The sequence below is a fragment of the Trachypithecus francoisi genome, unplaced genomic scaffold, assembly GCF_009764315.1.
Source record: "Trachypithecus francoisi isolate TF-2019V2 unplaced genomic scaffold, Tfra_2.0 Lachesis_group20, whole genome shotgun sequence".
In the NCBI taxonomy this organism is placed as follows: Eukaryota; Metazoa; Chordata; class Mammalia; order Primates; family Cercopithecidae; genus Trachypithecus; species Trachypithecus francoisi.
Window position 1 is genome coordinate 21,055,659 of NW_022681466.1, and position 281,437 is coordinate 21,337,095.

General features: G+C 50.0%; 8 protein-coding genes, 2 non-coding genes and 1 pseudogene across 18 annotated transcripts; 7 read left to right on the forward strand and 4 right to left on the reverse strand.

The window, feature by feature from the left end:
* Window positions 1-6,565: 6,565 nt before the first annotated feature.
* LOC117067103 (transcription factor CP2-like) lies at window positions 6,566-10,252 on the reverse strand. The gene is made up of 4 exons (XM_033183210.1): window positions 10,167-10,252; window positions 9,497-9,601; window positions 8,670-8,724; window positions 6,566-6,616 (listed from the first exon to the last, which is right to left on the reverse strand). The coding sequence occupies exons 1-3, from the start codon at window positions 10,245-10,247 to the stop codon at window positions 8,680-8,682; spliced, it is 231 nt and encodes a 76-aa protein (XP_033039101.1). The 5' UTR covers window positions 10,248-10,252; the 3' UTR covers window positions 6,566-6,616; window positions 8,670-8,679.
* A 2,270-nt stretch (window positions 10,253-12,522) lies between these two features.
* Window positions 12,523-13,732, reverse strand: LOC117067102 (transcription factor CP2-like protein 1). The gene is made up of 3 exons (XM_033183209.1): window positions 13,506-13,732; window positions 12,873-13,024; window positions 12,523-12,738 (listed from the first exon to the last, which is right to left on the reverse strand). The coding sequence occupies exons 1-3, from the start codon at window positions 13,586-13,588 to the stop codon at window positions 12,623-12,625; spliced, it is 351 nt and encodes a 116-aa protein (XP_033039100.1). The 5' UTR covers window positions 13,589-13,732; the 3' UTR covers window positions 12,523-12,622.
* A 10,414-nt stretch (window positions 13,733-24,146) lies between these two features.
* Window positions 24,147-40,615, forward strand: STAC2 (SH3 and cysteine rich domain 2). 2 transcript variants are annotated; one of them, XM_033183213.1, is made up of 11 exons: window positions 24,147-24,700; window positions 32,207-32,513; window positions 33,181-33,278; window positions 33,454-33,544; window positions 35,934-36,046; window positions 36,140-36,212; window positions 36,302-36,372; window positions 36,832-36,929; window positions 37,587-37,653; window positions 38,028-38,165; window positions 38,752-40,615. In XM_033183213.1, exons 1-11 carry the CDS (start codon window positions 24,611-24,613, stop codon window positions 38,854-38,856), a joined length of 1,251 nt encoding a protein of 416 aa, XP_033039104.1. In that variant the 5' UTR covers window positions 24,147-24,610; the 3' UTR covers window positions 38,857-40,615. The 2 variants fall into 2 exon arrangements, with proteins under 2 accessions (XP_033039104.1, XP_033039105.1); XM_033183214.1 differs by having other exon boundaries at window positions 37,602-37,653.
* Window positions 40,616-46,368: 5,753 nt separating this feature from the next.
* RPL19 (ribosomal protein L19) lies at window positions 46,369-50,892 on the reverse strand. The gene is made up of 6 exons (XM_033183221.1): window positions 50,762-50,892; window positions 49,799-49,905; window positions 48,689-48,811; window positions 47,990-48,110; window positions 46,908-47,018; window positions 46,369-46,571 (listed from the first exon to the last, which is right to left on the reverse strand). Exons 1-6 carry the CDS (start codon window positions 50,764-50,766, stop codon window positions 46,448-46,450), a joined length of 591 nt encoding a protein of 196 aa, XP_033039112.1. The 5' UTR covers window positions 50,767-50,892; the 3' UTR covers window positions 46,369-46,447.
* Window positions 50,893-53,798: 2,906 nt separating this feature from the next.
* On the forward strand, window positions 53,799-80,206 carry CACNB1 (calcium voltage-gated channel auxiliary subunit beta 1). Of its 5 annotated transcripts, none has more exons than XM_033183215.1 (14): window positions 53,799-54,089; window positions 56,546-56,632; window positions 60,954-61,073; window positions 66,524-66,646; window positions 67,195-67,331; window positions 67,552-67,628; window positions 68,020-68,174; window positions 69,247-69,327; window positions 69,730-69,788; window positions 69,967-70,076; window positions 70,235-70,386; window positions 75,971-76,066; window positions 76,513-76,698; window positions 78,352-80,206. In XM_033183215.1, the coding sequence occupies exons 1-14, from the start codon at window positions 54,006-54,008 to the stop codon at window positions 78,814-78,816; spliced, it is 1,932 nt and encodes a 643-aa protein (XP_033039106.1). In that variant the 5' UTR covers window positions 53,799-54,005; the 3' UTR covers window positions 78,817-80,206. The 5 variants fall into 5 exon arrangements, with proteins under 5 accessions (XP_033039106.1, XP_033039107.1, XP_033039111.1 ...); XM_033183216.1 differs by lacking the exon at window positions 68,020-68,174 and adding an exon at window positions 68,963-68,982; XM_033183220.1 differs by lacking the exon at window positions 78,352-80,206 and having other exon boundaries at window positions 76,513-76,912.
* Window positions 80,207-86,458: 6,252 nt separating this feature from the next.
* ARL5C (ADP ribosylation factor like GTPase 5C) lies at window positions 86,459-97,985 on the forward strand. The gene is given in 9 exon segments (XM_033181959.1): window positions 86,459-86,508; window positions 88,434-88,483; window positions 89,057-89,117; window positions 92,018-92,150; window positions 93,347-93,430; window positions 93,956-93,977; window positions 93,980-94,063; window positions 94,066-94,093; window positions 97,834-97,985. Coding segments are annotated over 9 exon segments (561 nt in total). The 3' UTR covers window positions 97,883-97,985.
* Window positions 97,986-99,906: 1,921 nt separating this feature from the next.
* Window positions 99,907-99,978, forward strand: TRNAC-GCA. Its single transcript has one exon. It is a non-coding gene; the product is annotated as a tRNA-Cys (tRNA).
* Window positions 99,979-100,679: 701 nt separating this feature from the next.
* On the forward strand, window positions 100,680-100,751 carry TRNAC-GCA. Its single transcript has one exon. It is a non-coding gene; the product is annotated as a tRNA-Cys (tRNA).
* A 428-nt stretch (window positions 100,752-101,179) lies between these two features.
* Window positions 101,180-191,274, forward strand: PLXDC1 (plexin domain containing 1). 4 transcript variants are annotated; one of them, XM_033183224.1, is made up of 14 exons: window positions 101,180-101,543; window positions 114,374-114,552; window positions 148,869-149,012; window positions 149,267-149,336; window positions 150,001-150,123; window positions 150,715-150,833; window positions 152,559-152,658; window positions 169,671-169,766; window positions 174,478-174,559; window positions 178,674-178,734; window positions 179,796-179,931; window positions 185,572-185,607; window positions 188,080-188,240; window positions 190,444-191,244. In XM_033183224.1, the coding sequence occupies exons 2-14, from the start codon at window positions 114,517-114,519 to the stop codon at window positions 190,561-190,563; spliced, it is 1,284 nt and encodes a 427-aa protein (XP_033039115.1). In that variant the 5' UTR covers window positions 101,180-101,543; window positions 114,374-114,516; the 3' UTR covers window positions 190,564-191,244. The 4 variants fall into 4 exon arrangements, with proteins under 4 accessions (XP_033039115.1, XP_033039116.1, XP_033039113.1 ...); XM_033183222.1 differs by lacking the exon at window positions 101,180-101,543 and adding an exon at window positions 102,492-103,087 and having other exon boundaries at window positions 190,444-191,274; XM_033183223.1 differs by lacking the exons at window positions 101,180-101,543; window positions 185,572-185,607 and adding an exon at window positions 102,493-103,087 and having other exon boundaries at window positions 190,444-191,274.
* A 23,118-nt stretch (window positions 191,275-214,392) lies between these two features.
* On the reverse strand, window positions 214,393-217,780 carry LOC117066590 (annotated as a pseudogene).
* Window positions 217,781-219,802: 2,022 nt separating this feature from the next.
* On the forward strand, window positions 219,803-220,330 carry LOC117067110 (60S ribosomal protein L26-like). The gene has a single exon (XM_033183226.1). The coding sequence runs from the start codon at window positions 219,852-219,854 to the stop codon at window positions 220,287-220,289; it is 438 nt and encodes a 145-aa protein (XP_033039117.1). The 5' UTR covers window positions 219,803-219,851; the 3' UTR covers window positions 220,290-220,330.
* Window positions 220,331-281,437: the final 61,107 nt, after the last annotated feature.

Sequence of the window (281,437 nt, forward strand, 5' to 3'; positions counted from 1 at the left end):
TCAGCAAACTAAAATCTCTACCTTGCCATGAAGCACCCTTGGGGAGCCCTGTGGAATCAAAGGCCCCACTTTACATCTATTTATTCTACATAAAGACCTGATCTAGATTAGTCCCAACACGGTCCCTTCCAGGGATACAAGCAGTGTCTGCTCAGTTGTCCATATAAACTTTGAAGTGGCCGGGCGCGGTGGCTCAAGCCTATAATCCCAGCACTTTGGGAGGCCGAGACGGGCGGATCACGAGGTCAGGAGATCGAGACCATCCTGGCTAACACCGTGAAACCCCGTCTCTACTAAAAAATACAAAAAACTAGCCGGGCGAGGTGGCGGGCGCCTGTAGTCCCAGCTACTCGGGAGGCTGAGGCAGGAGAATGGCGTAAACCTGGGAGGCGGAGCTTGCAGTGAGCTGAGATCCGGCCACTGCACTCCAGCCTGGGTGACAGAGCAAGACTCCGTCTCAAAAAAAAAAAAAAAAAAAAACTTGGAAGTAAATATTCAACAGACTTCCCTTTACCCCATCCATTGGTTATCACCTCAGAGCCTTCTTCCTTCCCACCCTCCCTAGCAGAGGCTACCTGGTTCAAGTCTCATCAAAGATGATTAGTAAATAATACCTTAGGTAAATTATCAGCAAGTAATTATGCAAGGTTTTTGTTGTGTTTTGTTGTTGTTTTTGAGATGGAGTCTCGCTCTTGTGGTCCAGGCTGGAGTGCAGTGGCACGATCTCAGCTCACTGTCACCCCCGCCTCCTGGGTTCAACCAATTCTGCCTCGGCCTCCTGAGTAGCCAGGATTACAGGCGTGTGCCACCAGGCCTAGCTACGTTTTTTGTTTTTTTGTTTTGTTTTGTTTTGAGACAGAGTCTTGCTCTGTCACCATGCTGGAGTGCAGTGGCACGATCTTGGCTTACTGCAAACTCTGCCTCCCAGGTTCAAGCCATTCTCCTACCTCAGCCTCCCAGGTAGCTGGGATTACAGGTATCCATCACCACGCCCAGCTAATTTTTGTATTTTTAGTAGAGACGGGATTTCACCATGTTGGCCAGGCTGGTCTCAATTTCCTGACCTCGTGATCCGCCCGCCTCAGCCTCCCAAAGTGCTGAGATTACAGGTGTGAGCCACTGCACCCGGCTTGGCTACGGTTTTTTGTATTTTTAGTAGAGATGGGGTTTCACCATGTTGGCCAGGCTGGTCTTGACTCCTGACCTCAAGTGATCTGCCCGCCTCGGCCTCCCAAAGTGCTGAAATTACAGGCGTGAGCCACCAAGCCTGGGCTTATGCAAGTATTTTTAAGAGGGCACTTGTCTCTCTTAAAAATGACTTGTCTTCCACTTTGTGCATATGGAAATCTTCAAATGTACTTTTCTGTATATTTGAAGATTTTCGTAATAAAACTTCAAGGGAGGGAAAATGGAAATAAAGTTAAGATATGACCTGAGGCCGGGCACGGTGGCTCGAGCCTGTAATCCCAGCACTTTGGGAGGCCGAGGCGGGTGGATCACGAAGTCAGGAGATCGAGACCATCCTGGCTAACATGGTGAAACCCCGTCTCTACTAAAAATACAAAAAAAAAATTAGCCGGGCGAGGTGGCGGGCGCCTGTAGTCCCAGCTACTCAGGAGGCTGAGGCAGGAGAATGGCGTGAACCCGGGAGGCGGAGCTTGCAGTGAGCTGAGATCCGGCCACTGCACTCCAGCCTGGGCGGCAGAGCCAGACTCCGTCTCAAAAAAAAAAAAAAAAAATACAAAAAACTAGCGGGCGTGGTGGTGGGCGCCTGTAGTCCCAGCTACTCTGGAGGCTGAGGCAGGAGAATGGCGTGAACCCGGGAGGCAGAGCTTGCAGTGAGCTGAGATCACGCCACTGCACTCCAGCCTGGGCGACACAGCGAGACTCCGTCTCAAAAAAAAAAAAAAAAAGATGACCTGATACTATTTATCTTTTAAGAAAGCATTTACTGTTTAATATAAAAGTGGTTTTCTGAGCTGGGTGCAGTGGCCGAGATCGCGCCACCTCACCACTTCAGCATGGGCAAAAGACCGAAACGCCATCTCAAAAAAAAAAAAAAAAAAGATTTTCTGTATGGAAAAAGAGGACTAGATTCCTACCTGCAAGGTACACAACTATCAATTTCAGGTGGATTATTGACCTAAAAGTGAAAAGCAAAAGTGTGATTCAAACGGTTTTTTGTTTTTTTTTTTTTTTTTGGAGACCAAGTCTCACTCCCAGGCTGGAGTGCAGTGGCTTGATCCCAGCTCACTGCAACCTCCGCCTCCTGGGTTCAAGCAATTCTCCTGCTTCAGCGTCTCCAATAGCTGGGATTACAGGCACACACCACCACGCCCAGCTAATTTTGTATATTTAGTGGAGACAGGGTTTCACCATGTTAGCCAGGCTGATCTCGAACTCACGACCTCTGGTGATCTGCTCACCCTTGGCCTCCCAAAGTGCTTAAACTACAGGAATGAGCCACCGTGCCCGGCCAAAAAAAGAGTCTCTTTTCTTTATAAATTAAAAATAGTAGGCCAGTCGCAGTGGCTCACACCTGTAACCCCAGCACTTTGGGAGACTGAGGCAGGAGGATCCCGACGTCAGGAGTTCGAGACCAGTCTGGCCAACATGGGGAACCTCCATCTCTACTAAAAATGCAAAAATTAGCTGGGCGTGGTGACACAAGCCTATAATCCCAGCTACACGGGAAGGTGAGGCAGGAGAATTGCTTGAATCCGGGAGGTCGAGGTTGCAATGAGCCCAGATTGCACCATTGCAGTCTAGCTCTGGGCGTCAGAGCAAGACTCCATCTCAAAAAAAAAAAAAAAAAAAATTATGACTTTAGGGAAAGATTAATAAAATTTAAGGTTAAAAAAAGGTCAAGCACAGTGGTGCACACCTGTAATTCCAGCTACTTGAGAGTTTAGGTGGAAGGATCACTTGATGATAAGAGTTCAAGACCAGCCTGGGGCCGGGCGCGGTGGCTCAAGCCTGTAATCCCAGCACTTTGGGAGGCCGAGATGGGCGGATCACAAGGTCAGGAGATCGAGACCATCCTGGCTAACACGGTGAAACCCTGTCTCTACTAAAAAAAAATACAAAAAAACTAGCCGGGCGAGGTGGCGGGCGCCTGTAGTCCCAGCTACTCGGGAGGCTGAGGCGGGAGAATGGCGTGAACCCGGGAGGCGGAGCTTGCAGTGAGCCAGGATCCGGCCACTACACTCCAGCCTGGGTGACAGAGCGAGACTCCATCTCAAAAAAAAAAAAAAAAAGAGTTCAAGACCAGCCTGGACAACAGAGACATCATCTCTTAAAACTAAGGAAACAATATGTCTATTTTTTTTTTCTAAAAGCCCAATAGCCTGAATTCTAGAGAATAGCTATAATATTTCCTAAATCTCTTAGAACTCAGTTTTTTAGTAGGTGCAGTGATCTGAATATTGAATAGTCTTTTGGGGGCTTTAGTAATTAGTTTTGCCCAAAGTAATTGGGGGAAAAAAAAATCCAGCTGTATTTATTTATTCCCTCGTTCTAGACCCCATCCTTTGCCCTAGTTTATAGTTTAAGCAGAAGACATTTTCCCCTGGGGACAATAAAGCCAAGAAAACTGAACACCACATTAAATGTTCAACACATTGGACAACATATTAAGTGTATTTACCTTTTAAAAATTAACTTTTAATTTAAAAAGGAAGGGCAGGAATAAAGTTTTTAAATGAATTACACTCTCAGTGTTCACCAGCCAACACCGCTCATGGCAAAAGCTCTTTTTCCACATTGCCAGTTTTTTTTTTTTTTTTGCCTCAAACTTGGCCAGCTCAGAAGAATGAACAGGCAAGGAAGACTTCCAACAACCATTGCTGCTGACCAGAAAGAAAAGTGAAGCCGGGCACAGTGGCTCATGCCTGTAATCCCAGCACTTTGGGAGGCTAAGACAGGTGGATCATGAGGTCAGGAGATCAAGACCATCCTCGCTAATATAGTGAAACCCTGTCTCTACTAAAAATACAAAAAATTAGCCGGGCGTGTTGGCAGGCGCCTGTAGTCCCAGCTACTCAGGAGGCTGAGGCAGGAGAATGGAGTGAACCCAGGAGGCGGAGCTTGCAGTGAGCCAAGATCGGGCCACTGCACTCCAGCCTGGGAGACAGATGGAAACTCCATCTCAAAAAACAAAAAAAAAAGAAAAGTGAAGCTGGAGGCTACTTGCTTCCTCCCTAGGGGTAAGATGCAAGATAGTTTGGCTCACCTGGAGCCTGTTGAGTCAGCCAAGCATATTAACAAGGCTTCTGGTGAAGCAGAGCCATCAGTCTCTTGAGCAGTGGAGTTCCCCTGGGCCTAGATCAGAACCAAGTAGTAGCCATCTGGATTCTGCACTGAAAGCAGTAAAAAGGCACCAGTGGGGAGAGTCAGGTCCTCAAACCTCCAAGCAGCCTACAATGCATCTGGTACAGCCAAGTGTTTTTGTATTGTTTCTTTTTGAGGCGAAGTTTCGCTCTTGTCACCCAGGCTGAAGTGCAGTAACGAGATCTCGGTTCACTGCAACCTCCACCTCCCTGGTTCCAGCGATTCTCCTGCCTCAGCCTCCCGAGGAGCTGGGATTACAAGTGCCCTCCACCACGCCGGGCTAATTTTTGTATTTTTAGTAGAGACAGGGTTTCACCATGTTGGCCAGGCTGGTCTTGAACTCCTGACCTCGTGATCCACCCGCCTTGGCCTCCCAAAGTGCTGGGGTTACAGGCGTGAGCCACGGCACCCGACCATATGTGTCTTAAAACCCCACTTCACATCTACCTCTTCCTACCCCCTTGTGTACATATGCCAAGCTGACCAGCTCTGGCACATGGAGGGGTGGAAGGCAAACATCTGAATAACCAGATGCCAAGCAGATAGTTAGAGGTGCCCTATGCCAGGTGATGTCCAATAAGCACCTGCCCTTCTGCCTTGTATCATGCGGGGGGAAGGTGGAGAAAAGTGGGACTTCCCCTCTAATCAACTCCCTGACAACAGAAACAAGCATTTTTTATTTCATGGGGATGCATTTATTCAGTCACATTTTTCCTAAGCAATAAATGTCTTTTAGCTATACAAATCCCTCTCCCCTTGACACAAAGCTGGCATTCACAGATGTTTGCTAGTTAATTGGGACACATCCCCTAATCCCCTTCAAAGAGGCTTTTTGCTTTTTTTTTGAGACAGACTTGCACCATCATCCAGGCTGGAGTGCAGTGGGGCAATGTCGGCTCACTGCAATCTATGCCTCCTGGGTTCAAGCGATTCTCCTGCCTCAGCCTCCCAAGTAGCTGGGACCATGGGCAGTGCCAGCACACGCGGCTAGTTTTTTGTTTTTGGTTTTTTTTTTTTTTTTTTTTTTTTTGAGGCGGAGTCTCGCTCTGTCGCCTGGACTGGAGTGCAGTGGCCAGATCTCAGCTCACTGCAAGCTCCGTCTCCCGGGTTTACACCATTCTCCTGCCTCAGCCTCCCGAGTAGCTGGGACTACAGGCGCCCGCCACCTCGCCCGGCTAGTTTTTGTATTTTTAGTAGAGACGGGGTTTCACCGTGTTAGCCAGGATGGTCTCGATCTCCTGACCTCGTGATCCGCCCGTCTCGGCCTCCCAAAGTGCTGGGATTACAGGCTTGAGCCACCGCGCCCGGCAGTTTTTTGTATTTTTTGTAGAGACGGGGTTTTGCCATGTTGGCCAGGCTGGTTTTGAACTCCTGTCCTCAAGTGATCCACCTGCCTCAACCTCCCAAAGTGCTGGGATTACAGGCGTGAGCCACTGCGCCTGGCCCCCAAAGAGCCTTTTAGTCTCATTTAGGAGATAGAATATATGCTCAGCACACTCCTACCACCCTTTATAGGGCCAGCCAGGCCCACTCCTCTGCCTCTAAAATCCCTACCTTTTTTCACCACAACCACAAAGTATGATTCGTCCTTAAAATTCTGGACCACCTGTAAGAGTGAAGTGGGCACAAAGGCAATTTTGTTACTAGAGCCAAAGAGAACAAGCCATGCCATGGAAACGAAAGCTGAATCAGGCAGAAGTGTTAGCGAGGCCTCCATGGGGACTTGCGACAGGAAATGGTCACTGAGAATGAAGATGCCCCCAGGGCCCCGGTGGAAAAGGCGATGGATCTGATTGGCTGGGAGGGCCAGGAGCTCAGCCAGTTTCCCCATCAGCTCTACAGCACTGAGTTCATCCAGAGAGATCTCTTGATAAAAGTCTTGGGGCATGAGCAACACAGGGGCAGGGGTCAGCGGGGGAAGGGGGTCCAGAGGCATGCCCACGGGAAACCAGGGGTGCCAGGAAGATGGCCATGGGGTGGGGGAGGAGAAGTAAAGAAGGAAAAGTCGGCTGGGCGTGGTGGCTCACGCCTATAATCCCAGCACTTTGGGAGGCCAAGGCGGGTGGATCACCTGAGGTCAGGAGTTCAAGACCAGCCTGGCCAAGATGGTGAAACCCCATCTCTACTAAAAACTACAAAAATTAGCTGGGCATGGTGGCAGCCGCCTGTAATCCCAACTGCTTGGGAGGCTGAGGCAGGAGAATCTCTTGAATCTGGGCAGCAGAAGTTGCAGTAAGCTGAGATCGTGCCACTGCACTCCAGCCTGGGCAACAGAGTGAGACTCCATCTAAAAAAAAAAAAAGGAAAAAAGTCTACTTCACCTCTCGTGCCTCACCTTTTGGGAGGTGTCTAAAGGGAACCCCCAGTTTAAAGATATAGGACACCCACATATTAATGACTGGGACCCAAGTACATAATAAGATGATGTTCTAATCCCATATGTTAATGGAGTGACAATCAGGTGCAGTGGAGGAGTACAACATGGTAGAATAAACCCAAGGAGACATTCTGGAAGGAGCGGGACTAATCTGGTCACGGAAGGTAGGGAAATGCCAAGAAGGGCATCCTGGGTCCCAGGAATGGTGGGGCATCACCATTCCTCTTCTAGGGAGAGGTTTCATGCAGCTACACCTGAATTTCCTGTCTTCTGGAGAGAGAGGCCAGAACCTCACCTGAGTCAGGGTTCTTATGGGACCTCGTTCTCTTGCCTAGAGGCCTCCTGAGCCACATACAAAGTCGGTGACGGATGGGCCTGGGCCAGGAAAACAGTCTATGTATCAGCCTTATACCTGAACTAACAGCTCCCACTTCTAACTCCCGTCCTAGGAGAGATCCCAGCCTCCTCCCAGGTCTCAAGGGAGGGAGGTCACTAAGCAGTTCTTAGGTATTTAATGAATGCTGGACACTAGGGGTAGAAAAACTGGGGAGGGGAACCCCACAAACATCTCTATCCCCAGAAATGGAATGATGCAGGTGGGATGGCTACAGAAGGAGTAGGTCACAGGAGCCTAGCCTTTCACCCCAGCCCTGCCAGCCTTGGGTTGTGACCTCAGACTGGTCACTGTCCTTCTTGGGCCTGAGTTTCTTCTGTAAAAAGAGGGAGTGGGACTAAGTGGTTTTTAAGGTGACTTCTGGCTTAAACATTGTATTAGCCAGGCACGGTGGCTCACCTCTGTAATCCCAGCACTTTGGGAGGCCAAGGCAGGTGGATCACCTGAGGTCAGGAGTTCAAGACCAACCTGACCAACCTGGTGAAACACCGTCTCTACTAAAAATACGAAAAATTGGCTGGCAGATACCTGTAATCCCAGCTACTCATGAGGCTGAGTCAGGATAATCACTTGAACCCGAGGCAGAGGTTGCAGTGAGCCAAGATCGCACCATTGTATTCCAGCCTGGGCAACAACAGTGAAACTCCATATTTAAAAAAAAAAATGTGTGAAACATACCTGCTAGCTAGTTAGTAAGGGCCACTACAGTGGGAAGGGGACCCTGGTTGGCAGTGCCCAGCATCTGGCTCTAAGAGTATTGAAAAGGCGGATCCCATCAGCAACCCTGTAGATTTGGATAAGGTCCTGGTGTGTAAGCTTCAGCAGATCCGGGCCTGTAGAGTCAGACAGGGCCAGACTGAGGAAAGAGGCCTGGGATCAAGGGTGCAAAGCAAGGGACATAGTCTATTAGTCTACAAATAGCCCTGTGTGCTCAGACATGGGAGTCAGACTTGGATTTAAATCCCAGTTCTGCCAGTTGTTAGCTGTGCGTCCTTGAGCAAGTTATTTAACCTCTCTGGGCACTGTCCTTAAGGGATAGTGTATAAATTATATGGGATAATTTGTGAGACAAGAACCTAGCACAATGCTGGGCAACTCTTAGTCTCCAGTAAAGGTTAGTTGAAGGGCCCACAACAAGCCAAGACAGAGACAGGCTTCCTGCGTGTGTGTCCCACCCACTCTCAGTCCCCTACATATCTGGCTCCTGCCAGACACTAGCCTCACCAGTGAAGCTGGCCAGCATCCAGCAGTAGCTGGAGAACCGGTGCTGATGCAACCACTGCTGTGTCTCTGAGATGGAGGCTCTATGGTTCAGATCCTGAGGTATCAAATGGATGGTCTAGGTAATACCAGGACCCAGGGACAGAACAAGGAAGGGAAACAGCCCCTCCCTTGGGAGGTCCCAAGTCTGAGAAGGGAGGCTCTTCCTGCCCAGTCCTATCAGGTAAGTTATAATCTGTGGCCATACCACATCTGGCCACCAGGGGGCAGGGCACCCCATTCTGGAGTGTGAGATGAAGCTGCGGAGAAGGCTTTGGGACAGTGGGGAGTGGGAAGAGGGAGACTCACCTCAACTGGGCTACACCCCAAGGTGTCCAGAGCAAATGGCGGTGAGGAACAGAGCCTGTGAGGAGGAGCAAAGGTTCAAGGAGTCTGCAGAGCATTTCAGCCAGTCTCTCTCCACCAACACCCTTCCTCCAGGCCTGCCCTGGGACACAGAGCTTGCTCTTGTCCTCACCCTACACATTCCCCACCAATCCTCAGCCCTGCCCTTTGCTCCATGCCTGGGCTGGGAGCTCTTTGCTTCACTATCACCCCAAAGGGCTGACAGGAGGTGCTCATCCTGCCTCACCTTTCTGGGGACAGGAGGCTGCAGGAGTCAGGAAAGGTCAGAGCCAGAAAGCTGAGAGGTGGCCAGGGCCTTGCAGGGGACTCCAGCCATGGCAAACACTGCCGGCAAACACACAGCAATGCTGGTCATTGCTCCCTTCCCTCCACCTGTATATTAAGAGCTGACCAGGGGCCTGACAAGTGGACTGAGTTTCCACAGGAAGGAAGAAATTAATGAGCCAGTGGGGATGGGGCAATGAGGAAGGGCCCTGGAGGAGCTGGCCAGGAGGAGTGGCAGTAGGAGGAGGGGGCCAGGCAGAGGGAGCAGACAAGGAAGGAGGTGGTGATGGCCTGCGTAGGACAGGTAGCCTGGAGGGCGTCAGCTCCTGGAAGCTTCAACAACCACAGACAGGGCAGAGAGTGTCCTTTGCAGGAAGTGGTGGAGTCCCCGGGGGTCTGTGATGGGCTTGCAGCAGTCAGAGCCCAGGAGGCCTCCATTTCCCCATCTGTACCATGAGGATCTTTTCTCCAACTCTCCCCTCCTGCTCTCGTCCCAACACACGCACCTCCAAGAAGACAGTGCTCTCGCAGGTGGTCTGATACTTGTCCCTCTCATGCAGGGGCTGTTTCTCCATCTTCTCCATTTTCAGTTTCCATTCCGCTCCTTTGGGCTGCAGGAGGGTGATGAGGAAAGCCTCAGGCTCCATTTTTTTTTTTTTTTTTTTTTTTTGAGATGGAGTCTCGCTCTGTTGTGCAGGCTGCAGTGCAGTGGCGCAATCTCAGCTCACCGCAACCTCTGCCTCCTGGGTTCAAGCAATTCTCCTGTCTTAGCCTCCTGAGTAGCTGGGACTACAGGCTCATGCCACCATGCCCGGCTAATTTTTGTATTTTTAGTAGAGACGGGGTTTCACCGTGTTGGCCAGGCTTGTCTCAACCTCTTGACCTTGTGATCTGCCTACCTCAGTCCCCCAAAGTGCTGGGATTACAGGCATGAGCCACCGCTCCTGGCCCAAAGGCTCTTTCTTTACCTGCCCGCCTCTCTTCAGTGGCTCTGTTGGATTGGCTGTGAGACAGAGACTAAGCCCCATCCCTCTGTGTACAGAAAAGGAAATAGTCCAAGAGATGGAACACAGCAGGTTGAGGATCCACAGCAATATGGGGCTAGAACCCACCCAGCCAGCGAGGCCAGGTGACAGCCCTGCGAGGGAGGAAAGCAGGCCCCACTGCTGCCTGTACCTTAAACACCTTGATGAAGCAGCCAGCCCAGTGCAGGTGATCCAGCAGCAGCCCCTCGTCACCGTGCCTGAAGGTGTCCATCTGGAGGCGGAAAGGGACGCCTTTCTCTCCACGTTTCTTCTGAGGTGCGAACTGAGATGAAGAAGAAACAAAGAGAAAACGGCGACTCCAGATCCACCCACATGCAAAGGAGTCTATTTTTTTTTTTTGAGACGGAGTCTTGCTCTGCCGCCCAGGCTGGAGTGCAGTGGCCGGATCTCAGCTCACTGCAAGCTCCGCCTCCCGGGTTTACGCCATTCTCCTGCCTCAGCCTCCCGAGTAGCTGGGACTACAGGCGCCCGCCTCGTCGCCCGGCTAGTTTTTTGCATTTTTTAGTAGAGACGGGGTTTCGCCGTATTAGCCAGGATGGTCTCGATCTCCTGACCTCGTGATCCGCCCGTCTCGGCCTCCCAAAGTGCTGGGATTACAGGCTTGAGCCACCGCGCCCGGCGCAAAGGAGTCTATTGAAAACCTGTTACCCACCTGCCACCTGTCAGCCACATACTACTACAGCAACTTTCCATCCCCAACCAGTGTCCATTCTATTTTTATTTATTTTTTGAGATGGGGTCTTGCTCTGTCGCCCAGACTGGAGTGCAGTGGTATGATCTTGGCTCACTGCAACCTCCGCCTCACAGGTTCAAGCGATTCTCCTGCCTCAGCCTCCGGAATAGCTGGGACTACAAGTCCATCCCATCATGCCCGGCTAATTTTTGTATCATTAGTAGAGATGGGAGTTTCATCATGTTGGCCAGACTGGTCTTGAACTCATGACCTCAAGTGATCCCCTGCCTGCCTCAGCCTCCCAGACTGCTGAGATTACTGTCATGAACCATAGCTCCTGGCCAAGCTTCCATTCTTTTTTTTTTTTTTTTTTGAGACAGAGTCTCACTCTGTGGCCCAGGCTGGAGTGCAGTGGCGAGATCTCAGCTCTCTGCAAGCTCCGCCTCCTGGGTTTACGCCATTCTCCTGCCTCAGCCTCCCGAGTAGCTGGGACTACAGGCACCCGCCACCTCGCCCGGCTAGTTTTTTTGTATTTTTTAGTAGAGACGGGGTTTCACCATGTTAGCCAGGATGGTCTCGATCTCCTGACCTCGTGATCCTCCCGTCTCGGCCTCCCAAAGTGCTGGGATTACAGGCTTGAGCCACCGCGCCCGGCCTTTTTTTTTTTTTTTTTTTTTTTTGAGACAGAGTTTTCGCTTTTGTTGCCTGGGCTAGAGTGCAATGGCGTGATCTCAGCTCACAGCAACCTCCACCTCCCGCGTTCAAACAATTCTCCTGCCTCAGCCTCTCGAGTAGCTGGGATTACAGGCATGCGCCACCACGCCCAGCTAATTTTGTATTTTTACAGATGCGGTCCCAGGGCCGGCTCCACCTCCACCCAACCAGCTGCTGCTGCTCGGCGTACTGCAGGTGCGGGTCGTCGAACGCCACCTGCACCACACTTTGCCGCCACAGGAGGGCGAGGCGCGCAGTCAGAGGACGCCGGCATTGAGGACCCAGTCTTCACAACCCTGTAGGCCGACCTTCCCACACCTCCCTTCCTACCCCAGGAGGCATTAGGACTTAGAATCACCAATCCGTGTTCAAATGCCCATCTGCCACTCACAACTGTGAACCAGAGAAGTAATCTAGAGATCCTGAGCCTCATCTGTAAAAAGGGGGAGTTAATGCCTTACCACCCTAGGCATGCCACCCATTTCTTTGCAACATGTCACTGTTGGTCATTTCATAGAACATGTGTAATTACTTGTTTGCCTTAGTAGAATGCAAGCCTCCTGAGGAAGGGAACCACATCTGTCTCATTACTGATGAATCCTTAGCTCATGGAACATTTTCTGGCATAGAATGGGGGCTAAATAGGTAATTTGAGAAAAGATCATGTGTGTGAATAACACTGTGTAAATATATTTCCAATTTTATTGTTATTATTATTATTATTATTATTATTTGAGACAGAGTCTGTTGCTTAGGCTGGAGTGTAGTGCTGCAATCTTGGCTCACTGCACCCTCTGCTTCCTGGGTTCAAGCCATTCTCATGCCTCAGGATCCTGAGTACCTGGGATTACAGGTGCACACCACCATGCCCAGGTAATTTTTGTATTTTTAGTAGAGATGGGGTTTCACCATGTTGCCCAGGCTGGTCTTGATCTCCTGACCTCAGGTGATCCGCCCGCCTCAGCCTCCCAAGGTGCCGGCATTACAGGCGTGAGCCACTGCGGCCAGCCTACGCTGTGTAAATGTGTTTCTAAATCTCAGTTCTACTACTTGCTGGCTCTGTGTCCTCAAGAAAACACTTAACTTTTCTGTGCCTGTTTCTTCAACTCTTGCCCCCACCACCGAGCTGTCGACGTGAGAGGGTTCTCTGTGACGGTGACATCACTGTGATGACATTGGCTTCTTGCCCAGAGAAACAGTCATACCCAGCCTTTGCCACTTCTGGAGAGGAGTGTACCCAACTTCAGCAGCTGGGGGCACTGGGTGGCATCACACAGCTTGGAGCTGCAGAGCACCTGGACCTCATAGGACTGACCTGGGGGGGATTAAGGGGATGTGTGAGCCCCATTCTGAGGGGCAGAGTGGCACCTACCACCTCCAGCTCACCCTGGGCCCAGCTTCCGGAGCTCATGGCCCACTAGCTCCTCCCCTCACCCAGGCCTAGCATACCCTGATTCAGGTAGGTGAGGGTCTTCTCCTGCAGCTTCACAGCTGGTGAGGTGGCTGCACAGAGCACATACTGGAACACGGGGCAGGACAGCTCCGCTCCAGGGATGTTGGACAGCTCCTCCTGCTTCAAGTAGGGCAAGGGCAGGGGTTCCCTGCCAGGGAGAGGAGGGATCTGCCAGCTTTCTGCCCTGTCCATCCCCTTTTCTAAGGGTCTTTGACTCCCTATGCCAGACCTCCCCTCTGGGGAACCCATAGTTTCCTGTAGCAGGCCCCCGAGCTGCAGCCAGGGCCGAAGGGACCCCCGTTCAGCTCCTCGGCCTCCAGGAGGCCTCCCTGAAGGGGCTGATCCCAGATTTGTGGCTGTTCTACTTAATAGCTGCCATCAATTACTTATCTTCACAACCTCGAAGTTTGCCTGATACTGAGTAAATTCCCAGTAACAATGTCTTAAGTGGGATCAGGGTGTTTTTGAGATGTCCCAGGACACACTGAACTCCAGGTACATTTGACCACTTCCCCATCTCCAGAGGAGCCCAGGAATGGGAGCCCCACTCCCCTCAGCTTGAAATGGATGCGGTCCGCCCCAACTTCAGACCAGCACCTTCCTGGGGACCTGGGGGATCCAGCCCTTACCTGAGCAGGCTGCTAAGGGGCCCAGGGTATAGATCCCCAGGACTGGGCCATAAGTGGTCCGGCTGGTTGTGCCAAAACAGCATCTTGGAGAGGGAGCAGGGCCGGCTGTGAAACAGCTCAGTATGGGATTGGGCGGCACACACTGGACCCCCCGACCTGGGGCCTCCACCTTTATACACAGAAGCACACCCGCAAATGGTGGGGTGGGGCCTGGGCCCCTTATTGGCTGAGCACCCAGGGCTCTCACACACTCCAGACCTGTGGGGGCAACCCAGGTTGGGAGGAATCAAGATCTGGGTCCTGCGGGCTCCCCAGCAATCATTAACTTGAAGGGGAGGGTACAGCAAAACAAAGTCAGAAGGATGGATGTCCAGTCCTCTACTGGTCCCCAAGAGGCCCAGGGGCAATGAGGGGCACCCTCAGGCTTCAAGACTGGCCCCAGATCCATAAGCTACACAGAGTCCTGGAGACCCCTGGGATAAGCCCCTCCCTTGACCCCACGGGAGAAGCCTGTCCACTCAAGGGGACAGGACAGGCAGACACACAGCCTACAGGGACCTGCAAAAGGGCCTCTGGTGACTGCCCTCCCTCCCCTACCTGACAACACACACACAAACACACACACACACACGCACACACACACCACACACACGCACACACACACGTGCACTGGTGGCAGGACACCATTCCTTTAGCTGGGGGCTACCTAGCTAGGGGACTGGAGTTTACAGAACACAGCCCAGCTTGTTGTGGAAGCACTCCAGGGGCGGCGCTTCCAGGAGAGGGAGGTGTGCCCAGGAGGGCTCCCCATTAGGGCAACGCAGGAACTCCAGTGGGCTGGTCCTGTTGCCCCTTCCTTGCCCTGGGGCTTGGAGCAGGCCGTGTTTATGGACAAATACAGCCAGCCTGGGGGCAGGCCTCTTTCCCCACACTGGCCACCTGTTGTCACTGTACACAGACAGTTCCAGTCCCCTGCCCACCTCCTGCTACTGTGGTATAAACAGAACTAGGGCAGAGAGCAGAGATGGGGTACAAAAATGTGGCTGACTCATGGGACTCTAGCTACCCAGGCTCCCAGATACTGGGGCGCCTGCCTAGGGGGCAGCAGAGCCAAACAGACGCCCCGCCCCCTGCTCTGCCACCTGCATCTCCAGGCACCTGGTGCTTGGTCCCACGGGCTTTCTCCCCCCAGGAGACTGGATGGAATCCAAGTGGGGAGGACGGGGGAGCAGGGGGCGATGGAGGCATTCCTGCCACTGGGGCCAAAGAAGCAGCCGGAGGCCCTGAGGTCCCCTCCATACATTATCCCCAAGGCTGTGGGGACCTACCCCATGCCCCAAGGTGGATTCCAGGCTGGGAGGCACCCTCAAGCCCTTGGGGAGGGCAGAGCAGGATCCCAGGAAGAGGGGGAGAGAAGTGTAGCAGGGGTCCCTGTGTGGCTTGGTGCTGGCCTAGGGGGAGTCGTGCCTGTCTGAGCAGGGTGGGGCCTTTTTCTACTCCAACCAGAACGTTCTGTTTTGTTTCCTATTCCCAGGCAACATTCCAACCTGGAGAGCTGGAGAGTGAAGTTTGCCCCTCCCTCAAAGAAAGGACGGGCTGGGAGAGGAAGCTGTCTATTCGTTCATTCATTCAACAAACCCTTCTTGAGTGCCTACTGTATGCCAGGCTGTCTCTCAGGATACCTGGGTGGATAGAATCCTGCCCTATCCAGAGCTGAGACACCCCACGTTCCCCGCATGCAGGTGATCAAAAGGGCTGGGCCCTGAGTTCCAGGCAAAATTATGATGAAAGGAGTAGATTGGAGCACGCAGGATGTTTTTCACTTACAGGACACACACACACACACAGCTAACAATACCATATGGCAATCATCGTGCGGTCTCTGCATCTGTGTACACAAATGTCTCCACCCCAGAAGTGAGGTTAAGGGGTCCCTAGTCCCAGTTAAATGTCCCTGGCACCTCCGGGTACACAGTTTACAGGGCACCATCTGCCCTGAATAGCGCCCTCTGGAGTTAGACCGTGAGTAGGGCTGGCTTAAACCCTCAGTCTTTTCTACCTGAGGTCCTCTCTAGCACCACCCTAAGTCTCTCCTGGCGAAGACTCTCTGCTCACATTTCAGACTTGCTGCCTGCTTCTTAGCCCTTCCCACAGCCCCTCCAGCTGACGCTCACATTCTCCCTGTCTGTCTCTGGGCTTTGCAATGCTCTACCAAGGTCCTTCATGGTAATTACCCAACGTGCAGTGAAGGTATGTGTACTTTGTCTAATGTCTTTTTTCCCACCAGAGTGAAAGCTCCCAGAGGGAAGGGACTAAGAAATGTACACTAGTGTTGCAGTTAAGAGCACGTTTCTTTTCTCTTCTTCCTCTTCTTCTTTTTTTCTTCTCCTTCTCTTCTCCTCCTTCTTCTTTTTTTTTTTTTTTTTTTGAGACGGAGTCTCACTCTTTCACCCAGGCTGGAGTACAGTGACGTGATTTCAGCTCACTGCAACCTCCACTTCCCGAGTTCAAATGATTCTCCTTCCTCAGCCTCCCGAGTAGCTAGGATTACAGGCACGTGCCACCACTCCAGGGTAATTTTTTATATTTTTAGTAGAGATGGGATTTCACCATATTGGCCAGGCTGGTCTCGAACTCCTGACCTCATGATCCACCAGCCTTGGCCTCCCAAAGTGCTAGGATTACAGATGTGAGCCACTGCACCCGGCCCTACAAAATTTTTTTGTACAGATGGGGTCTCACTATGTTGCCCAGTCTAGTCTCAAACTCCTTGTCTCAAGTGATCCTCTTACTTCGGCCTCCCAAAGTGCTACAGGCATAAGCCCCCATGCCCAGCCTTTAAAAACAAATATTGGGCCAGGGAAGGTGACTCTTCCTGTCTATTTTCATTGTGAAGCCTTTAATCACCAGAAGGATACTAGGAGTCCACTACTTGGTCCTCTGTGTCTAGTATGCTGCCCTCAGGAGCCAGGGAGACTTCCCTAGGACACAGGAATGACCCAATTACTCCTCTTTGGAGAACACTCCATGGCCACCTGTTACCTTCAGTGCCATCCTCAAGCTGGGCTGTGGCGTCCCTGGGTAACTATGGGTCATATTCCAGGCTATCCATGGCACACAATGGTTAGTGCTAAAAATCGTATTTTTGGTAGGAAAACTAACACAGATATTCTTGGAGTCAAATGCAAGGCTTGCACCAATGTTTAAAATAGAGCCATGTCTTTAAATCCCTCTCAAGCTTGGAGTGAACCACTTTGCCTGCTACCCCCTCCCCGCCCCGCCCCCCATGGTATCTCTGAATTGCTCTGCAAGGCTCCAGTGAATGTGTTTGAGAAGCCCCTTTGTGCAGAGAAAATCAGCTTCCTGATCCAGCATTCAAGGCCGTTTGTTCCCTTTTTCCTGCCTTTGGCACTCACCACCTCTCTCTCTCTGGGCTTTCCAGTAGCTCCGGAACCGGCTGTTCCGTTTCACACCTCCATGCCTTTGCCTAGGCTGTTCCCTCTGCCTAGGATATTCTGGTCCCCTCTGTCTTCCAGTCCACTGGATGCCCCCGTTAGCTCAGCTTGATGTGGCCTTCTGTGTTACCCCTCTCTGGGTCAGAATCTACAGAAGGGCCTCGAATGCAGGTACTAGGTGCCCCTGGTGCCCAGGACCATTCTATGCACTTGGTAGGACCTCATGGTTTAGATGTTGTCCAATGCAGACACTTGAAGGCCTGGCCTGAACCCCTGGGCTGCCCCGGTGCTGCTTTCTGTGCAGTCTGCAGGGGGCAGTGTGGGCCCAGGCCAGCCACAGGTCACCAGGCTGCTTCAGCTGGGTCTAGACTCCCCTGCCACAGGATCTCTCCCCGGGCGTTAACCCCGAGGGAGGAGTTAAAGGCAAGCTCATCCTCTCTGCCTTGAAGTCTCCTGGGCATCACCACACTCAGGCTTGTCCCACACAGGAAGGCATGGGTACCCTCACCGCTAACACCCCATCCAGCTGCGACCAGACTCCATCCTCCCTCCTCTCCATACGCTCTCGGCCACAGCCCTTCCCCAGCCTGCTCAGGGCCTCCTCTCCAGCAAAAGATCCTCCCTGAAGAATTCAGAGGTCCACAGTGCTCATCTCTCCAAAATTCTAACCCTCAACCATTCCCTCCTCCGCAGGGCTCCACCCCTTTTCTTGCCCCAAAGTAATGCTCTTGCTGTTACCTTGGTAACAGATGCTTTGTGGGTGGGTAGGGGGACTAGACTAGAGGACAAGAGCAGTGGCTTCAGGACACTATTGGAAGCACAGGGGTGGGGGCTCATGTAGACAAACTGGCACAGGGCTGGGGAGGGGCAGCCAAGGGCTAGGGCGCCCCACCCCTACCCCACCATGGCTGCTGTCAGCCCCGTGTCCCCAGCCTCAGGAAGAAAAGAAACAGAACAGAAGAGGACATGATCCTGGAGAGAGGGGTTTTCTTCATTGAGGAAAAGGAAACAGCTATAACCTCATTATCCCCTCCCATAAGAACAGCTCTCCCAGAGATCCTGGCTTTGTGGTGGGGAGAGGGGGCGGCAGGAGGGAGGGCGTGAGGGATTGCATAGACAGAGCCCATGTTGTTCCCTCCAGGAGTCCTGGGGCACAGAGCGCGGGAACAACTCACCCAGGGCCTGTTAGGGACAGTGCCACGGGCAGTGGGAGGGTGGCTCCATGCCAGTGTCCCAAGCTCCAGGGACTGGAGACAGCAGGGGGTGTGTGGGGGGGGCCTTCTGCAGCCCCTGGGGACCTGGCTGTCCCAGATGCCACAGCCGGGAAGTATGTCAGGCACTTGCGTAAGAGCCTCTGTATTTCCATAAAATCATAATTACCGCTGCCTGCCATGAGCCTTAGCTCATTAGAGTGGTATCTGCCTCTCGGGCCCCCAGGTGGGCTGGTGGGGGGAGGTAGGGGACACTGGGGCAAGGCCAGGCCTCTCACTGTGATCTCTGCCTCCCTGGCCCTGCTGGGCTTGGACCCCCTTCCCTTCCCCAGCTGGGAGACAGGAACCCAGACTCAGCTCCCAACTACATTGGGCGCCTCCACACTAGGCATCCTGATTCTAAAGCTGCAAGGAAAGGCCAGTCACTCATGTTTTCCGTCCTGGGTGACCCATGAGGCACAGGCCACAAATGCGAAGGGCTTGGACTGGAGGTGTTGATGCAAGGATCATCACCATGGGAGGAGAAGCAATTCCTCACATCGGAGAATCTCAGCCACTCAGAGAGGAGGGTCCCTGGGGGTAATATAGGCCAGTGGCTCTTAATCTTTTGGGGATCTCAGATGCCCTGAAGAGCAGCTGAAAGCTCAACTCTCCCCAGAAAATGTTTATTATCCTCCGTAATTTTACACAGCTTCAAGGGGTTCATGAACTCCCTGAAGCTCCCTCGCAAGTCCAAGGTTAAATATCCCCAATAATAATATCACTATTAACAATAATTAGTAGTAATTAATAGTAACTAATAATAACACAAGAATTAACAGGCTAGGTCGGGCGCGGTGGCTCAAGCCTGTAATCCCAGCACTTTGGGAGGCCGAGGCGGGCGGATCACGAGGTCAGGAGATCGAGACCATCCTGGCTAACAAGGTGACACCCCGTCTCTACTAAAAAATACAAAAAACTAGCTGGGCGAGGTGGCGGGTGTCTGTAGTCCCAGCTACTGGGGAGGCTGAGGCAGGAGAATGGCGTAAACCCGGGAGGCGGAGCTTGCCGTGAGCTGAGATCCAGAGCTGAGATGCAGAGTCTGCGAAAACTCGGTTAGCAAGCTTCTCAGTGAAAAGAGTGATGGAACTCTGAGGGTTGAATTCACCCACAGCAAAGAAGTCTCTGAGAAGGCTTCGCTGCAGGTTTGTCTGAGGTTACTTCCTTATTCACCTTGGGATTCAATGAGATCCAAGACATCACTTATGAGATTCCCCAAAATGAGTGCTAGGAAACTCCCCCATTCAAAGGGGGTATAACACTGTGCAATCAATTCACCCATCACAAAGGAGTTTCTCAGAAAGCTTCTTTCTGGTTTTTAACGGATGAAATTTCCTTCATCAGCGTAGCCACTGCACTCCAGCCTGGGCGACAGAGCAAGACTCCGTCTCAAAAAAAAAAAAAAAAAAAAAAAAAAAAAGAGTAACAGGCTGAGTTCAGTGGAACATGCCTGTAGATCCAGTTACTTGGGAGGCTGAGGTGGGAGGATCACTTGAGCCAGGGAGGTAGAGGCTGCAGTGAGCCATGATTGCGCTACTGCACTCCAGCCTGGGCAGCAGTGTAAGACCTTTTCTCAGAATAAATAAATGAATAAAATAACATCTATTTACTGTGCACTTATTCTGTCCATCTCTTTATTTTTTTATTTTTTATTTTTTGAGATTGAATTTCACTCTCATTGCCCAGGCTGGAGTGCAGTGGCGCAATCTCGGCTCACTGCAATCTCCACCTCCCAGGTTCAAGCAATTCTCCTGCCTCAGCCTCTCGAGAAGCTGGGATTACAGGCGCCCGCCACCCCATCTGGCTAATTTTTGTATTTTTAGTAGAGATGGGGTTTTGCCATGTTGGCCAGGCTGGTCTCGAACTCCTGACCTCAGGTGATCCACCCGCCTTGGCCTCCTAAAGTGCTGGGATTACAGGCATGAGCCACCGCGCCCAACCTGTCTATCTCTTTATGTATATTAACTCATTTAATCCTCAAGAGTGCTAAGAGATACACCATTATTGCCCTTATTTTATTTTATTTTATTTTGTTTTTTTTTTTTGAGACGGAGTCTGGCCCTGTCGCCCAGTCTGGAGTGCAGTGGCCGGATCTCGGCTCACTGCAAGCTCCACCTCCCGGGTTTACGCCATTCTTCTGCCTCAGCCTCCCCAGTAGCTGGGACTACAGGCGCCTGCCACCTCGCCCAGCTAGTTTTTTGTATTTTTTAGTAGAAGCGGAGTTTCACTGTGTCAGCCAGGATGGTCTCGATCTCCTGACCTCGTGATCCGCCCGTCTCGGCCTCCCAAAGTGCTGGGATTACAGGCTTGAGCCACCGCGCCCGGCCTCTTATTGCCCTTATTTTAATCCAACTCCTCATTTCAAAGTAATCTAACCAATTCTGCCAGTCTGACAAGTGCCTTTAGAGATAGCTCTCTGCCCAAGGTCACAAAACAGGAAGCAAAAGGCAGAGCTGGGCTGAGGACTGGTCTCTTTTCATGTGCTAGACATTGTGCTGCATGCAGATTTGAAGTCATCCCTGTCCCAGGGCTCCCAAGAGTCCGCTGCCCACTTTCCCAACAAGAGGCACCCCAGTAGTTCTATTGCCACTTCTGAGAGAGCCCTCCCAGAATGTGGCTGCCATTCATCCCCCGGCAGCACCTGGCCCTCATTCTGCCTGCCCCTCATTTCTGCCCTCCAAATCTGAGATGGGGCAATGCTCCTTCCTTCCCAGGAAGGGCTGCTTCTGCCTCGTCTCTGATCCACTGCAGTGGGAGTTGTCAGTACTAAGAGCAATGACTCAGACTTAGTTCAGGAGAGGCCGCTCTGAAACACAAAGGCAGCAGGCCAGGAAGGACATCCAAAGGTCATGGCATCCAGCCCCCTGCTTCCGCCATGCTCGCCCCACCTCAGGCTTCTGATGTCCAGACTAGATGGGCCCCGCAGTCCTCCAACTGCCCTGGCTTCCTTGGTTGCCAGCACTACAGGTTCCCCTGGGAATTCTTCTCTGTATCTAGTTAACATCTCTTTGTCCGGGAATCACCACTTCTGGGTTGGTTCCTCCACAGAATACCAGGCTCCAAATGGCCAAGGAGAGTGAGAGAAGGAAGTAGTTTTCTTCTGTCTGCCTCAGAGAAAGCACGGGAAGGGACAAATTTCCCAGAAGAAAAGAGGGAAAGAAAAATAATGGACTTTCCTTGACTAGACGTGATGACATGTGCCTGTCTGTAATCCAAGGACTTTATCAGGGAGGCCAAGGCAGGAAGATGGCTTGAGGTCAGGAGTTCAAAATGAGGCTGGGCCAACAAAGTGAGACCCCATCTCTACCTAAATAAAACCTTTTTTTTTTTTAATAAAACTTTCCTGTCTTGTCTGGGCTAAGTGCCACTCTGTACTATCATCTCATTCATTCTAGCAGTGGGGTAGGCACAACCACTGTTTTTCAGATGAAGAAACCAAGGCTGTAGGCCAGACATGGCGGCTCAGGCCTGTAATCCCAGCACTTTGGGAGGGCGAGGCAAGTGGATCACCTGAGGTCAGGAGTTCCAGACCAGCCTGGCCAACATGGTGAAACCTGTCTCTACTAAAAATATAAAAAATTAGCGGGGCATAGTGGTGGGTGCCTGTAGTCCCACCTACTCGGGAGACTGAGGCATGAGAATCGCTTGAACAAGGAGGCAGAGGTTGCAGTGAGCCGAGGTCCTGCCAGTGCACTCCAGCCTGGGCAACAAAAGCTAGACTCCGTCTCAAAACAAACAAACAAACAACAACAACAACAAAAAACAAGGCTCTAAAAGATTGCGTTATCTGCCCAAGGTCACACACTTAATTAGTGACCATAGCGGTACTGGACGCCAAGGAACCCAAAGCCCCTGCTCTTTGGGAGATCTCCAAACTCAGAAGAAGGCCCTCAGGATAAGTGGAGGGCCTGATGTCCCTGTCTCAGTGCTGCAAGTATCCCAACGTCTGAGCTGCCCAGGGAGGGGAGGCTGGACTGGCCTGGGCTGGGCAGGAGGGAGAAGGACAGTCCAGTGGGGGTGGGAGAAGGTTGGCCATGAACAGGCCTTCGGGGAGACTGATTTGATGGCGCTCAGGCTCCATCCCACCTTCCTCAGGAAATCTCAAAGTCAGAGCCCTACAACCATGAACCCTCACTGTGCCCTTGTCCTGCTTCTGCCACGGGCAAATAAATCTCTATTCCTGGACACGGTAACCTGAGTAGGGCTCCAGTGGTGAGCTCATGCTTGGGAGGGTAGAGATCCTATGAATGGCTGTGTGTGTGGTGTGGGGGCAGGGGTGGAGGGGAGGTGTTCACCCCACCCCCCGACTTCCAGGCTAACATAAGGGCCCCCTTCAGCACCCCAGGCCCGCCATGTGGCACCCCCCACCCACAATCTTACCACCCACAGCAGAGGAGAAGGGAGACTGAAACCCAGAAGTCTCTCCACCCGCACCAAGGAAAGCTTCTCTCAGCCACCAGTGCATCTCCCTTTTCTTGGGCAGACCAAGAGAAGCCAGATCTGCTGGTCAGAGCCAGAAGGGGCAGAAGAAAAGGGGACTGGAGATGAAGGAGGGGGACCTGGGAAAATGGGTCCCACATAACCAACATGCATTAGAAGAGGTATCTTGGTCAGGTGTGGTGGTTCACACCTGTAATCCCAGAACTTTGGGAGGCTGAGGCAGGAGGATCACTTGAGCCTAGGAGTTTAAGACTAGCCTGGGTAACATAGTGAGACTCCATCTCTACAAAAAAGTGTAAAATTAGCAGGGTGTAGTGGCATGTGCTTGTGGTCCCAGCTACTTGGGAGGGTTGAGCCCAGGAGGTCCAGGCTACAGTGAGGTGTGATCAAGCCACTGCACTACAGCCTGGGCAATAGAGCAAGATCTTGTCTCAAAAAAAAAAAAGAGAAGGAGAAAGAGGAGAAGAAGAAATATTGAAATATCTTGAATGGGTGCAGTGGCTCATGCCTGTAATCCCAACACGTTGGGAGGTCAAAGTGGGAAGATCACTTGAGCCCAGGAGTTGGAGATCATCCTGTGTAACATAGCAAGACTCTGTCTCTACCAAAAATATTTAAAAATTAGCCAGGCATGGTGGCGTACGCCTGTGGTCCCAGCAACTAAAGAGGCTGAGGTGGGAGGATTGCTTGAGCCTAGGAGTTTGAGACTGCAGTGAGTTATGATTACACCACTGCACTCCAGCCTGGGTAAAAGAGTGAGACCCTGTCTCTAAATAAAAAATTAAAAAAAAAAAAAAAAAAGAAGGTTATTGTCAGACCAGGTGGAGAAAGGGGCATCTTAGAGGGTGAGGACCTCTTCCCCCACCTCTCCGTATTATCCCCGATCTAACTCCAGTTGTGGTAGGATCTTTAGGAGGGGAACGTGTCTTAGAGAAGTTTGGGGACTTTGGGTGTGAGGACTGAGGCCCCATCTCTGCTGAACTTCAGACACCAAGACTGGAAGGAGATAGAGCCATCCTGCTTTCCATCACAAGGAGGAATTGTCCGGCCTGGCCTTTGACACATACACCATAGTCCAGCTGTGTATATTTGGAGAGAGCCTTTTCAGGGTATAGAGGCATCCAATTAATGGCACGGATGGGTCCCTATTCTTTCTTCACCAACCTCTAGCATCTATCAATCTTCGCTCTCAGGAAGTCCTAACTTCGATCTCACTCTCAGCTATCTTGCTGCGGCCCCAACCTATTTCTAATCCCTGCAACCCATCCAGACGCTACTATGATCTCCCCAAGCTTCCCTCAATCTGGTCACGCCCCTCCATCCCGGGTTTTTCAGTGTGAAACTCCCTCCTCTGCTTCTTTCCCCGCCAAGCCCCGCCCCATCGTGTCGAGCCCCCCAAGACTCCGCCTAGCTCGCCCTCCTGGCCACCGCGGCAGCCAATAGCTGAGAGCCTGATTTGCAGGGCGGCGCCGGGGAGCGGCGGAGGGCAAGGGGCGGGACCAGGCGACCTCCTAAATCAAAGTTGGGCGGCGAGGACTGGGCGGAGGGGCCGCCGGGTGCCGGGCTGGGGCCGGCGTGGGAGGGGAGGGGATGGGGGGCGGGCGCAGAGGACGGCGGAACCGGCCGGACACGGACAGCTCCTTGGCTCCCTCCCTCAGCTCATCCCCGCCGCCCCACTTCCCTCCTCCCTGCGCTGCGAGCAGCATCCTCTGCAGACCCTCGGTCCTCGCGCCTGGAGTCGTCCGGCTCCTGCGGCTCGGCGTGGTCGCCTCGCCTCGCCCGCCACCCCGGCAACTTTCTCCGCCTGCGCCCGCGGGTTGGGGGCTGCCCTGCCCGAGGCTAACTGGGGGCAGCCTTTGGAGAAGGGCTTCGGAGTCCCGGAAACGACCGCCATCCGCAGCCTGCCCGCGGCGGGCCTGCCGTCGGATCTTGGCACCTTCTCCTCCCCTCTCCCCGAACCATGACCGAGATGAGCGAGAAGGAGAACGAACCGGATGACGCGGCCACTCACAGTCCCCCAGGGACCGTCTCCGCACTCCAGGAAACCAAGGTAACTTGGGGGGCGCGAGGCCTGTCCCCGCCCCGTGCGCCCCGGACCCGGGCGCCCTCTTCCTGGCGGGGTCCTCCTGTGGGCCCGGGCGTCCTAGGGTCGCGGTCGCGAGGCCCGCGTGACCACTGAGGCTCTGCGCCGCTCCCGGGGGGAGGAGTGGGTTGGCGACGGAGGGCCACGAAGACTCCCCAATCACACCAGCACCGCACGCCCGCGCGCGCCATCGCGACCTTCCGGGGAGGCGGCCACTGGTCTTCGTTGGAGAGATGGGCGCAGAGAGGCCGGAGGGCGCGCGTGGAGCGGTGCGGGCGGGGTACGCGCCCGGCTGTGCGTGCGAGGCGCACCCTCCAGCGGCCGCCGGGTCCCAGTCCCGGGCTCAGTCCGCGCCTCTGTCCTCGCTAGTGTCTCTGAATTTGTCTCTACAACCTGCGTGTCTGTGTCTTGCTGTCTCTGTGTGCGTCTCTCCCCGTCTCTCCCGGCGTCTCCTGGTGTTTATCTCCGCGTCTCAGCGTGTCCCTCCCTGCCCCTCCGCAGTCCTGCATTCCCCGCTCCTAGCCCGGTTGGGCTCGGGGAAGCGAGGCCGCGACCGGGGGTGCGCAGCTGCGGAGTCCGCGCGGGGGCCTGCGGCAGCTCCGGCCGTCGGTCACGGGCAGGGACGGGGGCCTGCGGTTGTGGCTCCAGACCAGAAAGACAGGCAGCCCCACTCCCCACCACGGGAGCGGGACCAGGGGAGGGGAACGGGTAGAAGCAAAAAGAGAAGTAATTGTAGTTAATTAATGTCATCATTAACCCTAATTATGGATGATTGTTACTCGTGCGGGAGTCACCCTGAATAAAATACTCCCCGCGAAGGCGGGCGGAGCCCAGACTCCTGGCGCTGAAAGTCGGGGGGGAGGCCGCCGCTCACACTCAGCACTCCCCCCAACTCTAATCCGTCTGCTCCCTTCCCAAGTTCTAGGTGCTGGCGACTGGCCCGCGAGAAGTTCGGTTTCTGCGGGAGTAACCTGAGCGGGTCTGGGGATGGGGCAGAAAAGGCTGTGCCAAGGGCGCGCCCTGCCCCCTCCCAGACTTCAGGCCAAGACCTCCTCCTTCCCCCTTTCCCCGGTATTTTGTTCCCATCCTGCTCCTGTTCTCCAGAGGCGAAAGGGGACAGTGAGGACCAGAAATGATGGGAGCCTGGGCTCTGGAGGCATGGCTCGCTCTCTGGGCTTCTTCCCACTGTCCCCCTTCCTCCTTCTTCCATCTTGACCATCCGGCAGGAGCTGAGGTTAATTCAAGGTCAAGGTCATCCAGGCAGTGACCGGGAGGAGGTGGCCATAGGGTCAGGATGGACTCTGGCAGAGGCACCCCAGGAAGCCCCCATCCTACACCAGGGGACCCAGCGGGTCTCCACGTTCAAGTCTTCACATGCACACCTGACCCTCTCTTGCCCCATTCTAAAAATGAGACTTTGGTCTGTCAGGCCCCAGCTGACTCCCCTTTAGAGAGCCAAGTCTCAGTCTCTCCTGGGAAAGGACTAAGATGTTTGGGTGGGAGGATATTGCTTGGAATATTTGTGACAACTTCTGTCAAGCAGAGGGTCTGGGAGCTGAACCTCCCCTAAGTCCAATGCCCCTGACCTCGGTTGCCCTCTAGTCACCCTGGAAAGACACACACAGCCCCCTGCTTGCCTCCAGGGCACTGGGGGTCTTCTCAGGCCCTGCCCTGTTTCCCACACGGAGGCCTGTCCTCTCCAGCCCCCTCTGTGGGAGCTCTGGAAGGTGGGCAGGAGTGCAGGGTAGTGCTGCCTCAGTACTCCAGGAAGCTGCCTGCTCAGCTGTGTGGGGAGGGGAGGTCAAAGCCTGCAGATCGGCACCTCTCGGTCTTCCCAGGTCAGGACCCTCTAATGTTGTCACCTCTGGGTCTGAGCTTGGAATCCAAGGACCAGGGGAGGGGAGGGGTTACACCTCTGATCGGGCCCCTCTGTGCCAGGCCAGCTGGAGCCCTGGCCCTCCACCCCTCCCCTGTACATCACACTTGTGAAGGATTCTGCACTAACACAGACTGGGCTGTGGGTCGGGTTGGGGGTATTCAGCAGGGCAGAGGTGGTCAGAGAGAGAACTCAGGACCCCTGCTAGCCTTCTTCCATCCCGCACCTCAGCCTGGCCCAAAGAAGCTCCTGTCTCCAGACTGTGTGGGTGGAGGAGATGGAAGACAGTGCGGCTGGGTGCTGCCCACCCAGCTCAGTGTGAGGCAGGTACAACAGAGGGGGCCAGTGCCCATTAGGCAGTGATGCCAACATTCCAGGCTTATTCATCAGTGTTGTTGCCCCCTGGGAATTGCTGGCCAGCCTCCTGCTTGCCCCCAGGCTGAATCAGCCCTGCACCCAAGCCACTCAACAACCCTCCTAGTGAGTCCTCCTCCTCTCTTGGTCTCCATCCCTTCTTACCACATAGGGCCTGCCCATCACCCTTTGTTGCCACCCCTGGGAGGACCACCCCATGCCATCTCTGCTCTGAGTCAGCTTGCACCACGTCCGCCACCACCCACTACCAGATGCCTCATGCCCTTTCAGGAGATGCTGTGGGGAACTGAGGAAATAAGGGGCCGTCCAGAGTATGGGGAGGTGGGGAGGAAACAGGCAGGCCTGGCCCTGTCTCCGGGAGGGGGTTCAGAAGAACAGACTCGGTGGTCCAGGCTCCAAGCTGGACAAACTTGGGGTGAATTGGGAGGGAAGAGTGACCAGGCAGGCCCACTTGCCAAGGTACATGCCAGCTTCTCCCCATGCCAGAAAATGGGTCCCAGGGAAGTGAGGGCACCAAAAATATAGTGAGGGGAAGAGGTGGGAAAAGGTCCTCTCCAGGAATGAGGAGGCCCAGGAGCAGGAATACTTGGCCTGGCTAAGCCAAAATGTGGTTTGGGTAGCCAAGCCAGACGTCTCTGGAGTGGGCAGGCATCAAGTCATTTGGCAGAGATGCCCCAACCCAGACCTGTAGCCACAGTCTGACATTTGCCAGCCACCCCAGGTGGCATGTCATTCTTTCCCGCTTCTCCATCGCCCCCCCGACCCCGGGATCTGGGGCTCACAGCCAAGCCAGGGAGTCACCCGGCAGAGTCGGGGCTGCCCTGGTACCCTGGAACATTCTGTTCCAGAGGCCTCTGGTACCCAGCAGAGGTGGCTCTTGGCACTGAGACTAGGGGGCACCAGGAAAGGATACAGTCTGAAGGGTAGGGAGACTTGGAACCTCCTCCAATGATGATTACTATGGAAACAAGGGCCTGGGGATGGGGGGAACATGACTGATGATGTCTTCAAATATTTGAAGGGCTGAAGTGTATGAGAGGGAGTAGCCCTTTCTGGAGCCAAGCGAGGAACAGGGCTGATAGGCAAAAATCCCAGAGAGGCAGCTTTCAGCTCTACATAGGGAAGCACTTTCCGGCCATTGGAGCTGCCCAAAGATGGAATGACTGTCCCAAGAGAATACTTGCTTCCCATCACAAGAGGTGACCAACTCTTGAGAGGGGATATGGCCAGGGCATCTCAGGGTGATAAATTGGAGTCTGCTCTAGGTGGCCAGTCTTCCAGGTCCCTTCTCACCCTAAACTCTCTGATTGACCTGGTGGACAAGCCCCTGGCACAGCTGAGAGGCGAGGGTGAGGGCCCAGGCAGGGCCCAGTGCAGCAGGATGCTCCTGGTGCTTTGGGCTCAGCAGCCGGAGCTGCCGGTTCAAGTCCTGGCTCTGCTGTTTACCAGCTGAGGACTCCTGGGTAGGTGATTTAACCCTTATGAGCCTCAGTTCCTCATCTGAAAAGTGGGACAGTAATTATCACTACCTCCAAGGGCAGCATCAGGATTAATGAGATGCTGCATATAAAGTGCTAGCTCAATTCCAGTGTTCTGACCATGACAGCCCCTCAGAGATGAAAGTTTCTGGGGATATTTGGACCTAGAGCCTTGTATTGCTTAGAGAGTGTCTAGTCTTGGCCGGGCATGGTGGCTCATGCCTGTAATACCAGCACTTTGGGAGGCCGAGGTGGGTGGATCACAAGGTCAGGAGTTCGAGACCAGCCTGGCCAATATGGTGAAACCCCATCTCTACTAATAAAAATACAAAAAATTAGCCGGATGTGGTGACAGGCGCCTGTAATCCCAGTTACTTGGGAGGCTGAGGCAGGAGAATCGCTTGAACATGGGAAGTGGAGGTTACAGTGAGCCGAGACCACGCCACTGCACTCCAGCGTAGGCAACAGAGCGAGACTCCATCTCAAAAAAATAAAAAAAAAATAAAGAGAGTATCTAGTCTTCCTGGTCGGGCGCAGTGGCTCACGCCTGTAATCCCAGCACTTTGGGAGGCCAAGGTGGGCAGATCACGTGAGGTCAGGAGTTTGAGACCAGCCTGGCCAACATGGTGAAACCCCATCTCTACTAAAAATAAAAAATTAGTTGGGTGTGGGCCGGGCGCGGTGGCTCAAGCCTGTAATCCCAGCACTTTGGGAGGCCGAGACGGGTGGATCACGAGGTCAGGAGATCGAGACCATCCTGGCTAACATGGTGAAACCCCATCTCTACTAAAAAAATGCAAAAAAATTAGCCGGGCGTGGCGGCGAGCGCTTGTAGTCCCAGCTACTTGGAAGGCTGAGGCAGGAGAATGGCGTGAACCCGGGAGGCGGAGCTTGCAGTGAGCCAAGATTGCGCCACTGCACTCCAGCCTGGGCGACTGAGCGAGACTCCGTCTCAAAAAAAAAAAAAAAAAAAAAAAATCAAAATTAGTTGGGTGTGGCAGCACGCACCTGTAGTCGCAACTACTGGGGAGGCTGAGGCAAGAGAATGGCTTGAACCCGGGAGGCGGAGTTTGCAGTGAGCAGAGATCATACCATTGCACTCCAGCCTGGGTGACAGAGTGAGACTCCATCCAAAAAAAAAAAAGGGTATCTAGTCTTCCCTCTTGGATGTGGGGAAACTGAGGTTCAGAGAGAAGAAGTGAGGTGATTTGCCTTCAGGTAGCAGGTTTAGTTTTGCCCCCAGCCCCAGCACATCCTCCAGCGACCCTCTGTGCTCCATGCCTGAGGTCCCTGGACAGAACAGTGGATGGTTCACCTGCCTCTAGGGGCCCATCTGAGCCCCCAGAGCCACACTCAGCCCTGGCTGGCCCAGAGCCTGAAATGGGCTGGGTTTTGTGTTCTCATTAATTGTCTCTCCAGCCTTCCACCTCTGCTTCAAGGCCCAGGCATCTGGGGCCTGGAGCTTTGCTTCTCATAGGTACACAAAGAAGCCCACAGTGCTATCCAGGAAGCTGGGTTTGGAAGGCATTGAGCACTTCAGTGTGCCAGACACCCCAGGGCTTTGGCCTCCCAGCTGGCACACCAGAGCCTGCCTTGTGCCCAAACATCCCCTCTGCTTCCCCCTCTGTCTTGCTGCCTGCTGGCCTCCCGGAGGCTGGAGGGGCCACCACTTCCATCCCCTTGGCAGGGTGGCCAGGCAGGCAGCCATGGCACATAGGCTGCCCAGCGTGCCAGCTGGGAACCCTGGCCAAGTCCCTCTGCCTGGAGCCAGGCTGCTGGCCCCTGTTTCTGTCTCTGGTAGAAAGGAGTGGGCAGGGGTAAGGCAGCCCTCAATGGGAAGGGAGACGGCCAAGGCTCTGGGTCAAGAGATTTCCAGACCTCTCTCTGGGAAGACTCAGTAGGCTGTGTTTGAGTGAGAGGTGGAAATAGCTCTGGCCTCACTGCAGAATCGACCCTGCCCTCCAGACTGTAGGGTCCACGGAGAGTCCAGCAGCTGGCTTATGGATTCACCAAAGGCCGCTGACTGAGCACCTACTATGTGCTGAGAGCCTGTGTGGGGATTTGAAGCCAGCAACTGTGCCCGTCCTCAAGGGGCTCACAATCTCCTGGGGCAGTGAGAAAAATAACAAGCATCACCTGAGTGGAGGCTATGGTGGAAGTTGGGCTGGATGCAGCGGACACCAGAGGAGGGAGTGGGTCATGAGACAGAATTCCTGCAGAAGATAGTTTCCTGGAGGAGGAAGGGCCAGTGGAAGCACATTGGCAGCATAAAGAGGGTATGGACTGAGTGAGGCAGAGAAGACGACAAACATGTCAATAGCTCAGAGGCATAAAAACATGGATGAGTTCGAGAATCCTCATTTCTGGGCTGTAAAGGCACAGGTTGGAAGGATAGGTTTGGCCAAGTTGCAAGGAGAGTCTCATGGCTGGGGCGAGAGCCTTGGACGGTGTCCTGAGGAACCAGGAAGGGTTTTTAGCAGGGTCAGGCATCACCCCACAACAGCTGTATGGAGGGCAGGTGGAAGCAGGGGGCTGGAGGGAAGGCTGTGGCCTTGAAGCAGGCTGGGGCATAAGGGCCTGAACTAAGGGCTGTGAGGTGATGAATCGATGGGAGGGGAGGGCTAGAGAGACGTTCTGAGGGGAGAATCAGTCCCAAGGATGAGGGTCTGGGACGACCACTCCTCACCCCCCACCAGCCTGTTCAAGAATACAGGTGGATTCTACGTTGCCCAGGCTGGTCTCCAACTCCTTGGCTCAAGCGATTCCCTCCGGCCTCAGCCTCCCAGAGTGCTGAGATTATAGGCAGGAGCCACCACACAGCGCCTATTTTTTTTTTTCTCTAAACTTGAGTAAATGGTACACCCATGCAACAAAATACTTTGTAGCCATAAAAAAGAATGATGAATCTATTTATGTATGGGTATGGAATGATTTCCAAGATTTACTGTTTATGAAAAAAGCAAGGCACAGGAACTATAGTATACTACCATTTCTTCCAGGAAAAATAGAGCTAAACCTCTTAAACCTGTTTCTATCCAATTTCACATAAAAGTTTATATTTATTTTGAAAAATTAGAGGCCGGGCGCGGTGGCTCAAGCCTGTAATCCCAGCACTTTGGGAGGCCGAGACGGGAGGATCACGAGGTCAGGAGATCGAGACCATCCTGGCTAACACGGTGAAACCCCGTCTCTACTAAAAATACAAAAAACTAGCCGGGCGCGGTGGCGGGCGCCTGTAGTCCCAGCTACTCGGGAGGCTGAGGCAGGAGAATGGCGTAAACCCGGGAGATGGAGCTTGCAGTGAGCTGAGATCCGGCCACTGCACTCCAGTCCGGGCGACAAAGCGAGACTCCGCCTCAAAAAAAAAAAAAAAAAAGAAAAAAAAAAGAAAAATTAGAAAACCTGGCAACACTGGGCTGGCCTTATAGACAAGCCTTAATTGGCTTGAGGAGGTCTGCAGCTACTCCCTGGCCATCCAGTTTGCCACAGTCCCCACCACTCTTGATTGTCCGACCAGAACTCTTTTCTCCGCGGAGGTCACCCACCTGGCTCTTGCGGCACCTGAGATTGCGAAGCATTGTCAGGACCTGGGGAGCCTCTCTCTTGCTGTTTCATTTCACTCCGGCCCTTAGCCCCCATGCTGCTGCTGCTGCTGCCACCCCTACCTCCAGAGACACCCTGAGGGGAAGCCCACCGTGGCCAGCTCCCTCTAGGCTCCCACTCACAGCTCCCTCTTCTTCTCAGCTCCAGCGATTCAAGCGCTCTCTCTCCCTCAAGACCATCCTCCGAAGTAAGAGTGTAGAGAACTTCTTCCTTCGCTCGGGCTCTGAGCTCAAGTGCCCCACCGAGGTGCTGCTGACACCCCCAACCCCACTGCCCCCTCCCTCCCCACCACCCACAGCCTCGGACAGGGGCCTGCCCACCCCATCCCCCTCCCCGTGCCCAGTCCCACGGCCCCTGGCAGCGCTCAAACCAGTGAGGCTGCACAGCTTCCAGGAACATGTCTTCAAGCGAGCCAGCCCTTGTGAGCTGTGCCATCAGCTCATTGTCGGTAGGTGCCTGGGCACTGAGACGGCCAAGGGGAGGGGCCGGTGTGGGTGCTGGGGAGTGGGCCCATGTTGCTGCCCAATGTATTATTGGGTTCTTGCTGTTCAGGGGCCCCAATACTAACTGTGCTTTTTTTTTTAGACAGAGTCTTGCTCTGTCTCCCAGGCTGGAGTGCAGTGACGCGATCTTGGTTCACTGCAACCTCCACCTCCCTGATTCAAGGGATCCTCCTGCCTCAGCCTCTGGAGTAGCTGGGACTACAGGCACAATCTACCATGCCTGGCTAATTTTAAATTTTATTTGTAGAGGTAGGGTTGTGCCATGTTGCTCAGGCTGGTCAAACCCTGGGCTCAAGCAATCCGTCCGCCTCAGCCTCCCAAAGTGCTGGGATTACAGGCGTGAGCCATTGCACCCACCCCTAACTGTGCCTCTTACCCCAGGCAGAGAAAGGAGCACCCCCAGGGGTGGCGGTATACTCAGTGTCACTGCTGCATTTACTAACGACTCTGGCTTCTGTGCTCCCTCATACTCAACTGAGTGAGGAGTAGGTGCTGGGCCTCAATGCTGGCACGAGAATGCCCAACCCTTGCTCTCCTCATGCCATAATGTGTCCCTCCTTTGCCCTTTGCCCATGGGGGTATCCTCAATTGTTGAACCCAAATTCTTCCTAGGAAACTCCAAGCAGGGCTTGCGATGTAAGACATGCAAAGTCAGCGTCCACCTCTGGTGCTCTGAGGAGATCTCCCACCAGCAATGCCCAGGCAAGACGGTGAGCGGGGACCCAAGCAGAGATGGCCAACTGAGTGCTGCCAGTACTGTCACATGGGGGAATGAGTCTCCCTCAGGACTGCTCCTTCCTGTGGGGTGGGCCCTGGGCTTGGGAAGGACCAAGTTCTCCATGGGCCATGACCTCCTCAAACCCTCCGTGCCCTCTCTTGCCATAGTCCACCTCCTTCCGCCGCAACTTCAGCTCCCCTCTCCTGGTGCATGAGCCGCCACCAGCCTGTGCCACAAGCAAAAAGTCCCCACCAGCTGGTGAGTGCCGCTGTCACTGCCCTGGCCGCTGTCCCTGCTCCCACTGTGGTGTGATGAGAAATCAACATCCCTGATCATCCTGGCCAACACGGTGAAACCCCGTCTCTACTAAAAATACAAAAAATTAGCTGGGCGGGGTGGTGGGCATCTGTGGTCCCAGCTACTTGGGAGGCTGAGGCAGGAGAATTGCTTGAACCCAGCAGGTGGAGGTTGCAGTGAGCCAAGATTACGCCACTGCACTCCAGCCTGTGCTACAGAGCGAGACTCCATCTTAAAAAAAAAAAAAAATAAATAAATAAATAAACATTTCTGAGATGGGTACCTGAGTCACGTTGGCACAGACAGTTCTTGGCTCTCCTACCATTTCCCTTCTCTGGATGCTCCTGTCCTGAATTTGGGGTTCATTCATTCATTCAGTCATCATTCCTTCAACAAGCACTTTATTAAGCACGTACTAAGTGCCAGGCACAGTGCTGGACTCTGAGACACAGTAGTGAAGAAGGTGGAATTTATTGTCTAGTAAAGGAGATAGGACTGAAATGGACAGTCATGCAAATCATCAATATCACCATCAGTATGAGTGCCTTAAGTGGGGAAGATAGGGAATAGAGCATAGAATGTGTGCTGACACCTGGGTGTGGAGGCTCGTACCTGTAATACCAGCTACTTGGGAGCCTGAGGCAGGAGGATTGCTTGAGCCCAGGAGTTGCAGTCCAGCCTAAGCAACATGGTAAGACCCTGTCTGTAAATTAAGAGAAAAGAAAAAGCTCTGTCTTCATCTGCAAAATCAGGGAAGACTTCCCAGAAATGTGAAGGATGAGGCACGAGGGGTTCATCCATTTAGGATCTGGAAAGACTGGTGTTGGGTAGAAGGAAGCCTGAGAAAGGAAGGACAGGGAATTAAAGAAAGGGCAAAGTGCAGAGTGTGGTGGCTCACACCTGTAATCCCAGCACTTTGGGAGGCCGAGGTGGGCGGATCACAATGTCAGGAGTTTGAGACCAGCCTGACCAACATGGTGAAACCTTGTCTCTACTAAAAATACAAAAATAGCTGGGTGTGGTGGCATGCACCTGTAATCCCAGCTACTCAGGAGACTGAGGCAGGAGAATCACTTGAACTCGGGAGACGGAGGCTGCAGTGAGTGGAGATCAAGCCACTGCACTCCAGCCTGGGCAATAAAGTGAGACTATGTCTCAAAAAAAAAAAAAAAAAGGAAAGAAAGAAGAAGAAAAAGAAAAAAAGAAAGGGCAAAGTGGCTGGGGCTGAGGGAGGACGATGGAGCAGGGCTGTAAAGAGACCATGGGTACAACTGGGCACGGTGGCTCAGGCCTGTAATCTCAGCACTTTGGGAGGCCAAGGAGGACGGATCACTTGAGGTCAGGAGTTCAAGGCTAGCCTGGCAAACATGGTGAAACCCCATCTCTACTAAAAATGCAAAAAAAATTAGCCGGAGGTAGTGGCAGGCACCTGTAATCCCAGCTGAGGCAGGAGAATTGCTTGAACCTGGGAGGCGGAGGTTGCAGTGAGCCGAGATCGTCCCATTGCACTCCAGCCTGTGCAGCAGAGTGAGACTCCATCTCAAAAAAAAAAAAAAAAAGAGACCATGGGTACGAGGCTTCGGGGTCCATTTTGGGGTAGTCTTTTGGACTTTCTTCTAAAGGCAATTTGTGTGTTTCTTTTTTTTTTTTTTTTTTTTTTGAGACGGAGTCTCGCTCTGTCGCCCAAGCTGGAGTGCAGTGGCCAGATCTCAGCTCACTGCAAGCTCCGCCTCCCGGGTTCACGCCATTCTTGTGCCTCAGCCTCCTGAGTAGCTGGGACTACAGGCGCCCGCCACCTCGCCCGGCTAGTTTTTTGTACTTTTTAGTAGAGACGGGGTTTCACCGTGTTAGCCAGGATGGTCTCGATCTCCTGACCTCGTGATCCGCCCGTCTTGGCCTCCCAAAGTGCTGGGATTACAGGCTTGAGCCACCGCGCCCGGCCAATTTGTGTGTTTCTACAAAAGCGTTCTGGCTCCTGTGTGGATTGGCAGGGCTGGAGTGGAAGCAGGGAGACCAGTTGGAGGGCCACAACAGTTGCCGAGAGAGTGTGGTAATGTGAATGAGACTGCTAGCAGTGGCGATGGAGACATGTGGACAGGTTGTAGGGATGCTGGGAAGGAGGACTAGGCAGTGGAGTGGCTGTAGGCAGTGAGGACAGCAAGGAGTCAAGGATGCTCCAGGTTTCTGCATGGGCACCATGGGAGGACCCGGAGCCATCTCTGGGATGAGGAAGACCTGGGAGGGACAGGTGAGGGGGCAGCTGGGGAGCTCAGCCTGGGGCATGCTGGGCCGGGACTAGAGATGCAGGGCTTCAGGGCAGAGCCAGGCCTTGAGGGTGGATGTTCCGCAGGGGCCAGTGGGAAGGTGGACCCTGTCTACGAGACGCTGCGCTATGGCACCTCCCTGGCACTGATGAACCGCTCCAGTTTCAGCAGCACCTCTGAGTCCCCGACAAGGAGCCTGGTATGGTGGGCAAAAAGGGAGGTCTTTTGTGGAGGGGTGTCTGAGCATGACGGTGGGCTCCGGGGCTGAGCTCTCTCCTCTCTCTGTCCCTAGAGTGAGCGGGATGAGCTGACCGAGGATGGGGAAGGCAGCATCCGCAGCTCTGAGGAGGGGCCTGGTGACAGTGGTGAGTGGCAGTGGGCACCAGGGGCAGGAATGGGGTACAATGGAGGGTGCTCCCTGCTGCCTCTCACCCTCTCCGTCTCCTGCCCCTAGCATCTCCAGTATTCACAGCCCCAGCAGAGAGTGAAGGGACAGGACCAGAGGAGAAGAGTCCTGGACAGCAGGTGAGCCTGTACGGGCACTGGCCTGGAAGGCCAGGGTGGGAAGTGGGTGTAATTTCTCCTTGTCGTTGATTCATAGGAGGGCAAGAGCGTGGTGCGTGGGGATTCACTGCTTCTTTACTTGTCCTCAGGGATGGGCAATGCCAGGATGAGAGGGCATAGGAGGCAGGAGGAGTTACCCTCCCACCCCAGCCCACTGCCCATTGCACCCATTTCTGCTGTCCCAAAGGCAGGCAGCCTCAGGGTACAGCAGGCAGAAGGGGGCTCCCCTCTCCATGCCCAGCCCAGTGCTCTTTGGGGTGGGTGAGCATAGCATGTACAAGAGCCTCACTTCTCCCTGCCGTTGACCCAGGACTCACTGTGTCCCCTCACAGCCCCCAGGGTAGCACACTCAGAGCGAGTGGAGAGTGGGGGGAGTGAGGGTGCTGCTTTCCGGTCACCGACCCTGAGATTCTCCTGCAGCCCCCCAAAGCCTCCCTGCGGAAGGATGTGGGGCCCATGTACTCCTATGTTGCACTCTACAAGTTTCTGCCCCAGGAGAACAATGATCTGGCTCTGCAGTAAGTCCCCTTTGTGACCGGGTCCCGCTGGGCAGCTCTGCGCTCCCAGATCTTGGAGCACAGTGTGAGGGGGGGCTTTCAGGAACCTTCTCCTTGCATGCCTGAGGCTGCTGAGCCCAAACAGGAGCTGGAGCTGCCCAGGGTCTAAGAGTGACTCATGCTAATCTCGTGTCTCCTGCCCTCTGCCTGGGCTGCCCAGAGAGTGCCTGCTGTACCTGTAGTCACACAATGTCCTCTGAGGGCATCAATAATCCTCTCCCAGTGGGGCGCAGTGGCTCACCCCGTAATCCCAGCACTTTGGGAGGCTAAGGCTGGCAGATCACTTGAGGTGAGGAGATCAAGACCAGCCTGGCCAACATGGTGAAACCCCATCTCTACTAAAAATACAAAAATTAGCCGGGCATGGTGGCAGGTGCCTGTAATCCAGTTACTTGGGAGACTGAGGCAGGAGAATGGCTTGAACCCGGGAGGCGGAGGTTGCAGTGAGCCAAGATCGTGCCACTGCACTCCAGCCTGGGCGACAGAGTGAGACTCTATCTAAAAAAAAAAAAAAAAAAAAAAATCCTCTCCCAGCTGAGGACTGCAGGTCCCCAGGAGGTGCCCACGGGCTGCTAGGATGGGGAGGGGCACGACTCCCTGCTCCAAATGAGACCCTAGCTCTGTCCCCCTCAGGCCTGGAGATCGGATCATGCTGGTGGATGACTCTAACGAGGACTGGTGGAAGGTGACTTGGCAGGGTGGGGAGTGAAGGGACCCTGGTAGGCACCCCAGCAGCCCCCACCCCCAATAGGCACTGCCCCCACCTTCTCTGCAGGCCCCAAAGACAACCTCTCCTCCAACCACTGGTCCCAGCCAAAACTAGGACCAACCCTTGGGACATCCTCTCAGTTTTGACTCTCCTTGCCCCAGCCTTGTCCCTCTGCTCACCTCATGCCATTCCTGGCCCAGAAGCCACCTGGGTGGGGGCTGGAATAGAGAGAGCCCCAGATCTGGAGGATGATGGCGTTGGTGCTGAGTGGGAACCGGGTCTTGAGAAAGCAGTGGTGGGCAGCAGGGGTGGGGCGTGGCGCGGGTGTTCATTGCCAGCCTCATCCCCAGGGCAAGATCGGCGACCGGGTTGGCTTCTTCCCAGCTAATTTTGTGCAACGGGTGAGGCCAGGCGAGAGTGTCTGGCGTTGCTGCCAACCCTTCTCCGGGAACAAGGAACAGGGTTACATGAGCCTCAAGGAGAACCAGGTGAGGGCCTGAGGCCCAGCCCAGGCCCTATGGCGGAGGGAGGGAGTGGGTGGGGGGAGACAGGCTGTGGTGTGGGGGCAAATATTCTCCAGGAGGAGGCTGATCCTGGCAGCTGGGGGGAAGTGAGTTAGAAAGAAAGGGTTGCAGGGCCCTCCTGCCAGCCCCTGTTGGGGAATGTGGGCTGGTGACCAACAGAGACAGGAGACTGAATGACATTAGAGGGGCTTGGGGTAGAGCAGGAGCACTGGATTCAGTCTAAAGCTCAGGTTTGAATGCTAGCTCTGGCTTTTTGTGTAATTTGAGGCAAGTCCTTTTCCCTCCCCCCGCTCTGTGATGGGGGTAAGGCAGGGCGGTACTCTCCAAGGTCAGCCCTGAAGCACTGCTTGGCACCTGCTGATGTCCTGGTCTTGCTGCTGAGGCCTCTACACTTGTGGGATCTGGTCCCATCACTCCAGCAAAGGGCTCTATCCACATCTGACACTGGTCCCATCATCCCCCAGGGTGGGTCCCCTGGGGGCCATGGGCAGGACTCAGGGCCAGGGCTGCAGGCCATGCCAGGCCTCAGCTCCATGTCTCTCTGGCTCAGATCTGTGTGGGCGTGGGCAGAAGCAAGGATGCTGACGGCTTCATCCGCGTCAGCAGTGCCAAGAAGCGGGGCCTGGTGCCAGTCGACGCCCTGACCGAGATCTGAGAGGAGCCAAGGGAACCCAGATGCCACCCTTGCCCATGCCTGGAACTTGCTTCTGGCCAGGAAGGGGATCAGGCCCCCTTGTCCACTCCATACCCTTCCTCCCTCTTTCTCTCTCCTACATGCCACTTACTGTGGCTTAGGAGCCTTCTGTACTGAGGAAGATTTTATTTCCTGGGTGGGGTGCCCTGAGTGGGTTGATCCTCTGGGACTTGGCAGGGATGGGGTGGGGTGGGAGGGAATGAGGAAGCTACAGGTAGGTCCACCCAGCGCCCAGGCACCCCAGTCCACTTGCCGGGCTGAGTCCAGCCCTGAGGAAGGTTCCTGGGGAATTTCTTTGCTGCTTCTCCCAGCCTTCCCCTGCCAACACCACCTGCGCATGCCTGGCACACCCCTCTCCCCACAGAGCCTCTGCTTGGGTCTATGTGTGTGTGACCGTGCATCTGCTCCTTTGCAAGTGGGGTCTTGGGAGCAGGCCTTTTTATGTCCTCGGCCCTCCACCCTAGGTGGGGAGGGGACCCAGGGCCATAGGAAAGTCCTGAGTCCACCTCCTGGTCTCCACCTCTGTCATTCCGTCAATTCTCAGGAAAGTTTTGCAGGAATCTCTCCCATTACTTGAAACCTGGGCCGACAGAGGAGGGGAAGGCTGAGGTCCCTGGAAGGTGTGACAAATCAAAGACTGTCCCTTCAAGTAGAAAACCCAAGAGCTGGCCAGGTGTGGTGGCTCACGCCTGTAATCCCAGCACTTTGGGAGGCTGAGGTCGGTGGATCACCCGAGGTCAGGAGTTCAAGACCAGTCTGGTCAACATGGTGAAACCCCGTCTCTACTAAAGGTACAAAAATTAGCCAGGCATGATGCGGATCTGCCTGTAATCCCAGCTACTCCAGAGGCTGAGGCAAGAGAGAATCACTTGAACCCAGGAGGCGGAGGTTTCAGTGAGGCGAGATTGCGCCATTGCCCTCCAGCCTGGGCAACAGAGCGAGACTCTGGCTCAAAAAAAAGAAAGAAAGAAAGAAAAAAAGAAAAGAAAACCCAAGAGCTACCTGGACACACGAAAACCCAACTGAGAACAAAACCCTGGCCCATGCTTGGTCAAAGCAAACCCATTTCACTGTCAGGACCCCTGGTCACACAGGAACCACCCGCCAGGGAAGCCTGTGACTGTCAGTTCCCATCCCAGGCTTTGCCCGGCCGCCCCAGGAGTCCAACCCTCTGGGCTGACCTTTCTCCCGCTTCTCTCCAGGCTCTGCAGGAGACAGGGCAGGTGCTGCAGGAGCCCCTTTGCTGCCTTTATCTGCTCCCTTGTTCTGGACACAGAGCCCTGGGAAAAAGACGGGTGGAAGACAGACAAGGAAGGTGGAATGTTCTGTTTGGCCACCAGGAAATGGGGTGGGTGGGCATACACAGAGAGAGCCCCTCTCTTAATACAGGCTGCTTTTCTCGGTGCCAACCTCCCTCCCCCAAGCTCAGATCCTCCTCTTATGCCCTTGATTATGCCAGCCCATGCCACCCCCATCCTGGGCACAGTTACACCCTCCCATGCAGTAGGAGAGACACAGACCCTTCTATCCAAAGGCCCCTGCCCCACTTCTCCCCCGCAAAGCGGGGTCTCAAGCCACACTGCCCTGTTTGCTGCCATGAGGCCCCCCCAGCAATATCCCAGGGGCGGGCCCAATGCCCACTGTACATGAGGCTGCATGATGGGTCTGGGGCCTTGCTGAGCCCCTAGACACCTAATTAAATGTTTCTTGTCCCAGCCCATCTTCTCTGTGTCTCTCACTGGGACAGAGGAAGGAAAGGGGCAGGGAGGTGGGGAGTGGGGTCTGGGGATACTGAGAGGGACAAGGCTGAAGGTGGAAGGATTCCTCCATCTCTGAAAGGAGGGGTGCTGGGCAGGCGGCAACATGACAGGCGTCCCAGGCCTCATCCCCTTCCTCCAGCAGCCCGAGGAGGGTGGGGTCTCGGGAGAGCCGAAAGGGGACCTGAGGAAAGTCGGAGGAGGTCTGGGGACGCTGGAGGGAAACGGCTTGGATCTGCGGTCACTTTCCGCCTCCACCTGCACCTGAGTCGCGCAAGGGCGGACACACTCCTGTGCGCGAGGGCCGTCGAGACCGATCTTGCTCACCCAGAGGTGCCCTCCAAGACCGGGCGTGCCAGGGGTCTGGGAGGGCTCAGTACCCACCCGAAGTCAGCATCGCCCCCGCAGTCCCCCAAGCCGGAGACAGAAACGCTGGCGGCGGGGACAGTCGTGGCCCTTGGGGCCACGGGATGAGTCAGTCGCGCCTGTCATCAGAGCCCAGCACGGAGGGGCCGCACCCCTCCCGCCGCGCCCGCCGCCCACCGCTCTGGCAGAGCTGCCTCCTTCCCCTCCGCCTGCCCAGCCGCGTCATCGCCACGGCGAGCACGTCCCGTGCTATTTATAGGCAGAGGGGAGCGGGCCGCGAAGGAGAGGCGGGCTGCGGGGGTGCTGGGGCACTGCTGGCGCTGCCGGGATGCAGAGTGGGGGGCTGTCTTTCCTGATGAGCGCCCCCTCCTCCACCGGTTCTGGTTTACAGCCCCCGTCCCCTGAGCAAGGTAGGCCAGGTGGGCCCAGACCTTGGGTCCCCTCCTTGAGCTTTCTTTGGGCCCCTTGACCCAGGGAAGGCCCTGGAGGTTGGGGTTCGAAAGAGCCAGGAAAGGAGAGTGGCCCTCCCTCCTAGGATCCCCAGCCCTGGGAGTGGAAGAAGGGGTCATAAGCCCAGTGTGAACGCTTAAAGAGAGGGAACTCGTAGATAGGCACCTACTGTGCCCAGGGAACCGTGCCAGGAACTGGATGTTACTTAATCCTCTCCAGGATCCCGGGAGGCGAGTGGGGGTGTCCTCCTCTCACAGGGAAGAACTGAGGTACAGCCAGGTTAGGTGGCTTATCCAAGGTCACACAGATTATCCAGCTCAATCCTGCCCTCTTTATACATGGGGAAACTGAGACCTGGAGTGGGCTAATGACTTGTCCAGGATCACCCAGCAAATTAGTGATCAAGCCAGTCTTGGAAACGTGGCTTTTTCTTCTCAGTTCAGCTCTTTCCGCCCCTGCCCGGGCTTCCTCAATGCCTTAAACCAACAAAATGGAGACAGAGACACCCTGAGACGCTGGGCCAGAGGCTCCAGGGATCAAGAGCCTGAGAGCCTTGCAGCCACGCTTTCTGCACACCCAGCTGTGTGTCTGCCACCAGCCGGCAGCTGGCCTGGACGCCTACCCCACTGCAGCCTATTTGCCGCACTGCTGAGCACAGCAGCTTTTTCGGGTGGCTGAACCCCCTGCAGCATGCTCACAGCCTAGGGCCTGGGAACAGCTGGTGCCCCATTGTAGCCTTTGCCCTCCTCTGTGCCCACTCTGGGGGTGGACAGACCAGCAACACCACTGGCCCGGGGCAAAGGATGCCTAGGAAGCTACTGGTGATGCCATCCCACCATTTGGCTCTGTTGTCTCTGACCCACATGTGCCCTTCATGCCCCCCCCCTCCACAGGCTGAGCTTCACCTGGCTTGTACTGACTGTGTGGGATGAAAGTTCCCTGGACTTCGGGGAGATGCAGAAAGCGGAGGGAATCTGGAGAGATGGATGCTGGAGGTAGGGAGAAGAGAGAATCAGCCCCTCCGTGCAACCCCACCCATTTTACCAGCACTGCTTCCTTTGGCCCCTTCAACTTTCTTCATCCCCATTCTTACCCCCTGCCCACCCAATGCCTAGGCAGATGGGGGCACCTGCTGAGGAGTGCAAGGAAGGCAGCCTCAGCCTTCCTATGCTTTGCAGGAAGCCAGCCTAGGTTAGCCCTGCCATAGCCTCAGAGGCAGCACTGGAAGGAGGCCAGGCCCCTCTGTATTCTCTTCTTCAGCTCACAGCCCTGCAGTAGCAGCTGTGCTCAGTGCCTCTGCTGCACCCCAATCTGAATCACACCCTCCCACGTCGGGAGACTGCAGCCTGGGAATCAGAGTCAGGCGCCAGTGTTCGTGCAGCACTGAGGTTCTGCACACCCCACTTGTGTCTGCCACCAGCCAGTAGTCAGCCTAGTCCCCCCACCCCCCTAGCCTGTTTGCCGCACTGCTGAGCACAGCAGAAGAGTCACTGGCTCCTCTGGGTCTCTGTTTCCTCCTCTAGAAAATCAAGCGTTGGGTTTGCTCAGGAATTCTTTACGTGGTGAGGGTGTGGGTCACCAGCTCCTTGAAAGAGTGTGGAATATTATGATAGGGACACTTGTATGCTCTTGAAAGAAAAAACATATATAAAAATATATATATATATATTTCTTTTTCTGAGATAGAGTCTCACTCTGTTGCCCAGGCTGGAGTGCAGTGGCTCAATCTCGGCTCACTGCAACCTTTGCCTCTTGGGTTTAAGTGATTCTCCTGCCTCAGCCTCCCGAGTAGCTGGAATTACAGGTGCACCACGCCCGGCTAATTTTTATATTTTTAGTAGAGCCAGGGTTTCACCATGTTGGCCAGGCTGGTCTCAAACTCTTTTTGTTTTTGAGACGGAGTCTCATTCTGTCACCAGGCTGGAGTGCGGTGGCACAATCTCGGATCACTGCAACCTTTGCCTCCTGGGTTCAAGCGATTCTCCTGCCTCAGCCTCCCGAGTAGCTGGGATTACAGGCGCCCGCCACCACACCCAGCTAATTTTTGTATTTTTAGTAGAGACGGGGTTTCACCATATTGGTCAGGATGGTCTCGATCTCTTGACCTCGTGATCCGCCCACCTTGGCCTCCCAAAGTGCTGGGATTACAGGCATGAGCCACTGTACCCGGCCACTGGTCTCGAACTCTTGACCTCAAATTATACACCTGCCTCTGCCTCCCAAAGTGCTGGGATTACGAGCCTGAGCCACCACACCCAGCCTACAAATTATTGTTGATATTTTTGTTTTAGAGACAGGGTCTTATTATGTTGCTCAGGCTGGGATGCAGTGTCTCTTCACAGGCACTGTCATAGCTCACTGCAGCCCCAAACTCCTGGGCTCAAGTAGCCATTCCCTGTCAGCCTCCAGAATAACTGGGACTACAGGCTCACACCAATGTGCCTGGCACGACACATATTTTTTCTTTTTCCATAAATAAGGAAACAAGAGGACACATCTTTTAATTAGATTTTCCCAAGGCTAAGCAGTTACTTTAGGGGTTCTTTCTGCTTGGGACTCCTGTGGGAGTGGATCCCTCCTAGGCACTGGCCTGGGAAGGGGTTGGAGGCCCACGATGGAAAGAGGCCAACTTCAGGCCTGGGGTGAGGTGAAGAAGTGGGGGAAACCCAAGGCCTTCCAAGAGGTAGGTTCCTACAACTTCATAACCCATCTCTTTCTCCCACCCCCCAAAACAAACAAAAATAGAACCAGAAAAACAACTCCAGTGAGGCAGCAGCTGACACCTGCATCGACCTGTGAGCGAGTAGCACCATCTCCTGGTCCAGGGTGGAAACCAGCTTCTGCGCTGCAGGCTCTGGAATACCGGGAGGGTCCTATATTGGGTTACCTCATTCTCCTTTCCGCCATTTTTTTTTTTGGTTGGGGGTTGGGGGACAGGGTCTGGCTCTGTCACCAAGGCTGGAGTGCAGTGGTACAATTTTAGCTCACTGCAGCTTCCACCTGTTGAGTTCAGGTGATCCTCCCACCTCAGCCTCCCGAGTAGCTGGGATTACAGGGGCACATCACCATGCCGGGCTAAATTTTGTATTTTTTGTAGAGATGGGTTTTCGCCATGTTGCCCAGGCTAGTCTCAAACTCCTGGGCTCAAGCAGTTCTCCCATTTGGCCTCCAAAAATGCTGGAATTACAGGCGTAAGCCACCACACCCAGCTTCTCTCCTTACTGTCATCTCTCTACTGCATGGAGGGGTTGGGGGTGGGCGGTCTCCAACAATACCCCTCCTCCTCTGGGCCAGGCCTGGGAAGTAGGTGTCCCACACACCAAGCTGGGAGCTTGGCCAAGACACTTCCCTTTCTAGGCCTGGGCTTCCCCACTTCAAAGGGCAAGAGCTAATGGGTAAAACACGCCAGCCGCTCCAGTGACAAGGGTGATCCACAAGTCAGTGTCCTCTCATCCCAGGCTCTGATGCATATGATGGGGGGTCCTCAGGACATTTTTTCTTTTTTTTTTGAGATGGAGTTTCGCTCTTATTGCCCAGGCTGGAGTGCAATGGTACGCTCGACTCACTGCAACCTCTGCCTCCCAGTTCAAGTGATTCTCCTGCCTCAGCCTCCCAAGTAGCTGGGATTACAGGTATGTGCCACATCTGGCTAATTTTGTATTTTTAGTAAAGATGGGTTTTCTCCACGTTGGTTAGGCTGGTCTCGAACTCCCGACCTCAGATGATCTGCCCACCTCAGCCTACCAAAGTGCTGGGATTACAGGCCTAAGCCACTGTGCCCGGCCTCCTTGGGACATTTTTTAAGTGTGCACTTCCCTGCCTTCTGCTACCCACGTGCCCATCCTGCACAGAAAGGGATGAGGACGCCAGAAGCAGAGCTAGGAGGGGTCTGCTGGCCCTGACACCATAGCCAACCTGCCATTCACACTCAGGTCTTGCCCTTTCTCATCAGCCCATTACATCCCCTGAAATAGGTAGGGGGTTGGGCACACTGGCTCACACCTGTAATCCCAGCACTTTGGGAGGTGGGTGATCACCTGAGGTCAGGAGTTCAAGACCAGCCTGACCAACATGGCGAAATCCCATCTCTACTAAGAAATATAAATGTTAGCCAGGCATGGTGGTCGGTGCCTGTCATCCTGACTACTCAGGAGGCTGGGGCAGGAAGAACTGCTTGAACCCAGGAGCCGGGGATTACTGACTTCACTGCAGCCTGGGCGACAGGGCAACTCTGTCTCAAGAGTTTCAACTGTATCTCAATAAAGCTGTTTAGTGACAGCTTAGGTAGTCACCAGTAGTCCAAGCTCAGGTCCCATTTGCAACCCCAACTTGTCAACTGCAAAGCATAAACACATTAAGTACTTCCTTTGGCTTCTGTAAAGACTGATTCCTTAACTGACATCACAACTGACTACTGGTCCCAACCAACATTCTGAGACCAATTCTTAGGTGTCACTCGTGCTCTCAAGCACAGTATTTGGGAGGCTTGGATAGAAGCCATTCCTTCTCTCCCATCCCACTAAAGGTAAAAGACTCAGTGAGCAGGCCAGGTGCCATGGCTTACACCTGCAATCCCAGCACTTTGGGAGGCTGAGGCAGATGGATCACTTGAGGTCAGGAGTTCAAGATCAACCTGGCCAACAGTGAAACCCAGTCTCTACTAAAAATGCAAAAATTAGCCGGGCGTGGTGGCACATGCCTGTAATCCCAGCTACTTGGGAGGCTGAGGCAGGAGAATCGCTTGAACCTGGGAGGTGGAGTTTGCAGTGAGCCAAGGCCGCACCATCGGACCCAAGCCTGGGCCCCCGAGACTCATCTCAAAAAACAAAAAACAACAAAACAACACAACAAACCAATCCTCACTGAGTAGCCGTAAACCTTGCAAGCAGCAGAGAGGAAAGCAGATAAAGGCTTGTTTTATTTTAATGGCTGATCTATGTAATCACAGAGGCCAGTATGTACAGACAAAGGGGGAGCTTTTATTTCTTGGTCTCTTCCTCCTTGGACAAAGTCTTGATGATCTCCTCCTTCTTGGCCTGGAGGCGCTCTTCACGGCGCTTGCGTGCTTCCTTGGTCTTAGACCTGCGGGCCTCAGCCTGGTCACTGGCCAGGGAAGAGAAAAGATGGGTCAGTTTGGGAAGAGATGAGATGCTGGGGAAATAGAAACACATCCCTAGACCTCTCCCTTTGAGCCTAGTCAGCTTCAAGAATGAGTTGGGGGGCCCACTAAGGACTCCTGCTTCAACTAACCTCTACAGTCCCTGTGAGACAGGAGTGGGTGTGTACAGGACAGAGGAGTGGGTGCCTCTAAGGGAACAGCTATATTCCTATGACAGACTGCATGCAAGTCAAGACTTAAGCATTGGCACATTTTAAGTATCTAAGAACAACTCTCAAAGGTCAAAGAACTTTCCCCTAAGACTCTAAAAAGAAACTTACGCCAGGAGCTTCTTGCGGGCCTTGTCTGCCTTCAGCTTGTGGATGTGTTCCATGAGAATACGCTTGTTTTTGAACACATTCCCCTTCACCTTCAGGTACAAGCTGTGATACCTGCAGGGTACACGGAGCGAAGAGATGCTGGTCGGTAATGGAGCTGTTCCTCCACCCAAGGTCACTAAGCTTGTAGATTCCTTCCTTTTCTCCTATTGCTGCATGAATTACTTCCTAAACCATTACTTTTTTTGTGTGCAGTTCCTAGACAGAACTTGCCTGGCAAATAAACTGTTGGGCCATCCTGATGGCATATGGGGAAAAAAAGAAAGACCAGAATAGAAAAACTTTCTTAGAAACGCTCCCTACCCATGGCTGGACGTAGTAGCTCAGCCCTGTAATCTGAGCACTTTCAGAGGCTGAGGTGTGGGTGTGTCACTTGAGGCCAGGAGTTCGAGACCAGTCTGGCCAATGGTGAAACTCCATCTCTACTAAAAATACAAAAATTAGCCAGGTATGGTGGTGCATGCTTGTAATTCCAGGTACTCGAGAGGGTGAGGCAGGTGAAGTGCTTGAACCTGGAAAGCAGAGGTTGCAGTGAGCCAAGATCATGCCACTGCATTCCATCCTGAGTGACAGAGCGAGACTCTGTCTCCAAAAAAAGCTCCCTACCCAAGGCCAGTAAGACAGATCTCTGTGGGCTGGGAGCGGTGGCTCACGCCTGTAATCCCAGCACTTTGGGAGGCCGAGGCGGACCGATCACAAGGTTAGGAGATCGAGACCATCCTGGCTAACACAGTGAAACCCCATCTCTACTAAAAATGAAAAAAAAAAAAAAAAATTAGCCAGGTATGGTGGCACATGCCTGTAGTCCCAGCTACTCAGGAGGCTGAGGCAGGAGAATAACTTGAACCCAGGAGGTGGAGGCTGCAGTGAGCTGAGATCACGCCACTGCACTCCAACCTGGGTGACAGAGCAAGACTCCATCTCAAACAAAAAACAAACAAAACAAAACAAAACAAAACCACTCTGGAAAATGAACTAGCCATCAAAGCAGCAAATGGGTACTGGGCCCAAGAGGGTGTGCTTACATGTGGCGATCAATCTTCTTAGACTCACGGTATCTTCTGAGCAGCCGGCGCAGAATCCTCATTCTCCTCATCCACGTGACCTTCTCTGGCATTCGGGCATTGGCTGTACCCTTCCGCTTACCTGTGGAGAAGATGAGTTAGGAACGGGCCATTACCCAGGTCCACTGTGTATAGTACACCAAGTTTCAAGTCAGGGTCTTAACTCATCTAATCCTCACAACCTCATTTTAAGTAGCATTACTTTCATCTTCCAGATGATGATTCCCAACTACGTAAGTTCTTCCGTTTACTCAATTTTAAAGGAGGCACAAATATGGCAATAATTCCCCATTTACTTCATACAGAATGTGGGTTTAACAGGCAGTGCACCAAGGTAGCATAGCACATTGTAAGGAGCTTCCTTCAATCATTCTGACACTAGAAAGCAATTTTAGAGTTAAGATGGACCACATTCTCAAGGACCCAGCAGAATCCTTGGCATAGTGTAGGTAGGGACTTAGTAAATGTGACCTCCTACCAGGGATACTCTCAATTCCAACACCAGCACCAACTTCCTGATTTGCACACAGGCAGAAAACACATCAAATATCAAGGAGTAAGAAATGGGCACGAGATGAGACACAGTGCTTAGATCCTGAATATATTTCAGCATAGATGCCAGCACCTATCATTTCTTAAGGAGAAGACGACCACACTTACCTATGCCCATGTGCCTGCCCTTGCGGCGGGCCAAGGTATTTTTCCGGCATCGCGCCCGGGAATGGACTGTCACAGGCTTGCGGATGATCAGCCCATCTTTGATCAGCTTTCGGATCTGCTGACCTGGGAAAGCATAATGCACCTGGTCAGTCAACTGGGGCCCAAGCACATCCCAGAATCCAAATAGGCCAGGCCACAGACACTGCTCACATTCTTGGCCCCATGCTCTCAAAAAGGATGGAAACACTGGAACTTGTTTATTTCTTGCCTTTGAAAATCTAAAAAACCTCTATCTTTTCTTTTTCCTTCACAAACAGAAGTTGTGAGAGATACTCTTTGTCTGAGACAGTCTCCCTATGTTGCCCAGGTCGGTCTTGAATTCCTGGGCTCACAATCCTTCTGCCTTAGCTTCCCAAGTAGCTGGGATTACAGATGCCTGCCACCATGGCTAGCCATTTCTACCTTTTAAATATATTACAGCACACTCAAAATAACAAGCCTGATACAATGACTCCTCCAGTTTATAGATACTCTGAACGTACCTTCCTAGGTTTGTAAAGAGTCAACACAGGCTAGGTATGCTGGCTTATGTTTGTAATCCCAGTACTCTGGGAGGCTAAGGTAGGCAGATCACCTGAGGTCAGGAGTTTGAGATCAGCCTGACCAATATGATGAAACCCCCTCTACTAAACATACAAAAATTAGCTGGGTCTGGTGGCATGTGCCTCAGTCCCAGCTTGGGACTGAGGCAGGAGAATCGCTTGAACCTGGGAGGCAGAGGTTGCAGTGAGCTGAGATCCTACCACTGCACTCCAGTCCGGGTGACAAAGAGAGACTCTGTCTCATAAAAAATAAAATAAAAAATAAAGAGTAAATTAGCTGGGCGTGGTAGTGCACACCTCTAATCCCAGCTACTCAGGAGGCTGAGGCGGGAGAATCACTTGAGCCTGCGAGCAGGGGTTGCAACGATAAGATGGCACCACTACACTCCAGCCTGGGCAACAGAACCAGACTGTCTCCAAAAAAAAAAAAAAAGTCAACACAACTGTGTTATTGTTCATGACGCAGGACAAAAGAAGTAGGGTGAAGAGACAGATCCCAGGTACTCACGGGAGTTGGCATTGGCGATTTCATTGGTCTCATTGGGGTCTAACCAGACCTTCTTCTTGCCACAGCGGAGGACACTAGAGGCGAGCCTCTTCTGAAGCCTGAGCATACTAGACACAGAAAACATGATTAGACTCTGAAAGCCACTCCTGGGAAGAATGAACGTCCCCATCAAGACCTGCCCTCTGCGACCCACACGACAGCCGCGAAATAAGACTCTTCCCTAAATCATCTTTAAGGCTCTGGGCTGTGCAGCTGGTCCCCTTGGGTTTAGACTTCAAAGCCCACTCTATGCCTTCATCTCTTGGAGCCTCACGTTCGCGTTTCTTCTCTGGAAAGTCAAGTCAAGGACTTACTGGAATGAATAGGGGGCTTATGCCATTTCTGGTACTCAGCGTTTGAAAAGTATTCGGGGCGAAAAAACCTGATTTCTAGTCTAGCAATGCAGGCAAGTTAATGTTTTCTGGGTTCATTTTCCCGTTTTATCACAGTAACAAGCCTCGTTCGGCCATTTGTAGAGATTTCCTTTATGAATGGCCAAAGGAGTGGAAGGCGTCAAGAGTTAGGGATCACCTCTCTCGGCAGTCGGAGGCCTGGGGCCTACACTAGACTTGCCCTACATCACGCGAAAACACAGATGTGCTCCGCTCCGGGCGTGCCAAGCAAGAAAGGGTCTAAGGCTCGGTCCCGTTCGCTACGTTTGCTTTGCTCGCGTGGGTCGACCGGACACATGTGCGGCGCGCCGCCAGCCAAGGCAGCCTTTTCCGGGTCTCAGCTGCTGCGACGCTCCCCGCCCCCCCCACCCCGGAGGCCCGGGACGAGGGTGCTCCGGCCCACCCCAAACCCCGGGACTGGCCGCTTTAGGGCGGCTTCCATTTCATCTCCCCCAACCCCGGCTGCGGTCCCAAGCCCAACAGTCCCCCACCGAAAACCGTCAGCGCCTGCGGGAGACCAGCGCGCCCTCACCTCATGGCTGCGGCCGCAGCAGCGAAAGGAAAGAGCTGGTTCGGGACCGGCTCCTTCCATTATCTGAGAAGGGGAGAGCCCAAACCCCTCACCAATTTCGTCCGTATTCCCGTCCGGTTCTTTCATCTTCCGCCACACCAAACTCACTCATAGCCTCCGTATAGGCCTGAAATGATAAAAGCCTAATATCGGAAATCGGTTTTAAACTTAAAAACATAGAAAATGTACCCCTTCCGTAGGGAAAGTGGTATAGTCCCACTTCCTACTAGACATGCGCAGCAAGGGTACGCGATCACGTGGTTATTTTAACCGGAAATCAGCTGGATTGCGCAGGCGGAGTGGGAGAGGTTTTGCTAGAGTGGCTTGGTGTTTGCGGGCGTTCGGGCGGTTGTAGGTGGATGTTTTATTAGCTGAGAAAAAAAGTCAGTTGAAGAAGCGAGAGAGAATGACAACAGGTATCAGACAAAGGCAACCTCTTATTCACTCTCTTAGTAGATTGAAAACCCCTAGAGTGCAGAATAGATCACTAAAAGATGTTAGTGTTTTTACGCAGCTGCGGGTTTTTAATTTCTTAGTGCCTCAATTTCCTCCTCTGTAAAGTGGACCTAATCCCAATGTTTCTATCATCAGTTGTGGAAATTACGTGAGATAACGTTTGCAATTAGTAAAGGAAGGCATTAAGACAGCAAGCTCGGCCGGGCGCGGTGGCTCAAGCCTGTAATCCCAGCACTTTGGGAGGCCGAGACCATCCCGGCTAACACGGTGAAACCCCGTCTCTACTAAAAACTACAAAAAACTAGCCGGGCGACGTGGTGGCGCCTGTAGTCCCAGCTACCCGGGAGGCTGAGGCAGGAGAATGGCGTGAACCCGGGAGGCGGAGCTTGCAGTGAGCTGAGATCCGGCCACAGCACTCCAGCCTGGGTGACAGAGCGAGACTCCGTCTCAAAAAAAAAAAAAAAAGACAGCAAGCTCTTGGAGGGCGAGAACTAGTCTCATAGTCTTGTTTGGCTCACAATACTGCACTGGCTGAATGAATGAATGATTGCAGAAAGTAAAAATAAAACAAAACAAAAAAAATTGGGCCGGGCTCGATGGCTCACGCCTGTAATCCCAGCACTTTGGGAGGCCAAGGCGGGTGGATCACTTGAGGTCAGGAGTTCGAGACCAGCCTGGCCAACATGGCGAAACCCTGTCTCCACTAAAAATACAAAAATTAGCCGGGCGTAGCGGCGCGTGCTTGTTCCACCTACTGGGGAGGCTGAGGCAGGAGAATCGCTTGAACCCAGGAGGCGGAGGTTGCAGTGAGCCGAGATTGTGCGACTGCACTCCAGCCTGGGCAACAGAGTGAGACTCCATCTCAAAAAAAAAAAAAAAAAAAAAAATGGCAGGACCACCCAGTTCTTTTCTTCTGACCTGGAACACCCAATGCAAAAATCCAAGGAGAGCATTCTGGGGTTTAAGAAGTCTACATTTGAATTGAGGCTCCAACTCATCATTGGTTCCCACTGATCACCCTATCCGTTTCTTCTCAACTTTACTGGCTGAGAAAGTAGAAGAAAGAGAAAGGGAAGCAACATTTATGCTACTTCCTCACAACGATGCAATTAGCGTTGCCCTCATTTTACAGCTGAGGTAACAGATTGAGAACGCAGGTATTTCTGATTGCAAAGCCCATGCTTTTGCGGTTATGCCAGGCTTTCTCGTCTCCAAGGGGCAGGTGGAAGCCCTGCTCAGGATTGGAGCTCTCCTGGAACGTTTCTAATGGGCTTTATCTTCACTCACTGCTCCTCCTTCCCCAAGGTGTTGTGATCAGAGGAATGACAGACTGGCCATTCACTTGTTATCAGAGGTGAGGAGGAGGAGTCCCATAGTCTCTTCTCCTGCAGAACACAGCAAGCTGGTGGCCTTATTTTAAGGTCACTGGACCTGGAGAGGGTCTTCTCCACCTCTCCTTTCTGTGGAGCAGGAGCAGGGGTGGAGTAGGGAGGGAATGGGTCCTCCTGTCATGGCTGACCCCTTCATTGAAACTTACAGCTTCTCCAAACACCCTAGCAATTCATTTAATTCCCTCATCCTCCCAGTAATCTCAGGTGACACAGACTCCACAGTACCAGCAACCACATGTTATAGGAGAGGAGAAAACTGGTGCTTAGAGAGGTGATTTGTCCAGGGCTATACAACCAGAAACAGCCTGAGCCAAATTGGCACCAAGGTCTATTGCCCAGAATCTCCTATTCCTCCTCTCTCCACCTGTCATGATGGGTGGAGTCCAGACCTTGGATGTTTGTCCCTAAATCAGGGGTAAAGGTGGAGCAATTCTAGGTCAAAGGTCATGAGATCAGATTTTACCAGCCTCTTCTTTCTCGGCTCCATATTGCTTCCTCTTTTCTCATCCAACAGCAGGGACTTCGCCCAGCCCCATTCATGGCCTTTTGGAAGAGCGGGTCAGGGGTGGGGGGGTGTATCCTAGTGACCGATTAGGGCAGAACTCCTGGACCCCTGGGATTTCTTTTGCTGTCGCTGTTGGAGACCCTCCCCATCTCAGCCTCAGCCTCCCACCGGCAGCCCCAGAGCCATGTTGGAGGGGAAGAGGCTTTTCTGTTTGGTTTGAGGCAGCCTGGGCCCCGCACTGGGTAGAAAGGAGTTAAAGCCAGGTCCCAGGATCACCGGGACCGGGAAGTTCCGGTGGCCCAAACAGGAGTGGGTTGGGGGGACCCGCAGGAAGATAGGTTTGAGACAAAAGGGGGGCGGTGCTAGCCATGCCAATCCGCGCTTCATCCCCATCAGCGCTCGGCATCCACTGGTACACCGCCCCCCACCCCTCCCCCAAGTATCCTCGCCTAGTTTCTCCCTTCCCGCCCCAGCGGGCCCGCCTGCACCCCACGGCCAGTCAGAGGCCCACCTGCGGCCCTCTAGAGCCGAGAGGCGCCTGCCTCCCAGCTTGCCGCACGCCCATTGTGTGGGCCGAGCCGGAGGAGGGGCTGGGAGGGGCGGGGCCGGGGCGGGCGGAGGGAGGGAGCGAGGGAGGGGCGCGGGGAGATGCTGAGCCTGCTGGGGAGGCGGCGGCGGCAGTGGAGAGAGCGGGAGGAGCGAGGGAAGGCAGGAAGGAGGCAGCCTAAGGCCGAGCTGGGTGGCTGGACCGGGTGCTGGCTGCGCCGCGCTGCTTTCGGCTCCCACGGCCTCTCCCATGCGCTGAGGGCGCCCGGCTGGGTCGGGCCGGCGGCGGGAGGGGAGGCTCCTCTCCATGGTCCAGAAGACCGGCATGTCCCGGGGCCCTTACCCACCCTCCCAGGAGATCCCCATGGAGGTCTTCGACCCCAGCCCGCAGGTGAGGCGTGGTGGCCCGGCCCGAGAGGAGGGGGCCGCTTCCACGGACAGTGTTGAGGTCGGCTCGAGAGGCGCGGGAGAGGAAGGGGTTATATGCCGGGCGCGAAGGGGAGAGGGATGCCTGCGCGTCCCCGATCCTTACAGGTTGTGATTGATGGGCTCTGGGCCTGGGGCTGGGTGGCGATGCTGCGGAGCGGGGAGGGGGCGGGTGGGCTGCCTGTCACTCTCGCCTCCTTGTCTCCCCCGCGTCAAGGTTCCTGCCGCTTGGGCAGCAGCTTCAGTGGGCTGAGCGTAGGGGTGCTGGTGGTGGTGGGATCTGGGCCTTGAGAAGGGGAGGTTGAAGGAGGCTAGAAAGCGAGCCAGGCAAGGGGGGCGACGCAGAGCACGCTCGGGGGCGCCAGGCGGGTGTGGGTGGGGCGGGGGTGGCACGAGGAGGTGGCCGAGGCGATGGTCAGAAGGCGGTGCCAAATGCAAACAGGCCTTCAAAGCCGCAGACACTGGTTCTTTAGGGTGGAGAAAGGGGCAACTCCGGGCGAGGTCCCCTCCCAGCCACCTGGGCTCCATCTCCATGTTGGACCTGCTCCCCTCCCCCCACACCCACGTTGACTTTCCCCACCCCCACCTCCGCCCCGAAAACGCCTCCAAAGTTTGGAAAGTTGGATGGATGCCAACTCACTGCCCGGGAAGGGGAAGAGCTGTTTTACCTGCGGGAGGGGTCTACTTCTCCATCCCCACCCGCACACTTTTCTTACGCCCCTGGTAACCCCTAGGAAGTGGCAGTCTTGGGCGCGGTGGGTTCCCATGGGGTGACCAGCAGGCTCTGGGATGGTCGCGCCAGGGGATTTCTTTGGGACTGTCCTTCTCCAAGGATAGCATTAACTCTTCTGTTACTGTGGCCACCAGCTGTAACCACCATGATACTGTGACTGATGGGTATGTAGAGGGGTCAAGTCAGACCTAAAAATACCTTCCTCCACCCCAGGCCCCTTTGAGCCTGGGAGGCAGCTGAGTGGGGCCTTCCTTTCAGCTGTCCCTTGTCCCTCTGAGTGCCACTCCCTTTGCCCAGCCTGGCAGTGCAGGGGGAGAGTGGTGTCTGGGATTCACTGGGGAATCCTCTTAGGTTTGTAGGGAGCATCAGAACTAGAGTTGGGGTATATGTCTGGTTTCAGAGAAGGGTGGGGAGAGGAGGATCTTGGAAAGGTTCCTAGATGCCCTCCTCTCCCATTTTCTATCCTTTTTCTTGTACCCTGATCCCAGCAGCCAAAGCCCCCAGTCTGGTCATGGCCCCTCCAGGTTCTTTGGCCAAAGAAGGTCTAGGATGGAGACCGAGAGCAGGGACTTGGAAGTCTGAGCCCTCACTCACTCTCCCCATTCTGGACTGGGCTGAGGCCAAGTGTGTGTGCGCCTACGAGATGGGGAGGGCCAGAAGGAGCTCTTCTTACAGGAGGCCTGGAAATACCTGATGCCCTTAACCTGAACGTGTTGCTTCCTGAATGGTCAGGCTGAGCCAGGAGCTGAGTCTGTGAGACTGAGCCAGTCTACCCGCTAGGGATCTGTGGGGCTGTGTCCTAGGCTCATGTGGGGCAGGGCCAAGGGACATTTACATTGATGTAGCCTGATGGGTACTATGCACATGGGGCGTTGGCAGTGGCAGCTGGGGGCCACAGGGCAGAAGCTTCATCCCTCTTGCCTCCTTGGGGAGGGTTGTAGCTACTGTGATTGTGAGAGGGGGAGCTGAGAAAAAGTCCTGTCTGGGCAAGGGATGAGAGTGGGGAGCAAAATCTGCCCCTATGGTGCCAGGGATCGAGCTGGATGTTTACTCTCCAAATACAGTTCCATGCCCCTACTCCCTCCTCAGAAATCTGGCTCTGAGTCTCCAAGAGAGCTGTCATCCCCTTCCTACTCTGTGAATAGCAAAGGAAGAGTTGGGCACAGGGGAGAAGCCAGGCTGGGCCCTGGGTTGGCAGTTCCTCCTCTCTGGGGGCCACCAACACAAACAGCCCTGCTCTGCTCCTGCGGAGGGGGAGTGGGGGGGACTTTCCCGCTCTCTCCCCCCACACACCCAACACTGCTGGCTGCCTCTCCCTTCCTCGGAGGCCTCTGCAGCCTGCCCAGCATCTTAATTAGCTCTGCTGCCTAATGAGCCTCCAGCTTCTCCGTGCCTCCCCCATTCCCAGCCTCTCTAGCTTGGTTTGGGGGTTTCCATGTGGGCCTCTAGGGCTCTCTTGCATTGGTCCCCACTCCTGGCTGTGCTCTGGGTCCTCTCGATGAGGATGGGAGACCCTCCCTCCCCTTGGGCCGTACCACCTCAGGAGGAAGGTGCAGGGGGTTGGGGGTAGGGCTCTTCGGATCTGGGAATGCTGTTCCCAAGCTTGGCTGTAGCTCTGGGGCTGGCAAGATGAGGGTTGGGAAAGGGCCCTTCTGATTCTACTCTTGTTCCTTTCCTGGCCTCTCCAGGGCAAATACAGCAAGAGGAAAGGGCGATTCAAACGGTCGGATGGGAGCACGTCCTCAGATACCACATCCAACAGCTTTGTCCGCCAGGTAATGGGGAGGCTGGGCAGAGAGGAGGGAGGTGGCTGGTTGGTAGAGACCAGCATTGGTGAGCCAGGTCTGCGGTATTCTCCAGGCACCCTTCCCTGTGCCATTTGTCACCTTCCTGGAGCCACCCCATCACCCTGACACCCCATGACCTCTCCTGGATGTGCTGTCAGCTGCACCCACTCACTCAGCCCCCGCCCCTGCCCGGCCCCTCCCCCAGCACCAGGCACCCTCCCCTGCTGCCTGCTGGCCTGCGTCATCTCATTCAGGGACAGCCTGGCCTGCCTCCCTCTAGCTTGCTTCGGGCTGTCACCCACTCCCCCTGCCGGCTGTCTGCTTCCATGTCCTCCCCCAGAATCTGTGACAGGGTGGGGTGGAGGCAGGTCCTAGGAAAAGCAGAGCGAGGATGTTTGGGTCCCTGTAGTCCTGGTGAGGTCCTGGTCAGGGAAACATGCTCCTCACCTCAAGACATGACTATCTAAGACACACAGAAAAAGGGTGATGGTGACGGGGATGGGGGTGGTTGGGGCATGAGGCTGTTGATTTTATAATAGAGAAGACGGTAGCCCAGCACCACTGCCTGAAAGGGTGTAACTGAGAATAGCTTTCTGGGGTCTCCTGTGCTCGGTCAGTAAGCGGCTGCTCTCATCTGTGTGTCAATCCTGGGCCGTCTTAGGCTCAGGGTGAGGCACCGAGAGAGGCATGTGGTTGCTATGACTACTTAGCATCTCACCAAAGCCTGGTACCCAAAAAAGGCGAGAGGGGCTTGGAATTAGACAAGGAAAAGCTGTGCATTGAAGAGGAAATGGGCAGGGCATTCGAGGGCAGAAGACAGCACAGAGGAGGGGTCCTCTGGAGATGAGCCCCTCCCTTCCACCTTGGGCCGGGAGCGAGAGTGATGCCAGGCAGATCCACCACTAATTAGAGTGAGGCCCTTCTTTCTGATTCTTCTGTCTCTACAGCACTTGGCACATGTGAGCCTCAGTCTGACTTGGGAGCTTCGGGAAGGGGAGGCTTCATTCTAGTCTTTTCTAAGTATAGGAACAGACAGGAAGTCCTTTCTTCAATCACTCCCTCATCCCTCCTGTTGCAGGACTTGGCCAGGGCTAGGAAGAATGACGCTGTGCTTTTATTGCCCCTCTTGGCAGAAAAGGACCTTGGCTCCTTCAGTGTTTGCCAACCCAGGGAGTCAGACCCCAGCCTCCAATTCTTCCTCCTTTTAGCTCCCCAGCTCTGATCCCCGGTAGGTGGTGGGGAGTGGTGGGGGAGCAGTCCTTGCCACATCTCTGAGCTAAATATACCCTAGCAGTTTGCACATGTAGCAACTCTGCTTGTAACCTGAGCCCCCGAGGGAACGGGCAGTTTGGGCCACCCCCTAGGCCAGCAGGGCCAGGCACTGAGGGCGCCGGGATGGAGGCGCCCAGCCGGACCCTGATGGTGGTGAGCTGGGGATGGAGTGGGGTGGCGGTGGGTAGAACAGCCTCTCAGGAAAGCTGGCGGAGGGCAGCCTTTCCTCCAGCCTGTCTCCATGCCTCCTCACTGTTTCCTGTCTTCTGCCATTTCTGATGTGTGTGCGTGTATGCGCATGCGTGTGTCTGCATATGTGTATGTGTGCATGTGCCTACGTGTGCGTCCGCGTGCACCTGTGTGTCTGCATACGTGTGTGTGTGTCTGCCCGCACATGTGCGTCTGCATATGTGTGTGTCTGTGTGTGTGCATGTAACTGTGTGTGTGTTGGGGTCGGTGAGTGTGCGCACGCGTGTGCCCGCGTGTGTGTTGGAGCTGGTGAGTGTGTGTGTGCACGCGCGTGCCTGCGTGTGTGTTGGAGCTGGTGAGTGTGTGTGTGCACGCGCGTGCCCGCGTGTGTGTTGGAGCTGGTGAGTGTGTGTGTGCACGCGCGTGCCCGCGTGTGTGTTGGAGCTGGTGAGTGTGTGTGTGTTGGAGCTGGTGAGTGTGTGTGTGTTGGAGCTGGTGAGTGAGTGTGTGCACGCGCGTGCCCGCGTGTGTGTTGGGGTCGGTGTGTGTGTGTGTGCACGCGCGTGCCCGCGTGTGTGTTGGAGTCGATGAGTGTGTGTGTGTTGGAGCTGGTGAGTGTGTGCACGCGCGTGCCCGCGTGTGTGTTGGAGTCGGTGAGTGTGTGCACGCGCGTGCCCGCGTGTGTGTTGGAGTCGGTGAGTGTGTGTGCACGCGCGTGCCCGCGTGTGTGTTGGAGTCGGTGAGTGTGTGCACGCGCGTGCCCGCGTGTGTGTTGGAGTCGGTGAGTGTGTGCACGCGCGTGCCCGCGTGTGTGTTGGAGTCGGTGAGTGAGTGTGTGCACGCGCGTGCCGCGTGTGTGTTGGAGTCGGTGAGTGTGTGCACGCGCGTGCCCGCGTGTGTGTTGGAGTCGGTGAGTGTGTGCACGCGCGTGCCCGGTGTGTGTTGGAGTCGATGAGTGTGTGCACGCGCGTGCCCGTGTGTGTTGGAGTCGGTGAGTGTGTGCACGCGCGTGCCCGCGTGTGTGTTGGAGTCGGTGAGTGAGTGTGTGCACGCGCGTGCCCGCGTGTGTGTTGGAGCTGGTGAGTGTGTGCACGCGCGTGCCCGCGTGTGTGTTGGAGTCGGTGAGTGTGTGCACGCGCGTGCCCGCGTGTGTGTTGGAGCCGGTGAGTGTGTGTGCACGCGCGTGCCCGCGTGTGTGTTGGAGTCGGTGAGTGTGTGCGCACGCGCGTGCCCGCGTGTGTGTTGGAGCCGGTGAGTGTGTGCGCACGCGCGTGCCCGCGTGTGTGTTGGAGTCGGTGAGTGTGTGTGCACGCGCGTGCCCGCGTGTGTGTTGGAGCCGGTGAGTGTGTGCGCACGCGCGTGCCCGCGTGTGTGTGGAGCTGGTGAGTGTGTGTGTGTTGGAGTGGTGAGTGTGTGCACGCGCGTGCCCGCGTGTGTGTTGGAGTCGGTGAGTGCCTCTCTGCTAGTCTGTCTCCCTGTTTCCCTGGTTCTTTGACTCTGTGTGCTCCCATCAGGGTGGAAAGTGGGAGCTACGCTGGTTTTCTCTCCCTCCTTCATGCCTCTCACCCCACCCCAACCCTTCCCCTGTGGGTCTCCCATTTTCATGATTTGGCTGGGAAAGAGATGGGCAGCTGCACCAGCTAATGACCTGGGGCCCCTGGGGAGAGGTGGGACTTTGTCTTCTGTCTTTCCCAGGTCCCCTCCATGCCAAACTCATGGACATTCCTGGCCAAGTGACCCTTTTATACTCTCAGGAAAGAACCCCTATATCTCTGCAGTCCTCTTCTTTTGCCACATAACCTCCTATGCCTTGTCCAACACCACCCCCACATAGTCACACGAATCCACACTTCCTTACTCCTGCCCTCACATGTCCCCCACCCTCAGGGTCATAGATGTCTGGGAGCCCCCCGCCAATACACTCGCATGTGGCTCTACGCATGCGGTCATATGTAGCCAACTATAGAGCACACCCTCCTCCACACACTTGTACTTGCACATCCACGCACACACGTGAATAAGCACATGCATTCCCACTACCAGGTCTGTATGGGCGACATGTGTCTTACACATGTGTGCATCCCTAAAGGAGTCCCTTGTGCTCTGGGTTGGTCACCGTGGTCAAAGCCAGCTGCCTGGCACCCAGCAGCCTTCATCTCAGGGAAAGCCCGTCCCATATCCTGCTCTTAACTTGCCTCTTCGGTCTGCACCAGCCTGGAAATCTTGGGTTCTCTTGTGTCCTAGGAGAGCCTGAGGATTGGGGCTCTAAGTAGTGAAGTTTGATTATGGCAGTACCAGCTAAAGGAGCAGGGGAGGTAGGAGTCTATCTCCCTCTACCCTTGAACAGAAGCTGGCAAAATCTGTGGTGGCCCCATCCTGTGGAACAGGCCATCCGCAGCTGATAGTGCAGAGAGCTCAGGCCGAAGCTGGTGGCTGTAGTCCCTGGAATGGATGCCACTGGACCTCGGCTGAGTCTATCTCAGCGGGTGCTGGGGGCAGGGGAGGGAAGGAGCAGCGGGAGTAGAGACTCGTCCCTGGCATTCCTCCCTTGCCTTGTGCCCCTATCAAGTTCCCACCCCTCCCTGGGCCCCAAGCAGCTGTCCTTGGGCCTGCCTTCATCTCCTGCTTGCTGCTGTCACCCTCACTAGGGCCACACTTTCCCCAGGGGCCTGAGAAATCTCAGCTCCTCGTCCCTTCCACCTAATACCACCTTCTCTTAGCCCTTGTGGCGTCATGCTGGGCTGGCTGGGGTTTGAGGCATCCATGATGAGTGGCACCTCCGTGCCTTCCCAGGCCCAGGAGTTGGGAGAGGCAGCAATGGCCCTGATCTGGCTCTCTGTATTTTCAGGGCTCAGCAGAGTCCTACACCAGCCGTCCATCGGACTCTGATGTATCTCTGGAGGAGGACCGGGAAGCCTTAAGGAAGGAAGCAGAGCGCCAGGCATTAGCGCAGCTCGAGAAGGCCAAGGTGAGAAAGATGTGGGAAGGGGCTGTGCTGGCGTGATTTCCCTGGGCCATAGAGAGAGCCCGGGCAGACCCAGGGCCAAGTCTTGACCCAGCCACTTCCTAGTACCCCTGAACCTTGCGCCTCTGTCCTTCACCTGCACAATGTGGGCTATAATACCTGCCTGCTTATACAGTATAATAAGTATAATAAGTGCCTGTTATTATACTGTTTCCACACACAATAAGGGCTTGAGAAGTGCTAAAAATTTCTTTTTTTTTTTTGAGATGCAGTCTTGCTCTGTCACCCAGGCTGGAATGCAGTCGCGTGATCTCAGCTCACTGCAACCTCTGCCTCCCGAGTTCAAGTGATTCTCCTGTCTCAGCCTCCCGAATAGCTGGGATTACAGCATGCACCACCATGCCCGGCTAATTTTTGTATTTTTAGTAGAAACGCAGTTTTATCATGTTGGTCAGGCTAGTCTCAAACTCCTGACCTCAAATGATCTGCCTGCCTCAGCCTCCCAAAGTGCTGGGATTACAGGCGTGAGCTACTGCGCCGGGACAGTGCTAAAATCTCCACGTCTTCCTGGAATCAAACTTCCTCTGGGCTGGAATCCTGGTCCTGACTCTTTTTTTTGTTTCCTTTTTGTGAGACGGAGTTTCGCTTTTGTTGCCCAGGCTAGAGTGCAATGGCACAATCTCGACACACTGCAACCTCCCTTTCCCGGGTTCAAGCAATTCTCCTGCCTCAGCCTCCCGAGTAGCTGGGATTATAGGCATGCTCCACCATGCCCGGCTAATTTTGTATTTTTAGTAGAGACGGGGTTACTCCATGTTGGTCAGGCTGGTCTTGAACTCCCGATCTCAGGTGATCACCCAGCCTCAGTCTTCCAAAGTGCTGCGATTACAGGCTCTGGTCCTGACTCTTAATAGCTGTGTGATCTTAGGAAATTCACATTAAAAGGAAGATAATAATACCACTTAACTTCAGAGGATTTTTTATTTTTGTGATGAAAATAAATGAGAGAATATGTGTGAAGCATGTAACATGGTACCTGGAACACTAAATGGTCATTACTGTCATTATTGTTTTTTTTTTTAATTTAATTTTAGCCGGGCGCAGTGGCTCAAGTCTATAATCCCAGCACTTTGGGAGGCCAAGACGGGCGGATCACAAGGTCAGGAGATCGAGACCATCCTGGCTAACCCGGTGGAACCCCGTCTCTACTAAAAAATACCAAAAAAAAAACTAGCTGGGCGAGGTGGCGGGCGCCTATAGTCCCAGCTACTCGGGAGGCTGAGGCAGGAGAATGGCGTGAACCCGAAAGGCGGAGCTTGCAGTGAGCTGAGATCCGGCCACTGCACTCCAGTTTGGGCGACAGAGCGAGACTCCATCTCAAAAAAAAAAAAAAAAAAAAAATTTAATTTTAGACCAGGTTCAGTGGCTCACGCCTGTAATCCCAGCACTTTGGGAGACTGGGTTGGGCGGATCACTTGAGGTCAGGAGTTCGAGACCAGCTTGGGCAACATGGTGAAACCCCGTCTCTACTAAAACTACAAAACTTAGCTGGGTGTGGTGGCGTACGCTCTAATCCCAGTTACTCAGGAGGCTGAGGCACCAGAATCGCTTGAACTCAGAAGGCGGAGACTGGAGTGAGCCGAGACTGCGCCACTGCACTCCAGCCTGGGCAACAGAGCGAGACTCTGTCTCAAAAAACATAATAATAAATAAATTTAAATATTTATTATTTTTTATGAGACAGGGTCTCGCTCTGTTGCTCAGGCTGAGTGTAGTGGCGTGATCATGGATCACTGGAGGCTTGACCTCCCAGGCTCAAGTGATCCTCCCATCTCAGCCTCCCGAGTAGCTGGAACTATAGAGGCGTACCACCACACCTGGCTGATTTTTTATTTTTTTAGAGATGGGATCTTGCTGTGTTGCCCAGGCTAGTCTTGAACTCCTGGGTGCAAGTGATCCTGCTGCCTCGGCCTCCCAAAGTGCTAGGATTACAGGCATGAGCCACTGTGCCCAGTCCCTTTTATTTATTTATTTATTTTTGAGATAGAGTCTCTCACTGCTGCCCAGGCTGGGGTGCAGTGGTGCGATCTCAGCTCACTGCAGCCTCCGTCTCCCAGGTTCAATTGATTCTCCTTGCCTCAGCCTCCCAAATAGCTGGGATTAGAGGTGCCCGCCACCATGCCTGGCTAATTTTTTTTCTATTTTTAGTAGAGACGGGGTTTCACCATGTTGGCCAGGCTGGTCTCAAACTCCTGACCTCATGATCCGCCCACCTTGGCCTCCCAAAGTGCTAGGATTACAGGTGTAAGCCACCGTTCCCAGCTGCCCCTTTTATTTTTTAAAAACAGACAGGGTTGGCTGGGTGCGGTGGCTCACATCTGTAATCCTAGCACTTTGGGAGGCTGAGGTAGGCGATCGCCTGAGGTCGGGCATTTGAGACCAGCCTGACCAACATGGAGAAACCCCGTCTCTACTAAAAATACAAAAATTAGCCGGGCATGGTGGTACATGCCTGTAATCCCAGCTACTTGGGAGGCTGAGGCAGGAGAATCGCTTGAACCAAGGAGGCAGAGGTTGTGGTGAGCCGAGATTGTGCCATTGCACTCCAGCCTGGGCAACAAGAGCAAAACTCCGTTTCAAAACAAACAAACAAAAAACAGACAGGATGTCACTATATTGCTCAGGCTGGTCTCAGACTCCTGGCCTCAAGCCAGTATTGTTATTACAGGTGTGAGCCACTGTGCCTGGCTGCTTTTATTATTCTTATTATTAATTTTTTATTTATTTATTTTTTTTGAGACAGAGTCTTGCTCCATTGCCCAGGCTGGAGTGCAATGGCGTGATCTCTGCTCACTGCAACCTCTGCCCCCCCGGATTCAAGTGATTCTCCTGCCTCAGCCTCCTGAGTAGCTGGGATTACAGGTGCGTGCCACCACGCCCGGCTAAGTTTTGTATTTTTAGGAGAGACTGGGTTTCACCATGTTGGTCAGGCTGATCTTGAACTCCTGACTTCATGATCCACCTGCCTCAGCCTTTCAGTGTTGGGATTACAGGTGTGAGCCACTGCACCCGGCCTGTTACTATTAGTTTATTTATTTATTTTGTTTTGTTTTTGAGATGGAGTTTTGCTCTTGTTGCCAGGGCTGGAGTGCAATAGCACCATTTCAGCTCACTGCAACCTCCACCCCGCAGGTTCAAGCGTTTCTGCTGCTTCAGACTTCCAAATAGCCAATATTACATGCATGTGCCACCACGCCATGCTAATTTTGTATTTTTAGTAGAGATGGAGTTTCACCATGTTAGTCATGGCTGGTCTCGAACTTTTGACCTCAAGTGATCCACCTGCCTTGCCCTCCCAAAGTGCTGGGATTACAGGAGTGAGCCACCGTGCCCGGCCTGCTATTATTATTATTTTTTCTGGGTATCGCTGTGGGCCTTCCCACCCCCAACCCTTTTCATTCCTCAGTGCCTCGCCTCTACCCTGAGAGGGCTGAATTCCACATTTTGCTTTCTTGCTTTTTATTATAAAAGTTAATATCCAGGCCGGGCGCGGTGGCTCAAGCCTGTAATCCCAGCACTTTGGGAGGCCAAGACGGGCGGATCACGAGGTCAGGAGATCGAGACCATCCTGGCTAACGCGGTGAAACCCCGTCTCCACTAAAAAATACAGGCCGGGCGCGGTGGCTCAAGCCTGTAATCCCAGCACTTTGGGAGGCCGAGACGGGCAGATCACAAGGTCAGGAGATCGAGACCACCCTGGCTAATACGGTGAAACCCCGTCTCTACTAAAGAATACAAAAAACTAGCCGGGCGACTAGGCGGGCGCCTGTAGTCCCAGCTACTTGGGAGGCTGAGGCAGGAGAATGGCGTAAACCTGGGAGGCGGAGCTTGCAGTGAGCTGAGATCCGGCCACTGCACTCCAGCCTGCGCGACAGAGCCAGACTCCGTCTCAAAAAAAAAAAAAAAATACAAAGAACTAGCCGGGCGAGGTGGCGGGCGCCTGTAGTCCCAGCTACTCGGGAGGCTGAGGCAGGAGAATGGCGTGAACCGGGAGGCGGAGCTTGCAGTGAGCTGAGATCCGGCCACTGCACTCCAGCCCAGGTGAAAAAAAAAAAAAAGTTAATATCCATGGAGAAAACCACACAAGCCAATTCAGTATACTTTTTTTTTTTTTTTTGATGGAGTCTCACTCTGTCATCCAGTCTGAAGTGTAGTGGCATGATCTTGGCTCACTGCAACCTCTGCTGCCCGAGTTCAAGTAATTCTGCCTCAGCCTCCCAAGTAGCTGGGATTACAGGCATCTGCCACTGCACCCAGCTAATTTTTGTATTTTTAGTAGCAACGGGGTTTTACCATGTTGGCCAGGCTGCTCTTGAACTCCTGACCTCATGATCCACCTGCCTCTGCCTCTCAGAATGCTAGGATTACAGGCGTGAGCCACTGTGCCCAGCCTTTTTTTTTTTTTTTTCAGACAGAGTCTTGCTCTGTCGCCCAGGCTAGAGTGCAGTGGTGCCATCTCGCTCACTGCAACTTCTGCCTCCTGAATTCAAATGATTCTTATGCCTCAGCCTCCTGAGTAACTGGGATTACAGGTGTATGCCACCACGCCCAGCTAATTTTTTTGTATTTTTAGTAGAGACAGAGTTTCACCATGTGACCAGGCTGGTCTCAAACTCCTGGTCTCAAGTGATCCACCTGCTTAGGCCTCCCAAAGTGTCAGTATACATTTTGTTGTTGTTTTGAAATGGAGTCTTGCCCTGTCGTCCAGGCTGGAGTGCAGTGACACGACCTTGGCTCACTGCAACCTCTGCCTTCCAGGTTCAAACAATTCTCCTGCCTCAGCCTCCTGAGTAGCTGGGATTATAGGCACCCACCACCACGCCTGGCTAATTTTGTATTTTTAGTAGAGACGGGGTTTCACCATGTTGTTCAGGCTGGTCTCGGACTCCTGATGTCAGATGATCCACCTACTGTATGCTGGGAATACGGGTGTGAGCCACCACACCCTGCCCGTGTCCATATACATTTCTTTTCTTTTTTTTTTTTTTTTTGAGACGGAGTCTCACTCTGTCGCCGGGGCTGGAGTGCAGTGACCGGATCTCAGCTTACTGCAAGCTCCGCCTCCCGGGTTCACGCCATTCTCCTGCCTCAGCCTCCTGAGTAGCTGGGACTACAGGCGCCCGCCACCTCGCCCGGCTAGTTTTTTGTATTTTTTAGTAGAGACGGGGTTTCACAGTGTTAGCCAGGATGGTCTCGATCTCCTGACCTCGTGATCCGCCCATCTCGGCCTCCCAAAGTGCTAGGATTACAGGCTTGAGCCACCGCGCCCAGCCTACATTTCAATGAACAGTTACAATGCAAACATCCAGGTAACCACCACCCCTGTCAGGAAGTTGTACATTACATTGTGGTTTACCCTCTAGTTGCCATTTTCCCCTGTGTGCCTCCTCTAGACCAAGCCAGTGGCGTTTGCCGTGCGGACAAATGTGGGCTACAATCCGTCTCCAGGGGATGAGGTGCCTGTGCAGGGAGTGGCCATTACCTTTGAGCCCAAAGACTTCCTGCACATCAAGGAGGTGAGTATCTGGAGGGAGAGCAAGGGAGTGGGTGCCAGGAGACAGGCAGCCAGAGTGCTAGTGGACAAAAGACTTCTGAGCCAAGCAGAGCCGGGCTGAATCTGCTGTGTGACCTTAGACAAATCTCTCCACCTCTCTGAGCCTCTTAATTTTCTACTGGAAAAATGGGGTGGTAATGCTTAGGTCAGAAGGTTGTTGGGTTTGTCAGGGGGCCCGAACTGGTGTGGCGGTGTGCCAGGGACATGCAGGTATCTGCATTTACTCAAGTGGCCTTTCTAGAGTAGGGTGGACACATGGGGAGAAGAAGGACTCTCAGAATTGCACGGGGCTGGTGGCAGAGTGGTCCATGGCCAGAAAGCATGCTGGTCCTGGAGTTGTCCTGAGAATTGGCAGCTCCATTCAGAGGCTGGAGCCGGGGCTGGGGATCTTTGAGGGTGCCACCCCTGGGCAGGGAGGCGAGTCTGGTCATTTCCCCTGGAGAGTGACTGCTAGCTTGCCCCTGCAGTTTCCCTCTTGCTCTTTCCATCTACCTGCCATGTTCTTTGCAGAAATACAATAATGACTGGTGGATTGGGCGGCTGGTGAAGGAGGGCTGTGAGGTTGGCTTCATTCCCAGCCCCGTCAAACTGGACAGCCTTCGCCTGCTGCAGGAACAGAAGCTGCGCCAGAACCGCCTCAGCTCCAGGTATCTGGGTGGGGCCGGGGAAGGGGGTGCTGCCAACCCCAGGAGAGGCCACACAGCCTGGACTAGGCCTCAGTGGTTGCCCCTGGCCCTGAGGGGACAGAGCTGCCTGTAGCATCACCAGTGGGGCTGGAGCACCTCCAGGGGTGCCCCATGTGAGAGGATGAGATCCCCCCACACCCACCTCTTTGCTCACAAGCTCGGTTTGCCTTTGCCCACACAGCAAATCAGGCGATAACTCCAGTTCCAGTCTGGGAGATGTGGTGACTGGCAGCCGCCGCCCCACACCCCCTGCCAGTGGTAAGAACCATCGCCATGCAGGGGGTTGGGGAGGAGCTCCTGGGTGGGGTGGTCTCCCAGCTCCCTGACTCCTCCTTTCCCTGCAGTAGGAAACACCCCAATCCTGAGTCCCCCAAGCACATGCAATGGTTCCCCCTCCATGAAGAGTAGGATACCCCTCAAGCTGGGCCTGTCATGTCTCTCCTCTCCCCTTTCTTTGGTAGCTCCATCTCTCTGCCTGATTCCCCTGCCCCGTCCCCATTCATTTCTCCCAGCCCTGTTCCATTCACCTCTTCTTCTTTCTTTTTTCCCCATCCCCATCCCTGCGTTCTGTACTTGTGTCTCCACGGTCATCTCACTCCTTCTCCCCACCTCGCCTCCCTCCTCCCTCTCTCCTGACTCTCCGGTCCAGGTAATGAAATGACTAACTTAGCCTTTGAACTAGACCCCCTAGAGTTAGAGGAGGAAGAGGCCGAGCTTGGTGAGCAGAGTGGCTCTGCCAAGACTAGTGTTAGCAGTGTCACCACCCCGCCACCCCATGGCAAACGCATCCCCTTCTTTAAGAAGGTAATTCTCACTGTGTTCTTGCAAAAGGTGGGGGAGTCAGGGCCAGCACTTTGGTGGAGGAAAGGGGGCTGTAATGGATTCAGATGTGGTCTGTTCTGTGGGCATCAGGGCTTCCTGCTGAGGTGGAGGGAAGGGTAGCATGGGTACATCCCCCTCCGCACACAACTCCGCCCTGGCCCGATCTCCAGGAAGGAGGTCTTGCCCCTGGAAGGTTGCCCCCACACCTGGGGCAGCAGGGTTTGGTGGTCATGAACCGTGACCTCTCCCCTCACTCCTAGGGGCCTGCTCCGCTTTTGGCATCTATCCTGGCATTTGAAGCAGGGCATGGGATGGCATTCCTTCTTTGCCCTTTTTTGACTGGGTGGGCACATAGTGGATGGGGGGGACTGCTGACTGCAAAGCAAGACAGTTAAGGGAACCCTTAAAATGGGCAGGTTGGCATGCACTCGGGGCAGGAGGTGGGCACCAAGGTAGGGGCTGTCAACCTCACCAGCTCTTTTCCAAGACCCAGAAGAGGGTAGGATATGTCTGAATAGTCCCACATCCACTGGACTGTCAGTCCTGCTCCCAACCCTGATCCAGGGCCACCTCTGGCTCCCCCTTGGCGTGGGGTCCCATTCCCCATCTCTGGCTCTGTCTGTCACTAACACGCATGCCCTGTTATCTCTCCTCGTCTGCCCGGCTCTCCCTCCCTCTCTTGTCCTGGCTCTTGCCTTGCCCTCTGCCCCTGCCTGGGTCCCCTTCCCTCTCTCCTCCCCCTTCCCTCTCTTGGCAATCTCTGGACCCAGCCAAACAGAAGCAGAAGTCGGTGAGTATCACAGCTTTCTGTGTCCTCCTCCCCACTCCCTGGGATGAGCTAGGGGGACCTTCTAACACCCATTCCCACATCTGCCCCCCATTTCCCCCACCTTTCCTGGTTCTCCCTGGCCATCCCTCCCCATCCCCACCCTGATCCCCACATCTGGGCTCTGGGACAGGGTGGAGGAAGGCTGCATGGGGGAGCCTGGCATCTGGGGGAGAGGATCTAATATCATCTCCACTTTGGGGTTTCCCCTCCCTGCTTGCCCCCCAGGCAGAGCATGTGCCCCCCTATGACGTGGTGCCTTCCATGAGGCCCATCATCCTGGTGGGACCGTCGCTCAAGGGCTACGAGGTAGGACTCCCTAGAGGGGAGTGGACACAGAGGGGCCTTAGAAAGATCTTCAGACCCCAGTGAGATCCCCTAGAAGGGCCCAGATCCCAAGTCATCTTCCCCAGAGGGCTACAGACCTTCAGAGAGAACCCCCAGGGGGCCTAACCCACAGGAAGACCCACACAGAGGAGCCCCGTCCCCCAAAGAAACCCCCAGAAGAGTCCTCCCAGAGATGGCACTTACAGGGACCTTTGGAACCAGAGACCCCAGTGGAGACCCCTCAGACCCAGACCCCCGCCCGCCATAAAGTCCTGTTCAGAAGAAAGTGGAACGTGAGGGTACAAATACCGAACTGCTCAGAGTCTGAGTGGCTTTAAATGCCTGCCTTCTCCTCCCTCCCTCCCCACAAACCCCCACCCCCAGGTTACAGACATGATGCAGAAAGCTTTATTTGACTTCTTGAAGCATCGGTTTGATGGCAGGTAAGACCCTGGGAGCTGCCCCTCGCACCTGCCATTGCTCTCTGCTGTGGGGGATGGGCAGGATGCCTCGAATCACAGTCCTGGGACTGAGGAACAGAAGGCGGGCCTGGAACTGGGGAGTGGGCAGGGCATTCCAGCCCACCCTGATCCCTGACTCCCCTCTTGCCCCATTCCCCAGGATCTCCATCACTCGTGTGACGGCAGACATTTCTCTGGCTAAGCGCTCAGTTCTCAACAACCCCAGCAAACACATCATCATTGAGCGCTCCAACACACGTTCCAGCTTGGGTGAGCCCACCCCTGCTGTCTTCACTCACCCTTTCTGGGCTGGACGTGGGAGGGGTGGGAGTTAGTGGGCAGGGCCATCTCCAGAAGCGTTCCCTCCACCTACTACCTCCTGGGAGGCCACCTGACATTCCCCCATCCACATGACTCCGTGCCCCCAGCTGAGGTGCAGAGTGAAATCGAGCGAATCTTCGAGCTGGCCCGGACCCTTCAGTTGGTTGCTCTGGATGCTGACACCATCAATCACCCCGCCCAGCTGTCCAAGACCTCGCTGGCCCCCATCATTGTTTACATCAAGATCACCTCTCCCAAGGTGGGTGCAGGAGCCTGACCCTGGCCGGGACAGCATGGTTTAAAAGGAGCGCTCTGGAGTCGGGCTGCTTGGGTTTAAATCCCAGCTCCATGGCTTACTAATTGTGTGACTTAATCTACCCGAGTCTTAGTTTCCTTCTCTGTAAAGCTCCATGGTATTGTCAAGTGTTTCAACCTCATATAAATGTATAGCACTTAGCAAATGGTCTGATACAACACGTTAGCTATTATTTACTATTATTAGGGTCATGCAGACCAGTCCCCTGTCTCCACTCTGATTGACCTCCCACCCTTGGACTGAAAGAATTCTGTGCTTTTTGTTCCAGTGCCACCAGCTACTTGACAGTTGGGAGGTCTTTCTTTTCTTCTTCTTTTTTTTTTTTAAAGTCAGGGTCTTGCTCTGTCACCCAGGCTGGAATGCAGTGGTGCGATCATGGTTCACTGCAGCCTCTACCTCCTGGGCTAAAGCGATCCTCCCACCTCAGCCTCCCAAGTAGCTGGGACTAGTGGGTAGGTGTCCACTACCATGCCTAGCTAATATTTGTATTTTTTAGAGACAGGATCTAGCTGTGTTGCCCAGTTGCTTTACTCTCTCGATATCAACCCTTTTTGCTGCGGTGTCCTCATTTGGACTTTGATAGAGGGGGAATCTGCAGGAAGGCCACCTTACTTTTTCCTTGTATTGCAGCACCATTAACTTTCCCTTCTAGATGCCAGTGGGGATCTGAGAAACATGGAGGAAGAGTTGAGGTGAAGGATTTGAAGTTAGAAGACAGCATGGGCTTGAAATTCTAGCTCTGATTGATTTACGTATTGATTTATTGTTACTGTTGGTTTTTCTTATTGAACTTGGAAACTTGGGGGAATTATTTAGCCTCTGATTCTCTATTTCTTCACCTATAAAGTGGGGTTATAATCCCTCTCGCGTTATTGTTGAGAGGAATGGTGTAAGCAGCTCAGTATACTCTCTGATTTATGTATTTGTTTTTTTTTGAGACGGAGTCTCGCTTGTCACCCAGACTGGAGCGCAGTGGCGCAATCTCGGCTCACTGCAAGCTCCACCTCCTGGGTTCATGCCATTCTCCTGCCTCAGCCCCCTGAGTAGCTGGGACTACAGGCGCCTGCCACCACACCCGGCTAACTTTTTGTATTTTTATAGAGATGGGGTTTCACCGTGTTAGCCAGGATGATCTCAATCTCCTGACCTTGTGATCCGCCCACCTCAGCCTCCCAAAGTGCTGGGATTACAGGCGTGAGCCACTGCGCCCGGCCTATTTTATTTATTTATTTATTTATTTATTTATTTATTTATTTATTTGAGATGGAGTGTCGCTCTGTCGCCCAGGCTGGAGTGCAGTGGCACAATCTCGGCTCACTGCGAGCTCCGCCTCCTGGGTTCAGGCCATTCTCCTGCCTCAGCCTCCCGAGTAGCTAGGACTACAGGCACCTGCCACCATGCCTGGCTAATTTTTTGTATTTTTAGTAGAGACGGGGTTTCACCGTGTTAGCCAGGATGGTCTCGATCTCCTGACCTCGTGATCCGCCCACCTCGGCCTCCCAAAGTGCTGGGATTACAGGCATGAGCCACCGTGACCGGCTTACTCTCTGATTTATGAGGGCAGCCAGTAGTGGTAACCATTATCATCCCATGAGCTGAGCTCCCTGGACCAGTTACTTAACTTTTTTTTTCTTTTTTTGAGACAGAGTCTTGCTCTGTCACCCAGGCTGGAGTGCAGTGGTACGATCTCACTCACTACAGCCTCCGCCTCCCAGGTTCAAGCAATTCTTGTGCCTCAGTCTCCTGAGTAGCTGGGGTTAGGATTACGGGCACACACCACCACACCTGGCTTTTTTTTTTTTTTTTTTTTTTGAGACAGAGTCTCGCTCTGTGACTCAGGCTGGAGTGCAGTGGTGCAGTGTTGCTCACTGCAACCTCCGCCTCAAGTAATTCGCCTGCCTCAGCCTCCTGAGTAACTGGGACTACAGGCCCACGCCACCACACCCGGCTAATTTTTGTATTTTTGGTAGAGACGGGGTTTCACCATGTTGGTCAGGTTGGTCTTGAACTCCTGACCTCGTGATCCGCTGTCCTCGGCCTCCCAAAGTGCTAGGATTACAGGTGTGAGCCACTGGTCCCGGCCATACCTGGCTAATTTTTGTATTTTTAGTAGAGACAGGTTTTCACCATGTTGGCCAGGCTGGTCTCAAACTCCTGACCTCAAGTGATTCTCCTGCCTCAGCCTCCCTAAGTGCTGGGATTACAGGTGTGAGCCACTGCACCCAGCCGACTTAACCTTTCTGAGTCCTATGTTTCTAATGAGATAAAGGAGATGATGGGATTTAAGTACTTCCTGAGGGGAGTTGAAAGGACCAAATGAGATAATGGATGCAAAAACACTGAACTAGAAAGTAACCAATGCTTCCATTTCCCCCATTGAGGTTAAGAGGAGGGACTCTGGAACCAGGCAGCCTGGACTTCTACTCCAGGGCTGTCACTTACTGGCTCTGTGTTCCTTTGGCAAGTGGCCAAACATCTCTATGCCTTGGTTTCCTTATCTGCAGCATAGGCATACTGGGTTTGTGAAGATTAAATAAATGAGTTAATCATGAAAAATGCTTGGTATTGGGCCAGGCACGATGGCTCACGCCTGTAATCTCAGCACCTTGGGAGACCGAGGCCGGTGGATTGCCTGAGCTAAAGAGTTCAAGACCCCCTGGGCAACATGGTGAAACCCTGCCTCTACTAAAACTCAAAAAAGTAGCTGGGCATGGTGGTGGGCGCCTGTAATTCCAGCTACTCAGGAGGCTGAGGCACAAGAATTGCTTGAACCCAGGAGGCAGAGGTTGGAGTGAGCCGAGATCGCACCAGTGCAGTCTAGCCTAGGTGACAGAGCAAGACTCTGTCTCATAAATAAATAAATAAATAAATATTATTGGTATCCCAGAACTATATCTGTTCCATTTTGTAAAAAGATTTTTATTTTCAAATAATTTCAGATTTACAGAAGTGTGGCAAGAATAGTATCCAAAAAAATCTTATGTTTTGAATGTTCTTCACCAAGATTCACTAATTTTTTAACAGCTTTATTGAGGTAGAATTCCCATACCATTAAATTCAGCCATTTAAAGTCTATAAGCCGGGCTTGGTGGCTCATACCTGTAATCCCAGCACTTTGGGAGGCTGAGGCAGGTGGATCACTTGAGCTTGGGAGTTGGAGACCAGCCTGGGCAACATGGCAAGACCCTGTCTCTATTAAAAAATAAAAAATAAATTAAGTGTACAGTCTAACTTTTTTCAGATTCACTAATTTTGAAAAATTTACTTTCATCTTTCTCTCTCTCTTTTTTTTTTTGGAACAAAGTCTCGCTCTGCCACCCAGGCTGGAGAGCAGTGGTGTGATCTTGGCTTACTACAATCTCCGCCTCCCAGGTTCGAGTGATTCTCCTGCCTCAGCCTCTCAAGCAGCTGGGATTACAGGCACCCACCACCACGCCTGGCTAATTTTTGTATTTTCAGTTGAGACAGAGTTTCACCATGTTGGCCAGGCTGGTCTCAAACTCCTGACCTCAAGTGATCCACCCGCCTCAGCCTCCCAAAGTGCTGGGATTACAGGTGTGAGCCACCATGCCTGGCCTATATTGTGTTTCTTGAGAACAACATCAGTGTCTTACACAACCATGATGCAATTGTAAAATTCAAGAATTGTTTCTAAAATACCGCCCGTATTAGTTTTTTTTTTTTTGAGATAGGGTCTCACTCTGGCTGCCCAGGCTGGAGTGCAGTGATGCAATCTTGGCTCACTGCAACCTCTGCCTCCCTAGTTCAAGCAATTCTGCTTCAGCCTCCTGAGTAGCTGGGATTATAGACACCTGCCACCATACCCAACTAATTTTTATATTTTTAGTAGAGACAGGGTTTTGCCATGTTGGCCTGGCTGGTCTCGAACTCCTGACCTCAGGTGATCCATCCGCTTCTGCCTCCCAAAGTGCTGGGATTACAGGCGTGAGCCACTGTGTGCGGCATAGAATGCCTCTCATGGCAACATTTCCCCCAATCCAGGAACCAACCCAGGATCACGTGTTGCCTGTTTTTTTTTAGACAGAGTCTTGCTCTGTTGCCCAGGCTAGAGTGCAGTGGCACGATCTCGGCTCATCTCAACCTCTGCCTCCTGAGGTCAAGTGATTTTCATGCCTCAGCCTCCAGAGTAGCTGGGACTACAGGCATATGCCACCACACCAAGCTAATTTTTGTATTATTATTTTTTAATAAAGACAGGGTTTCACTTGTTGGCCAGGCTGATCTTGGACTCCTGGCCTCAGGTGATCCACCCGCCTCAGCCTCCCAAAGTGCTGGGATTACAGGCGTGAGCCACCGCGCCTGGCCTCGTTTTCTTTCTTTTTCTTTTTTTTAGGGAGGTGAAGACACACGATAGAGTCTCGCTCTGTCGCCCAGGCTGGAGTACAGTGGTGTGATCTAGGCTCACTGCAAGCTCCACCTCCCAGGTTCATGCCATTCTCCTGCCTCAGCCTCTTGACTAGTTGGGACTACAGGCGCCCGCCACCACGCCCGGCTAATGTTTTGTATTTTTAGTAGAGATGGGGTTTCACCATGTTAGCCAGGATGGTCTCGATCTCCTGACCTCGTGATCTGCCCACCTCCGCCACCCAAAGTGCTGGTATTACAGGCGTGAGCCACCATGCCCGGCCGGCCTAGTTTTCTTTAATCTGGAAGGGTTCCTCAGCCTTTCTTGAATTTTCCAGAGACTGACATTTAGCCAGAGTACAGGACAGCTATTCTGTAGACTGTCTGTCCCTCAGTGTGGGTTTGTGTGATTGTTCCTCATGATTAGTTTCAGGTTTTGCATTATTATAATTATGGTTGTTGTTGTTGAGATGAGAATGATAACAGAAATGTTATCAGGACTAAATTGATCATGTGAAAAGCACAGAACAATGCTGGTGTGTAGCAAGTGCCTCATAAAGGAAGACTATTGTTGCTGTTGTTAATATAGAGGGTGTGACTGGGCTCGGTGGCTCATGCCTATAATCCCAGCACTTTGAGAGGCTGAGGCAGGCAGATCACTTGAGTCCAGGAGTTTGAGACCAGCCTGGGCAACATATACAAAAAAATTTTTAAAAATTAGCGGGATATGGTGGCACGTGCCTGTAACCCTAGTTCCTCAGGAGGCTAGGCTGAGGACTTGCTTGAGTCCAGGGTATAGTGAACTATGATCACACCACTGCACTTCAGCCTGGGTGACAGAGCGAGAACCAGTCTCTAAAATAAAAATAAAAAAAGGAGGGTGGGCAGGCCTACAAACAAGGTTAGAGAAGTTGGGAAGAAGAATCACTACCCTTCATATAGCCTCTAAGGAAGTCTGGTATGAGACTAGGAGAGGGCCTGAGCCCTAGACATAGGGCTGCTGAGGTCATTTCTGCAGAGGTGCCCAGGGCTGAGAGTTATGGAGCATTCAAGGGCCCTGACACTGGCTCTCCATGCTGATCCAACCAGGACCCGCCTCTCTGACTGGGTGCATTGCCTGAGTCCCTCTAGCTCCTCTTCCTTTTCTGCCTCCCCAAACCAGGTACTTCAGAGGCTCATCAAGTCCCGAGGAAAGTCTCAGTCCAAACACCTCAACGTCCAAATAGCGGCCTCGGAAAAGCTGGCACAGTGCCCCCCTGTGAGTGCCTAGATCCTGGGGAAGGGAATGGAGGGACGACATTTGGGTTGCCCTGGTTTCCTATGGCCTACATGAGAGACAGAGTGACCAGGAACACCTGGGTCAGGCCTGTAGGTGCAAACTGGTCTTCCGGGAAGAGCGCAGGTCCGTCAAAGACTGGGTTCAAGCCCCAGAAGCACCCTTCTCTGTGGAGAGTCAAGTCCTGTCTCCCAGCCTTGGTTGCCTTATCTCTAGAATAAGGGAGTTGGACTGAGTGCCAAAACTTCTTGCAGTTCTGCCAATCTGTAGATCTGAGAGCCCTCCTTCCCTTCTTCCACATCCAGAGGCCTCTTTTTAACCTTGTCCTTCAATCCCTTGGCTCTACCCACTGCACCCAGGCCACACCCTCAACCCCCTTGGCCACGCCCCACTCATCCCAGCCCTGCCCCCTAACCCCACCTTCACAGGAAATGTTTGACATCATCCTGGACGAGAACCAATTGGAGGATGCCTGCGAGCACCTGGCGGAGTACTTGGAAGCCTATTGGAAGGCCACACATCCGCCCAGCAGCACGCCACCCAATCCACTGCTGAACCGCACCATGGCTACCGCAGCCCTGGCTGCCAGCCCTGCCCCTGTCTCCAACCTCCAGGTACAGGTGCTCACCTCGCTCAGGAGAAACCTCAGCTTCTGGGGCGGGCTGGAGTCCTCGCAGCGGGACAGCGCGGTGCCCCAGGAGCAGGAACATGCCATGTAGTGGGCGCCCTGCCCGTCTTCCCTCCCGCTCTGGGGTCGGAACTGGAGTGCAGGGAACATGGAGGAGGAAGGGAAGAGCTTTATTTTGTAAAAATACGTGATGAGCGGCAGCTTCTGGTGTCTGTGGTTTTTGATGGGTCTGGGGCTTCTGATGCTGTCTTCCTGGGCCTGGTGCCATAGGACCGCATCTGCTGCCCGCTGGATATGAGGCCTGATGGGAGCGCTTTTAAGACAAGGGACTAGGAAGGACATGCGAGGAAGACTGATAAACTAATTCGCTGGACTCTACACCCTTTTTAGACCCAACAGAGCAGAGGCCCTCAGAGCCAGGGAAACCTACGTTAAACCTGGACTCTCCCTCCCTAGAGCCCTGACTCCACACAGCCCCTGAAGAAGGACCCAGAATATGGCATCTTCTGTGACTTGATGCTGAACTTTCCACCATTCTCCCAGTTAAAGTCCAGGAAAGGCCCTCCCATGGGAGACCCATCCTGCCTTGTCCTCCTCCCATGGGAGCCACAGCCCACCTCTTGATTCCACACCATTAAGTGTAAGGTTCTAAGAGCCAGAAGAAACCCATGAAATCATTCTAGACTAGCTTTCAAATTTGTTTTCAGCAACAGAGCCCATTTGTTCAATGAATCTTATGTGGAAGCTGAGGATGCAGATAATACATCCTTGCTTTGCCCCGAGGGCGCCAGGGGAATGGCCTTCCCTCCACCTCCATGGGGACCCCTGAAGCACTTCTGTGCCGTCCCCACCCAACCCCACCCCAGATCTCTAGGTTACAGTTTGGAAACTGCTGCTCAGGTCTAACCCCCGTCACATTACAACCAAGACATGAAGCCACAGAGAGAGGAACTGTTTGCGCAGGGTCACACAGCTTGACATGGCAGGGGAGGGACTGGAACCTCTCTTGTGCCCCACCTCCATGTGACATTTGGTGATGAGGATACTGGGTCACCTCTCCATCTTCACTAGGAAGGGGAGACCCAGCAGCCTTCCCCAGCTTGGTGCTTTGAGTCCTTGTTGGGGGCAGGGGAGGAATCCCATCAGCCTTGGAAACAGTGTCATCTGACTAGGGAATGGTGGGAGAAGCATGAGGTTCTGGAAGCCTAAGATTGGGGTCTGGTGTGGGTCTAAGAAGCTGGGGTCAGCAAGTTTTAGCTGAAATCCCGTTAATATATTTGAAAAACCAAAGGCAATGACTAACCCAATCAACCACTAATGAGTGGCAATACTGAGCTGTTAATGATGATTAACCCCAAGATAGCATTAATGACCTGCACCGGGGAAGCGGTGACTCATGGCTCACGGCTGTCGGCCATGAAGGTCGGGTGCCCCCTGTCTGGAGAGAGGAGCAAATGCCCTGAGGTCTGTCCTCTGGCTGGGCTCCAGAGCCATTTGTCCCCGGGGCCCCTCCCCTAGAGCCAGCACCCTCTTCATCCAGGCCGGACCTCTTAATGCTGTCACTAACTTGCCTTGCTTTGTTGTGTTTTTCTCACCCCTGACTGATCTGCATGGTGTGTGCTGTCCGTCTGCTAACCAGGGACCCTACCTTGCTTCCGGGGACCAGCCGCTGGAACGGGCCACCGGGGAGCACGCCAGCGTGCACGAGTACCCAGGGGAGCTGGGCCAGCCCCCAGGCCTTTACCCCAGCAGCCACCCACCAGGCCGGGCAGGCACGCTACGGGCACTGTCCCGCCAAGACACTTTTGATGCCGAGACCCCCGGCAGCCGAAACTCTGCCTACACAGAGCTGGGAGACTCATGTGTGGACATGGAGACTGACCCCTCAGAGGGGCCAGGGCTTGGAGACCCTGCAGGGGGCGGCACCCCCCCAGCCCGACAGGGATCCTGGGAGGACGAGGAAGAAGACTATGAGGAAGAGCTGACCGACAACCGGAACCGGGGCCGGAATAAGGCCCGCTACTGCGCTGAGGGTGGGGGTCCAGTTTTGGGGCGCAACAAGAATGAGCTGGAGGGCTGGGGACGAGGCGTCTACATCCGCTGAGAGGCAGGGGCCACAGGGCGGGAGGAAGGGCTCTGAGCCCAGGGGAGGGGAGGGGAGGGGAGGGAGCGAGGGGCTCACACCCAACATGTATTCGCCTCCAGGGGGCGCTGTCTCCCTCCTTTCAGATGCCTTTGCTCAAAGCTTGGGGTTTCTTCGGCGTTATCATCCCAGCTCCCGGGAGGCCCTTAAGCCCCAGCTATCGGTTTTTACCTGCCTGTTGCGGATGGATGGGGGATACCCACTTTTCTGAAGTGTCCCCTTTCTCCCATCTTAAGGGGTTTTCCTCCCCCGCCCTCCTAGAGAAAAGGTGCACTTCCTTAACTCTTTCTACTCGGGGCCCTAAGTGACGGTCGTAAGTGGGATGGCTCTCCTTCTCCCAAGCTGCAGTACTGGGGAAGGGCTGGGCGCTTTTCCTGGAAAGGGAGGCCACAGATTCTTTCCCATGGGGCTCTCTTCCCCAGACCCCAGATCCAGGGTCCCTCACCCTGCCTGCCCCTTCCTCCCAGCTTCCTGGCAGCATCGTCTGGTCGGTGAAAGCTACAGCATGGACACCCCCTGGGGAGCTTGTCTGGGGAGGGTTCTGGGTGGAAGCTGGCAGGCATACAAAACCCTCTACCCTCCGTGGCCATGGCAACGTCCAGGGCCCAGAACCTTGAAGAGTGAGCAGCTGAGGTGCTGCTCCCCACCCCCCACCTCCATACCTCAGCCTTTGCCTACCCCAGGAATGAGCTTGGCCTCCAACATCCCTTGCCTGCTGCCATTAGAAGAGGGGGCCCCTCTGCATCTGAGCCCCCCATCCCTGTGCCACCTGGGTGTGGAGCCCATGGAACACTCTGGTCCGCCTCATTTTAAACCAAAAAACTGCTCCTTCACCCTCACCCTGAGGCCCTAGGGGAGAGGACCCATGGGTTGGTGCCCAGGGGTTTCCTTGGGACCTCGGATCTCCTCTGGGGGGCTTGGCTGCTGCTGTTGCTGCTCTGTATTTGCCTCTTGTGATTCTGTTTGTTACCCATGTTCACTTCCCCCAGGAGACCCCCTCTCCCCTGGGGCATCCCTCTGCCTTGGAATCCCTGTAGCCCAGCAGCCCTGCCCCTCCCCAGCATCCCAGCTGGGCCAGAGAGAGCCGACTGTGCCAACAAGGACTGGGCCCTGCCCGGCTGCCCGCCTCAGGGATGGGCACCTCATGCCTGTCTCGCCACCTCCTGTGCCAATGTCCTACCCTCCACCTGGGGGTGGGGTGCAGCTTCCACTTACTGATTAGAAGACACCACTGCCCACCTTTTCCCCCTCCCTGTCTGGTGTCCTGTGCCCCCATCTGTCTGTCTATATTTGTCTGTACTCCCCTAGGAGAAGTATTTTGCCATATATAAAACCACTGTCCTGTCCTTTGTGGCTGCCTCCCAAGCCTGCTTCTTTGTCCTCGCCACATAGTCGTCAGCCTAGGCACCTGGGAGCTGCTGGTATGCAGGGGGAATTGAAGGGGTGGGTGCAGGAATAAGTTATGCCCTGAGTCGTTGACTCAAAAGGGAAGATGATCCTTTGATTTTGGCCCTCTGATGTATTATGCCCAAGCCAGGAGCTGCTTGGGCAGTCCTGGCTCCGCACTGGCCCTGAGCCCCTTCACTTACCTGTCTCTCCACAAGTAGAGCCAGAGGCAATGGGAAGCTGGTGTTGCTCTGTGGGTGAGATCCAGACCCGTTGGTGCAATGTCTTAAATACACATGATTGTTTTTCTGCTCTTGTGGCCTCGCTGTGTCCCAACACCTCAGGAGAGGGAGGGGCTGAGCTTCTGGCTCCACTAATGCTCCCCTCGTTCCTGCTAACTGGCTTTGGGGGCAGGGAGGCAGACCACTTGTGGGGGCAGGTCAGAGATAATCAGGGATTCTGTCAGTCCCCGACTGAAAGTCAGCAGATGAGTGTACCCATTCCTGCCATCCCTAGCTGGCAGGATGTGGACTTCTGACAGTTACTGCAACCACCTGTGTCCTGCCTCACACAGCACCCTCAAACTATTTCCCCTCCCTGCTGGTTCTTTTTCTTTTTCCTTTTTATTTTTTTGAGACAGAGTTTCGCTTGTCGCTGAGGCTGGAGTGCAGTGCCATAATCTCAGTTCACTGCAACCTCCGCCTCCCAGGTTCAAGCAATTCTCCTGCCTCAGCCTCCCAAGTAGCTGGGATTACAGGCGTGTGCCACCATGCCCAGCAAATTTTTGTATTTTTAGTGGAGACAGGGTTTCACCATGTTGGCCTGGCTGGTCTTGAACCCCTGACCTCAGGTGATTCACCTGCCTTAGCCTCCCAAAGTGCTGGGATTACAGGCATGAGCCACCGCGCCCATCCTGGTTCTTGTTTTTGCACAGGTGGCCGTGGAGGATTAAAATTCCTGAGTCCACTACCCGAGTGCTGAGGCCCAACACGAGTGACTGTGTGTGTGTGCGCGCGCGTGTGTGTGTAGGGCAAAAGACGTCCCCCAAGACCCTACAGATGAGGAGTTAGTGGATCAAAGGAAAGGGGAACTGGGCAGGCCCAGAGGTCAAGTGGCTGACCCCAGTTCCCTGGGGAGCCAATGGCAAAGTTGATGAGAGCCTACTGTCTGCCTCCCAGCATAGTGCATTTCCCACTGCCTTCCTACAGAATCATTCATTCCTGTGTTTCTTCCTTGAACAAACGTTTATTGAGCACCTCCTATGTACCAGGCAGAAGTCTACGTAGGGACCATAGATGATTTCAGCACAGCATAATGTACTCTCTGCTGTGGGAGCATTGGGTACTGTGGGAACCTGAAAGAGGGGTTAGTCCCATAACCTGGGGAGGTCAGCTGAGGCTTCCTGGTGGAGGTGAGGCTTGAGTAGAATCTAGAAACATGGTTGGCAGACAAATGGGGGAAATGTTCAAAGCAGAGAAAGTAGGGGACATGCATGACATATTCTTGGCACCTCACCAGCAAAGTGCTCTCAAGGTGATGGCCAGAGAGGGATTGGCAGGAGCAGGTCACAGTGGGCCTTGGGTCATGTTAAGGAGTTTAGGCTTTGTCCTGAAGCTTGTGCGCAGAAATGGAAGGATTGTAAGCAACTAGCAAGATTGCTTTGTTTGCAGTTTGGCGCATAGATTGGAAGGCCTAGCTTGGAAACAGCTGTGATAATCCCGGTGAGAAAGGAGGGTTTGCCTTAGGCCACAGCAGTGGGACCGGAAGGGAGGCAAAGAGGCCAGGGACATCTAGCAGTTAGATGGCCGGGTGTGGTGGCTCACACCTGTAATCCCAGCACTTTGGGAGGCCGAGGTGGCAGGATTGCTTGAGTCCAGCAGTTCTGAGACTAGTTTATGCAACATAGTGAGACCCACGTTTTCACAAAAAATTTTAAAAATTAGCTGAGTGGCCGGGCGCGGTGGCTCAAGCCTGTAATCCCAGCACTCTGGGAGGCCGAGACGGGCGAATCACAAGGTCAGGAGATCGAGACCATCCTGGCTCACCCGGTGAAACCCCGTCTCTACTAAAAAAATATAAAAAACTAGCCGGGCGAGGTGGTGGGCGCTTGTAGTCCCAGCTACTCGGGAGGCTGAGGCAGGAGAATGGTGTAAACCCGGAGGCGGAGCTTGCAGTGAGCTGAGATCGGGCCACTGCGCTCCAGCCTGGGCGACAGAGCGAGACTCCGTCTCAAAAAAAAAAAAAAAAAAAAAAAAAAAATTAGCTGAGTGTGTAGTCCCAGCTACTCGGGAGGCTGTGATAGGGAAGCTGAGGTGGGGAGGATCTCTTGAGCCCAGGAAGTCAAGGCTGCAGTGAACTATGATCACACTACTGCACTCCAGCCTGGGCAACAGAGCAAGACCCTGTCTCAATAAATTAAATAAATAAATAAATAAATAAATGTTAGAATCTTGAGCTCTTGGACAGCAAGTGGAGGCAGCTGATAAGAGAAAGGGAGGTGAGGCCGGGCACGGTGGCTCACACCTGTAATCCCAGCACTTTGGGAGGCTGAGGTGGGTGGATCACGAGGTCAGGAGTTCGAGACCAGCCTAGCCAACATGGTGAAACCCCATCTCTACTTAAAATACAAAAATTAGCCAGGCGTGGTGGCGGTGCCTGTAGTCCCAGCTACTCGGGAGACTGAGGCAGGAGAATTACTTGAACCCGGGAGGCGGAGGTTGTGGTGAGCTGAGGTCGCACCACTTCACTCCAGCCTGGGTAACAGAGGGAGACTCCGTCTCAAAAAAAAAAAAAAGAGAGAGAGAGAGAAAGAGAGGTGGTCAGTCTGCCCAACATGGCAAAACTCTGTCTCTACTAAAATACAAAAATTAGCCAGGTGCAGTGGCACACGCCTCCAGCTACTCTGGAGACTGAGCAGGAGAGTCGCTTGAACCCAGGAGGCCTAGGCTGTGGTGAGCCGAGATCACACCACTGCACTCCAGCCTGGGTGACAGAGCAAGACTCTGTCTAAAAAAAAAAAGAAAAGAAAAGAAAGAAAGAAAGAAAGAAAGGGAGGTGACTGCTGATGGTGAGACGTCTTCCCAGTAAAAGCAGGTAAAAAAAACAAATAAGCTAGGGGCAGAAGTGATCAGTCCATCTTTGGTCAAAGTGGGTTTGAAGTGCCTGTGGGACATTCAAGAAGAGAAGCAGAGGCTGGGAGCAGTGGCTCATGCTTGCAATCCTAGTGCTTTGGGAGGACCAGGTGGGCAGATCAATTGAGGTCAGGAATTCGAGACCAGACTGGGCAACATGGTGAAACCTCATCTCTACTGAAAATACAAAAATTACCTTGGTGTGGTGGTGGGCGCCTGTAATCCCAGCTATTCTAGAGGCTGAGGCAGGAGAACTGCTTGAACTCAGGAGGCGGAAATTGCAGTGAACCAACGTGCCACTGCACTCCAGCCTGGGTGACAGAGCGAGACTCTATTTCAAAAAAAAAAAAAAAAAGAGAGAGAGAGAAGAGGAAAATACAGCTGGGTACATGGTCTGGAGCTCCAAAGAGAGGTCTGAAGTGGAGTCTGATGTTTTGAATCAAGGTCAGATATTATTAACTCCAGTTTACAAAGTTCATAGAGGTTAAAAAAAAAACTATTTGACCACAGTTACACAACCATGGGGCAAGGATTTGAACTCAGATATATGGATGTCAAGTTCAGTGGTGTCTTTGACCCCCCAAGTTCAGTGCTAATTCCTTTGCCCCAGGATGCATCAGCTTCTGCAAGGGTAGGGGCTGGGGGTTTGGGAAGGAGGAAGCTGGTGTCTGAGTGTGTTTGTGCCCCATGTGCCTTCTGCCTGAAATTGCATTTCCAGGCTGGGTGCGGAGGCTCACACCTGTAATCCCAGCACTTTGGGAAGTCGAGGTGGGTGGATCACTTGAGGTCAGGAGTTCGTGACCAGCCTGGCCAACATGGTGAAACCCCATCTCTACTAAAAATACAAAAATTAGCCGGGTGTGGTGGTGGGCGCCTGTAATACCAGCTACTTGGGAGGCAGAGGCAGGAGAATCACTTGAACCCAGGAGGGAGAGGTTGCAGTGAGCTGAGATTGAGCCACTGCCCTACAGCCTGGGCGATGGAGGAAGACTCTGTCTCAAAAAAAAAAAAAAAAATTGCATTTGCCCGGAACTTGCAGGAGGGGCATTTCTAGCTGGCTTGGAGATAGTGAGATTCTTGTTTCTTGGTAATCAGATGCTCTCAACTAACGCTGGCTACACCATCAGCAAGTCAGTGGTTGTCCATGTGTGAGGATTTCGACACCCATGAAGTCAGCTGAGACCCTGCAGGAACCGAGGGACTAGGGACTCCTGCTACCTGGGACCCTTCGTTTCCTTCCCTGACTAGCTACTCCTGTTTTTGCAGTGGATTCTGTCCCAGAATAAGATGATGTGGGAGAGGCCCAGGTACTAGGTGTGGCTTAAAGTTTCCACTTTTCTACACTAAAGAGAACTAAGCTGAGGCCACCATGGTCCAGGGACAAGGGGCTGTTCCCGATCAGTATCTTGGAGACAAATTTTGTCTTAGCTCCAATAACCTTTTTGTGTCCAGAGTTGGTTTCTGCTGGTGGGGTTCCTGGTCTCGCTGACTTCAAGAATGGAGCCTCGGACCTTCCCGGTGCATGTTAACAGCTCTTAAAGATGGCACAGACCCAAAGATTGAGCAGCAGCAAGATTTACTGTGAAGAGCCAAGGAATGAGATAGAACTAAAGCTTCCACAGCGTGGAACCAGACCCTAGTGCGTTGCCACTGCTGGTGGGGAGGTGGCCAGCGTTTATTCCCTTATTGGCCCTGCCCATGTTCTGTTTCTGTCCTATCAGAGTGTGCTTTTTTCAATCCTCCCTTCGATTGGCTACTGTTAGGATCCTGCTGATTGGTGCATTTTACGGAGTGCTGATTGGTGCATTTTCCAGAACGCTGATTGGTGCATTTTACAGAGCACTGAATAGTGCATTTTGCAATCCTCTTGCTAGCCATAGAGCATTGATTGGTGCATTTTTACAGAATGCTGATTGGTGCATTTTACAATCCTCTTGCTAGCTACAGAGGGCTGATTGGTGCATTTTACAATCCTCTTGTAAGACAGAAAAGTTCTCCAAGTCCCCACTCGACTCAGGAAGTCCAGCTGGCTTCACCTCTCATTTTCTTCAGAGAAGGGTGCCTTGCTTTCCTTTTAAATCAGGCCTTCCTACTCTTTCAGAGGGGGTGTGTGTGTGTGTGTATCTGTCTCTCCCTTTACATCACAAGCTCCATAAAGACACAGACTGGGAATGGGAGCAGTGGCTCATGCCTGTAATCCCAGCACTTTGGGAGGCTGAGGAGGGAGACTGTTTGAGTCCAGGAGTTGGAGACCAATGGTGAAGCCCGTCTCTACACACACACACACAAATTAGCTGGGAGTGGTGGCTTTCACCTCTAGTCCCAGCTACTCCGGAAGCTGAATTGGGAGGATCACTTGAGCCTGGGAGGTTGAGGCTGCAGTGAGCCGTGATCCCGCCACTGGACTCCAGCCTGGGTGACAGAGCAAGATTCTGTCTCAAAAAAACAAAAAAAAAAAACACAAAAACATGAAGACCCGAACTGCGTCTGTTTTGTCTACTTCATGTGTTTCCTGGCTCATATTTGTTAAATTTTTTTTTTTTTTTTTTGAGACGGAGTCTTGCTCTGTCGCCCAGGCTGGAGTACAGTGGCCGGATCTCAGCTCACTGCAAGCTCCGCCTCCCGGGTTTACGCCATTCTCCTGCCTCAGCCTCCCGAGTAGCTGGGACTACAGGCGCCCGCCACCTCGCCCGGCTAGTTTTTTGTATTTTTTAGTAGAGACGGGGTTTCACCGTGTTAGCCAGGATGGTCTCGATCTCCTGACCTCGTGATCCGCCCGTCTCGGCCTCCCAAAGTGCTGGGATTACAGGCTTGAGCCACCGCGCCCGGCCCATATTTGTTAAATTAATGAATAAATGAATGAATGCTTCTTAAGATCCGGGTCCTGGGCCTCAAAGTGGAGGCAGATCTTCTTGTCTGTTTTTTTCTTTTTTCTTCTTTTCTCTTTTAACTATGTATTTTTTTTTAATCAGGCAACTTCCTGAGCCAGAGTATGCTCAGAGAGATCCCCTGTCTTTGTTTACTGAAGTGTTTCCAGCTTGCAGAGTATTACTTTCAATTCTGCAAAGAGAAGTGGGGAGGGCAGCATGCACTACGAGGTTCCTCCCCCCATCCCCCTACCCCCAGGAAACAGATGGTAAAATGCTTAAGACACTGCTGCTTCCTTCAGCACCCTCGGTGCCCCATCCCCCAGCCCCAGACTTGGCTCCTTCTCTGCTAAGGCTGAAACGCAATCAGCCCAGATGGGCTCTGGCAGTCAACTCTATCCTTCTAACTCTGGGCACCAAGTTGGGTGGGATGAAAGTCTGTATTTAGTGAGCTATTTTCCTTCTTCCCGCAAACTTCCCAGCCTTCCTCAATCCTCTTAAACTTGTGTTCCCATTCCTTTTTCAATATTCCAAGTGCCATTTCTCAGGCTGTAGCTTAACTCATTCTACATCAGTCTGATAACAACACATTCCTCCTGTGTGCCGGGCTCCGGACCAGGCAGGGAGTGCGGGGGTCACATGCTGGTTAATAAGATAGGAACCCCACCCTCGGACTCACAGTTGATGGGAGGAAACAGACTTGCCCGTCTATAATCCCAGTGTAGGGAAAAGCCCTATGTAGCTGGAGAACCAAGCGAGGGCTGGGGAAGCAGGTGGCTTTTATGGCAGGGGAGCTAAAAGGTCTCAGGCATTCTCTTTTCTGAGAAGGTGAAAGGAACTCAAGGAGGAAATGCAGAAGCAAAGGTACAGTCAGAAAGAGCTGGGCATGTGTAGGCAGGAACCAGTAGATGCAGAGCCTGGGAGATAAACCTGCCAAGGCAGGTGTGGTCTGTTCGTGGAGGCTCTTGAATGTCAGATCAGTCAAGTGGAGACTGATCTGAATCCAGTGAGCAATAGGGAGCCATTGAAGGTTTAAGAGCTGGGAGAGTTACAGACCCTGAGCTGTGCTTTAGGAAGGTTAATAGGGCCATGGAGAGGATGCCCTGGGAAAGGAGAGGTAGAGGCAGGGAGACCAGTTAGAGTTATTACCTTAATGGAGGGTCGTTACCTTAGTGGAGGCTGTAGGAGGGCAGTGCAGTGGGGTGGAAGGAGCTGGCTCCCTGGTGTGTTGGCTGGATCTCCTGGTACCCACCTCCACAGCCTGAGGGCATGTTGCCTTTTCGACTTTTCCTCTTGTTATCTGTTTGTTTGTTCATTTATTTATTATTATTATTTTCCCCCCCAGCTTAAGCAAAGGAAGAAATTCACAAGCAACAACAGAAACCCCCCCCTTCCATAACCTCCTCAGATCTGGCCTCCTGGTTCTGTATTGGCTCATGTACTCCTCTGCCAGGTATCTGGGGCCTCTCTGCAGGGCCTCCAGCTGGAGGATCTCTCTTCATGCTCCATCCTTGTCTTCAGGTGCCCACTTCTGGGGATCAGGAAGCTGTGCCTGGGCAGTGGGTTTGTCAGTGAATTGCAGGAGCACTAATTTATCCTAGAAGTTGCCAAGCACCAAGGGGAGACCCTGCCTTTCCCCAGCAGAACACACTTTGAGTGGGCCCACAAGACCCACGCTAGTGAACCGACTGAAGATCTGTGGAGGGTTGGAATATTCTCCCAGCTCAGAGAGGATCGGTGAGCCCTGTCTGTACTACACAACTGGTAGGTACAGAAAGTGGGTCGCCTGGGGTTTTGCTTCAGTCTAGTGCCCTAGACATGGCACACAGAGAAGGGAGAGCTGGGATCCGGTTCCGGGAGCAGTGCTGAGTCTCCGCTGATTTGCGGTGGTGCAGTCCACCCGGATAACTGGAGTTTTCGCAGGGCGAAGGGGAGAACTGGAGCCTGGAACTCCCATATTCCTTGCACCTCTCGGGCCCTGGACAGGCAGCCCTTAGTCACTGGGGTGTCCATAGCGCTCGCGAAGGGCCAGCGTCCCAGAGGGTTCCCAGGTCAGGTTGATGACGCGTGGGGCTTCCCTAACTTCATAGGCAAAGCCTGCCAGACCCTCCCTGGGGGAGCGGAGCTCCGAGCACCAGGGCCGACTCCGCTCCTGAGGCCGCTGAGCCCTCCTGCACCTGTCCGGCCCGGGAAGTGCCATAGGACAGCTGATTGCCAAGTTAATGAGCATCTTCGGGAACCAGGGTAAGGGGCGCACAGGACATCCAAGCGAGCGCTTTGATCTCGCTCTCTTCTGGGACTCCTCTGGTCTGGGGTCGGACGCACTGGGGGACCTCGGGCTCCGAGGGTCGTATATGGGCGCTCCTCGACTGCCGCGCGGCCTCCCCTGCCCCCGTCCCTGCCTGCTCCTCTTGGATCCTCGCGCTTTGGTGCGCCCCAGGACGCAGGGCTGGGCAAGCCTCCTTTCTCCCCGCTAAACGGCGCCAGCGGCGGGGATGGGGGGCTGCTGCGGGTTTCCTGCGACTGTGACTTCGCGTCCGGCTCTTTCTCCAGACACCGTCTCGCGGCAAGCCCAGCGGCGCCCTGGGCCTTTCAGACTCTTCTAGAATGTGAAGTGGGGTGGGGGCTCAGCTGGCTTTTCTAGCGTCCCGGAGTGGGGCAGGTGTCGGGGCTGGGTAGGAAGCAAACACGCTAAGGTGGGCAGAGGTCCCCAGCATGCGGGGAGCGCTATCTCCTTCCTGGGAGGTCTGGTGGGAGCACACAGTCCCTTGGCCATCGGGTTTGGCCCTGACGCTGCGCTTCCTCCGATGTTTCCAGAGCAGAAGGTTACCATCATGGGATTGGACAATGCGGGAAAGACCACCATTCTCTACCAGTTGTAACTGACTCTCGGGCGGGGAAGGTAGAGGGCTGGGCCTCCCACCAGACTGACAGGCATGGGGACCAATCACTAGAGCTCTTCCCTGGGTTACCGGGCTCCTCTGTACCCGCAGGAGTGATTGAGAACGCTGCTTGGACCTTCCTAGTACTGCGGCTCCTTGGCCTGGCATTCAAATCCTGCACCGTACGGGCAACCCTAGCTCCCACTGCTTTCCTCCATCTTCCTGGGACCCCTGCCAAACCCAGCTCCAGGCCTGCCAAGTGTCCCAACCTGCCTTCCTGCTCTTGGCTCCCTCTAGCGGCAGGTCGCCCCTTTCTCACCCCGTCCCCTCTGCCAGTTAACTTTCTTTCCCTTCTTCAAATCCAAAGGCTCACTGAGTCTCTGTAGCTCCTGGTCTAGCAAGCCTGGCACATATGGGTAAGGCTGAGTAAATACCGATCGCAGATTTCCCCGATATTCGCTCTCTGGATGGCACCTCTCCCATTTTACAGCCTCGAAAGTACTTTACCTAGGATAAGCTTTTCCATGAAAAAGTAATACATGTAAATGATTTTTTGAGACGGAGTCTCGCTCTGTCGCCCGGGCTGGAGTGCAGTGGCCGGATCTCAGCTCACTGCAAGCTCCGCCTCCCGGGTTTACGCCATTCTCCTGCCTCAGCCTCCCGAGTAGCTGGGACTACAGGCGCCCGCCACCTCGCCCGGCTAGTTTTTTGTATTTTTTTAGTAGAGACAGGGTTTCACCGTGTTAGCCAGGATGGTCTTGATCTCCTGACCTCGTGATCCGCCCGTCTCGGCCTCCCAAAGTGCTGGGATTACAGGCTTGAGCCACCGCGCCCGGCCCATGTAAATGATTTTTAAAAAGCATAAAGGAAAATTTCAAACAATAGAGGAATACACAGTGAAAAGTAAGTTTCCTTCTCGCCTCTAGCTCCTAGTTTTCCTCCTATTGTAACTTTGCGGTAACTTTTCAGAAGCATTATTTACATATAAAAGCATGTGTATGTTTTCTATGTCACTTTAAACGAAGCACCTCTCTGATGTCCCTCACTGTGTCTATTTTTCAAAACTCTTGCTTCTTAAAGTGTGGTCTACAGACCAGTCACATAGGCATCACCTGAAAGCGTATTAGAAATGCAAAACCGTGGCTGGGCGCGGTGGCTCACACCTGTAATCACAGCACTTTGGGAGGCCGAGGCGGGCGGATCACCTGAGATCAGGAGTTCAAGAGCAGCCTGGCCAACATGGTGAAACCTCGTCTCTACTAAAAATGAAAATTAAAAAACAAATAAAATTTTTAAAAAGGACTAGGCATGGTGACTCACGCCTGTAATCCTAACATTTTGAGAGACCGAGGCGGGTGGATCACCCGAGGACAGGAGTTCGAGACCAGCCTGGCCAACATGGTGAAACCCTGTCTCTACTAAAAAAAAAAAAAAATTAGCCGGACGTGGTGGCACATGCCTGTAATCACAGCTACACTGGAGGCTGAGGAAGGAGAATCACTTGAACCCGGGAGGTGGAGGTTGCAGTGAGCTGAGATCACGCCACTGCACTCCAGCCTGTGCAATGGGAGTGATACTCCATCTCAAAAAAAAAAAAAAAAAAAAAAAAATTAACTGGGCGTAGTGGCATGCGCCTGTAATCCCAGCTACTCTGGGAGGCTGAGGTAGGAGAATCGCTTGAACCCAGGAGGCGGAGGTTGCAGTGAGCTGAGATTGCGCCACTGCACTCCAGCCTGGGCAACAGAGACTACATCTCAATAAAAAAAAAGGGGGCTGGGCGCGGTGGCTCATCCCAGCACTTTGGGAGGCAAAGGCAGGCGGATCACGAGGTCAGGAGATCGAGACCATCCTGGCTAACCCGGTGAAATCCCATCTCTACTAAAAAAAAAAAAAGTACAAAAAATTAGCCAGGTGTGGTGGCGGGTGCCTGCAGTCCCAGCTACTCGGGAGGCTGAGGTAGGAGAATGGCATGAACCCAGGAGGTGGAGCTTGCTGTGAGCCGAGATCACGCCACTGCAATCCAGCCTGGGGGACAGAGCAAGACTCCATCTCAAAAAAAAAAAAAAAAAAAAGAAGAAGAAGGAAAGAAATAATGCAAAACCATAGCTGGATGCAGTGGCTTACCCCTGTAATCCCAGCACTTTGGAAGGCCGAGGTGGGCGGATCACTTGAGGTCAGGAGTTCGAGACTAGCCCAGCCAACATGGCGAAACCCCATTTCTACAAAAATACAAAAATTAGCTGGGCGTAGGGGCGTGCGCCTGTAATCCCAACCACTCTGAGACTGAGGCGGAAGAATTGCTTGAACCTGGGAGGCGTGATTGTGCCTACACTCCAGAATGGGCAACAGAGTGAGACTCTGTCTCAAAAAGAAAAAAAATAATAAAAAGAAAGAAAGAAAGAAAGAAATGCAAAACCCTGGACCCCAGCCCAGACTCATTGGGTCAGAACCTGCATTTTGACAAAACTCTCAGGTGATTCAACTGCATATTAAAGTTTGAGGAGGCTGGGCTCTGTGGCTCATGCCTGTAATCCCAGCACTTTGGGAGGCCAAGGCAGGAGGATCTCTTGACAGGAGCCCAAGGCCAGGAGTTCAAGATTAGCCTGGGCAACACAGTGGGACCCAGTTTCTATAAAAAGAAAAAAAGAGATAAAGTTTGAGGAGCCTGCTTGAAGATGTTTTCCTTCTCTGGGGTCCAAGCCAGGGCAAGGCTTGGTCTCACTCCTGTCTTCATTCCCCAGGGCCCAGCACAGGGCCTGGCTCCCAGCAGGTGCTTGGTGAACCTGGGTGGACTTGTTCTGAGTTAGATTCAGCCTGCTTTGGGAGTAGAGCATTTGGGGGCCAGAGTTGGGAGTAGGCTGGACTGAGCTCTTGGTGCCCTCTTCTACCTCCCCAGCTTGACCAGTGAGGTGGTCCATACGTGTTCCACCATTGGCAGCAACATGGAGGAGATCATTTTGCAGAAGACCCACTTCCTCATGTGGGACATAGGGGGGCAGGAGGCTCTGAGCTTTATCACCAACACCTAGGTGAGGAGGGCACCAGGGCTCCAAGGCAGCTGTGTGATATCAGACAGTCATGTAACTTCTCTGAGCCTTGGTTCCCCAACTTGTGAAATAGAGATTATAATAATCGGCCGGTTGCTGTGGCTCATGCCTCTAATCCCAGCACTTTGGGAATCTGAGGCGGGTGGATCACCTGAGGTCAGGAGTTCGAAACCAGCCTGGCCAACATGGCGAAACTCCACCTCTACTGATAATACAAAAATTAGCTGGGCGTGGTGGCAGGCGCCTGTAATCCCAGCTACTTGGGAGGCTGAGACAGGAGAATCGCTTGAACCTGGGAGGCGGAGGTTGCAGTCAGCCGAGATCACGCCATTGAAATTCCAGCCTGGGTGACAGAGCAAGATTCTGCCTCAAACAAACAAAAGTTTTATGTATACATATATATGTATAATGATTTCCCTGAGTTGTGAAAATTAAATAACAAACGAATATGTAATGTATATGTCAGATACTCAACACAGTGCAGTGCCTGCCTGTTAACATGTTCTAATACTTCCTGGCAGCTGCTGGCAGCTTTGTTTGATGCACTGGATGCGGTAGGCCCCTTGTCTATAGGGCCTTACCTTCTTACTCCAGCAGGAGTAGAATTCAGTGGTTTAATTCCTGGACTGAGACAGAGCTGGGTTCCATTTCCAGCACTGCTATTCATCAGCTGTGTGGTCAAGAGCAAGATACGTAGCCTCACGGAGCCTCAATCTCTTCATTTGTAAAATGGGGATACTAACAGTACCAAGTCCACAGGGTTGTGGTGAGGCCTAAATGGAGTCATGAACACCCAGTGCTTATGTAGCACAGCCTCAGCCGCTGCCACACAGCCAGAGGTGTGCTGTTCCCATGTCTGGATAGAAAAGACAATTACAGGCCAGGTGTGGTGGCTCGCGCCTGTAATCCTAGCACTCTGGGAGGTCGAGACAGGCAGGTGACCTGAGGTCAGGAGTTTGAGACCATCCTGGCCAACATGGCGAAACCCCATCTCTACTAAAAATACAAAAATTAGCCAGGTGTGGTGGCACATGCCTGTAATCCCAGCTGCCAAAGACAATTATAATGGAAGCAGGGTGGTGAAATCTTGAGGCTGCATGGTTTCCTTTCTCTGGGCCTGGCGTCTGGGCAGTGCAGAGACCGGGGGAAACATGTTTACCATAGAGAAAGCCTGACAGTTCGTCATCCTTGTGATTGACAGCGTGGACCGGGATTGGCTGCTGACTGCTTGAGAGGAGCTATATAAAATGCTGGCCCATGAGGTAAGCCCCCTACAGTTGGGAGAGGGCCCAGTGGTACTAGCTGTGTGCCCTCAGGCTGGTCACTTAGCCTCTCTGAGATTAATTCCTGGTGTCCCAGTTTCTGAGAGTCTCTATACCAGCAGCATGAGGAGGGCTGGTTTGTGCCTGATGAAGGGCGTCAGTACCCTCAGTGCAATTGACTATAGAAGCCAGAGTTGCTGGTTCAAGTTCTAACTCCATTTTTCATTCATTGTGGGCCTTTGTACAAGTGACTTCACCTCTCTAATCCTCAGTTTCCCCAAGTATAAAATGAGGAGGATCATTAATTCCCACCTATGGGATTGTCATAAAGAGGCTTTCCATGAGCTGCTGGTGTCATTTGATGTGGTTGCTACCATTGTGGCAGGGCCCCCATCTCTGCCTCATCCAGGCATGGGCCTCTGTTGCTGGGACAGCGGGAGAGGGAGCCAGAGAGCACCTGTGAGGCAGTAGGAAGCAAGGCTGGGCCCTAGCAGGCTGCCTGGGGCTGGGCTCCTCTATCCACAGGCTCTGCGGGATGCTTCAGTCTTGATTTTGCCAATAAGCAGGACGTGAAGGACTCTGTGAGGACGGTGGAGATCTCCCATTTCCTTACTCTCAGTACCAGCAAAGGCCACTGTGCTGCTGTACCCTCACCGGGGAAGGGTTAGTGGCTGCCCCACCTGGATCTCCAGGCCTGGCTGAACCAATGGATGACTGACCATCAGAACCCTTCTTCTGCCTCTCTCCTGGGAGAATCTGGCTCACAGTTGGCTCCTGGGCCAAGGCAATTGGGCATCTCCCCACAGGTGAGATGTGGTGGGTAAGCCACGAGCAGACAGCATCCCTGCTCTCAGGGGCTTGTTCTAGTGGAGCAGGGGCTTGTTCTAGTGGAGAAAGAGGTAGCACTCCACCACCTAAACGCAATAATCTTTTTTTTTTTCTGAGGTGGAGTTTTGCTCTTGTCACCCAGGCTGGAGTGCAATGGTGTGGCCTCAGCTCACCGCAACCTCCGCCTCCCATGTTCAAGCGATTCTCCTGCCTCAGCCTCCTGAGTAGCCGGGATTACAGGCACCTGCCACCATGCCTGGCTAATTTTTATATTTTTAGTAAAGATGGGGTTTCGCCATGTTGGCCAGGCTGGTCTTGAACTCTTGACCGCCGGTGATCCACCGGCCTCGACCTCCCAAAGTGTTGGGATTACAGGCGTGAGCCACCATGCTTGGCTGCCATAATCTGAGGTGCTGAGAAGTGATGTGAAGTGGATACCAGAAATGGAGGGGAGAGGGATAGATCTGATTCAGTTCTGGCCTCTCCTAAGAGGTAACTTTTGAGCTGAGACCTGAATGAAAAGAAGGAGACAGCCACGGGGAGACCTGGGGAACAAGCCTTCCAGGCAGAAACCTGACCTTCAGGTTTTTTTTTTTTTTTTTGAGACGGAGTCTTGCCCTGTCACCCAGGCTGGAGTGCAGTGGCATGATCTCGGCTCACTGCAAGCTCTGCCTCCTGGGTTCACGCCAATCTCCTGGCTCAGCCTCCCAAGTAGCTGGGACTACAGGCGCCTGCCACTACGCCCAGCTAATTTTTTTGTATTTTTAGTAGAGACAGGGTTTCACCGTCTTAGCCAGGATGGTCTTGAACTCCTGACCTCGTGATCCGCCCACCTCGGCCTCCCAAAGTGCTGGGATTACAGGCGTGAGCCACCACGCCCAGCTTAGTTTCTTATCTGTAAGTAGGAGGTTCATTATACCTCCCAGAGTTTCTGTAGAGTAAATGACACCATTCAGTCCACAAATCTTTCTTGAGCACCTCCTTTGTGCAGGGTACTGTTCTAGGCAATGGAGAAACAGCAGTGAGCAAAACAGACAAAAATCCCTGCCCTCATGGAGCTTACTTTCCAGTAGGGGAGGCAGATGGTAAACAGGAAAAATATATAGTCAGTTAGAAAATGATAGGCCGGGCGCGGTGGCTCAAGCCTGTAATCCCAGCACTTTGGGAGGCCGAGACGGGTGGATCACGAGGTCAGGAGATCGAGACCATCCTGGCTAACACGGTGAAACTCCGTCTCTACTAAAAATACAAAAAATTAGCCGGGCGAGGTGGCGGGCGCCTGTAGTCCCAGCTACTCCGGAGGCTGAGGCAGGAGAATGGCGTGAACCCGGGAGGCGGAGCCTGCAGTGAGCTGAGATCCGGCCACTGCACTCCAGCCTGGGTGACAGAGCAAGACTCCGTCTCAAAAAAAAAAAAAAAAAGAAAATGATGGCTGGGCGCGGTGGCTCATGCCTGTAATCCCAGCATTTTGGGAGGCCGAGGCGGGCAGATCACTCGAGGTCGGGAGTTTGAGACCAGCCTGACCAACATGAAGAAACCCCGTCTCTACTAAAAGTACAAAAATTAGCTGGGTGTCGTGGAGCGTGCCTGTAATCCCAGGTACTCAGGAGGCTGAGGCAGGAGAATCGCTTGAACCCCAGAGGCAGAGGTTGCAGTGAGCCGAGATCGTACCCTTGCACTCCAGCCTGGGCAACAAGAGCGAAACTCCATCTAAAAAAAAAAAAGAAAATGATAAATGACTTGAGCCAGGAGTTTGAGAAAAGCCTTGGCAACAGAGCAAGACTCTGTCTTTACAAAAAAAAAAAAAAAAAAAAAAAAAGCTGGGTGTGGTGGCACACACCTGTATTCCTAGCTACTCATGAGGTTGAGGCAGGAAAATCACTTGAGCCAGGAGTTTCAGGCTGCAGTGAGCTCTGACCATGTTGCTGCACTCCAGTCTGGGTGACAGAGCAAGATCCTGTCTCAAAAAAAAAAAAAAAGTGATAAATGATAAGGTGAATAAAGAGTAAGAAACACAGATTGGGCCAGCATGGTGGTTCATACCTGTAGTTCTAGTTACTGGAGAGTCTGAGGCAGGAGGATGGCTTGGGGCCAGGAGTTGGAGTCCAGCCTGGGCAACATATCCAGACCCCCATTTCCAAAAACAAAAATAAAGAAAAGAAAAGGGAGATTGGAAGTGTGTGGAGGGAATGCTGCAATTTTAGGTAAGTTACCTGACAAGGGACACTGAGCAGATAGCTACTGAGTAATCACCTGGAGGATTTGAAGGAGCTGGGCCACATAGAAAGGGCCTTACATCAGGCCTGGAAAATTTCCCTTTCCTCTTACTTGTCAAGGGGAATCACGGCAGGCTGGGTACACAGGTATCTTTTTTTTTTTTTTTTGAGGCAGGGTCTCACTCTGTCACCCCCCAGGCTGGAGTACAGTTGTGCAAACATGGCTCACTGCAGCTTCAACTTCTTGGGCTACAGTTGTGCAAACATGGCTCACTGCAGCTTCAACTTCTTGGGCTCAAGCGATCCTCCCACCTCAGCTTCTCTAGTTAGGACTACAGGCGCACACCACCATGCCCTGCTAATTTTTGTATTTTTGTAGAGAGAGGGTTTTGCCACGTTGCCCATGGCTGGTCTCAAACACCTGGGTTCAAACGAGCCCCCTGCCTCAGCCTCCCAAAGTGCTGGGATTACAGGTGTGAGCCACTGCCCCCGGCCACTTGATTGATTGATTGATTGATTGTGTGGAGTTTCACTCTTGTTTCCCAGGCTGGAGTGCAATAGCATGATCTCGGCTCACTGCAACCTCCGTCTCCTGGGTTCAAGCGATTCTCTTGCCTCAGCCTCCCAAGTAGCATGCGCCACCATGCCCACCTGATTTTTGTGTTTCTAGTAAAGACGGGGTTTCTCCATGTTGGTCAGGCCGGTCTCGAATTCCCGGCCTCAGGTGATCCACCCGCCTCCGCCTCCCAAAGTGCTGGGATTACAGGGATTACAGGCGTGAGCCATTGCGCCTGGCCCGATCAGCATTTTCTAAGTACCCTCCATGTTCCCTGTGCGGTGCCAGACCGAGGCTGAGGATGATAGAGATGACCAAGACTCCACCCATGCGCCGGAGTTGTTTACAGTCTAATGGGGGAACTTTCGGAGGGAGCCTCTTTCTGGCACACATCACCGTGAAGAATCCTTGGCCAAAGACACAACTAAGGGGCCGAGCAAGGTGAGTCTCCAGGCTCCTTCCTCAGAGAAGCCCTCCCCGACTCTCAGGCATCCAGAGGCCTCTGTATATTTCCTTTATCACTGCATGTAATTATAGAATTATGTGTCTGACCATTTATTTAGTATCTATCTCTTCCATCAGCCAGTAAGCCTCAGGGGCATGTCTGCCTTTTCACCAGTGACTCCAAAGCCTTGCACAGTACCTGATGCACAGCAGGTACTCAAGTCAGTTTGTCTCTGTTAATTGAATGATTGGATGTAACTTTGCCTCCTGCACCCAGTCTGCTTTGGGAAAGGGTTGGGGACTTGAAGGCCATCACTCTCTTGGGATAGGCTGTCCTTCCTGTTCCTCCCTCCCTGCAGGCCGCCTGCTGCGCTCCAGTGGATGCAATCTCAGGCCGTTGCTAACTGATGTTCCAGTCTGAGGCCGACCAGAAACTTTGGGGTTTTGCATGGTCAACGTGAGTGGAAAATCAAGTGGCTATTTATTACTTTTTTATGGTTCTCTGGTGGGAACAGTGGCTGCTATGGACAGTGAGATTGACACCATTCTCCCAACCCGTTGCTGAGAATTGGACTGCATACCTTGGATTCCTGCAGACAGCACAGCGGAATAAGCTGCCCCTCCACCATGGCCACAGGCATCCTTCTTGGAGATGTCAGGGAAATGGTGAATACATTGCAGAATTAGGGAGTGGAACCCTCTCCTTCTCCTCAGCCCTCAACCTCTCCGTAGGAATAATGTGTGTGTTGGGGGGCAGATTAAGAGACCCCTGAGGCCCGGCACGGTGGCTCACGCCTGTAATCCCAGCACTTTGGGAGGCTGAGGCCGGAGGATCACTTGAGGTCAGGAGTTGGAGATCAGCCTGGCTAACACGGTGAAACCCCGTCTCTACTAAAAACATAAAAATTAGCTTGGTGGTGGTGCATGCCTGTAGTCCTAGCTACTCGGGTGGCTGAGGCAGAAGAATTGCTTGAACCTGGGAGGTGGAGGTTACAGTGAGCTGAGATTGTGCCCCTGCACTCCAGCCTGGGTGACAGAGCAAGACACCATCTCAAACAAAACAAAACACAAAAATTAGCCGGACGTAGTGGCGGGAGTCTGTAATCCTAGCTACTAGGAAGGCTGAGACAGGAGAATCCTTTGAACCCGGGAGGCGGAGGTTGCGGTGAGCTGAGATTGCGCCACTGCACTCCAACCTGGGCAACAGAGCCCGACTGGGTCTCAAAAAAAAAAAAAAAAAAAAAAAAAGACACCTCTGGAATTGGTCTTCATTTCCTCAACCCACCCCCACCCTCAGGCTTTTTGGCCCCTCAGCCATTTTTGTCACATTCCCTTTGGGCAAAGGAGATTCTAGAAAGGTGAAGAAGGTGGGCTCAAGGGGAAGAAGGTAGAGGCAAAAACCGGAAGGGGTAATGCAGGAGGACAGGACGTCTCAGATAGGGACAGCCCTTTGCACTGCAGAGATTCCACTCTTCCTCGTCTTTCCATTCCCTCTGAGATGCTGACTCTGACCACAGTTCTTAGACTTTAAGCCACTCCACAGCATCCCCTTCACTACTAGTGTCCTTCCAATGTGAATCCCGCTCCTCCCAAATATACCGGATTCCTACAGGGGCTGCTTATTTTGTCTTTGCGCAAGGATTTTTTTTTTTTTTTTTTTTTTTGGAGTCTCACTCTGCCGCCAAGGCTGGAGTGCAGTAGTGGCGCGATCTCGGCTCACTGCAACCTCCGCCTCCCGGGTTCAAGCGATTCTCCTGCCTCAGCCTCCCGAGTAGCTGGGACTACAAGCGCGCACCACCACGACCTGCTAAGTTTTTGTATTTTTAGTAGAGATGGGGTTTCACCATGTTGGCCAGGATGGTCTCGATCTCCTCACCTCGTGAGCCGCCCGCCACGGCCTCCCAAAGTGCTGGGATTACAGGCGTGAACCACCGTGCCCGGCCAGGAGTTTAAAAAAAATCCTGTATTAGGATTTTTATAAGTCTGTAATAAATGCTATTGAAAACTGTTCACCTCTTATTTCTGCCTTCTCCTCTGTCTGTTCCTCAAACTGGCTTTTGGTTTGAGAGAAGGGGAGGAGCGACTCTGGAGCCGGAAAAGTCCAGGAGACAAGGTGGAGATCCAGTCTGTTCATCTGTACATCCCTAGACCTGGGGCGATCCTGGGGACAGTCCTTTTCTCAAGCCAGTTAGTGGACATCTGGGGGAGAGTCTAGGCACGGATACAGAGGACCCAAGATTCCTTAATCTAGTTGTTTTTCCGAAAGCGTGACTGTGGAGGAAGAACTCAGGAGTTCTGGCCATTCCCACTGTATTTTGTGTTTTTTTCAATAGGTATCCGGACGCAACCCGCAGATTAAAATTTTAAAGGATATTGAAGACCACACCCCTATTCCGTCGAAATTTATTCTAATGAAACTCCTACGGTGTGGTGGGGGTATAGCTCAGTGGTAGAGCATTTGACTGCAGATCAAGAGGTCCCCGGTTCAAATCCGGGTGCCCCCTTTGCAGCCGTTAAGTTTTAGTGTTTTGGTTTCCGGAGGTCCCCTAAAGAGTTTCTGCACAGATGGAACGGGAGGAAGTGTCTGGCCGTGCCACCATCTTTTCTTTTGCAGGCGAGTGAGGATGGAGTCCTAGCCCCTGCCAGTGGCTCAGCCTGCGTGTGCATCCCAGGGTGGAATGCAGTACCAGTGAGGGCGAGGAGCTCAGGGCTGACCCTTGGAACACGGTGCAGGTGGCTCAACCTCGCAATGGCAGGGCGGAGGCGGGCGCACCCCCAGGTCAGCCTGGCCAGTGACCCCGACGGCTCTTTCATGGCGGGAGGGAGGCTGAGTTTCTAAGGGCTGGGCTGGGCTGGGGAAGACAGATCGGGAGAAGCCGCGTGAGCATGTGCGAGGGAGAAAGAAACTCCTAGACGTGGCAAGGGGGCTTCTGCAAGGCAGGAGAGTAGGACACCCCCGAAGTGAAATATTCCTAGAGACTCCTTCCACACCCCAGGAATATATTTTCTTACACCGCCAGTGGAAATCTTCAGCTCAGAGCTTCAGGAAACAACCCCTGCTTCCAAGTGAGTCATTTTTCTGGGAGTTGTATTTTTTCCACCTCTTGTAAACATCTTACCCAACTTCCACTTACCTTCGGGAACGCCACACAGCGCCTGCGCAGCAATAGCACTAAGAGACAACCTGCGCTCACTTCCCGGCAGAGGGGGTATAGCTCAGTGGTAGAGCATTTGACTGCAGATCAAGAGGTCCCCGGTTCAAATCCGGGTGCCCCCTCTTTGACCTTTTTCGAGCTACTAAAGTTTTTGTCCCGGTTGTCGATTTTTCCTGAGCTGTTTGCATTTTCTCTTACTGGCAGACGAGGAGCAGTGAGGGACTGCAAGGAACTGGGGATTCAACAGCACTGGCTCTCAAAATGTAGTCCTGGGACCAGCAGCATTACCTGGGTACGCTTGGCCCTCATCCCAGACCTAGTGACTCAGAAACTTGAGGGTGGAGTCCAGAAATCTGTGTTTTCATATACGCTCCCCATCGCTTGAGTCCAGGAGTTGGAAGCTGCAGTGAGCTATGATCGCAGCACTGCACTCCAGCCTAGGCAACGTGCGAGAACCTGTCTCAAAAAACAAAACACACACACACACACACACACACACACACCCTCCAGGTGATTACGACCTCAAGGTCTAGAGCCTTACATTAAAATTTATACATTTGCTTCTACTATATCCAAGTTTATGTTTCAGCCTGAGCTCTTCTTGTAAGACAGACCACGAGGTACCCCAGATGGAGCAATGTGCAAAGACGCCGGGGCTGGAGCTGGAATCCGTCCCAGGACCTCTCACCTTGACCTCGGGGAAGGCAGGAGGTCGGAGACTGGGGGTGGGCAGGCCCAGGAAAGAGGAAACCCACAGGACGGGAGGGTTGTGGCTCGTCACGTGGCCACTTGAGGGCAGCAAGAAGCCGCAGCTGGAGGCAGTTGCCTATCTGATCCTGTTTGAGAGTCCGCCAAGTTGGGATTTAAATTAGACATCAAGAAGAATTTACAGACCGGCCTTGCCTTGTTCCATGGTAAGCGGACACTGGGTTTAGGGCTGGAGGAGGTAGTCTCTGGGACTCTGGGCCCTGCGGAAGGAGTAAGAGATTAGAGAGCCTTTAGTTGCTTCCTTTCTTAGGTCTTTTTTTTTTTTTCTTAACCTCAGTGCCACGGAATCTACCTCTTCATCCCACAGTGTACCTTCTCCTGTCCCCACCTATATCCCTCCTCCTGGAAAATTTCTCCAATGGCGGTCAGCGTTCGCACCTTTCCTCTCCGCCGTTTTCTAGTCCCTAGGCCCCAGCCCACTAGAAGCCAGAGTGCCCCCTCACCCGGTCTCCCACTCTCCAGCGCCCCAGCTCCTTGCCGTCACAAGAACCAAGTAGGTCAGGGGAGGAAAGAGACACCTCCGTGTCCTGACCTGATTCCTTGCCGTCTATTAAATATCCTACATTGCGGGTATTTTTATTCTGTCCTGGAAGAAAAAATGAAAAGATGATCTGTCCCCAGAGCCTGTGAGAAGGTGGTGGCAGGTGGGGTGAGCCGTTTCCTCGTCTGGGGCTGGCTCTGAAGATTGATTGGGTCTGGCCCTGAGCAGGCCTGGAAGCCCCAGAGAGGCGGGAGGCCTGGGTTACCTACTCGTGGGGAGGGGTCCAGGCTGTTGCAGAGTAGGGGGTAGTCAGGCCCCCTCCACTCTCATGTCTGCCAGGGTTGGGGGGCAAATCGGTGCTGGAAATGTGGGGATGGAGGGATAAGGTGGAGTCATGAGAGGGGGGTGGGATTCAGGTCCCTCTTGGGGAGAAAAGCTGGGGGTCTTTGCTGCAGGAGGAGATTCCTGGGGGTGGGGGCTGGAGGACAAAGCATCAGAGAAGCACAGAATTCCGAAGAACAGCTCAGAAAGCCGCAGAGCTTGGAGGAGCTGGGGGCGGGGGACAGGCAGGGGCCCGTGGCCCAGGGAGGGGGCACCTGTCCCTTCCAGGGGTCCAGTCCCTCGGGCCTTCTCTCTGCAGCTTTCCCGGCGGAACGGAGGAGGGAAAGGGAGCCAGGAACTCAGTGAGGCGCGCCGGGCGGCTGATGCTTCTAGGGGTTCTCTCAGCCCGAGGGGCTCCCGCCCTGTCTCCTACTCTGCACCCCTTGCCTTTGGAGCGGCTGCAGGAGCTCTAGGGGAGCGCTCCGGGAGGGCTGAGGGCAGGCGCGGGGAGAGCCCCCAACGACGCAGCGCCCCCCGCCCCGCCCCCTGCCCCAGCTCCCCACCCCTCCACCGACCCAGCGGCCCCCCCCCCGCTCCCCGCCTGCTCCCGGAGGCCACAGCCTCCCGCTCCGCTCGCGCTCTCGCCGCTCCCGCCGCTCCCGCCGGCTCGCCCGGCCCCGCGCTCCGCTGTCTCCTCGCCGCCCGCGCCTCCGCCAGCCCCGGGGACCGCGCGGCCGGAGCCGGAGCCAGGGCCCCCTCCCTCGTCAGGGCCGGGGCAGCGAGCAGGCCGGGGGCAGGTCCGAGCACCCACCATGCGGGGCGAGCTCTGGTTCCTGGTGCTGGTGCTCAGGGAGGCTGCCCGGGCGCTGAGCCCCCAGCCCGGAGCAGGTAGGACTGGCCGGAGCCGGCCTGGGTGGGCCGGGGGCGGGGAGGGGCGGGCAGGCAGGTGAGGGCAAGGGCAGGTGTGGACTGCCTGGCGATGTCCGCGAGGGGAGCGTTGTCCGCAGGAGACCAGGAGCGCTGTGGGCTGTGGGCAGGTGGATAGGGACCCCACTTTCCCAAACACATAGGCTATGTGAGTGACGGTGGAGACACCGATGCCCGGACCTCTCCTTCTCTCCTAGAAGGATACTGGAGGGACCGTAGGAGAGGGGGCTCTGTGTGGCGATGGGTTCTTAAAGGGGACAGCGGGAGAGTCATCAGGACCCCTGATCACCCCAGGCAAGGCTGAATTCTGATGAGACGGGAGCCTGGGAGGCCCCTGCCCCAGCCATGCCTTCTTTTCCTCTTCTCTGCCACACCCCCGACCCCAAAGCTGACCCCGGCTAGGGATAGGTGGGAGCAGCCAGGGGAATGGTGGAGACACAGCGTCTCTCCCTGGGAAGGCAGCAGCCACTCGGTCACCTTCTCTTGCCTATTTGGTGTCAGCAGAGAGGCAATGGGCCCAGGAAGAAGCAACTTGCTGCTCCTGCACCCCCAGCCTCAAGGGTCCGCCTCCTCACACCTGTTCCCATTTGCCCTGGCAGCCTTTGGCTTTCAGCTGCTCTGGCTCTAGATGGGGCACTGGGGTAGGGGTTGCAGGGAGGCGTCCCATTCTGCACACTCCTCTTCCCCCTACCAGTTCTCCAAACTCATCTCTCCCACCTGGAAGTCCTTTCTGAGATCTACCTGGAATCCCTCATGGTATAAAAGGAAGACTCATTTTCATAGTCTCCCTTCTCTCCTATGCACCTAGACTTTCTCTGGGGTTGGGGAGATGGGTAATTTGCAGCCTGGCCCCTCGACAGAGATGATTAAGAAGACAGAGACCTATGCATCATTGGCATGGGTGCCCGTCAGGTGGGGTGAGGGAGGGCTGTTGAGGTGAGTGCTGTGGTTGACCTGCTGTGTCTCAGGGGTGTGCTGGCACCAGGCACAGTGGCAGTGGCAATGTTCTTCACTTTAATGGTCCCAGTATGTAGGTGAGACAGACTTGGGTCCCTGTTGAGAAGAACAGTATGTAGGGGTGGGAAGGGAAGGAGACTGACAGTGGGAGGTGTGGGCAGAGGGCAGTGGAGCTCGTGTGTCGAGAGGCTGCTGGTGAGAACCACCAGTTTTCAGGGAGACCACACAGAGGGTGACCAAAGACGTGGCTTCTAGTCCTGCCATCTCACTTGCTGTGTGACTTTAGGCAAGTTACTTTCCCTCTCTGGACCTATTTTTGCATTTATAAAGTGAGGCTGTTGGCAAAATCTTTGACTCTTGTGTGTGGAATAATGAAGGATCTTTTGTAATTGCCTTTCCTTTTCATATTTGTTAGGATCTTTATGGGTAACTGATACTTTTAAAAAATCAAGGTAAACAGGACAGAGTTGGATATGTGATGAATAATTTCTGGACTCCTTTGAATCCCCAACCTGGTGTGATCTTCTGAACTCTGGGTGTCACGGAGTTTATAAGGGGAGGCTCTGAACCTTTGGCTGGGTTGGGTGGACCATGGAGAGGGCCGGGGAAGGGGGAATTGGGAGGTAACAAGGATGGGCTGGGAGATAGTAACCGGATCCGGGCCTGGCTGAAGGCTGCCCCTTCAGAGTAGGGTTGGGGTAGTAGACAGATGAGGAGACCAGGAAGAGTGGGGCAGGCAGAGACTTGAATCACTTCTCTATTTAGAGGCCACCCTGTCTTCTTGGCTTTGACAGAGATTGAGCCAGGAGAAATGCACTTTTTCTGTAGCAGGAGGGATTGAGGTTAGACTTTAGGAATCTGTAAGAAGCCAGAGGCAGCAGCTGTTGCTGCTGTCCGGTGCCCTTTTCACAGGTCAGGCTGGATTTCACAGGCAGGAGGATGTATGAGGAGGAAGCAGGTGTCTGGGGAGGCCAGATGTAGGAGAAGGACATTCTGGGGGAGAGTTGCTGAGGAGGGGCAGCCTGACCTGATTGATGGCGGAGTCCTTGTGACCAGTGGAAGGGCAGCTGGGAGCAGGACCTGAAGAGATGCTGGCATCCAGCCCCAAGGCTCTGGGTTCGCTGCGCTGGTGGGGGGCCTTGGGAAGTAGCTAAGATCTCCCCTCGCTCCTCATGGACAGGCTTGTTTGCTAGAGCCTTGAAACCTCATCTATCATCAGAACAGCAGCAGCAAAGAGATGATTGGACCAAAGATATAGTCAGACAGCAGGGGAGACCAGGCTGACAGACAGGAGGATGGCCTTGGGTTGCACAGCAGGGGCCAGGGGAACCGACAGTCTGGTCAGATGGAACCAGAGATGTGTATGATAGACAAAGAAGAGGCAGCGAGAGTTGGCATCCTGGCCTGGGAGTCCTGCAGGAGGCCAGGCTCAGTACCAACCACTGGTCACTCTGACAGCTTCCTCCTTTCTTTGAGGAAGGTTTCCCCATTTATGAAATGGGGGCTTGCACCAGGCATGGTGGCTCATGCTTGTCATCCTAACACTTTGGGAAGCTGAGATGGGACGATAGCTTTAGACCAGGAGTTTGAGACCAGCCTGGGCAAAATAGTGAGACCCCATCTCTATAAATGATTTAGGCCAGGCAGGGTGGCTCACGCCTGTAATCCCAGCACTTTGGGAGGCCGAGGCGGGCGGATCACCTGAGGTCAGGAGTTTGAGACCAGCCTGGCTAACATGGTGAAACCCCGTCTCTACTAAAAACACAAAAATTAGCCAGGTGTGGTGGTGCATACCTATAATCTCAGCTACTCAGGAAGCTGAGGCAGGAGAATAGCTTGAACCAGAGAGGCAGAGGTTGCAGTGAGCCGAGATTGCACCACTGCACTCCAGCCTGGGCAACAGAGCAAGACTCCATTAAAAAAAATTAAAATTAAAATTAAAAATTAGCTGGGCATGGCGGTGTGCACCTGTAGTCCCAGGAACTCAGAAGGCTGAGGCAGGAGTCTCGTTTGAGCCCAGGAACTGGAGGCTGCAGTGAGCTATGATCATGCCACACAGTGAGGGCAGCATAGCAAGGGCCCATCCTTTTTTACAAAAAGGAGGGAAGGAGGTTGGACTAGATTATCTCTAGGGCTCCAACAACCTGAGACTAAAATGTAAACTTACTGTGGTCAGGCAGCCCCTCCCTCATCCCACATCTTCTTTAGCTCTCCCCAGATCCACTCCTTAACCCACTCCAGCTGCTGTCCCCTCCGATTGACAGGCTTCTTCTCATTCAGGTCTTAATCAGCTCAAGGGGACCCTCCTCAGAGAGGCCCACCTCGTGGCTCTGTGTAGAGTAGTAACAACTCCAATCCTTTCCTGTGTCTGATTTTCTTCATAGCCCTTACCAAATGATTCATTTTGTATGTATCCATGAAGAAAACTAGACTCTTCCTGGGCACAGGGCTTGTGTTCCCCCCAGCACCCAGAACAGTGCCTGGGACTCAATAAAAGTGTATTGAATGAATGAGTGAGTGAGTGAGTGAGTGAGTAAGTATATCAGAAGTGGCACAGACCCCAGACTCTCCCCTCAAGGGACACACATAGAGAGCTGAACTCTTCTTGCTGGCCCACCCGTCCCCTCCCCTCCCCTCACCTCCCCTCCTCCCGCCTTCCCTCGCCTCCCCGCCCCTCCCCTCGCCTCCCCTCCCCTCCCCTCCCCTCGCCTCCCTCCCCTCCCCTCCCCTCCCCTCCCCCGCCTTCGCTCGCCTCCTCGCCCCTCCCCTCGCCTCCCCTCCCCTCACCTCGCCTCCCCTCCCCTCCCCCGCCTTTCCTCGCCTCCCCTGGCCTCCCCTGGCCTCCCCTCCCCTCCCCTCCCCTCCCTCTTCCCTTCTGCTACCTGGTGGTCCCTCCCTGAACTTCCTTTTACTCCCTCCCTCTCCCCAGGTGAGGGTCCTCAGTGGGCCCCTTCCTGCCAGAGGAAGTGGAGAGGATATGGTTAGGGGCTTTTAACTTGGAGGTAGGATTTCATTTTAGGGTTTGGAGACTTCCCAGGCCCCTCCGAAAGTTGGTCCTGTGACCCTAACCGGTGTGTTGCCCAAGGTCCAGCAAGTTGACACACCAACACCGAGGGTGCAGTAGCGAAAGAATTTCATCATCGTGGGGAAGCGTTTGGGGCTAGGGGTTTTGTGGGGTTTGGGGTGGGGTGGCCAAGGTGTGGGAATTGTTAATTGGTTGAAGAGTGCATGCAGAAATAAAGAAACTGCATTCTCATGTTGAATCGGTTCCTCTCTGAGGGTCTTCAAATTGGCCCTTCTGCTGGAATTCAGGATCTTAATCCTTGTTTGTTTGTTGTTTTTCTTTTCTGAGACAGGGTCTCGCTCTGTTGTTCAGGCTGGAGTGCAGTGGTGTGAACATAGCTCACTGCTGCCTCAACCTCCTGGGCTCAAGTGAGCCTCCTGCCTCTGCTTCCTGAGTAGCTGGGACTGCAGGCATGCACCACCCCACCTGGTTAATTTTTTTAAATTAAAAAAAAAAATTTATTATAAAAGAGACAAGGTCTTGCCATGTTGCCCAGGCTGATCTCAAACTCCTAGGCTCAGGTAATCCTGTTGTCTTGGCCTTCCAAAGTGCTGGGACTACAGGCATGAGCCACCACGTCCAGCCTTTAAAAAAAATTTTAGTAGAGATGGGGTCTTGCTATGTTGTCCAGTCTGGTCTCGAATTCCTGGACTCAAGTGATCCTCCCACCTCAGCCTTCCAAAGTGTTAGGATTATAGGCATGAGCCACTGCACTTGGCCTTAAACAATTCTTAAATAAAAGCTGGCCAGGCATGGTGGCTCACGCCTATAATCCCAGCACTTTGGGAGGCCGAAGCAGGAGCATCAGTTGAGGTCAGGAGCTTAAGACTAGCCTCGTCAACATGGTGAAACCCCATCTCTACTAAAAATATAAAAATTAGCCAGGTGTGGCGGCACACTCCTGTAGTCCCAGCTACTTGGGAAGCTGAGGCAGGATAATTGCTTGAACCCGGGAGGTGGAGGTTGCAGAGAGCTGAGATCACACCACTGTATGTATCCAGCCTGGGTGACAGAGTGAGATTCCCTCTCAAAAAAAAAAAAAAAAAAAAGCCGGGTGCGGTGGCTCACGCCTGTAATCCCAGCACTTTGGGAGGCCGAGGCGGGTGGATCACCTGAGGTCGGGAGTTCAAGACCACCCTGACCAACATGGAGAAACCCCGTCTCTACTAAAAAAATACAAAAATTAGCCAGGCATGGTGGTGCATGCCTGTAATCCCAGCTACTCGAGAGGCTGAGGCAGGAGAATCACTTGAACCCGGGAGGCGGAGGTTGTGGTGAGCTGAGATCGCGCCATTGCACTCCAGCCTGGGCAAAAGAGCGAAACTCCGTTTCAAAAAAAAAAAAAAAAAAGGAATGGGCCAAAGTGTGGCCTGATTAATGCTTAATTACTCCTATACTTCTGCCCAGAACCCGGCATGTAATTCTTGTTAACCCTGTGAGGACGGTTTCAGTCCTCATGTGAAAGCCAGGGAAGGCAGGGGGACTTTGCTGGGTGCTCTGTGTATATTATTTTGTATATTAAGAGTCAAACCTACCAAGTTTATGTTTTATCAGCCCCATGTCACAGATAAGGCAACTGAGTCTTAGTGTATGTAATTTGTCCAATGTCATAGTCGGTAGGTGGCAGATTCAGGGTTCAACCTGTAGTTTGATTCCAAACCTGTGTTGTTTTACTGCTCTGATATTACAGTGAAGTTCCAAGGGAAGGGTGTTTTCAGTTCTGTGTATCTCAGGTACTCAGGGCATTTAAACATGCTCACCTTCCTCCTTCCCTCCCCTCCCCTCTTATCTCTTCTCCTCTTTTTCTCAGCCCAAGGGACAGGATTAGCCAGGGACAGGTGAGCTGGGAGTCGGAGAGAGATGGAATCAAGTTCACCCTCGAGGTGGCTTGTCCTGGCTTCAGTGGGGGAGACTAACCCACTGGGGCATTAAGGGTGTAGGCTGACCCAGGATAGAGGCTGTGGTGACCTGAACTATGTGGTGGCCCAGGGCTGGAATGCCAAACTTGGGTGTTGGGTGAGATAAGGATGGCTTGGCCCAGGCTCTGGGACTGCACAACTTGGCCTCCTGAAGTCAGCCCCATTCCCCCTTGCCCTGAAATGGGACCAGTGCCAGCTGAGGGGACTGGGACACTACTGCTGGGCTGTACCCTACATGCTGGGGGACACAGTCTCCCAGGGAAGCTCTCAGGCCCAATGGCAGCTGGAGCAGGGCCTGCCAAGAACCCAGCCCACGTGCCAGCCCTACCCCGGGGCTGCCCCTGCACCCTGGGAAACAGTGGGGATTGTCGGTCACTTTTTACTGCACTTTCTGTGGTTCTGAACAGCCTCTGGAACCAGCCTGCTTGAGTTCAGATCCTGCCATGGACTGGTTCTGTGACCTTGGGAGGTTCCTTAACGTCTTTGTGCCTCAGTTTCTCCATTTGTAAAATGGATTTTAAACTAGTAACTATTTCATGGGATTATTGTGGGGATTAAGGGGATTAATGTGTTTAAAGCCCCTGGAATAGTGCTAGCACAGAGCAGCGTTCTCTGAAAGTCAGCTATCATTTTCATTACTACTGTGATTATTATGGCATCCCACCGGACTGCACACTGCTTGGGGCCATGAGTGAGGGAAGAAATGAATGAACAGCTTGTGTTCTGGAAGCTCCTTGGCAACACATGCAGGCGGGTGCTCTCACACGTGTAGGCGTGGAATGAGTCCAGGGAAAATGAAGCTCTCTCCAGTGGAAGGCAGGTGGGGTGAGGAGTGGCTGAGGGTTGGGTGGGTATCCACCCTGTGTGTGAGCACACACAGGAAGGCCGAGGCTTTCAGGCGAGTCTTCGTGGGCACGTGCACAGGCACGTGGGCCCCTGCACATACACGTGAGCAACCAGCTGTGTTGGCTTCTGTCATGAGTTGTGGGGATGACATCCTGTCCCAGGCAACAGTGGAGGAAGGGTGGCCAGGAAACAGATGTGGTATGGGTTGGAAGAGTAAGATTCAGGGCTAGGCCAGGGTAGGCCAGGGTCCTGCTCAAGCTCCCTCTCCATCCCTCGCCCTGCCCTCTTTCATGGACTCTTTGCCTCTTACCCTGGCCTGAGCCCTCTATAAAACCTCATTTATGCTTCTCACTTGATGCTCATGGCAGCCTGTACTGTGGGCATGATCGTGAAACCCATTTTAGTCATTAGGGAGCTGAGGCTTAGAGAGGAAGACTGATGGGGCCAAAGTCTCACAGTTTGTGAGTGGCAAGACTGGGTGGCGAGGTCAACCCAGTGTCTCTTCCCTGGCCACCCTCAGCTAGGCCCCCTCCCTGTCCTTTCCCGTGCTGCAGGCCTCCACCATCTGGCCTCCTGTCTTGGCTCCAGGTTGTGAATCCTGAAGATCCCCAACGCTCCTCTGTGGGCCGCTGAGTCCCCTGCACTTGTTCACTACCTGCTCTATCCTGTTCTGGCTCCTGCCCAGGCCCCAGGGCTGCTTGCAGGAAGACCTGGGGAGCTGGGCAGACCAGCCCAGCACAAACAGCTCTGTCTCCAGAAGCAACTGTGGGCCCCACCCAAGAGAGACCAGACAGCCCTGGCTTGGGCCTGGGCAGCGGGCAGGCTGCCTTCCCAGCCCTGGACTCAGGTCAATCTGTGGGCAGCCAGAGGGCATCTTGGGGAAGGGGTCTGGTGACTGCCCTCCTCCCCACGTTCTCCAGCAGCATCTGGTTGCTATTAGGGGCAGAGAAGTGAGAGAGGGCCGGCAAGGGTCCAGTAGGCGCCAGCAGCCAAGAATGACTTAATTGGACACAATGTCTAATGACAAAGCAGAGCCCCACAGCAGAGTTCTGGCCTCAGCCCCAGGCCTGGGCCTGGCCAAGCCTGGTCTCAACCTCTGTCCTTGCTGGCTCCCGGGAGCTACCCTATGCATCACGTCCTCAATTCTGCAGTGATGGAGCACCTGCTGTTTGCTAGACATGCCACATTTGAAGAAGGTTGAGAGAATCCTGGGGGAACTCAAATCTGCCAGGGAGATAGGCACATAGTCACACACATAGGTGCTCTAGGAGACGGAAAGCCACATCCAGGAGCTCTGGGGAGTAAGGTGAAGGAAGGGAGAGGTTGAGACAGGTATCTGACACAGGGTGGGACTGAAATGGATGAGGGTCACAGGTGGGAATGTCAGATCTACCTGTCTGGTGGTCTGTTCTCATATATACATCCATAGTAGGTATGACCATTAGGATGGCAGTATAAGGCACAGCTTTGGGAACATAAATCTTTTTGAAATGGAAAAGGATGGTTTTTGTGTTATTTATTTATTTTGAGATGAAGTTTCGCTTTTTTGCCCAGGCTGGAGTGCAATGGTGCAATCTCGGCTCACTGCAACCTCTGCCTCCTGGGTTCAAGCAATTCTCCTGCCTCAGCCTCCCGAGTAGCTGGGATTATAGGTGCCCGCCACCACACCCGGTTAAATTTTGTATTTTTAGTAGAGACAGGGTTTTGCCATGTTGGCCAGGCTGGTCTCGAATTCCTGACCTCAGGTGATCCACTCACCTCAGCCTCCCGAAGTGCTAGGATTATAGACACGAGTCACCGCACTAGGCCTTTTGTTAGAACTAATTTAGCAGACCTGGTGCAGTGGCTCACGCTTATGATTCCACCACTTTGGGAGGCCAAGGTGGAGGACCGATTGAGCCCAGGAGTTCAAGGCCAGTGCGGGCAACATGGTGAAACCCAGCCTCTACAAAAAATACAAAATAAAATAATAATAATTAGCTGGGTGTAGTGGCACGCAACTGTAGTCCCAGCTACTCGGAAGGCTGAGGTGGGAGGATTGCTTGAGTCTGAGAGGTCGAGGCTACAGTGAGCTGTGATTGTGCCACTGCACTCCAGTCTGCGTGCTAGAGTGAGACCCTGTCTCAAAAAAATCATGAATTTAACAACCTAGAGGGAACTGGAGAGGAGATCATGGAACCTAGGAATGGCTGCAAAATGGCCTGTGTGTAGTCACTTTCCAATCCTGTGCCCATGGCAGACATTGCTAATTGATCTTGACAGTCTTTCCTGCTAAACACAAGAGGAGCCTTTGCATTCTCAATTAGAGTGCCTCTGGCCGTCACGAATGGATTGCAGATGGCATGTGATATGAAACCTATCTGCCATCCTAGACAGTGTCTAGGTAGTGACAGGAGTAAAACAGTATTCTCAATGGGGCAATGGAGGGGTAATTTTGTTCCCCAGGGGATATTTGGCAATGTTTGGGGCCATTTTTCATTGTCACAGCCTGGGATGGGGAGGGCCGTGGTGCTATTGGCATTTAGTGAGCAGGGGCCAAGGCTGCTGCTAAACATCGTACAGAGCACTGGACAGCTCCCGCATAACAGTGAATCATCCAGTCCAACCAACAATCCAATTTAAAAACAGGCAAAAGACTTAAATAGACATTTCTCCAAAGAAGATATACAATTGGCCCACAAGCATATGAAAAGATGCTCAGCATTGCTAATCATTAGGGAAATGCCAATTTATAAAAACAACGAGACACCACCTCATACCTGTTAGGATGGCTACTATTAAAAAAACAGAAAATAACAAGTATTGGCAAGAATGTTGAGAGATTGGAACCCATGTGCATGGTTGCTGGGAATGTAAAATGGTCCAGCCACCCACTTTACATGGAAAACAGTATGGCGATTCTTCAAAAAATTAGAAATAGAATTACCATATGATCCAGCAATTCCACTTCTGGGTATATACCCAAAAGAATTGAAGGCCAGGTCTCAAAGAGATATTTATTTGTACACCCATGTTTGTAGCAGCATTGTTCACAATAGCTAAAATGTGGAAGCAAAACAGACATCCACTGATAAGTGGGTAAGCAAAATGTGGTATATCCACACAATGGAATATTATTCAGCCTTCAAAAGGAAGTCAATTCTGCCATATTCTATGACATGAATTAACCTTGAATTTATTATGCTAAGTGAAATAAGCCAATCATAATAAGACAAATATAGTATGATTCCATTTATATGAGATACTTAGAGTAGTCAAAATCATAGATACAGGCTGGGCCTTGTGGCTCATATCTGTAATCCCAGCACCTTGTGAGCCAAGGAGAGAAAATTGCTTGAGACCAGGAATTCAAGACCAACCATCCCGAACAACATAGTGAGACCCTGTCTCTATAAAAAGTAAAAAGATTAGCTGGGCATGGTGGCGCATGCCTATAGTCCCAGCTACTTGGGAGGCTGAGGTGGGAGGATCGCATGAGCCCAGCAGTTGGAGGCTGCAGTGATCGCACCACTAGACTCCAGCCTGGGTGACAGAGCAAGGCCCCATCTCTTAAATAAAATAAAATAAAATAAAAAACAGGGTGAATAGGGAGTTATTATTTAACAGGTGCAGAATTTTAGTTTTACAAGGTGAAAAGAGTTACGCAGGTGGTGACGGTCATACAACATTAGGAATGTATGTAATGCCACTGAATTGTGCACTTGGAAATGGTTAGATGGCAAATTTTGTTATGTATATTTTGCCACAATAAAAAAAAGTGGAAAAAGGAATTATCCAGTCCAAATGTCAATACTACCGAGGTTGAGAAGCCCTGAACGAAAAGAACTGCTCTCTGGCTTCTAGTCTGCTGACCCCACTGGGAAATGGGATTATGTGCCATTTCTGGCAGAGAAATCAGAAACTGGTTTGGAAGGTTCCATGGCAATAGTTCTCACCCTTGCCTGCAGAGTTAAGTCCAAGGCTTCTCAATATTTCCCCTGAAGATCTTTTAAGAAATCAAATGCCCAGGCTACACCAAAGACCAGTTATGAGAGATATCTGGGGTAGGACCCAGACATCAGGAAGTTTTGAAGCGGCCCTGGTGACTCCAGTGTGTAGCTGAGGTTGAGAATAATCCATCTTTGGAGGCAGATCAGCTTGGGTTTGAAACTTATCTCCATGCCTAACCCACTGTGTGACTTTTAACCTCTGAGCCTCTGATTCCTGTCTGCAAAATGGAGAGCATCCTATCTACTGCAGAGAGCTGGCATGAGGATTAATAGGATATATGCGAAGTGCTTGGCCTGGAGCTGGGCACATGACTCTCAGTACACATTGGGTGTCTCCTGTCCTGGTAGTCAAGTGTCTGCAAAGTCTACAATGGCATGGTCTTGGGGCCCTTGCAGAATAACTGGGCTGGATTCCCCTCCTGGATCTTCATTCTGGACGGCTGGCACTCAGGTTTCTGTCCCCTTCTCCCAGGTCACGATGAGGGCCCAGGCTCTGGATGGGCTGCCAAGGGGATCGTGCGGGGCTGGAACCGGAGAGGCCGAGAGAGCCCTGGGCAGGTGTCAGAGCCGGACAGGACCCAGCTGAGCCAGGACCTGGGTGGGGGCACCCTGGCCATGGACACGCTGCCAGATAACAGGACCAGGGTGGTGGTGAGTGCTGGAGGAACATGGAGGGGGAGTGAAGTGGGGCTGGGGGAGGTCTCACCAGCTGCCCCAAGTGCGCTTGTCCTACATGCAAATCACATATCATTTGTGGTTGGCCCTGGAGGTCAGGGTGGAGAGAAGAATCCCAGGGGAGGGGATGGAAGCAGAGCCCAGAATGGATCATAAAGTCACAGCATCTCAGCGTTTCATAGGCTGCCTACTCCCTCCTGGCCCCAGAGACATCAAATGGATTGTACCAGGATGCACAGCCTGGCCACAGCGTTCCTGACACTGGACTCTCCCATGACTTAGGGAAGAAAAAGCTGACGGTGGCATTATGAGTCACATCTCAGCTGCCAGATGGGGCCCTTCCCCACCCCATTTCTGCCCCATCTACAGACCGGGGCGCAAGAGGATTAATGGCTGCTTAGCCTAAGGGCTGGGCACTCAGCAGGGGGCTGAGTAGAGAAAGCAATTAGGGTGCAGCTCCTGGAGACAGCCTCCTAGGCCTGGGGCAGTTCTGGGGTGCTGGCGCAGGGAGGCGAGGCCTGGAGGGAGTGCTCTCCTTTCAGGTTTCTGGGAGGCTCTTGGAAGCCTCGGTGTGTCTGCGGGTGAATCCGTTAATATAATTGTGCATTTCTGGGAATGGGTGTGTGTGTCATGGATGCTGGGTTCGCACCTGTGTCAGATGATTTTGTGTATTATGTGTGTGTACCTGTCTGTCACTGTGGGCTGTTTGTGGGTGTTTGTGATGAGCGTGTATGAGTGCGAGTGTGAGTGTGCCTGCGGCTGTGTGTGTGGGTGCCTGTGGCTGTGTGTGTAGGTGCCTGCGGCTGTGTGTGTGGGTGCCTGTGGCTGTGTGTGTAGGTGCCTGCGGCGGTGTGTGTAGGTGCCTGCGGCGGTGTGTGTAGGTCCCTGCGGCTGTGTGTGTAGGTCCCTGCGGCGGTGTGTGTAGTCCCTGTGACTGTGTGTGTAGGTCCCTGCAGCTGTGTGTGTAGGTCCCTGTGGTGGTGTGTGTAGGTCCCTGTGGCTGTGTGTGAGTGTGCCTGTGGTGGTGTGTGTAGTCCCTGTGGCTGTGTGTGAGTGTGCCTGTGGTGGTGTGTGTAGGTGCCTGTGGCTGTGTGTGTAGGTGCCTGTGGTGGTGTGTGTAGTCCCTGTGGCTGTGTGTGTAGGTGCCTGTGGCTGTGTGTGTAGGTGCCTGCGGCTGTGTGTGTAGGTGCCTGCGGCGGTGTGTGTAGTCCCTGTGGCTGTGTGTGTAGGTGCCTGCGGCGGTGTGTGTAGTCCCTGTGGCTGTGTGTGTAGGTGCCTGTGGCTGTGTGTGTAGGTCCTTGCGGCGGTGTGTGTAGTCCCTGTGGTTGTGTGTGTAGGTGCCTGTGGCTGTGTGTGTAGGTGCCTGTGGGTGTGTGTGTAGGTGCCTGTGGCTGTGTGTGTAGGTGCCTGCGGCGGTGTGTGTAGGTCCCTGCGGCTGTGTGTGTAGGTGCCTGTGGCTGTGTGTGTAGGTCCCTGCGGCGGTGTGTGTAGTCCCTGTGGCTGTGTGTGTAGTGCCTGTGGCTGTGTGTGTAGGTGCCTGCGGCTGTGTGTGTAGGTCCCTGCGGCGGTGTGTGTACTCCCTGTGGCTGTGTGGGTAGGTGCCTGTGGCGGTGTGTGTAGGTGCCTGTGGCTGTGTGTGTAGGTCCCTGCGGCTGTGTGTGTAGGTCCCTGCGGCGGGGTGTGTAGGTGTCTGCGGCGGTGTGTGTAGGTGCCTGTGGCTGTGTGTGTAGGTGCCTGCGGCTGTGTGTATAGGTCCCTGCGGCGGTGTGTGTAGGTGCCTGCGGCGGTGTGTGTAGGTGCCTGTGGCTGTGTGTGTAGGTGCCTGCGGCTGTGTGTGTAGGTCCCTGCGGCGGTGTGTGTAGGTGCCTGCGGCGGTGTGTGTAGGTGCCTGTGGGTGTGTGTGTAGGTGCCTGTGGCTGTGTGTGTAGGTGCCTGCGGCGGTGTGTGTAGGTGCCTGTGGCTGTGTGTGTAGGTCCCTGCGGCAGTGTGTGTAGTCCCTGTGGCTGTGTGTGTAGTCCCTGTGGCTGTGTGTGTAGTCCCTGTGGCTGTGTGTGAGTGTGCCTGTGGCTGTGTGTGTAGGTGCCTGCGGCTGTGTGTGTAGGTCCCTGCGGCGGTGTGTGTACTCCCTGTGGCTGTGTGTGTAGGTCCCTGCGGCTGTGTGTGTAGGTCCCTGCGGCGGTGTGTGTAGGTGCCTGCGGCGGTGTGTGTAGGTGCCTGTGGCTGTGTGTGTAGGTGCCTGCGGCTGTGTGTGTAGGTCCCTGCGGCGGTGTGTGTAGTCCCTGTGGCTGTGTGTGTAGGTGCCTGCGGCGGTGTGTGTAGGTGCCTGTGGCTGTGTGTGTAGGTCCCTGCGGCGGTGTGTGTAGTCCCTGTGGCTGTGTGTGTAGGTGCCTGCGGCGGGTGTGTAGGTGCCTGTGGCTGTGTGTGTAGGTCCCTGCGGCGGTGTGTGTAGTCCCTGTGGCTGTGTGTGTGTAGGTGCCTGGGCTGTGTGTGTAGGTGCCTGCGGCGGTGTGTGTAGGTCCCTGCGGCTGTGTGTGTAGGTGCCTGTGGCTGTGTGTGTAGGTCCCTGCGGCGGTGTGTGTAGTCCCTGTGGCTGTGTGTGAGTGTGCCTGTGGCTGTGTGTGTAGGTGCCTGCGGCTGTGTGTGTAGGTCCCTGCGGCGGTGTGTGTACTCCCTGTGGCTGTGTGGGTAGGTGCCTGTGGCGGTGTGTGTAGGTGCCTGTGGCTGTGTGTGTAGGTCCCTGCGGCTGTGTGTGTAGGTCCCTGCGGCGGTGTGTGTAGGTGTCTGCGGCGGTGTGTGTAGGTGCCTGTGGCTGTGTGTGTAGGTGCCTGCGGCTGTGTGTATAGGTCCCTGCGGCGGTGTGTGTAGGTGCCTGCGGCGGTGTGTGTAGGTGCCTGTGGCTGTGTGTGTAGGTGCCTGCGGCTGTGTGTGTAGGTCCCTGCGGCGGTGTGTGTAGGTCCTGCGGCGGTGTGTGTAGGTGCCTGTGGGTGTGTGTGTAGGTGCCTGTGGCTGTGTGTGTAGGTGCCTGCGGCGGTGTGTGTAGGTGCCTGTGGCTGTGTGTGTAGGTCCCTGCGGCAGTGTGTGTAGTCCCTGTGGCTGTGTGTGTAGGTCCCTGCGGCGTGTGTGTAGTCCCTGTGGCTGTGTGTGTAGGTGCCTGTGGCGGGTGTGTAGGTGCCTGCGGCTGTGTGTGTAGGTCCTGCGGCGGTGTGTGTACTCCCTGTGGCTGTGTGTGTAGGTCCCTGCGGCTGTGTGTGTAGGTCCCTGCGGCGGTGTGTGTAGGTGCCTGCGGCGGTGTGTGTAGGTGCCTGTGGCTGTGTGTGTAGGTGCCTGCGGCTGTGTGTGTAGGTCCCTGCGGCGGTGTGTGTAGTCCCTGTGGCTGTGTGTGTAGGTGCCTGCGGCGGTGTGTGTAGGTGCTGTGGCTGTGTGTGTAGGTCCCTGCGGCGGTGTGTGTAGTCCCTGTGGCTGTGTGTGTAGGTGCCTGCGGCGGTGTGTGTAGGTGCCTGTGGCTGTGTGTGTAGGTCCCTGCGGCGGTGTGTGTAGTCCCTGTGGCTGTGTGTGTAGGTGCCTGTGGCTGTGTGTGTAGGTGCCTGTGGCTGTGTGTGTAGGTCCCTGCGGTGGTGTGTGTAGGTGCCTGCGGCGGTGGTGTAGGTGCCTGTGGCTGTGTGTGTAGGTCCCTGCGGCGGTGTGTGTGTAGGTGCCTGTGGCGGTGTGTGTAGGTGCCTGTGGCTGTGTGTAGGTGCCTGTGGCTGTGTGTGTAGGTCCCTGCGGCGGTGTGTGTAGTCCTGTGGCTGTGTGTGTAGGTGCCTGCGGCGGTGTGTGTAGGTGCCTGTGGCTGTGTGTGTAGGTCCCTGCGGCGGTGTGTGTAGGTGCCTGTGGGTGTGTGTGTAGGTGCCTGTGGGTGTGTGTGTAGGTGCCTGTGGCTGTGTGTGTAGGTCCCTGCGGCGGGTGTGTAGGTGCCTGCGGCGGTGTGTGTGTAGGTGCCTGTGGCGGGTGTGTAGGTGCCTGTGGCTGTGTGTGTAGGTCCCTGCGGCGGTGTGTGTAGTCCTGTGGCTGTGTGTGTAGGTGCCTGCGGCGGTGTGTGTAGGTGCCTGTGGCTGTGTGTGTAGGTCCCTGCGGCGGTGTGTGTAGTCCCTGTGGCTGTGTGTGTAGGTGCCTGTGGGTGTGTGTGTAGGTGCCTGTGGCTGTGTGTGTAGGTCCCTGCGGCGGTGTGTGTAGGTGCCTGCGGCTGTGTGTGTAGGTCCCTGCGGCGGTGTGTGTAGTCCCTGTGGTTGTGTGTGTGTAGGTGCCTGTGGCTGTGTGTGTAGGTGCCTGCGGCTGTGTGTGTAGGTGCCTGCAGCTGGGAGTGATGAGGGTGGGTTCTTAGGACTCAAGAAACAACAAGAGGACCTGCTTCTCAATATAGATTTCTTTATTTTATATTTGAATAACTATTTTCTTAAATAAGTATGTGCAGATAGAAAAAAAAAGGTTAAATAGTGCTAAAATCATAAAACAAAACAGCAGTCCTGCCCCTCCTCTCCTCTGGGGTCTGCCCCCTCCCCTTTCTCATAAGGCTCTGCCTGGGCTGTTTCTTCTGGAGTTTACTTCCATATTTCCAAGGGTTTTGCTTATACTGTACTGCTACCTGTCTGTGCACCGGTTTTAGGCCGTACCTATTCATGGCCTGCTGCGTCTCAGGGAGATTTGGCTTTTGTATACTCCCGCTGAGCAACCTTTCGCCCTGCCGCCCAATCTTCCTGTTCAATCCGTGTACTCAGTTGTGGATTGTTAACAATCATGTACATAGTGTTCACTTCTAATCTAGGCAGGGTCATATCATTATTTCTTTTCTTGCATGATTTTGGCTCTTCCTGGATCCTGGCCCCCTCTCCTGCCCTTGCTTGCTTAGTTTTCTGTGCCTACCATAGCTACATTTTCCTACACATCCCCTGGCCTCAAATGTAATTTCCACTGTAGGCTGGGCATGGTGGCCCACACCTGTAATCCCAGCACTTTGGGAGGCTGAGACGGGTGGATCGCTTGAGCTCAGGAGTTCCAGAATAGCCTAAGCAACATAGTGAGACCCACATCTCTAAAAAATTAAAACAAAAATTATCTGGGTGTGGTGGCTTGCCCCTGTAGTCCCAGCTACTTGGGAGGCTAAGGCTGGAGGATTGCTTGAGGCTGGGCGGTCAAGGCTGTGTTGAGCTGTGACCTCACCAGCCTGGGCAAAAGAAGACTCTATCTCTGAAAATAAACAAAAGAAAGAAAAAAAGATAATTTCAGGGTGGTCAAGCCTGTCATTTCCTTTATGCCCCCAAGAAACTTCTCTCCTGTCCTGCACTCCAATCCCGTCCGGCCACTCGCCTGCTGGTACCACGGGTGCCATCCTGGGGCCTCCCTTTCCCTTCATCCTGGGCACCCCTTTGCCTCCCTCCTGTACTGGATCCCCTGTTCCCTTGACCCTGTGTCTTCTCTTTCCTGTTTCATCCTTTTGTTTGTTTAGCTTCCTGGGAAAGGTTGCACAGAGGGAAAAATTCCCTTGAGAACGTACATGTCTGAAAATGCCTTTATTCTGTCCTTTCATTTGATTGGTGGTTTGGCTGAATATAGAATTCTGGATTGAAAATAATTTACTTTTTCTTTTTTTTGAGACAGAGTCTCGCTCTGTCGCCGAGGCTGGAGTGCAGTGGTGAGATCTTGGCTCATTGCAACCTCCTCCTCCTCCTGGGTTCAAGCAATTCTCCTACCTCAGCCTCCTGAGTAACTGGGATTACAGATGTGTGCCACCATGCCCGGCTAATTTTTTGTATTTTTAGTAGAGATGGGGTTTCACCATGTTGGCCAGGCTGGTCTCAGACTCCTGACCTCAAGTGTTCTGCTAGCCTCGGCCTCCCAAAGTGCTGGGATTAAGAGTGTAAGCCACCACGCCGGGCCTTGAGAATAATTTTCTTTCAGAAGTTTGAAGGCGTCTCTCCATTGTCTTCTGGCTTCTGATGTCACTGTTCAGAGGCTTGGTGTGATTCTTGTTTTTGACCTTTGTATATGTCTGTTTTCCCCTGACTTCTGGAAGCTCTCAGGGTGTAACCCCAGCATTCTGAAATTGCAGTGACATGCCCTTCTCTGGCTGTTTTTGTTTGCCATGCTGCATGTGGGGGACTGTTTCAATCAAGAGACTTACATTTGTCAGTTCTGGAAAGTGATTTTGCTTTATTTCTTTCAGATTTCTCCTTTCTACAATTCCTCATGGTTAGATGTCCATTTCTGGAATTGATCCTTAAATTTTTTCTTCTCTCTTCTGTTGTGCATCTCCTTTGCATTTTTTGTTTATTTGTTAGTTTGCTTGTTGTTCTTCTTCTTTCTGGAGGATTTTCTCAATCTTATTTTCATAATGTTACTGATTTTTTTCTCTAGTATCATATTGTTAATTTCTTATAAGTACCGCGCGCTAACCGATTGCGCCACTGGAGCCATTATATTGTTAATTTCTAAGTACTCTTTTTTATTTTCAGATTTATTTTTCTTTAACAAAAAAGCATCCTGTTCTTGTTTTGTGGATATAATATCTTCTCTCTTTGAGGATATTAGAACAATTTGGAGATTATTTCCCCCGTCTGCTCTCTGCATTGTTCCTGTTACTGTTTTTTCCTTGTATTTCAGGCTCTGAAATGGTTTGGAACCATGACTAAACCTGTATTTCTTTAAAATTTTGGGCCAGGCATGGTGGCTCATGCCTGTAATCCCAGCACTTTGGGAGGCTTGAGGTGGATCCCTTGAGGCTAGGAGTTGGAGACCAGCCTGGGCAACATAGTGAGACCTTGCCTCTATAAAAAACATAATAAACTTTTGATATTGTGTTCATCGAAATATTAATTTTTTGTATTCATTTTGATTTTTTAAAATATTGTATTGAAGTATTCTCTATCTTGATTCCTGAGTTTTGGTGCCATCTTAGATGTTGTATCTGTGGTAGGTGCCTCCTCACCTCACCCTAGTTTGGGGCAGAACTTCAGGGGACATGGCATCACTCCCTTCCCAATCTGCCCCGTCTCCTTGATCCTGCAGAACAGGGAGCAGGACTACCGTGGTGACATGGTGGAATGGAAGGCCAGAGTAGGAGAGGCTCCTGATTAAGGAGACAACTGGCAGCTCATCCCTAACCCCACAGCTTTATTGGGCCATTGGTTGAATAACTGATAACCTGCTCAGGACCAGACACACAGGTCAGAAGGGTTATGTCCCAGTCTACACAAAGAGGACCCTTCAGAAAAGAGCCATGGAGACTCAGATTTCTGGAAGCAACTGTTTGTGGGCATTCAGAAAGGACAGTGGGGTTCATTAAGAGCCAGGGTGGATTCAATAACACCAGAGCTTAGAAAACACCACCACAAATTCTCAGGCTCCACCCAGATGGTTGAGAAATGCTGGAGCAATGGATTTTGGGAATTTGTTGTTGTTGTTGTTGTTATTTTTTTAAGTTCCCTACGTGTTCCTGGCAAAGTTGCAGAGATTTAAAAATGTGATTTTGATGGTCATGTAGGTGTGGGAACTTTTTTTTTTTTTTTGAGACGGAGTGTTGCTCCGTTGCCCAGGCTGGAATGCAGTGGTGTAATCTCGGCTTACTGAAGCCTCCAGCTCCGAGGTTCAGGTCTTTCTCCTGCCTCAGCCTCCCAAGTAGCTGGGATTAGAGGCGCGCCATCATGCCTAGCTAATTTTTGTATTTTTAGTAGAGATGGGATTTCACCATGTTGGCCAGGCTAGTCTCAAACTCCTGACCTCAGGGGATCCACCCTCCTCAGCCTCCCAAATTACTGGGATTACAGGTATGAGCCATCGTGCCTGGCCAGGAACTTCTGATCTATAAGATTTCAAACCAATTTTATAATTGGTGACCTGCTCGACTGTCGGAACATGAGGCTTCCACCGTCTCGGGGGTTTCGTGATCCCCTCTGCAGCTACACATCAAGGGTCCACACAGGAGCAAGGCCACCTGGAAGGAGGTCCCTCTGACAGCCATAGGGCTTGTCCCCAGCTCTGCCGAAAGACAGGAGGACCAGGCTTTCAGGGGTAACTTACCTGGAGAGTGAAGCGTCAGGTCAGGAACCCGAAGGCCTCATGGGCAGGCTGGAATGGTATCCGCCTGGGAACAGATGAAACTACTGGGATAAATATAAATCCTGGCACTTACGCTTAGAATGAGTTGGGAGATGTGGTTTAGCAGCAGCTCACGAGGAAAAGATTTGGGGATCCCCACTTCTTGTGGGCTAGGATGAGTCAGACACATAAAGTGGCTGCCAAGACTGGAGGTGGGAAAGCCAGCTGCATGATGGAAACCTGGGGACTGGGGCTGGGGCTCTGGGGGTCCTGTGGGCTATTTCTTGGGCCTGATTGCCACTGAGGGGCTTGTGCTCCCCTTTCAGGTGGTTATCCAGACACAAGAGGAGGCCAGGGGAGGGCAGCTGGGATGGTGAAGAGACTTGCACTCTTGTTCCTGGAGGAATGGTAGAAGGCATTTGGGGTATTTAGCCTGGTGTACAGAAGGTTCTAGATGTGGTTGTTTTCTTTCTTTTTTTCTTTTTTTTTTTCCTTAGAGATAGAGTCTTGCTCTGTGGCCTAGGCTGGAATGTGATGGCATGATCTCAGCTCACTGCAACCTCTGCCTCCCAGGTTCTAGCAATTCTCCTGCCTCAGCCTCCTGAATAGCTTGGACTATAGGCCCATGCTGCCAAGCCCGGCTAATTTTTTTGTATTTTAGTAGAGACGGGCTTTCACAGTGTTGCCCAGGCTGGTCTTGAACTCCTGAGCTCAGGCAATCTGCCCGCCTCGGCCTCCCAAAGTGCTAGGATTACAGACGTGAGCCACTGCACCCGGCCGATGTGGTTGTTTTCCAGCAGCAGCAGGGCTGTGACTGGGGCACAGGGGATAGACTTTATTTTTCTCCATATTATTATCACCTCCTGCATCAAATTATCTGTGTATCAGCCAGGCACAGTGGCTCATGCCTGTAACCCCAGCACTTCGGGAAGCTGAGGCAGGAGGCTCGCTGGAGGCCAGGAGTTTAAGACTAGCCTGGGCAACACAGTGAGACCCCCATCTCCACAAAAAAAATCCATTTTAAAAAAGTTAGCTAGGTGTGGTGGTGCACACCTGTAGTCTTAGCTACTTGGGATGCTGAGGCTGTAGGATCACGTGAGCCCAGGTGTTGGAGGCTGCAGTGAGCCCGGTCGTGCCACAGCACTCCAGTCTGGGCAACAGAGCAAGACCCAGCCTCAAAAAAATAGAAAAGAATGATCCATGTATCGGTGTCTGTTGCCTAGCTTCCCCCTGGAATGTAAGCACAGAAGAGCCGGGACTGTTTGATGAGTCTGTCGTCAGTGCCTGGTCCATAACAAGCACTCCTATGAATGAACAAAGGAAGCGGGGTTTTCCCCATCCTAGTCTCCAAAAACAGGGTTGTAGAAGGGAAGAGTTGTGCCTGGTGTGATTGTCCCTGGTGTGAGTCATTGGACACAGGAGCCTCTAAAGACCCCAACTCTGCTAACTGTTGGATTCCCACACACATAAGAGAATGTCAGTGCTTACACACACCGGGGTGTCTGCACACGCCCGAGACTCAGGTGGTTCCATACCCAAACTCTACCCTGCCCTGGTCCTGTTAGGCCTTGTTCTGAGCGGTGTTCACCTGAGGATGCTGATGATACACCCAGCAGCCAGACCTCAAACGCCCCTTCCCACTCTCTGCCCACCCCCAAACTGGAGAATGGGTGACCCTGACTGGGAGTCCAGCACAGGCGTCCAGAGACACCTGTTTGTCCTGCACCTCTGACAGCTCCACGTCACTGTGGCCTAAGGAAGTCTCATCTAGATGATGGGTTGGCGGCACAGGGTGGGCAGGATAAGAGGAGAGTGGCGGGGAGGGGCTGTTTCAGCAAGTTTGGTTTGGTCTGTCTCACAGAGTTTTCTTGGGTTTCAACAGGAAAACACTTCCTCTGTTCATCCAGTATCACAGCCGGGTTTGGCCAACAGCAACCAGGCTCTGGGACCCTCTGTTCTGGGGCCGTATCAACGGGCTGAGGGCTGGCAGGTGGGCTGCCATGCCTTTTGCCTCCTCCTACACCAACCCCAGTGCCCTGTCACGTTCCTCCATCGTTCCTCAGTAACTCTCCTGGCTGTGGGACTCCCCTCTGGCTCAGCCCTCTTGACTCAGCTCCTCCATCCAGCCCCTCTGCCCAGCCGCCTCCGTTCAGCCCTGTCTGCCCAGTGCCTCTGCCAGACCCCCCTGCCAGGCCATCTCACCACAGTGCTCCCTCCAATTCAGAACCTCTTGCTTTGGAGGCCTCGAGGCGTCTAGCCTGCACTCCCGGTCCCAGGGTGAGCTGGCAGCTCTGAGGATCCTGGTCAGAACCATCTCCTCCCTTAAAATGCATTCCCACACCCACTCTACCACCACATCACAGTGGAAACAGGACTCTTGTCCAGACTCAAGATTTCCAGAGATTTTCCACCAAGACCAATTCTGAGGCCCTGGGGACACTGGGCGTTTCGGGGGTGGGAGCAGGGTAACTGGGGAAGCCATAGTGCTGAGTCAAGAGATCCTGGGATGTGCTGAGTCAGAGACCCTGGGATGTGCCACAATTTATTCTCAAAGAGGCTAGAAAGGGGAGGCCTTGGCAAAGGTTCTCTTCCTCTGAGGATTTCAAAATTGTACTCCAAGGTTTACTTGGTTCCATGGTTCAGGTTTAGAGCCAGAGTTTGGGGGAAACCAAGCATAAGAACATTTAGATTTGAGGAGGTGCCCCTCCCTTTCACCCCCCTTACCTCCCAGTCTCCCCCATGGCCCAGCGCCCCTGAATTCCTCTCTCTTCTCTGGCTCAAGCAGAACCTCCTGGCTTGTACATCACCACAGCAGGCCCCAGGAATGTGAGGGACCCTTTGTCAGGGCAGGGACCCCGTCATCCAAGACAGTTGGGCAGGGAGAGTGCAAGACCTGCCTGGTTTCTACAACCTTCCAAAGGAGACAGCTCCCGAAAGAAGGTTTTCAGAACGCAGGGCCTTAGGAGACGGGACAGCCAGCCAGACTCCTCGCACAAACCACAGGGGGCAAACAGTGCTCCTCCAAGAACCCAGCCCCCCCAGGGTGCTCAAGGGAATGAGGTAAGGAGGCCAATCCAGGAAGATTCTGGGAGCAGAGTTGGGGGATGGGTGGAGGGAGGGGAAAGTTAGGAGCCAAGTTTTGAAGAGAGAGAAGATAAAGACTGACTGTGCGTGGTGGCTCAGGCCTGTAATCCCAGCACTTTGGGAGGCTGAGGAGGGCATATCACTTGAGGTCAGGAGTTTGAGACCAGCCTGGCCAACATGGTGAAACCCTGTCTCTACTAAAAATATAAAAATTAGCTGGGTGTGGTGGTGTGCGCCTGTAATCTTAGTTACTCAGAAGCTGAAGCAGGATAATTGCTTGAACCTGGAGGTGGAGGTTGCAGTGAGCCAAGATCGTGCCACTGCATTCCAGCCTGGGCGACAGAGTGAGATTCTGTCGCCTAAAATAAAAAAAAGAAAAAAAAAAAAAAGAAAAGAAAAAGAGAGAAGAGATTTTGTGAGAAGAAAGCGAGTCCAGGGAGGCAGGAGGTGGAGTGCGGATGTCATCTCCAGTGCGGTGGAGGAGCCCAGCAGTCCTGGCACTCGATCTTCGTCCTGACGCAGACCAGCTGCATAGCCTTGGGCTGGACACTTAACCCCTCAGTTAACGAACCTGACATTTAGAGCCCCCCCAAGCCTTTGCTAGCTTCACATTTCCCAAATGGGTGGTAAATACCAATCTCACAGAGTTGATTTAAGCGCAGAATGTGAGGCCGTGATGGCCCCTGTCCTGGTCTCCCCTCCACTTCGGGTCACAACGCCGTACCCGGTTACTCAGCCCCAGGTGGTTTTCCCCCGGTCCAGTTCCTCTTGCAGACCATTTTCCTTTCTCCCTGGGCAGGGTGGTGTGTTGGTTGGTTGGCTACTTTCTTTTTTTCTTTTTTGTTGAGGTGAAATTCACATAATCTAAAATTAACCATTTTAGGCTGGGCGCGGTAGCTCATGCCTGTAATCCCAGCACTTTGGGAGGCCGAGTTGGGTGGATAGTTTGAGGCCAGGAATTCCAGACCAACCTGGCCAATGTGGTGAAACCCTGTCTCTACTAAAATAATACAAAATTAACTGGGCATGGTGGCATGCTTGTAATCCCAGCTGCTTGGGAGGCTGAGGCAGGAGAATTGGTTGAACCCGGAGGCAGAGGTTGCAGTGAGCTGGGATCACGCCACTGCACTCCAGCCTGGGCGACAAAGCGAGACTGTGTCTCAAAAATAAAATAAAATAAATACAATAAACCATTTTAAAGTGAACAATTCAGTGGCATTTAATACATCAGCAATGTTATGCAACCAACCCCCTATCCAGTTCCAAAACGTTTTCTGTTTTGTTTTTGTTCTTGAGACAGGGTCTTGCTCTGTTGCCCAGGTTGGAATGCAGTGGTGGGATCATGGCTCACTGCAGCCTCGACCTCCTGGGCTCAAAGGATCCTCCCACCTCAGCCTCCCAAGTAACTGGGACTATAGGCACACACCACGACAACAGGCTAATTTTAAAATTTTTTGTAGAGACAAGATCTCACTATGTTGTCCGGGGTGGTCTTGAACTCCTGGACACAAGTGATCCTCCCACCTTGGCCTCCCTAAGTGCTGGGATTACAGGCATGAGCCACTGTGCCTGATCCCAAAACATTTTCATCACCCAAAAGGAAACCCTTTACCCATTAAGCAGTTGCTCCCTGTTCCCTCTTCCACCTCAACCCGTGGCAACCACCAATTTGTGTTTTATTTCTATGAAGTTACCCATTCTGGATATTTCATGTAAATGGAATCATATAATATGTGATGTTTGATGTCTGATTTCTTTCACTTAGCATAAAATTTTCAAGGTTTATCCATTTTATGGCTGAATAATATTCAATCATATGAATGTACCATAATTTGTTTATCCATTTGTTTATTGATGGACATTTAGGCTGTTTCCACCTTTTGGCTATTGTGAATAGTGCTGCTGTGAACATGTGTAAATGTATTTGAATATCTTCCTTCCCTTCCTTCCTTCCTTCTTTCTTTCTTTCTTCTTTCTTCCCTCCCTCCCTCCCTCCCTCCCTCCCTTCCTTCCTTCCTTCCTTCTTCCTTCCTTCCTTCTTTCTTTTTCTTTCTTTCAATCTTTCCTTTTTTTTTTTTTTTCTTTCAGAGTCTTGCTCTGTTGCCCAGGCTGGAGTGTAGTGGCACGATCTTGGTTCACTGAACCTCCACTCGCTGGGTTCAAGCGATTCTCCTGCCTCAGCCTCCCAAGTAGCTGGGAATACAGGTGCCTGTCACCACACCCAGCTAATTTTTTGTATTTTTAGTAGAGACGGTGTTTCACCATGTCAGCCAGGATGGTCTCAATCTCCTGACCTCGTGATTCGCCCACCTTGGCCTCCCAAAGTGCTGGGATTACAGGCGCGAGCCACGATGCCCAACTTCTTCTTCTTTTTTTTTTTTTTTTGAGACAGAGTCCCGCTCTGTTGCCCAGGCTGGAGTGCAATGGCATGATCTTGGCTCACTGCAACCTCTGCCTTCTGGGTTTAAGCAATTCTTGTGCCTCAGCCTCTGGAGTAGCTGGGATTACAGGTGTGTGCCATCACACCCAGCTAATTTTTGTATTTTTAGTAGGGATGGGATTTTGCCATGTTGACCAGGCTGGTCTTGAACTCCTGGCCTCAAGTGATCCACCTGCCTTGGCCTCCCACAGTGCTGGGATTACAGGCGTGCACCACTGTGCCCGGCATGAGTATCTGTTTTCTTTTTTTCATTTTTTTTTTTTTTTTCTTTTTTGAGATGGAGTCTCACTCTATTGCCTAGGCTGGAGTACAGTGGCGCAATCTCAGCTCACTGCAACCTCCGCCTCCTGGGTTCAAGCCATTCTCCTGCCTCAGTCTCCCGAGTAGCTGGGACTACAGGTGTGTGCCACCAGGCCTGGCTAATTTTTTGTATTTTTAGTAAAGACGGAGTTTCATCATGTTAGCCAGGCTTGTCTCGATCTCCTGACCTCATGATCTGCCCACTTGGGCCTCCCAAAGTGCTGGGATTACAGGTGTGAGCCACTGTGCCCAGCTATTATCTGTTTTCAATTCTTTGGGATCTATACCTAGGAGTGGAATTGCTGGGTCGTATGGTAACTCTCTGTTTAACTTTTTGAGGAACTGCCAGAGTGTTTTCCACAGCAACGGAACTATTTTACCTTCCCACCAACAATGTATGAGGGTTCTGATTTCTCTACATCCTCGCCAACTCTTGCTATTTTCCCTTTTTAAAAAAATTATAGAGCTGGTCACAGTGGCTGACGCCTGTAATCCCAGCACTTTGGGAGGCCAAGGTGGGTGGATCATCTGAGGTCAGGAGTTTGAGACCACCCTGGCCAACATGGTGAAACCCCATCTCTATTTAAAAAAATACAAAATTTAGCTGGGCGTGGTGGTGTGCGCCTGTAATCCTAGCTACTCAGGAGGCTGAGGCAGGAGAATCGCTTGAACCCAGGAGGCAGAGGTTGCAGTGAGCCGAGATCGCACCACTGCATTCCAGCCTGGGCAACAAGAGTGAAACTCCGTCTCAAAAAATAAATAAATATATATATATATAGAGAGAGAGAGAGAGAGAGAGAGCGCGTGAGCACTGTCCTGCTGTCCTAGTGGGTGTGAAGTGGTACTTCGTTGTGGTTTTGATTTGCCTTTTCCTAATGATTACTGATACTGAGCATTTTTTTTTTTTTTTTTTTTTTGAGACAGAGTCTTGCTCTGTCGCCCAGGCTGGAGTGCAGTGGCGCGATCTTGGCTCACTGCAGGCTCCGCCTCCTGGGTTCACGCCATTCTCCTGCTTCAGCCTCCGGAGTAGGTGGGACTACAGGCGCCCGCCACTATGCCCGGCTAATTTTTTTTTTGTATTTTTTAGTAGAGACAGGGTTTCACCGTGTTAGCCAGGATAGTCTCGATCTCCTGATCTCGTGATCTGCCCGTCTCGGCCTCCTTTCTATTTTTTTTTTTGAGACGGGGTCTCGCTCTGTCGCCCAGGCTAGAGTGCAGTGGCGCAATCTCGGCTCACTGCAAGCTCCACCTCCCGGGTTCACACCATTCTCCTCCCTCAGCCTCCCGAGTAGCTGGGACTACAGGTGCCCGCCACCATTACGCCTGGCTAATTTTTTGTATTTTTAGTAGAGACGGGGTTTCACCGTGTTAGCCAGGATGGTCTGGAGCTCCTGACCTCGTGATCCGCCCACCTCGGCCTCCTAAAGTGCTGGGATTACAGGCGTGAGTCACCGCGCCTGTCCTTATTGAGCATCTTTTAATGTCTTTCTGGGCTATTTTTTGTATCTTCTTTGGAGAAATGTCTATTCAATCCATTTGTCCACTTCTTCCCCCTTGCCAATTTTTTAATTAGAACGTTTGTCTTTTTGTCTTGGGCAAGTTTCTTAGCGCCTCTACTCGGGAGCCCGTTTCTTCATTGTCTAATGGGGATGCTGTAGTCTTAAGTGTTATTGCAAAGGTGTTGTGCAGCAATGTGCATTAAGGGCCTAGCACACAGTGGGAGTGAGAAGTATGAGCTGACTGGGAATTTGGCTCTGGTCTAGGGAGATCAACCATCCCGGGTTTCCCAGGATGGTCCTGGCTTTAGTACTGACAGTCTGGCATCCTGGAAATTCCTAAGTTCCATGTAAACTGGGGCAGTTGCTCACCCTCCTCTGGTCCCAGGTGAGGCAGACAGTGGGTATCCTTGCTGGGTCTTAACTCTAAACCTGTTTCCTCATCTGTAAGGTGGGACTCGACCATTTCTCATAGAGTTGTTCTAAAAATCAGATGCACTGATTGCTTGAGAAAGTTAACTAGAAAGATCCCTCCCAGACCTTACCTGAAAATACAAAAATAGGATTAGAGTCACAAAAGAGGATTTCCTGGCCTTGAAGCTTCAGGTGTTATCTTTCATATTCTTTTTTTTTTTTTTTTGAGGCGGAGTCTAGCTCTGTCGCCCGGACTGGAGTGCAGTGGCTGGATCTCAGCTCACTGCAAGCTCCGCCTCCCGGGTTCACGCCATTCTCCTGCCTCAGCCTCCCGAGTAGCTGGGACTACAGGCGCCCGCCACCTCGCCCGGCTAGTTTTTGTATTTTTAGTAGAGACGGGGTTTCACTGTGTTAGCCAGGATGGTCTCGATCTCCTGACCTCGTGATCCTCCCGTCTCGGCCTCCCAAAGTGCTGGGATTACAGGCTTGAGCCACCGCGCCCGGCCATCTTTCATATTCTTAATACTCTTCAAGGTGTGGGAAGGGACCGGCAGCACTGGCAGTGCCTGGGAGCTCGTGGGAAATGTGGAATCTCGGAGACCTCAGACCTGCAGAATCAGAATCTAATTCCCCCAGGTACAGCAGGTCCTCCAATGACACTGTTTTGGTCGACGTTGTTTTATTATAGTGCTGATGAGAAAAAAATGGATTCCCAGCTGGGGGCACCATTGGTGTGGAGTTTGCATGTTCCCTTCACATCTCCAGGTACTCTGGTTTCCTCCCACATATCAAAGATGTGCATCTCAGGTTCACTCCTGTGTCTGTTGTCCCAGGCTGAGTGAGTATGAATGTGTGTGAGTGCGCCCTGTGATGGAATGGCCTCTGAGTCCATTCCTGCCTTGTGCCCTGAGTTGCAGGGATAGGTTCCAGCCACCAGAGACCCTGAACCAGGATAATTGGGTAAATAATTATCCTAACTTGTTTTTATGAGCCTTTTTTAAATGTATGTATTGCATAACTCACATTTATGTCTGTTTAATATTATAAGTATTTTGGTCTTTATTTAGCAGTTTGACTTTATTTAGAAGCAACTGGAAATATGCCCTAGGAAATTAACTCTTGCTTATATCAATTACTTTATGGTAAAACTGGTTTCATTATACGTTGCTTTGCTTAAAGTCAAAGTTTCCAAGAACCCATCGACAACGTTAAGTGAGGGCTTACTGTAATTCACATGCACACTCTTGTTTGTTTGTTTTTTTGTTTTTCTTGAGACGGAGTTTCGCTCTTGTTGCCCAGGCTGGAGTGCAGTGGTGTGATCTTGGCTCACTGCAACCTCTGCCTCCCAGGTTCAAGCGTTTCTCCTGCCTCAGCCTCCCAGGTAGCTAGGATTACAGGTATGCACCACCACATCTGGCTAATTTTTGTAGTTTTAGTAGAGATGGGGGTTTCACCATGTTGGCCAGGCTGGTCTCGAACTCCTGACCTCAGATGATCCACCTGCCTCAGCCTCCCAAAGTGCTGGGATTACAGGTGTGAGCCACCGTGCCGGGCCCATGCGTACTCATGTTTGAGAAGCATTGCTTTATACCAAAGACTATGAAGCAGAGGAAGTCATCCAAGATATGGAAAATGCATCAAGTTCATCACAGTAGTATTTATGACAGCATCAAAATTGGAAGCTACCTAAATGCCCAATAAAAGAGAAATAGCGAAGAAAATTGTGGGTTTTCTCCTGAGTGGACTGTCATGCAGCTGTTACAAATGATGTTTGGAAATACCTTGTTTACCATCAAAAGCTGCTTTCCATATCATGAAATGTGACAGAAGCAGTCCACGAAACTGCATGATCAGCAAAACTGTGACTGTGAAATTAACATACATATGAAAAAACACTAGAAGAAAATAGGCCAGCATGGGACCAGATGAGGGATGGGGAAGGCCTGTTTTTGTTTTTGTCTGTCCTTGTCCTAATTCTCTGTGGCTGTATGGTCTATATTTACCCTATCACAATCCCTCAAAAAGCCCACATTTGGGTCATTGCCAGGATAGGATGATTTTTCCATTTCCATGAACTGTTAGGGGTATTAAGAAATCTTAATACCCCGAATGCCAGTCCATATCCTCTGTACAAGCCTAATCCAAAGCCCTGTTTCCAGGGCTTTCTTAGGTCAGCCTCACTCACCCTGACATCTCTCTACCCTAGACCCTCAGCAGATGCAGAGCCCCTTTGTCTAGCCTGGATCTTCCCTTTCAGGGTTATACCAGGGGACATATTTTCTGCATTTCTGTGATGACAAATGTTCTGTGTGGGTTTATTTCAACCTGAGGTTTGGCTATGTCCAGAGGGCAGCTGGGGGTTATTGTATGGATACATGAGGTGAGAGAAAATAATAACAGAGGACATTAAAAGAGCCCTTCCTGGCCAGGCATTGCACTTTAGGCCTGTAATCCCAGCACTCTGGGAGGCGGAGGGAGGGAGGATTGCTTGAGCCCAGGAGTTCGAGACCAGCCTGTCTAACAGGGTGAGACGCTGGCTCAACAAAAATTATGAACAAAGTTAGCTGGGCATGGTGGCCTGTGCCTGTAGTCCCAGCTACTCAAGAGGCTGAGGTGGGAGGATCACTTGAGCCTGGGAGGCGGAGGTTGCAGTAAGCCGAGGTGGCAGCACTGTACTCCAGCCTGGGTAACAGAGTGAGACTCTGTCTCTAAATAAGTAAATAAGCACTTCCTGAGTGCCAGCCTCATTGTATGACTTTATGTTTAATCCACACAACTACCTGATGAGGCAGGCTTGTCTCTCTTTAGCTATCTGGAACAGAGAGGTGAAGCTGCCTATCCAGGGTCACACAGCCAGTAAGTGGCAAAACCAGGACAAGAACCCAGGTCTTTCTGCCTTCAGAGCCTGAGCTCTTTTTCACAATTTAACTTAATTTAATTAAATAAAATTTTTAAGATAGTGTCTTGCTCTGTTGCCCAGGCTGGAACACAGTGGCATGATCATAGTTCACTGCAGCCTCGACCTCCTGGGCTCCAGCGATCCTCCTACCTCAGCCTCCCAAGCAGCTGGGACTACAGGTGTGCCCCATCACACCCAGCTAATTTTTGTATTTTTTGTAGAGATGGAGGTTCCCTATGTTGCTGGTCTCTTACTCCTGGCCTCAACTGACCCTCCCTCCTTTGCCTCTTATAGTATTGGGATTACAGGTGTGAGCCACAGTGCCCAGGCAGTCTGAGCTCTTACCCACCATCTCCTCAGGGACAAAAATGAATGACGTGTTGATATAGAAGGTACTTCTGAACCAGGACCTCTGAAACTGTGCTTTCCAAAAAATCCCCTTGGAAGTGCTTGCAAAGGTAGATGCTGATTCAGCAGGCTTGGGGTTGGGCCCAAGAATCTGAATTTCTAATGGGCTCCCAGTGATGCTGATGTTGCGGCCCGGGGCGCTCTTTGAACAGCAGGATCTAGAACGCGTTTCTGTTGGCCTTGTAAGGCCTCATGGTTTGTGTGCCCTGCGATCGAAGGGCAGGGACTAGGATGTCCCCCTCCCCGCAGTAATCCCATCCACGCCTCCTGGGTTGGCTCCAGCTGCCTCAGCACCATCCTGACCAGCCTGGCCGGCCAAGTCTCTCTAGCAGCCCTGCAGGGCGTCCTTGGTTGCTTGCCCCAGCATTTCCTCCTGCCAGTTGTCTGGCAGGTGATGGGCCGACTGTGACAGCTTAGCCAGAGTTCCCGTCCAGAAATGTCTTGAGCTCAGCCAAGGTAAAAGCTGCCCCACTGTCAGAAATGAAGTGCCTGTCGGGCCTCCGGGCATGACTAATTGAGGCAGAAGAAATACTGTAACTGCTGACGTTTCAGATGGAGCTGGGGGTTGCTTTGAGGAGGCAGCCTCCACAATCAAGCCCTTTCCTGGAAAGGTCCAACCAAATCAGTGTAATAGCTCCCAGTTCTCAAATACCTCCTGTGGGCCAGGCACTGGGCTAAGAGCTTCGTGTTGATATGTTTTGTCTAATCCTTTCAAGAACCCTGCAAGAGGCTGGGCGCGGCGGCTCACGCCTGTGATCCCAGCACTTTGGGAGGCTGAGGCGGGTGGATCACCTAAGGTCAGGAGTTTGAGACCAGCCTGGCCAACATGGTGAAACCCCGTCTCTACTAAAAATACAAAAATTAGCTGGTGTGGTGGCACACATCTGTAATCCCAGCTACTTGGGAGGCTGAGGCAGGAGAATCACCTGAACCCAGGAGATAGAGGTTGCAGTGAGCTGAGATGGGGCTGTTGCACTTCAGCCTGGGCAACAGGAGTGAAACTCCATCTCAAAAAAAAAAAAAAAAAGGAACCTTGCAAGAAAGGTCACTGATGAGGGAACTGACCCTCAGAGAAGAGAGGAATGCTGGACACTAACCATTACATAATGGAGCCCATTTTGGAACTTGGATCTGTCTTACTCCACAGACTATATGCTTGATCCTAGAGCAATGGTTTTCGAATTGTGCTCCATGGAACCCCAAGCGCTTCATGGGCTGCTGTGGGAGGGAGGGTGGTGGAAAAGGAAGTAGCACAGCAGGCTGGGCTCCAGCCTCCTCTGTCCTTCTCCCAACGTGGCTTTACTTTGATGTGATTGATGTACTGAGCTCCTATGAAAGATTTCTTGGAAGAAATGATTTCAGGACCAAAAATGTTTGAAATCCATATCACACTGCCTCCCAAAACAAATGTGGATGATTGATCAGGGTTTCTTGCACACATTTCAAGGAAACATCATTCCCTTTGGTGGACTTGCCAAGTGGCATAGCTCACGTAACCCTCTCTGAGCTCCTTTGAAATGTCAGGTCATCCCGGTCAGAGCTTCTGCAACGGGCTGTGAATTGTGTGAACTCCTTGGGAAGAAAGGTTCACTGCCAGGCAAGGTCTCCGCATTCTTTTTAAGAGGTACATCCATATGGATTATAGTGACAATGCCCTGGGATAGAGTGGCCTGGAGAGGCCCCTTAGGGCCTTGTATTAATTAGGATATAGGTTCAGCTGTTGTAACAGATGCCAAAGTGACAAGGCCCTTAGCTATGAGAGAAACCTATTCTTCTCTCACATGTAATAGTGTGAGCATAAGTAAGCAAAGGTTGATGTTGTGTCTGCGTGGTGTTGGGGGCCTAGGTTCCTGCTATCTTGCACCTCTGCCTTCTAAAACATGTGCTTTCCATTTTGTAGCTCGAGACAGCTGTTTCAGCTCCTGCCATCACATCTGCATCCCAGCCAGGCAGAGGGAGGGCACTCCAGTTTTTTTTTTTTTTTTTTTTTTTTTTTGAGACAGAGCCTCACTCTATCACCCAGGCTGGAGTGCAGTGGCGCAATCTTGGCTCACTGCAATCTCCACCTCCTGGGTTCAAGTGATTTTCCTGCCTCAGCCTCCAGAGTAGCTGGGATTACAGGTGTGCATCACCACGCCCAGCTAACTTTTAAATATTTTTAGTAGAGACGGGGTTTCAACATGTTGGCAGAGCTGGTCTCAAACTCCTGACCTCAAGCGATCCGCCCACCTCAGCCTCCCAAAGTGCTAGAATTTCGGGCGTGAGCCACCACACCCAGTCCCCATTCTTTTTTTTTTTTTTTTTTTTGAGACAGAGTCTTGCTCTGTCAACCAGGCTGCAGTGCAGTGGCATGATCTCGGCTCAATATAACCTCCACCTCCCAGGTTCAAGTGATTCTCCTGTGTCAGCCTCCTGAGCAGCTGGGATTACAGGTGACACCACCACACATGGATAATTTTTGTATTTTTACTAGAGATCGGGTTTCGCCGTGTTGGCCAGGCTGGTCTCGAACTCCTGGCCTCAAGTGATCTGCTGGCCTCAACCTCCCAAAGGCGTGAGCCTCCAGACCCAGTCACCCATTCTTATTAAGGGCAATCTTTCTGCTCATCTTCCATTGGCCAGATATAGTCATATAGCCATACCTAGCCATAAGGAGGGCTGGGAAATATGGTTTAACTGTGTGCTTGTGTGCCTAGCTATAACTGGGAGCCTTTGCGACTCAAGGAAGGAGAGAATGGTTATTGGGAGGCATTTATTAGTCTTTGCCATGGGTGGGGTTCCTCCATCAAAACTGCCCATGTGGGTGGCAGCGTGCTAAGGGGCCTATGGTGGCAGTTGGGAAGTGTCCCCAAAGTTGGTGAATTCCAAGCCATGGGACTCTTTTTCCCAATGGCCAGCCAAGAAGCTAGCAGTGCTTGACTTTAGAGAAGAAGAATCATGGTGGTGTTGGCGGAGAAATCAAACTCTAAAATATTTCAAAGAGGTTTATTCTGAGCCTCTGTGAGTGATCACAGCCTGGAGAAAACACAAACCCAAGAAGCCCTGAGTAAGTGATCCTGAGACAGGTGACAACTCTGCTTTATACATTTTAGGGAAGCAGAAATTACCGGCAAAGTCATAAATTAATATATGGAGTTTATATGTTGGTGTGGCCCAAAAAAGGTGAGCTATCTTGAAGTGAGAGCTCACAGGTCATTGGTGGGTTCAGAGATTCTTTAATTTGCAGTTGGTTAAAGCAGTAAGGCTTTGTTCAAAAACCTGGAGTCAGTAGAGGCCAAGTGCAGTGGCTCATGCCTGTAATCCCAGCAGTTTGGGAAGCTGATGTGAGAGGATCGCTTGAGCCCAGGAGTTTGAGACCAGACTGGGCAACAGGGTGAAACCCTGACTTTACAAAAAATTTAAAAATTAGTTGGGTGTTTGGCCAGGTGCAGTGGCTCATGCCTGTAATCCCAACCCTGTCTCTACTAAAAATACAAAATTATACAAAATTAGCCGGGCGTGATGGTGCATGCCTGTAATCCCAGATCTTGGGAGGCTGAGGCAGGAAAATCACTTGAACCCAGGAGGTGGAGGTTGCAGTGAGCTGAGATCACACTATTGCACTCCACCCGGGGCAACAGGAGCAAAATTCTGTCTCAAAAAAAAAAAAATTAGCTGGGTGTCATGGAATACGCCTGTGATCCCAGCTACTCAAGAGGCTGAGGTGGAAGGATCACTTGAGCCCTGGAGGTCGAGGACTGAGGCTGCAATGAGCCATATCAGGCAATAGAGTGAGACCCTGTCTCAAAAAAAAAAAAAAAAAAAAAAATCTAAAATAAATAAATAAACATAGAAAACTTGAATTCAGTGGAAAAGAATGTTTAAGATAAAGAAGTTTGCTAATCATCATCTGATCTGCCAATCATATCACGCCATGTGTCATATGATCTGCCAGAGTCACATCCTCTCATGCCTTACCTGATATGTCATGTGATATGTCAGAGCAAGACTCAATATGCTGGGTCAGGCCAGGCGCGGGGGCTCACACCTGTAATCCCAGCACTTTGGGAGGCTGAGGTGGGTGAATCACCTGAGGTTGGTTTCTACTAAAAATACAAAATTTAGCCGGGCATGGTGGTGGGCGCCTGTAATCCCAGCTACTTGGGAGGCTGAGGCAGGAGAGTCACTTGAACCTGGGAGGCGGAGGTTGCCGTGAGCCAAGATGCTGCCATTGCGCTCCAGCTTGGGTTACATGAGAGAAACTCCATCTCAAAAAACAAAACAACAAAACAAAACAAAAAAGCGCCGGGTCAGAGTGGCCTGCGGGAGTGCGTGATTTAACCCATGCCTGTCATGGCCATAGGTCCTGTTTATAATTTGATATCATATTGCCACTGAGTCCATTCCGTCTGTCTTCTGATCTCTATTTTAACATTAATATTGGTCAATTGTGTCTGAACTGCAAAAGGGAGGGGTTACAATGAGGTGTGTCTGACCTCCCCTCCCATTATGGCTGGGAACTCAGCTTTTTTTTTTTGAGACAGGATCTCACTGTGTCGCCCAGGCTGGGGTGCAGTGGCGCGATCTTGGCTCACTGCAGCCTCAACTTTCCAGGCTCACACGATTCTCCTGCCTCAGACTCTGCATAGCTGGGACTACAGGTGCATGCCATCACCCCTGGCCAGTTTTTGTATTTTTTGTAGAGATGGTGGTTTCAACATGTTGCCCAGGTTGGTCTCGAACTCGTGAGCTCAAGTGATCCACTCACCTGGTCTTCCAAAGTACCAGCATTACAAGCCTAAGCCTCCATGCCCGATCTAATTTAATTTTTTAATTGACAAATAATTGTACATATTCATGGGGTACATAGTGATGTTTCAATACATATACAGTGATCAGATCACGGTAATTAGCATATTCATAATCTCAAACATGTATCCTTGCTTTGTGGTGGGCTCATTCAGATTCTTTTTTTTTTTTAAAGGCATCTTTTATTTTATTATTTATTTATTTATGAGATGGAGTCTTGCTTTGTCGCCCAGGCTGAAGTGCAGCGGCGCAATCTCAGCTCACTGCAAGCTCCACCTCCTGGGTTCACGCCATTCTCCTGCCTTAGCCTCCCAAGTGGCTGGGACTACAGGCGCCTGCCACCACGCCCGGCTAATTTTTTTTCTGTATTTTCAGTAGAGATGGGGTTTCACCGTGTTAGCCAGGATGGTCTCGATCTTCTGACCTCGTGATCCGCCCGCCTCAGCCTCCCAAAGTGCTGGGATTACAGGTGTGAGCCACCGCGCCCGGCTCAGATTCTTGCTGTCTGTATCAATTAAGGACTGCCTGGGCTCACCCTGGAGGTTTGTCCTCTGATCACCTCATAAGCAAGGCTATTCTATTTAAGGTCCTTTTGGTTCTGAGGAGCTATTTGAGCTGTCCCACACAGAAGGATTATTGCGAGGGTGCAGAAGACGATCATGGGAGACCCAAGGTCTGGACATGAAGGACAGCCAGACCTCAAGGAAGCTGGAAAACTGTTGGGAACCAGGTCCCCTCCCCCAGTTCTTGCCTCCTTTTCATTAATGCATCATATGTTTATTGAAGCCAGATATATATAAGGTCTGCCTTTTCCTTTCTGTGGATCAGAAGTCTTCTGCAGACAGCTCAAGATGGTTTCAGTTCTTTTTTTTCTTTTTTTCTCACAGACCCTGTTCATCTTGAATGGTTTCAGTTCCTAAGTCTCCATGATCTTTCAACTCAGCTCTCCTGCCGCCAGCTTTTCAGTTTCCCAATTTCACCCTGTGTGTGGGGGGGTGGGTGTGATCTGATTGGCTCAGGCTGCACAAGCTGTAGATTGTAGGCTTCCAAGAGATGAGCTACTTTTGAATCATGTGACTACCTATGTCCAATCAGTCTGAGGAAGCACAGGGTCATGTGGGAGACTGTGATGGGTGTAGTCAACTCAGCAGGGCCTATGGGTGGGGGGCAGACATCCGTGGGATGGGGATGGAGCATCCTAAAACTGTACAAGGTTTTTATGTACAAGGTCTGGTACAAGGATATTGTTTAAAATATAATGCCACGCCTGAAATTTTAGTTAGCAGGGCTCCATACAACATTGATGTTTCAGGAGCATCAGAAATTGTAGACTAGGCGGGTATGGTGGCTCATGTTTATAATCCCAGCATTTTGGGAGGCCAAGGTGGGTGGATCACCTGAGGTCAGGAGTTCAAGACCAGCCTGGCCAACATGGTAAAACCCCTGTCCCTATTAAAAACACAAAATTAGCCGGGTGTGGTGCCGTGCACCTGTAATCCCAGAGACTCTGGAGGGTGAGGCAGGAGAATCATTTGATCCCAGGAGGCAGAGGTTGCAGTAGCCGAGATCTCACCGTTGCACTCCAGCCTGGGCGACAAGAACAAAACTCCATCTCAAAAAAGAAGAAAAGAAAAGAAAGAAAGAAAGAAGAAATGAAAAGAGAGAGAGACTGAGAGGAAGGAAGGAAGGAAGGAAGGAAAGAAGGAAAGAAGGAAGGAAGGAATTAAGGAATTCTAGATTAAATGGACTGGTTCTAGTACACCCGGGGTAGGTGGCAATAGCTTTAATTGCATCACTGATGCTCAGCTTTGAGGAACCTGGGTAAACTGTGGCCTCATAAAGAACTGGATGGAGACAAACAATACAGTGGAGCAGCCGTGCTCCAGCTGAAGGCTCTTCTTTTTCATTCCCCAAGGCCTGAGTGGTTGGCAGAATTGTTGCACCTCCCTGGGCATGTGGACAGATTGGAAGATGCTGGCCAATCAAACCCTTTACTCAGCTCTGCTTCCAGAAAGTAAAAGGCATGTCTCTTGGTTTTGTTTGTTTTGTGTCAATGTCTTGCTCTGTTGCCCAGGCTGGAATGCAGTGGCACGATCATGGCTTACTGCAGCTTTGATCTCCTGGGATCAGGCGATCCTCCTGCCCCAGCCTCACAAGTAGCTGGGACTACAGGTGCATGCCACCATGCCCAGCTAATTTTTGCATTTTTTCTGTAGACTTGGGGGGGTGTCACTGTGTTGCCCAAGCTGGTCTTGAACTCCTGGATTCAAGCGATGTTTCTGCCTCAGCCTCCCAAAGTGCTTCTTGTCTTTTGAGAGTACTGGTTCATTGGCTGGATTCAGATGGCAAGTGGACATTGTGGTTGACTTTTCAACATATATTTTACCTTACAGCCTTGCACAATAGGAATGGGATCTTGGGTTTCTACATAACCCTACCCCCAGCTGATGTTTAGTCTAGGTGGAAGCTGTTTAGCATCTAGGGCTCCCTAGTCCAGAGGTGGCAGGGGACCCAGGTTGGCCCTGCCATCTTGAAGCACAAGTGTTCATTCAGTGGTCGGGGAGATGTGTGCTGTGCCTGTCTTGCTTCCATGAGCCAGGGCTAGTTGCCACTGTCAGCCGTCCTGTCACTACAAGGTGCCTAGCCTTACAATGAAGCCCGCACTGAAAGTGGCAGAGAAGAAAGACTGAAAGAGCTTAGTCTTGGTCATTGAGCCACATTCCCCATCAACCCTGATGTTAGGCCTTTGCTCACCCAACTTCCATTCCCCATTTCTAGCGGAGCCATGATCCCCAGTTCCTGGGGGAAGTAGACTGGTTTACACCAATCTGGCACGCCCTGGCCCCTGTAATAGTCGGGGGCCACATCAGACTGAAGGGAAGATCTTGCATTCCACTCTTGGTGCGAGGTTTCTCCTTTTGAACCCGACAAGGAAGCCCTCTTCGGACCAGGAGGCAGTCACACTTAGGACAACGCCCTGATGACACAAGGATCATCCATGTTCCACACTTGCTGCCCTGCTGCCGGGCTCTCAGACGTGTGGTCTAACACAAGTCCTTCGTGTTGAACCTGGGTTCAACCTGGGTTTCCTTTCTTGCCCCCGAAGGTATCTCCCATGTTGGCTTCACTTCCTCAGAGAAGAAATTGAGGAATCCAGAGACACCTTCCTGTGTCCAGGAAGTCCCAGGTTTGGGAGTGCTGTCTATGGGCTTGGATTCCCAGAGGAGGCAGCTGGTTCCTCCACAAGTGGCTTTTGTGTCATCTGCCATTGGAGATGGGGGAGGACGCTGTCCTTGTCAGAGCCACACTGCACATTCTCAGCACAGTCTTGACACCACTGGCTGCAGAATCCTTGTTATTCAGCTCATTTGGCAGGCAGATGCCGAACACCCACCAGATACCAGGTGCCAGGCCCTGTGCTAGGGAGGTTCTGGGGGCGAGATGAATGCACCACCGTCCCTGAGCTCCAACCTCCAGACAGTAGTCCTTCTGATTGAGATTTTAACCAATGACTGGTAGGTGGCCTAAGTCACCTTCCCGGAGGGCTGTTGCTTTAAGATCTCAGAGACAGTGGATAGAGGAAAGGTCACTGTCTTTGAGTGGAACTGACCTGGTTTCATACAGTTACATTATTTCTTTCTATTTTTTGTTTGGTGAGACAGGGTGATCTGCCCTGTCTCAGCCTCCCAAAGTGCTGGGCTTACAGGCATGAGCCACCACGCCTGGCCTAGTTACATGATTTCTAGTCTCAGTTTCCCTACTGAGGGAATGGGACTAATATTAGTGCTCAACTCTTAGGGTTGCCCTGAAGTAACAAATACGAAATGCCCAGCACTCTCCCATTACCACTCAGCAAATGCCAGCTTCCCTTCTCCTTCCTCCCATGCTCCCAAATGCTCCCCTGCAGGCTTTGTGCTTGGCTTTGCCCAGGAGTGATCCCACTGTAAGTCACCCCCTCCCTCCAGGGTGCATTTTGGCCTCACCCATCACTCTGTAGCTGCTCTCAGCCAGAGCTGAGTAGATATGGCTCCTGGCTTCACTGTCCTGGAGTAATAAAAGTCAGGCATGCCAGGAGGGCAGTCTGTTGGGCCTGTTTGGGACCTGCAGCAGATTCTGCATGGCATTGCCCTTGAGCCAGTCCTTCCCCTGGCAGGCCAGCTGTACTTGGCACTTCTGAGGCCTGAAGCAGAGGTTGGCCTCACCCTCGCTGGCCTGAGTAGGGCATTGTTAGGCTTCGAGGCTCTAGCCCTCCCTGGGATCTGCTGACTCATTGGAGAGAATCAGCTTAGGAGTTAGAGGCAGCAGCTCCTTTCATTTCTGACTCTCCTTGAGTCAGAATAGATGAAAGCTTTGTGTCAGTTAAGAGGTGCCATTGCAGGGATCATTGGGAACTCCAAGAATGAGTCCAAGGATCATCCACCTGTCAGAGCTGAGGCACGTGACACAGGGCCTGGCTTCTCTGTAGAGCAGCACTAGTTTGGATCAGACCGCTTGTTTTTGCTTTGAAGCAGAGAACTTGGAGCAACGGGCCAGGAAGAGGCATTCCCAGGAATCTCACCCTTCGCAGTCTTAGCTGAGGCGGCAAGAGACACGTCAGCATCTGTTTGGGCTTCACAACTGCAGAGTGTGGCTTCTGTCGTGGGCACTTATTTCAGATGCCTGGAGGTTTGGGGAAAGCTCTCACTGTTCAGGGCCCAGGAAGTAGGCTGATTGAAACCAGACCTTTCTCCGAGCCTCAAAGCAACTGTCTTAAACACTGGCCTGCTCAGGTTCCCAGTGGAAGCTGTATGCAGTTGACTGAGACTTACCTGTGAGCACCTGTTTAGCATCTGCAGCTGTCCTGCTTTGTTTCGTGAAATGACCCTATCCTGGGCTTCAGAATATGTAGTGGTACCCGTGAAACAGGCAGCTATACTTCGTGGTCATTTTTTGCTCAACAAATCCTCCACTGAACACATACTCTGCTTAAATAAGATAGATAAAGGCTGACCTTACTTTTGAGGTCTTATGATCTTACAGGAAAGGCAGACGTGAAGATGTGTATAAAATCCAAGTAAATTGTCACAAGTGTGCAAAACACCAGGAGAAAGAAGCACAGGGTGTGATGGGAATGCAACAGGGAATCAGAGAAGCTTTCTCGAGGAAGTGACTCCTGAGCTGAGGCTGGATGGGTGAGGAAGGGTCAGCTCCTGAACAGGGAAGGGGAAGAAATTTTGAGGCACAGGCAGCACCAAGGTCCTGAGGCAGACAACTGCGTGGTGATTCCCAGAACAAGAAAGCAGGGGAGAGAAGGAAGTGTTGAGTTGGGGCCAGACCACCACACATGGGGAAGGATTTGTGTTTCCGTGTAAGAGAGAGCTAAATCCAGGGATTTAAGGAGCAGCCCTCCAGCATGTCATCAGGGACTGAGGCTCCATCTAGTTCTCCACTTCAACATCCTTAGGGTGTGGCTCTTGTCCTTATACTCACAAGATGGCTGCTGGAACTCCAGCCATTATGTCTGCATTCCAGGCAGGAAGAAGAAGGGCAAAGATAAGAGGGACAAGCGGTCAAATTTGACCTCTTTCAAAAGGCTTCACTAGAACCTTCAGCTGATATCACGGGCCAGCCTGTGTCACATGGTAATCCTTGAAATCCAGGGAATGAGGTTTATTAGATGGCTACATTGCTGGTTGCTACAGAATCAATTTTTTTTTTTTGAGACAGAATCTCACTGTGTCATTCAGGCTGAGTGCAGTGGCCCAATCACGGCTCCCCGCAGCCTCAACTTCCTGGGCTCAAGGGATCCTCCTGCCTCAGCCTCCTGAGCTGCTGTGAATATAGGCATGCACAGCCATGCCCAGTTAATTGTTTTATTTTATTGTATTTTTTGTGGAGACAGGGTCTCACTATGTTGCCCAGGCTGGTCTTGAACTTCTGACCTCAAGTGATCCTCCAGCCTTGGCCTCTGGAAGTGCTGGGATTACGGGCATGAACCACTGTGCTCAATCCAAAATCAATGTTCTGTTAGTAAAGAAGAGAAGGGAATGGCGTAAGGGGTGTGACCTTTGTTCTGAGTGCAACTGGGAAGCCACAGAATGGCCTAAGCAAGGGGATGACGTGGAACAGGGAAAACAACTTCAGGTTGTCCCAACTGGGCCACGGTAACACACATCTGTGGCACGGATATTCGTTTCCTAGGGCTGCCAGAACAAATTACCACAATTTTGGTAGCTGAAAACAACAGGAATTTATTCACTTGCAGTTCTGGAGGCCAGAAGTCTGAAATCAAGGTGTCAGCAGGGCCACGCTCCCTCTCAAGGCCCCGGGAAAGGATCTTTGCTTGTCTTGTCCTAGCTTCTGGATCTCCTGGAAATCCTTGGTGTGCTTGATTTGTGAACAGCGTCACTCCAATCTCTGCCTTCACTGCGACAGGGATCCTCCCTATATCTCCTCTGTGTCTCTGTATCCACATCTCCCTCTTCGTTTACAAAAAGACACCGGTCATTGGATTTAGGGCCCACCCTAATCTGGTCTGCCTTCATCTTGACTCGATTCATCTGTAAAGACTATTTCCAAATAAGGTCACATTCATAGGTACCAGAGGTGCACACTTGAACATATCGTTTTGGGTAACACAGTTGAAACCCACTACAGCATGCAAAAGGATGGAAGGGCTATCTGGTGCTGGCTGTGTTAAGGTGGGCCACTCGTTTTCCCCTCACCAACAGATCATAAGATAGCCCAGGATTTAGGGAGGCAAGTTTATTTCCCCAATTTTAACACATTGCAAAGCACTGGTCCCCCCACCCCCACCTCCAGCAAACACTCCTAAGCACGGAGGAAGTGAGGGACCTTGAGCCATATAGGCACAGAGGTGACTTTGCCCATCCCTGCCCATCAGGGGCTCGTAGTTCAGGGGCAAACAGACATTTAAATAATGGGCTGGGCTGGGCGTGGTGGCCCACACCTGTAATCCCAGTTACTCGGGAGGCTGAAGCATAAGAATCACCTGAACCCGGGAGGCAGAGGTGGCAGTGAGCTGAGATTGCATCACTGCACTCCAGCCTGGGCAACAGGGTGAGAATCCATCTCAAATAAATAAATAAATAAATAAATAATAATAAAAAAGGATGGCTGAATAGCATCTAAACTTGGTTTCCTTTCTTCAGGCAAAATTTTAAGCTAACTGATGTCTCTTAATATAAACCACTTTTTTGTTTGAATTCGGGGGAAGAGGGCGAGTTGTAGCTATGGCCGTGGCAGGTGGTACCAGGAGAACCATAACCAGCTGCAGAGTTGGGGTCCTGCAGACTATCAGATGTACAGTGTTGGGCAGGGCCCCTTATATTTTTTTTGCTTGGAAGTGGAATAAAAACTGCTCACCAGTGAATCTAGGAAGCAGGCTGGGAGGCGGCCATCGGACTCCCTTTGTGCAGTTCTCTCTGCACAGATTGCTATGCACGGAGCTTTGTTTTTTTGATGGGTGATTTTTTTTTTTAAATGGAGATAGGGGTCTCCAGCAGAGATGGGTAGAGATAGGAGAGACAGAAACCAAGGAAAAAGATGAAGCATTAGGTCTCCTGGAGGGTGGGGAAAGGGGCAGAAATAGAGGGAGCTGCTTTCCCGAGGGAGGCCAAGAGCTCTGGGCAGGAGCAGTGGCTTCAGTGCCTGTGGGCAGAGCTGGAGAGCAGTGCATCCCCCTTTGGGTACCCTCCCGAGACTCCAGGGCTGGTGGCTGTGGCAGCAATGGGAAGCAGCATCCTTGGCGCTCACCCCAGGGGCCGTGGCATCAGGGCATACCCCTACCAAGTGGCTTTATGCGTAAAACCAGAAATCCAACAAGAGTGGCCCCATGTGACTCTTGCAAACAGTACACGAGTCACCCCTTGAGGACCCCCTGAAATAAGGGATGGTGGAGGCCACTTCCATGGGGTGGAGGTCACTGGGGAGGTAGGGGTGGAAGACCGATCAGAAGGCAGGGTTTGGCCAGGCGCAGTGGCTCATACCTGTAATCCCAGCACTTTGGGAGGCCGAGACGGGCGGATCACGAGGTCAGGAGATCGAGACCATCCTGGCGAACACTGTGAAACCCCGTCTCTACTAAAAAATACAAAAAACTAGCCGGGCGAGGTGGCGGGCGCCTGTAGTCCCAGCTACTCGGGAGGCTGAGGCAGGAGAATGGCGTGAACCCGGGAGGCGGAGCTTGCAGTGAGCTGAGATCCGGCCACTGCACTCCAGCCCCGGCGACAGAGCAAGACTCCGTCTCAAAAAAAAAAAAAAGAGAATCTCTTTTTAGCCGTGTTAGCCAGGATGGTCTCGATCTCCTGACCTCGTGATCCGCCCGTCTCGGCCTCCCAAAGTGCTGGGATTACAGGCTTGAGCCACCGCGCCCGGCCGAGAATCTCTTGAACTCGGGAGGTGGAGGTTGCAGTGAGCCGAGGTAATGCCATTGCACTCCAGCTTGGGCGACAGAACAAGACTCTGTCTCAAAAATAAAAGAAGGCAGAGTTTAAGCTGAGTGTTGAATGACCAGGAATCTGCCAAAGGGAGAAGGCAAGGGCAGCCATTCCAGACAGGAGGACCAGCGTGGGCAATGGCACGAGTGACCACTGATGGCTTGAGGCCGTCAGGGGAGTCTGGTCTGCAGGGGTGGGTGCACAAGGATGCAAGAGGTGGTGAGAGGAGAGAGAAGGAGCTAGAGAGAGGCTGGAGCTGGCTCATGGTGGGATCTTGCACACCAGCCTAAGAGCTTTGGTTTTCGTCTCAAGGACAGTGTCTTGAGGGAGCCCTGGATAGCCTGTGAACAGAGAGGTGTTTTTGATTGGTTTGACTGCCCCGCTGAGGATGGGTGGAGGCATGGGCTGTCTGGAGGCAGGAAGGGAGGGCACTGGCAGAGGGAATAGCCCCCAACACCAACCAACCGTGCTTTATCTGCTCCTCTTGCCCCGGCCTGCCCCGACCCCAGGTCCCCAGAGCGTGTCACTTGTCGTAAGAGCAGAGTGCCTTCTGGCAGGTGAGGATTGCAGGAACCCCTTGTCCCCACTCATGCTGGGCCCAGGGCAAGGGCCGGCTGGGCAGCTGGCAGCCTGGCAGGGAGAATGTCGTTTGCTCTGCTGTGTCTGCCACCACCACCACTGGGCAGCCTGATTAATGACCCAGGGCTCCTCACCGGTCCGCAGCCCTATCTCTGTGGCGGTGGCTGCCGAGGGAACCTGCCTGCCCTGCCCGCCTTCCTCCTGCGGCTGGCGCTCTTGGGCCGGCTCCAGGAAGTGCTTCCACATCGCCCCTCTCTGGCTCTTAAGTCTTTCTGCCAACCATTTCTCTGGCCTCCTTTAAACCCTGGCCCAAGTGCTCCTCTGCAGGAGAGCTTTGCAGAATGAACCCCCAGCCCACAGCATTCTGGCTTCTTTATTTTATCTCCACCAGGCACACAGCAAAGGCTCAGAGGTATGCCTGGAAGGAATCCTTGCTGCTTCTCTCCCCTTCCCACCCCCCTGGTGATGCTGTGTGGGCTCTGGGTTCTGTATCAGCTCTGCTTGAGGGTCTGTGTCTGCTCCTCTGTTTATACAAGTCTCATTCCAGACTGGCAACTCCCCAGGATCAAGAGGCAGCCTCCTCCTTTAGACTGGTGCCTTCTAAGATCCAGATTTTTCTCTTTTTTTTGAGACGGAGTCTCACTCTGTCGCCCAGGCTGGACTGCAGTGGTGCGATCTCGGCTCACTGCAAGCTCCGCCTCCCGGGTTCAAGTGATTCTTGTGCTTCAGCCTCCCGAGTAGCTGGGACTACAGGCGTGTGCCACTAGGCCAGGCTAATGTTTTTATATTTAGTAAAGACAAGATTTCATCATGTTGGCCAAGCTGGTCTTGAACTGACCTCCAGTGGTCCGCCCATCTTGGCCTTCCAAAGTGCTGGGATTACAGGCGTGAGTCACCATGTCCAGCTCAGATTTTTCTTTTCCATTAAATAGGGTATTCTTCTAGGGCAGGGACTATGAGTCTCCCTTGGCCTGGGAGTTCCCTGAAAACAAGGGCCTGGTTTGGGGCCATCCTGTCTGTTCCTCCCTCATGCCCCAAGCCAAATTCAGCCTTGGTCATGGTCTGAAGGGATTCAGGGGCTGCCAGCCTCCTGGCTTGTCTGGGAACAGGAGGGTTGAGCATGAGTGCAGCAGGTGTGGATTTGGCTGTGGCCAGGCCTGTTGGGGCACTGCTAGGGGCCAGCTAGTGAGCTGTCTGGAGCCAAGGGGGAACCCAGGGGGTCCTAGGCCTAAACCAGCCCTTGGGGCCAGAGGCCCAGCGCCCTGGGAGGGTGGTGACTTCCTGTACCCAGAAGTCTGAGTGGGGAAGGGCAGAGAGTGATTCCTGGAATGCTGACTATTCACACCTCCTGTGGGCTTTATCTTTGGTGCTGGCAGGAGGACAACCACAGTTATTATGTGTCCCGTCTCTATGGCCCCAGTGAGCCCCGCAGCCGGGAACTGTGGGTAGATGTGGCCGAGGCCAACCGGAGCCAAGTGAAGATCCACACAATACTCTCCAACACCCACCGGCAGGCTTCGGTGAGTGCCCCAGTCCCCAGCCGTGCTTCCCTGGGCTGGGAGGCTGGGGGCCAACCCACCCTGCCTGGTCAGTGGGCATGGCTGTGGCCCGAGGTCTGTGACCTGGGAGGTACCTTCCAGGGATTCCCATGGGACTTTGCCAGAGTTGGGGTGCCCAGTAGTGGTCCTGGGCATGCCTGCTCCCTACTCTGTCCAAACAAGCACGAGTCAGTGTGGGTGCCCAGGGCATGCTGACTTTCTCCCATCCCCTGCAGAGAGTGGTCTTGTCCTTTGATTTCCCTTTCTATGGGCATCTTCTGCGGCAGATCACCATAGCAACTGGAGGTAAGGCCACATCGTGGGGCCCCGGGGAGGGTTTGGAGGCCTCAACCCGAACTCAGGGGCCCTCCCAGGGGTGGCAAACTGGAGACAGGGTTGTGTAGATGAAATGGGAGGAACACACATTCGGTTCTAACAGGAGCCTGATTCTCAGGAGCGGGGGTCAATGGATGTCAGAGCATCCCCCTTGCATCAACTGACCTGCTCATGTGCGTGCGTGTGTGTGTCTCCTTGGGCCAGCATGAGTCAGTGTGGACAGCCCTGTGACCTGGAGTCACTGAATAAGAGGGAGAGGGAGACCCCTCTGAGAGCTTGGGCTTCTGGGGCCAGGCTCCCTATTGATCGGAGGCTTCTGTCTTTAATCCCTGCACTTCAGTTCCACATCCCACTTCCCCAGGAATGGGAAAAGCTGCGAGTCCCCTCCTCTTCCTGCCCCCTCACCCTATAGTCTGTGTCCCACTGAAGGAACAGGGAGGACCTTCTCCTGTCTAGGGCCCTTCGGCTCCATGCACACCAGACCCAGAGCCCGCCAGATGGGGATGGGCGACAGAGATCTCAGGCTCACTTCCAGCTCCGCCTGCGCTGCCCTTCTTGCCCTTGGGGGAAAAGGCCCCCAAAGCGACCCCTCTGGGCCATTTCTGGTGACTCCTTTGCACGTCTCCTACCCTAGGCTTCCTCTTCATGGGGGATGTGATCCATCGGATGCTCACAGCTACTCAGTATGTGGCGCCCCTGATGGCCAACTTCAACCCTGGCTACTCCGACAACTCCACAGTTGTGTATTTTGACAATGGTGAGACCGGATCTCAGAATTTAAGTCACCCAGCTCCAGGGATCCCTTTTCCAGCCCTCTAGAGGAGCACAGGGCCTAGAGAGGGCAAGAGTCCCGCAGTCCCACAGCCAGGCGGCCACCTACCTTTCTCTGCTCAGTTTCCTCACCTGTCAGATGGGGACAAAAATGCCTGCCACCCAGAATAATCTGATGAGATAACAAAACGACAGTGCTTGGCTCTTAGTCGAGGTAAAATAAATGTTAGGGGCCTTTGTTGTTTCTTACTTTCACCAGGATGTTCCTTGAACCCCATCTGAACCCAGAGGAACAGACATTCCTCCTTCTTTTATCTCAAGGAGTCAGAATAGACTCCCAAGAAGGAAAGGGAAAGAGATGATCAAGTACAGTATCTGGGGCTGAAGCGGGATCTTCTGGCTCCTCTGCTGCTCGGAAGCCAGGCTGCTTTAGTGAGCTGCCCAGCTCCAGCCTCCTTAAATTTGCAAACTTCCCCATCATCCCAACCTGTGGCCATCACCCTCTGGCTGGTGTTTCTGTAGGGCCCTGCTCCTTGCACGATCTCCTGTCCAGCCGGGTCTCTGTTCTTCTCCCTAGGGACAGTCTTTGTGGTTCAGTGGGACCATGTCTATCTCCAAGGCTGGGAAGACAGGGGCAGTTTCACCTTCCAGGCAGCTCTGCACCGTGAGGGCCGCATTGTCTTCGGCTATAAAGAGGTGAGTAGGCCCAGCTGCGGAGATAGCTGGGTCTTGGAGCCTTTCTTCATTCAGTAAATATTTAGAGAATTCACGATGTGCCAGGCATGGGACTTGCTGCTGGGAATACAGCAGTTAACAAGATGGTTGCGGGTCCTACCCTTTTGGAGCTGTAAGTCTGGTTGTGGAGATGGACAATAATTACAGGGACAAATGTAGAATCACCACTGTGACAAGTAGAGGTGCCTGGTGCTAGCTGAGCCTTTCACACACCTCTTAACCTTGACAGAGGCCAGGGGAGGCTTTGCTGAGGAAAAGAGTTGAAATCTGAAGGATAAATATGAGTTCAGGAAGCAAAGAGGAGAATGAAGTATGTTCCAGGAGAGAAAACAGCACATGCAAAGGTCCTGAGGCAGGACAGGGCATGGCTGGCACAAAGCACTGAAAGAAGGCAGCATGGGCCAGGCGCGGTGGCTCATGCCCGTAATCCCAGCACTTTGGGAGGCTGAGGCGGGTGGATCATCTGAGCTCAGGAGTTCAAGACCAGCCTGGCCAACATGATGAAACCCCATCTGTACTAAAATTAAAAAAATTTAGCCAGGTGTGGTGGCAGGCACCTGTAATCTCAGCTACTCAGGAGGCTGAGGCAGGAGAATCGCTTGAACCCAGGAGTTGGAGGTTGCAGTGAGCCGAGATTGTGCCACTGCACTCCAGACTGGGCAACAGAGTGAGACTCTGTCTCAAAAAAAAAAAAAAAAAGAAGGCAGCATGATGAGCCAGTGTGGTGGCTCATTACTATAATCCCAGTGCTTTGGGAGACTGAGGTGGGAGGATTGGTTTAACCCAGAAATTCAAGACCAGCCTGGGGAACATAGCGAGACACCCACCTCTATTAAAAAAAAAAAAAATAGCCGGGTGCGTTGACTCACACCTGTAATCCCAGCACTTTGGGAGGCCAAGGCTGGCGGATCAGGAGATCGAGACCATGCTGGTTAACATGGTGAAACTCCATCTCTACTAAAAATACAAAAAATTAGCCAGGCGTGGTGGCAGGTGCCTGTAGTCCCAGCTACTCAGGAGGCTGAGGCAGGAGAATGACTTGAACCCGGGACGCGGAGCTTGCAGTGAGCTGTGAGCGTGCCACTGCTCTCCAGCCTGGACGACAGAGCGAGACTCCATCTCAAAAAAAAAAAAAAAAAAAAACAGAAGAAGAAGAAGGCAGCATGGCTGGAAGGGAGTGAGGGGCAGGGGACAGGGCAAGGGAACCACAGATTTGCCCTTGAGAAAGGTCACTCTGGCTTTAGAGTGGAGAACAGGTTGTTGGGGGCTTAGAGGGAATACTGGGAAGTAATTTAGGAGAAAGGTGACAGCAGTTTAGAGTAGGATGGGGGGAAATGGAAAGAAACGGACAGATTTGAGAGCCACTTAGCAGGTTAAGCAACAGAATTTGCAGGTGCATTAGATGGGTAAGGGAAGAAATGAAAGAAAGGGAAGGGAAAAGGGTGAGTCCCAGGTTTTTGGCCTGCACAGAGTGCCATTCACCGAGACCAAGGAAAGAAGAAAATGTGCTTGGAGGGGGTGTGGAGAGGACTTGGAATTTGGGTGGGGTCCAACTGGGCTCCCATTGTTTTGGAGTCCTCCAGGAGGTGGTGCCATCCAGAAAGATGGGTCTGGAGCTCACAGGGGAGGGCTGGGTGGGCCCCAGAGCATTTGGGAAGTGGACGGACCCTCTTCTCCCTGCCGCAGATCCCTATGTCTGTCCCGGAAATCAGCTCCTCCCAGCATCCTGTCAAAACCGGCCTATCGGACGCCTTCATGATTCTCAATCCATCCCCGGATGTGCCAGGTGAGTCTCCAGGGACCCCGCAGAGGCCTTGATGGGGGTAGGACTCCATTCAGACTGAACCTGAGCTGCTGGGGGGATGGCAGTGGCAGGGAGTAGACAAAGGGCAGAGAGCTGACAGGGAAACCAAGGAGGAAAAGAGGCCCAGTGACTTCCAGCTTTCTTTTGTTATAGCAGAGGGACCATCTTCTCCAGCAAAATCTCCAATGGGAGGCACTGCTGTGGTTGTTGAGGGGAAAGGGAGCCACAGCCCTTCCACTCAGCCCCTGTTCCATGTAGAAAAAATCCAAAGATGCCCTAGTAGAGACTTTGAGTCCTCCCAGAACACAACCATCGTGGCCTTCCCACTCCAGGTGATAAAAGGAGCATCATAGGATGCCAGGAGACAGGAATCCAGCCTCGGCCATGCCGTGACCTCCCTGTCCTTTAGCAAACCACATCATCTTTCTAGCCTCAGTTGCCTCATCTACAAAATGGGGGAGTAGCTGAAGGAGTGCTTCTCCCTCCCAGGCCATCTTCCAGTGCTGACATTTTTGGAGATCATAGCTGTTTCTCCCCTGCCCCTGCTGTCGACCCCCACTGCAAGCTTACAAGGGTCTTGGATTTGTACTCCTGGGGAGGTGGCAAGCATCCCATCCACTGCTGCTCCTTCTAGACCTTTGACTCAGAGACTTTTTAACCTGACCTCTTCTGCTGAGCCATATGCACAAGTTCTGCCATGTAGGACCCCGGGAGGTCTGGGGAGGAGCCTTTGTCTGCCCTTCCCACCCCACCTGGGCCTTGATGGGGCCTGGGGGCATTCTCAACTCCACTCTCGCCATGCCAGGCTGGATGGAAGGACACCCTTGGGAGCCACCAAGTCACCTTCCTGTAGAGGGGCAAGGTACCGCCGTTCTGTGAAATCAGGGCTTCCCGGGGGAGGCATCATTGCCTATTTCTGTTCAATTCCAGTACTCGTGTTCTGAGTTCCTACTTACACACTGGGCCACTATGTTCCAGGCGCTGCTGAGATACAGTGAGGAGGAAGGGCATCTGCCCTTGCCCTTGAGGCATTCAGCATCTGAGCACAGCTGTTTTTTTTTTGAAACAAAGTTTCGCTCTGTCATTCAGGATGAATGCAGTAGTGCAATTTCAACTCACTGCAGCCTCCACCTCCCAGGTTCAAGTTATCCTCCCACCTCAGCCTCCCAAGTAGCTGGGACCATAGGCACATGCCACCATGCTTGGCTAATTTTGTTATTTTTTGTAGAGACAGGGTCTTGATATGTTTCCCAGGCTTGTCTCAAACTCCTGAACTCACACGATCCTCCCATCTTGGCCTCCCAAAGTGCTGGGATTACAGACGTGAGCCACCCTGCCCAGCCAAGCCTCTGTCTTTAACAGAAATTTGAGGGTTGGGGAATAATGGGGCCTTTAATGTATTTTTTTTTAATCTGAAGGAAAGGACCAGGGCTTAGTTAAAAGGCTTTACCCAGTACCTTCTATATGCAAAGTTCAGCGGAGTGTTAGGGGCTCAGCTCTGGAACTGGAAGCCTGAGCTGGAGTCCACACTTTCCACAAGCATCTGACCTCTGGTGAGTCACTTAACCTCTCTGCGTTTATTTCTTTATCTGTAAAATGGGGATAAGAGTGATACTTTGCCCCTACAGCTGCTGCAAACACACAGGCGATAGTGTATGTAAAGTGTTGGGCCCGATGTCTGGCACATCAGGCTGTGAGTCCTGTATAAGAATATCTTACTGTGGTAAACTTTATAACTCAGTATTTTATAATCCAGCAGGACACCTGGTTCTGTAGCGAACAGTGCAGGACTCGGAACAAGCGGAGTCCTCATGTGGGTGTCGCAGGTTAGATGCTGCCACCACAGTAATTTTGTACTTTCATGCAGCTTTTGTGACAGGGACAAAAAGTCGCATGCTGTAGTGGTGCAGAGTTTCCACCTTTACTTGTTTGCACATCCCTCTTTGAGATTTTTGCCATTTCCATGAATTACTATTCTTTTTTTTTTTTTTTTTTTTTTGAGACGGAGTCTCGCTCTGTCACCCAGGCTGGAGTGCAGTGGCCAGATCTCAGCTCACTGCAAGCTCCGCCTCCCGGGTTCACGCCATTCTCCTGCCTCAGCCTCCCGAGTAGCTGGGACTACAGGCGCCGCCACCTCACCCGGCTAGTTTTTTGTATTTTTAGTAGAGACGGGGTTTCACCGTGTTAGCCAGGATGGTCTCGATCTCCTGACCTCGTGATCCGCCCGTCTCGGCCTCCCAAAGTGCTGGGATTACAGGCTTGAGCCACTGCGCCCGGCCACTATTCATTTTTTGAGATGGAGTCTCGCTCTGTTGCCCAGGCAGTGCAATGGTGCAATCTTGGCTCACTACAACCTTTGCCTCCTGGGTTCAAGTGATTCTCCTGCCTCAGCCTCCTGAGTAGCTGGGTTTATGGGCGCCTGCCACCATGCCTGGCTAATTTTTGTATTTTTAGTAAAGACAGGGTTTCACCACATCGTCCAGGCTGGTCTCGAACTCCTGACCTCAGGTGATCTGCTTGCCTCGGTCTCCCAAAGTGCTGGGATTACAGGAGTCAGCCACCATGCCCAGCCATGAATTACTATCCATTATTATTATTATTATTAGAGACAGGGTCTCAGGCTGGAGCGCAGTGTCCATCATGGTAGCTCACTGCAGCCTCGAACACTTGGGCTCAAGCCATCCTCCCACCTCAGCCTCCCAAGAAACTGGGGCCACAGGCACATGCCACCATGCCCAGCTAATCTTTAAATTTTGTTTGTAGAGATGGACAGGGTTTTCCTATGTTGCCTGGGGTGGTCTCAGACTCCTGAGCTCAAGCTAACCTCCCCTGCAAGCCTCCCAATGTGCTGGGATTTCTGGCCTGGGTCACTGCGCCCAGCCTATTTACTAATGCATTTCTTTATCTTCATTTATAAAATTATATTTTTTCATGAATGAATGTATCTAGTCTAAAATGCAAAAGATATAAAAGGATGTACAGAGATTAGGTTTTTCACCTGCCCCTGAACTCTGTCTCTGTTTCCCGTCTCTCATTTCCCCTCCCTGGAGGCAAAGGGAGGGGAAACCAGGGTTCTGGGTTATCTCTAGAGCTGCAAGCCTTCAGTTAAGTGTGTGTGTGTGTATTTGATAGCATATGATGTCTGTGGTTCTGCACTTGAACAGAGTACATCCTGCCCGCCGTTCTGTCTCAGCACACAGTGAGCTGCTTCATTCTTCTCTTTAATGGCTGTGTGATAGTCCATTCCACGGATGGACTTTAATTTAACCTGCCCCCTGGGGGTAGACTTTCAGTTGTTTTTAATCTTGGGCTATAACAAATAATACAGTAGGTACTTTCATGCCCCTGTGTATTTCCATACACTATATTCTCAGTAGTTCAATCATTAGGTCAAAGGGCAGGGGTATTTACAATTTTGACAGACGGTGATTGAAGTGTTAGCCAGCAGCCAGGTGCAGTGGCTCATACCTGTAATCTCGGTACTTTGGGAGGCCAAGGCAGGTGGATCTCCTGAGGTCAGGAATTTGAGATCAGCCTGCCAACATAATGAAACCTCATCTTTACTAAAAATACAAAAATTAGCTGGGTGTGGGCCGGGCGTGGTGGTTCACACATGTAATCCCAGCACTTTGGGAAGCTGAGGCGGGCAGATCACCAGGTCAGGAGATCGAGACCATCCTGGCTAACATGGTGAGACCCCATTTCTACTAAAAATAAAATATAAAAAATAAAAAAAATTAGCCAGGTGTGGTGGCGGGTGCCTGTAGTCCCATCTACTTGGGAGGCTGAGGCAGGAGAATGGCGTGAATCCGGGAGGTGGAGCTTGCAGTGAGCTGAAATTGCGCCACTGCACTCCAGCCTGGGTGACAGAGCAAGACTCCGTCTCAAAAAAAAAAAAAAAAAAAAAATTAGCTGGGTGTGGTGACAGGCACCTATAATCCCAGTTACTCGGGAGGCTGAGGCAGGAAAATCACATGAACCTGAGGGGCGGAGCTTGTAGTGAGCCTAGATCGCACCATTTCACTCCTCACGCCACTCACTCACCATTTCACTGGGTGAAAGAGTGAAACTCTGTCTCAAAAAAAAGTGTTAGCCAGGGTCACAGTCACCTCCATGATGGGGTGGCAGGTGGGGAGGGTTGGGACCTGCTTCAGAACTTTCATGTGGTTTGGCAGGATTCAGGATTCAGGATTCAGTTCCCCAAGGAGGCCTTCTTTGGCTCCTTGCCTGGTAAACGTCCCCATGATGCGGCAGCTGGCTTCCATCAGAATAGGCAAGCGAGACAGCAGCAGAGTGCGAGGAAGATGCAAACCAGGGTCTTTTTATAGCTTAATTTTAGAAGTAACATCTTCTCTCTCTCTCTCTTTTTTTTTTTTTTCTTGCCATATTCTGCTGGCTAGAAGCAAATCACAGATCCAGTCTACATTCAGGGACTGGATTATACCTAGACATGGATACCAGGCAGCAACCATAGAGGCTCTTTGGGGGCGTGTTAGCGTCTGCCTACTACTCTGATTATAATCCTCTTTCCCAGGCACTGAGCAGGACAGTGTCTTGGATCTTCCCCTAAACATTGTGAGTTTGTACATTTGTCCCTTTCTAAATGAGGACACAGATGTTGAGAGAGGCAGAGTGACATATCCGCGGTCACGCAGCTATGACAGGAAGAATTCAAGTCCAGATCTTCGCCATTTAAATCTTGGAGTCCACCACTGAGTCTTTCTTAGACTGACCCAACGCCATTCCACCCAGAGGAATCTTTTCCTCCTCGGCTCCCCCAAACACCCACAGCCCTGTGTGCAAACTCCCCAGGCTGCTTCTTGGGACTGTTCTTGGTGTCTGTGTTTTATTTCCTTCCCTATCCCGCATCCCGTGTACATTACTCAGTCCACCTGGGGGCAGGGACGTGTCCGTTTCATCCGCGCCTCCCTCACAGGGCTTCTTCGGGGCAGAGTCTCAGGAAACATGTGCCTGATCAAGCTGTGGAATGAGGGTGAATTAGAGGGGCTCAGATCCCTGGTAGCATCTGCCTCTGAGGCTCTTCTGTGATTCTGGAATGAGAAGCTCCTTTAGAGAAAAACCAGAGAGATGTGTGGTGAAGAGGGGCAGGGAAGCACAGCCCACCTGAAACAGCAGGGAGGCTATGTCTGCTCTGCGAGATCAGGAGGAAATCTTGGTGGTGGGAGCTGTTGGAGTCTGACTCCAGGTGCTGTGTGCTGAGGTGTTGTGTCTACCTGCCAGGTGAAAGCCAGCACCTGACCCCCAGACACTGCCAGCAGGTCCCGCCTTGTCCTCCTTCCCTCTGTCTCCTGTTCCTCCTTGTCACTGTCAGATCTGATCACATCATTCTCTGACTCCTTGCTGCCTATGGATCAGGTCAAAATCCTCAGTGTGGCATTCAAGGCCGGGTACAGCTGGGCGCAGTCAATCACGTTGGAGCATTTCCAAACCCTCCCTCCGCTCACTGCCCTCTGCCTGGGCAGCTCTGGTCTGTGTCCCCTGGGTTCCCTGAACATGCGAAGGGCTGTCCACATCGCTATGACAGTCTGCTTGTATAAAACGCCTCTTACTCCAATCTTTTTTACTGCTTGGCACCATTCTCCCTATCCAGCAGCCCAGGTCAGATGCTGTGCAAATAACCACTCCACCATGCAGTGGAATTCACGGCTTCCTCTTCTTTCCCCCAGCACTTCGCTGATACTTTTTTCTTCTTCTTCTTTTCTTTCTAGTGGTGGTGAGAACAAATGCTGATACTCTCAATGTAGAACTTGTCATCCTCCCCAACTAGGTGTGAATTCCTTGGGGGCTCTCTATGGCCCCCAGCAGCGAGCCCAGTGGGCAGGCACTAAAATTTTTAGAAAATGAATAACTACAAGAAAGTGGACCTAGTTGCTGGGGTTAGGGCACCACTGAAGGAAATGGACATAGCATAGACCTTGTCCTCTGCTCTGTTGTGACTCTAGGTAAGAACAGGGACCTGATACCACTTGAGTCTGGGAGTTGAGTGTTTTGGAAATTGCATCCCTTTTTGTCAGAGGTTTTTAGCTTACGGGAACAGGCATAAAATTCAGGAAGTCTGGGAATCTTAAGATTGTATATGGAATTTTTATTTTTTTTTTTGAGATGGAGTTTCACTCTTGTTGCCCAGGCTGGAGTGCAACGGTGTGCAATCTTGGCTCATTGCAACCTCCACCTCCTGGGTTCAAGCAATTCTCCTGTCTCAGTCTCTGGAGTAGCTGGGATTACAGGTGCCCACCACCCCATCTGGCTAATTTTTGTATTTTTTAGCAGAGACGGGGTTTCACCATGTTGGCCAGGCTGGTCCCGAATTCCTGACCTCAGGTGATCTGCCCACCTTGGCCTCCCAAAGTGTTGGGATTACAGGTGTGAACCATTGCACCTGGCTTTTTTTTTTTTTTTTTTTTTTGACAGACAGGGTCTTGCTCTATCACTCAGGCTGAAGTGCAGTAGCACAATCATAGCTCACTGCAGCCTCAACTTTCTGGGCTTAAGTGATCCTCCTGCCTCAGCCTCCTGAGTAGCTGAGACTATAGGTGTGCACCACCATGCCTGGCTTATTTATTTATTTATTATTTGTAAAGACAAGCTCTCACTATGTTGCCTAGGGTGATATTGAATTCCTAAGCTCAAGCCATCCTCCCTCTTTGGCCTCCCAAAGTGCTGAGACTTGAGCCATCGTGTGAGGCCTGTATGTGGAGTATTGAAATGCAAGTGGAACATATTCACATCCATGCTTTTTTCTGGAACAGTATCCGTGGCCCTCATTGGGGTTTAAAATGAGCCACAGCCTCTGCTCCAGGGGAGGAATGGCTTTTATGTGACTGAGAGGTCAGATGACTTTGGGTCTCACATTCAATCCGGCAAGCAGGGAATTTGTTTGGATTAGGTTGAGCTGCAGGTAATAGTAAACCCCCAATGATCATGGCTTAAAGGAAACAGAAGTTCAGGAAGAGCTATCTGGTCTGCAGACCCCATGATTACCATCGATTATCCTGTTGACCAAGCCCACCTGATCATAAAGAATGGGTGGCGTCACTGTCCTTGTGCCCAGGTTTGACTCCTCCCTGCCTGGGGCAATGTGAGGAGGGGAGCTTGATTCCTCACTTTTTAGGACTCCCCAGCCACTGAACCCTGTCTGGGGGAAACTGTCCTCCCCCAGGTTCTAAACACTAATTCTCCTCCCCTAGGTTCTAAACACTAACTCTCCTCCCCCAGGTTCTAAACACTTTCCTCCCCACCCCTGCTAGGCGAGGGGATGGGAGGTGCCATGGGGAGGACTCTTCACAGCTTCACCCCTGTGGGAGAGGGTAGGAGAGGCTGAAAACCACAAGAGTTCTTACCAGTACTTCCTCATACAAAATCTTCCGCAGGCTTTTCAGCAGAGTCTGCAAAGCATCTTTGGTGAAAAGAAAAGTCATGTGCAATTAGCAGCATCTGTTTGCAGAGGCACTCAAAACACACAGGGCAGTGTGTCTGCTGTGTGACTGGAGAGACCGCGAGAAATCAGTATTATTTCCTCTGTTCGTTTGCTTAAGAAACTCTTTATTTCATGGTTAGTAGAAAAGCAACTTTAGCATTGCCAACATCAAAACTGACAGGGATTCTGAATCAGTGGGATCAGTTAATGAGGATTTTCTTACAAAGAGCTCCAGAATGTAGCCTGCCCCTTGGCTGGCCCCGAACGGCCTCGGACGGCCCCGATTGGCCTTGGACGGCCCCCACATGCTGTTCCTCCTCCTTTGCCGGAACTTTCCTGTCCTTTCCGAGGCAGACTTGAGTCCAGATATATGTCAGGGCCTGAGCTGTGTGTGTGCCTTCCTGCCAGGCTGCAGGTAAGGGAGGGGTGGGTCTCAGAGCTGGCTGCAGAAGGGATCTAGGAGCAGCCATGTGAGGAAGTAGGGGCAGGGAGAAGCTGAGGATCTGGCTGATTTTGCCTTTTCTGATAAAGAATCCTTTAAAGTGCCCTTCGTTGAAAGTTTTTAATCCATCTGGGGGCCCATCCTTCCCTTTTTTCCCTTCTCACTTCTGTTTTTCCCACTACTCTGCTCCAATTCATTTCTGGCCTCTTCTTTCTCTGTCCTTTTCTGCTTTGCTTCAACACTGAGGGACCCTCCTACTCCTCCCCCTGGGCTGAAAGCTCCGTGGGGCAGGGTCCCCTGCTGGGGCTCGACTTGTGATGATTGAATGAATAATCACATGAGCCAAGGAACAAAAGAATGCATGAATGAAGACTTTTTCCCAATCCAACCTCTTAGATTTTTTTATATGGTAACCACCCATTCCAGGGTGGTTCGACCTTTCCTCTCCTAACTTCTTCTGGCCAAGCCAGCGCTCTCCCACTGGCATCTGGCACTGAAACACAAAGGGACATGCAAACTTCTCACTTGAACCATTAACATTCCTTGTTTGGGGCCAGGCACGGTGGCTACGCCTATAATCCCAGCACTTTGAGAGGCCGATGCGGGTGGATCGTTTGAGGCCAGGAGTTCGAGACCAGCCTGGCCAAGATGGTGAAACCCCATCTCTACTAAAAATACAGAAATCAGCCAGGTGTGGTGGTGGGCACCTGTAATCCCAGCTCCTTGGGAGGCTGAGGCAGGAGAATTGCTTGAACGCGGGAGGTGGAAGCTGCAGTGAGCCGAGATTGTGCCACTGCACTCCAGCCTGGGCGACAGAGCAAGACCCTGCCTCAAAAACAAAAACAAAAACAAAAAACACGCCCCCCCCAAAAAAAAACCAAAACCAAAAACATTTCTTGTTTGGGCAGCAGCATTTGCCAAGTCTGGACCTGAGTATTTCTGAATCTTTGATGCCTGGAAGCAGCGATAAAACAGAACGCCTTAAACTGCCAGAAATGGTGCTCTGGGGCAGCCTGCGTCTTGGTTCCAGAAAGGATCTGTTGGTCATGGAGATGGAAGTCATTGTCTTGGGCAAGCTCCAGATGTTGGTGAAACAATCGAAAACAAATAACCCAGGCAGGGGGCGTAAGGATTCTTTTATTAAAAAAATAAAAATATTACCAAACCCACACTCGAACAAGTACAACCTGGCAGTTGAAATGAGCAAATAGTTTCAATTAGAGATATAGTTCCACCCCCAACCCTCATCCCCCTTTCTGCTACCACTCAGCCTCCCCCACCACGCTGGTGTCTCTGGCTGCACCCATGTTTGGGGCACATCCCCAACTCTGCCCCCCAGCCCGGATGGTGGGGAAACCCATCCCTAGAGCCTGGCGTGAGGTTTCTAGGAGCCTTGCCTTCCCTGGCTGCCCCTGGTGTCTCTGTCCTGGAAATCAGTTCCCTTGAAAAGTCCGAGTCTCTATCTGTGCCCCACCCTGAGCACAGAGAGTCTGAGTCCCTTTATCCCTCCCATTTCCCCTTCCTTCTGATGAGGGGAAGCTCTGCCCTGCAGCCTTGCAGGTGGAGAAATCCTGAAAGCCACCTCACCTCCCGCTTTGGGCTCTAACTTAGGAGGGGGCATGTCTGTACTGTGGTCTTTGGGGGCTGTCCTTTTGAGAAAGGCAGTAATCTGTGGTGGGCTGGGGAGGAAGGGCGTGCTTCCTTTGGACTGTGGGCTGACGTTATAATAAGTTGCTGAGGTTTTCATGACTATTTGTAACCCATTCATTCACTCACAGTCATTTCTTAAGGTCCTGTTAAGTGCAAGGCCTGATGCTAGGGGATGAGGTACAGAAATGAATTCCATGGATACTCTTAGTGGAGCTTGTGGTCTAGCTGCAGGAGTGGCCAGGAGAGGAGATATTGACCGAGGGATGTAACAGGGGACACTGGACATTGCTCAGGGGGTTGTAGACTCAGAGTGGGGCAGGGTCGGGGGGCAGTAACTTTGCCTGAGAGTGGGAGAAGTCTTCAAGGAGGGGACATCATTTGAGCTGAGTCTTGAAGCATGAGGCAGTTGAAGTAAGAAATGTTGACATTGGACTCTAGAACCCATGGCCTCAGGCACCCTGGAAGTCAGGACACGGGAGACCTGGAATTTCATGTTTATTTTTGATCCCATTGCGTTTTGGTGCTGAAGGGGAAGGAGAGATGGCCCCTGGGGGTAGTGAGTGGGGATGGAGTGAGAAAGTCTGCTTTAAACTTTCCATCCTCATCTAGATGTTCCCAGGCCCCCAGCCTCACTCAGAGCCCAGGTCACCTTCTCATAGCCATTGACATCACTCAGGGGCGCCTGCAGCACAGGCGGCCTTGGTGCCACGTCTGGGCATGTGAATTACATAGAGGTGCCCATCCTCACTCCAATCTCTGTCAGATCCCACTCGTGCTTGGCGAAGGGTCTTTCTTGTGTCAAAGAGTTGTATATGTGTGTGCATATGAGTGTGTGCTCATGTGCAGGTGTGTGTTAGTCTCAGAGGGCTGGGGTGTGCACACGCGTGTACAGGGCTCTGTGGACTCCTCACCCCCTCAGCTTTCCATGGAGGGTTCCCTCCTCTAGAGCCACAGTGACTCTGTAGACACCTGGCAGTTATTGCCTGATATTTATGAGGCTTGCCATGAGGCCTCCTCTCTCAGACTTAGGATTCTTTAGGAGACAAACACACAATCATTCCATCTTTTGGATTTTGGCTTAATTATTTATTTTACTTATTTATTTTTTTTAAGATGGAGTCTTTCTCTGTCACCCAGGCTGAAGTGCAATGGTGCAATCTCGGCTCATTGCAGCTTCTGCCTCCCAGGTTCAAGCGATTCCGCTGCCTCAGCCACCTGGGTAGCTGGGATTACAGGTGCCCGCCACCATGCCTGGCTACTTTTTGTATTTTTAGTAGAGACAAGGTTTCACCATGTTGGCCAGGCTGGTCTCAAACTCCTGACCTCAGGTGATCCGCCCACCTTGACCTCCCAAAGTGCTGGGATTACAGGTGTGAGCCACCATGCTCATCTAAATTGTAAAGAGATGTGGCCTGACGTGGTGGCTCGCGCCTGTAACCCCAGCACTTTGGGAATTGGAGGCGGGAGGATTGCTTGGGGCCAGGAGTTTGCGATCAGCCTGGGCAACATAGGGAGACTCTGTCTATACCACAGAATAAAAAAAAATCACCAGGGCATGTGCCTTTGGTGGGGGAGGCGGAGCTGCGGGGAGGGACTGAAGCGGGAGAATCACTTGAGCCCAGGAAGCCAAGGTTGCAGCAAGCCGTGATTTCGCCACTACACTCCAGCTTGGCAACAGTGAGACCCTGTCTCAAACCAAACAAAACAAAACAAAAAAGAAAGAAATGTAAATGTTTCCCTTTGACTCTTTTAGAAACACAAATCAGGAAGCTCTTAGCAGGGGTGTGCTGGAGATCATGTATGCAGCTGGGTGAGAGGCGACTGAATATGGCTCTTCCTAACTCCATGTTCAGTAACTTTTTTGAAAGGGTGGCTGGAAGTCAGCCACCGTGGGAGTATTTACACCACAGAAACTGGCAACAACTGCAAGTCAGGACTCCTCTGCCCCTGCCTGCACCCCATCCCCCAGGCAGTTGTTAAATATTTATCTGCACTCACAACTTTGGTGACTTTTTGGAGCTTTAGTGGCTTTGAGCCCTGAGGTGTTTTAAAAGTCTAGCCTCTGATTTTAAAACAAAGACCGTGTGGCTTTGGGCAAATAACGTCCCCTCTCCGATCTCACTTTTCTCCTTTGTAAAGTGGGGAGAGCAGCGATGTCTGTCTGTGCACCTCAGAAAGCTCTAAGGGCAAATGAGATGGTGCAGCTCCAGGTAACCTGCAAGGCTGCGAGCTCACGGAGTGCTCTGCGCTCAGCACAGCCCCTGCACACAGCAGGTGTCCGCACCTACGTGCTGAAGGAGTCAACAAATGTGCTGCATGGTGGCGCTGTGCTCTTGTAGTTTTCTCATTTAAGTAGATGTTTTCCATTTAAGGCTGTGGCTAGGCTTGGTAAATTGTAAAGAGATGCGGCCTGTGTGGTGACTCATGCCTAGAATCTCAGCACTTTGGGAGGCTGAGGCAGGCAGATTGCTTGAGCCCGGGAGTTGGAGACCAGCCTGGGTAATACAAGGAGATCCTGTCTCTACTAAGAATGCAAAAATTAGCCAGGCATGATGGAGTGTGCCTGTAATACCAGCTACTTGGGAGGCTGAGGCAGGAGGATCACTGAGCCTGGGAGGTCAAGGCTGTGACTGCGCCTTTGCACTCCAGCCTGGGTGACAGAGCGAGACCATGTCTCTAAATAAATAAATAAATAAATAATCTAAAAGTAAAGTGTTATACAAAGTTGTATCCGTCTATGGGTTAATCTGTCTGAACCTCAGTTTCCCCTCTTATGAATGAATGGCAGGACAACGTCACTTTTTTTTTTTTTTTTTTTTGAGATAGAGTCTCACTCTGTTGCCCAGGCTGGAGTGCAGTGGTGCAATCTCAACTCACTGCAGCCTCCACCTCCCGGATTCAAGCAATTCTCCCGCCTCAGCCTCCCACGTAGCTGGGATTACAGGTGCCCACCAGCACACCTGGCTAATTTTTAAGATTTTTAGTAGAGATGGGGTTTCACCATGTTGGCCAGACTGGTTGCAAACTCCTGACCTCAGGTGATCCACCTGCCTCGGCCTCCCAAAGTGCTGAGATTACAGGTACCCAGCCAACTTGACTTCTTAACTCCTTTGCTCTCTCAACCTGATATGGCTGAGTCTCTGCAGCTGTAGCTCATCTCCTCTCTTGAAAAGCCCACACCTGCGCAGCGCTCGCCTTGGTGACCACCTGGACTCCTCGTCCCACCCACTCTGTCCAGCTGCTTTCCTGAGAAGCAGCAAGTTCCCTGATCTGCCTGAGACAGAAGGGAGGGAAACGCGGGAGGAGGCCTGGATCTCATTCTAAACCATCCAGCTCCAGTGCAGGAGTCGGGCAAAGGAAGGAGCTACAGGGCTGGAGCCGTCATCCTCCTGGTAGGAAAGGACGACCAAGGCTAAAGTCCTCTCCACCACCTCTCCCCATGGGAGTCAGTGGTTGTGTGTTGCGGGGAGACGGATTCCAAGATAAGTACTCTCTGAGCAGCCCTCAGAGGGGGTGTGGGAAATTCACCTCAGCCCCCAGGGTCCCCAGGTCCATTCACCACCTGAGCACTGCTGTACCCCACTGCTCCCATGACCTCATTCTCCAGTGGGGGCAAAAGCCAGAAACAGTAACCAGGAAGAAACAAGGGGAAGCCAGGGTGGGGGCAGTGGCATCCACAGCAGGAGACGCAGGCAGCCCGGACTGTGGGGGCGGCAGAAGAGAGGAGAGGCCTGCAGGATGACAGGTGGGAACAGGGAGTCTGGATTGCCAGCACAGCACCACAGTCAGGCCGCCTCTGTGGGCCTCCTCTCTCTTCACAGCAGCGGGGACCTGGGGGACCCATCAGAGACTTGCTGACAAGAAATATGCCATCCTAGAGAGAGAGACAGAGGGAGACAGACAGAGTAAGGACAAGAGAGAGAAAGCAATGTGTGCCATCCTTCCTCCGCATGTTTAAGTTTGTAAACATTGCTTAGGGTGGAGTTTCAGGGGTTAGAAGAGGCTGAAAATGCCCTAGAGTCTCAGCCGAGAAGAACAAAAATGCAGTCAGGGCAGAGAGAAAAGGGGCTCACATGCTTCGAGGGCTCCTGGGGTCCTCGTGCGTTACACACACAGTGTCTCCATTAATTCTCAGGACAACACCATTCGAATGGCATCACCAGCCCCATGTGTGGATGTGGCTCACTGAGTCCCTCGTCCAAGGTCACACAGGCGGTAAGGGCAGAGCCTGTCTGCCCAGCTGCGGCAACCCTAAGCCTCCTCTCCCTGTGTGCTCACTCTCCAGGGGCCGAGCTTCTCTTCCTCCATGCTCTCAGCAGTGCCCCCATCTGCTTTCCCCTTTACACTCGGCCTGGAATAGCATCTGGCCCATGGGTAGCAAGTGCACCCTCCTAGTAGCATGGGAGTGGGGGGCACTAGCATTTCAGACATAGGCCTCAGGGCTGCAGGTGCTGTTCAGCTCCAGGGGATCTTTACTGACACCAATGGCAGAGCAGCCTTCTTTTCACTGCATGGAATGACATTCCAAGGTCTTAAATGTTTCAGGGGCTGAGGTGTCCTGCAGCAGGGCAGTGTGGTGGGAAGAGAGCATGCTTTGGTGCCAGACCCACAGGGGTGCAGTCCTGGGTTAAGTAGGAGGGACTAATTCCAAGGTTAAGGATAAATAAATAATGATATACAGGTCAGGCATGGTAGCTCACACCTGTAATCCCAGCATTTTGGGAGTCTGAGGCAGGCGTATCACCTGAGGTCAGGAGTTTGGGACCAGCCTGGCCAATATGGTGAAACCCCCCTCTCTACCAAAAATACAAAATATTAGCCAGGTGTGGTGGTGGGCACCTGTAATCCCAGCTGCTCGGGAAGCTGAGGCAGGAGAATTGCTTGAACCTGGGAGGCGGTGGTTGCAGTGAGCCGAGATTATCCCACTGCACTCCAGCCTGGGTGACAGAGCGAGACTCAGTCTCAATCAATCAATCAATAAAGAGATATAGCTGAGATGCTATGTGAAACACAGACAAAACTCCTCTAGATTCCTTATAGAGAAGGCAACGTGGGGGCGGGGCACCCAACTGTGGCACGGGACGCCCACCCCTTTGTGGATGTCCCTACTCAGCTCTGCTGCCACCCTGGGAAATTTTCCTCCAAACCACCTTCAGCTGAGCAAGAAACATATGTCCCTACCTACTTCTAGTTACGAAAACTCAATTCAAACCCGCTTAAACGGAAAAGGGGGTGCACGGAGGATACTGAAGTAGCCCAAAGAACCAAAAGAAGAGCTGAACACCAGGGCAGATCCCAGAACCCCAGGGCCCAGAACACACCAGCACTTCCTGTTTCTCTCCACGAGGTGGCTTCATTCTCTGGCTTTCCCCGTGAGCCAAGAACTGTGGCCATTCATAGGCTCCAAGCTTGCATCTTCCCAGCTTCATTACCAGAGAGCAAAAGGCCTCTTGGTTACAGTTGAAAAGTCCCAGGGAAGTTCTCTGATTGGTCCAGCTCACAGCAGCTACCCAGCCCTGGACCAATCACAGGCTGGCCAGAGAGGCAGGATCATGGAAGAAGATGGCAGCTGTGGTGCAGTCCACCTGTAGGAATGGGCCGGGCACAGTACCCCAAGAGGAATGCTGCTGTTTCCAGAAGACGAAAGGGTGTTGGGCAGACCAAACACTGAGTGGCCCTTTCCTCTTGTTGGGTAACTCATTCTTAAAGCTCAACTCCTGGCTGTCTGCTTCTTATTCTTTTTTCTTTTCTTTTCTCTTTCTCTTTTCTTTCTCTCTTTCTCTCTTTCTCTTTCTTTCTTTCTTTCTTTTTCTTTCTCTTTCTCTTCTTTCTTTCTTTCTCTTTCTTGCTTGCTTCTTCTTTCTTCCTCTTTTCTTTCTTTCTTCTTTCTCTCTCTCTTTCTTTTTTTTTCAGAGTCTCGCTCTTGTCACCCAGGCTGGAGTGCAGTAGCACAACCTCAGCTGACTGCAACCTCTGCCTCCCGGGTTCAAGCGATTCTCCTGCCTCAGCCTCTCAAGTAGCTGGGATTACAGGCATGTGCTACCACACCCAGCTAATTTTTGTATTTTTAGTAGAGACAGGGTTTCTGCTAAAAACCCCATTGGCCAGGCTGGCCTTGAACTCCTGACTTCAAGTGACCCACCTGCCTCAGCCTCCCAAAGTGCTGGGATTACAGGCGCGAGCCCCCACACCCGGCTGGGCTGCCTGCCTTTCAAAGTTGAAGAGAACCAATCCCAAGTCATGGTTCCTGGGTGGGTATCGTGGCCTAGAGAGAAGTATCAGAGCACCTCAGATTGCCATTTTTTTTTTTTTTTTTTTTGAGACAGAGTCTTGCTCTGTCACCCAGGCTGGAGTGCAGTGGCTGGATCTCAGCTCACTGCAAGCTCCGCCTCCCGGGTTCACGCCATTCCCCGCCTCAGCCTCCGGAGTAGCTGGGACTACAGGCGCCCGCCACCTCGCCCGGCTAGTTTTTTGTATTTTTTGTAGAGACGGGGTTTCACCGTGTTAGCCAGGATGGTCTCGATCTCCTGACCTCGTGATCCACCCGTCTCGGCCTCCCAAAGTGCTGGGATTACAGGCTTGAGCCACCGCGCCCGGCCTCAGATTGCCATTTTAAAAGAAGCCTTTTCATCTACAATCCCAGCTTTTTCCTCCCAAGGGTGTTGTGGCAGGTGTTTCTGTCTTTCTACCCCACAGACAAGAAACGGAGGTCCAAATGACTTGCCTAAGGTTATCCAGCAAGTCGTGAGCAGAACTAGAATGAACTTGGGTCTCCTGACTCTGAGGTCCTGTGAGAAGTTTCTGCAGGGACCGAAGTAGGACTTGAGCCTGGCTCCAAGCCCTGAGCCTTGCTGGGGCATTTGTCCAGAAGGGGTGAGGTGGATGGTGGACAGCAACATGCAAAAGTCAGCCTGTCCATCTGCAGACATTCACAGAGCACTCCGTGAGGTTCAGGACCAGATGATCATGGTCTCACACATCCCCAGCCTCCAAATAGACCCTCGTGTCCACACAGTGTGGTGAGTGCAGTGGGACAGGGGGCACCTGGCCTGAGTTGAGGAAAGGAGGGAGCTGGCCAAGGAGGGCTGCTCAGGGGAAGTGGCCCTCGAGCTGGATCTGCAAGGATGAGCTAGACAGGAACAAGAGGCGGAAGAACATCTTGGGTCAGGAGAATAGCAGTTGTGAAGGTGCAGAGGCAAGGGGAAGCAAGCACGGGATCCCCTTTGTTCTGCCCCCTGGAGCAGCCAGGTCTCTGCGTTGAGTCACTTAGCCTCACACCACGATACTCTCCTCTCCAGGTCCACACCTGTCCCTGTCTCCAGCAGCACCAACATCATCCCAGGCTGCTGGGTGCACTTACTGCCTTCAGTGGCAGCAGGCTGACCTGTCAGGCTGTCTGGGAAGAGGCCTCGATGCCCTCTGCCTGTGACATGCTCCTGACAACAGGCTCTGCCTCTGTTTCAGAATCTCGGCGAAGGAGCATCTTTGAATACCACCGCATAGAGCTGGACCCCAGCAAGATCACCAGCATGTCGGCCGTGGAGTTCACCCCATTGCCAAGTGAGTAGGGGTCATTCCACCATCTCGGAAAGAGCTCTGGAGTCAAGCAGACGGGCATCAGGTCCCAGGCCCATGACTGACTCCTGTTTTGTGCAGCCATCTAACTTTTCAGGGCCTCCATCTATCTTTTGTAACCCGGGCCTGATGCCACCCCCTCCCAGAGATAGGGTAAGGGTGAGAACCACCTAGGTGGAGTTGAGCACGTTGGCCGTAGCTCTGACACTGACGGGTCCATTCCAGCCTGGGGTGGGTGAGGGCTTGATCTAGGACAGCTATTATTATTCCCACATAACTGAAACCCAGCAAAGCTGTACCTTAGAGAACACGTAGACAGCCCCTAGAAAAGGTGATCCAGGAACTGGATGGGCCCCAGTCTGTCACTGTATTCTCCTTACAGGAGGTGATGGAGGGATTTAGCAGGTGGCCTCCATAAATCATGGGGCCCTGGCCCTCTGCACCCCACTCACCCATGCTGAAGGCAGCCATGGCTGAGGCCCCACCTGCTGTTGTGGAGCCCACAGGATCCATGGTGGATGCTCTTTGGGATGGAGCTGGGACAGCTGAGAACGCGGGAAGGAGGACAAGGAGGACAGCATCATCCTTCTTGTTTTTTTTTTTTTTTTTTTGAGACAGAGTCTCACTCTGTCACCCAGGCTGGAGTGCAGTGGCGCATCTCAGCTCACTGCAAGCTCCGCCTCCCAGGTTCACGCCATTCTCCTGCCTCAGCCTCCCAAGTAGCTGGGACTACAGGTACCCGCCACCACGCCTGGCTAATTTTTTGTATTTTTAGTAGAGACGGGGCTTCACCATGTTAGCCAGGATGGTCTCAATCTCCTGACCTCGTGATCTACCCGTCTTGGCCTCCCAAATTGCTGGGATTATAGGCGTGAGCCACCGTGCCTGGCCCCTTCTTGTTTTATGAAGGTTTTCATTTCCTTTCCCATCTTGTGGTGCCCCCAGCTTCCTGCTGAAGCCATGGCCTTCTCCCTGCCTCAGTGGCATTTCTTCTTCTTCTTCTTCTTTTTTTTTTTTTTTTTGAGACAGAGTCTCACTCTGTTGCCCAGGCTGGAGTGCAGTGGTGTGATCTCAGCTCACTGCAACCTCTACCTCCCAAGTTCAAGTGATTCTTCTGCCTCAGCCCCCCAAGTGGCTGGGATTACAGGCACCCGCCACCATGCCGGGCTAATTTTTGTATTTTTAGTAGGGATGGGGTTTCACTCTGTTGGCCAGGCTGGTTTTGAACTCCTGGCCTCAACTGATCCACCTGCCTTGGCCTCACAAAGTGCTGGGATTACAGGTGTGAGCCACCACCCTCAGTTTTGGGATTTCAGGCATGAGTCACCGTGCTCAGTGTTGGAATTAATTACAGGCATGAGCAACCATGCCTGGTCTTCAGTGGCATTTCTTGCCTCTCTTTACTCCTGCTTCCTCTTCCTTGGAGGTTCTGAGAGCAGGGGATGGAGAAACAAGAGGAAGAGAAGGAGAGAGGATCTTCTTGAGTGCTAGGCCACATCTCAGACAGGGCTCAGCAGGTGTCTTTCCCTGGAGAACAGGAAGGACCCAGACACTGGAGGGTCACAAGGCTGGGACACTGTAGAGGCCACAGCCATACCCCAACCCTATCACTCTCCATCGGGGCAGAAGGCCCAGAGCCTGAGAGCCAGGGTTCCTCTAGGACTGGTGAGAGCAAACCTCAGGCTCTATGATGTGGATAAAACTGCATTTAGAAGCAAGGACATCCAAGGGCAGGACTGACTGCTTGGGCGGAAGCAGTGGAAATGTTCTGGGAATGTGTTTCTGGGACACTGTACATTTAAGGCACTTCTCACCCCTCCGGTGAATTTTGTAAGCATTTAATAGCATTCGGGCCATCTGAAATGCTGATGAGAAATAAAGGTTGGTAGGTGTTATGAAACCCCAGGAGGATCCCAGGAGTTTCTCTGTGGCTGGTTTGGCTGGAGTCTTTTTTTTTTTTTTTAAGATGGAGTCTCGCTCTGTTGCCCAGGCTGGAGCGCAGTGGCTGGATCTCACCTCACTGCAAGCTCCGCCTCCCAGGGTTCACGCCATTCCCCTGCCTCAGCCTCCCGAGTAGCTGGACTATGGGCGCCCACCACCTCGCCCCGCTAGTTTTTTGTATTTTTTAGTAGAGACGGGGTTTCACAGTGTTAGCCAGGATGGTCTCGATCTCCTGACCTCGTGATCCACCTGTCTCGGCCTCCCAAAGTGCTGGGATTACAGGCTTGAGCCACCGCGCCCGGCGGCTGGAGTCTTTTAAGGAGCCTTCAAAGTCACTGGGAGAGGCAAGGGCAGGGTTCCCTACTGGATGCAGCTGGCGAAGGAGGGGTAATGCTATCAAGGCTGTGATTTGGGTCCCTGGGAGGCCAGATAAAGAGAGAACTCTCTGCATCCCCGGCTTCTCCCTTGCCATTTGGGTGAGGGAAGGACTTGTCCACGTTACTTCAGAGGGGTGAGTGGCTTATCTCCAAGCCGTCGTATTCTGTGGCTGGTCCCTCCTGGTCCCTCTTCTAGGACAGACCCATAAAAAAGTGGCCTGGGGTGGGAGTGAGAACTGAGGCAAGGGCAGGGGAAACCCACAGTGAGACCTCAAGGCTAAGAGCTCGAACTGTATGCTCAAACAGACCTTGATTCAAACCCAGACCTCTCACTCTCAGCTCCACGACTCTCTCCAAGCCTCAGTTCCCTCCTCCATAAAATGGGGATAACAAGAGCACTTATATATTGATTCAACATACCATGTGCCAGGCACTGTTCCTGGATACACAGGGAACAGAACAGCCAGAGAGTGCTCATCCTCCTGCACAGGGCAGCCCCTGCTTCTTTCCTGCCCATGGCTCTTTCCATCCACTCTCCCAGGGCCTTCAACACCATGGCACACAAAAGGACACAGTGCCACCCACTACCAGTCTCTCCCAGAGTGACTGAAGGTGGTCACACTGTCCCCACACAGCCTCTCTCCCATTCACCAAGGGCTGGTTCCCAGCTGCCATCTTGCTGGGGCTCCACGTCACGTACATTGGCTCCTGAGTTAATGGATCACGTGAGAACTCACGCAGGAAGCAATGCATGCAATGTTGATCAAATGAGTGGTCATTTTCTGTTGTTAGTTGTCACTCTTGTGGCTATCAAGGTGTTCTGTTGCTTGTAAGATAAGCCCTTCTGCACACAGTTGTTCTGGGTGAGTGCCTGTCTCTCTTTGGAATAAAATGCATGGGCTTTGTGACAGCTACTTGCCACTCAGAGGTCATCTGGTTCATTAAACTGAGTAGCACTGGATTGCAAGTGAACAGCTCTTAAATCCAGCCCCCATGCCTACTGCACCCCCTGCCCTGCTGCTCCCCTGCCTGACCTGTGCCAGAAGGGTTCACGCACCCTCCAGCAACCTGGTCCCACTAATCTCTCTGCTCTCTGGCTCTGTCCTGCCCAGGCTGGGCCCCAGATGTCGCTCCCTCTTCATTCCTACTAATTCCAGCCCCTTCGCTCTACACAGCCTGGTAGCAGTTCTGGCTGCTGCTTGGACCATGTCTGGGCCGTTCCCCTCCTGGCTCTGCACACGGGACCTTTCTGCCTTGACTTCTTCTCCCCCAGGAGAGCTGTTCTCTCCCCATGGACCGAACATCAGGAGTGGGCAGTGAGTGCCCCCAGCAAGCACTGGGGGGCAACCAGAGCATCTTTTAAAACAATAACTATTACTGTACATATTTCAGGTATATAACATAATGCTATGGGATGCATATAGACAGTGAGAAGTTTACCATTATGAAGCAATTAGCATATCCATCATCTCACAGTTACCTAGATTTTTTGTTCTTGTGGCAAGAGCATCTAAAATCTACTCATTTAGCATGAACTCCACATACAGTACAATTTTATTACTACAGTCCTCGTGTTATACAGTAGATTCTAGCCTTGTTCATCCTACATACCTGCTACTTTGTATCCTCTGACCTTTAAAAAATCCCTTTCTAAAAACTAAAAACAAAAAGAAAAAAATAAAAATAAACAATAAAAAATAAAAAAATAAATAAACAAAACAAAAAAAAAATCCCTTTCAACCCTTTGTGGGATACACACCTGGAAGTAGCCGGGTGTGGTGGTGGGCACCTGTAATCCCAGCTACTCCGGAGGCCGAGGCAGGAGAATTGCTTACAGCACCTTGTGATTTGCCTTCATAGACCTCATGACAATTCTAATTCTGTAGTGATTTTTGATTATCTGTTTAGCGTCTGTCTCCCCATATGAGTCTAAGCCCTAAGAAGGCAGGGACTAGGTCTCACTGCTGAATCCCCAGCACCCAGTTTAGGGCCTGACCTTCTGGTGAGAAGGAAGGAAGCTAGGGAGGGAGGAAGTGAGGGAGGGAAGGAGGGCGGGGAGGCTGAGGCAGAAGGATTGCTTGAGCCCAAGAGTTCGAGGCTATAGTGAGCCATGATCAGGTCATTGCACGCCAGCCTGGGCAACACAGCGAGACCTCATCCTTTAAAAAAAAAAAAAAGAAAGAAAGAAAAGAAAAGAGAAAAAAAAGAAGTTAGGAATTGGGGCTGGTCTGGACCAAGGGAGGTGGCATTAATGACCTCAAAGGTCCCCTTGAAGTCAGGGGCCCCACAGTTCTGTAAATACCAGGAATTCAGAGTTGCACCCTTTGGAGCCCATGGAGAGGCTCAGTGCTGAATGGCCACTGCCTTCTCTCTTGCAGCCTGCCTGCAGCATAGGAGCTGTGACGCCTGCATGTCCTCGGACCTGTCCTTCAACTGCAGCTGGTGCCATGTCCTCCAGAGGTTTGTGCCCAGGGTTACCCACTGACTCCCACTGGCCGACCGTGGACGAGGGGAAGAGGGTGGTACAGCCCCGCTCCCAGCCTCAATGCCCACAGTCGGCCAACATTAGAGTATCTCTGGCCAGTGCCACTTTGATTCTTAGGACAAGAATATGGCCTGGGGGCTTCTGGAAGACCATTTAGGGATTCCAACTGCTCTGGCTCCCTCCTCACACCCAGGAGGGGAGGGTTCATCCTGGAACAGGGCTTCTCAGAGTGGTCCACAGCTATGGGCATCAGACCTCAGGCTCCAGTTAAACACACAGATTCCTGGGACCCATCCCAGACCCTCTGTATTAGGATCTCTGGGAGAGAACCCAGGAAGCTGCATTTTAACATCATGCCTCATCTGCAAACAAGTGTCAGAACTGCCAGTTCACACACAAAGTCTGGTCCAAAGACCCATGACCCCAAAACACCACCTCAAGATCTTTCTTGGGCTGCAAGGGATTTTTCTGAAGACCAGGGGTGTGGACTAAGGCATCCATGGAAAGTTGGGGGAGCTAAAAAGCTGTGTTTGCTTGCTTTTAGAAGCTCAGAAAGTTCTGGGTGAGATTCAGTTTCAGTGATAAAAGTTCTTAAATCCATCTCCTCTTCCACTCCTTGTTCTGAAATCATTTCCTCACAGATTAGACTCAGAATTCAAGCTCTATTCCCTGTCCAAGATAAATAAATGACATGAGGAGGGGAAAGGAAAAGATTTCCTTGGGGACTAGAGTTCTCATGAGAGTGGGAAGCCCTATGAACTCCAAGAGCTTTTAAGGCAATCTCGAAAATTGCTAAATTATAGTCTCTGAGTTCCCGTGCAGCTGTCGTGCTGCCCCTTTCCAATGCTCCTTTCCAGTGCCTCTCTCTCTCCTCTCTCTCTCTCTCTTTTCCTTCCTTCCTTCCTTCCTTCCTTCCTTCCTTCCTTCCTTCCTTCCTTTCCTTCCTTCCTTCCTTCTTTCTTTCTTTCTTTCTTTCTTTTTTTGAAACAGAGTTTTGCTTTTGTTGCCCAGGCTAGAGTACAATGGTGCGATCTCGGCTCACTGCAACCTTCACCTCCCGGGTTCAAGCGGTTCTCCGGCCTCAGCCTCCTGAGTAGCTGGGATTACAGGCACACACCGCCACACCCAGCTAAATTTTTTGTATTTTTTTAGTAGAGACGGGGTTTCACCATGTTGGCCAGGCTTGTCTCAAACACCTGACCTCAGGTAATCCACCTGTCTCGGCCTTCCAAAGTGTTGGGATTACAGGCGTGAACCGCTGCCCCTGGCCCCAATGATTTCCTTTGCCTCCGCGCCATGGCCCACTCTGGAGTCTAAGGGTAACATTAATTCCAGGATTCCTTTGCTCCTTTCCAGTATCCTGCTGCAAGTGTAGAAGTTCTCGCCTTTATAGGCAGCCTGCCTAGCACACAGGACATGGCTCTGGGCCCTGAGGGGATGGGCTGTGTCCATCAGGTCTCCCAGGTGTTCTTCCCACCAGCTGTGCTTTCATTCACTCTCTTGGGAGCCTCAGATTGTTTACCCTGTAAAATGGGCTGGGGTCATGTGACTCAGGAAGCTGTGGGAACAAACACACTGTTATTTAAACTCCTCGAACAGTTTTTGTTTTGTTTTGTTTTGAGACAGGGTCTTGCTCTGTCATCCAGGCTGGGGTGCAGTGGTGCAATCACAGCTCACTGTGGCCTCAACCTCCTGGCTCAAGCAATCCTCCTGCCTCAGTCTCCCCTGTAGTTAAAACCACAGGTGCATACCACCACACCCGGCCATTTTTCTAATATTTTGTAGAGATGGGGTCTCAATTTGTTAGCCAAGCTGGTCTTGAACTCTTGGGTTCATGTGATCTGTCCTCCTCAGCCTCCCAAAATGCTGGGATTACAGGTGTGAGTCACCGTACCCAGGCTATCAAGAAGCATTTTGACAAAGCATTCAGCGTCCTTTGCATGATACTCACAGAGCCTCAGAAAGAATACCTAGGATAGACCCCAGGTTGGTTCTTCCTGGAGCAGAGCATTGCAGAGTAGTCTGCAGACTGTGAGGCTCTCCTTATACCTGGATGGCTTGTAAAATGCAGATTCCTGGGCCCCATCCCACTGAATATGATCCTCTGGGACCAGGATCCCAGGAATCTGATTTTTGAAGTTGTCCCTCTTGTACCTTTCAAATTTGAGAACCATGGTCTCTGCGATGGAGAGATGGCCTCCAGATGAGCCCTGGGATCCTGGGGCTGCCTGCCACCACATGACTCAGCTTTCACAAGCGCTGAGCCATAAGAACTGCAAAATGGGTCAGATGACAGCCAGACCCTCCCATCAATGCAACCCCCATTTAAAGCATACGCCCAAATTCAGAGACCATGAGTTTAATGAGGGTTGGGCCCTCCTCAACACCAGGAGGTTGGTCAGGCTGGGGGAAGGGCAAGGCCTCTGATTGTGTGCATCTGCAGGGGTTGTGTCAGCAAAGAGGAGCACAGAGAAACTCCACCCGGGGGAGCTCGGCTGGTGCGAGCTGGAAATCATCTCATCCCCAGGCGCCCCATGGGCCTGGGCTCACTCCTGCATACTGTCCTTTCTTACAAGCTCTCTGAAGCCTCAGCTGCAACTGAGAGCTGAACCCATGTCCCCACAAACCCGGAGGGCAGGGCCAGCTGACATGGTCTGTCTGCCAACAGCTGCAGTCAGTCCCCGCATGGTTCTCTGCTCCCCTCCCCTCCACCCAGTCTGCCTTTCACAGCCTCCCAGAGCTTTCCTCCTTGCTCTTGGGCTGGAATGGATTTAAACAATTTCATCTCTCATGGCAGGTGCCCCCCCCCGGCCCCGCCATGGCCCAGTCTGGAGTCTAAGGGTAACGTTAATTCCAGGATTAGCTCCAGAAATGGGAGTCATAAACCCATACCAAAGGCTCAATCTTTTAAAGAATCAGTTAGCATGGTCTAAAAGAACTTTTTTTGCTTGTTTGTTTTTGTTTTTGTTTTTAAGCGACAGGGTCTTGCTCTGTCACCCAGGCTGGAGTGCAGTGGTGCCATCATAGCTCACTATAGCCTTAAATTCCTGGGCTCCAGCAATCCTCCTGCCTCAGCCTCTCAAAACGTTGGGATTACAGGCATGAGCCACCACACCCAGCCCTAAAAGAAACTTTAGTTCTCAGCCTCCAATAGCCTTCCTAATCCTCCATCCCCCAAAGTAGTGGGCATAGAGGGCCTGACAGAAGGAGAGTGTGGCTGGCTCAGTTCAGCCATCCCTGCTGCAGGAGGAGCAGCTCAGAGCCCAGAGGCATCTGTAGAAGGAAAGACTGACAGCTCTTGGCAAGCCTTGGCCCTTGGCCTCACTGAACTTCAGTGGGTGCTGGTGCAGTTAACCTGCTGAGAGTTCCTTCTCGGCACTGGTGGTTCATGATGTTATTCTTCCTATGCAGATGTCCCTGGGCTTGAGTAGGGCTTGGTGGGTTCCCCTAGCACCAAAGAGTAAAGAACGAAAAGTTGGGAATGATCCATGGAGAGCATTCTCTGGTGCATCATCATGCCCCCATCCTTTCCCTACAGGGGTGCTTGGTGTCTTCCAGCCCAGCTGAGCTGCCCAATGCCCTCTCTGGAGACCCTTGTCAGCCAGTTGTAAATCTCTCCCAGCCTCTGGCAAGATCATCATTTCTGCCCTTGAATGATCACATGGGAGGTGTTGACTAAATCTGCTGATGCCTACCTTTAGCCCCACTCTCCTTCCCAAGTTTAGGCCCCTCAACAACCAGGATGAAAACACGTATGTGAATTGCCTGGATTCTCAGCAGTGTCATGGCAGCTCACAGTCAAGACGACCTTGAGGATCACTGGAGCTCATGCAGTCCTGCTAGCCCCTACACCTACTCACGTGGGCAGATGACGCCTTGGTCCTGGGGAGCTGGGTCAGAAGGAAGGCAGGGATGCCACAAATACCTTCATCTTCCAGGGAAGTAGAGGGAACAGGAGTGCTTGACTACCTCAGCCTGGGGACCTTAGCTCCTCTTCTCACTATCAGCAGAGAGCTGTTACTGAACAGTGAAAGGGGAGGGCTTCTTTGTCGATCCCATCATACCTCTGATCTTTTGGTCCTCCTGCAGATGCTCCAGTGGCTTTGACCGCTATCGCCAGGAATGGATGGACTATGGCTGTGCACAGGAGGTGAGAAGCATAGGTATCGGCTGCAACTCCTGTGCCAGGTGGTGGGGAATAAAAGGGAGACCGGTAGAGCCCGTTCCTGCAAACTCCTCTCAAGGGGGCATTAGCTCTTGGCAATATCCTCCCCTCTCTCTGAGATTTCTTTTCCAGACTGCCCTGAGACAATCAGACCCACTTTGGAAGGTTTCAGAGAGCTCTGTGGGTCTCTGAGACGAGCATTCTGATGCCTTGGCCTTAAGTGGGCAGCTCTCAAGGAATTCTTTTGGTGCATGCAGAGGGAATGTTAGGCATGGCCTCAGCCACTGCTGGCTCCTCTGGAAGACTGTGCACCTGCTGACATTAATGACGCACTTGCTGAGCCTCTGGTCCTCTGACTTTTAAGGAAGGCAGTCATTCTGGGAGTAAGGAGGGTGATTCCGGGCATCTCCTTTTTATAATCCCATCCAGGTTCCTTCTCGCTGAAAGAATTTTCCAGTACACTCAACACTGATTCTGGATGGAAAGCATCCTATTCTCACACCATAGACTAACACAGATGAGTCTATTCATCTGTGCCCTCTTTTTTTTTCTTTTTTGCCCCCTCCCTTTATCTCTTCTTGCAAAGCAAGCATACTACATGTGCCAAGCACGTGAATGTGAGTTGCCCTACCCTCGCTCTTATTTAGGCTGCCCCAGAAGCTGGGGCCATTGCCCCCATTGATCAGAGGGGAAAACGGGGGCTCAGAGAAGTTTAATGAATTGGCCTGCATCTCACAGCTAGAAGGTGATGGGCCCAGCATTTAAATATCAACTCTCCAGACCCCATGGCCATGCACTCACCACGGTCTATTTATTAGTCTGAGTCTGGGCTTAAAAAAACATCCTGTCCAGCCTCCTACTTCTGAAGTTAGCTGTTGGTGACCATTCAGATTTGCTCTATTTATTTAAGATTGGCATCTCAGCTCCTTCCTTGAGGGAGGATTTGAAGCAGCTGACAGATAAATTGCCGTGTAAGATAAGATGCTTTCAGGATGAAGGGAAAGGTGTAAATGCATTCGGGACACAGCACTGGCTCTCTCCTGCAGGCAGAGGGCAGGACGTGCGAGGACTTCCAGGATGAGCACCACACCTCGGCCTCCCCTGACACTTCCCTCAGCCCCGATGGTGGAGACCTCACCACTACCTCCTCCTCCCTCTTCATCGACAGCCTCACCACAGAAGGTAAGTCCTGAGCCCAGGTGGGGAGCAGAGAGGAGGCCAGGAAGGAGAGCTACCCCTCTGGGGCCCCTCTCTCTCCCTGACAGCGATGATCTTATGGGATGGGAACTGCCCCATCCTTTTATAGCTAAGGGGGCCTGAAGTGCAGACAGTTGAGGTCACTTGCTGGTGAGAAGTAGAGCCAGATTCAGAACTTGAGCTCTACTCTTGTGCTCTAACCACTGTGCGGGCCCACATCAGGGCTACAGACAGAATTCACTGTGAAGCGGGGAAATATTAATATCCCAGCCCAGTGCCAGGTATTTTATATAACTTATCTCAGCTAATCTTAATAGCAGTCCTCACAGAAGCTGAAAAGGCTCATCCCTGTAGCAGATATGAACTCAATCTATACACTCAGGTGTGAGAGAAAGGCTGCCTTGTGTTTCTGTAAGTTCCCCTGGCTTCTCACTTTCAGGCCCTGGAGTGATGGATGGGGAATTCCACCTCAGCTGTCCATCCACCCTGACTATTCAGGTCTGGCCGTCCAGGGGCTTCCCTGCTCCTGGAGTGATGGATGGGGAATTCCACCTCAGCTGTCCATCCACCCTGACTATTCAGGTCTGGCTGTCCAGGGGCTTCCCTGCTACCTGGAGGCCTGGGGGTCTTGGTTAAAGCTGCCAGAGGTCCATCCCCCTGAATGCACCAGGCAGTGTCCCAGAAAGCCTTGTGCAGGCTCCTCTGGTCCTAGGCCTCAAATCTCTTCCCTTTCTTCCATGCCCCCTCCAGGATTCTGTAGCTATGTCTGAGACATTCCTCTCCTTTATCCTTTTTCAATACCCTGCATCTCAGCCAGGCACAGTGGCTCATACCTGTAATCCCAGCACTTTGGGAGGCTGAGGTAGGCGAATCACTGGGTTCGAGACCAGCCTGGCCAACATGGTAAAACCCCATCTCTACTAAAAATACAAAAATTGGCTGGGTGCGGTGGCTCACGCTTGTAAACCCAGCACTTTGGGAGGCCGAGGTGGGCGTATCATGAGGTCAGGAGTTTGAGACCAGCCTGGCCAACACAGTGAAACCCCATCTCTACTAAAAATACAAAAATTAACTGAGCGCGGTGGTGGGTGCCTGTAATCCCAGCTACTTGGGAGGCTGAGGCAGGAGAATTGCTTGAACCTGGGAGGCGGAGGTTGCAGTGAGCCGAGATTATGCCACTGCACTCCAGCCTGGGCAACAGAGCTAGACTCCATCTCAAAAAAAAAAAAAAAAAAAATACAAAAATTAGTCAGGCTTGGTGGTGGGCGCCTGTAGTCCCAGCTACTCAGGAGGGTGAGACAGGAGAATTGCTTGAACCTGGGAGGTAGAGGTTGCAGTGAGCCAAGATCATGCCACTGCACTCCAGCCTGGGTGGCAGGGTAAGACCCTGTCTCAAAACAAAACAAAACAAAACAAAACCCCGCATCCAGCTTTGAAAGTCCCTTCCCCTTAGGCTAAGACTGAAAGAATTGTGGATTCTTTATAGCCTCCCCTGAACCAAATATCTGCTTGAAAGGAATAATGGTAAGAAGGAAAGGAAAGAAGAAAAAAGTTAATATTTTAAAACATTATTCAGCCACTATTTTCTTCCCCCTCTAACCCTATGTTAGGAATTTTCTTTTTTTAAGACAGGGTCTCACTGTTGCCCAGGCTGGAGTACAGTGGTGTGATCATGGCTCACTGCAGCCCCCAGCTCCTGGGCTCAAGCAATCCTCCCACCTCAGCCTCCCAAGCAGCTGGGACTGCAGGCATGTCCATACCTGGCTAATTTTTAAAAATTTTTTTGTAGAGATGAGGTCTCACTATGTTGCCCAGGCTGATCTCAAACTTCTGGGCTCAGGTGATCCTCCTGTCTCAACCTCTAAAAGTGCCGGGATTATAGACCTAAGCCCCCATGCCTGGCCCACAGTCCTTTCTTATAGATAAAGAAAGAGGCTCGTAAAGCGGCAAAGTAGGTTATTCAAGGTTATGTGAGGGGTAAGTGGTGAGATGTTCTTTCCACAGTGTCCCCTCTCTTTTTTCTTTAGACCTAGTCTTGCTCTGTCACCTAGGCTGGAGTGCAGTGGTACAATCTTGGCTCACTGCAACCTCTGCCTCCCAGGTGCAAGCAATTCTCCCACCTCAGACTCCCAAGTAGCTGGGGCTACAGGCGCACACCACCACACCCAGCTAATTTTTGTATTTTTAGTAGAGACGGGGTTTCGCCATGTTGGCCAGGCTGGTCTCAAACTCCTGACCTTGTGATCCACCCACCTCGGCCTCCCAAAGTGCTGGGATTACAGGCGTGAGCCACCAAGCCTGTTGTGTCCCCTGCCTTTCCTAGAAAACTAGAGAACAAGGGCAGGGACCCATGGACCTGGCTGGGGGGACGTTGTGGAGGAGAATGAATGAATGATAGAAAGCACCAGCATTTTGGGGGACCAACTCTATGCCCAGTAGGGTGCTAAAGTGGCACGTAAATTAATATTCAGTCCTCCCAACAATCCTGGATCTTGACACTGTTATATCCCTGTTTTATAAAGGAGACACTAAGGCTCAGAGAGGCAGATGACTTTCCCAAGGTCACACAGCCAAGAAGGGATAGAGTCAGGTTTTATCTAGCTCCAAAAGCAGAGATCTTTCCCCTCAACCCCATTGCCTCTCTTGGTGCTGAAAGAAATGGAAAAGGCTCTATGTGAATTCAGGGTCAGGGTAGAGTAGCAAAATGTGGGAAAGTGAGGCAGATTCCGACAGCTCCCATTACTCTGAAGTTGCTCCGGAATAACGAGCTGGCACTGAGAGCAGAGCACGTGGTGGTGCTGCAGGGGATTCAGTGAAAAAGAAGTAGAGGCTGGGAGAGGAGGCTCACGCCTGTAATCCCAACACTTCGGGAGGCTCAGGCAGATGGATCACTTGAGCTCGGGAGTTCAAGACCAGCCTGGGCAACATGGCAAAACTATGTCTCTACCAAAAATAAAAAATTAGCCGGGCGTGGTGGCACTCATGTGTAATTCCAGCTACTCAGGAAGCTGAGGTGGGAGGATCGCCTGAGCCTGGGAGGTTGAGGCTGCAGTGAGCTATGATTGTGCCACTGCACTCTAGCCTGTCTCAAAAAACACTGTCTCAAAAAAAGAAAAAGAAAGAAAGTAAAAAGAAAAGAAAAAAAAAAGAAGCAGAAAGAAACTTTGCCCTTTGGGGAATTGGTGACTGAGTCCAGGGGTAACCTTCCAGTCAAAGAAAGCTCCTCTTACAAGGAGGTAGTCCCTGCTTAGTTAACCCCAGTTAACCCCCTAGGCTTACTGAGGGCATGTTCTGAGCCCAGCACTGGGCCAGGAGGGCTGCAAACACACCCTGCCCCATCCAGAGGGTTTAGCCAGACAGTATCTGGTGGAGCCACAGTGTCAGAGGCTAGAAGGGGGGCTGTGGTGGCATGGGGAGCCCAGGGCACGCCGCTTGGGGGCCAAGCCTAAATTCTGACTTGTTATTACTGAGCCCCCTGGGCTGTCCTACAGCCCACCACATAGGTCCTCTGTCCTACAGTGGTGGTGAGTTCTGTTTGCCAGTTTTATTATCTGTGTACATCCCCTGCCAGCTCAGGAATGGGTCTCACTTCTATGTTTTGTGTAATTGTTCCCAGCAGAAAACATTCATTAGAGTAAAAAGTGAAGACAGTTAGGGCTCTATGTCCTTCCAGTCCTGGAAGAGGTGGCAAAGATTCTGAAGTTACACCTGTAAGAGAAAAAACTTTTTGGAGGGTGGTACGGGATCTTGCTATGTTACCCAGGCTGGACTTGAACTCCTGGGCTCAAGGATCCTCCCGCCTCAACCTACTGAGTAGCTGCAGGTACGTGCCATTGTGCCTGGTTTATAAGAAAAAACATTTTTAATGATGACTTCCCCCGACATGCCCAAGTTGCAAGGCATCTTGGCAGGACAGCTTGAGTCACTCTCCTGCCTGTGTGGTTACAGCCCACACAGGGAGACTTGCAGAGGTAGGCGTGGAATAGAGTCTTTCCTGACCATTCTATGAGGGTACAGGCTCCAACAGGGAGATGTGAACAAAGGGACCCAGCAGGGGCCTGCCTGGGCAGGACAGAGGTAGAAAGCAGCAGGGCAGGAGGAGTGGGAGACATGGGGGCTAGATTTAAGAGCTGTTCACTCGCAATCAAACGCTACTCACTTAAATGAACCAGAAGACCTCTGAGTGGCAAGTAGCTGTCACAAAGCCCATGCATTTTATTCCAAAGAGAGACAGGCACTCACCCAGAACAACTATGTGCCAAAGGGCTTATCTTACAAGCAACAGAACAGAACACCTTGATAGCCACAAGAGTGACAACTAACAACAGAAAATGACCACTCATTTGATCAACATTGCATGCATTGCTTCCTGCGTGAGTTCTCATGTGATTCATTAACTCAGGAACCAATGTACATGACATGGAGCCCCAGCAAGATGGCAGCTGGGAAGCAGCCCTTGGTGAGTGGGAGGGAGGCTCTGTTGGCACAGTGTGATCACCTTCAGTCGCTCTGGGAGGGACTGGCAGTGGGCGGCACTGTGTCCTTTTGTCTGCCAGTGGTAGGTGCAGACTGGGCTGTAACTGATTTTCAGTGGTCTAGATTTGCAACAAGTTGATTCAAATCAAGTTAATTTTCCCAGTGATATTTAAGTTACTTTGCTTAGTTTTGATGAATCAATTCATTATTTTCAATCTGCAGTAACAAAATAGATTCAAAGTTATGTTTAAATACCTTGGTAGGCCAGGTGAGGTGGCTTTCGCCTGTAACCCCAGTGCTTTGAGAGGCTGAGGTAAGAGGATTGCTTGAGCCCAGGAGTTGGAGACCAGCCTGGGCAACACAGTGAGACCTCATCTCAAAAAAATCTTTGTTAATTAGCCAGGTGCAGCTACTTGGGAGGCTGAGGTGGGATGGTCACTTGAATTCAGGAGGTCGGGGCTGCAGTGAGCTGGGATTGTACCACTGCACTTCAGACCATGTGATAGAGCAAGACCTCTCTCTATAGATAGATAGATAGATAGATAGATAGATAGATAGATAGATAGATAGATAGATAGATAAATAAAGTTCAGGTGCTTCAGGCAAGAATCTTCAGTCATTTACAGCATTCTCCTGACATGAAACTCTTGCTTTTCTTTCCCCATAAAAATCTGCATGGGAAGGAACCATAGGAAGGGTGGACCCTTGAAACTTACTTAGAAAGCCACAGGCGACAGGTCTCGAGGTATAGACAAAAAGTGGGTTGGGACTGTCTCCTGCACACTGCAGTCCCAGGGAGTCTCCAAGCTGATCTCATCTTGTGACACATACAGTCCCTCTTCAAACCCATACTCAGCTCTCTATTGCCCCGCAGAAGAACGTGCACAGCCTCCTATTGCTCTCCTGGCAGCCGGCCCTCCACTCCCAGCCTCATCTCTCACCAGCCCCCGCTCATATACTCCCCACCCTCCAGCTACACTCAATTGCTGTGTGATGTTGAGCAAGTCTCCTCCCCTCTCTGAGCCTCAGTTTCCTTACCTCTAAAATGAAAGTTTGGGCTGAACCTCCCTAAAGTCCCATCTGGATTCGGAGTGACAAAGGCCATTATGAGTCCACTAATCTCGCTCCTTCTGTCCTCTCTCTTTGAAGATGACACCAAGTTGAATCCCTTTGCAGGAGGAGATGGTGAGTACAGAACTACCTGCCCTCAGCGTCAGACCCAGCGCCTCTTGGACCCACCCCAGAAGAGGGTGCAGCAGTTGCCTGCACTATTTTTATGAGTGTGGAGAGAGCAACTGCAGCCTGAGCATCCCAGGCCTTCTGCTGGGTGGGAAGGCAGGGGTGCTTCTAGGTACAGGTGCCCTAGATTGAAGGAACATGTCTACCCAACATTTCTCATCTCAGCCATGAACCTCCTGTGGTTCTTCTCCTGGCTCTCTGCCCTTGAATATTCACTGCCCAGAAAGGAGTGGGAGGAGGGGAAGGACTGAGCCAGGGCAGGCATGGGTGGGGCCTGTGGCCATCCCCTCCCATCCCCATGGGCTCACAGTCAGCGAGGGATGGAGAGCAGCTTCTTTCCTCACTCAGGCTGGCAGGGGACATAAAATGGTCCACTACAATTTTTGCAGGGTGCCAGAAGGTGGGACTCCCTGCAGCCTCCTAGGATTACCTAGAAGGATAATCTCCTTTCTGAGGGTGGGAGCTGCCCCCACCTCCCCTGCCCTTTGCCCAGAGCCAGCTCAGGCCTTTGTTGCAACCTGTGCAAGAGTAGAGATGAAAGTGCCTTCCAACTCCAGGGGCTGGAGATTGGCATCTGGGCTTCCAGCAGGAGAGGAAAGATTATTAGTGCAGCACAGTGTGATGGTGTCCCCCAGCAGAGATGGAGCCACTGCTCCTCCATAGGCAGTGGGTGTGAGAGTGTGTGTGTGTGTGTGTGTGTGTGTGTGTGTGTGTGTTGTGGGGGTGGTTGGGCCATAATCCCCTCACTCTGCACCATGTGCTCATCAGCAGAAGCCCTTATCATCAAATCATCAGAGCCGCTGCAGGCTGCGGGCTGATTGCCATCCAGGTCAGGGGAGGTTCACCTGGGGCATTTCATCTCAGTCCTCCCACCTGTTGGCAGACAGACGCTCTAGCCATGCCCTGGAATGCCCCAGGATAGTTTCTCTCCTGGGTGTCCTCTGCTTACAGAGTGCAGTGCAGAGCAGAGCAAATGGGATGGGGAGGACAATGATTTTGAGTGCATGCAACATCCCATTAAAACTCGCCACCCCTAGTTGCCTTCCAACCCACCCACTAACTGTGTAGGAAGAATGCAACATTTTCGTTGCCAGCCTGCTCATCTGTCTTCTCTACCTCATTATCTCTACATTCCTTTAGGATAGGGTAAAGAGGCAAATAGCCACCCCAGGTAGTGTCAGGCAACTAGGTTTTTTAGTGGTGGGCACGGAATTTGTGTGTCTGTGGGGAAATCACTTAACCTCTCTGTTATTTCCATTACCTCAGTCATGCACAAAAGGGGTTGAGCTTCCAGCTCTGTGGAAAATACTCTCTCCCCCTGGGACGTATTTCAAATGCCTAGGATGTTCTCAGAGAGTGCCTGTTAGCTTATTAGCTTCCAGAGGACCTACATCATTCCATATACTTTCTTTGAGCTTCTCTGACAGGCCTGCCAGTTTTTTTGTTTGGTTCGAGATGGAGTCGCACTCTGTTGCCCATGCTGGAGTGCAGTGTCAGGATCTCAGCTCACTGCAACCTCCGCCTCCTAGGTTCAAGCTATTCTCCTGCCTCAGCCTCCTGAGTAGCTGGGACTACAGGCGTGTGCCACCATGCCTGGCTAATTTTTGTATTTTTAGAAGAGATGAGGTTTCACCATGTTGGCCAGGCTGGTCTTGAAATCCTGACCTCAGGTGATCCACCTGCCTTGGCCTCCCAAAGTACTGGGATTAGAGGAGTGAGCCACCGTGGCCAGCCCCTGCCAGTTTTTCTAAGAGCTGAGGACACAGAGTTGAATAAGACATCATCCTTGCCCTCCAAGAGGTCACAATCTGGAAGTGGACAGTGATAGGAAAAACTATGGTCATTTGCCATCATAATATAGCTAATACTTATTGAAGTCATCCAAAATGGGAGACATGGTCCTCAGTGCTTGACATGAATCATCTCATTTTAACCTTCACAATAACCTCATTAGGTGGGTATTATTATCCTTGTTCAACAGAAGTGATAATGAAGACACAGAAAGGTTATATAATTTGCACAAGGCCACACAGCTAGTAAGTGGCAGAGCATAGATTTCAACCCAGGCAGCCAGATTTCAGATCCCAAACTCTTAACCCTCAGATGCCCTTTGTGAATTCCTTAATAGCACTTATGTAGTGGCACAGATATCAGAGAGAACTACTCTTATGATCCTTGTTAGACATTTGGGGCAACTTTTAGGTGATTTTGGAAAACTACCCAGATGGTGTCAAGCACAACATGAATGCCTTACTCATAATGATTCCAACTCCCACCCAACCTCTTCCTGTATTTGATACGTGGACCCAAAGGCTCTGTCGGCTTTCATCTCTGAGACTTTGTTAGAACCCAAGACCCCATGGTTCCACCTTCCCTGCTCCCATGCAGCCCCTGCCTGCCCTAATGATCTCTCCACAGGCCTTCAGAACAACCTGTCCCCCAAGACAAAGGGCACCCCTGTGCACCTGGGCACCATCGTGGGCATTGTGCTGGCAGTCCTCCTCGTGGCGGCCATCATCCTGGCTGGAATTTACATCAATGGCCACCCCACATCCAACGCTGCGCTCTTCTTCATTGAGGTCCGTGTCATCTGTGGCCGTAGGGCTGGCTGCCATCTGCTTCTGCATCAGCGTCTCCTGGGCCATTCGTTCCCTGAATCTCCCTTTCTCCCTCTCCCCTGCCACATACCTGAGAAGACCTCATCCACCCCATCCTGATACATTTCAATATAGCTGGCCCCCATTAAGTCCTGCACCCTGAGAAATCAGCACCTCAGAACTCCCTCGGCCCTCCTGTCCTGTGGAACAACCCCTCTGCTTTTGTTCCCCCATTCGTGAAATCAGAAAAGAATCCCCGGAGGAAAGAAAGAAGGCCACAGTGCCACACAGTGCCCATCTAGTGGCTGTGCAGCCTATCTCTAGTGATTTATGGTCTCTCATGCCCAAATGCCAGGCTCAGTTCTTACTCAAAGCCATGATGGAACCAGGGTCTCTGCCTCTTTTGCCTACTGATACCTGCCTTTAAGGTTAAAATTGAGGGGCACGTGCAGTGGCTCCTTCCTAAGATCCTAGCACTTTGAGAAACCGAGGCAGGATTACTTGAGCACAGGAGTTTAGAGACTAACCTGAGCAACAGAGCGAGACTCCGTCTCTACAAAAATTTTAAAAATTATCCCAGCATGGTGGCACGCACCTGTGGTCCCAGCCACTTGGGAAGCTGAGGTGGGAGGATCCCTTGAACCCAGTGGTTTGAGGCTGCAGTGAGCCCTGATCATACCACTGCACTCCAACTTGGGTGATAGAGGAGACCCCATCTCTAAAATAAAAATGAAATAGACAAGCAAAATAATGATAAGAGCTGCCCTCTGGGAGCTTTAATTGAGGATGCTAAGTTTTGAATGTCTCAATTCTGAAGAGCCAGCCTGAGGGGCAGCATGGGATGTGAGGCTCAGCCTCCTTCACTTGGGGCCACAGAGCTCAGCAGCTCCTGCCCCCAATCCTCCACTTCTGGCTTCTTACAAGTTCCCCACAGGGTGCAGCAGTGGTGCTTCTGTGACCTTAGTCTCCTCCACGTGGGTCACGAGCCCACCAGCCTCATTACCCACAGGCCTAGGTCGTTCCCCCAATTTCTTTTTCTTTTTCTTTTTTTTGAGATGTAGTCTTGCTCTGCCACCCAGGCTAGAGTGCAGTGGCGTAATCTCGGCTCACTGCAACCTCTGCCAACCGGGTTCAAGCGATTCTCCTGCCTCAGCCTCCTGAGTAGCTGGGATTACAGGCACGTGCCACCACACCTGGTTAATTTTTGTATTTTTAGTAGAGACGGGGGTTTCAGCATCTTGGCCAGGCTGGCCTTGAACTCCTGACCTCCTGATCCACCTGTCTCAGCCTCCCAAAGTGCTGGGATTACAGGTGTGAGCCACCGTGCCTGGCCCTATTTCCCCAGTTTCTTAGGAGGCTTAGCCAATCTGAAGTCTTAGCCTACCTGGGTTAACACCTGGGAACTGCAGATCCCCAGGCCACAGGGATTCTGACAGGGCAGGTCTAAGGCAGGCCCAGGAATTAGCATTTTATTTATTTATTTTTGAGAAAGAGTCTCACTCTGTCACCAAGGCTGGAGTGCAGTGGCACAATCTTGGCTTACTGCAGCCTCTGCCCCTGGGGTTCAAGCAATTCTGGTGCCTCAACCTTCTGAGTAGTTGGGACTACTACTGAGTAGTTGGACTACAGGCACGTGCCACTACACCCAGCTAATTTTTGTATTTTTAGTAGAGACGGGGTTTCACCATGTTGGCCAGGCTGGTCTTGCGCTCCTGGCCTCCCAAAGTGCTGGGATCACAGGCATGAGCCACTGCACAGGCCAGAATCTGTATTTTAATAAGCCCCCTGTTGACTCTGATGTGGACCCTGTGCTACCTTGGAGGGTTATCTTGGCATTTCCAGATCCCCAGGCATCATTCCAGCCATCTCTGAGCCACTTCCTCACATTGCATTCCCAGGTCTCCACTTGGTGTATTGCTGAACCTTTTAGCTATGAGTTCTACAGACCACGCAGTGAAAGATAAAGTGTCCTCCTTCCACACTCTAGCTTCAGGCAGGTTTCCCAGTGGTTGGGGGATCACAGCAGGGAACATTTTAGGGAGAGGGTTCCTGAAGGTCAGTTGTGTGGCTCCTGGTAGGCCCCAAGTGCCCCAGGGCCCTTGTAAGAGAGAGTCTTGGTTGGCTCTGTCGCGCAGGCCCCATGGTGGGGGCATGCCCGCTGACTTTGCCTCTGTGCCTTCTGCAGCGTAGACCTCACCACTGGCCAGCCATGAAGTTTCGCAGCCACCCCGACCATTCCACCTATGCAGAGGTGGAGCCCTCGGGCCATGAGAAGGAGGGCTTCATGGAGGCTGAGCAGTGCTGAGAACACCAGGTCTCCCTTGTGAAGACTTTGAGACCACAGAAAAGACAGTTAAAGCAAAGAAGAGAAGTGACTTTTCCTGGCCTTTCCCAGCATGCCCTGGGCTGAGATGAGATGGTGGTTTATGGCTCCAGAGCTGCTGCTCGCTTCGTCAGCACGCCCCAGATATTGAAGAGGGGGCCAAAAAACAACCACATGGATTTTTTATAGGAACAATAACCTAATCTCATCCTGTTTTGATGCAAGGGTTCTCTTCTGGGTCTTGTAACCATGAAACAGCAGAAGAACTAACATAACTAACTCCATTTTTGTTTAAGGGGCCTTTACCTATTCCTGCACCTAGGCTAGGATAACTTTAGAGCACTGAGATAAAACGCAAAAACAGCAACCATGCCATTTGCAAAATTAACTCTGGGATTAAAGGGGAAGCATGTAAACAGCTAACTATTTTTGTTAAAGATTTATAGGAACGAGGAGGTTTGGCTGTTGTCACATGAGAGACTGTTAGCCAACGACAAAGAAGTTCCGCAAACCCCCCCGGGACCCTTGCTGGTGTCCAGATGTCTGCGGTTGTCAGCCCCTTCCTTTCCCCCTGACCTAAACAGAAAAGACAAGGCAAAACCCACATAATTTTAAGACAGTTCTTTAGGACATTAGTCCACCATCTTCTTGGTTTGCTGGCTCTCCGAAATAAAATACCTTTCCTTGCTCCAACTCCTTGTCTCTCAATGTATTGGCTGTCACGCAGCAAGCAGAATGAATTTGGACTCAGTTACAGGCTGTCAATGGTCTGCTCTGTAGCAGTCTCAGAGCCTCCCGACCTGAAGATGGCCAGGCAGCCAGATCCCCTGCTCCTGGCCACCTAAAGCCCCTGCATATGACACAGGTTAAGTAAAGTCAAGACTGGAGCTGCTGCATTCCAGGGTCCCTAGACTCAAGCTGGTCCTCAGCCAGGTATGGTGGCTCATACCTGTAATCCCAGCACTTTGGGAGCCTGAGGCAGGTGGATCACCTGAGTCAGGAGTTTGAGACCAGCCTGGCCAACATAATGAAACTGTCTCTACTAAAAATACAAAAAATTAGCTGGGTGTGGTGGCACTTGCCTGTATCCCAGCTACTCAGGAAGCTGAGACACAAGAATCACTTGAACCTGGGAGGCAGAGGTTGCAGTAAGCTCAGATAGCGCCACTGCTCTCCAGCCTGGATAACAGAGCGAGACTCCGTCTCAAAAAAAAAAAAAAAAAAAAAGGCTGATCCTCATGGCTATAGAGTTGGCATTTTAGCCCTGGCTTCTGTAGCTCTGAAAGCCTAAAGAAGGTGTTCTCTCCATCTGTTAAACACAGTATAGCGGCTCTCAGCCCTTCGGGCATGTTATCATGGGAAGGAAGTAAAATAAGAGGAGAGAAAAGAACTCAAGGGGGAACTGCATTTTTAGGCTTTGCTCTCTTACCTTGCCCTTTCTGCTCAGAACCAATAACTTCTGCATCAAAACATGTTACAGCCTGCATCAAGGGCTTTACCCCAACCTGCGGCCCAGCTTTCCCTGGGCGAGCTTGCTATGCGCGGCCACATTTACCGTGTAGGGCTCCCTATTCTGATGGCCTGTTTGGTGCCGAGTTTATTCACTGGCCTGTTCTGGTGTCAGTGCCTGTACATACCTCCAAAGGCAGGACTTGTCTGATAAATATTTTTCCTCCTCTGAGCTGGATTTTATAGGCATTAAAGACAAGTCGGGTGGCTCAAGGGCTCCTTGAGACATACCTAGCAGGGAACTGCAGGTGGATTCTGTTGAGCAGCAAAGCACCTGAGTGGTTGGGACACAGGCAGCTGGCATGGAAGGGATGTTTTTTTGAGAAAGGGACTCACTGTGTCACCCAGGGCAAGGATGCCCAAATACACCAGGTTGGGGAGGCACCTACCAACCACTTGCTTTCCCTGGAGCCCACATGTGTCTGCGGGGCGGGGAGGCCTAGGGGTCTACGGCTGCCTGGGATGGGTGTGCACAGTGTGTGAAGTACCTACCTCCTTGCCTTGCTAGACTGTCAGTCAGTCGCAGGCCACAAGACCCATGTCTCCATCTGGTCACACTCCATAGCTACCCAGTTAATCTACTGCCTTGCTAGACTGTCAGTCGGTCGCAGGCCACAAGACCCATGTCTCCATCTGGTCACACTCCATAGCTACCCAGTTAACCTGCTGTAAACTTTGGAGAACTCCTGGATCTGTCCAAGAAACGCTTATCTGGCCAAGCATGATGGCTCGTGCCTGTACTCCCAGCACTTTGGGAGGCCAAGGTGGGAGGGTTGCTTGAGCCCAGGGGTTTGAGACCAGCTTGGGCAACAATAACAACAAAAATGCCAGGTGTGGTGGGGCGCACCTGTAGTCCCAGCTACTAGGGAGGCTGAGGCAGAAGGATCACTTGAGCCTGGGAGGTTGGGCTGCAGTGGGTCATAATCATGCCACTGTACTCCAGCCTGGGCGACAGAGTGAGACCCTGTCTCCAAAAAAAAAAGAAAAAAGAACAGAAAAGGATAAGGCTTACATTGTCAGGGATCCTATAGACAATCATCATTAACTCTATGAAATGCTTGGTTCTATTTTTTGGGAGACTTGGTCTAAGTATTTTGGCTTGAGAAATCTGTAGACCTCTCTTGGTGACACATCTCTAGTACTTTTTGTCATAAACAAACAGGCCGCCTGCCGCCAAATACCTCCACTCCCCATGCCACTGACATCCCATGGGTCAGCTAGGCTTGCTTTGACTGAGGGCGAGGCATCTGGAACTTTCTCTACCTGCAGGGGCTAGCAGCAGAGGCCTCTCTGCATCACCACCCCTTCCTCCACTCCTGACATTCTTTCCCTTCAGGGATCCAAAATGGTTGGCTGAGCTCCCAGTGAGGAAACATGTGCTAGAGTTAGGGAGTGGGACAAGTGGTGCCGTCCATGGAATCTGGCCACAACAGGAACTGCCCCACTGGCCATTTGAGACACACACAGGTGGTAGATGCTTTGCTAGTGGGCTGTGCTTCCCTCATTCAGAGCTCTGTTACAGCCCACTGTGTCCTTCAGAAGCTTGAAAGGAACCCAAATCTTTGCTGTGCTGTCCTTTTCCTTCCTCTAATTCAGACCCTCCTTTCACCAGCAGCCCCCTACCTCCACCCTCAGCTCTTCTTTGCCTGGTTTATGAAGCAGAGCTGAGGCCCCACGTTTCCAACTCTTGATTGTCACTCACATCCTCACAAAGGATAAACCATGGAGCAACTGGAAAACCATCAGCCAAGCGTTCGGATGAGTCTGGTCCACCCCCGACCAGATTCCCTTACACTTAACTCACTTCTTTCTTTGGCAATGACCCTCATGACATGTATAAAAGGTATGACTAAGAAGAGGCTGTAATCTAACATTTATTTGCTGCTATTTTTTACTCTGACTGGGGTGAGCTCTAGATTTTAATTCCAAATGTTCTTCAGAAGCAGCACCAGCTCATCATTGGGAAAGAACTCCCCCTGCAAACCAGCTAAATTTGAGAGTTTAAATTCCCTGCCCCCAAAACTTCCCACAGAGCTGGGGAGTTGGTGGCAACTTTCCAAGTCAAGGTCTTGCTTAGAAAGTCCTTCACTGCATGACCAGGTGCAGTGGCTCATGCCTGTAGTCCCAGGTACTTGGGAGCCTGAGGCAGGAGGATTGCTTGAGCTCAGGAGTTAAGGCTGCACAGAGCCACGATCATCCCACTGCATTTGTTTAAAAATAAATTTTTAAAATTTGTGTGTTTCATCAGGGGTCTCCTGTATAGCGTATCTGTGTATGTTTGTGTGTGTGTGTTTGTATACAGCCTTGTCCAATGTTTTTAGCAATAATATATGCACACACAGGTATTTTGCTGCTAAAGAGATTGGACAAGGTTGTAGCTGTGCTCAGGCTTCAGCTTGGTTTGTTAAATTAAGAGCGAGATAAACAATGACAAGAGCTGCTGGCCAACCACACTATTCAAAAAGCAAAGTGTCCACCACTAAAGCTGACCATTCATCTGGTTGCAGGCAAGGCTAAGGCTCTCTCTCCTCTAGTTCCTGGAATAGACTCACAGGTTGGCATGAAGCACTGATCAGGGGCTGCACTCAGACTCCCTGGCCATGCGAACTACACCAGAAAAGTCAGTGTCACAGATATGATGCGGCCAATCTCTATCTCCTAAAACCTACCTGAATTTAGTGATACAATTAGAAAGATCTGGAGACTGAGGGCACCCAGGCTTCTAAAACACAATGTATTCACGTGTTTAGTGTAAACTATCTGCATGGATTCTCGGTATTAATAATAAAAGGAAGCATTCTTTTACAACTCCTGCTGTGTGCAAAATAAAGTGCAAAGGATTTGGGGTGGCATTCTGAAGACCACCACACATACCTTGGTTCTGATGGCTGCTAGACTCCAACCTCTTCACTGAGACATGACCTTGGGAACAGCCTCCAGCTATCTGCTCATCAGAGGTGCTTTCTTTAACCTCCTGCACCACCTCCAAGAGAAACAGCCTAAAAAGAAATCCCAGCTGTTTACTTATATTGGGCCCGTAAATCCCTGGAAGTAAACCCCGTGCATTTTTATCTACTGTCTGAGAACACACAATAAATCTGAGAAAGTCTATGCTGTCACATTTCTGGATGCTTTGCATTTGAACAACTTTAGCCACCTCATTGTGTTTTTATTACTTTGTGGTTTTACTCACAAAACATGGTTTAGCGAACCAAAACAAAGAGAGGAAAAATGTGAACACCTCACAGCCAAAATCAATGATGCTAAATTTCAGGCTCCAAACAAGCCAATTTATAAATAAACATGCTGTGTCTGCCAAATCAAGAGGAATGTGTTAAGAGAAGACAATGTAAACTGATGGAGAAGGTGCTGAGCTGGACAGGGAGTGGGAAGGTGGGAGCTTGGCCTCAGCCCTGCCCGAGTAGCTGGGTGATGTGGGCCAAGTCACTGGACTTCTCTGGGATGGCTTCCACCTCTGTGAAATAGGAGGTACTAGACTAATTGGTCTAAGGTGGGACCTAAGCAGTCAGCTGCCTGGTTCTTTTTCAGGTCACACAGCAACTTAGACCAAAGCATGTCTTTCTCTTTCGTTATCCTGATACGGGGACCAAATTGTTCTATCCGGGACTCCCCTCGTTCTAACACACAAAGTCCTGCATCCCAGGAAGCTCCTCAATCCTGGGCACACTGGAATGCTGTAGAACCAAACCATGTGTTCTCACCTGGTGCAATAACACCAGATGTCCGCACTGAAACTTTGCAACAATAAAGGAAGACATTTGTTTGCAGGACTCCAAGCAAGGAGAATTGGGTGGCTTATGCTTAAGATATGAACTCTTGATGGCTTGTAAGGAATTTTTTTTTTTTTTAAGACAGTCTCACTTACTCTGTTGTCCAGGCTGGAGTGCAGTGGTGCGATCTCAGCTCACTGCAACTTCTGCCTCCTGGGTTCAAGCAATTCTCTGGCCTCAGCTTCCTGAGTAGCTGGGACTACAGGCATGTACCACCACGTCCAGCTAATTTTTGTATTTTTAGTAGAGATAGGTATCACTATGTTGACCAGGCTGGTCTCAAACTCCTGGCCTCAAGTGATCTGCCCATCTTGGCCTCCCGAAGTGCTAGGAGTATAGGCATGAGCCGCTGTGCCCAGCAGCAGGTAAAGATTTTAAAAGGCAGGGGTAAATTTCAGGAAAGCAGACATTACAGGTAAAATCATAAATCAATACATGGAAGCTATATGCTGGTTTGACCTAAAAAGGTCCTCTCAAAGCAGGACCCACAAGTCATAAGGTGGGTTCAAAGATTTTCTGATTTGCAATTGGTTCAGGAGGCAAAGCTTTGTCTAGACATTTGGGATCAGCAGAAAAGAATGTTAGCTCTGGCTCATGGGCATGGCCTCCTCCAGGTCCCTCAGGAAGACATTTAGAACGACCTATAGTCAGAGTCAGTCCTCAGCACCTGCTTATCTGAGGTCTACATGCCAGCGGGTCCCTTTGGAGAGGTCTGGGCTTCTGAAAAACAACTCAGGGACATTAAACGCCTGTGTGCCAGGCACCATTAAGTGACTTGCACGAGGTCACACAGCTAGTAAATTAAGATGTTATCTTTAGTTTCTAGAGGGGGACCAAATATCTCCTGACTCTAACTTCCTTAGCTATTGTTTAGACTACTATTACCTTCCTACTTATCAAGTTGCTTATTTAATTCTCAGGGCTAGCTAGGATTTCCCTGATGGAACTCAAGATTTTCCTCTATTCCCATGTGTGGGTGTCCATAGCTCCCTCTCCATGTTTGGTCACTCTACCCTTGGCACAGCCCTCCCACCCCACTGGCTGAAGAAATAATGATTTCAAGCACCTGGAAAGCACTTTAGACTCTAGAACCTTGCTAAAGTTTGGCCCAGGGTCAGGCACCATGGCACATGCCCTGTGGTCCGAACTACTTGGGAGGCTTGGGCCCAGGAGTTCGAAGCTTCAGTGAGCCATGATCACACTACTGCCCTCTAGCCTGGGGGACAGAGCAAGACCCTGCTCTAAAAAAAAATGTAAATCTGTATAATGAAGTGTGGTCCAGGCCAGGTACAGTGGCTCATACCTGTAATCCTGCTCTCTGGGAGGCCAAGACGGGAGGATGGCTTGAGGCCAAGAGTTCGAAACCAGCATGAGCAACATAGCGAGACCTTATCTCTACAAAAAATAAATAAACAAATAAATAAAATAATAAAGTGTGGTCCAGTCAGGCAGCATTAGCATTCCCTGGGGTTAGTTGGAAATGCGGCACTCAGGCCCCAGACCTACTGAGTCAGAATCTGTATTTGAGCAGCTCCCCAGGTGATTCCTGGGAAGTGCATGAAAGTTTGAGATGCACCATTTAGAAAGCAATTCTACCTACATGATCGCACCCTATTGGAGAAGCATTGTTTTTCCATTTCCCAGATGAGGAAAATCAGGCTCAGGGAGGTGGCTTACTTGTTTATTCACTTGATCCACACTCACTAAACGCCTGTGTGCCAGGCACCATTAAGTGACTTGCACAAAGTCACACAGCTAGTAAGTAGAGAAAATCCCCAAGCACAGGTTTTTGGATTCCCATCTGAGGTTGTTGTCTGTGTACCTCAGGGTGTTGCCAGAACCACGTGGCCACAGTTTAATATAGAAACAGATTATGAATCATGACAGACAGACTGCTCCAGGCCTGTAGAGATCCTCAAAGAGATGCCTAGGGATGACTTCAGATCCTCGTTCTTGGCTCACAAAACTGTGAGCTTACCATCTATTTATCTGCACAGTCCCAGGAGCTTGAGAATGTCCTAGTTGTTGTTGCCTCCTTCTCATCCCACTGCCCACACTAGCGACCCTCCCACATGAATAATTAGAAGCACTCCTCACAAGCCTTACAGAGCACCAGGCGATGCCTCCATCTGATTTATCTTTTTGGATGGAGGACAATGGATTACTTCCTTCACCAAGATGGGGCCGGAGGTGCAGCAAGGAAGGAAGGGGTGTAAAATCTTTATGTGAACTGTGAAATCCAAAGAGAAATTTTGTGGGGGATGATTTTTCTGATGTTCATAAAACATTTTTACATTTGGTCACTAGAGATAGCTAAATTATGCCTACAGTTTTCCACAAAGCTAAAAGCACTGAAAAAAAAAATCACCTGAATATGGGCCAATAAAATTTCATCATATATTCCCAGAGTCTTGAGTTAGAACCTTCCCTTCCAGTTTCAGTCTTTCCCCTTCTTCGGTCTTTCCCCCTCAAAGTGTGTGTGGTTTTGTTTCTTTGTGTTTTGAGACAGGGTCTTGTTCTGTTGCCCAGATTGGAGTGCAGTGGCACGATCTCGGCTCACTGCAGCCTTTGCCTCCGGGGTTCAAGCGATTCTCCTGCCTCAGCCTCCCAAGTAGCTGGGACCACAGGTGTGTGCCACCATGCCCGGCTAATTTTTGTGGTTTTTTTTTTTTTTTTTGAGATGGAGTTTCGCTCTTGTTGCCCAGGCTGGAGTGCAGTGGCACGATCTCGGCTCACTGTAACCTCCACCTCCCGGCTTCAAGCGATTCTCCTGCCTCACCATCCCAAGTAGCTGGGATTATAGACATGCACCACCACACCTGGCTAATTTTGTATTTTTAGTAGAGATGGGGTTTCTTCATATTGTTCAGGCTGGTCTCAAACTCCTGACCTCAGGTGATCCGCCCTCCTCGGCCTCTCAAAGTGCTGGGATTACAGGCATGAGCCACTGCGCCTGGTCAATTTTTGTATTTGTAGTAAAGATGGGGTTTCTCCATGTTGGCCAGGCTGGTCTTGAACTCCTGGCCTCAAGTGATACACCCACCTCAGCCTCCCAAAGTGCTGGTATTACAAGCATGAACCATTGCATCCGGCCTTAGATCCCATTTTTAATTAACAGATGACGATGCTGCTCTCTTACGGAACATTAAGTAATTCCAAGAGCACCTCCTCAGGGCCAAAAGGGCAGCCTGCTGTAGGGCTTACCTTCCCCTTCTCAGAGCCTCACCTTTTCTCTCTCTCTTTTTTCTTTTTTTTTTTTTTTAGAGACAGGGTCTCAGTCTGTTTTCCAGGATTCCGTTCAGTGATGCAATCATGGCTCACTGCAGTCTTGAACTCCTGGGCTCAAGTGATCCTCCCACCTCAGCCTTCCAAGTAGCTGGGACTACAGGTGTGAACCACCATGCCTGGCTAATTATTTTATTTTTTGTAGAGATGGGGTCTTGTTTTTCTGCTCAGGCTAATCTTGAACTCCTGGGCTCAAGCAATCCTCCCACCTCAGCCTCCCAAAGTATTGGGATTATAGGTGTGATCCACCACGCTCGCTCAGCTGCAGCCTCCCCTCTCTGCAGCTGCTGACACCCATCTCTGTTCCCTGGGGCTCTTCTCCCCCAGGCCCATTACAGGCTGAGCAGAATCCTCCCAGCTGTGCTCACTCTTCCCTCTGCCTCTGTAGACAAGCACTTAGCCCTCTTTCACCGTGAAGGAGGAGCCACGACTAACAAAATTAGGCAGAGGTAAACATTACTTACAATCAAAGGTCCTGGTCTACTGATTTTTGGCCTCTGCTATGGTACTGCTGGTGGTGCTGCTGGCAGTTCACATTTACTGGGTGCTTCCTATGTTCCAGGCACATTTTAGGAGATTTACTTGTATTGTCATCTGGGGATGGGTGCTATTGCTACCTCTACCCTACACAGGAGGCCACTGAGGCACAGCACAATAGGGAACTGTATTTTTTGTATTTTACTAGAGATAGAGTTTTGCCATATTGCCAAGGCTGGTCTCGAACTCCTGTCCTCAAGTGATCCGTCCAACTCAGTCTCCCAAAGTGCTGGGATTACAGGCATGAGCCACCGTGCCCAGCCTGATCTTTAATTTTTTTCTATAGAGATGGGGTCTCACTATGTTGCCCAAGCTGAGACTTCTTAAAAAGGGACAGCACAAAATGACATGGGGTTTAGTATCAGTAGGTTTGAGTTCAACCTCAAGCTTCCATAACTCTTGTCAGGAACCTTAAGCAAGTCACTTAACTATCCTGAGTTTGAGTTTCTTAATTTAAAAAAACCAGAGAACTGAAGATTAGTGTGGCGATGCATATGAACATATTCTATAAACCAGAATGCTGGACAAATGCTAATCTATTATTGAATTCAGCACTTCATTTCAGCGGAGCTAGGAATTCCGTATTTGGAGCCACCTTGACTGGAAATGTCTGAAAAAGCTGCTTCCGGTCGCATGCCTTTTGGGCTCCGTGGGCAGCCATTACTGAATAAAACTTAAGGACGGCATTGAAACCAGGATGGGCCGCTGCAGCATTTGGAAAGACCAGGACTGCATACAGAAGGTCAAACTAGGAAAATGCTGTGAACAGAGAAAGCCGTGGGGGTGGTCCCACGCCAAGTAAGCGTATGAAATCTCAAGCCCAGAAAACAAAACTGTCCATGCCTTCGTATTCCCCAAACCCTTCTTCGAGAAGGATGCAATTCAAAACACTTCCCACTTAACCAAGTTTTCTTCTTAAGATCCTAAACTTTAAGAAGCCCTAGAAAGTAAAATGTGTTGACTGTGGAGAGGTACCTCTCCGGGACTCTAAAACTCTGTTAGGGGTAGCTGTCTGCTGGGGTCCCCTCTAGAATTAAGAGTCCTTCAGCGGGCCGGGCACGGGGGCTCACGCCTGTAATCCCAGCACTTTGGGAAGCGGAGGCGGGCGAATCACCTGAGGCCAGGAGTTCGAGACCAGCCTGGCCAACAAGGTGAAACCCCACCTCTACTAAAATACAAAATTAGCCGGTGTGGTGGCGGGCGCCTGTAATCCCAGCTACTCCGGAGGCCGAGGCAGAATTGCTTGAACCCAGGAGGCGGATGCTGCGGTGGGGAGAGATCACGCCAGTGCACTACAGCCTGGGCAACAGAGCAACAGTGTGTCTCAAATAACAAAACAAAACAAAAAAGAGTCCTTCAGCAGAGGCTGAGGCAGGTGAGGTGCTGAAGCCGGACTCTGGAATTCCCCGTTAGCGAGTGGGCGGCTTTCTCCATCCCTCCCTCCACCCTGACCCCGGCTCACATGCAAAGCCTCGGCCGTGGGTCCAGAGCTCAGTTCCCACACTAGCAAGGTTTTGTCACTCTTGGTGGGAACCGCAAAAGGTACCAGATCCGCCATTCTCCCCTTCACCCAGCCTGCGCGGCTAAGGCTCACGCAGCACTGCGCCTGCGCAAGACCCGGCCGCGCCTTTTTTTTTTTTTTTTTTTTTTTTTTAAAGAGGCTCATGCGAGGGGCGGGGCGGCGCCCGGATCGCTCCCTTGCCCCTCCTACCTGGGGCCGGCTTCTGAGCCTGTTCCCCTCCTCCAGCCACACCGCCACGACCCTGAGTTTAGAGCTTCCATTCAAGTGCATGTTTAGGGTAGAGTCCCAAAATGGGCTGACAGCATGAAAGGGTAGGGACACGTTTATAGCAGCCAGTTTCATCTTCACTCCTGATGGAGATTAGGGTACTAAGTATTAGTACCTCATTAGCCCTACCTACTGAGCTTGTGGGAAATAACCATGAAAGATGCAATCTTTTGACTTAAGAATTTTTTTTTTTTTTTGGAGTTTAACATATTCAAATAAAAGTATGACTCACTAAGCTATTAACAGTCTAGCATGAAATCCTTAAAAAGAATTTCCTGGTTGTCCTACCTGATTCTAGTGAATTGTGTACGTGTATTTGTGGGGGTCAGATGATGTGGGAGATCAGAGGTCTGAGAAGTAGAGATCAATTTTGGAAAAAAGTAAAAATCAAAGAATAGGTCCAACTTGGGGCTGATGGTGTCTGAGAGGGGTAGGTGTGGTAATCAGCTATGTAGTGGAGCAGTGTAATCACCCGGTGGGTTCATTGTACCCCCTCCCCAGAAAAGCCGACTTACTGAGACAGCATTATTGAAATAGACAAAGAGTTTAATAAGCACAGAACCAGCGAAATGGAAGACTGGAGTTTTATTATTATTCAAATCAGCCTCCCTGAAAATTTGGAAGCTAGGGTTTTTAAGGATAGTTTGGCAGTCAGGGGGCTAGGGAGTGGGGAATGCTGATTGGTTGGGTCAAGGATGAAATCATAGAGTGTCAGAGCTTGTGTTCTTGTGCTGGGTGAATTCCTGGTTGGGGGCCACAAGACCAGATGAGCCAGTTTGCCGATCTGAGTGGTGCCAGCTTGTCCATCAGAATACAGGGTCTGAAAAATACCTAGAATGCCAATCTTCGGTTTTACAATAGTCATGTTGAAAGCAGTTAGTTAGCTCGCCTTAGGTAGATAGCAAGGGAAGGGTCCCCAGAGAGCCCCCGGCCCACAGGTCAGTGCCTCATCCCCACATAACATAAAAAAGCAGCCTAGGAAAACATTCGAGCTGCAGGCACCAATAAGGGAACAAGCACAGCATGTTGTACCTGGAGACATGCCCACGGCTGCACAGATAGCAAAACCTCAGGCCCATTTGGATAAAAACTTCAACAAACCTCCATCTCACTCACATAAAGGAACAAGGCCTGGCATAGAAATGTCTTTGTCCTTTGTATAGTCAGCGGGCTCCCAGGACAAAGTTTCTTCTTTTGTGAGTGTGGGTACAGTGGGCTCCCATGGGTTCAGTGAACACTCTACTTTGCTTTTTGGGTTATAGGTTTGGCTTCTATAGTATCACTTCAGCCCTTGATAGGTCTGGGGCCAAGCTTTCACTTCAGCTCCTGATAGGTCCTGGGTCAAGCTAAGCAGCATCTAGGAATCATCATTTCAGCTCCTGATTGGTCCTGGGGCAACTAAGCACATTCCTTCCCCTTCCCAGTCTGTAAAAACCCTGGACACCAGCCTCACAGGGGCACCCGTTCGGGGCCCCCTCTCTGCTGGCAGAGAGTTTTCTTCTTTCGCTTATTAAACTTTCACTCTAATCTCAACTTTGTGTCTGCTCTTCTTAATTGTCTTGGAGGTAGGACAAAGAACTGCTGGGCATGTTATCTCAGACAAGGAGCAACTGTTAAATCTTGGTGCGTTGCTGAGACTGCAACAATGCTATCTTTTTTTTTTTTTTTTGAGAGTCTCACTCTGTTGCCCAGGCTGGAGTGCAGTGGTGCAATCTTGGCTCACTGCAACCTCTGCCTCCTGGGTTCAAGCGATTCTCCCCACTCAGCCTCCTGAGTAGGGGGAGGTAACAGGTGCCTGCCATCACACCCAGCTAATTTTTCTATTTTTAGTAGAGACAGGGTTTTACCACGTTGGCCAGGCTGGTCTTGAACTCCTGACCTTAAGTGATCCACCCACCTCCCAAAGTGCTGGGATTACAAGTAACAGGTGCCTACCATCATACCCAGCTAATTTTTCTATTTTTAGTAGAGACAGGGTTTCACCATGTTGGCCAGGCCGGTCTTGAACTCCTGACCTTAAGTGATTCACCCACCTCCCAAAGTGCTGGGATTACAGGCATCAGCCACTGTGCCCAGCCTACAACAATGTTATCTATAGGAGAAACTGGTTAGGTTAGAAATCTTGTGGCCTCTAGCTACATAATTCCTGAGCTATACTATCTAATCTTGTGGCTAATTTGTTAGTCTTACAAAGACTATAAAGTCTTACAAAGGAGGTGTGATTCCCAAGCAAGGAGGTGATTTGTTTTAGGAAGGGACTGTCATCGTTGTTTCAAAGTTAAACAGTAAACTAAATTCCTCCCGTAGTAGTTAGCTTGGCCTGTGCCCAGGAATGAGCAAGGGCAGCTTGGAGGTTAGAAGCAAGATGGAGTCAGTTAGGTAAGAATTGTCATAATTTTTGTAAAGGCAGTTTCAGTAACACAAAAGGGAAAGTGGGTCCTACTGGTCTTTAATCCTAGAACGTCAGAGCCTAGGGAGAGGGGGGAGGGATGGCATTGGGAGTTATACCTGATGTAAATGATGAGTTGATGGGTGCTGACGAGTTGATGGATGCAGCACACCAACATGGCACATGTATACATATGTAACAAACCTGCACGTTGTGCACATGTACCCTAGAACTTAAAGTATAATAAAATTAAAAAAAAAAAAAAAAAGAACGTCAGAGCCAGACGAGACCCAGCAGGACAAGTCTCTTGTGGTTTCTAAATAATGGTCTTCAGACCCATGCTGTGATAAAGTTTCCACCCCTACCCTACAAAATGAGGACAATGTGGAAAATATAATCAGCTTTTTAACATTTTCATAAAATAGATTCCACTCCATTCTTCTACAAGTATGACCTCCCTTTATGAAAAGATGCTGATAGAGGATAGTTGCTTCAATGCTATTACTTGGATATCATAATTAAAAATTAAAAATCTCGGCCGGGCGCGGTGGCTCAAGCCTGTAATCCCAGCACTTTGGGAGGCCGAGACGGGCGGATCACGAGGTCAGGAGATCAAGACCATCCTGGCTAACACTGTGAAACCCCGTCTCTACTAAAGAATACAAAAAACTAGCCGGGCGAGGTGGCGGGCGCCTGTAGTCCCAGCTACTCGGGAGGCTGAGGCAGGAGAATGGCGTAAACCCAGGAGGCGGAGCTTGCAGTGAGCTGAGATCCGGCCATTGCACTCCAGCCCGGGCGACAGAGCGAGACTCTGTCTCAAAAAAAAAAAAAAAATTATGGCCATTCTTATAGGAGCAAGGTGGTATCACACTGTGGTTTTGATTTGTGTTTTGCTGATCATTAGTGCTGTTGAGCATTTTTTCATATGTTTGTTGACCATTTGTCTATCTTCTTTTGAGAATTGTCTATTCATGTCCTTAGCCCACTTTTTGATAGGATTTTTTTTTTTTTTCTTACTGCTTTGAGTTCATTGTAGATTCTGGATATTAGTCCTTTGTCAGATGTGTAGATTGTGAAGACTGAAAATCTGGGGCTATTTCTGTCACTGAGGGGAGGTATGTCCTTCCCCTAAACTAGGTGTATGCTGCTGAGGAGGCAGAGGCCCGAGTTCTTCCATCTACCGCCTTCAGGTGTCAGGCGGCTTCTGCTCGGACAAGATGGCTACCCTGGTGGACTTGTTTCCTCTCTGGTCTCTTGTTCTGTCTCACTCCACAGTGGCCTGAGCTTGGGGCCATTCTTTTGCTTTTCTCATCCTCCTACCCCCAGAGCTGACAGATTTAGCCAATAAAATTTACAAGATCCCCTGTTAAATTAGAATTTCAGGCAAACAACTGACTACCCTACATTGACTCAGGAGGGTCCCTCAGAGATCGGTGTCACTGAGCCTCAGTAAGCAGGAACCTCCATCCTTGCCCATTAAGCCCCCTCGTGAGGTCCCCTCAAGGAAAACAGTGGTTCCAGAAGGTGTGTTCCCACCCCCTTTCACAGCCTACCTCTATCCTATCCCTCTCTGACCCCGGGTTCCAGCTGGCCCAGGGATTTCTGGGAGGACTCATAGAACAAGGCTGTCTGTAGTAGGAGCCTCTTCTTCCTCGCCACCTACACTTCAGCCCTGTCTAACTAATAGCTCTCCATGTTCTAAAGGCGGCGGGAGTGCCGGGCCACCCTAGCCTTCTGGAACCCCAGTTCTGTAACATCATCCATCTCCTGGAAATACGCTGGTTTTAACCATGCAAATTGGCCAAGTGTCAGGCAGAAATAGCAGCTGGGCCTGGAAGGACAGGTGACATCTGTAAGGACAATGCTGGGCGGGACAGGGTGGAGAGCACTGACTGTTCCCTTCCTGTCTGGGAACAGCACCACCTTTGGGAGAACTCCTTCCCTCATGGGGCTTTAGTGGGGGCTGCAAGTCCCAGGGCCCTGTCCCCTACCACCTCCACATAGGCATAGGAATGCTTATGTGCCAGTCACTACTTTTGGAAGTAGAAGCAAGTAAAGCTGCTCAGCTTCTCACAAGAAGCCTGTGGGTACTGGGCCAGAGGACACAGCCCATCTGAGACGCTGAGAGAGGGAGTGGAGTCTGGATGGGATTCCAGTCCCACGGTTAACCCTTGCTGGGACCCAAACACACCCTTCCCCTTCCTTCAGTTCTGAGGTTCAGTAAATGTCCCCACTCACAGAACAAGCTTGAATTGGGCTTCTGTCAGTTGCAGCCAAAGGAGACCTGCCTGTTATGGTTGGCATCGGGTCAACTATCTGTGAAACGGTGACCTGACAACCTGTCTCCTCCCAGTGAAGGCCACAACATCCCAACATCATTAGTTACCAAGGAAGTCTGGGATGAATTTCTACCAACTATAGCAAAAAAGGGGCAAGAGAGAAAAAATTTTGTTACTGACAGCCCACTCTTCCCTCTGGAACAGGGCGACAGGATCTGACAGAAAGCCCAAGGGGCTTCTAAGCAGGCAGTGCTGCCCCATGCCCCTCCAGACTTCTCTTCCTAGCAGGGCCGCAGCACATGGCACCCGGGGATAGGAAGCCTGCAGGGGCAGGGGTGAGGCTGAACATCCTGGGGGCACTACTTTATGAGGAACCATTTATGGCCAAAAATCTACAGGGGCCTCAGATGACCTGAATGAACTCATCTGGAGAGTGAGAGTCCCAGGCAGGGGGAGAGGTTTCCATAGTCCAGGACCACATGCTGGAAATTTGGTTTCTGCAGCATTCAAAGGGGAACCAGAGGGACCCTCCAACCCAGCCCCGCAGCTGGGAAAAACATGAGCCCTGGTAGATTCCTACCTATTCAAAGAACTGGAAAACCCAAGCTGGGGCCTATGAGTCAAGTCTGGATGTGCAGCTCAGGGCAAGAGGACAGATGGATGCCACAGGTCATCTGTCTCAATAGTTGCAAATTATAAATTAAACTAACAGGCTGTTAAATAAAGTATGTTCTATCCTGATTCTCTGACAAATATTCCTTTAGAATTATTTTTATTTTTTAGACAGACTTTTGCTCTTGTTGCCCAGGCTGGAGTGTAATGGCACATCTCACCTCACTGAAACCTCTGCCTCCTGGGTTCAAGCAATTCTCCTGCCTCAGCCTCCCAAGTAGGTGGGATTACAGGCGCACACCACCATGCCCGGCTAATTTTTTGTATTTTTAGTAGAGACGGGGTTTTGCCATGTAGGCAAGACTGGTCTCAAACTTCTGGCCTCAAGCGATCCTCCTACCTTGGCTTCCCAAAGGGCTGGGATTATAGGTGTGAGCTACCACATCCAGCTGGAGCTGACTTTTACAATGTATTTAATTTGTATTAATTTAAATTTCAATTTATTTTTTGAGACAGGGCCTTACTCTGTTGCCCAGGCTGGAGTGCAATAGTGTGATCATAGCTCACTGCCACCTTGACCTCCTGGGCTCAAGACCTCGCACCTCAGCTTCCTGAGTTGCTGGGACTACAGATGCATACCATCATGTTTGGCTACTTTTTTTTTCTTGCTCTGTCGCCCAGGCTGGAGTGCAGTGGCACTATCTCAGTTCACTGCTACCTCTGCCTCCTGAGTTCAGGCGATTCGGCCTCAGCTAGGTGTGCACCACCATGCCTGGCTAATTTTTGTATTTTTTTAGTAGAGATGGGGTTTCACTATATATTGGCAGGCTGGTCTCAAACTCCTGACCTCAGGTGATCCGCCTGCCTCGGCCTCCCAAAGTACTGGGATTACAAGCACAAGCCACTGTGCCTAGCCAATTTTTACATTTTTAAATTTTTTTGTAGAAAAATGGTTTCACTATGTTGCCCAGGCTGTGGCCTCAAGTTATCCTCCCACCTTGGCCTCCCAAAGTGCTGGGATTACAGGCATGAGCCACCGTGCCTGGCCTAAATTTACAAGTAAGTAACCATATGTGGCTAGCGGCTACTGTATCAGACCACACAGTTCTGTACAGCTAATGCAAGGTACATAGTAGTATACGATACATGCCCTACTACATCTTGCTGTATTCTCTTAACAGCGCCTATGTATTTTGGAGACAGACTGCCCCAGTCTTACCCCCACCACTTTTTTTTTTTTTTTTTTTTTTTGCGACGGAGTTTTGCTCTCGTATTTTTAGTAGAGACAGGGTTTCTCCATGTTTGTCAGGCTGGTCTTGAACTCCCAACCTCAGGTGATCCGCCTGCCTTGGCCTCCCAAAGTGCTGGGATTACAGGAATGAGCCACTGCCCCTGGCCTACTCTGCCTCATTTTTAAAAACTGCTGCATAATATCCTCTTGTAATTTACAAAGGCAATCCCTCACCCAGCCTGGAGAGCCATGGGTCTTCATGTTTTTACAACAAGCTTTAAAATCTTCTACATATACTGTAACCAAGACACTTCAAAACAGCCCTAGGTTCCTCATGCCTCCACTTTTGTTGTCCTGAGTCTGAGATAGTTTAACACTGAATAGTCAACTTTAGGGGCTGAGGGAAATAATTTACCACTAATCACTGCTCTAAAATATACTCGCCACCCATGTGGCCCATGTCTGGCATTCAGTAGTGCTGGTGGCATTCTTTAGGGTTAATCATAGTTCTAACTGGTTCTCCTTTAAAGAGCAGAGTCTCCTGAGAAAGATGGCCATTAAGGCAAAACATCTGGGGCTGATCTTGCTTTTGTCCTGGTGAGAGGGGCCAAGGGGCTTTGTAGAGCAGCAGGGGCTCTGACAGTGAGCCTCACTGTTCTTAAAATTGTCCTTAAGAGGACAGGTGCTTTGGCTCATGCCTGTAATCCTAGTACTTTGAGGGGCAGAGGCAGGAGGATTGCTTGAGTCCAGGAGTTTAAGACTAGACTGAGCAACACAGGGAGACCCCATCTCTACAAAAAATTTTTAAAAAATTAATTGGGCATGCTGGCACATGATTGTAGTACCAGCTACTTGGGAGGCTGAGGTGGGAGGATTACCTGAGCCCAGGAGCTTGAGGCTTGCAGTGAGCCAAGTTTGCACCACAGAACTCCAGCCTGGAAGACAGAATGAGACTGTGTCAAAAAAAAAATTGTCCTTAAGTCCATCTGGATCCCTGGACAGCCTTCCTCTTAGGGCATTTCAGGTGGTGAGCCTCTTTCCAGCTTTAAATGACCTTTAGAGAAATTTCATTAACCTGCCTTGGTGTTTGGCTCTGTATGAACCCTTTCTTCTGGAGAGTGGCAGTAGACATGGGATTTGGTGGTCTGGCAGATCTGGGGACAGATCCCAGTTTCAAACAGCAGTGTCAGTTTACAGCTTACAGGGGAAATACTTAGCACTATGTGCTGAACTTTAGGAAATAAGTCTATGTTTTCTTTTTCTTTTTCCTTTCCTTTTTTGTTTGTTTGTTTTTTGAGACAGAGTCTCACTCTGTCACCTAGGCTGGAGTGCAATGGCACAATCTCAGCTCACTGCAACATCCACCTCTTGGGCTCAAGCAATTCTCCTGCCTCAGCCTCCCGAGCAGCTGGGATTACAGGCACATGCCACCATGCCTAGCTAATTTTTGTATTTTTAGTAGAGATGGGGTTTCACCATGTTGCCCAGACTGGTCTTGAACTCCTATCCTCAGGTGATACACCTGCCTTGGACTCCAAAGTGCTGGGATTACAGGTGTGAGCCACGGCACCCAGTCCAATCTATATTTCATAACAAGTGTTACAAACAAATGCTTGTTCCTCGGTGCCACAAAGAAGAACCAGCACTTAGACAAATAATTTTCTCAGCAAGGCAAATTTACTTTCTGCAGAAAGGGTGCTTCTTGGAAGGTGGACTGCCACGAGAGCACACTGAACAAAGAAAGGCAGGAGTTTTTATCCCTGACGCATTGGGCTTCTACTGCTGTGTCCTACCTCCATTGGTTGGAGCTGGACCTCACAATCTAAACTGATCCCGACTGGCTAAAACCTTGAAATTTTCCTAAATAGGTAAAGGTACAATGGGGAACAAAGGAAGGAGGGGATTTTTTACAGGAAACTAGGGAGGCAATAACATTTCCAAATAAGGAAGGGGCATAGGCTGCAAGCTGGGACATGCCTGGGCATGTTCAGGCATGTCTGGACAGACTTAGGGAACAAATGAGGCAGGCCTTGGTTACAATATAAGAACACAAGATATACTGATTATTTTACTCCATTTAACAACTACTTGGGCTTAACAAATAATTATTAGTAGAATAAAAGATCTGTTAGTGTGAGATATGAAAAGCTGTGGAGATTTAAAAGAAATATTTAAAGAAATCCCTTTTATTCAAAAAGGTGAACTTTGAAGAGGAACTTATCTTTATCAACAAGTCACATGCGGATAATGAAGGAATGGCCTACAATGCTCTCAGTAATATTCCTGAGTCATCCCTGAGGGCCGGGCTTGGTGTTAGGCATGGTGGGGAAGGGAGTGGGGTTGTGTGCAGAGGAGGACATGATTCTTGCCTTGTCAGGGTCCCTGACCTGATGGCAATCCATGGTGGTGTGTTCATAGTGACAGACACCACTGCAAGAACAGACCCAAGCTGTGCAACCCCCAAAGCAGGGCTCCTCACTCACTGGGATAGATAGAACTACTGGCCCCAATTCCTCAGCCCTCTTTGCACCTACTGCTTGCCATGGTTTCGTTGTGGGTGGAGGGTACTTTCCCACCCCTGGCTTCAGACTTGCCCATGTAGCTTGCTTTGGCCACGGGATGAAGCAGAAATGAAAGCCTGCCAGTTCTGAGCCCTCACCTGAAGATGTCTTAGGCAGTTGTGCGGGCCCAAGTGGGCTTCCACCTTCATCCAGATGCCCTTCTCTGGTGCAGCCGCGGCTTCTTCAGCCTTAGCCCAGAAGGAACGGAGCCCCCTGGTGGATCCGCAGGCCTGCAGGGAGACACAGAGCACAGCAGCCGGCCCAGCATTCACTGAGGGGATGACTGCATGTCACCCGCTGCCCAGCTAGAATGACACCTCTCCAGGCCTTTCCACCATGTTACTCCACCATAGACTCCCTGCCTGCTTCTTCTGCAAAGCCTTGGACACCCAAGTGCCTACCAAAAAGTGGGTAGGGCGCCAGGACATCTCCAAGTGTAAGTGGGGCTTCCCACCACGCCTGGATGTGGAGTTGTGCTGCAGAGTGGTGGCTGCTCGTGACACTCATTTCACCCCTTTCTGTGCAGATGCTGGAAGCCCAGGAACCACACGTCAAGGCTCCCCTTGCCAGCAGGGTGCTGCCAAAAAAAAAGCAGTCATGTGAAATTTGGAATATGGAAAGGAGGTAGAAGTCATCCTTTCCTCCCTGCTAGCAGCAGACATGCAGGCTCTGGTGGTCAGCTGTCCTCCATATTCCCCCATCAGTCACCAGCCTGGGGACTGTGGAGCTGGAAGGACCTCAGCACCGGTTTCCCAAGTTTGCAGAGGCCTGAAGCCTAAGGTCCTCCCAGGGGACCTCACACTCCTCCCGCTCAGCAGCCAGACGACTTTCTGGTTTGAGTCTTCTCTGTTGGGGCTTTGCTGCCCCTGGGATAGAAATTAAAATGCCAAGATTGTTGATTCTTGAAAGGAGCAATTCACCTTTTCACCCCCTCCTGCTTTTAGATGGGAACCGCGAAGGTTCTGTGGTTTACTCCACATCCTTGTGAAAGATGTCATTCTCGTTGGAAGACTCCTTGCCGTGACATTTCTGTGCCATGTTTTTCACGCATGTAGCACTGTGGAGTCTGTACATATCCCTAAGCCAGAGTGGCTGTCTTAACTAGAAAAAGCCATCCTGGAAGACAGAAAGGGAAATATGCATTTTGCGTGTCCTCTGCTTTCTCTGGCCACAGCAATGAATCCTCCAATGTACCTGAGTTTCAGTTCACCATGAGCATGTCCTACATGGCAGAAATCTGAAAATGCCTCTGGGGAGACACACGCACAAGACAGTGAGCGATGCTGCCATTTCCCACGCCTCTCACAATGTGCTTCTCTGGTCTTATTAGGACTAAATGAGTACCTTAGTCCATAATCACAGTGAGAAGAACCACTGCAGACCACATACCTGGGGTCTTGAAAATAAGTCCATGCATGCGGGACTTTCAGAAGCCCTCCATGTCTGTCCGGAAGGGCCCCACAATGTCTCCAGAGCTCAGCATGGAGCATGGGCAGGATTTTCAGCGCCACTCACCCCCTCGGCCAAGTGCTCTTGTGCGGGGAACAAACTGCACACCTGTGCTGGGCGGAAGCATTTTACATCAGCCCCCTTAAGAGTTAGTCTCCTTGGCATCATTTGATGGGGGGTGGGAGATGAAGTGGTTCTTGGTTAACTTCTTGGGCCCTGCACCATGTGAGGCTGTTCCAGCTCCCTTGGGGCTGGACTCCCGAGACTTTTCTTTGGCAGCATTCTTTACAAATGCCCAGGTGCCCTGTTCTCTCCTGATGCTCCACTCTCCCACCTCTTCAAAGTGCCTCTTCTGGATGCTGCTTGGGCCCATGAGGACTGTTGATTCTCCACAGGCTTTTGCCGACACTTTGAATCTTTGCCAGGCTGTTTTCCTGTGGTTGGACAGTTTCTAATCTCTTTTGAAAGATTGGCATTTAAATTTGTTACTTAGAAGGCTGGACTGTATAAGCATGGCAGTTTCTTCTTCCCTTTTAACCTCATTGATTTTTTCTTGAATTTCTGCATCTAACACATTTTCCAGAAAATAAAGCTTTTCAATTTACTTTCATAAGTTGAGTTGCTGGAAGCAGGTTGAAGAGAGGGGCTCTTTGTATTTGTTTTTTCTAAATACCCAGGGGCCTACCTCCATCTTGTACCTTTGAAAAAAGCAGTTTAAGGAATGTAACACTGATTCCACATCTTATAGATTTTTCACTGAGAAATAAGGCAAGCTCTCATCACTGAGTCTAGCTGCTCACTCCCAAAGCCTGACAAGTTGATGCCATTGCTGTCTGAGGGTGGGTAGTTAGCTCAGTGCTCCTGTGCTTCTTCCAGGCTTGTAACACCTTTACGAAGGCTCCTTCTGGATTCCCTACAGATGCTTCTTCAATTGTCAAAAAAGAAGAGACTGCTTTGATAATGAAAGATGATAGGATGGCATGCATCAGTCCACAGCTGTACGCCCCGGTCACACAGAGTAGGAGTCAGTAAACATTCAAGTGCCAGTCAGAGAGGAGAAACATACACCCAAACCTAAAGCTATGAAATGGCAACAGCAAAAGGAAGAAAGACATCTTTTGAAAACATGGCCACCTACTTGGAACATTCCATAGTGTGACATGTCTGTAAAAGGAGATTAACAATGTAAATCCTCATCTGTAAAAGGAGATTAACAATGCTTTTCTGTCCATCTCTTGGGGAGAAGGGAAAAATATAATTGGTAAAAAAAGAAAAAAGTTTTGAAAAATAGGCAACACCGTCTTTATGTAAGTAGCCAAGTATTAGTATTATTTATTATCCACCCAACATCACGGGTAGATACCTGTATGCAAGCTATCTGGAAATGAAAGAAGTCACATTTTAGAAGTCATGAAGTTGGTGCTTATGAACCTAATCTACAGAAAAACTTTTGAAAGCACTTGTTTGTTCTGTGAATAGAAAGGTTTGAGATTCAGAGCAAGTTCAGAGTTGGACGGTCTAAGAATGGAAAAGCCCTCCATTCCATTAGAAGAAGCAGGTAGCAATTTCTGGTTATGGAACCAGAAGCTCTCAGGCTTCAAATAAAACAGCATCACTTGTATGCTCATAAACTTGTAAAAACAAAAAAACCGAAACTGGATCTACATCTGTCCTGTAAGGCAGAGAGTACTTGAGACCTCATGCATATAAAACCAGCTTACAAACTACATTGCTAATTTATATGAATAAATTATCACTGGGGGCAAAGCACCAATAGAGAGCACAGTACACAGGATGTGGATGTTAATGTCATTCCCTAGGCTTCCCATTCCTTTCTCTTGGTCCTTTATGTATATGGAACAGTTCTATTATTAAATTTTGTAATAATAACAGAACCTGACTCTCAGCAAGGTAGGAGTTCAGAAATTTAGGGAGTTTAACTCTGAATGAGTAAATAAAAATAAAGCAATTATATCATTAGCTGAAAATTTTATCAATTAAAAATAAAAAAAGTTTGGCCGGGCGCGGTGGTTCAAGCCTGTAATCCCAGCACTTTGGGAGGCCGAGGTGGGCGGATCACGAGGTCAGGAGATCGAGACCATCCTGGCTAACACGGTGAAACCCCGTCTCTACTAAAAAATACAAAAAACTAGCCAGGAGAGGTGGTGGGCGCCTGTAGTCCCAGCTACTCAGGAGGCTGAGGCAGGGGAATGGTGTAAACCCGGGAGGCGGAGCTTGCAGTGAGCTGAGATCCGGCCACTGCACTCCAGCCTGGGTGACAGAGTGAGACTCCGTCTCAAAAAATAAATAAATAAAAAATAAATAAAAATTTTTTTAATTAAAAAATAAAAAAAATTAAAAACAAATACTTAAAATAATGTAACAAGTTAGCACCAGGCAATCTGTACTCATGACAATGTGTGGTGTTTCTCAGACATGCACTATTGCAATGCAGCTTGACTGTCTTGCAAACAACCTCAATGCTATTTTTAAATTGGCAGAGGCAGCAGGCCATATGGCTAGGTAAGAGCCTATAAATGAAAACACAGAATAATGAATTAGTGATAAAGCAGTTACTTGAGTAGATAAAGGCGGCAGCCAGTGCTACCACAGGGGTGGGCAAAAACGAGTTATTGAGGCCTATGGACTGGACAGTTGGGTAGGAACCAGAAGGCCAACAGGAAGGAGGACAAAGGTGCCCAATAGAAGGGTGAGCATGGCAGCGAGTATGGTATGCCTAGAATAAAGGTGGTTGGGATTAGAAGTAGGTGACACTGATCAGTAGTTTAATTCAGAAGTATCTCTTCCCAACTCAAAAGTCTCACTTTGGGCTGAAAATACACAGGAAGAAGGAAGCATACCTCAGCCTTAAAGGACTGAAGAAGAGTGTCAAGTAGTAGCAGGTGGGAAAGTGGCTTTGGTTTTGAGTTTGTGGGCTCTGAATCCACAAAAAGACAGGACTGCATTCTGAAAACCTGAATTATTGCCCTTACCTCAATGAGACAGTGAATTATAATCAAAATCGTTAGTATTACAGTCACAGATATTGCCAAGATGAGTTTGTTATATCCTGGAACTTCTTAGTGAAGTTAAAAAAAAAAAAAAAAAAGGAAAGAATAATTTTTGTAAAAAACTAAGGGCATGAAAGCTAACTATTGAATAGTTATTGTTGGTGAAAGGGCTGAGGCAGGGCTTGCTTGTCTGACATAATGTAAGAGTCTTGGAACACGTACTGGGTCCAGGGTCTAAAACCCCTCGTGACCTATGAAACACCCAGCTCTGCGCCAAAGGGTGGAAGGCTGCCCTGCCACACTATAATCTAAGCCCAGGGCATAAAACCCCTTGTAGCTTGGAGAGAACCCAGGACTCAGGGCATAAAACCCCTTGTAGCCTCTGGAATGTGTCCAGACTCGCTGGCCCCTTCCTCCCTTCTCTCCCAAGATCATAAATTGATTGTATCTTGAATTAGAAGAATCTGTCTCCCTTATCTCAAGTGGCATAGCATATGCTAAGCCATCACAGCTATGCTTGATGCACTGCTGCCTTTCTACCCCTACGTCCTCACCTGTTACCCCCACGTCCACACGTCCTCACCACCTGCTTCTTTGTTTGATTACCAATAAATAGTGTGGGCTCCCAGATCCCTTGCAGAGCCTTCACAGCCTCCATACTGGCGTTGGCCCCCTGGACCCACCCTATGTTCTCTTAATTTGTCTTGTCTCATTCCTTTGACTCCACCAGACTTCGTAGCCCCCATGACCTGGTGTTGGGTCTGATCACCCCAACATTCCTGGCATATGCTAAATGATGAGAAAGTCTGGGTCTCATGTTTCTGTGTGGTCCTGCTCTTTCTGTTCACTCTGTGCTTCTGTGCTCTCGTTAATATAGTTCTCAGTTCTTGCTACTCACTGAGAAGCTTCATCAGGAGGCCTGTTCTGGAGATGAGCTTGGCACAGGCCAATCGCACGTGGGTCTCAGAGCAGTCCATTTTCAAGGTTTGGATAACATGAGAAATGAGCCTTCTCACATCATTGTTGAGGATGAGGGACTATAGCTGTTGGTTTAGCTGAATTTCAAACTGGTCACCTAGGGACAAGGGCAATGGGTAGTAGAAGATTTTGGGCTTGGAGGACAAGCCAGTGCCCACATTGTTGTATTCCCATCGTGTTTCATTGGTGTGTTTAACAGTCATCTCTAAGTTGAACACAGTCCCAGTGGAATCTGCCTCAGGAGGATGACTGTAGGTTGTGTTTTCAGAGATGGTGCCTTATGGCATAGTAGTCTTTTCCACAAAAATGTTTTCTTCAAATGCATTTCTTGCTGTGGTGTTTTTTACATTAGTGTTCTCTATAAAACGTTCTGAAGGAGCAAATACTACTGGAAAAGGATTTTCCTGAGGACTCAGGCCTCATAAAGACAGAAAAGCTCCTTGTGAAGGGGAATTTATGAGGCTCTTTGCTGCAGAGAATGGAGGCCTCTTTGTGAGCATCAGTCTATTGAGAGAACTTTTCTTTCTGAACTTTTGACTCTTTTTGGCCTTGGGTGTTCTGTGGACCACATGGGAGCAACTTTTAAGAAAGTGGTATTTTTTTCTGGAATGTACGATTGGTTTTAACTCTAGCCTTTGCATCTTCTAAAACCAAAATGGCATAAGTTAAGTCTTTCAATCTGTTTCTGACCTCAGTTCGGGCTTTTGCAGGGATAGAGGCAGAAGGCACGCCCATGGAGAAGGGTTTCAGTAAAGAGAAGACTGCTGCCTTATGCTCCAGTGTGAACGGAGGCTTGGTGTAGACAGCGTTTCCTGCTAACTTCTTGGGCCCCTGCTCTTCGTGAGGCTGTTCCAGCTCCCTTGGGGCTGGACTCCTGAGCCATTTTTCTTTGGCAGCATTCTCCACGAATGCCAGGGCACCCCATTCCCTCCTGATGCTCTGCTTTCCCACCTCTTTGAAGTGCCTTTTCTGGATGCTCCTTGGGCCCTTGAGGACTCTGTTCACTCCCCGCAGGCTTTTGTCAACATTTGGAATCTTTGCCAGGCTGTTTTCCTGTGGTTGGGCAGTTTCTAATTTTCTTTTCAAATATTTGGCATTTAAATTTGTTACCTAGAAGGCTGGACTGTATAAGCATGGCAGTTTTTTCTTCTCTTTTATCTTCATTGAGTTTTTCTTGAATTTCTGCATCTAACACATTTTCCAGAAAATAAAGCTTTCCCAGTTTATTTTCATAAGTTGAGTTGTTGGAGGCAGGTTGAAGAGAGGGGCTCTTTGCATTGTTTTTCAAAATACTCAGGGGCCTACCTCCATCTTATACTTTTGAAAAAAGCAGTTTAAGGAATGTAACACTGATTCCACATCTTATAGATTTTTCACTGAGAAATAAGGCAAGCTCTCATCACTGAGTCTAGCTGCTCACTCCCAAAGCCTGACAAGTTGATGCCACTGCTGTCTGAGGGTGCCTCCAGCTCAGTAGTCAGCTCAGTGCTCGTGTGCTTCTTCCAGGCTTGTAACACCTTTACGAAGGCTCCTTCTGGATTCCCTACAGATGCTTCTTCAAACTGTCAAAAAAGAAGAGACTGCTTTGATAATGAAAGATGATAAGATGGCATGCATCAGTCCACAGCTGTACGCCCCGGTCACACAGAGTAGGAGTCAGTAAACATTCAAGTGCCAGTCAGAGAGGAGAAACATACACCCAAACCTAAAGCTATGAAATGGCAACAGCAAAAGGAAGAAAGACATCTTTTGAAAACATGGCCACCTACTTGGAACATTCCATAGTGTGACATATAGTAGCTCTGTTTAGGATTATTCCATTGATCCCAGGGGCCAATTGCCCAGCACTCAGCCAAAACCCAAGGTGGAAGACAGCCACTTCCCTGATGAGCTGGCCTCTCTGCAGACTACTCTGTTCCCTGTGCTGCCCTCCCTCAGATACAGAGAGAGCACAAGACTCCCTCTCTCCTCGTCCTCAGTGTAGTGTGCCTATGTTCTTGCTACCATCACAGCTGAATGCAATGAAAGGCAACCCTCTGAGAGGAGCACGGGCGGGGATGCTAAAGTGGAGGCCCCCTCCCATTGCTGATAGATCCTCATCCAGCCTGCACTCCACCCACCTGCACAGTTCTCTGCTCCCACACATCCCAGCCCCATCACAGAAGACTCAACACAGAAAAAACCACTGTGTCCACCCTAGATTCTTTTCTTAAAAACAGGCAGGGATCTGGGGTGTAGGTTAAGCAATTTTTAGGGCTACCCTCTTTGGGTACCCTCCCTTTGTATGGGAGCTCTGTCTTCACTCTATTAAATCTTGCAACTGCACTCTCTTTTGGTCCGTGTTTGTTACGGCTCAAGTTGAGCTTTCGCTTGCCATCCACCACTGCTGTTTGCCGCTGTTGCAGACCCGCCGCTCACTTCCATCCCTCTGGATCTGGCAGGGTGTCTGCTGTGCTCCTGATCCAGCGAGGCACCCACTGCCACTCCCCATCAGGCTAAAGGCTTGCCATTGTTCCTGCACAGCTAAGTGCCCGGGTTCATCCTAATGGAGCTGAACACTAGTCACTGGGTTCCACGGTTCTCTTCCGTGACCCACGGCTTCAAATAGAGCTATAACACTCACTGCATAGCCCAAGATTCCATTCCTTGGAATCCGTGAGGCCGAGAACACAAGGCTTGCCGCCGTTTTGGAAGCAGCCCGCCACCATCTTGGGAGCTCTGGGAGCAAGGACCGCCCCGTAACATTTGGCAACAACGAAGGGATCTCCAAAGCGATGGGAAACATTCCCCCCAAGGCAAAAACGCCCCTAAGATGTATTCTGGAGAATTGGGACCAATTTGACCCTCAGACGCTAAGAAAGAAATGACTTATATTCTTCTGCAGTACCACCTGGCCACAATATCCTCTTCAAGGGGGAGAAACCTGGCCTTTTGAAGGAAGTATAAATTATAACACCATCTTACAGCTAGACCTCTTTTGTAGAAAAGAAGGCAAATGGAGTGAAGTGCCATATGTAATTATGTACATATGTACATAATTATGTAAAAAGTATTATTTATGCCCTACGGGAAGCCCTCAGGGTCTACCTCCCTACCCCAGCGGCCCCCCGACTCCTTCCCCAACTAATAAGGACCCCCCTTCAACCCAAACAGTCAAAAAGGAGATAGACAAAGGGGTGAACAGTGAACCAAAGAGTGCCAGTATTTCCCGATTATGCCCCCTCCAAGCAGTGGGAGGAGGAGAATTTGGCCCAGCCAGAGTGCATCTACCTTTTACTCTCTCAGACTTAAAGCAAATTAAAATAGACCTAGGTAAATTCTCAGATAACCCTGATGGCTATATTGATGTTTTACAAGGGTTAGGACAATCCTTTGATCTGACATGGAGAGATATAATGTTACTGCTAAATCAGACACTAGCCCCAAATGAGAGAAGTGCTGCCATCACTGCAGCCCGAGAGTTTGGCGATCTCTGGCATCTCAGTCAGGTCAATGACAGGATGACAACAGAGGAAAGAGAACAATTTCCCACAGACCGGCAGGCACTTCCCAGTGTAGACCCTCACTGGGACACAGAATCAGAACATGGAGATTGGTGCCGCAGACATTTGCTAACTTGCGTGCTGGAAGGACTAAGGAAAACTAGGAAGAAGCCTATGAATTATTCAATGATGTCCACTATAACACAGTGAAAGGAAGAAAATCCTACTGCCTTTCTGGAGAGACTAAGGGAAGCATTGAGAAAACATACCTCCCTGTCACCTGACTCTATTGAAGGCCAACTAATCTTAAAGAATAAGTTTATCGCTTTTCCCTTTTGCGGCCATCACCGAAGCGGGAGCGGCCAAAATGAAATTTAATCCCTTTGTGACTTCCGACCGAAGCAAGAATCGCAAAAGGCATTTCAATGCACCTTCCCACATTCGCAGGAAGATTATGTCTTCCCCTCTTTCCAAAGAGCTGAGACAGAAGTACAACGTGCGATCTATGCCCATCCAAAAGGATGATGAAGTTCAGGTTGTACGAGGACACTATAAAGGTCAGCAAATTGGCAAAGTAGTCCAGGTTTACAGGAAGAAATACGTTATCTACATTGAACGGGTGCAGCGGGAAAAGGCTAATGGCACAACTGTCCACGTAGGCATTCACCCCAGCAAGGTAGTTATCACTAGGCTAAAACTGGACAAAGACTGCAAAAAGATCCTTGAACGGAAAGCCAAGTCTCGCCAAGTAGGAAAGGAAAAGGGCAAATACAAGGAAGAAACTATTGAGAAGATGCAGGAATAAAGTAATCTTATATAAAAGCTTTGATTAAAACTTGAAACAAACAAACAAAAAAAGAATAAGTTTATCACTCAGTCAACTGCAGACATTAGAAAAAAAACTTCAAAAGTCTGCCTTAGGCCAGGAGCAGAACTTAGAAACCCTACTGAACTTGGCAACCTTGGTTTTTTATAATAGAAATCAGGAGGAGCAGACGGAACAGGACAAATGGGATTAAAAAAGGCCACCGCTTTAGTCATGGCCCTGAGGCAAGTGGACTTTGGAGGCTCTGGAAAAGGGAAAAGCTGGGCAAATTGAATGCTTAACTAATAGGGCTTGCTTCCAGTGTGGTCTGCAAGGGCACTTTTAAAAAGATTTTCCAAGTAGAAATAAGCTACCCCCTCTTCCATGCCCCTTATGTCAAGGGAATCACTGGAAGGCCCACTGCCCCAGGTCATGAGGGTCCTCTGAGTCAGAAGCCACTAACCAGATGATCCAGCAGCAGGACTGAGGGTGCCTGGGGCAAGCACCAGCCCATGCCATCACCTGCACAGAGCCCCAGGTATGCTTGACCATTGAGGGCCAGGAGGTTAACTGACTCCTGGACACTGGTGTGGCCTTCTCAGTCTTACTCTCCTGTCCCGGACAACTGTCCTCCAGATCTATCATTATCCGAGGGGTCCTAGGACAGCCAGTCACTAGATACTTCTCCCAGCCACTGAGCTGTGACTAGGGAACTTTACTCTTATCACATGCTTTTCTAATTATGCCTGAAAGCCCCACTCCCTTGTTAGGGAGAGACATTCTAGCAAAAGCAGGGGCCATTATACCCCTGAACATAGGAGAAAGAACACCCGTTTGTTGTCCCCTGCTTGAGGAAGGAATTAATCCTGAAGGCTGGGCAACAGGACAATATGGATGAGCAAAGAATGTCTGTCCTGTTCAAGTTAAACTGAAGGATTCCGCCTCCTTTCCCTACCAAAGGCAGTACCCCCTTAGACCTGAGGCCCAGCAAGGACTCCAAAAGACTGTTAAGGACCTAAAAGCCCAAGGCCTAGTAAAACCATGCAATAGCCCCTGCAATACTCCAATATTAGGAGTACAGAAACCCAACAGACAGTGGAGGTTAGTGCAAGATCTCAGGATTATCAATGAGGCTGCTGTCCCTCTATACCCAGCTGTACCTAACCCTTATATCTGCTTTTCCAAATACCAGAGGAAGCAGAGTGGTTTACAGTCCTGGACCTTAAGGATGCCTTTTTCTGTATCCCTGTACATCCTGACTCTCAATTCTTGTTTGCCTTTGAAGATCCTTCGAACCCAATGTCTCAACTCACCTGGACTGTTTTACCCCAAGGGTTCAGTGATAGCCCCCAACTATTTGGCCAGGCATTAGCCCAAGACTTGGGCCAGTCCTCATACCTGGACACTCTTGTCCTTTGGTACATGGATGATTTACTTTTAGCAGCCTGTTCAGAAACCTTGTGCCATCAAGCCACCCAAGCACTCTTAAATTTCCTTGCTACCTGTGGCTACAAGGTTTCTAAACCAAAGGCTCAGCTCTGCTCACAGCAGGTTAAATACTTACGGCTAAAATTATCCAAAGGCACCAGGGCCCTCAGTGAGGAACGTATCCAGCCTATACTGGCTTATCCTCATCCCAAAACCCTAAAGCAACTAAGAGGGTTCCTTAGCATAACAGGTTTCTGCCAAATATGGATTCCCAGGTACGGCGAAATAGCCAGGCCATTATATACACTAATTAAGGAAACTCAGAAAGCCAATACCCACTTAGTAAGATGGACACCTGAAGCAGAAGTGGCTTTCCAGGCCCTAAAGAAGACCCTAACCCAAGCCCCAGTGTTATGCTTGCCAATGGGGCAAGACTTTTCTTTATATGTCACACAAAAAATAGGAATAGCTCTAGGTGTCCTTACACACGTCCGAGGGAGGAGCTTGCCACCCATGGCATACCTGAGTAAAGAAACTGATGTAGTGGCAAAGGGTTGGCCTCATTGTTTATGGGTAGTGGCAGCAGTAGCAGTCTTAGTATCCGAAGCAGTTAAAATAATACAGGGAAGAGATCTTACTGTGTGGACATCTCATGATGTGAACGGCATACTCACTGCTAAAGGAGACTTTTGGCTGTCAGACAACCACGAGGACAGTAACTAAAATCGTAAATCCCCATGGCCCTCCCTTATCATATTTTTCTCTTTACTGTTCTCTTATCCCCTTTCACTCTCACTGCACCCCCTCCATGCCACTGTACAACCAGTAGCTCCCCTTACCAAGAGTTTATATGGAGAATGCGGTGTCCCGGAAATACTGATGTCCCATCTTATAGGAGTTTATTTAAGGGAACCTCCACCTTCACTGCCTGCACTCAGCAACTGCTATAACTCTGCCACTCTTTGCAAGCATGCAAATACTCATAATTGGACAAGGAAAATGATTAATCCTAGTTGTCCTCGAGGGCTTGGAGCCACTGTCTGATGGACTTACTTCACTCATACCAGTATGTCTGATGGGGTGGAGTTCAAGATCAGGCAAGAGAAAAACATGTAAAGGAAGTAATCTCCCAACTGACCTGGGTACACAGCACCCCTAGCCCCTACAAAGGACTAGATCTCTCAAAACTACATGAAACCCTCTGTACCCACACTCGCCTGGTAAGCCTATTTAATACCACCCTCACTGTGTTCCATGAGGTCTCAACCCACAACCCTACTAACTGTTGGATGTGCCTCCCCCTGCACTTCAGGTCATACATTTCAATTCCTGTACCTGAACAATGGAACAACTTCAGCACATCAACAAACACTAAAACTTCCGTTTTAGTAGGACCTCTTGCTTCCAATCTGGAAATAACCCATACCTCAAACCTCAGCTGTGTAAAATGTAGCGATACTATAGACACAGCCAACTCCCAGTGCATCGGGTAGGTAACTCCGCCCACACCAACGGTCTGCCTACCCTCAGGAATATTTTTTGTCTGTGGTACCTCAGCCTATAGTTGTTTGAATGGCTCTTTGGAATCTATGTGCTTCCTCTCATTCTTAGTCCCCCTATGACCATCTACACTGAACAAAATTTATACAATCATGTCGTACATAAGCCCTGCAACAAAAGAGTACCCATTCATCCTTTTGTTATTGGAGCAGGAGTGCTAGGCAGACTAGGTACTGGCATTGGCAGTATCACAACCTCTACTCAGTTCTACTACAAATTATCTCAATAACTAAACGGTGACATGGAAGAGGTTGCTGACTCCCTGGTCACCTTGCAAGATCAACTTAACTCCCTAGCAGCAGTAGTCCTTCAAAATGGAAGAGTTTTAGACTTGCTAACCGCCAAAAGAGGGGGAACCTGTTTATTTTTAGGGGAAGAATGCTGTTATAATGTTAATCAATCCAGAATCGTCACTAAGAAAGTTAAAGAAATTCAATATCGAATACAATGTATAGCAGAAGAGCTTCAAAACACTGGACCCTGGGGCCTCCTCAGCCAATGGATGCCGCGGATTCTCCCCTTCTTAGGACCTCTAGCACTTATAATATTGCTACTCCTCTTTGGACCCTGTATCTTTAACCTCCTTGTTAAGTTTGACTCTTCTAGAATCAAAGCTGTAAAACTACAAATGGTTCTTCAAATGGAGCCCCAGATGCAGTCCATGAATAAGATCTACCGCAGCCTGCTGGACCAGCCCACTAGCTAGCCCATGCTTCGATGTTAATGACATCGAAGGCACTCCTCCCGAGGAAATCTCAACTGCACAACCCCTACTGTGCCCCAATTCAGTAGGAAGCAGTTAGAGCGGTCACCAGCCAACCTCCCCAACAGCACTCGGGCTTTCCTGTTGAGAGGGGGGACTGAGAGACAGGACCAACTGGATTTCCTAGGCTGACTAAGAATCCCTAAGCCTAGCTTGGAAGGTGACCGCTTCCACCTTTAAACATGGGGCTTGCAACTTAGCTCACACCCGACCAATCAGATAGTAGAGAGAGCTCACTAAATGCTAATTAGGCAAAACAGGAGGTAAAGAAATAGCCAATCATCTATTGCCTGAGAGCACAGGAGGAAGGACAATGATTGGGATACAAACCCAGGCATTCAAGCCAGCAATGGCTACCCTTTTCGGGTCCCCTCCCTTTGTATGGGAGCTCTGTCTTCACTCTATTAAATCTTGCAACTGTACAAAAAAAAAAAAAAGACTTTTAATTTGCCAGATCATAAGCTTATGTTGTTGAAAGTACAGTGAATCTACGGCATAACAGCAGTTTCTGGAAAAACATTACTTGAGGTCCTAAAATGCAGAAGGGAAAAATCAACTTTTGTTAGATGCCTACTTTGCTTTCATTTCATCTCTAATATTTTGGATGGGGAATCATCCAAAGCTTCTGACTGCAATAAGGTCAAGTGTAGCAGTGTGCAGCTGGGTTTCTTTTCCAGAATTAAAGGTATTTTGGGTGGTGGGGAGGGTCAGAGGACGAAGTAAAGATTGTGAGAAAGGAAAAACATCGGCATGGGGAGAACCTAGGATTGGGGACAGAAGACCTGGCACTAGGCTGTAGCACTGTTAGCACCTCTGATCTTGTTTTTCCTTATCTGTAAAAAAAAAAGATTAACAATGCTTTTCTGCCCACCTCTTGGGCAGAAGGGTATAATGTAATTGGAAAAAGAAATTTTTTTTGAGAAATAAGCAACACTGTCATATTATTTATTATCCACCTGGTATCATTGGTAGATACCTGTATTCAAGCTATCTGGACATGAAAGCAGTCACATTTTAGAAGTCATGAAGTTGGTGCTAATGAACCTAATATACAGAAAAACACTTGAAAACACTTGAGAGGCAGGTGCGGTGGCTCACTCCTGTAATCCCAGCATTTTGGGAGGCTGAGGTGGGCAGATCACCTCAGGTCAGGAGTAGAGACCAGTCTGACCAACATGGTGAAATCCCGTCTCTACTAAAAATACAAAAATTAGCTGGGCGTGGTTGTGAGGGCCTGTAATCCCAGCTGCTTGAGAGGCTGAGGCAGGAGAATCACTTGAACCCGGGAGGTGAAGTTTGCAGTGAGCCGAGACCGCATCATTGCATCCCAGCCTGGATGACAAGAGTGAGACTCCATCTCAAAATAAATAAATAAATGAATAAATAAACAAATATTTTTTTAAAAAAGGAAGAAAAGCACTTGAATGTTTGTTCTGTGAATAGAAAGATTTGAGATTCAGAGCAAGTTCAGAGTTAGACGGTCTAAGAATGGAAAAGCCCTCCATTCCATTAGAAGAACCAGATAGCAATTTCTGGTTAGAAAACCAGAAGCGCTCAGGCTTCAAATAAAACAGCATCACTTGTACTTTTTATCTTCATGGTCAAGCAAACACAAACATAACTACATAGGCACACTCCTGTATGTATACCCACAGAATGCACCATTTTAATATTTCACAATAAAATGCCTCAGTTTTACTACCCAAGCTACAGGGAATGTTCATCTTTTTTTTTTTTTTTGAGACGGAGTCTGGCTCTGTCGCCAGGCTGGAGTGCAATGGCACAATCTCGGCTCATTGCAAACTCCGTCTCCCGGGTTCACACCATTTTCCTGCCTCAGCCTCCTGTGTAGCTTGGGACTACAGGCGCCCGCCACCACGCCCAGCTAATTTTTTTGTATTTTCATGATACAAAGTAAGCTGTAAGTGTAAGACTGCACCACCACTAGAAATGAAAAAACAATCAGCACTAAATCCCGGCTAGACTTGATTGTTTTAAAAAAATGTGTATGTGTATGTGTGTGTATGTGTATGTGTATAATACTTAACTAGCACGCAGCCAATATTAAACTGAAAAAACGGTGAGATCAAAATTTTGTTACAGTTTTTTTAAATTTTTATTTTAAGAAAACTCAATCCTTGGCAAAGTGGTGATGAGACATTATGCTGACTGTGTTATACTATGAATGTACTAAAATAAACAGAAAGGTGAAGCAGTATGGTATTTCCAAAAGCAGTGCAAGTGGAGTGAAAGCATTTCCATATGAACCTGGCTTTAAAAACTGGGCTTTAAAAACAGTTAAATGTAACACAAGGTAAGAAACTGTCCAATCACTGATGGTCTTTTTTTTTTTTTTTTTTTTTGGTCTGGTTTTCAATTCACTGCTTGCAAGTAATGTATTTATTAAAGAAGAGTGAAAGCATGAGTAATTCACGAGTCAAGACCAGCTGAGAAACTCAAGAGCAATGTCTTGTGATTGACAACAGTGAAAGGAAAGCAAAGGTTAAAGGGAGGGGGGAAAAAAAAAAGAAAAAATTAAGATTATACACATTAGCACCACTTTTACACAACCACTCAAGAGGATGGCTGCCATCTTCTCAGAAAAAAGCTATTGATAGAAAATGGTAGTGGAGGCCGGGCGCGGTGGCTCAAGCCTGTAATCCCAGCACTTTGGGAGGCCGAGACGGGTGGATCACGAGGTCAGGAGATCGAGACCATCCTGGTCTACACGGTGAAACCCCGTCTCTACTAAAAAATACAAAAAACTAGCCGGGCGAGATGGTGGGCGCCTGTAGTCCCAGCTACTCGGGAGGCTGAGGCAGGAGAATGGCGGGAACCCGGGAGGCGGAGCTTGCAGTGAGCCAAGATCGCGCCACTGCACTCCAGCCCGGGCTACAGAGCGAGACTCCGTCTCAAAAAAAAAAAAAAAAAAAAAAAAAAAGAAAATGGTAGTGGAATTTCTCTTCTAAAACTTTAGGTTAAAACTGTTCTTTAAATCCTCAGGGACTATAATAAAATATTTAATATGCCACTCTAAGTCCTTCCAATCATAACAAAGGCAACAGAAACAATAGACACTTCTCCCATAATCTGCTCCCCTCACCAACCTCCTAGGGTAAGTGAATGAGCAATACAGAAAATCTGGACCTTTCCCATCATTTCAAACTACCTGCTTTTGGAGGAAAAGAGGCAGCTCTGTGACTCTGCAGGAAGGGCTAGTATTCAGTATGGTCCCCTTTCCTACCAGCAAAAAAAAAAGGTTTTATAAACACTTGTCGAAAATCCAATAGGCTTAAGGATGATGGGTAACACAAGGAGGCACAAGAAAATAACTTTTAACAAAGTAAAAGTAGTGACGCACACCTGTAATACCAGCACTTTGGGAGGCTGAGGCGGGTGGATCACCTGTGGTCAGGAGTTCAAGACCAGCCTGGCCAACATGGTGAAACCCTATCTCTACTGAAAAAATACAAAAATTAGCCGGGCATGGTGGCGGGCACCTGTAATCCCAGCTACTCCGGAGGCTAAGGCAGGAGAATCGCTTGAACTCAGGAGGTAGAGGTTGCAGTAAGGCGAGACTGTGCCACTGCACTCCAGCCTGAACCACAGAGTGAGACCATGTCTAAAAAAAAAAAAAAAAAAAAAAAAAAAAATTTGCCAGGCATGGTGGCAGGCACCTGTAGTCCCAGCTACTTGTGAAGCTGAGTCACAAGAATCACTTGAACCTGGGAGGCGGAGGTTGCAGTGAGCCAAGATCACACAACTGCACTCCAGCCTGGGTGATAAAGACTTTGGTTCAAAAAAAAAAAAAAAGTTTTAAAAAAAGAACACTTAAAATTTTACTCCCAAATGACCAGGTAACAGAAATAAGATCTCTCTAATCTAGTGTGTCCTACTTCTTTTTTTCTTATTTTGTCTCACATATTTGTTTATTCTCCCAGATCCTGTGTCCTACTTCTATCTAATTCAATGTAGGCTATGAAACTCCTCCTCCTCCTACCTAAATTAACACATCACAAATAATACATATATTTATGTGTTTCAGAAGTAAATTTTCATTAGATGCATAATTACTAATACACATTTCTGAATAGGCATTTATTTATTTTAAAAATTAAATATCCAGCCTTAGTACTATATACTGTTTGTTATTTTAAGTGGAGAAGGTAGCACTATTTAATAATCAAGGTATGTATCAATTCTGCTCCTACTCATTGACATTATTCAACAATGATTACTCAATTAGACTGCCTATGATTGTGTTTTCCCTATAACATACGCTAGAAAAAAATCCTGGACATTGTGAGAGGTAAAATAGCATTAGCCTCATGTGCCACAGGAATAAATTTTCCAAAAATCTTTCAGTGTAGCCCTCTAAGAAGGCTTAAAAAAATGTTAAATATAATTTAATTTAGTGGTTTAAAAAAGTCTTTGTTGAGTACATTAATAATGAATACTAGCTTGCAAATTTCATCTAATTAAATTTCCTACTACTGTTGAGTACCCACAGAATTATAGCTTGTGTAAGAATATTAACCAACCACGCACCTTGTAGAATATGGTACTGGGGAGTTGATTCCGCTGGCTCTGTTCTTAAACTTTGAACCCCAATTTTTAAAATTAAAAGGGAAAAGTTATTTTTCAAATACAAGATACTGATCGAGTCTACAGATTTCATTACAAAATTCTGCCTTGTGATAATCCCCAAAATAATACAGAACAAGGCACAAACCAGTGATTTTTAACTTAGCAAAGTGAGCTTGGCATTTTATCCATCTGTCAAAACACAAGACTAGGCTTTCAGTGAAACAGCCGATGAGAATTCTCCCTCTGCAGCATTATCACATGCACCATCAATTACTGCCATACCTAAGTCTAGCATCATGCTAGCACATTAAGGCAGAAGGTATTCTATACAGAGTTCACTGGACCAGAAGGACAAAATTAGAAAGGGAGGTGGAGGCCAGGCGCCGTGGCTCATGCCTGTAATCCTAGCACTTTGTGAGGCCCAGGCAGGTGGATCACCTGAGGTCAAGACTTCAAGATCAGCCTGGCCAACATAGGAAAACTTCATTTCTACTAAAAATACAAAAATTAGCCAGGGCGTGGTGGTGGGCGCTTGTAATCTCAACTACTCAGGAGGCTGAGGCAGGAAAATCGCTTGAACCCAGGAGTCAGAGGTTGCAGCGAGCCAAGATCGCACCACTGCACTCCAGCCTGGGCGACAGAGCAAAAACTCAAAAAAAAAAAAAAAAAAAGGAGGTGGAGAGAAAGAAAAGAGGAAAATTTTAAAAGGTAGGCCATGCAATACTAACCAGATCATGGCTGCCTAGCTAATATGGGCCACCTGCTATGGAAGAAAAATGTTGAACACTCCAGGTTGTGTAAATTTCTGTAAACACCCAAACAAAAACACACACAATACCAACCTAATTGGGAACATTAATATATGTTGATCCTTTACTATGTTACGGTTTTGAAAATAAAAGCTAAAGTTAAAATATCTGCACTCTCTAAATTGCCTTCATATTTTCCTGAGGAAGAAGCTAGTTAGTGTTTCTTAAGGGGAAGGGGGCTGGCTTGTCATGATGGTTATAAAGATTAAGATTCCCTCTGACTTTTTTCCCCACTCAAGTTTTACCAGTAACTCACTGAAACCCTTATTAAATATGTACACTTAAGCACAAATTCTAAATGCTGACGATAAGGACAAGTTCAGACATTTTAACAATGGACTGTGTTATTTAAAAATAATGGGTGGGCTTTTTGCTGGGTACGGTGGCTCACGCCTGTAATCCCAGCACTTTGGGAGGCCGAGGCGGGCAGATCACGAGGTCAGGAGTTCAAGACCAGCCTGACCAACGTTGTGAAACCCCGTCTCTACTAAAAATACAAAAATTAGCCGGGTGTGGTGATGTGCGCCTGTAATCTCAGCTACTTAGGAGGCTGAGGCAGGAGAATCGCTTGAATCCAGGAGGCAGAGGTCGCAGTGAACCGAGATTGTGTGCCATCGTACTCCAGCCTGGGTGACAGAGTGAGACACCATCTCAAATTTTAAAACATTAGAAAAAGTTAAATGGATTTTTCAAAATGAAAATAATATTCAAAAATTTAGAAGTTTTTTTTTTTTGAGACAGAGCTTCGTTCTTCTTGCCCAGGTTGGAGTGCAATCGTGTGGTCTTGGCTCACTGCAACCTCCGGCTACCAGGTTCAAGCAATTCTCCTGCCTCAGCCTCCCAAGCTGCTGGGATTACAGGTGCCCACCACCATGCCAGGCTAATTTTTTTTCTATTTTTAGTAGAAACAGGATTTCACCATGTTGGCCAGGTTGGTCTTGAACTCCTGACCTTGGGTGAACACCTCCCTCAGTTTCCCAGATTATTGGGATTGATTATAAGCGTGAGCCAATGTGTCCAACCGAAGTTTTTTTTTTTTTTTTTTTAAAACTAAGAGTCAGGTAAATAAATCTCCTTGTTCTATTGCTGATATCATCAGTGTCCAAAACTAAGCAGTGTGAAAAGACAGAAATAATCAACTTTTGACGAAAACTAGACATTTCTTCAGCTACATAGACCAAACTTGCCATGTTTCACAAGAGTCTGGTAAATAAAATGTATTACTCCTTAACTGTTTTTTTTGTTGTTGTTGTTGAAATGGAGATTTGCTCTGTTGCCCAGGCTGGAGTGCAGTGGAATCTCGGCTAACTGCAACCTCTACCTCCTGGGTTCAAGCGATTCTTGTTCCTCAGCCTCAGGAGTAACTAGGATTATAAGTGCATGCCACCACAGCTGGCTTTTTTTTGTATTTTTGTAGAGTTGGGGTTCACCATGTTACCCAGGCTGCTTTCAAACTCCTGATCTCAGGTGATCCGCCCACCTCGGCCTCCCAAAGTGCTGGGATTACAGGCATTAGCCACTGTGCCCAGCCCTTAACTGTTTCTAATGGAACTTTAAAAAAAAAATTTTTCCATACATATTCTACTTCCACTTGGAGTAGGAACATTTCATACATAATTATATTGCCCAGGAAAGGGCAATCTATAAAGGATCAAAATACACTTTACTCCTTTATTCAATTGACAAAATGCTAAACTTTACCTTGCTACCTTCAACAAAATATTAGTATGGGCCAAAAAGATATTTTCCCCCATCAAAATTCTAACGTGTTTCTAGATATTTTTGGACTGATTTCCCAACATATTAAATATTAGATTACACTCCAAACTCTGATTACTGTATGGCATGCAAGAAAACAATTCTAAACTGTATTGGTTATTAATAAGTTTAAGTTCATTCACATCAAGTGTCACACGAACACTACCTACCTAACTGGCTAAGACCCGAAATTAAGCAATGATCATCTGATAGATTCTGTAGGCTTGTCAAGTGGTGCTTGCTCAATGTCCAAGTGTCTTTCTTCATATTGATCAATGTGATTACCCTGAAAAAAGATGATGACAGCTATTTTTCAAGAGCAATAAATGTCAAATTTATTAACAGCCTATTTAAGTGTTTTCTTTCCTTTTTTTTTTTTTTTAACCTAAAAGGAGACAGCAATCTTTTTCAGCAGACAATCAAAACCACACCACAAATTCCAACTTTTAAAAAATTTATGAAAAATGTTTTAGGGTCGGGCACAGTGGCTCACGCCTGTAATCCCAGCACTTTGGGAGGCAGAGGCAGGAAGATCACTTGAACCCAAGAGTTCGAAACCAGCCAGGGCAACACAGTGAGACCCTGTTTCTGGAAAAAAAAAAAAAATCAATTAGCCACACATGGTGGTGTGAACCTGTAGTGCTAGCTATTCAGGAGGCTGAAGTGGGAGGCTCACTTGAGCCCAGGAGGTCGAGACAATAGTGAACTGTGATCAAGCCACTGCACTCCAAGCATGAGTGACAGAACGAGACCCTATTTCAAACAAAACAAAACAAAACATATTAGGAATCTAGGCCTAGCAATCTGAACTTTTCTCCTCCTAACAGGTGTTGAAATTGTCAACTAAAACACTATCAACCATTTGGGACACCAACCCTCTTAGACTGACTACATTAGGAAAACTATACGGATTCTTAGTAACAGGCAGAGCGCGGCCGGCTCCCTCAGGGCCCTCCAGGATCCTCTGGCCCAGGCCAGCGGGTGAGCTGGGGGCTCCAAGACGGGCCGCGCCCCACCCTCTGCACACCGGGGGCCCGTTGTGGCTGCCCCCTGGCCGGACCCAGGCCTTGAAGCTTCCCTACCCCACCTCGTTGACTGACGGCGGCGTCAGCCTCTCCCAGCCCGGACCCTGCCGGCCGCCTGGTTTCCCGGCCCAAGCCTGCCTGGCCTCGACGAAACCCCGCCGAGCCTCCGGGACGCGGCGCCTTTGGCTGGCGGCGGGAGTGGCGAGCCAGGAAGCCTGGTGGCCGCCCGAAAACCGCGCGGCGAAGGCCCTAAGGGTGCAGAGTGCCTGGCAAGGCGGCCTCAGGACGCAGGCACGGCCTTCTCTTTAGGCCTCGGAGCCGCGCAGGCCCGGTCCCGGTGACCGCTGTGTCCTCTATTGGTCGAGACCTACCTAGTCCTGACCTCAACAGACAAAAGCCTTAACCGGCCTGGAAGGCGAGCGGAGTTCCAAACGAGGACGGGTAGAACGGTTAGCGGCCCTTGGGCGGTTGGTCTTCGTGCTACTAGACCTCGCTGCTGGAAGAGAGAAATAGAATGACAGGCCACGTTTGGCCCGTTGGAAATGCCCACCACCCTTTGGGAAGACTTACTGGCCGTTTATAGAAGGCCTGTATATGTAATATGAAAAAGCTGCCCTCAGGCTGGGCGCGGTGGCTCAGGCCTGTAATCCCAGCACTTTGGGAGGCCAAGGCGGGAGGATCACCTGAGGTCAGGAGTTCGAGATCAGCCCGGCCAACATGGTGAAACCCCGTCTCTACTAAAAATACACAAAAATTAACTGGGCGTGGTGGCGGGTACCTGTAATCCCAGCTACTTGGGAGGCTGAGGCAGGAGAATCGCTTGAACCCGGGAGGTGGAGGTTGCAGTTAGCCAAGATCACCCACAGCACTCCAGCCTGGGCAACAGGGTGAAACTCTGTCTCAAAAAGAAAAAAAAGCTGCTCTCAATTCCACCCCTCTCACATCTAGCCCTTCTAGATGAAAACAGCCATGTTGTTTTACTTTGATAAGCAATATTGCATTAAATTTTTAATAATGAAGAAAATAAGTCATAATAATGAAAATAAAATCTGTATTTTAATACTGCTTAAGTCCGATAACATTATTTTAAACTAAAACTGCTAAGACATTAAACTTTAAATCAGTTGATACCTCCCGGCTTCTCAAGGAATTAAAAACAATCTCTTGACAGTTTCCAAAGCAACTCTTCCTCAAGATGATCTGCCAAGAGAGATAAACATGCCCGTATCATGCTGTATTTGATCATAAGCGAGTTTTCACTGCAACTAAAGTAAAAACGGCTTCAACAAATGATAATTGCAGACAACTAAGAAGTTCTCTCTAAACATAATTTTCACAGATCTCCCCGCTTCATTAGGAAGAAAATAGCTCATAATTTGGTTTTAAATCAAAATACCAATTTTCTGGTTCCTTTCTTGCAATAAAGTATAGGGCATGAGGATTTGTGAGTCCTACAATGACCTAAGTCAAAAGACTGTAAAGACTTCAGTCTTTTGGTCTAGCCTAAATGAATTCAGTGTGTGGAACGATATGACAACTGGATTATTAACCTAACAAGAAGTTACTTTGCCTTTTCAAGGTAAAATTAAAACTCTAATTCAATGATGGGGAGTTCTAACTTGTAATTTGCCACATTGTATCATAAATGTCAGGTTTCTCTCACTAGACTGTAAAGTCCTTGAGGACAAGAACTGAGTCGTGTTTATCTCTTACAAACCTAAACTTAATATGGCAGCCAAACACTAGGGAACAATTAGGTGCTAAAATTGTGTGGCAATGATGAACAAGTTCTAGAACAAGATGGTGGCAGTGATGGTCGTACAATATTGTTTATGTACTTAATACCACTGAACTATATACTTTTTAAGAGAAGGGGGTCTTGCTATGTTGCCCAGGCTGCCTTCAAACTCCTGGGCTCAAGGAGTCCAGGCTCAGCCTCCTGACTAGCTGGAACAATAGGCTGCACTACATGTGGCTTGAATTATATACTTTAAAATAGTTAAAGTGATAAGTTTTATTACATGTATTTTACCACAATAAAAATAATAAAAATAAAATTATATGGCAAAGTCTGTATAAATGAAGAAAGGAAAAAAATAAAAAGAAAAATAGAATAGCACGGGACAGGAGTACGTTTTCCAAAGACCAAAAAAAAGGACTTAAGAGTAAGTATTTCAGGAATGAGAAAAAGCACTCATCAACAAATGATTTAAAAATTTTTTAAATAGCTGTTAATCCTGAAAGTCTGTCTTAAATTAACCTCCAATATTTTGTCCAATGATATTTTTAAAATAACACCTGCTTCTTGGCATTTTAATTTCTACTGTAACATTTAAAATTTTAAGTTAATTTAAAGGTGTTAATTGCAAAGTACTTAAATTACTAAATAATAAATATCCAAATACTGAGATTAGCTCAAACCTCATTATATTATAGAACACCAATGTACAGCCAAATATCAATTATTTCACTCTACAGGTCTATACAATTTTATGATAAAAGAATAGACCAGGCACAGTGGCTCATGCCTGTAATTCTAGCACTTTGGGAGGCTGAAGTGGCAGCATTCATTGCTGGAGGCCAGGAAGTTGGACTCCAGTGAGAGTCCTTGTATAGGACTCTTGTATAGTGAGACCTTGTCTCTACAAAAAAATTAGTGGGGCGTGGTGGCATGTGCTTGTATTCCTTGTCCTATAGTCCAAGCTGAGGCAGGAGGATCAGTTCAGCCCAGGGGTTCAAGATTGCAGTGAGTGGATTGAGCCATTGCACTCAGGCCTAGGTGACAAACCAAGAGTCTGTCTCAAAAACAAACAAACAAAAAAACACCTCATCCTAAAAACAATAATTGTGTACTACTTTTTAAAAGTAAGTAAACCTTCAGTTAGTTTGTTTAGAGACAGAGTCTTTCTCTGTCACCCAGGCTGGAGTGCAGTGGAGCCATCATAGCTTACTGTAAACTTGAACTCCTGGGCTCAAGCAATCCTCCCACCTCAGCCTCAGCCTTCCAGCTGGGACAACAGGCATGCAGCACCATGCCCAGCTAGTTTTTTTATTATTTTAATTAATTTATTTATTTATTTTTGAGATGGAGTCTTGCTCTGTCACCCAGGCTAGAGTGCAGTGGCGCAATCTCTGCTCACTGCAACCTCTGCCTCCCAGGTTCAAGTGATTCTCCTGCCTCAGCCTCCTGAGCAGCTGGGATCACAGGCGTGTGCCACCACACACAGGTAATTTTTTTTTTTTTTTTTTTTTTTTTTGCATTTTTAGTAGAAACAGAGTTTCACCATGTTGGCCAGGCTGGTCTTGAACTCCTGACCTCAGGTGACCTGCCGCCTTGGCCTCCCAGAGTGCTGGGATTACAGGCGTGAGCCACCGTGCCTGACCTGTTTTTCATTTGTGTAGAGAGGAGGTTTCATTATGTTGCCCAGGTGGTCTCAAGCTCCTGGGCTCAAGTGATCCTCCTGCCTCTGTCTCTCAAAGTTCCAGGATTACTGTCAGGCCTAGAGTATTTAACTTAGGACAACTACGTGATGGTTTTAAACAAAAAGAGAATTGCCCCAAAATGTATCACTATCAAAGATGGTATAAAGCACAAACATAGATTATTAGAGAACTACCAGGTAATTCTACAAAAAAGAAAATGGGCACCTTCTAGGAAAAACCATTTCAGCTCATCCCTGCTGCATGAAAACTCACACAACTTTTTCCAAACAGATAATGAATCATTAGCAAAATGTTTTTAATCTTAGGCTTAAAGTTATTTAGAAAACCCTTCTGCAGATTACAAACTACTGTCAGCAAACACCAGGTTCCAAATAAGACACTTAACAAATTTCTAAATTTGTTATCTAATTAACTTTTCGAATCTTTTGGGATCTGTCAGATGCAATCCAAATAAGGATTAATAATATAGTTTTAGAGTTTTAGTCCAAAAAAAGACCCACACATCTATTCAACAAAAGTATAAAGACAATTCAACAGAGAAATGATAGTGTTTTCATTAAATGACACTAGAACTAGGTGTCCACATGCAAAACAAAAAAAAAAGAGCCTCAATCCATACTTCAAATCATAATAAAAAATTAACTCAAAATGTGCTGCAGACCTAAATGTAAAACTGAAAATGATATCTTCTAGAAGAAAAAGTACAGAAGAAAATCTTTGTGACCACAGGCTAGACAAAGCCTCTATTTTCTTAGAGGCAACCCAAAAGCACAATATGTGGAATAAAAAATTGATAAGCTGAACTGGGAGAAAATATTTACAAAGCTTATTCCTTTTTTAAAAAAAAATAAGAAACGAATGAATGCTAAACAAATCCATACCTGAATAAAAACTTGTATCCAGAAAATATATAGAATTCTCAAAAGAGAGGTAAAAAACAACCCAATTCTTAAAGTGGGCATAAGATTTAAACAGGCATTTCATCAATGATACACAGGTTGCAAGTAAGCACATGAAAACACATTTATGATCATTAATCATTAAGGAAATACAAACTAGAACCACAAGGTATTACCACCACATGCCTATTGAAATGGCATTTAAAAAAAAAAACTGATAATACCACTTATTTCTTATTTATTTGTTTGGAGACAGGATCTCTCTCTGTTGCCCAGGCTGGAGTGCGGTGGCACATTCATGGCTCACTCCAGCCTCAACCTTCCTGGGGTTAAGTGATCCTCCCACCTCAGGCTGCTGAGTGACTGGGACTAGAGGTGCACACCACCATACTAAGCTAATTTTTGTATTTTTGGTAGAGACAGGGTTTTGCCATATTGCCCAGGCTGGTCTCGAACCCGTGGGCACAAACCGTCTACCCACCTCAGCCTCCCAAAGTGCTGGGATTGCAGGCCTGAGCCTTCCTCTGATAAAATTTCAGATAAGCAACTTTCATACGTTGCTGGTGGGAACATAAAATTGTACAGTCAACTGTACAATTGATCCCACCAACAGTGTAAAAGTGTTCCTATTTCTCCACATCCTCTCCAACATCTATTGGAGTTTTACTTTTAATTTAGAACTCATGTATAATTTGTCTATATAAGTTGAACTAATGATGTGACACACAAACTGTTGTGAAAAATGCCAGTTACTGGCTGGGGGTGGTGGCTCACACCTATAGTCCCAGGGCGGATCACCTGAAGTCAGGAGTTCGAGACCAACCTGGCCAACAAGGCAAAACCCCGTCTCTACTAAAAATACAAAAACATTAGCCAGGCATGGTGGTGCACACCTGTAGTCCCACCTACTCTGCAGGCTGAGGCATGAGAACCGCTTGAACCCGGGCAGTGGCAGTTGCAGTGAGCCGAGATGGCGCCATTGCACTCCAGCCTGGGGTGACAGAGCAAGACTGTCTCAATTAAAAAAAAAAAAAAATGCCAGTTACTTTGAATGTAAGCATTTTTTCCAAAATCATGTATGTGTCTAATTCCTTCTATAAATCAATAAGAAAATGATTTTAAAAATTCAACAAGATCATGGACAGAGGACAGAAAACTCAGAGAAGAAACACAAATGTTCAATAAACATATAAAGATATTTAATTAAATTCATAAGTAATCACAAAAATTCAAATTTAGATGGGATACCTTTTATTCACCCATAACATCAACAAAAAGTTGTAGAATACCCAGTGGTGAAAAGTGTGGGGAAATGAATGCTGTCATACTCTGTTGACCATAATGTAAGTTGGCACAACATTTTTGACGGCAATTAAAATTTCATATCTACATAGGCTTCACCCCAACAATTCTACTTCTAGATATGTATTCTACAGAATACATTCTACAACAATTCCATTTCTAGATATGTATTCTACAGAAATACTTGCCCATGTTCACAAAGAAGCATGGATTTCATTGCAGCAATGCATGTAACAAGAAAACTAGACATAATCTAAACATCCATCAATGGGGGAACTATTAAATAAACTATGATACATCCATACTATGGAATATTATGCAAGAGTTTAAAACGAATGCGGTAACCCTCTAAGTACTGGGAAGGAAAGAAATCTAAGACATATCATGAAGTGAAAGAATCAAGTTGTAAGACGTTACCATTTATGTGAAGAAAAAAGATTTTTAAAGCCACACAACAAATCTATTTTTGCTTTATGTAAATATGTATGTAGGCAAATGGGGAAAATTCTGGAAGGTTATATACTAAACATGGAGTGTTACCTCAGGGATGAGGGAGTAGGACACAAGGAGGGTTTTCGTTCTGAATATCCCGAGGTCCTGTGACTTCTTTGGGAAGCTCTGCCGCATCCCTATCCCACCACACCCCACCACAACAAGCTGCTGGAGTAGCGGGACCACCCGGTGGGATCAACTGTACAATAATGATCAATCATGTTTTTGTTTTTTTGTCTTTTTTTTTCAAGACAGGGTCTCACTCTGTCACCCAGGCTGGAATACAGTGATGCGATCTCAGCTCATGGCAACTTCTACCACCCAGGTTCAAGCAATTCTCCTGCCTCAGCCTCCTGAGTAGCTGGGATTACAGGCATGGACCACCAGGCCTGGTTAATTTTTGTGTTTTGTGGTAGAGGTGAGGTTTCACCATGTTGGCCAGGCTGGTCTTGAATTCCTAACCTCAGATGATCCGCCCGCCTCGGCCTCCCAAAGTGCTGGGATTACAGGCGTGAGCCACCGCACCCAGCCTATCAACATGTTTTAGATGCTTAACTAAATGCTAAGCATGTTATGTGTTTCATTATTTAATATTTGTGTAGTCTTCACAATTTCATTATTATTCCATTTTACAGGTGAGGAAGCCATGGTTTAAAACAGACATCACCAACTGCTGGACCACAGACCCGCACCAGTTCACGGCCTGTTAGGAACTGAGCCACACAGCAGGAGGTGAGTGGCAGCCAACAGAGTGTTATCACCTGAGGTCCGCATGCTGTCAGATCAGTGGCAGCATCGGATTCTCATAGGAGCACAAACCCTGTTGTGAACTATGCATGCCAGGGATCTAGATTGCACACTCCTTATGAGAATCTAATGCCTGATGATCTGAGGTGGAACAGTTTCATCCCAAAGCCATCCCCAGCAATCCAGTTATTGGAAGAATTGTCTTCCACAAAATCAGTTCCTGGTGCTAAAAAGGTTAGGGACCACTGGTTTAAAGGACTTAGGCACATAACTATTAAAAAGGATAAGTGAAATAAGCCAGGAAAAGCAAACTTTACATGTTCACACTTATTTGTGGGATCTAAAACTTTTAAAACAATTGAACTCATGGAGATAAAAAGTAGCCGGAGGGTTACCAGAGGCTGGGAAGGGCAGGCAGGGGTGGATGGGAAGTGAGGGTGAAGCAGGAAGTTTCCCCGACCCCTTCACTGGTGGGAACCAGAATGCATGGGCACTAGAACTAGCCGGCCGCTAGGGTGCCGGTGCCAGCAAGGACAGTCTCCACTAGCTCAGTCCTGCTTTGCTCCACCCCTTGCAGGTGGGGAAGCACAGGTGAGTGAGTGCAGGAGCCAGGGCGAGCACTTTTGGGTGCCAGCAGAAGCAAAGCTCCGTGTAGTCCCGCGGTAGTGTCTAGGGAGATGCCCATGACCCCTGAAGCCCCAGAAAGAGTTACAGTCAGCGCTCTTTTAGCTTAGTCATCCACGGACGGCTTAAGTGTTAACAGCTCAGTGGAGGGTCAGTGTGACAGTCTTTTGCACCCGCACCTGAGTTCCTGTCCCGCATCCAGGAGGAATGAGGTCACACGAACAAATTGGAGATGATAAGTTCGGGGGATTTTATTGCCAATGAAAGTGGCTCTCAGTGGGAAGGGGAGCTGAAATGGGGATGGAGTGGGAAGATCACCTTCCTCCAGAGTCCAGCCATCCCCCACCGCACTCCTCTCCGAAGCAATGCTGTCAAGCCGTCCCTCTGAAGTCAAGCTGCTTCTCTCTGACGTCCAACCATAGTCTCAGACATCCCGCTGCTTCTCCTCTTCTCCTCTTCTCTGCTGGCAGAGCCTGGGGTGTTTATGGACAGAAGATGGAGGCAGGGCGGGCCATGAGTGGTTTTATAAAAGGCAACATTTGAGCAGGAAAACAGGAATGCATGTTCTCACTTAGGGCCACAGTTCCAGGCTTGAGGATGGGGCCCTCACCAGGGACCTGCCCTCTTCTGCCCAGAATTTCCCTGCCTCCTATCCCTATCAGAGATAATTAATAGGTACAAAAAATAGTTAAAGTATGAATAAGATCTTTATTTGATAGCACAACAGGATGACTTATAGTCAATAATAATTTAACTGTATGTTTTAAAATAATTACAGAAGACTGGGCACAGTGGCTCACACCTGTAATCCCAGCACTTTGGGAGGCCGAGGCAGGAGGATTGCTTAAATCCGGGAGTTCAAGACCAGCCTGGGCATCATGGTGAAAGCTCATCTGTACAAAAAATACAAAAATTAGCCAGATATGGTGATAGGCTCCTGTGGTCCTAAGTACTCTGGAGGCTGAGGTAAGAAGATTGCTTGAGCAAGGTCAAGGCTGCAGTGAGCCATGATCACGTCGCTGCCCTCTAGCCTGGATGACAGAGAAAGATCCTGTCTCAAAAAAAAAATAATAATAACTAAAAGAGTGTAATTGGGTTATTTGTAACACAAAGAATAAATGCTTGAGGTGATGGACATCTCATTTACCCTGATGTGATTATCACACATTATATACCTGTATCAAAATATCTCATGTACCTGATATATATACACCTACTGTATATATGTACCCACAAAAATTTAAAATGTACTCACAAAAATTAAAAATTAAAAAAGATACATTAAAACTACACATATTAGGATAGAAAGTGTCCATAATAAACTGGGTTTTTTTTTTTTGGTTTTTTTTTTTTGAGACGGAGTCTTGCTCTGTCGCCCAGACTGGAGTGCAGTGGCGCGATCTCGGCTCACTGCAAGCTCTGCCTCTGGGTTCATGCCATTCTCCTGCCTCAGCCTCCCGAGTAGCTGGGACTACAGGCACCCGCCACCACGCCTGGCTAATTTTTTTGTATTTTTAGTAGAGACGGGGTTTCACCATGTTAGCCAGAATAGTCTCTATCTCCTGACCTCGTGATCCACCCGCCTCAGCCTCCCAAAGTGCTGGGATTACAGGCCTGAGCCACCACATCCAGCCAATGAATTTTTTTTTTTACAATTATCGCCCATTATCAGAAATTAAAATATACCTATATCATTTAATAAAGAAATTAAGTGTCTTGCCCAAGGCCATCTAGCCAGATAGCTGTACAGCCAGGACTTGAACACTGGGCCTATGGTGACTCCAAGTTCACCCTTTACACCATGAGAACCAACAAGAGACTTTGGAGGACATAAGAGGCAAACTCTCACTCATGTCAGGTCTTCTTTTTGCAATATCTTTGGAAGGTGGCCAGCCAGCATCTACTTGAATACTTCCAACAACAGGGAGCTCATTACCTTTCTGGCAGCATGCTCCACTGTTGGCAGCTGGTTATTAGAATTTTCCTCCATCAAATGAGGAGAAATCTGTGCATTCTAATGTCTGATCTTGAGTTCTGGATCCTCACAGAGGAGATGGCCCCATTCAGCCAGACCAAAACTGGGCTGGCTTGCACTAGTCCCTAAAGAGAGACTTCAGGAGTGGGTCCGGCAGGTTCCACACTGCTTCATGGGGAAGGGAACACGAATCCATCCTATATCTCACTCCTCCCACCTCCACTGACCAGCACTTCCTGCAGACTTGCCCAGGTAAAGCTTGTCTGCTGTGTGTACACTGCTTCCATGATGGGGCTTTGGGGCCTCAGCTGCAGAAATGCCTGAATTTCCGTTCATGGTAGGGCCTCCCACCCTTGAAAGAATAATTATCTGCCTGCTGAGCTGATAGGTTCCCATCTGGTGAGGGCTGAATGCTGTAGCTTTAGAAAAGACACCAGAAAAGGCAAGCTCCTGAACTGGCTTTGACAGATTCCCCCAGCTACTCTAAGGAAAAAAAAAAAAATGACTGAGGTGGGTGTGGGATGGAGGGTTAGGGAGAAGGCCTAGAAAGGAAAAGAAAATGAATATGGGATGCTAATGAGTTCCTGTGATCTCACTGTCTCCTATTCCAGCACATGCTCCTCTGCAGAGTGATGGGGCTGCCTTGCCAGCTGGAGCCTGAAACTGTGCCCAGGTAGACAGAACCCCGAGTCCCAGGACAGCCTGGGAAGTGTTGGCTGCCTGCTAATGGAAGAATGTCCAGGATGGAAAACAAGAGGCTGGACCTGCAGATGACATTGTATTTCAGGTATCTGCTTTACTGGTCTGTCCCTCCACACCTCTGTAGCTCCCTCACAGTGACAGCAGAGCTGTGAACCCAGGAACAAACCCCACCATTGCCCCGTCCTCTCTCATCTCTACTTTCCACATTGAAAAATAATAAAGGCCGGGCGCGGTGGCTCAAGCCTATAATCCCAGCACTTTGGGAGGCCGAGACGGGCGGATCACGAGGTCAGGAGATCGAGACCATCCTGGCTAATACGGTGAAACCCCGTCTCTACTAAAAAATACAAAAAAACTAGCCGGGCGACGAGGCGGGCGCCTGTAGTCCCAGCTACTCGGGAGGCTGAGACAGGAGAATGGCGTGAACCCAGGAGGTGGAGCTTGCAGTGAGCTGAGAGCCGGCCACTGCACTCCAGCCTGGGCGGCAGAGCAAGACTCCGTCTCAAAAAAAAAAAAAAAGAAAAAGAAAAATAATAAAAGAGGCCAGGCATGGTGGCTCAAAACACCTATAACACCAGCACTAGGAGGCCAAGATGAGAGAATTGCTTGAGGCCAGGAGTTCAAGACCTGCCTGAGCAACATAGAGACCCCCTGCCATCTCTGCAAAAACTAAAAATTATATGGGCATGGTGGCATGCATTTGAAGTCCCAGCTACTTGAGAGGCTAAGTCAGGAGGATCACTTGAGCCCAGAAGGTTGAGGCTGTAATGAACCATGATTGTGCCACTGCATTCCAGCCTGGGTGACAGAGTGAGATTCTGTCTCTAAAAAATAAATAAGGTGATAATAATAAAATAAATGCCCTCCAGGAGTTTCAGTAAAGGGTCTGAAGTATATAATTTGTACTTGTACCTCAGTCCAGCCTTCTGCCAGTAACCATGGTTGCAGGTTGATCCCAAAAGTTGGTGTCTTCATCTGTTGTATGCTATTATAACAGAATACTAAATGCCAGGAAATTTATTAGGAATAAATTTGTACTTAGCTCACAGTTCTGGAGGCTGAGAAGTCCAAGAGCATGGCACCAGCATCTGGTGAGGTCCTTTTTGCAGCTTCATCCCATAGTGAAAGGCAGATGGGCAAGAAAGCACAAGAAGGAGCAAGCAAGAGAAGGCCAAATTCACGTTTACAACAACCCACCCTCTCAATAGCAAACCCACTTCTGCAGTAACAACATTAACCTATTCATAAGGGTGGAGTCCTCATGACCTAATCACCTCTTAATAATCCTACCTCTTAGAACCATCACAATGGCAATTAAATTTCAACATGAGTTTTGGAGGGGACATTCAAACCATAGCTGGTACAGTTTATATAGCTAGCATGGTTAGGCTCAAATAAAGCTATCATAGGATTATTGATTGCCAATCATGTTCCAGGCTATGCCTTAAGTGCTTTGTATACTTGCAACAAATTTGTGAGCTGAGAATTATTCTTATGAGCATTTTCCAGATGTGGAAACAGGGTTCAGAAGACTTAAATAGGAAAGTTGCCCAGACAAAACATAGTAGAAATTTGAACCCAGAGGGAATTTGAACCCAGGGCTGTTCTGCTCTAAAATCTGTGCTCTAACAAACAAAACAAAAGAAAACAAAACAAAACAAAAAAAATTCTGTTATGGCAAATTTCTAATATACACAAAAGTTCCACAAACTAGTACCATGAATCACCACATATCTGCCACCAAGTTACAATAACCATCAACACAGGGCCACTCTTGTTGCATCTCCTCCTTTTCCCTAATTTATTTTTTCTTTTTTTTTGAGACGGAGTTTCACTTTTGTTGTCCAGGCTGGAGTGCAATGAGGTGATCTCTGCTCACTTCAACCTCTGCCTCCTGGGTTCAAGCAATTCTCCTGCCTTGGCCTCCAGAATAGCTGGGATTATAGGCGCCCACAACCACGCCTGGCTAATTTTTGTATTTTTAGCAGAGACGGGGTTTCACCATGTCAGCCAGGCTGGTCTCAAACTCCTGACCTCAGGTGATCCGCCCTCCTCAGCCTGCCAAAGTGCTAGGATTACAGGCATGAGCCACCGTGCCCAGCCTACTTTTTGTATTTTTTTTAGTAGAGACAGGGTTTCACTATGTTGACCAGGCTGGTCTCAAACTCCTGACCTCAGGTGATCCACCTGCCTTGGCCTCCCAAAGTGCTGGGATCATAGGCATGAGCCACCTCGCATGGCCAATTAAGTCATTTTTAATGAACATTAGACATCATGTCATTTCACCCATAAATAGTTCAACATGTGTCTCTAAAAGATAAAGACATTCTTAACCCCCTCAAAATAATAACTTTTGGTGAGAAATTACCAAGAAAATGTCCTGTTGTTCTTTGAAAGAGGAAAATGGCAATATTTGCATTGCCCCCATAGGAAGAAAGCATTTCTTTGGATGTCTTGTGGCATTTTAGCATAACACTGGGGGGGACATAGTCATTGTCTGCCGAATCCAGGAATGCCTATTGGGCAGCCCTTTAATCACAAGGATCTGCCCACCTTGCCCCGTGGAACAAGCTTTTCTACATGTTACCCCTAAGTAACATCAATGGATCCATAAAAAAAACCTGCTCATGCCTGTAATCCCAGCACTTAAGGCGGGCAGATCACCTGAGGTCGGGAGTTCAAGACCAGCCTGACCAACATGGAGAAACCCCATCTCTACTAAAAATACAAAATTAGCCAGGCGTGGCGGCGCATGCCTGTAATTCCAGCTACTCGGGAGGTTGAGGCAAGAGAATTGCTTGAACCCGGGAGGCAGAGGTTGCAGTGAGCTGCGATCGTGCCATTGCACTCCAGCCTGGGCAACAAGGGCGAAACTCTGTCGAAAAGAAAAGAAAAGAAAAGAAAAGAAGGAAGGAGGAAGGGACGGAGGGAGGGAGGGAGGGAGAGAGGGAAGGAAGGAAAGAAAGAAGGAAAGAAAAAGACCTGCTGGAAACCAGATGTAACCGGCTGTGCTGTCTCAGAACCTGTTACATGGTTCGCTGGTGTGTGTGTGTGTGTGTGTGTGTGTGTGTGTGTGTGAGAGATAAGATTCACATTTACTGAACATACCTACGTCTCAGACATTAAACTAGGTGCTTTCAGATGTGCCAAGAACCTAACACTCAGGTTTTAAAATTTTGATTAGATTATTGTAATTCAGATTCCCATTTGGTTCAAAATTCCATTCTGTGCTGGAATATTATGGAAGAGAAGATACTCCCTTCAGAGGCTAAACCTATCAATCAACAGCATTTCTTAGAGAGAGAGAGAGTGTGTGTGAGCGTGGGTGTGTGTGTGTGTGTGTGTGTGTGTAAGCCACCCTGAGAGTCACCCTGGAAAGCACCAAGACTAGGCTATGGTTCCTGCCCTATCCTGCCATGGAAGAAATCTCTCTGCATTGGAGTCCACGGATACTTAGTAATCTCCTTCTCCCATGCTCCAGGGCTTGTGATCATTGTCCTAACAAGCTTGGGAGTTTAGTTGTTAGGGTGGATGAGACAAAGTACACAAAAAGCCAGGTGCGGTGGCTCAAACCTATAATCTTAGCACTTCGGGAGGCTGAGGCAGGAGGCTCGCTTGAGCCCAGGAGTTCAAGACCAGTCTGGACAACATAGTGAGACCTCATCTCTACCAAAAAGAATGTTAAAAATTAGCTAGGCATGGTGGCGTGCACCTGTAGTCCTAGCTACTAGGGAGGCTGAGGCAGAGCTTGAACTGGGGAGGTTGAGGTTGCAGTGAGCTGTGATCATGCCACTGCACTCCAGCCTGGGTGACAGATCTAGATTCTGTCTCTTAAAAATAAAAGGTACACGGCCGGGCGCGGTGGCTCAAGCCTGTAATCCCAGCACTTTGGGAGGCCGAGACGGGCGGATCACGAGGTCAGGAGATCGAGACCGTCCTGGCTAACATGGTGAAACCCCATCTCTACTAAAAAATACAAAAAAAAACTAGCTGGGCGAGGTGGCGGGCGCCTGTAGTCCCAGCTACTCAGGAGGCTGAGGCAGGAGAATGACGTAAGCCCAGGAGGCGGAGCTTGCAGTGAGCTGAGATCCGGCCACTGCACTCCAGCCTGGGCGACAGAGCCAGACTCCGTCTCAAAAAAATAAAAAATAAATAAATAAATAAAACGTACACAAAGAAGTGGATCTTGGCTGGGGGCGGTGACTCATGTCTGTAATCCCAGCATTTTGGGAGGCTGAAGCAGGCAGATCACCTGAGGTCAGGAGTTCAAGACCAGCCTGGCCAACATGGTGAAACCCCGTCTCTAGTAAAAATACAAAAATTAGCTGGGCATGGTGGCACATGACTGTAATCCCAGCCACCCGGGAGGCTGAGGCAGGAGAATCACTGGAACCTGGGAGGCAGAGGCTGCAGTGAGTCGAGATCACAGCACTGTACTCCAGCCTGGGCAACAGACAGAGGCTCCATCTAAGAAAATAAAAAAAAAAGTAGATCTCCTAGGCAAAAGATACCAAATGCCACAGCAGATGTCATGAGGGGCAATACTAAAAAGCAGTAGCATCAACGTGTGATGAGAAAATCAGGAAAGCATAGGGGAGGAGCTGGTGGGATGTGACATGTAGAATATGCCCCAGAACTGTGGGCAGTTTGCTCTACCCAGCCATGTACTATGGACTCTAGAGGCCACACAATGGGTTCTACTCTGCAGTGCCTCCTCGCGGTGATGCTGGTGATGGGCCTTTGGTGTGTGGGGGGCTTTGGTCCTATTCGTGCTCTTGGATAAGTGCCAGGTTTCCCCTGACTGCTCAGGGATGTCTGCCCCTAACACGGGACCCTTGTTGCTCATAGAGATGGCTCTCGGGATTTGCTTGTTAACCCCACAAAGCTGGGAGGTGCTGCAGCTCTCTGTGACTCCAGCAGATGGTTTGCTGGTTGAATCATTTGTTTTCTGCCACAGTGAGAATGACAAGGGGGTTGGAAGCACTGCTGGAGGGAAGAGTTATACCTGCTGGAGTCAGGGCTCAAAATAAACTCACAGTTAGGATTTTTTTTTTTTTTTAGATGGAGTCTCGCTCTGTCACCCAGGCTGGAGTGCAGTGGTGCAATCTCGGCTCACTGCAACCTCCACCCCTCAGGTTCAAGCCATTCTCCTGCCTCAGCCTACCCAGTAGCTGGGATTACAGGCGTGTGCCACGACACCCAGCTAATTTTTGTATTTTTAGTAGAGATGAGGTTTCACCATGTTGGTCAGGCTGATCTCAAACTCCTGACCTCAAGTGATCGGCCCAACTCGGCCTCTCAAAGTGCTGGGATTACAGGTGTGAGCCACCGCACCTGGTGATAATTAGAATTTTTACAGCCAGAGTGATGGAAGAGGGAATAGAAGAAAGGCACAGGGGTAGGAACAAGGCATTTTCAGAGAATTCCCAGTGAAGGATGGGTGGTAGAGGGCAGGAGAGGAGACCCTGAAGATGCATGTAGAGAAGCAGGTTGGGGAAATTTTTAAAAACCCATAAAAACATACTGAGGACTTACACATTGCAATGGACAGCCAATGAAGTGGACTGGTGGAATTGTCACAAGACCTGAGGAGTATTAATCTAACACAGATTAATATCACCATGATTGGGAAGGAGGAAGAAATGGGAGCCAGGAGACCAGCTGGAAGGCCCTAAGTGCAATTGCACCCTATTGCGATTGTGGTTTACTTCTCTAAGGCCGCCACTGGAATGTGGGGCTCTTGAAATAAGCGCTCTGCTGGCTTTCAAAATCTTGGGAATGGGACTGAACTGCATTAACTTTTTATTTTTCCAGTGCCTGGCACATAGTAGGTGCTCAATAAATATTTATTGAAAAAGAGAGAAAAGGAAGGGAGAGAGAGAAAAAGAGGGAAGAGGGTGGAGGAAGGGAAGGAAGTAGAAAAAAATTATGAAAGTCAAATATGTAAGGCTATGGAGATGGTTTAGATAGAGGTAATGAAGGCCTTTCTGTAGGGCACTCCAAACACCAAGGTGGAGAAACCAAAGATACTTCTGTAAGAGGATCTATAGGACTTGGCAAGTGACTTGATGTGGGAGGAAAGCAAGAGCAAGGAATCTAGATGATTGGGAGAATGAGGACACCATTAATATAAATAAGACAAATGGGAACTGAAGTGGGTCGGTGGGAAAGGCAGTATGAGGATGATTTTCCTTTTTTTTTTTTTTTTTGAGATGGAGTCTCACTCTTGCCCAGGCTGGAGTGCCATGGCATGATCTTGGCTCACTGCAGCCTCCGCCTCTTGGGTTCAAGCAATTCTCGTGCCTCAGCCTCCCTAGTAGCTGGGACTACAGGCATGCATCACCACGCCCAGCTAATTTTTTGTATTTTTAGTAGAGATGAGGTTTCACCATGTTGGCCAGGCTGGTCTTGAACTCCTGGCCCCAAGTGATCCGCCTGCCTCAGCCTCTCAGAGTGCCGGGATTACAGGCGTGTACCATGGTGCCCAGCCATGGATGATTTTCATTTTGGACATTTTGAGTTTCAGGCGCCAGCAGGACCATCAAATGTAGCTGTCTAGCCAGTAGCTGGACACATGGAGCAACAGCTCAGGAGATCAGTGCTAAACAGCAGTCTGGGAAGACATCTGCAAAGAGGGCCTGATGGCAGTCCTGGGAGTGGGTGAGATCACGAAGCAGGAAGGAGAGAAAACAAGAGGCCAAAGGGCAAGAGTCTCGAGGATGCCAACACTTACGGGAAGAGAACAAGCAACTGTTGGAGAGAGAAAAGGAAAATGGGGAAGTTCAGGATCCCTATGGCCAAGGAAGAGCATTTCAGCAGGGCCAGATGCTTCCGAGGTCAAGCCCGAGAAGAGCCTGCAATCCAGCAGCAATAGGAGGTCACAGGAGTTCTCAGAGGATCCACTGACTGTGACGTGCTGAGGGCGGATCCAGATTGTGCCGATGAAGAAAGAAGTGGGTGGTGAGATCCGGAGGCCGCCAGTAAAACACTCTTTGAAGGGCTTTGGCAGCAATGGGGGGAAGAAAGGAAGGACTGTGGCTCGAGGGGGAGGAGGGATGGGAGGAAGACTTGTTTTTAGAATGGGTGAGCTGAGAACGGATTTGTAGGTGGAAAAGAAGAAAACAGCCAGATGGAAAAGGAAGGAGGCAGAGGGCATTTGGTGGAGCGGAGAAGGCCCCCGGAGAAGAAGGGTGAAATGAACACAGTACATTTTTCTAAAGCACACTAATTGAAGCTGCACATCCATGGTAATAAGAAGTCCTTACATTTGAAAAGCAATGAAATGCAATCTCCAAAGTATTTTTATACACTCTATCTTATTTAATCCGGTGGGAGGTAGAGTACATTTATATCTACTAAAATGTAAGGAGGTTAAATGATTTACCCAAGATCACCTCGCTCATCAACAGAAGAACTTGGGGTCAAGCACCTGTTGTGTCAGCACCGTGTGAGGTGCCTGAGAGCCCAGAAGGGACTGGTAGAGGCTCCTCCCCTCAAGAAGCTCAAAGCCCAGGGGACTGAGCTTCCTTCTACTGGCAAAAATGCCCCAAAACATAATGTGCTCAGAGGAGGGCATTTTTTCAGACCGGGGAAGGGAGAGGAGCGGGATTCAAAGGAGGCTTTCCAGAAGAGGCAATGTTTGGGCTGAGCGTGGAAGGAAAAACCGAAATGACCTGGCTAAGTGGGCGGCAGCAAGAGGAAGTCCACTCCCAGCAAAAGAGGTCTGTGTGCAACAGCCTGGGGCCTTTGGGAACTGTGAGCAACTCACTCTGCTGGAACACGGGGTAGGCGTGGCTGGGTACAGGAGAGGAGTGTGCCAAGACAGGAGTGGGAGGAACATGGCAGCCACCCTGAAAAATTCTAATTCCTTCCTTTTCAACCAGTGAGGCGTTTTGATCAAGGGAAAGGTATCATCAGATTTGCATTCTAGAACAATCACTCTGGAAGTCCCCTGGAGGTAGTACAGAGGATGGATTAGAGGAGGATGTTACCAGAGGCAGGGAGACCAGTTAAAATGCAAATACAGTGGCCTGGGCAAGAAAAGGGGAGGGCCTGGAAGGGGCAGTGGCATTTGTAATGGAACGGATAATGAGTATCTGTCTAGGAAGAAAGAACTGGTCAGCCTTAGAGGAAGAATGAGATGAAGAAATAAGGAAAGGAAGGATTTAGGATGATTCCCAGGTTCTGACTTGAACAGAAGCAGGAAGAAAAGCAGATATTAGTGAGGATGGGGAGTTGGGTAGCAAATATGCTCAGGACACATTGGGTTGAGAAGCCTATGGGACATCCAGGTGGAGGTGTCCAGTAGGCAGTTGCAGACAGAGGTCTGGAGCTCCTGAGGAGGCTGACCTAGAGATAATCTTTGTGAGTCATCAGCATAAGTCACCAACATGAGCCACTGGTGGGGATGAGTGTTTGGAAGGAGAAGAGAAAAGGGCCTCTCATACAGCCTGGAGGAGCACTGGCCTTTAAGAAGGTGAAAGAAGCCAGGCATGGTGGCTCACACCTATAATCCCAGCACTTTGGGAGGCCAAGGCAGGAGGATCACTTGAGTCCAGGAGTTTGAGACCAGCATGGGCAGGATGGCAAAACCTCATCTCTACAAAAAATAAAATTAGCCAGGTGTGGTGGCATGTGCCTGTAGTCCCAGCTATTCGGGAGGCTGAGAGTGGAAGACGGCTTGAGTCTGGGAGGTCGGGGCTGCAGTGAACTGTGATTGCGCTACTGCACTCCAGTTGGAGTGACAGAGCAAGACCCTGTCTCAAAAAAAAAAAAAAAAAAGGGAAGAAAGAAGTAGGCAAAAAGGAGGTTGTGATATGACCAGTTGATACATAATATATAGTAAAAAATGTTAAAACTATTTGAAAATAAAATAACATTTTTAAAAATAGTAAAAATAGGCCAGTCGTGGTGGCTCACACCTATAACCTCAACACTTTGGGAGGCCGAGGCAGGTGGATCACTTGAGGTCAGGAGTTAAAGACCAGCCTGGCCAACATGGTGAAACCCCATCTCTACTAAAAGTACAAAAATTAGCTGGGCATGGTGGCATATGCCCATAGTCCCAGCTACTCAGGAGGCTGAGGCAGGAGAATCGCTTGAACCCAGGAGGCAGAGGCTGTAGTGAGCTGAGATTGTGCCACTGCACCCCAGCGTGAGCGACAGAGCGAGACTCCATCTGAGAATAAATGAATAAATTATATTAAATAAACACAAATACAAATACAAAAATTAGCTGGACGTGGTGGCACGCTCCTGTAATCCCAGCTACTTGGGTGGCTGAGTCACAAGAATCGCTTGAACCTGGGAGGCGGAGCTTGCAGTAAGCCGAGATCATGCTGCTGCACTCCAGCCTGGGTGACAGAGCAAGACTCTCAAAAAAAAAGTTTTTTGGCCGGGCGCAGTGGCTCAAGCCTGTAATCCCAGCACTTTGGGAGGCTGAGATGGGCGGATCACGAGGTCAGGAGATCGAGACCATCCTGGCTAACATGGTGAAACCCCCGTCTCTACTAAAAAATACAAAAAAAAAACTAGCCAGGCGAGGTGGCGGGCACCTGTAGTCCCAGCTACTCGAAAGGCTGAGGCAGGAGAATGGTGTAAACCCGGGAGGCGGAGCTTGCAGTGAGCTGAGATCCGGCCACTGCACTCCAGCCTGGGCCACAGAGCGAGACTCCATCTCAAAAAAAAAAAAAATTTTTTTTAATGGCAAAAATAAAAAAAAGCAAAGGAGGTGAGGAGAGGCCAGAGAGGCACGAGAGAGAAAGTGATACAGGAGAAGACATAGAGCTTGAGGGGGTCCCGTGGGAGGATGCTACTGAGAGTGAGAAGAGCAGAATCTCATTTGCTTTCAGTGGGAGGGGAGATGGCTTCCCCTAGGCTGATCAGAGAAGGCTTTAGGAAATAGAAAAAACTGAGAAAAAGAAAAGCCCTTTCAAGCTGAGAAATGGAAGGGAGGAGGTTGAGTTCCTCTTCTCTCCTCTTTGCTGTGTTTTCTTGACTCTTGCTGCCATAATTGGTGCATTCACAGAAAATAAAGCCTAGTCTCTGGTGAAATGTGGAGAATCAGATGTTCAAAATGTTTCTGTTATGTGCTTCAAAGCCAGACTTGCTGAAAATGGAGACCATCCAATGTGATCACGCTGTCCTTAAAAACGTTCCTTTGATAAACATTAAACTGTTCTGTTTACCAGAAATGTTAACGAGGAAAATAAACAGGGCTATTTAGGAGTATTTCAAAATTAAAGTTTAAAACATAAGAGAAAACAAGAGGCACAAAAAAAAGAAAAATCCAAAACTTCATGAACATTGCAGATCTTAGCTGCCCTTGAAATCTTTTTCTCTGCCTAACATTATGTAATTCTTCATCAGCCAAATATATATCAGTTTCACATGCTAAAATTCACTGTGTATGTGTCATACTTAAAGGACATGGTATTGAAAGGAAACAATAATATAAAAATATGTACAAAGGTTTGGGAACCAATGCACATACAGACCTGAGAATTTTCTAAAGAAACTTTAAGGATATTACTGAAAAATAAGTGAGGGGGAACCAGACGTCCCCCTCAGATGGTGTAATTGACCCAGGCGCCCTAACTGATCCTCCTGCTGAAAACAACTAAAAATTCTGGATCAAATACTAAAAATATCTTCTTCTAAATAAATGAATGAAAGTAAGGAATATTCAGCCAAGCCATGTGACAACAGATACCCAGAGAGATAAACAAAGCAATTGCCAAACCAGTTAGCTTTCAGTTTTCAAGACCTTAAGGAGCTCCAGGGACAGAAGACAGAACTCAAGGTCTGCCCAAGATGGAGATTCTCATTGGATATTCTCTCATATAGGTGAGACCCTAAAGCTATACCCTTACTGTTAGGCTAAACTAGAAATAAATCTGACCACTCCGCCTGGAGGGGTTATAGCCAAAATGGCCTTGGTTCTTGGTACTACATAAAAGTAAAAAAGGGCCAGGTGCAGTGGCTCACACCTGTAATCCCAGCACTTTGGGAGGCTGAGGCGGGCGGATCACGAGGTCGGGAGATCGAGACCATCCTGGCTAACACAATGAAACCCCCGTCTCTACAAAAACACAAAATATTAGCCAGGCATAGTGGCGGGTGCCTGTAGCCCCAGATACTCGGGAGGTTGAGGCAGGAGAATGGTGTGAACTCGGGAGTCAGAGCTTGCAGTGAGCTGAGATTGTGTCACTGCACTCCAGCCTGGGCAACAGAACAAGACTCTGTCTCAAAAAAAAAAAAAAAAAGTGAAAAAGAACTCCTGAAAAATATATAAAAGCTAGTCCTAACAATGTGCAGCTTAGTTTCACAGGGTCGAATCATCTGAAAAGCCTCCAGCAGAAAATTTAATTTAAAGTGGTCCTAAGGGCCAGGTGTGGTGGCTCAGGCCTATAATCCCAGCACTTTGGGAGGCCGAGGCAAGTGGATCACCTGGCAAGTGGATCACCTGATGTCGGCAATTTGAGACCAGCCTGGCCAACATGGCAAAACCCCATCTCTATTAAAAATGCAAAAATTAGCTGGGCTTGGTGTCAGGCACCTGTAATTCCAGCTACTCAGGAGGCTGAGGAAGGAGAATCGCTTAAACCCGAGAGATGGAGGTTGCAGTGAACTGAGATCGTACCATTTGCACTCCAGCCTGGGTGACAAAAGTGAAACTCCATCTCAAAAATAAATTAATTAATTAATTAAATAAAGTGGTCCTAAGTATCTAAAGCGCTAGAAGAAGCAAATGCAATTCTCTCTAGAAGAATTCACCTTTATCTCAGGCCTCAAAAAATTCCCACATACAAAGTTTTAAGAAATATAAGCACAGAATCAAAAATCACAAAACCAAAACAAACTAGGCACCATGAGCAAAAGAAGAATATAGACAGCAGAATCAGACCTACAAAGACTGTAGATTTAGAAATTATCAGAAACATGACATAAAATTACTATTTCAGAGCTTTTAAGAAATAAAAATGGAGCTAGGCATGGTGGCTCACACCTGTAATCCCAACACTTTGGGAGGCCAAGGTGGGCAGATCATGAGGTCAAGAGATCAAGAGCATCCTGGCCAACATAGTGAAACTCTGTCTCTACTAAAAATACAAAAATTAGCTGGGCGTGGTGGCGCGCACCTGTAGTTCCAGCTACTCAGGAGGCTGAGGCAGGAGAATCACTTGATGCTGGGACTGCGGAGGTTGCAGTGAGCCCAGATGGTGCCACTGCACTCCAGCCTGGGTGACAGAGCAAGACTCCATCTCAAAAACAAAAAAAAAAGGAAAGAAAGAAAGAAAAATTGAATTAATAATAAAATAATATACAAATTACCAAGCAGGTTTTTTTGTTGTTGTTTATTTGTTTGTTTTTTGAGATGGAGTCTCACTCTGTCGCCCAGGCTGGTGTGCAGTGGCGCAATCTCAGCTCACTGCAAGCTCCGCCTCCCAGGGTCATGCCATTCTCCTGCCTCAGCCTCCTGAGTACCTGGGACTAGAGGCACCTGCCACCATGCCAGGCTAATTTTTTGTATTTTTAGTAGAGATGGGGTTTCACTGTGTTAGCCAGAATGGTCTTGATCTCCTGACCTCGTGATCCGCCCGCTTCAGCCTCCCAAAGTGCTGGGATTACAGGCGTGAGCCACTGCGCCCGGCCTCATGACCAAGCAGTTTTTAAAAAAATAAATAGAATTCTGGAGATGAAAAATGTACTAATAAAAATTTAAGATTCAGTGGACAGATTTAATAGCAGGTGAGACACAACTGAAGAGAGAAGGCAGTTCAGAGGAAGAAGGGGTGAAAAAAACAGAGAAGACAGAGCCAAAGAAATGATGCAGATGACAGCACAGTGATAAAAAGAAATGGAAAATGAGCCAGGCACTTTATCTGTAATCCCACTGCTGGGATTATGGGCTCATACCTGTAATCCCAGCACTTTGGGCGGCAAAGGCAGGAGGATTGCCTGAGGCCAGGAGTTTGAGACCAGCCTAGGCAACATAGTGAGACCTAGTGTCTGCAAAAACACAAAAATTAGCCAGGTGTAGTGGTGCATGCCTGTAGTCCCAGCTACTCAGGAGGCTGAGGCAGGAGGATTGCTTGAGGCCTGGAGGTGGAGGTTGCAGTGAGTTGTGAGTGCACCACTGCACTACAGCCTAGGTAACAGAGCAAGGCCCTGTCAAAAAAAAAGAAAAAGAAAGGGGAGGGCAGCGGAGGGCAGGGGAGAAGGAAGGGAGAAAGAGAGAGAGGAAGGGAAAGAAAGAAAATAAATGGAAAATAAAAAGATACCCAGATTCAAGAAGCTCAATAACTTCTTAACAGAAATAAAAGGAAATCCACATTTCAACACACTATAAGAAAATTGCAGAGTACTGAAGACAGAGACTAGATCTTAGAAACAGAAAAAAGAGGCTGGGTGCAGTGGCTCACACCTATAATCCCAACACTTTGGGAGGCTGAGGCAGGTAGATTGCTTGAGGTCAGGAGTTCGAGACCAGCCTGCACAACATGGCAAAACCCCATCTCTACTAAAAATGCAAAAAATTAGCTGGGTGTGGTGGCAGGTGCCTGTAATCCCAGCTACTTGGGAGGCTGAAGCAGAAGAATTGCTTGAACCCAGGAGGCAGAGGTTGCAGTGAGCCAAGATTCATGCCACTGCACTCCAGCCTGGGCAACAAGAGCAAAACTCTGTCTCAAAAAAAAAAAAAAGAAAAAAGAAAAAAGAAAAAAAAACACAGAGAAAAGAGTCAGAAAACTTCAGCCTGCAACAATTCGACTGACAGCTGATTTCTCAAGAGCAACAATAAAAGTAAGATGATGATGGAATAATACCTTCAATGTGCTGAGGCAATTACCATCAACCTAGAACTCTATACCCACTGAAAATATCTATAAAGAACAAGGGAGAAGAAGGAGGAAGAGGAGGAGAGGAGGAGGAGGAATGACAAACAAATAAAACCGAAAATCATTTGCTACCAAAGACCCTAAGAAAAGGAAATCCCGGCCGGGCGCGGTGGCTCAAGCCTGTAATCCCAGCACTTTGGGAGGCCGAGACGGGCGGATCACGAGGTCAGGAGATCAAGACCATCCTGGCTAACACGGTGAAACCCCGTCTCTACTAAAAACTACAAAAAACTAGCCGGGCGACATGGCGGCGCCTGTAGTCCCAGCTTCCTGGGAGGCTGAGGCAGGAGAATGGCGTGAACCCGGGAGGCGGAGCTTGCAGTGAGCTGAGATCCGGCCACTGCACTCCAGCCTGGGTGACAGAGCGAGACTCCGTCTCAAAAAAAAAAAAAAAAAAAAGAAAAGGAAATCCCAAAGTATTTATTTCAGGCAGAAGGAACGTAATCTCAGATGGAAGGAATGAGATAAAGGAAGGAGTGAATCACATGTGAACTCTGTATTTTATCTGATCTGCTACTGACTACATAAAACTAAACAAAATCTACAGCTAACATCTAAAAAGCTAACAAGAGGTTGTCCACTGCCACCTGGACCCCCAGGGCCACAGTGTAGGCCCAGCCGTGGCTTGGTACTCCAGACTGTGGGCCTCAGCAAGGGTCATAAGATGACCACGAGGGCGAACAAGACAAAGCACAGCCCCCTGGCAGGCACTGCACCAGGCACAGCAGGTTCCTGCAGGGCATGATCTGAGAAATGTGGGCTTCACCTGAAACAAGCAAGTAACTTGCCCACAGAGCAGTTCAAAATATCCATGGGAGATCTGGCCCTCACATTCATCAGGAAAAGTGTGGGGACATACATCCTTACCAAGAGGGAGTGGAAAGGACTGAGCAGGGCCCCAGTTTTCATGAGGAGAGCAGCTGCCACAAGGACTGAGCTCCTCCTCTGTCTGTGCATAATGAAACCTTGATGGAAAAAAACAAGACAGAATAAAATACACAGCCCCATAGCAAAGAAGTCAGAAGCTGGGTGATTGGTGTTCAAGTGTTCTAAGGCCGTTGTGGTGTATGGGAGAAGGTAAAAGGATAATGATTGACTGTGGGTTTTGGTAAGTTAAGCAAGCACAATAAATTTTTAGGTCAGCCACTAAAGATTAGAAATAGAATATTTAGCTTCCAAACTAGTAGAGGGGGAAAAATAAGAAAAAAATGAAGTGATGAAAAGTAATTGATCAAAAAGAAGAGGGAATAAAAACGTAAGCATAAAAAGGAAGACTCAAATAGACAATAAAATGTGGGTGTGTATATATGTGTGTGTATATATGTATACACACATACATATACTTTCAAATAGTTCCAAACACACACACACACACACACACACACACACACACATATACTTTCAAATGGTTTAAATATACATATGGCCGGCTCAGTGGCTCATGCCTGTAATCCCAGCATTCTGGGAGGCTGAGGTGGGTGGATCACCTGAGGTCAGGAGTTTGAGACCAGCCTGGCCAACAGGGTGAAACCTCTACTAAAAATACAAAAATTAGCCCGGTGTGGTGGCAGGTGCCCATAATCCCAGTTACTCAGGAGGCTGAGGCAGGAGAATTGCTTGAACCCAGGAGGCGGAGGTTGCAGTGAGCTGAGATCGTGCCATTGCACTCCAACCTGGGTGACAAGGCAAGACTCCATCCCCAAATATATATATATAATGTATATATGTATGTGTGTATATATATAAGATAGATGATTGATTGACAGATAAACAGGCAGATGCCAGGCATGGTGGCTCACATCAGTTACCTCAGTCTTTTGAGAGGCTGAGATAGGAGTGATTGCTTCAGGCCAGGAGTTTGAAGCCAGCCTGGATAACAGTGAAACCCTGGCTCTATAAAATATTTTAAAATTAGCTAGGCACAGTGTCATGCACCTGTAGTCCCAGCTACTCCGGAGGCTGGGGTGAGAGGATCACTCCCTGAACCCAGGAGTTTGAGGCTGCAGTTATGATTATGATTTCACCACTGTACTTCAGCCTGGGCAACAGTGTGAGACCCTGTCTCTAAAATTAAAAAAAAAAAAAAAGGAAAGGTAGATAGACAAAGCAAAAATAATAACATGTTAACAATTGTTGTAACTAGGTATGTGTGTGCTGATTGTACTGTTCTTTCACCTTTCATATACATTGAAAATTTTTTGTAATGAAAAATTATAGCTGGGTGCATTGGCTCATGCCTATAATCCTAGCACTTTGGGAGTCTGAGGTGGGAGGGTTGCTTGAGGCCAGGAGTTCAAGACTAGCCTGGTCAACATAGCAAGACCCTGAATCTAAAAAAAAGTTTAAAAAGTAAAGTAGCCGCGCGCGGTGGCTCATGCCTGTAATCCTAGCACTTTGGGAGGCCAAGGTGGGTGGATCACCTGAGGTCGGGAGTTCGAGACCAGTCTGACCAATGTGGAGAAACCCCGTCTCTACTAAAAATACAAAATTAGCTGGGCGTGGTGGTGCATGCCTGTAATCCCAGCTACTCAGGAGGCTGAGGCAGGAGAATCACTTGAATCTGGGAGGCGGAGGTTGCAGTGAGCCAATATCATGCCTTTGCACTCCAGCCTGGGCAACAAGAGCGAAACTCCAACTCAAAAAAAGAAAAAAAGGGAAGTAGAAAAAAGAGAAAAGTTATGAAAAAAGAAAAGAAAACCAAGTAATGAAATTTACCACATTAATAGAGTAAGGAAAAAAGCCCTTGTCAAAACTGAACATTTATTTATGATTTTAAGAAAGAAAAACTCTTAGCAAGCATAATGAAAAAAGCATTTCCCTTAAGATTTGAGACAAGGATGGCTGATTTTCAAAATTGTGTTGGAACCCATCACAGTAAGGCAAGAGCAAGCATAAGAACTGGAATGGAAGAGGCCAGGCACAGTGCCTTACACCTGTAATCCCAGCACTTTGGGAGGCTAAGGCAGGTGGATCACCTGAGGTCAGGAGTTCGAGACCAGCCTGACCAACATGGTGAAACCTCATCTCCACTAAAAATACAAAAATTTAAATCAGGCTTGGTGGCATGCACCTGTAGTCCCAGCTACTCGGGAGACTGAGGCAGGAGAATTGCTTGAACCTGCGAGGGGGAGGTTGCAGTGAGGTGAGATTGTGCCATTGTACTCCAGCCTGGGCGACAGAGTGAAACTTCGTCTCCGTGAGCCACCATGCCCAGACAAGCAAGCACATTAGATATAAAATGAATAAATGAAAATCAAGTGCATTTCTATATATCAACTACCAACAGATATCATAATTTAAAAGCGATATACTTGGCCGAACGCGGTGACTCATGCCTGTAATCCTAGCATTTTGGGAGGCCAAGGCAGGTGGTTCACCTGAGGTCAGGAGTTCGAGACCAGCCTGGCCAACATGTTAAACCCCATCTCTACTAAAAATACAAAAATTAGCCAGGCATGGTGGCACACGCCTGTAATCCCAGCTGCCTAGGTGGCTGAGGCAGGAGAATCACTTGAATCTGGGAGGCAGCGGTTGCAGTGAGCCGAGATCACACCATTGCACTCCAGCCTGGATGACAAGAGTGAGACTCCGTCTCAAAAAAAAAGAGAGAGAGAGAGATACTTTATAATAGGATCAAATATATGAAGTACAGAGTAATAAATCAAACAAAAGATGTGCCAGAGCTCTCTGAGGAAAAAAATAATAAAACTTTATTAAAAGATTTAAAGAATACTAAAATAAACAGAGCACTGTGTTCATGCAATGCAAGACTCACATTTATAAAAATGTCAGTTTTCCTTAAATTGATCTACAGATTCAATGCAATCTCAGCCAAAACTCCAACAGATTTTGTGGAGAATTTGACAAGCTTATTCTAAAATGTAAATGAAAGTACAAAAGACCAGGAATAGCCAAGACCAAAAAAAAAAAAAAAAGACTTCCTTTCCAGATCCAGCCTCTTTAACACTCAATGATGATTAAAGCAGTGTGATATTGGAGCAAGGTCAGAAAAATAGAACACTGAAAACAATAGAGAGCCCAGAAATACACAGCTGCCTCCATGCCACTTGATATATAAGAGAGGGGGAATTGTGGATGGATAAGTGCAATAAATAACACTAGGACATTGAGGATCTATATAGAAAAAAAACAAACGAACTCTACTTTTCACCATATACAAAATTCAGTTCCAGGTGAATCAGAAATCCAAATATGAAAAGGGAAATATAACATAAATCTTTTAGAAGATAATAAAAGAGAATATTTTCATGACCTCAGAATAGTGGAGGATTTCTTTTTCTTTTTCTTTCTCTCTCTTTTTTTTTTTTATACATCATCTTGCTCTGTCACCCAGGTTAAAGGGTGGAGTGCAGTGACGCAATCTCGGCTCACTGAACCCTCCACCTCCCAGGTTCAAGCAATTCTCCTGCCTCAGCCTCCTGAGTAGTTGGGATGACAGGCATGTGCCACCATGCCCAACTAATTTTTGCATTTTTAGTAGAGACGGGTTTCACCTTGGTCAGGCTGTTCTCGAACTCCTGACCTCCAGTGATCTGCCCACCTCAGTCTGCCAACGTGCTGGGATTACAGAAGTGAGCCACCACGCTCCGCCAGAATAGTGGAGGATTTCTTAAACAAGAGGCAGAAAGGCAATGATGCTCCCCAGGGCACTTTTGGCAATGTCTGGAGACATTTTTGGTTATCATAATTTGGACAGAAAGGTGCTATTGGTATCTAATGGACAGAGGCCAGGGATGCTGGTAAACCTCCTACAATAACAGGACAGCCCCTAACACACACATAAACATGCACACACAAAAAAATCCAAGGAATTTTCTAGCCCAAAATGTCAATAGTGCCAAGATTGAGACATTCTATTACATTCACATTAAAGAACATCTGTTCATGAAAAGATAACATTAAGAGACTAAAAATTATCTAGGATACAGAAAGAAGTACAATCAATAAAAAGACAACGCAATGGGAAAATGGAAAGACATGGTTATATCCTTCAGAAAAAAAGGAAATCCAAAGACTAACAAACATATAAAAAAGATGCCCAACCTAAGTAGTAATCAGATAAATGTAAATTAAAAATCATTGGCCAGGTACAGTGGCTCATGCCTATAATCCCAGCACTTTGGGAGGCTGAGGTGGGAGGATTGCTTGAGGCCAGGAGTTGGAGACCAGCCTGGGCAATGTAGAGAGACCACTGTCTCTACCAAAAAGAATTAGGCAGCCATGGCAGTGTGCACCTGTAATCCCAGCTCCTCAGGAGGCTAAGGCAGAAGGATCGCTTGAGCCCAGGAATTCAAGGTTACAGTGAATTATGAAAGCAACACTACACTCCAACCTCGGTGACAGAGAGCAACTCTAACTAAATAATAAGAATAATAATGAGATACAATTTACAACTATCAAATTGGCAAAAAATAAAGTCTTAGTACTAAATGTTAGGCAACAGTATGGAACAACAGGAAATATATACTGGAATGAGAGTATAAATTGTTAAAACCACGTTGGAAAACAGTTTGTCATTACCTGGGAAAATTGAAGATGTTCAGTTTCTAAGACCCAGCAATTCTGTTTCTAGCTACACACCACAGATAAATGCTTGTGCACTTGCACCAGGAGATCTTTTTCTTTTTTCTTTTTCCTTTTTTCTTTTTTTTTTTTTGAGATGGAGTCTTGCTCTGTCACCCAGGCTGGAGTGCGGTGGCGTGATCTTGGCTCACTGCAAGCTCTGCCTCCTAGGTTCACGCCATTCTCCAGCCTCAGCCTCCCGAGTAGCTGGGACTACAGGCGCCCGCCACCATGCCCAGCTAATTTTTTTTGTTGTTGTTGTATTTTTAGTAGAGATGGGGTTTCACCGTGTTAACCAGGATGGTCTTGATCTCCTGACCTTATGATCCGCCTGCCTCGGCCTCCCAAAGTGCTGGGATTACAGGTGTGAGCCACTGTATCCGGCCAGCCAGGTGATCTTAAAAAAAAAAAAAGAAAGAAAAATTAAAGCATTATTTGTAATAACAAAATAAGGTAAACAACTCAGACATTCCTCAACAGTAGAATGGATAAATCATGGCACATTCACTTATCGGAATGCCATATATCAGGAACAATTAATAAGTTTTAGCTATATATATCGATATGGAAGACCCTCCATATTCTCATACTGCTATAAAGAACTACCTGAGGCTGGGCGAGGTGGCTCATGCCTGTAATCCCAGCACTTTGGGAGGCCGAGGCGGGTGGATCACCTGAGGCCAGGAGTTCTTGACCAGCCTGACCAACGTGGTGAAACCCCATCTCTACTGAAAATACAAAATTAGCCAGGCATGGTGGTGCGTGCCTATAATTCCAGCTACTCGAGAGGCTGAGGCAAGAGAATCACTTGAACCCTGGAGGCGGAGGTTGCAGTGAGGCGAGATTGCACCACTACACTCCAGCCTGGGCAACGAGAGAAACTCTGTCTCAAAAAAAAACAAAAACAAAACAAAAACTACCTGAGACGGGATAATATATTTTCAAAAAGAAGTTTAAGTGACTCACAGTTCCGCAGGCTGTATACGAAGCATGGCTGGGAGGCCGCAGGAAACTTACAATCATGGCAAAAGGCCAAGGGGAAGCAACTACCTCTTACTGCAGCAGAGCAGGAGAGAGAGAGTAAGCCAGGAGGTGCCACACACGTTTAAACCATCAGATCTTGTGAGAACTCACTCACTATCACAACAAGAGCAAGGAGGAAATCCGCCCCCCATGATCCAATCACCGACTACCAGGCCAGTCTTCCAATTCCACAGGAGATTTGGGTAGGGACAAAAATCCAAACCATATCGGGGGGTCTTGCAAAAATATTGTGAAAATGCAATATTTAATAAAGAAGCAAGCTACAAGAGTATATATACTGTGTGATTCCACTGAAAAAATGTATGAGACAAAATTAAATAATAAACAGATTAGAGATACTCTACAGGAGGTAAAAATTATTTTTAGAATGGTTATGGTACTGCATAAAAACAGAAAAATAGACCAATAGAAGAGAATAGAGCCCAGAAAAAACTCTTGCATATTTAGTCAAATGACTTTCAACAAGGATGCTACGGCCTTTCAGTGGGGGAAAGGACAGTCTTTTCAACAAATGGTGTTGGGAAAAACTGGACATCCACATGCAAAAAAAAAAAAAAAAGAAGTTGGACCCTTACCTTACTATGTACAAAAATTAATTAAAAATGGTGGCTCATGCATATAATCCCAGTACCTTGGGAGGCCAAGGTGGGCAGATCACGAGGTCAGGAGTTCGAGACCAGCCAGACCAATATGGTGAAATCCTATCTCTACTAAAAATACAAAAAAAAAAAAAAAATTAGCCAGGCATAGTGGTGCGCACTGTAATCCCAGCTACTCGGGAGGCTGAGGCTGAGAATCACTTGAACCTGGGAGGCAGAGGTTGCAGTGAGCCGAGATTGCACCATTGCACTCCAGCCTGGGCAACAAGAATGAAACTTCATCTCAAAAATAAATTAATTCATTAATTAAACATAGAATTATCACATCATCCAGTAATTCCTCTTCTGGGTATACACCCAAAAGATGTGAAAGCAGGGACTCTAATGGTATTTGGACATCCATGTTCATAGCACAATTATTCATAATAACCAAGAGAGAGAAGCAACCTGTGTCCATCAACAGATGAATGGATAAACAAAATGTGGTGTGTACATACAATAGAATATTATTTAGCCTTTACGTGGAAGAAAATTCTGACACATACTACAACATGGACGAACCTTGACAACTTTACGGTAAGTGAAATAAGCCAGTCACAAAAGGACAAATACTGAATGATTCTAGTTATATGAGGTAGTTGGAGCAGTCAAAATCACAGAGACAGAAAGTAGAATGGGGGGTGCCAGGGACTGGGGAGAGGCAGGATTGGGGAGTTATTGTTCAATGGACACAATGTTTCATTTGGGGAAGACGAAAAAGTTCTGGAGATGGATGGTGGTCATAGTTGCACAGCAATGTGAGTGTACTTAATGCCACAGAACTGTACACTTAAAAATGGTTGGCCAGGTGCGGTGGTTCATGCCTGTAATCCCAGACCTTTGGGAGGCTGAGGCGGGCAGATCACGAGGTCAGGAGATGAAGACCATCCTCGCCAACATGGTGAAACCTCATCTCTACTAAAAATACAAAAATTAGCCAGGTTTGGCGGCACACGCCTGTAATCCCAGCTACTCGGGAGGCTGAGACAGGAGAATAAATTGAACCCAGGAGGCAGAGGCTGCAGTGAGCCGAGATCGCGCCACTGCACTCCAGCCTGGGCGACACAGCGAGGCTCCGTCTCACGAAAAAAAATAAAATTAAATTAAAAAGTGGTTAAAATGATAACTTTCATATTATATATATTTTACAGTATAAAAAGTGGTTAGTACAATTCCAGACAGTATTCTTCTCTCGGAAGAAGAAAGGAGATGCAACTGGAAAAGTGGCACATGGGCTCCCTGAACATGGCAATGTTCTCTTGCTTGACTGCTAAGAGATTCATGTGTGTTCATTTTATTGCTGTTTTTTATTTTATTATTATTATTATTATTATTTTGAGATGGGAGTCTCCCTAGTCTCACTTGGTCACCCAGGCTGGAGTGCAGTGGCACAATCTCTGCTCACTGCAACCTCCGCCTCCTGGGTTCAAGCGATTCTCCCGAGTAGCTGGGATTACAGGCACCCACCACCACACCCGGCTAATTTTTGTATTTTTAGTGGAGATGGGGTTTCACCACATTGGCCAGGCTGGTCTCGAACTCCTGACCTCAAAGGATATGCCCGCCTTGGCCTCCCGAAATGCTGAGATTACAGGCATGAGCCACTGCGCCCTACCCTTTATTTTATTTTTGATACGAAGTTTCACTCTGTGGCCCAGGCTGGAGGGCAGTGGAATGGTCATAACTCACTGCAGTCTTGACTTCCTGGGCTCAAGCTCTCCTCTCACCTTAGCACCCTAAGTAGCTGGGACCACAGGCACATACCACTGCCAGGCTAACTTTTTTTTTTTTTCCTTAGTAGAGACGAGGTCTTGCTAAGTTGCCTAGGCTGGTTTCAAACTCCTGAGCTCACGTGATCTTGCCTCAGCTTCCCAAAATGCTGGGATTACAGGCATGAGCCACTATGCCCAGCCTTAAATCATTTTTTTTAACGCATGATTTTTTTTTTTTAAACAGAGTGTCGGCTCACTGCAACCTCCACCTCCCAGGTTCAAGCTATTCTCCTGCCTCAGATTCCCAAGTAGTTGGGATTACAAGTGTGCACCACCACAATGGCCTAATTTTGTGTTTTTAGTAGAGACAGGGTTTCACCATGTTGGTTAGGTTGGTCTCATACCCCTGACCTCAGGTGGTCCACCCGCCTCGGTCTCCCAAAGTAGTGGGATTACAGGCGTGAACCATTGCGCCCGGCCATCATGCGTGATTTTGTATGCATGCTATATTTCTGTTAAAATTTTAAGCACCTATATACATATAAATATTAGGAATACAAACACATGTGGTAAAACTATAATTAAAAACAAAGGAATTTAAAAACATGAATTCTGGATAATGGTTACCTCCAAGGAGAGAAAGAAGAGAGGGGACCTAGGAGGGAATCCCAGTGGACTTCAAAGTTCACAATGATGTCGTTCCTCACGTTTCTTACACTGTAAGTGGTGGGGAACACATGAGGGTCCACTGCATCACGATTCTTTATTAATTTGTATATTTTGCAAATATTCTTTTGATCTATTCAATATTTAATACTTTTTTTTGAGACAGGGTCTCACTCTGTCAGCCAGACTGGAGTGCAGTGGCATGAATGTGGCTCACTCTAGCCTCAACCTCCCAGGCTCAAGTGATCCTCCCACCTCAGCTTCCCAGGTAGCTGGGACTACAGGTGGGCGCCACCATGCCTGGCTAATTTTTAAATTTTTTACGGTAACATTTTTGGTTTTGCCGTGTTACCCAGGCTGGTCTCAAACTCCTGGGCTCAAGTGATCCTCCCATGTCAGCCTCTCAAAGTGCTAGGATTACAGGTATGAGCCACCACACCTGGCCATAAATGTAATTTTAAAAGAAATTCCTAACAATATAGTTGTTTGTTTTTTTTTTCCAAGTTTGGGCTTTATTTGTAAATCTGGCTCAGTGTCAACACCAAGACCATCTACTTGATTGGACTTGTCTAGACTGCTTCTTTCCTAATGCCTTTGTGGTGCTGTGTGATGACCATAACCCTCAGAAAAAATACTTGTGATGGACAATTTCAATACATAGTGAACTATCATTCTTCTTTATGCAAGTGGCTAAAAGGAGAAAATGGCCCCTTTGGGGGTAAAGTTTTGCCAAGTCTCCTCAGGTACCTTGAAGTGTACAAACCGGGCCACTATGTCCTTTGGCTGTGTGCAGCCCATTAGCTTCCTCGGCCATTTTCCAAGGTTAACAAAGGAACAATACATAAAATACAGCCTCAGGCCATACGTAATCCTAGCACTTTGGGAGGCCAAGGAGGGCAGATCACTTGAGGCCAGGAGTTCAATACCAGCCTCACCAACATGGTGAAACCCTGTCTCTGCAAAAAACACAAAAATTAACCGGGTGTGGGGATGCATGCCTATAATTCCAGCTACTCGGGAGGCTGAAGCAGGAGAATCACCTGAACCTGGGAGGCAGAAGTTGCAGTGAGCTGAGATCATGTCACTGCACTCCAGCCTGGGTGATGGAACAAGACTCCGTCTCAATAAATAAAGTAACATAAAATAAAATAAAATAAAACCACATAAGTAGCCTGTCATGTTTGATAATGAAAACATTTTTCTAGGATAAAGTACCAAGTATCTCTACTATTACATCAGAAAGTATATAGGGCTTGTTACCATGGGAGTCCAGAGAGCTGCTTAGCTGAGTCTCCATTGTCACAAAGGGTCGTCAAATTCAAACTTTGACCTCATCTCCAAAAGAGAGCAAAACAGTCTCAAAAATGAACAAGAATGAAGATATCCCTATGACTTTATACAATGAAGATATCCATTATACAGCCTTAAGCATATGTCCCAATACCAGCCCACACACTTTCTTTAGTGCTCTGTGAATTAATATTTCATATGTTCTATTATTACCTTATGATTAGCACAGTTATGCTGCAATGTATTCCTTGGTTTGGGATTCTAACTTACTAAATATAAGTATTTTTTAATGTAACACAAAGTTTATAACACTGCTTTGGTGTTTTGTTTTGTAATAGGAGCTTTTAAAACTTTGGGTTGGTTGTCTTTAACTTTGTAATGAAAAAAAAATTGACAGGACATGGTGGCTCACGCCTGTAATCCCAACACTTTGGGAGGCTAGGACGGGCAGATCACCTGAGGACAGGAGTTCAAGACCAGCTTGACCAATATGGTAAAACCCCGTCTCTACTAAAAATACGAAAAATTAGCCAGGTGTGGTGGCAGCTGCCTGTAATCCCAGCTACTCGGGAGACTGAGGTAGGAGAATCGCTTGAACCTGGGAGGCAGAGGTTGCAGTTAGCCAAGATTGCACCACTGCACTCCAGCCTGAGTAACAGAGGGAGACTCAGTCTCAAAAAAAAAAAAGAGAGGGGAAGGTCTGGAAATATTCCAAAGCTTTTTCTATCATAACTTAATATTATATTATATTTTTTATGTCTAATTAAATTTGCAGCCAGGTACAGTGACTCACATCTGTAATCCAAGCACTTTGGGAGGCTGAGGCAGGAGGACTGCTTGAGCCTATAAGGTCGAGGCTGCAGTGAGCCATGATTTGTGCCACTGTACTCCAGCCTGAGTGACAGAGCAAGACCTTGTCTCCAAAACTAAAAATAATTTTGCTTACACTGAGCATAATATACATATAAATGAAATTTGCATAGTGTGACATATTTCAAGAAATTTATTTATTTATTTATTTGAGACGGGGTCTTGCTATATTGCCCAGGTTTTAATGCAGTGTATTCACAGGCACAATTATGTGCACTATAGCCTAGAACTCCTGGGCTCAAGTCATCCTCCTTTTTCAGCCTCCTGAGTTGCTGGGTCTAGACTACAGGTGCATGCCATTGCTCCCGGCTCTCAAGAAATTTATTTATTTTATTTTATTTTTTTTTTTTTTGAGATGGAGCCTTGCTCTGCCGCCCAGGCTGGAGTGCAGTGGCATGATCTTGGCTCACTGCAACCTCCGCCTCCTGGGTTCAAGTGATTCTCCTGCCTCAGCCTCCTGAGTAGCTGGCATTACAGGCATGCACCACCATGCCTGGCTAATTCTTGTGTTTTTAGTAGAGATGGGGTTTCACCATGTTAGCCAGGCTGGTCTCAAACTCCTAAACTCAGGTGATCTGCCCACCTGGGCCTCCCAAAGTGTTGGGATTACAGGCATGTGCCACAGTGCCCGGCCTCAAGGAATTTATTTCAATGAAGAATTTTGCCGGCTGGGCGCGGTGGCTCAAGCCTGTAATCCCAGCACTTTGGGAGGCCGAGACGGGCGGATCACAAGGTCAGGAGATCGAGACCATCCTGGCGAACACAGTGAAACCCCGTCTCTACTAAATATACAAAAAACTAGCCGGGCGAGGTGGCGGGCGCCTGTAGTCCCAGCTACTTGGGAGGCTGAGGCAGGAGAATGGCGGGAACCCGGGAGACGGAGCTTGCAGTGAGCTGAGATCCGGCCACTGCACTCCAGCCTGGGCGACAGAGCAAGACTCCGCCTCAAAAAAAAACAACAACAACAACAACAACAACAACAAAAAAAAAAGAATTTTGCCTAAGAAAGTCAGGTAATCTCTTTGGAACTCAGTTTTCTCATCTGTAAAATGAGAGTGTTCTGTGTCAGCTAAAGTGCTTTCCAGTTTTCTACCTTCAGGATTTCCCCCTGCTTCAGTTGAAAAATCATATTGTCATATACAGCTTTCTGCTGCCACCTTCTGGAAAAATTGCAGCACACATTTCTCCTTGAAAATGAGCTCTTCAGTAACAGTTCATTTGATACTGTGGCTTGTTTACTTAGTAATTTCAGTCAACTAATAAGAATTATAGTTTTCTGGGTTTACCAAGTTTCAGTGTTTTTGATTTTTAAAAAATTCCACATGAGTCAAGCCTGAACTTTGACCATCTGGAAATTAATTTTTTAGCAGTTTTTCCCACATGGGAGTATTTTTCATACTTGTCTAGTGCTTTGCAACGACTGACTTGCCAAGTCTACTCACACAGAATTTGCTTCAATAAGTGTCTTTGGTGTTGCACTCCTGAGGTCTGATAAGAAGTATTTAGTAGAACATAAGAAGTATTTAACAGGACAGAAAAAATATTTTATTTAAATTATCCTTTTTTTTTTTTTTTTTGAGATGGAGTTTTGCTCTGTTTCCCAGGCTGGAGTGCAGTAGCATGATCTTGGCTCACTACAACCTCCGCCTCCCAGGTTCAAGTGATCCTCTTGCCTCAGCCCTCTGGAGTAACTGGGACTACAGGTGCCCAGCACTACACCAAGCTAATTTCTAATTTTTGTTTTGTTTTGTTTTGTTTTTATTTTTTGAGATGGAGTCTCATTCTGTCACCTAGGCTGGAGTGCTGTGGCACGATCTCAGCTCACTGCAGCCTCTGCCTTCCAAGTTCAAATGATTCTCCTGCCTCAGCCTCCCGAGTAGCTGGAATTACAGACACGTGCCACCACACCCAGCTAATTTTTGTATTTTTAGTAGAGACTGGGTTGCACCGTGATGACCAGGCTCGTCTCGAACTCCTGACTTCAAGTGATCCACCTACCTCGGCCTCATAAAGTGCCGGGATTACAGGCATGCGCCAATGCACCCAACCATTGTACAGGTTTTGACAAATGTATAATGACATGTATCATAGAGTTCCTTTATAGTATCATACGGAGTATTTTCACTGCCCTAAAAATCCTCTATCTCCCCCTCACCAACCCCTAGCAACCATTGATCTTTTCACTGTCTCCACAGTTTTGCCTTTTCCAGAATGTCATGTAATTGGAGTCATACAGTATGTAGCCTTTTCGGATTGGTTTCTTTCACTTAGTAACATGCATTTAGGTTTCCTCCATGTCTCTTCATAGCTTGATAACTCATTTTTTTTTTTTTAGCACTGAATAATATTCCATTATCTGAATGTACCACAGTTTATTTGTCCAGTCACCTCCTGAAGGACATCTTGGTTGCTTCCAAGTTTTGACAATTATGAATAAAACTCCTATAAATACCTGTATGCAGGTTTTTGTATAGATAAGTTTTCAACTGATTTGGGTAAATACTAACTAGCATGACTTCTGGGTCATATGGTAAGAGTATATTTAGTTTTGTAAGAAACTGCCAAACTAAGCTGGGCATGGTGGCATTTCCTGTAGTCCCAGTTACTTGGGAGGCTGACGTGGGAGGATCGCTTGAGCCCAGGAGTTCCAGGCTGCAGTAAGCTGTAATCACACCACTGCACTCCAGCCTGGTCAACAGAGCAAAATGCTGTCTCAAAAAAAAAAGGAAAAAAAAGAAAAAAAAAGCTCAGGAGTTCAGGAGTTCGAGACCAGCCTGGGAAACATGGCAAAACTTCATCTCTACAAAAAACATTTCAAAAAAGAAAAGAAAGAAAAAACAAACTATCTAACTGTCTTTCAGAGTGTCTGTACCATTTTGCATTCCCACCACCAATGAATGAGGGTCCCTGTCGCTCCACATCCTTCAGCATTTGGTGTTGTCAGTATATCACACTGTAGTTTAAATTTGCAGCTAGGTGCGGTGGCTCACACCTGTAATCCCAGCTGTCTGGGAGGCTGAGGCAGGTGGATCACTTGAGATCAAAAGTTTGAGACCAGCCTGGTCAACATGGTGAAACCCATTCTCTACTAAAAATACAAAAATTAGCCAAGCATGATGGTGGCAGTTGCCTGTAATCTCAGCTACTCAGAAGGCTGAGGCAGGAGAATTGCTTGAATCCAGGAGGCAGAGGTTGCAGTGAGCCAAGATTGCACCACCGCACTCCAGCCTGAGTGACAGAGCAAGACTCTGTCTCAAAAAAAAAAACAAAAACAAAACAAAACAAAAACTAACATGAGGCAGTGCACTTCTTTTGAAAGAAGTCAGGAAAAGATTTTGGGAAAATGAGGTAATGCTTACTCATGGCTATGCTATTTGTCCCTCTGCCTCGTAATTTCCCAGACAAAACTATTAACTGGCTTAGATATCTGAATACACTTATTTATTACCATCTTTCAGTTTATAATGACACCCACTTAAAAATATCCAAAACTACTTTCCAACCCTTCTCTATCTCTTCCATTTGTGGTAAAATAATATACAACAGTGCATAGTTTAAATATTTTTTCTAATGACACAAATAACATAGGCTAGGATAAAGATAGCTTAGAAAACCCAGAAATGCATAAAAGAAAAAAGAACTTAAACCTCCCTTAATCTTGCAGTGCAAAAATAACTACTGCTGACATATTAATAGTGTCATCATCCTTTCCCGTGTCTTATATACTTATATGTACATTTCCCTCATAAAATAGGATAAGACAGCACATAGGATTTTATAGTTGACTTTTTAAGATAGCACTTTCCCAGACGAAATTTGATATGATCCAAATGTAATTACATAGACTGGCTTCATGCCAGGATATTGGGGTGGAAAACCTTGGGAAAGTCTTTTACCTCCTTGGGCCTTGGTGCCCTTGTCTGAAAAATGAGGAATTTTTTTCCAACCCTGAAAACCATTCCTCTGCCAAAGCATGTTTTTGGATGAAATCTTGTCACCATGTCACATTCTCATGTGAGACGGCCCCATGTGCCACATACCCTTAGTTTGTACACACTTTTATTTGTGGTTAGTATATATTTTTTTCTTTTCTTTTCTTGATTTGTTTTTTTTTTTTTTTTTTTTGAGGCAGGGTCTTGCTCTGCACAGTGGTGCGGTGGTGTGATCATAGCTCACTGCAGCCTTGACCCCCAAGCTCAAGCAATCCTTCAGCTTCACCCACCCAAGTAGCTGAGACTACAGGTGTGCACCACCATGCCCAGCTAATTTTTGTAGAGATGGCGTTTCACCATGTTGCCCAGGCTGGTCTCTGAGCTCCTGGGCTCAAGTGATCTGCCAGCCTCCCAAATATCCTGCTGGGCACTGTGGCTCATGCCTGTAATCAGCTGTGGCTTATGCCTGTAATCCCAGAAGTACATTTTTTCTAACTGCCCCATGCAAATCACTTGAATATGCCTTATTATGTTTGCTAGCAACTTTTATGATTCACCTGACTAGTCTTTAAAAATAATGAGTAAAGGCCGGGCGCGGTGGCTCAAGCCTGTAATCCCAGCACTTTGGGAGGCCGAGACGGGCGGATCACAAGGTCAGGAGATCGAGACCATCCTGGCTAATACGGTGAAACCCCATCTCTACTAAAGAATACAAAAAACTAGCCGGGCGACGAGGCGGGCGCCTGTAGTCCCAGCTACTGGGGAGGCGGAGGCAGGAGAATGGCGTGAACCTGGGAGGTGGAGCTTGCAGTGAGCTGAGATCTGGCCACCGCACTCCAGCCTGGGCGACAGAGCCAGACTCCATCTCAAAAAAAAATAATAATAATAATGAGTAAGAAGAAAATATTCTGCTGGGTGTGGTGGCTTATGCCTGTAATCTCAGCACTTTGGGAGGCCGAGGCAGGTGGATCACTTGAGGTCCGGAGTTTGAGACCAACCTGGCCAACATGGTGAAACCCCGTCTCTACTAAAAATACAAAAATTAGCTGGGCATGATGGTGCAGCTGTAGTCCCAGCTACTCAGGAGGCTGAGAAAGGAGAATCCTTGAACCCGGGAGGTGGAGGTTGCAGTGAGCCGAGATCGTGCCATTGTACTCCAGCCTGGGCGGCAGAGTGAAACTCCGTCTCAAAAAAAGAAAAAAGAAAATATCCATCTTTTTAATAAAAACAAGGAGGACAGGCCGGGCGCGGTGGCTCATGCCTGTAATCCCAGCACTTTGGGAGTCTGAGATGGGCCGATCACGAGGTCAGGAGATCGAGACCATTCTGGCTAACACGGTGAAGCCCTGTCTCTACTAAAAATACAAAAAATTAGCCAGGCATGGTGGTGGGCGCCTGTAGTCCCAGCTACTCAGGAGGCTGAGGCAGGAGAATGGCATGAACCCGGGAGGCAGAGCTTGCAGTGAGCCAAGATCGCGCCACTGCACTCCAGCCTGGACGACAGAGTAAGATTCCATCTCAAAAAAAAAAAAAAAAAAACAAGGAGGACAAAAAGTTAAAAACCCATCAATTGTTCAGCTTTACTCTTAGTATTTAAATAAGTAAATAAACAAAAATATAGGATGAAGTCACTATATTTCAATTCAATTCAATTTAAACAAGTATAATTTTGTAGGAAAAAGAGAGAAACTTAGGGACCGAAGTAAAGCAGTATCAGTAAAAGATGAGAAATATCTCAGGATGGAGTAAGATTGAGAAACTTGAAGCAAGTCAAGCTAGAAAGGAAACTACTTTGTCTAAGGAAGGAAAGTTAGAAGTAGATTTAATTGTTTTCAATTATATAAAAGACATAAGTCAATTATGTTTTTTCTCTATCAAAAACAACAGGAAATTGGCTTAAGTTGTTAGATTAATGTAGACATTAAAGGGCTGTTGATCGGCCGGGCACGGTGACTCATGCCTGTAATCCCACCACTTTGGGAGGCTGAGGCAGGCGGATCATGAGGTCAGGAGATCGAGACCATCCTGGCTAACACGGTGAAACTCCGTCTCTACTAAAAATACAAAAAAATTAGCCGGACGTGGTGGCGGGTACCTGTAGTTCCAGCTACTCAGGAGGCTGAGGCAGGAGAATGGTGTGAGCCTGGGAGGCAGAGCTTGCAGTGAGCTGAGATCGGTCACTACACTCTACCTGGGCAACAGAGCAAGACTCTGCCACAAAAAAAAAAAAAAAAAGGCTGTTGATTAAGGGATGGGAAACAGAAGGTAAAATGTATCAAAAACGAAAAATGTGCTTACCTTTTACATGGACTACTGTCATACCCTAATATCTGCTCCTCCCTTCTTGTTTTTTTTTTTTTTTTTTTGACACAGAGTTTCCTCCACCTCCCAGGCTCAAGCAATTCTGCCTCAGCCTCCTGAGTAGCCGGGATTACAGGTGCTCACCACCACAACCAGCTAATTTTTGTATTTTTAGTAGAGACAGGGTTTCACCATGTTGGCCAGGCTGGTCTCGAACTCTTGACCTCAAATGATCCACCTGCCTTGGCCTCACGAAGTGCTGGATTACAGGCGTGAGCCACTGCGCCCTGCTCCTCTCTTCCTATATGATAATAGAATCTGCCATTTTTTAGCTGGGCACAGGGCCTTCCAAAATATTTTCCCGTTGGTAGTGACCATGTGACTAAGTTCTTGTCTTTGAAGTGTATGTGTGTATGTTCTCCTGTCTTTGAAGAGATGTGCATATAATGGCTTGAGCTTAAGCAGCCACCTTGAGCCATGAGATAGAAGCCACAGGTTGAGGACGCAGCTCAAAAAGATAGAAGGAGCCTGGGTTTCAGATGATTATGGAGCTGTCACACCAGTCCTGACTGCTTATCTCTGGACTTTATATGAGAAAAATAAGCTTCTATCTTGTTTAAAGTACTGTAATTTGGGATTTTCTGTCACTTTCCTATTATAATTTTAAGTGACATATTATTTTTCCTTTTAATATTTGGTTTATTAAACTCACACATTAAAATCCAAGTTTTCCCTTAAGCTTCCAAATTCAGGTTAAAAATCTGAATATTCTATTTATAAATCTAATAAATTTTAACAACCACATTTAGTGGACTTTGAGCCTACTTAGACCTATTTACAATCACATCTCCAAATATTTTAAATTTTATTTGTCTAAAAACTGCATTTTTTTTTTGTTTTTGAGACAGGGTCTCACTCTGTCACCCAGGCTAGAGTGCAGTGACGTGATCATGGCTCACTGCAACCTCTGCTTCCTGGATTTAAGTAATCCTCCCACCTCAGCCTCCCCAATAGCTGGGACCACAGGCACATGCCATCATGCCTGGCTAAATTTTTGTATTCTTTGTGGAGATGATTTTTTTTCAAATATATATATATATTTTTTAATTGAGACAGAGTCTCTCTACATTGCCCAGGCTGGCCTCAAACTCCTGGGCTCAAGAGATCTTCCCTCCTCAGCCTCCCAAAGTGCTGGGACTACAGGCGTGAGCCAATGAGACCAGATTTTTTTTTTTTTTTTTTTTGAGACAGGTTCTCATTCTGTCACCCAGGCTGGAGTGCAATGGAGCAATCTAAGCTCACTGCAGCCTCCACCTCCTGGGCTCAAGCCCTTCTCTCACATCAGCCTCCTGAATAGCCAGGACTACAGGAACGCGGTTTTTTTGTTGGGTTTTTTTTTTTTTTTTTTTTTTGGAGACAGAGTTTTTCTCTTGTTGCCCAGGCTGGACTACAATGGCACCATCTTGGCTCACTGCAACCTCCACCTCCTGGGTTGAAACGATTCTCCTGCCTCAGCCTCCCGAGTAGCTGGGATTACAGACCATGTGCCACCAGGCCTGACTAATATTTTTAATCTTATGTAGAGACAGGGGTCTCACCACATTGCCCAAGCTGGTCTCGAACTCCTGAACTCAAGTGATCCACCTGCCTCATCCTCCCAAAGTGCTAGGATTACAGGCGTGAGCCACTGCACCAGCCAAAACTGCATTTTTATATATACTCTCTTTTTAATTTATTTTTATTTAATTTTTATCCTACTTAACAGATATAATCTCTTTTTTAAAATGCTTTTTTTTTTTTTTTTTGAGATGGAGTCTCACTCTGTTGCCCAGGCTGGAGTGCAGTGGCGCAATCTCAGTTCACTGCAACCTCTACCTCCCAGGTTCAAGTGATTCTCCTGCCTCAGCCTCCCGAGTAGCTGGAATTACAGGCATGCGACACCATGCCTGGCTAATTTTTGCATTTTTTTTTTGTTTTAGTAGGAATGGGGTTTCACTATGTTGGCCAGGCTGGTCTCAAACTCCTGACCTCATGTGATCTGCCCACTTCGGCCTCCCAAAGTGCTGGGATTACAGGCCTGAGCCACTGCACCCAGCCTTAAATGCATTTTTTTTTTTTTTTTTTTGAGACAGAGTCTTGCTCTGTCGCCCAGGCTGGAGTGCAGTGGTGTGATCTCAGCTCACTGCAACCTACACCCACCGGGTTCATACCATTCTCCTGCCTCAGCCTCCTGAGTAGCTGGGACTACAGGCACCCACCATCACGCCTGGCAAATTTTTTGTGTTTTTAGTAAAGATGGGATTTCACCGTGGTCTCGATCTCCTGACCTCGTAATCTGCCCACCTCAGCTTCCCAAAATGCTGGGATTACAGGCGTGAGCCACTGCGCCCGGCCTTAAATGCATTTTTAATTGTGGTAAAACACATGTAAAATTTACCACCTTAACTATTTTCACATGTACAGTTCAGTGGTATTAAATACATTCATTATATTGTGCAACCATCACCACATCCTGTCTCCAGAAACTGAAATTCTGTACCCATTAAACAGTAACTCTGGCTAGGGCGCGGTGGCTCATGCCTGTAATTCCAACACTTTGGGAGGCCAAGGCAGGTGGATCATTTGAGCTCAGGAGTTGGAGATCAGCCTGACCAATATGGTGAAACCCCATCTTTACTAAAAATACAAAAATTAGCAGCTGGGCGTGGTGGCGCATAACTGTAATCCCAGCTACTTGGGAGGCTGAGGCAGGAGAATCGCTTGAAACCCAGAGGTGGAGGTTGCCGTGGGACGAGATCGCACCACTGCACTTCAGTCTGGGCAACAGAGCAATATTCCATACCCTTTCCCGCAAAAAAATATTGTTTCAGTTAAAGGAATCTGTGAAATCTCCTTCCCTGGAGGTTTTTTTGTTGTTGTTTTTTAGTTTTGGGTTTTTTTTTTTTTTTTTTTTAGACGGAGTCTTGCTCTGTCGCCCAGGCTGGAGTGCAGTGGCGCGATCTCGGCTCACTGCAAGCTCCGCCTCCCGGGTTTACGCCATTCTCCTGCCTCAGCCTCCCGAGTAGCTGGGACTACAGGCGCCAGCCATCTCGCCCGGCTAGTTTTTTGTATTTTTTAGTAGAGACGGGGTTTCACCGTGTAGACCAGGATGGTCTCGATCTCCTGACCTCGTGATCCACCCGTCTCGGCCTCCCAAAGTGCTGGGATTACAGGCTTGAGCCACCGCGCCCTGCCTGGGGTTTTTTTTTTTTGAGACAGTCTTGCTCTGTCGCCCAGGCTAGAGTGCAGTGGTACAATGTCGGCTCACTGCAACCTACACCTCCCGGGTTCAAGCCATTCTCCTGCCTCAGCCTCCCAAGTAGCTGGGACTACAGATGCGTGCCACTACACCTGGCTAATTTTTGTATTTTCAGTACAGACAGCATTTCATCATGTTGACCAGGCTGGTCTTGAACTCCTGACCCTCAAGTGATCCACTCGCCTTGGCCTCCCAAAGTGCTGGGATTACAGGCATGAGTCATCGTGCCCAGGCTTCCTGGAGTTTTTATAGAATGTTACAGGTAACCAGCTGTTTTTAAATAATTTAGACTAGCTCTCTTTCTACTCTGCAATTTACAGATGAAGATATGATTTTATCACACAGCACCAGACAAAGGTAAAGAAAATTCTATTAGTCAGGCTCGGCGGCTCACACTTGTAATCCCAGTACTTTGGGAGGCTGAGGCAGGTGGATCACCTGAGGTCGGGAGTTTGAGACCAGCCTGACCAACATGGAGAAACCCCATCTCTACTAAAAATACAAAATTAGCCAGGCATGGTGGCACACGCCTGTAAACCCAGCTACTCGGGAGGCTAAGGCAGGAGAATTGCTTGAACCCGGGAGGTGGAGGTTGCGGTGAGCCAAGATCAGGCCATTGCACTCCAGCCTGGGCAACAAAAGTGGAACTCTGTCTCAAAAAAAAGAAAAGAAAAGAAAAGAAAATTATATTAAAGACTTTCATGATATAAAATAATAGTTGTATGCTTGTTTTATTAAGTAAAAATAATTGCAACAGATCTTGCCCATGCATGGCATTCACATTTGAAAGTCAGTTTATATTTGAATCCTTGCAAAATTCTGAGGATCAACTAAAACATCAGTACCACCTAGATTTGTGTGTGTGTGTGTGTGTGTGTGTGTGTGTATGTTCCCAAGCCAACTAATTCATCACAGAAGGCCACTGTTACTGCCTTCAAAGACCTCACAACCTAACAGGATAACTAAGTCTTGTGCGTAAATAACCACAATTCAAGGTGAAATAAAGTGCCCAGAGAGAAGTACCAGCAAAAAATGAATGAAGAGTTCAAAAGAGGAAAAACGTTATCTTATTACAGGGATTTTAAAAGATTTCGGATTCCTCAAGGAGGTAGCCTGTGAAATGGCCTAAGTCACTATGTCTCAAACTTTACTGTGGATCTTATTCAAATGCAGATTCCCATTCACTAGCTTTGAGGTGCTATCTGAGAGTCTTCATTTCTAGCAAGCTCTCAGTTAGGTTGTTGGTCCAGGAAACTCTCTCTCAGAAGCAAATGCCGAAGGATATTTTAGGATGGGAAAAGGTGAAAGGGGGAAGAAGTGGTAGCTCATGCCTATAATGCCAGCACTTTGGGAGGACAAGACAGGCAGATTGCTTGAGTCCAGCAGTTCGAGACCACCCTGGGCAACAGAGAGAGACTTCATCTCTAAAAAAAATAGAAAAATTACCTGGATGTGGTGGTACACACCTGTAGTCTCACCTACTTGGGAGGCAGTAGGATTGCTTGAGCCCAGGAGGGGTTGGGGTTAAAGTGAGCCATGATCATGCCACTGTGCTCTAGCCTGGGCACAAAAGGAGATCCTATCTATAAATAAATAAATAAATAAATAAATAAATAAATAAATAAATAAAAGCAAAGGTAGAGTTGGAAGAGACGGCTCTCTAAGCATAGAAATCAGCATGAACAAAGCCACCAGGGGTGATAATGGGGACTTCAGTTTAAGGAGATAAGGCTGGAGACCTAAAAATGCAGCCACATTGAGGCAGGCATTGAATGACAAGCTTACATTTAATCAGAGGCATTGAAAGCTTTGGGGCAAGGGAAAGATATAATCAGTAACTAAAGCCCTAACATAAATCCCTGTTAACAAAACAAGCTTAACAAATCAACAAATATGTGAAGTTAGCTAATTCTGAGCCCATCAGCAAATATTTCTTCAATCTTCATCTGCTGTTTATGAATACAAAATTACGGGGCTGGGAACAGTGGCTCAGGGGCCAGGCGTGGTGGCTCATGCTTGTAATCCCAGCACTTTGGGAGGCCGAAGCGAGTGGATCACCTGAGGCCAGGAGTTCAAGACCAGCCTGGCCAACATGGTGAAACCCCGTTTCTACTAAAAATACAAAACTTAGGCTGGGCATGGTAGCTCACGCCTGTAATCCCAGCACTTTGGGAGGCCGAGGCGGGTGGATCACCTGAGGTCAGGAGTTCAAGACCAGCCTGATCTGCATGGTGAAAACCCCGTCTCTACTGAAAATACAAACGTTAGCCAGGCGTGGTTGTGGGCGCCTGTAATCTCAGCTACTTGGGAGGCTGAGGCAGGAGAATCGCTTGAATCTGGGAGGCAGAGGTTGCAGTAAGCCGAGATCGTGCCACTGCATTCCAGCCTGGGCAACAGAGTGAGACTCTCTCTCAAAAATAAAAACAAAAAATAAAAATACAAAACTTAGCTGGGCATGGTGGTGCATGCCTGTAATCCCAGGTACTTGGGAAGCTGAGAAGGGAAAATCGTCTGAGCCCAGGAGCTGGAAGTTGCAGTGAGCCGAGATCGCACCACTGCACTCACTCAAGCCTGGGAGACAGAGTGAGACTTTAAAAAGAAAAAGAAAAAGCCGGGCACGGTGGCTCACGCCTATAATCCCAACACTTTGGGAGGCTGAGCCAGGCAGATCACCTGAGGTTGCAAGTTCAAGACCAGCCTGGCCAATATGGTGAAACCCCATCTCTAATAAAAATACAAAAGTTAGCAGGGCATGGTGGTGAGTACCTGTAGTAGTACTCCAAGTAGTCCCAGCTACTTGGGAGGCTGAGGCAGGAGAATCGCTTGAACCTGGCAGACGGAGGTTGCAGTGAGCCAAGATCGTGCCACTGCACTCCAGCCTGGGTGACAGAGCAAGACTCTGTCTCAAAAGAAAAAAAAAAAGAAAAAAAAGACTTGGAAGGGTCCTGAGCAAGAAGGCGACCCTGATGTTTAAGTTTCCATAGCCTCATGGTAGATCCATCTCTGTACCTGGCATTCTTTTCTATGTGAAGAATACAAAAGAGATATAAGGCATCTCAAGGGGTTTACAGCATCACTTAGGTGAGAAGGCATACTTAACGGATGCAGGGTGTGAATCTTAAAGTGGAACCCAGAGGGAGATTTAGAAAGGAGGGAGGTCATTTTTAATGGGAGTTTTAGCACAAAGAGGTAGGGGGTAAATCTACTAAGGAGGACATACCTCCTCTGCCCCTGCTGGAGTAGCAGGTTTGTTTCCTTGGGAAGGAAGGGATTACATTTTATTCAAGTTGGGTGCTCTGAGCATGAGCCATTGGAAGGCTGAAACTGTATTTATCCTGAGCTACCACTGGACCTGGCAGAAAATAGGCATGGATTGAATGTAACAAATGGATGAATGAATAGGTAAGCAACAGATCATAGAGGACGCTGATGAAATAGCAGAGAGATTTGAGTTTGAGGTGGTTGGCAAGGCAAAGTTATTATGGGTTATTGAAATAGGACATGACAAGGTGGACCTTTACTGCTTGTACCTAAATTGGATTGCCAAATCCAGCAGACACCTGCAATGCTCATGTAACAGACACCTTGCTCAACTAGGTGGCACTTGTCACAGAAGGCTACTCCTCATTCTTGAAGCACCCCTGCTTCAGGATTCTGTGACCCCATACTCTCCTGGTTTTTTCCAGTTCACTTTGTTAGATACTCCTTTTCAACCTCATTTGAGATCTTGCCCTCCTCTTCCCAATGTCTGAGTGTCAATATTCCTCTAATGCTTACAATTATATTCCTCTAATCCTTAAA

What these genes read in the sequence shown, in the direction of transcription:
- LOC117067103 (XM_033183210.1), bottom strand. Translation starts at nt 10,247, where the DNA reads ATGGACACCTTCAGGCACGGTGACGAGGGGCTGCTGCTGGATCACCTG. An exon ending in GCTTCATCAAGGTGTTTAAG is followed by an intron (nt 9,602 to 10,166) that starts GTACAGGCAGCA and finishes ACCCTCCTGCAG; the next exon opens with CCCAAAGGAGCGGAATGGAA. An exon ending in AGAGCACTGTCTTCTTGGAG is followed by an intron (nt 8,725 to 9,496) that starts GTGCGTGTGTTG and finishes TCCTCCTCACAG; the next exon opens with GCTCTGTTCCTCACCGCCAT.
- LOC117067102 (XM_033183209.1), bottom strand. Translation starts at nt 13,588, where the DNA reads ATGCTGTTTTGGCACAACCAGCCGGACCACTTATGGCCCAGTCCTGGG. An exon ending in CCCCTTAGCAGCCTGCTCAG is followed by an intron (nt 13,025 to 13,505) that starts GTAAGGGCTGGA and finishes TCTCCCTGGCAG; the next exon opens with GGAACCCCTGCCCTTGCCCT. An exon ending in CCTCACCTACCTGAATCAGG is followed by an intron (nt 12,739 to 12,872) that starts GTATGCTAGGCC and finishes AATCCCCCCCAG; the next exon opens with GTCAGTCCTATGAGGTCCAG.
- STAC2 (XM_033183213.1), top strand. Translation starts at nt 24,611, where the DNA reads ATGACCGAGATGAGCGAGAAGGAGAACGAACCGGATGACGCGGCCACT. An exon ending in CAAAAAGTCCCCACCAGCTG is followed by an intron (nt 33,545 to 35,933) that starts GTGAGTGCCGCT and finishes GATGTTCCGCAG; the next exon opens with GGGCCAGTGGGAAGGTGGAC. An exon ending in CTAACGAGGACTGGTGGAAG is followed by an intron (nt 37,654 to 38,027) that starts GTGACTTGGCAG and finishes CCTCATCCCCAG; the next exon opens with GGCAAGATCGGCGACCGGGT.
- RPL19 (XM_033183221.1), bottom strand. An exon ending in AAGAAGATTGATCGCCACAT is followed by an intron (nt 47,019 to 47,989) that starts GTAAGCACACCC and finishes TGTACCCTGCAG; the next exon opens with GTATCACAGCTTGTACCTGA. An exon ending in GCCCGCAAGAAGCTCCTGGC is followed by an intron (nt 46,572 to 46,907) that starts GTAAGTTTCTTT and finishes TTCCCTGGCCAG; the next exon opens with TGACCAGGCTGAGGCCCGCA.
- CACNB1 (XM_033183215.1), top strand. Translation starts at nt 54,006, where the DNA reads ATGGTCCAGAAGACCGGCATGTCCCGGGGCCCTTACCCACCCTCCCAG. An exon ending in TCTTCGACCCCAGCCCGCAG is followed by an intron (nt 54,090 to 56,545) that starts GTGAGGCGTGGT and finishes TGGCCTCTCCAG; the next exon opens with GGCAAATACAGCAAGAGGAA. An exon ending in CCCCTGTCTCCAACCTCCAG is followed by an intron (nt 76,699 to 78,351) that starts GTACAGGTGCTC and finishes TCTGCTAACCAG; the next exon opens with GGACCCTACCTTGCTTCCGG.
- PLXDC1 (XM_033183222.1), top strand. Translation starts at nt 103,012, where the DNA reads ATGCGGGGCGAGCTCTGGTTCCTGGTGCTGGTGCTCAGGGAGGCTGCC. An exon ending in TGGTGCCATGTCCTCCAGAG is followed by an intron (nt 174,560 to 178,673) that starts GTTTGTGCCCAG and finishes GTCCTCCTGCAG; the next exon opens with ATGCTCCAGTGGCTTTGACC. An exon ending in ACTATGGCTGTGCACAGGAG is followed by an intron (nt 178,735 to 179,795) that starts GTGAGAAGCATA and finishes TCTCTCCTGCAG; the next exon opens with GCAGAGGGCAGGACGTGCGA.
- LOC117067110 (XM_033183226.1), top strand. Translation starts at nt 219,852, where the DNA reads ATGAAATTTAATCCCTTTGTGACTTCCGACCGAAGCAAGAATCGCAAA.